Raw genomic sequence first — 288,358 nt, 5'->3', positions numbered from 1 at the left:
GGATCTCCCTACTTTGCCATCTGTATGGTTGCACAGCAGCAGAGATGGGAGCAAATTATCTGCTGGATAGCCCAAATCCTTGTGGGTTGGCCAGGGGTTACTGCAGACAGCCAGAGTAACTGGGCAGACAGGCTGATTTTTATTGGAAGTGAAACCCTTGCAGAGAAGTCAAGCTCCCAGGCTAAGCTGGCTGTCGGCAGAGAACCACACGCTGCACTGATACAGCCCATGAGTCATGGGCAACACTTCCACCAATAGCAGAACAGGTCCTTCTTTAATGACTCCATTAATAGTCTCCTTGCAAGATCAGACACACAGGCTTCTTCTTGCTCAGCCTACTTGTGCTCTGTGCAGGAGTATTCTTCTTATGCCCAGTGAGCTCTTAATTTGCAGTCAAGTTAAAACCTGATCTGGTTCCTTCCATGATCAAAAAATAGCAATGTCCTCTGAATTCCTTGTTGCACAGGAGAGCCAAACCTCACCCAGATGCTGGCAGTTGCTCATTTTTTGACAGCTAGTGGCTTGCAGCAAGCACGCTTTGCTACCATGAGGAGCTAGGTTAGGGCCACTCCTGCTAACACCTAATGCTAGACAAAGTCCTGACTCACAGAACAGGCATAACTCATTGCACTCTGTTAATGCTTTGCAAAACTTTTTGCTTAGCTACTCAGATAAAGTTACAGGCATTCTTATTTAAGAATGAATTTGAGGTTGTTTTGGTCTGCATTAGTTGACATACCATATGCAGATTAATTTATCAAGGCTTAAATTCTTCCTGAGATGTTTATATTCTTCTGATGCCACCTTTATAGTACAACCCACCATAACCTTCTTCATGAACATCTTTTGATAATAGCATCAACATAGTCTTCATTTGAAGTGGCAAACGTTAGAAACATGCAATTTACAATTTAATGAAAAAGTATTTTAATAAAATACTTTTCTTAAAAGTAAAGAGGGAAACAGTGCTCCTAATCTTATCATTATGTATCTTCCATTTCATCAGGTTTATGTTACAAGATGCTCAGAAGCACAAAAAAGGGGGAAAGTCACCAACATCTATCAAATTATAAAACACAAAGAAGCTAATAAAAGAGTAAAACAGCCATGAAATGATCGTTTTTTGATTCCAGGAGAAATAAGGAGCAGGTCTAGGAGAAATAAGTCAGCAGAACTGCCATCCTGGACTTCTAGAGGACAGATTTTGTCCTGTTAGGGGCTGGTTCACAGTGTCCTTCAGGAGGAAGCCCTGAAGGCCAAAATGGTCCAGGAAGGCTGGACATTCTTCAAGAAGGAAATCTTATAGGTACAGAAGCAGACTGACCCCACGTGCAGAAAGACAAGTCAGTGTGGAAGAGGATTGGCTTGGCTGAACAGAGATTTTGAGCTGGAATTTGGTGCATAAAAAAGGGAGTTTATGAGCTTTGTGAGAAGGGTCAGGCCACTCAGGAATACTACAAGGGTGTTATGAGGTTATGCAGGGAGAAAATTAAAAGGGGTAAAGCCCAAATAGAACTTCATTTGGCTACTGTTGTAAAGGACAATTAAAAATTAGTTCTATTAATGCACCATCAGTAAAAGGAGGGCTTAGGAGAATCTCCAACCTTTACTTGATGCAGGAAAAACAGCGATGAAGGGTGAGGAAAAGGCTGAGGTACTTAATGCTGAAGGCTGACAAATGTGACACCCACCTACAGGAAGGGGTTGAAGGAGCATCCAGGGAAGTACAGGCCTGTCAGCCTGGCCTTGGTGTTGGGGAAGGCTATGGAGCAGATCAGCTCAAGTGCCACCACCCTGCATGGACAGCACAGCCAGGGGACCAGGCCCAGCCAACACGGGTTTGTGAGAGGCTGCTTGAACAACCTGGTCTTCTTCTAGGACAGCATGACCCACTTAGAGGGTGAGGGAAAGGCTGTGGGTGTGCCCACACAGACTTGAGTCTTTGGCACCATTTCCCAGAGTGTTCTCCTGCACAATCTGGCTGCTCATGGCTTAGACTGGTGCATTGTTCACTGGATAAAAAGTAGCTGTATGTTCGGGCCTAGAATGTGGTGGGGAATGGAGTCACATCCATGGCTGTCACTCTGGGTGGTCACAAGTGTGTGCCCCAGGGCTCAGCTGATTCCAGTCCTGTTTAACATCTCTGTTATTTGTATCTGGATATGGGGATTCCTCAATCAGTTTGTGGATGGCACTGATTGGGTGGGAGAAAGAGAATGGCACCAAAGGTGGTGAAGAACCTGGAGCACAATGGGAATAGCTGAGGGAGCTGGGGGTGTTCAGCCAGGTGCAGGTTGGTCTCTTCTCCCAAGGAAAAAGCCACAGGACAAGAGGAAATAGCCTGAGGCTACACCGGGGAAGGTTTAGATTGGATGTTAGGGAAAATTTCTTCCCAGAAAGTGTTGTGAAGGATCAGAACAGGCTGCCCAGGGAAGTGGTGAAGTTCCCACTCCTGAAGGTATTTCAAAGATGTGTAGATGTGGCATTTAAGGACATCGTTTAGTGGCAGTGCTGGATTAATGGTTGTACTCCATGATCTCAGGGGTCTTTTTCAACCTAAATGATTTTATAATTCCATGAAAACAGTGAAAATCACAACATCTTAGTGCATTAAAAGCTTTGTTGTTACCATAGACTGCAATACATTATGGCAATAATTTTATCAAAGCACAGGTAATCATTTCGTACAAATTGAAATCATTTACAACTTTTCCTCTTCTCATTTTTCTCCACCCTGCCCTATTATGATGGATTTTATGGTTTAGGTACTTCTTCCTAAAGCAGAGCACATTGTGCAAGGTCACACATACACATATATAGATACAGAAGCATAAAAGTCTACATCTCATATCAGAGAGCGCTGTCTACCTACCCATTCAGCCTTGGGAATGAGGGCCACCCTCTGACAGGGGTAATGAGAACCAGCATGGTCTGGAAAAGCTACCCTAACAGTGTGACAGTGGGGAGATAGAGTTAGAGCTTCAGCCCAGGACTCCCAGCCCTGAATACACCAGAAAAGCTCTTCCCAGGCTGATATTTGTGTACCTTCTCTAAGAGTGACCACAAACCTCTTGACCCTTTAACCATGAGTTTTTGCAGGGTGATCAGGCCCATGTCTCTCCCACTCACTCAGGCAGAGGCTCCTGGGCAGTGTGAGGGCTTTTTGAGATGCCTGCTCTTCAGAAGGACTTGGTCTTCCAGGTTGAAGAAGTCTGCATCTCAGGGACTATTGGACTTCCCATGGAAGCTCATCCTTGCAAGCTTCTTTTTTTTTTTTTTCCCAATCTGAGCTTGTACCTGCACTACTTTGGTGGATATTCCTGGAGGGCTGGTGTCTGACTCTTCCTTGGGCATCACCTCTGGTTTCTCCATTAGGCCTGGTGGCACCTACCATGGATGTCCCCAATGTCACTGCGTGTGTCCCTCTGTCCATCAACATCCCAGGGTGAGAGCAGCTCTCCTGGGGCTCCTGGCTCAGCTGGCCTTGCTCCCTCAAAGGAGAGGGCCTTGGCAGGGAGCTCTCCACCATAGCAGGAGGGGAGGGCACAGGCACCCAGCCTCACACACCTCCTAGGTGTAAAAGTCACAAGCCATTTTATTAGGCTTTTTTTCTTCCCTTTTTCTCACCCTGTGGTTACGGCAGCCATGGATAAGATGGGGTAATTAAGCATCAAGGTTACCAACCCTCCCACCTCCACTGATAAACCTCCCACCCCTGCCTAGACATGCTCTCTGACATCTCAGAGCCCAGTATCCTCTTGATCCTTTGGCTAAACAACAGACCTTCACTATCACTCAGGAAGCTGAGCCTTTGAACTCAAACCATGTATGTTTAAGGTGGGGAAAACCATATCTATGTGTACGGAAAGAGACTGAGTTTTTTGGTGGATTTTTTTCCCCCCTCAGTAGCAGTTCAGCAGTTTTAAGGTCTGATTAAAAGAGGAGGAAACAGAAAATCTTGGAAAATTTCAGTTTCGATTATTTATCCACAGTAAGAGGAAGAATCCTAAAATAGAAAGGACACCAGAGTGTCATCAAATATTCTGTAGTTTTGGCTCAGAGTACTTGCAGTCACTGAGTTAATAACTTGGTTTTCTGAACTGCTACTTTTAACTCCTGCACGTGCAGCCACCAAAGAGAAAAACAGATTTACGTACACATACAAATAACAGTGACCTAATGTCACCATTTGAACAAAATCAAGTACTTCATATAAAGATTTTTGACATGATTTGATTCTATTACTTGCCTTTTCTTCCCCCCAGAAGTAGACAATTGGTAGTTTAAGAAGGATCTCTTTAAATATTCTGGAGCACATTTAAAAGGCTGACAAGTTGTATTTGTGGTTTTCAAAAGAAATAATTTTTGACTAGAGCTACCTTTTTTGGCATAAAGCAATTGGAAAGTACCATAGATATCTCAATAAAACACATCAAAAGTAACTTTCTATAGCTTGTTTTGACATGTCCACTTGTGGGTTGTATCAACTTTAACTAAACATCATTTTTTTTCCTCTGTCAGTACAAACCATTAAAAACATTCAACAGAAAAAGCAAATAGAAATAACCCAGTCCTGTGTTTGCCTATTTTCAAATAAAAGGAGATACAGAAAGGAGTGGTCACTGCAGTTGAAAGTGCATTTTTCTGATTCATATATTTGCTGTAACTATTTGCATAGGATTTAAATGTCTAAGAAAAATGCCCAACCATTTTTTAGAGAATGCTGCATTTGAGAAACCTGAAAATGCTAATCTGATTTCATATTTACAAAGGTTTGTTTACTGTGTATGTGATCAATTCACCAAATGACGGCAAACTTTGGTAAATACAGTTTTGATGCCGAGACTCTTTGACCTTTTTATGAAGGAATAGAAAGCTTATCTGCTCTAGAACCAATCCTAAAGCAGCACATTGTGCTGATTTCATTTGAGATCTTATCCTTTCTCTCCCTTTCCTTCTCTCTCTCTTTCTCCCACCCTCCCTTCCTATGAACACTGAATGCTAAGTAATTTCCTTGTCAAGGTTGCTTATCAGGACTAGATTTACACTTGATATCATTTTGTAAGCATGTAGCAAATGGCTCATACATTAAGAGAAAAAGGGAGCAGACAGTGTTTGTGTCTGAGGAGGAAATGAATCTCAAAAAAAAAAGGCTGTTAATTAATATCCTAATAAAAAATAAATAAAAGATCATTCAATCACAGAACACACCTAGGAAACAAGCTACAAAATCAAGTCTAAAAATAGGCCTGCATGCTCTTTATTAATCCTGAACACTCAGAGGCACTTTCTGTTCAGTGATAGAGAGCAGGTAAATTAAACACACGATGGAGGATGTTTCCTTAACCCCCCAAAAAATTAATTGCAAAAAAAAATTCTTGCAAACATTTCAGTGCATCAGCATCCTGCCACTTCCACAGCAATGTTTAAAATTACAATGGTTGTCTTACAGGAGAAAGACATGTTTAAGGCTTCCTTATGCCTAAACCAAAGCAGGCAATCATTTGCAAAGATTTTGGGAGATGATCTGTACTGACTGGGCTTAAACTTTCATTTTAAGGATTTCTATATTTTCAGCGATTTTGCTGGAGAAAGAGGGGAGCCCAAAGCTTATTCCAGGCAAGTAGAAGTCTAAGCTTTGGCCAGTACCCACAATAAAGGCAGCAATAACATCTGCTTTACTGCCTGAAAATGAGAACCACAGATGTTTTCTGCAGAACTATATGACCCCCAAATGAAGAATTCCAAATCCTATATTACAAAGAGATGAATCTGTAACATATTACTACTGAATTACACTAATGTAACTCACATAACCTGCTAAAACCTATCACTGAATGAGAACACCCATAGTGTTTTTCTTATTATTGAGTCCTAAAATGCATCACAAGCATTTTGCTAAAGGAATGTATTATACTGGGTTAGGCTAAGTGATAAATGTCTGGCACATTAGGTCCTCTGCATTAAATGCCCACTGTTTTGCTTTCCTTTGGTTCCTGTACAGCAATGCCAGGCAGCCAGTTCCTCCACGGGCATGAAACCATTCAGTGTACCCACCTTTGGGACAGCACACTTGGGAGCAATGCTCTCCTGCCCTCTGTGCTTAACCCTGGTGAGTGGGCTCAAATTGTCTGAAGCCATTCAGGGCACCAGGTTCCCCCTGTCTTCCTTTATCAGCTTAGGTTAAAGAAGCAAAAGTGCAGTGATCCCATTTTGTCTTTCAGATGTGATTGTCAGAGTGTGAGAGGATCTAGGAACAAATGGGAGCCAATTCCTGCAGCACTGGAGAAGAAATCTTTGGAGGTCTTCTTTGCTGTACAACACTGAAATCCTAATTTTTCCTAGCTTATGTGCTACAGCCTGAAAGAAAGGGAAATGTAGATCTAGCTTTCACTTCTTTTCTGATCTCTTGCTCTTCTCTCAACCTGCTCCCCGTTTTCTGTCCTGCAACCTGCATTATTTCGCGATTCTCACCATTCTCTCTTATTTCACGATGTATTTCTGTTTTCACCAACTTTTTTCTGCCTTCTACTAATTTTTCCTTCTCTTTCCACAGCTGTTCTTTCAGCCAAGCCTCATCCTTTGCTTTTTCTTGTGGACTGACTCAGATGGGAACCTGAGGATGAAAATACTTTCCAGGGAAGGTACAGAAACCCAGGGATCTCACAATCTGTCAAAAAGAAGTTGCAGCAATGCAAGATTTCCAGTGTCCTCTCCATTAAATCTCCCAAGGCAATTCCACGAGCGAGGCGGAAGGAAGGTAGCCATGACAACTGAAGGCTTAATAGTATCAGGTGCCTTCTGCTGATGAGCCTCTTCCCAATCCCAGAGTGGAAACTAATGATGCCATCTCCAGGGTGATGCATATCCTCCACTATGACCCATGGGCTAGAACAGACAAGGGACAAATCTGGCATTAAGAGAATTATTTTGAAAGCAAGACAGATAAGATACAACATGAACCATAGACTGTAAAGGTGATATCATGCCCTGTTCAGATCCCAGACAGAAGCAGAGGTTTAGCTTAGATTATCTAGACTAAATATATAACTCAGAATTTTTGTCTGTCCCTCTCAGGTGATTGGAGAACTATGCAGTCTCTGTCAGATTGGCAGCTCTGCCTCTGCAGTCTCCTCAATGCAGATGACACTGAAGGTACCAATTCTCAAGCAAAGTGCCATTGCATGTGTCCTGATTACCCTCCCCCATGGCCCTTCCTGAAAAGTGGATGTGATGTTGCACAATGAATATCTACAGTGTGGTTACCTTAGAAGGAAAGCCACATGAAAAGTGTAGGACTGAAAGTGAGTCAAACAGCAGAGCCCACCAGTGGGACACTGCTTCCCAGAGGCCGTGTCAATTCCCAGCCATTCCCCCCTTCCTTACCAAACCTTGTGAGCCTCTAGTAACACTGTAGGGTCATACAGTGCCAGATATGATTCTAGAAATTTAAAGAATGCCTCCAGTGTGTTGTTGTGATGCAGCCTGGCTGATCAGAGCCCCAAGAGGCATACCAAGAGAAGGTGGGCAGTGGTTCCATGAGGCAAACCAAGGAAAGAAGCCAATCACTCCTTAATATGATTGACTTCTACTAGTGGACTTCAGTCACTGAGGATGGAAAATAGACTAAGCAAGAGAAGAAACTTTATTTTTTAATAGCTTGATTAAATTGTACATGATTTAAGACGCTTCTGACAAGAAATGCACTTAGGAGCTCTACTATTACATCACACCAAGCAGCAATGGGATAAAGGTTAAAGTACTTAGATTCCAAAATAGTATAGAGCCAAGATCAATCGAGTGGGAAAGAGTCCTGTCTAACATGTCTGCCCATCTTCTTAATAGTAGAGTGGTACATAATGCAAAACTAGATTCTCCCAGTTAATTTAGAGTGTGGCACTGGCACTGTGCCATGTACTGCCCATGGTAATTTCTGAACCTTATATAGGGAGCCAGATAAATCCACGGTTGGTCAGCTGTGATTGTAATTATGAGTTCAAACTTGTTCAAGTAAGAACTTAAAGATGTGTTCAGGTGCTTTCCTACCTTTCATGGAAAAAACACGGCGCAAATTCTAAATAACCCTTTGCTGCCACCAAGAGAAGGCATACCAAGAGAAGGGGGTATGCCTTCTTCAGGAGGCACCCACATTTCATTGATTTTCTCTCCTGATATCTAGGCATTTTTTAGAGATTCAGAGGTCACCTTTCCATAAAATCCCTGAACTTAGTTTTCAATTACAACTTCTACATCACACTGAAATTCATGTTTATGAGAGAAGCCTTCAGAGAGTCCCACTCACAGGTTTCCTTCACTCCATATTACAGGAGTTTCCCTTGTGGTCAGTCATGTAAGGACAGCCACACTGCCAACATCTTACTCCAGCAAATTCAGCTGAACAGGGAACATTTCTGGCTTCCCAGGCTGACAGGACTGCCCATCCTGCTTTCCATGAAGGCAGAGTCCTCCCTCCAAACAGCAGCCACACTGAGACTAATAGATCAACAGCCCTCCTGCATGTGTCCTGGCCTGCCTAGATCCCTAGGAAAGGACCTAAGAAAAATAATACAACATAGTGCTACCATGCCATCTGATCTCCAGTTCTGGCAATCAGTAGATAAAGGTTTCCATTAATCAGATTTGCACATGGATCATCAGTTTTAATAGCCACCACTCTCCATTTTGACTTATTTGGAATTTTTCTAGCCATTTTGAACCTACTGTATTTCCTTGCTTCACCACATCCTGTAGCAACAGGTTAGTATGGTTCTATTGTGAAAAAAATCACTTTTTTACAATGTTGAATGTGCTGCCATTATGAAAACTGTGACTCATCATTTCCTCTTTCTCTTCTTCATAGCATTCATATGTGTTTAGGTCTCTTATCATATATCTTCTCTTGTCCAAATTAAAGGAACCTTGTCTATTCCACCTCTGTTTGTATCCAAGCTGTTTTATTGCTCCAGTAATTCCTATTCCTTGTCTTATTACCTTAGACAGGGAGCTACCAGAAGTTCACGCACTACACAAGATATAGAACTGTCATGAGTTTAAAGTGGCAGCAAGATACTCTTCATTTTTCTGTGGTTTGGGTTTGTTTTTTTTTGCATTCTCTACACTGTTGGCTTATTAACACTGGTTGAAGATGTTAAAATCTTCATTGAAACAGTCATAAAATTGAAACAGTCTTCAGAAATTGAGGTGAATTCTGAACACAGCCTTTACTAACATGGAGTGATACATGATCCTAAGGTGCTCTTAAAAAGATTTCAGCAGTTGCTTTATTCTCCCAGCCAGTCAGATGCTATTAGGTGTTACAAGAAGAGCCTCCTCCTAAAAAAGAAATGGGAAAGCTCTGACAGTCTTCATTAACAGACAAACAAACCTACTTGACCTATTTTCATAGTCTTCAGCTAGAAACACAGTGAGCTCTTTGCCCATATCTCTGCTCTCATCTCCATACTTTCTATTGTCTTGGGATGACTCTGAAACCATAGGAGCATGGAGTGAATCTTGTCCAGCTGGCCCCAACAGCTACATTGGCTCAAAGAGACCCAGAAAGACACAGATGTCTTTAGCAAGTGTAAAAAGGCTTCACCCTTAGAAAGAATTTGGAACATTTTAGCACCCTATTAATTAGTTCAAGGAGAAAGTATTAGGCAGACTTGTGTAATTGTACTGGTCCACTAATCTAAGGAATAGTATTTGTTTTGACTTGCGAGTAATATATGATACATTTTTTCATAATTATGAACTTCATCATAAGGATAGGCAAAGAGATTTCAATCTCATGTTGATAAATTTTGCAGGGCTGGGTAACAGGTGGAGCCATTTATCTCTGTGCTAACTCGATCGTGTTTACAAACCAATTGATGAATGCTTCAGAGGAGTTCCAGGCCAACCTTGTTACTTATTTATTAACCACATGGATCCATGGGAATCCAAACTGGGTTTACAGCACAACTTGGTTATTCAAAGCTGTAGCTGTGTACAATTCCCTCTTCCTCAAAATAGAGATTTATCCCTGCATGCCTATTAGTTACAATGAACATTGTCTCAATGGTCAGAAGTCTCAATTATCCAAACAAATCCCTTATGACATCGGGATAATTGAGCTCAGCTACTCTTGTGGATAGTTGAAATACCAACATTCCCATGTAATTTCTCATTAGGATTTAAGTGAGCTTAGATTATATCTTAGAAGTCTGTCTTTGATCATAGAGCTATAATGCAAACAGAGTGATGACATTATTCCCACACAATTAGTCATTCCTCTTAAAGTGTATTTTAAATATTAAGGACGATATGTCTTCTTGTAAACTCTCCCCAGCTTACCCAGAGAGCTTAACTACTAAATCAGTACACCAGATGACTGGGATGGTGACAATCTATTTTTAATGGCAAAAATGAGGTGTCATAACACAGTGTAAATTTCAGCAAACAGTAGCTACCATGAATGGAAGCAGGAGCCTCCAAAAAAAATCACACAATTATATTCCTGAAATTAAATGAGCAAATGAGCTCAGGATAATAAAATACCAAGCTTCATGTGGCTGGAAGATAAGACATTGCCTCCGTGAACACAAATAAATAGTATGACCCCACTGGGAAAAGGCTACCAAGTTGAAAAACAATTCTGAGGTACTTTACTGTCACTGGGAGCTTCTGGGACAGTGCAACAGGCACAGGGGATGATGTTCAGGAGTGGAAGTTGCCCACTTTTCACACATGGACAAAATATCTAATCTGCTCCCAAACTGGCTCTCTGGGTGAGAGCACAACTTGACCTTGGGTGCCCTGAACAGCACGAGCAGAGAGAGCCAGGGCAGGACAACAGTGGGGTTTGTTCATGGAGTCCAGGTGAGAAAGGTGTGGAGTGGGCAGTCAGGTGTAGTGCCTGGGCACTGCTAAAACACACAGGCAGGGCTTTAGGCTCAGCTTATGGCAGTGCTAGCCACAGTTTGGATATATGGGACAGAGGTATGTGCTCACAGCAGAGATATCAGCTCAGGAGATGGAGAGCAGGTGGATGGTGGGAAAAGGGGAGAGAAGGGGGGAGGCTGGAGACAGGACCAAGGGCAGGTTAAGAACCTCAAAGGACATTACTTGGTGTACCAGGGAAGCAAGCCCAGCAGAATGTCCCAGGTCATGAGCCTTCCCACAAGCTTTCCACCTGACTGCTGTCTCCCCATATTTTTGCAGAACTTTTGTAGCTAGACTGACACAGGCTTGTAGAAAACACTGCTATATATATATATTATATTTATATATGCAAGAACACTTGTGGAAGTGCTCTGATCACTGGCTGTTTTCAGTGTGCTGCTGCTCACCTGACACCCATTAGCCAGTCAGCAAGCTCCCTGCACACACATAACAAACATTTCAAAGTCTTTCATGGACCTGAGATACTAAACCAGACAGCCACAGGGTGAGCTGGATTCCCAGGGCATTTGGGGGAGCATTAGAGTGCATTTCAACCCCATGGCAGTGCCATCACACACACACCTCCCACCAGCAGCTGTGGCTGCATCCAGCTCACAGAAAGATACCAGAGGTGCCTGGGGTCTGTCCTCTTTGCAAACACCTGAGTGGACTGAAGATTGTTAGTGGTCTGAAGGGATAGAGACTGTCTTCTGAAGCTCCATTCCCACCCACCCTGCTGGAGCAGGGTGTGCCCCAGCCCTGCTGTTTCCTGAGGTATGGAGCAGGCAGAAGGAGGACTCGTTTTGCTCCCACCACTGCTCAGCTTGCTCAGCCATCTCCTCTAGCTCTTAGTGAAGCAATGAGGAGGCATAAACCTCTTCCCACAACAAGGAGTATAAAACACCACTGGAGTCAGTGTGTCTTGGAGAGAGCAGGCAGCCATGATAACAGCACAGAGGCTGGTGAGAGGGCCATGGGTAAGCTCTTGCCATCCTGGTTTGGAAGGGCCTTAGGGGATGATTACAAAAGGGATTGCTCCTGTGTCAGCTATCCCTGCTTCAGTGGTTGCTCTCTGGAGCTTTTCTTCACCTCATGAGTGCAGGCTGTTATTTCAGAGGCTGGTGAATGACAATACAGTATCAGCTGGAAGAACCTGGGCCACCTGGCAAACATTCTCTCAGGGGCTAGAGATTATCCACTGTTTCATTGGGATTTTTTTGGTCTCATGCAGAAATTTCCATATGAAGAATACATATCACTGTCCCCCTTTGAAGCTGGTCAAATTGTCCTTTAGGATGTTTCTGTGAGGATGGCTGACAGAAGAACTTCTGGAATCTTTTGGAGATTAGTAAATGGCAGAGGGCAGTGGATGCTGCAAAGGAGAAGATAAACTAGCCACCTAAGATTGTAACCCCAAGACTGAATTTAGGTAAAAACAGTCAGGAAAGGTCTGGTTTGGGAAAGCCAATGGCTGTGAAGATGAGCATGAATGGAGGTCACTTGTCTTCAGGGGCAGATTACAACTTGTCTTCTAAGAAAAAGAATTATAAGGACTTAATGACTTTCTGGAGGCCTTCAGCAGCACCAGCTGCAGAAAGCTTCACCCACCTTCTAGAGGGGCCTTTCTTTCCCTGATTTCATAGGGTGACCATCTCAGACTTGGTATCTTTTAGGCAGGTGAAGTAAAATGAGCTGAATCTCATCCCAGGATCCACAACCTTAGGCACAACTCTGAGTGAGGCGACTACACCCAGGCAAACACAACTCTGACTTTGCATCTTTTTCTGGAGCAAGGACCTGATCAAGAGGGGAGAGAGGTGAATAAAGCAGAGAGGGACCCTGCATGTCCTCTCAGCTGTTTCCATTCACTGAGCTCCTGGGGGGCCCCGGTGGAAAATGAAAGCCGACTTTGCTCCTCTGCAGTGCCCTCCAGGGAGGGCAGGAAAGCACCTACCCTTCTTCACAGCACATCACCCCTCAGGCACAAGGCCTGGCTGTCACCCAGGGATGTCATTCACCTTCTTGGTGTACTTCAGATGCATCTATATTTTTGAATCGTCCAATTCTGTCAAAGTTGTGGGGAGAAATAAGAGAGGCTTAACATAGTTAAAGCAGAAAATTCCCCAACTGTCAGTTTTATAATTCTTAAATCCATTCCAGGAGAACTAGCTTTAGCCCTGTTTCCTGATCGCTTGAAAAAACTGAGACGATCAATTAAAGTTTTCCCATGCACCCTCTTGGACAGATGGCTGAACCATTTTAATTAAGTGTATGTATTGGACTGACAGAGTTGATGTATCTGACGTGACAGACATTTTCTGTGTTCATTTAGGTTTTTAATCTTTCACTCTCTTTAGTATGCCCAGAATTGTGCTATTTGCACTGTGCTCTCAGAAGAATTATTCAATACACAGTCGATCGCTTGGATTATTAGATTTTTATTGTTTGTTATTGTTGGGTTGGCCACAGTGAAAAGCTCCTCAGTAACAACTAGCTACCACTCTGACTCTAATAGTGAAAGGATCTAACATTTTGAAGTCTCTGTTGGAAGGTAAGTGGCCATATTTTTAAAAGATATTTAGATGTCAAGAAGGGCAAATTAAGGCATACTGAGATTTTCAAAAGCATCTAGGTACCCAGTATCTCAAATTTCAGAGGCCCTAAAATGGTGTTGGTTTTCTGCAATGCTAGACTCCTAATCCCTGTGCAGGCCTGCATTGCTGCAGTAGTAAAAGGTGGCTGTTCTCCCAGATTCCTATTTAAAATAAAATTGAATTAGCCTTGCTCCAAGAGGTTTTGAAATGAGACACATACTTACTTCTCATTTCTTATATCTCTTTACATTCTGTGGCCTCGCATGAGGTGGAAGATATGGCACAATGGCACTGGTGGCCCTCAGTGTGAGAGCAGGATCCCATGGAGTGTAGGATTTTCCTTTACATGACTGCAGTGGTAGGATCTGGGTAAGAGCAAGCTCCTAACACACAGAGATAATTTCACAGCTAGAAGTGTCTTCCTTGAGTTTATCAGTCCATAAGTTTGTTACAGTACAATATGATAAGTTATGATGCATATATAGAAACAGAATCACCAGCATTTTTTCTTTTCTTCTTTTGCAGTGGTATTGGTATAAATATTAGACCTTGCTACAGTATGTAGAAGCCCTCTGACTTTCCTGGGTTTCTTCACATGACTCTTTCAGTCCTATTTTAATATTAATAGAGATTAATAGGTAAATTTGGTATTAATAGAATCTACTCTCTCTAGGTTTCAGTGAATATCAATCAATAGCTGCAAAAGTACCATATACTGGAATATTGGAGTAGCTACAAATACTTTTCTTATTTCCAGTGTCTTTACTGGCTGACATGAATGATTGTTTTCACCTAAGATAAACTCCTAGGCTCTTACACATTTCATGGCAGAAAACGCAATGTCTCCTGCTGTAAAGAAAACCATTCTGGAAAAGTACTTCTACAGAGATCTGGTTGACATGCTCATTATATTTAAAAAGTAGTGTCTTTATCCTGAAGACTTTCCAATGTCACATGGCCAGGATCTATCAGTTCAAGGAAGTAAGATTTCTTGAATGGTCTTTGAAGAAAATCAAGAGGAAATAGTAAAAAGCATGCATACGGTCATGTGTCTAATGGTTTTGGAAGATAAAATATTTGTGACATAGCAGGCAAGTAGAAAGGGAAGAATAGGGGAAAAAAAATTCAGGTTGTTCTGTTCAAGGAACACAAGAAAACCTAAGGTTTAAAAATAAATGTAGTCCTTCCTGGATAGGCAGAGTGAGAGAGAGCCCTAGGTATATCCAGCTTTTAATAACATGTATGTATAATCCAAGCAGTGCATGTACAAACCCTGCACTCCTTCACAAACTTCAAATACCTGCAGGCATAGATAAATACTTGGATAAGCACATACCTCTTTCTTTGCTTACATGGGAGATTTTGTTCATGCAATAAAGGCTGAGCACTTTTTTTTGCAAAACCTCATGCTGCATCTGCATATGGGAGTGTTCTGGGAAATTCAAAATAGCCACGCATCAAAAGTCCCAATAATGTTCGCTGTCTGAGGGCTTTTGGAGAGTGGGTAATGAACTTATCAAATCACTGAGAATTGGTTTTGAGAGGCCTGGTGGCAGGGGAAGGGAAGGAATAAATAAATAAATGGCAAAAATGTGATCATGGAAAGTGCTGATTGAAAAGCAGAGAACTGAGCAAGCTGCAGCCCTTTCCTAGCAACAAATCAGGAATGTTAATATTCCATGCAGTATTGCACTAGATGTGATATCCTGTACTGTCAGATCCACACACAGAGGTTTGGTAAACAGATTCAGTCCTGACCAGAATCAGTAACAACACATTTGATTTTCTAAGAGCATCTGATGTGATCTAAGAATATCAATAGGAGCCAGTAGCTCAGACTGACATTATTACACAAGCAGTCACATTTTGATATTTAAGCTTGTACATTCCTTAAGCTTCAGTTGAATTTCTTGGCATTGTCAAAAAAAAAAAAAGAAGAAAAAAAAAAAAGAAAAAAAAGAAAAAAAAGAAAGAAAGAAAAAAGCTATGCTTCTGATGAAAGCAGCTGTCATTCAGCACTAGGACTTGCCCTTCGAACAGCTGTACTTGATCTCAAAACTCTCACCTGCACAGCATTGTAGGCTGAATCAACTCAGCTCTTTGTCTCACTACCTCAGATAAGCCTGTCATCAAAGTGAAGAGATAAAAAAGAGACAATCATAACTCTAATGTCATATTTGACAGAGGAAGCTGTTAGTCAAGTAGCTTTAAACTGTTTCTCCTCTACACGTATCGAGTGACGTCCTGGCACAGCGACAAAACTTATCACTGTACTTTTTAATATGAGAAAGAAGAAAAAAAAAATACCAGAGCAGATGTGTCATCATAGACACACCTTTTAGTGGACCTTCAAAGTGAAGAACTGGAGAGGCTCTTTTGTGAGACAAGTGTCACAACAACTCCATCTTCCCAGCGGTGCCTGCACAGGCCACTGCAGACAGCACATAGCAGATATTAGAGGTAACTACGCTGACAAGGAGTTGGCCAGGAGAATGTGCCAAGAGAACAGGTTTCCTAGGGCCAGATCCTGAATTTGCTACTCAGGCAAAATGCTAAGTAGTGTAGGAACTGGTCCAAAGGCAGCTTCCTAATAAGAAACTGAAAATAGCTTGCTCATCATAGCTGGCATTCCAGGAAAGGTGAGGAGGAGAACGAGCCCCAGATGTAAAGACTGGGCTGTAGCAAATTTAGACTGTTGGCTACTCACAGGAGAATCATTAACTGATCCATCATATCAAATAATTATCAAACTTCTATTTCTGTGTCACTGAAGTTCTACTTTTAGTAGTGCAGCAGCTTCAATAGTAGTATTTGCATTTATGCACTGCATTAAACCCAGGGATCTCAAAAAGCTTTAGAAATTATATCCATAACGTTCTGGTCAGACAGAGCTTTTGTGTACAGAAATACGCTTATGCTGGAAAAGCATAAGCACAGCCTTGGGCCTATGGGGCCCTATGTTGATATAAAAAGGAGATGAGTTGGACCTAATTCAAGAAATCCATAGTAATTTTACACACCTAAGCTGCCTTGTGACTTGTTTACCTGCCTGAAGCTCCCACAGGGATCTTATGCAAAGCCTTCAGCATCCAAAAGTTTGCCTTGAATGGGAGTTTTTGTTTTTAACACCAAGTGTCTCTTCTATTGGTTTCAGCTCCACCAAGGTCAAGGAGAAGAATAAAAGTCACCAACTCCTAACTCTTCAAGTTTAAACTTTAAAAGTGCCTAAAATATGCATGCAGGCAGCTTTAGCTACTAGTTACATGTATAACAGTATTGTACAGTTAACTCCAGTACCACATCTCACCCTAGTGTTGGATCAACATCCCATAAATTAGGTCTATAAAATTTATGTGTCTCATATAATCCATGGATCTCAGCTGCACGTGGGGTCAGTGGAAAGAGTCAGAAACCTCCATGAAATGACCAACAGTGCCTTTTGCAGGGAGGATGTCTTGCCCTCTGCCAGGGCTGAGCTCCCCTTTGGGATGTGAGATGGCTCACTTAGGTTAGATGTGGGCCATTTTGGTGGCTGGTATTGCCAGATATTTAAATGTTTTGAGGCTGGTATTGCCAGATATTTAAATGTCTTGAGGTCCTTTCAGTGAACTTTTTTTAAACTTTTAGGAACCTACACATCATAATGATGCATAAGATACCATGTTATTATGTCCCCATAAAATTTAATTAAGCACCTGGGAGTAACAAAAGATTAGAAAAGAAGAAGTATTATTCCACCACCAGAGTACTTTCAGTTTGGAAAACGTAGTACAGCACTGCAGAAATTTGAGCACAGCTCCTGTAATACTCTCTGAAGCGCCATCACTTGTCATTGTGATGGGGTCCCAGTGTTGCATATGAGACTCAAACTCTTGTGGCCAAGCCAGGGTGGTGGTTCAATGACAGTTTTACATGGGGCTGTAATGGAAACACTGCATATGCAGAAATATTTCATGCTGAGGTTCATGCTGATTCTTCTCAGTCACCAATTAATTGAATGCACTGAGCTGTTGTAGGCACTGCCAGCCCCAGCAGTGGCTGCCCTTGCTGCCATCAATAGGCACAAGCCAAAGCAAGGGCCACAGCTAGGAACAGAACCTTTTCTTTCCCCAGGATACTGCTGGCAGGCTGTGTCCCAGATGGAGCAGGAGATCTGGCTGGCTCACTCTCTGCACCACTTTGGCTGATCCAAAGGGAAGGGAAGGGAAGAGCTCCTCTTGCTGCAGGTGTTGGATCTGGACGTCCTCTTGGCCAGCAGTCTGGCACACGGGGAACTGGACAGCTCTATGAACAAGGAGGGGCAAATGAGTACCAGGCTGGTGCCTCCTGCACCAGCCATCATTCCTAATGAACCCTCAACATGCGGAGCACTGAGTCTTGGAAAATTTTTACATCTGACCTGTGAAATGCAGGTCACTCAGCAAGGATGAAACATAATACTTCCTAAGATCCAGACAGAAGAAAGGTTATTTCTACTGTGTCATAGCAGCTAAGCCACAGGAAGCTGTTGAATCACTCTGCCAGCTTTCCTGAAATAAAATAGTTTTAGTTTCATGCATGTAGTGAATTTTTACCTTACACTTGTGAATTTGAGCCACAATTATCTTATCTGCAGGGTGATTAAACAGCTTATTCTCTCCCCCCTCTTCTGCTCCTCAGCCAGAGCTTTGCTATCCTCCAAGAGTTCTAGATGCCCAGGAGCATCCTGCCTTTCCTTGATGCTGGTGGCTTTGCATACATGTGATGGACAGGAGCATGTTTGGGAGAGTTTGCTATTGGGCTGGGACCCACCCAGGTGTTGAGATTTCATTGACAGCACCATCACCAAAACTTGCTGTTTTATACTATACATTATGTTCTTCTGTGGATTTAATCCCTCTGCATTTACACCAATTTAACTTCATGGTGCTATTTTTGAAATCACACTAGATCAAATTCTCCACTCAGTTTCTCTTGCATAATCACTGTGGGGCACTGTGCATATAAAGGAGGGCACGGTTTAGCACACTCTGTATAAATTAATGTGAACTGAAATATTAAGCACAGGTGACTTGCAGTTTCCCTCTCATATAGGCAGACTCTGCTCTGAAATGCCAGTGAAATAATTACCTTTAGGGTGGTGCAGAACTCAGCACTTTTCCCACCTGCTGGTGCAAGAGAGTCACTCCTTTTTATGTCATCTTTACTGTTGCCATCTGTGGCCAGCATAGCAGAAGACAGTGATGATGCAGACAAAGGGTTTACCCACCTGCTAAAAGGAAGCCCATTCCTGTGGATATAAGGAAATTGAGGTAATGAGTGGGTTTGACAAATATTTTTCAGTCTTTCCTGTCTGATACACTTTTATGGTGGGCTGTTGGGCTGAAAATAGAAACCAGGCCAGATAACCCAGCATGAGTACGCAGACATTATCAGTGTGATTAATATCTGTGTGTAACAGATCATGGGCAGACAGGAGCCACTCACAAGTAGGATTTTTCCTCATCCTGGCCTGAGCCAGTCAATCTTTCCCAAAGCCTTGGACTGCACTGGAGGAGCTGTCAGCCCACCATCAGGCTTTGACTTCCTTTCCCTCAAGTCATTCTCCTGCCAGGCTGTTGCTTTGTCTGTTATGATGCAGCAAAGAGATCCTTTCTAGATCCATTTGTCTTCCTTAAGCCTTGATTCATCAAAACATGTATTATGTAGGGAGTGTTTTATCCTGTATTTCCAAAACATGACAGAAGCATGGCTACTTTCTCATCTGTGCTGTTTAAAAGCTGTGAGTGACTCTGCCAGCTCAGAGATTGCCATAGCCTGCTTTGTAACATCAGAAAGAACAGGAGAGTGTGGCATACCCTTACTGCTCCCTGAAATACATGACTCATCTGATGTTTGAACTTTAAACTTCTTAGCCCAGAAATAACACATGTAATGTAAAACATAATTTGCAGCTCAAGGTCTGGGCATATTAACACTGAGAGTGTTGACAGCCTTGTGGCTGCTGCTGCTTACAACCAGATCAATAGTCAGGAAAGGACCTGTAGCTCCCTGGGCCCCCTCAGAAACTTCCTTCAGTGCTACATGTCTCTGAAAAAGGCAGGGTTATTATACCCCATTACCCCTGTCTTTGAGTGATACAAACTGGGCATGATCAACACTGTCTTTGCTGTCTGGTGTTTCTGCCTTGACCAGATCCTCCTGCAGGCCCAAGACTATGTAAAAACTTTGCAAGGTCTTAGCACCTGATCACTAAACACTACCCAAAGACTATGTGGACTCAAGTCTACCTTTGGTATCAAGCAAACTGCTCTACAGCTACACAGCTAGACACTGAGGGGGCTGGTGATGACCCCTCTGTTTGAGCCCCTCAAACCCTTGCAGTGTGGCATAAACCACCTCCCGGGTCCCAGAGTGATCCAAACCCACTTGCACTGCACAAGATGTGATCCAGTGATGAATCAGATCAACATTCCTCCACTCAGATGCATGAGATACACAAGCCAAGCTCTGCCCATGAAAACTTTGAATGCTAGCTATTTGGCGGGGAGAGCTAAAGAAGTCAGAACATCAAGAAGTCAGAACCACAAATTCAAGCTCTCTGGCATTTGGAACTACTTCACAGAAAGCTACATTCTCACCGCCCACTCTCCAAACACACTCAGGTGCTGGCATTTTCACCCAGACTAATTAACAAATAGTGTGGCAATTAAATCACATGGCCTCACCATTGAGTTCAGAAAACTCCCTTACATCGCCGCAGAGTATAGCAACATAACTCATAAAATTATTTTATAACAACAATTTAAGTGAAGCAAATATCATGAAAATACAACACAAATGTGATAATTATTCTAATTTATGTGATAACAATGTTACGTGTAAACCAAATTGTCTTCCCAAGTCCATCCAACTTTGAACAGCTTCCCTGCTCCACAGATGTGCCTCGAGTATCAGCAGTGTGCGTAGAGATGCATTGGGTGACTTTTCTATATCTGACTTTGCAAAGCTTCCCATGGCAGTCTCTGGGGAAGCAGCATTTTGGGAAGATCTTCCAAGGAGAGATTTAGCTGCCAAAATACCTTTTGTATCTCCCCAAACAGCAAGGAAGAGTGAGAACAAGGTGGTCTTTGCACAATCCTCTCTTGTCCTTCCTGGCTGGCCCAGCTGTTCCATTAATTTTGGCACTGCCAGATTTCATGGTCTGCTTCCCTATGTTGTGTTGATTGGTAAGAGCCAGGAGGGATTGAGCAGCCTTTGTGTGGTTCACAACCCCAGGACCCTGCATGTAATGCTATATTTGGTCTGCCTTCCTGTTCCTCAGATCTTGACTCTTGGACAGCTGCAATGAAGATAAGAAAAGCCTCAGGAAACTAGAAGATGCTCATTTGGAGAAGGTATCTAGAGGGGGAGGTTAATACACAAACAGATTGAAGGAAAGCAGAAGAGTAAATGAGAAAGGCTTGGGGTCATTTTTTTTCTTCTTTTTAAAGTAGGATTAGTTAGTGGTGAAGAGATATCATTTCTATGAAGCGAAAATGAAAAAGTCCACTAATTACACACTATACGAACATGAGTAAGCCCAGCATTTTCTGAGTCACAACAAGCAGTTACAGAGTGACAGGGAAAACTTTTAAAGTGATGATTCAAAAATAAAAAAGGCATTTGGAGTCATTGAGCGTGCAGAGTTAGCCCAGGTAACCACATGATCTTATCATTACTACCCTTCATCTGTCTGCCGCCCTCTTCCCACCTAGCGTTTGATACACTCACTTGTTGCATCTTGTCTTGCAAGTGGCATGACTTCAATTGCAGTAATTGTGTGCATAAAGTTAAACATGCATGTAAATGTTTGCAAGATTGGAACCTCAGACTATAAACACTGGGAGAGGGCTCATCTCCTCTAATGTAATCATGGAGGGCTAGATGCAAGGGGGATTCAGACATAAGAAGAATTTTTGTGTATCATACAGGAGAAATCACATCATTATTATACTTTATTATTTTTTGTTTGATTCCTTTTGTCTTTGGTTATTTATGTCACCCTCACTTCCCTTTTGTGCTCCTACTTTTCTTTAAAACACACGGTGGCAGAAAAGGAGCTGTAGGCATTTAAACAATTCCATTTGCTTTCAAATTTGCTTTCAGATGGAAGGGTTAATATTGTGTATTCTCTTATCTGAATATAGCTCTCCCAAGGAAGCTACTGTGCTAATATTATACCAAATTACGTAGGTGTTGCATGAGGCTGTAATTTGCACTGGAGGTTTAAAGGTTGTTATTATTTATTACCTGCATTACAGCCGTATCTGAGAGTCTGGTGGGGAACCAGGGTTCTGCACAAACACCGAGCTGGAGGAAAGTCCCTGACCTAATACCAACCAGGAGCTCCACAGGCAGATCAGAGAGCATCCAGGTGGGGCCCAGGGCAGCGAGCCAGAGTGGATGGGGCTGCCCTTTTCTGGGAGACTGGGGATGTTGGGGTCTGAGTCTCTTTGGGCAGAGGAGAAGTAGCCAGCTGCCAGAACAGGCTCAGGTGACAAACTTCCCAGCAAAGGGGGAAGCAGTGGTACGGAGTGAAACTTGCTGAAAACAATTTTTAGCAGAATATTCTCAATACCCATGGGAAATTTCCTCTCAAAAAGCCCAGTCCCTGACCATGGAGCTTGCCCTACAGGATTAGAGGCAGTACAAGAATTAAGACAGAGGGAAGGCTGCAGGAGACAACAGGACAAGACTGGTCAGCCCCACAGACACGGTGAAGGTCATGATATAAGATGCTGTAAAAGAGACCCCTCTGCCTTAAATTCACAAAATGACTCACTAACCTATAATAACATTACCTAAAAGTCATAGTGAGCTCTTCATCTTCAAAGCACTTTACAAAGATTAACTAATTAATTTCACTGTCAAATCTTTTGGAGATCTAGTAATGGTATTTGGCTCTACCTCAGAGAGCAATTTTTTCCAGGTACTGGCAGGGTAAACATTCATAATGATATAACCAGTGGGAAGAACGTTTTTAGCACTTGAATGATATTTTAATGAGAGACAAAGGTTAGGAACTGACCCTGGACCAAAGGGCTTCACTGGGCCACTCACTTGGAAGTTGGGACTCCCTGTTGTTCCCACAGTGGTGCCAACACGACAGCCCATGTGGCTCACACATACTGTATTTTAGGAAAACCCAACAAAAATGGCAGTTATTTTTAGATGTGTGCATGGGTGAGGGCGTTCTCAGGTTTCTGCCCGGTGTTCTCACACGTGTTGCCATGCTGGTGACATGGGCTGTGGGACTGAGCACAGCCTCAGCCAGGAAGTTTAAAAAGGCCGAGGGCACCTGGGTCAGGGCAACCCCAAGCACAAACACAGTCTGGGCAGGGAATGGATTGACAGCAGCCCTGGGAAGAAGGACTTGGGGGTGTCCATGGGCAGGAAGCTCAGCATGACCCAGCAAAGCAAACCCACAGCCCAGAAAAAACCCAACCACATCCTGGGCTGCATCACAAGCAGAGTGACCTGCAGGTTGAGGGAGGGGATTCTGCTCCACTCGAGTGGGATCCAACTTGGATCTGGGGACCTCAAAATAAGAAAAACTTGGACCTGTTGGAGGGATTCCAGTGGCAGCCATGAACAGGGCTGGAGGAGCTCTCCTGTGGAGATTCCTCTCCCATGGATGAGAGAGATGGAGTTCATCCTGGAGAAGAGAAGGCTCCAGAGACACATAAGAGCACCTTCTAGTACCTAAAAGGGGCTGCAAGTGAGCTGGAGAGGGACTTTTTATCAGGGCATGGACTGGTAGGACAAGGGCAAATGGCTTTTAACTGAATGAGGGTAGATTTAGTTTAGATATTAGAAAGAAATTTTTTACTTAGAGAGTGGTGAGGCACTGGCACAGGTTGTCCAGAGAAGTTGTGGCTGTCCCATTCCTGGAAGTGTTCAAGGCCAGGTTAGAAGGGGCTTTGAGCAACCTGCTCTAGTGGGAGGTGTCCCTGCAGGCAGGAGGGGTAGAAGGAGATCTTTAAAGTCCCTTCCAACCAAAACCATTTTATGATTTTATGATTTTCCCTTGTGGGCACTCACTACCTCTGTCTGTCACTCTTCTTCCCACCATGGGTCCAGCCTGGACCCTCTGCCAGCCCCACACTCTGCCAACTAAGAATAAAAACATGGTGAGAGTGCAGCTCCCACGAAGAAGTTTCACTTTCAGTCTCCTGGCTACCTTGCAAAGAGACAGAGTAACTCCCAAAGGCATCTCCTGCCTCCCCCTCCAGATGCTCAGCTAACGTGGGCTCGGCATGCTTTGATTTATGGAGGCTGGGTCTGGCTCACAGTGTTCCTCCAGAACAGCTATATTGGCTGCAGGATGAAAAATTCACAGCAGCAGCAGCCAAAATTAAGCTGAAAAAAGTCTTCCATGTGGACACTGACAGGAGAGCGATTTTATCACTGTAGATTGTGCTGCCCAAAGAGGTTGTGTATCTACAAAAGTAGAAAATCTCCTACTGCTACATGCTGCATTGTGAGGACCTGCTGGCATTGCTGTGGGGACAGGCACAGGTATAAAAACTGATGACTTTCTGTGTGCTAAACCAGATTTCCAGTCCTTTGTTTAAAAATAATACTTGATAGAAACTCTCAAAAATTGAAAAATGTGAATACAAGATCATGTTTTTCCAGTCTTTATTCAACAAACTATTAGGTATGTACCATAACTCTCAGACTGCTTCTCCTGGAGTAAACAATTTCTCCTAGACTAAAAATTAACAGGAAATGAAAAATTTGTTGGTGCAAAAAAAAAAATAAATACAGTGGCAGGTCTGGAAAGGAACAGAAAGATTATCTGTCTCATTTCTCTGCAGGAAAGCAATAACACAGTATTGTCACAGATAACTTGGAAATGTGATTTTGATTTCTAGTAATGGAAATGGGTAAATAGAAATGTCACTGTGTCATGGTCATTCCATCTGATGTGACCAGGGTTATATGCTGTGACTGAAAAGGAGCTGCACAGGCTACTTGTAAAAGTCTGACACTTGTGAAAAAAAAGAGCCTGAAATCTCATGACAACTCCTCAGACCAAGGGTATGTCAGCTATTCACACTTCACATCTCAGATGTAACAATATAAAAATGTTGCAGGAGTTCAAAATATCTTGCCAAAACACCTTGCTCTCTCATTTTTCACCTTAATCTCAGTATTGTTTATATTCTCCATGGCCCAGTACAGACCTAATTTACAACTGTGCATCTCATTCATCAGGTTAACAGAAACAAAATCCAGGGCAGAATTTCACACAGCTGAAGTTGTATATTGCTAAAAGTTCTCACTTTCATTTTCACAGTTGCTACAGGGGGTAAGGTGTTTTAGGAACAATTTTTTGCAAATACCATTACACACCACACTTTAAGCTGCTGCCAGCTTTTCCTTAGTCTGGCAATGGCACAAAGATGTCATTACCAATCAAAAAACCAGAGATGCCCAGTATGAATTCGAGACCCCCAGTGAGCTCAGTGAGATTTTTCAGTGCCAAGAAGGGACAATTTGGGTGCAGAACATTTGACAAGAGCTGTCTGTGTCTCCCTGGGTTGCCTAGGAACAAAGAGCAAATGACAACCATTTTGGGACACAGAAGGTAAAACTCTTCAGGGCATTCCCAAACTCTGAAAACCTCTTTGCTGCAATGAATGAGGTTGTGCTGCTGGATGAGGAGCTGTTGACCCTTGTGTGTCCCCTGTTGCCAGTGCTATCTTGGAATGCAGGGAGACTCCAAAATAAGAGTGTAGTGTTTCTTGGTGGCTAAGAGAACAAATCTTTCAGCTTCAGGAATGTGAAGTGCGGTTGGAGAAAGCCATCAAGTAGCGATAGGAACAAAAACACCAATGGCATCTGTTATGGATTGTAGCAAAGAAGATCCAGCTAAAACACACAGGATCATTCTTTCAGTCAAGACAACTAGGATACTGCTGCACATGTTGCTGAAATCTGAATGAGAGAGCAGAGTTAGAGTTATGCAGGGAGTTACAGCAGGGCATCTACAAACCAGTCCTTGTTCTAGTCTACATAATGCCTGTGTAGCAATTCATATCTGAAGCACAGCCTCTGCACCCCTAAATTCACCTGCCAGACCCCTCAAAGGAGCAAAACCTGAAGTGGAGGCATCAGCTATTAATTTTCAACAGAGTTAGTAGCCAGTGCATGCTGATACCTTTGAGTTTCAGCTGCCTGAGCTGCCCTCCTTCACCTGCCTTTCTGTATGCACTCTACACTTCCCAGCTTCAAAAGGGTTTCAGTTTTGTGCTGTTTGATGCCCAGACTGTCAGCCTTGGTGCCACTGCTGAGGATTGTCAGGTAGATGAAAAGCCACAGGTCCTGGGAGGGAAGCCATCACTGTCTCTGTGTCCTTGCAGTCCTAGTTCAGCCAGCCAGGTAAGTACAGACATCACCCTCTGCCCATTCTTTCTGTTTTCCTGGGGTGGTTATTGCACTGCAAATTATGAAAGTGCTTATGCTCCTTGCTGAATCAGGCCCCAATTCACCAGATTACCTGTCAGCCCCACATTATGGATCAAGATGGGGAAAAAAATGGTCTCCTTACTGACTTTGATGGCCCCAGGACCATCAGTATTCTGCTGCTTCCAGAATTTTACCATGGCAGAAAGGTGATGCCTTGCAGTGGATAGCTACAGGTGCACCCTTCTAATCACCCACAGGGCCACGGTGTGTGAGGAACTAAAGAACAATGTCACCCCCAAGCCTCCTCCTCCCTCTTATTCCCAGCCTTGAGTTCACTGAGCTGCTCAGTCCAACAGAAACTGGGCTCAGGAATTGCCTTATTTCTACATTTAAGACACTGTTTCACTCACTGCTCCCTTTCTGGAGGAAGCAGAGCAAAGTGCATTAAGAGGTGGATTAAAGAGAGGAAGGAAGATAAATAAATAAAAAATACATATTTTCATAAGATTTTTCAGTATTTTTTTCGGTATGTTTCTTAAAAATGTGCTGAATAAGTAATTTACCTCCAGTCTTAGAACCACGAGGTTTAATGAAGCTGACATTTCTTCCTCTCCAATGTTATGTCAGACTAAAAACCTTTTCAACTTATAATAGATATGTATGGTAATAGATATCTGAATGAAAGATCAAACAGACATTAAGTACTGCAGAAATAGCCTGGTAAAAAGATGAAGTCACCCTCTAATGACACTATTATGACATGCAGATTAAAAGAAGAACCAGTTAAAAAGAAGGATGATGATTGTGTTACTCCACTAAGGTATTTTACCAGTAAAATGAAGTTACTCACTTTCTGCATCTATCCACTCATCTGACTGATGTTTTAAGGGAAAAAAAAATGTGCAGGAGAAAAGAACTGTTCTTGAAGGAGAAAAAAGCCCACCAAGCAAACCCTACCTGTATTTGGGGTTGGTATGTAGTATCAGATGAATATTGCATTTCAAGCGTTTGATCCTGTGCCTCCAAAAACTACAAACATCATAAACCAAAATTAAAAACTTTGCCAGCAGTCTAGTACACATAGTAGGTTCAAACTGAACCCCCTTGAGGAAAGGATAATTACTACCTTGTTGTAAAGCAGATGCATTTTTGGAAGCAGATGCGTGCAAGGTGACCATACTTTGGGAAACCACATTTGAAGTAAATATTTATTTGCATAACAAATAGAATACTTTCTACCAGCCCATTATGCAGCTAAGATTAGCTCAGACCTTTATAGTGACACTACATAGACAATGAACTGAAAGCAAATCTGAGCTGGTGCAGTTTTGCTGGTTCCTCAGCTGTCCAGCCCCGTGTGGGTCGGATGGGTGGAGAGCCCTGTGGCTTTGTGCCTGCCAGCAGTAAAGCCTCTGAGACAAGGGGTCAGAGGGTGATTCCAAAGCACAGGATCAGCAGGATAACTCTTCATCACAAGGGGAATATCTTGGAAGTTTGCTCGAGAAGGCTGAGGCTTCTCTACTCTGTGTGCTTGTAGATAAGACCATCTCCTGAGGAGAGAAGCGCTCATGGACACAGCCCACCTCTGCTGCAACCTATTTATATCTGCCACACAGACAGAGGACAACGTGATTCAGATGTTAATCAGTTCCTGGCAGCATTACAGAGCCTCCTTGCGTAAAAAGCAATCCAGCTCTGCAGATGAGGCAGAAGCACACGGGGCTTCATTGTACCCTCCTACTGCAAGTGCCTGACTTAGGCACAGAGACTGCTCCCATCCGGCATCTGCACAGGGAGCTGAGATCCAGCAAACCTGGATTTTAGGGCTCTGGTGTCTCCCTTCTTTCTTGAACTGAATTGCCATTACAGTCATGGCAACTGAGTGAGGTCTCTTGTAGGTGGTCTGAACACATCCCACATTGCCAGGCTCTGCCTTCATCTACTCCTCCCCAAGCCATGAAACCAAAACACAATCAATTTACTACTGGAACACCATCAATTTATTACTGGCTGCTAAGAAATGAGAAGCTGTTTCCCCTCTGCTTGCTTCAACATGGACTTTAAATGCAATTCCTTTCTTAGAAGAACCTGCAGAAATGGCACTGCAGAGTTGCATGTGGGCTCTGTCCCAAAGACTGCAGGCTGCAGCTTCTCACTCTGTGTGGAAATGGTTATTTTTTTCCTAGCTGTCCATGCTGTCTGGCCAGTCTAGGATGGAAACCAGCAATACATCCAGTCCTAGGTGCCTAGGACTTGAAATGCAAATTCTGTGCTGTGGCCTCTCACAGCCACGTTTGTGTGTGTGCCCAGGAGTGCAAGGAGGTGACATTTTTTCCAATGAATTTTCAGAACAAAGCATCACAGGTAGACAGCAGCAGATGTGTTCTGTTATGTTCACAAAGCACTTCTCCCTGTGCTGCAGGAGCAGCACATTAATGAAGCAGTCAATACATGGCTGCCTTTTTTCCTGCCCTTGACTGCTACCAGAGGCTGAGCTGGCTGAGTGAGCAGGGTCTCTGTAGCTTCCCTGGCTCCCTTTGAAGAGGTTTGTCTCTGTGATACAGCAGCACTGCTACATCCACAGAACAGTAAGTATTGCTGCCCTTGATCTAGTCCCTTTATGCCTGCTTGCTGCTCCTGGGCTTAACCCATCTCTCTTTGTATTTGCCTAAATTAAATACAATCATAAAAAATGACCATAGAGTTGACATGACAGAAATACTACCTTTTAAACTCAAAATGAAAATCTGTTTACCTACATGCAATTTTATAAAAAGAGGAGAGAGATTATTGAGTATAAAGGAGACTGACCTCAAAACCAAGCAGCAAGGCCTAACTTCACCCACACAATTTACTCTAAGTCTCCTTTGGGCTTGTTTTCTGCCTTCCTGACCCTGGAATATCATATTTTTCAGTTGCAAGTGTCTGAAATTACATGAGGGCTGTGCTGCTGCCTTTCAGATGGATGCTTTCACAGGGAGGTTGTAGGTATACTGCCTGGCAATCGTGAGGAATTCATGGTGATGAACCATTATCTGGCACAGCTGTGTCCCAGGACAGCCTCATGGGTCATTTTCCCCCTGCAAGATGCCCAAGCAATGTCTAAGGGAGTGCTGGCTGGCACATACAAAACCCTTTTAGGGTAGAGGCCAACAATTTACATGTGGATGGTCAGCAGTCCAGTGCCTGGGCTCACTCCTTGGGGATGCCTGACATATCTTAGATGTCCAGCATGATGTGTGATTAATTATCCTTAGTGGCTTCCTGCTTTTCTCCATTGAATAAAATGAGTTTGAAGATTGGCTTGCTTGGATTTAGACTCCTTAAACTTCAGATGGCAAAGGAGAGAAGATGAAGAACAGCCCTTTACTGCTTCACTGATACCCAGTAGCTGATGCCAAGTAAGAAACCATGATACATGTGGAATCTGGCATTGCAAATGATCTGTGTCACAGTGGGTGTTGAAGAGCATCATAAGGCAAAGTTGTAGGATCCTTATCCTGAAGAGCTCAGCATCTAAATGAGCAGCATATATACATACTCCTTGATGGATTTTATGATCATAGGTTTGTCCATAAGGGTTTGAATGAAGTCTTTCTCAAGAAGTAATTAAATCAATATATGAAAATCAAAATATTTTATTTCCCTATAAGAAATTAATAAAAATGTAAGTGAAAGTTGATCAGGACATACTGATTGTCAAAATTGTCACCAGACTTTCAGTGGGCCAAATTTGCCCAATGTAGCAATAAAATTTACGTTAGCATCAGCAAAAAAGAGCAGGAATCTGATGCAACCACTTTCTGATGCAGCAGTCTGTGGGGCCCAACTCCCTCTGGAGCCTTGGCCATTGCATCCTCATTTATATGAGTGTGTATTGATTGTACAATGGCACAAAATGGGAAAGTGGTGATTCATACCAGACCTTCATCCATTTGACAAACTGGAGGGCACTAGCACACTGTGGTCCATAGATCTCTGGCAGAATTTAAATACTTCTGCGGCTTCCAGGGAAGATTGCTAAGAAGGATGAAAGAGTCCTGTGGGCTTACCTTGCACTTTGAAAGTAAATTGAGAGGAATCTACTCTTTTATTAGGAGGCATAATGAAGCTGACAAGACAAAACAAAGTCCAAATGCCACTGCAGTAGAAGTTGCTGGAGGCCTGATGCCCTTGCTCATGACAGAAGGGTAGAAAAGAAGCCTCTCCACAGTGGGCAGACAGGTTATGCCAATTCATTGCTTCTCAATTGCCCCAAAACCTAATCCTTGATCACTACCCATGGATTTCTCTGGATTTTTCCAACCACTGGAGGGCTCACATTTTTTGTGGTTTAAACTCCCCTAACTGGGGAGAGGGATGATGAAAAATTTCATATGTTCCTGAGGATAAAAGCTTTCAACTGAAAGCTAGTAGGTTTAGATGAGATATTAGGAAGAAATTCTTTCCTGGGAGGGTGGTGAGGCACAGGAACAGGTTGCCCAGAGAACCTGTGGATGCCCCATACCTGGAGATGTTGATGGCCGGGTTGGATAGGGCTTGGAGCAACCTGAGATAGTGGGAGGTGTCCCTGCCCATGGCAGGGCCTTGGAATGAGATGACCTTCAAGGTGTCTCCTTGACAAACCATTCTATGATTTTATGATTCTATTAGCTTTAAGCATTCTCACATCTGCACTGACCTGCACAGAGGGCTCCATGATAGGCAGTCCTGATTACTCTTTAATCCATTTCTTCACAACTTAATTGTTATGAAATGCCCCAATCACTGAGCATGTGATCGGCAATTAAAGACAAATAGACCTTCAACCACAATAAAAAACATGTTGTTTAAATTATCTAGATAAAGGGAGGGCATTTCATGTAAGAGGCAATGACATACAGGCTATGTACAAAGGTACACAGACAGAAGAAGAAAAAGGTGATGAAACACATTAATAATACAACTCCAACAGAGTTTGACCCTATCACTAGATCATGCTGAGGTGCTTAAGGCTGAGTGGGATTTACAGATATTATTTTGGCCACCAGAGGGTTCCCATATTTTTCCATTTGTGCAACGGAAGCAGTGAGAGAGTAAAGAACATAGAAAAGCTGCTTTAAAAAATGTGTGAAAGCAACGAAGATTAAAAAAATGCAACCCCAAAGTAATGCAAGTAATCTACATGCAGGTCTGATTTTGTTACTGTAAAATTCAATGACTGCATTTTGCAAGGTAAAACCAGACATTTCTGCACTGGTTGCAGCACCCTCATTCTTATTTGCACCACTGCACATGAGATCAGGATTCAAGCAGCTGAAGATAAATTCCGTGTATGTAGGACACCTATTAAAGGTTTCATGTGATGTTAGAGTGAGTAGGTTAGTACAAAAGAAACCCCACAAAGTAAATAAGATTTCAAACGTTGTGGTATTGTCAGGGCAAAACCCCAGATTCCAAGTCAAGTTCAATCCTGCAAAGCTAGTAATGGCAGTGCTATTTTCCTAACTTGGCTTCAGTCACTACCGTGACTCTCAATTCTCAAATAATAGGTGATTCATCTTAATGTTATTTAGGGAAGGAGTCACAATGGCTTTGATAAGTCAAATGATGGTCAGATATTTTCCTTACAGCTCATTAATTTTCCCAGGAAACAATGGGCCAAATCCTGCTGTCAGTTATGCCACCAAAGTCAGTGTACTGGAGATGCTTTTTAATCTAGGCTGGATCCAGATCCCTCTCTGACATGTACAGGATGGGCTCTTGTGTTTTCTGATATGCTTCATCAGATCTCTTGGGGCTCTCCTGAAAATATCAACCAGAAATATACTCACTGCAGCAACCCAATAAAATCTCTCTGGAGGGTGTGATCAGGGATAGCCCTCTGTCTGAGCAGGTTCCTTGGAAACTTCATCCAAGGGTTCATGGTTCCATCAGAAGATTCAAGTTTTGGTGGGGGGAAAAGCTCCATGTTGCCTGAAAGGTGAGCTCAGAGGACTGCAGTGCCTTTTCCCTTGGAGGACAGACATAAGGTGGGTGCTCTCTCTTCCCCTTATTGGGGAGTTTGATGGCCAGAGAAGCAGCCCATGAAATTGTGTTTGTGGCTTTCCTTTGGTGACCTCCTGCAGAAGGAGCTTGAATGGGCTGTGAGGCCCAAAGAGCAGCTCTCTAAAGGGACTGATCATTCTGCTTCTTCCTGAGATAACTCAGATGTCTTCAGTGCTGTGCAGGTTTCTCCTCTGTCAGCATACCCGGAACTCCATCACCTTGTGCAATATGGTCCAAAGGTTTGGCAAAATCAAAATCTCTTTCCTTATTTGAGGTCAGAGCCTGGTGCCTTCAATCACAGCAAACAGAGACTTGCTGCACAGTCCACTGACTTCAAGGAAGCTTCTCATGAAGAAATGTATTTATTCAGCTTGAATAATGGGCACAGGAATCTGGCTTTTGCTAATACAGGCATGGCTGCTTCGTAGATGCTACAGCACTCAGTATTATTCCAAAGTTTTAATTTTTAGTTCTAATAAGATGCTGACCTTCTAGATATTATAATTAGAAGACTTATTGGGAAGCCTAATATAATATTATACCCGCTGGGGAGTCAAAAGTGCAAATAGTAAAAATATCAAATCTCAATATTTAATTAATTGAAAAAGATTAAATTTCAACCTATTTCTCATTTCTGTCAGCTACTTAGAGTTGAGTATGATCTTTAGAATTTATGCAGATTTTCCCACAGACTTTCTGAGTTGGAATTTCAAACAACTACTTCTATGTTTGTAGACACACTGTGCAGCTTTTTTAAGACCTTCTCAACAAAGAGCTTCCAGGGCTCTGTGTGGGAGGAATTAATTGAATATGACTGCTCTAGTCAGGTGCCTAAACGGGATTCAGAGACTTGAGAAAACCTGGACTTTCTTCTTGGTGAAGAAGGCTTCTGGAAGACCGTGTATTAAATCTCCCCAGTCAGGCTGTTCCCAGGGAGCACCTTTGTCCCAAAACACACATAGAAAACTAGAATGTATAAACAGTTTGTTTCAGTGACAGAGGGAAGAGCAAAAGGCAGACAGAAACAGCTTTCACAATAATTGGGGTGACTTCTATTTTTGTGTCACTCCTGACCTTTATCCATCATATGGAAGGCCTTTCATGCAGACAAATGGAATTGTGCAAAAATAACTGGAGAGCAGGTGCTTTATCAAATCACAACTATTTATCCTTATTCCTAATAATGATATCCTTACAGGGACTGCCTTCACTGGCTTACTGCACAGTAGGGATTTCTTGTCCAAAATATATAAATAAAGGAAAATGGGCACTTGGTAAATAAACCACCAGTGAGGGACCAGGAGTTCCTCTGAGAAATTTATTATTGCCAGACAATCCACAAGACTGCAGTTCATCTGTGGGACTGCTGTTCTGCAGTTGCATTTCTCCATGGTAAAGCAAATTTACAGTTCTCAATCATATGCCATGGGTCCTTTGATTAAATGTGGATTTACTGTACTTGATAGCCCACAGTAGCTTAAGTACCATAGAGTGTGTTACATAAATGCATGTTCAGGATTATTGCACATACCAAAATAGGCATGTACTTGATGGAGGTTGTTATGGTTTACAATTCCCTTTTCCCTTTCCCTCTCTGTGGTAATAACTGTACATGTATTGGCCTTAAACACCTATATGTCTTAAGCACAGGTTAAATTATAAAAGAGATTGCAACATCTTCTTTGTCCATCATCATCTAATAAATCAACAGGTCCATTTCTGTGGATTGATGTAATGGCATTTATGAGCATTGGCAAAGTCATATCCACTTAACTGATGCAATTAAGTAGTGCCGTGCTCTTATTATAATAATAATGGATTGACTGATGAGTAATTTATTTCTTTCCAATGTAACTGACAAAAATAGGCTATATTCATAGACAAGCAATGTATTTGGATCATAAAACTGCTGTCTTATCAAATCTACCATTAGCTTAGATTTATCCTCACCAGAGAGTGGTGAAAAACACTTTAAACCATGGACCGAGCTTAATGAGGTATCCTGGCCCTGATGTGTAAAGTCCCACAGAGAAGGTGAATATTTTACTAGCTATTTCTCATAAGAGAAGTGCTGCTAACACTGTCATAAAGAACTAACTCTCAGGGCTGCCAGCTGAACTCTCTAGTCTAAAGAAGGAGATGGCTGTGTTTGGTTTAATTTTAATTGAGTTTCCAGGAAAAATATTTCCTTATTGCCACTTGTTACTCCATACACTCTCCCTGACACTCCTTTCCTATCAATATTGCCTGGAGACCTGGCAATAAGTGAGATCAGTGCTTTTATCACCCTCAACGTGACATTTTGGAGTATCTTGTTATTTCCTGTGTTTATGACCATGATTTCATTGAATCTTAGAAGGATTTGGGTTGGAAGGTGCTCTCTCAACTTCTCTGGGTTATGCAAACAATCTCTGTGTAGATTATTTGCATTACTTTGGGTTGCATTTTTTTTAATCTTGATTGCTTTCACACAGTTCTAATCACCCTCTCTCTTCATAGCTCCAGTTTTGTGATCAAGGCCCTCCTCTGGGCTCACTCTAAAAGGTCCATGTCCTTATTTTGGGGGTCCCAGAGCTGGATGCAGCACTGCAGGTGGGGTCTCACAAGGACAGAGCAGAGAGGCACAATCCCCTCCCTCAACCTGCTGGTCACACTGCTGGCCATGCAGGACCCCCTTGGCTTTCTGGGCAGCAAACACACCCTGCTGGCTCCTGTTCTGATTCTCATGCACCAACAGTCCTTGGGGGTTCTTCTCCCCAGGGCTGCTCTCAATCCATTCTCTGCCCAGCCTTTGTTAGTGTTTGGGATCACCCCAGCCCAGTTCAGAACCTTGTACTTGGCCCTGTTGAACATCAGGAGGTTCACCTAATCCCACCTCTCCAGCCTGTCCAGGTCCCTCTGGATGCCATCCCTTCCCTCCAGGGTGCTGACTGCATCACTCAGTTTGGTGTCATTGGCAAAGCTGCTGATGGTGCCTCAGTCCCACTGCCCATGTCTCTGAAAAAAATATGAAGTAAACCCAATCCCAATCCCAATCCCTGGTCCTGAGGACCAGCATTCTTCCCTGGTTCCCTCTTTGAGTGCAACCATCCAGCCCTTCCTTAACCACCAAGGGTTCCACCCATCAAATCCACATCTCTCCACTTTAGAGGCAAGGATGTTGTATGGGACAGTGTCAAGAGCTTTGCACAAGCTCAGTTAGATGACAGCTGTTGCTCTTCCCTTACCCACCATTGCTGTAAGCCTGGCATAGAAGGACATCAAATTTGTCATGCACGGGTACACAAGTGGGGAACAAGGGCCAAATATCTGCTGGCTGGGGATGGACAGGGCTGTGCCAGCTGCAGCAGAGCTGCTCCACTTTACAGGGAGTCTGCAGGTGGGCAAGGGCAAATAATTCTTCCAGGCACCTCAGAATTTCTGCACTGCATCCTGGTTTTGCTCATTGCACTTACCTCTGTCATTTGCTCTGGGTATAAAAGCTCATCATTCTCAAGGGCATATTACATCCTTTTCCATCATCATTCTCTTTAAATTATGGCAGCAACAGCTCAGTCTTTCACTGAGTACAAGCCAAATGTGCCAAATTCCAATTTCACGTTATTTTATGGTTCAAGAACAAAAGAATCCACCAAAGTATCTTATTTGACCTCCTGTATAAGACTCAGAGAACAGAAAACAGAGCCTGAGACTCCTGCAATGACGGGGAACTAATAAACTGGGATAAGCCCAAATGATCCCCACAATTTCCAGGGAACAATGGAAGAAGAAGGATCCTGACTTTTGCAGTCTGGCCTCATGGAAACTACCACCCACTCCCAAAATCTGGAAATTAGCATGACCTGACCCAGGAACCAGGAATGCTGGTCAACAATCAGGAAAGGATGACTGCACATGTCACCTGGGAACAGTATGCTGTCCCATCTGGGGGTTTCTTTTTATCTGTGGGGTATATTCTTTATGTTCCACATGTTTGTGTGGGTTTTTTGTGCGTGCACACAATTCTTTACCAAAATGAAATTCCTTTCTTGGTGCCTGAAACCTGAGGTCCAGTGTTTGTTGTTGTTTGAAATAATTTCATTTGTCTGAAATAACACTGGGGGCCAACCAAAGCTTCTTCTCTGCATGGATCATGGGTGGAAAACAGAGGATTACATAAACTCAAGGCCAGCAGAGATCACCACAACCACCCCATACTTCTGACCATGCTGTCCGTGACACCCTGATGAGGAGGGGAACAGCTCTGCTGACTGGGGAAGAGGTCTTCACTGCTAAAAAAAGAGATGAGACACCTATTTCTTCTCATCAAATGGTGGCAAATATCATAAGCCTCCCCAGCACTAACAGGCTCATCCTAAATGTTACACCAGGAAGCTAAAAAGATCTTTCAAATGCACCACATGAACACTAACATAAAAGTAGAAGATGTGGTTAATGGTATTGGCTGGCCTAAGAGGGAGACAGAGATCTACAGAGGTTTATTTACTGCTCTAAGTGATAACAAAGTTTGAAATCAAGGTGGTTTATGATTAAAGACAACAAATATGTTAATTTTTGCTCACTGGATCCAACTATCTAATGCAAGGTTAATTCATTGACCTCACTTCAAAGACATGATGTATTTAATTTTCAAGGCACAACTGCATGTTCCATGATGACCAATAAGATCATCAATGCTGTCTTTTATTTCTGGACTGAAACCTTTAAAAGAAGAGAAACATCTGATCTCTGAGAAGGTGTGATCTATGCCTGCACTCATGCATTCATATATTATTTATCTTGATCTACAAGTGAAGTCTTATAAAAGGGCCCATGGAGGAAAATAAGAGGAAAATAAGAAGCTTTTATGCTACCTTTCATCAGAAATGTTTATATAGAGTCCTCTCTCTGACCACAGAGCCGACATCTCATTCCTGAAACTACAGGAACTCCTCTCAGGAAGAGGCACTAATCATTCTCACTGCTGCAGAATGTCTGGTTCTTGATGTGACCTAAACTTGCTCCTTCAAACTCTCCAAACTCTCTTCAAACTCTCCTTCCTCCTCACAGCTGATGTAGCCACTACCCCTGTCCAGCTACTGCTATTAGATCTTGAAGCATGAGCCTCCTAATCCATGCTCTGAACTGATCCACACAAACAGGACACAGAATCTTTGTTGCTGAATAGCTGTTAAAAAACTGGTTACAGGTCTTTGATGAAGCCCTTTGGCACAGGAGAAAAACAAAGATGAAATAATGTCCCAGTGACAAAGGTTGAGTGCTGAATCATGAGAAGCTCCCATGTAATGAAACAACCAAGCCTGCCTCTTCCAGGTGTAGTACCAAGATGCTGGCCTCTGAAAATTCAGCAGAATGGATTCACTGTGCTGGTGACCAACATTAAACAGGGAAATTATAAGAAAATCAAGAATAATGCCACTGACAAACAGGCTTGTGATGCAATGAAGAGAAGGTGTCAGCCTCTTGCTAATTTGTAGGCCCATATATTTCACTGTTCTGCCTGAAAGCTGAAGAGCTGTTGTGACACCACGGCCACCATACAGTTAAGGTCTGGAATGTGATGTCCTGGTGAGTTAAGAAAAACTTTTTGATTACCCATGCTTTTCACCTGGAATTTAAACCAGGGACTGGATATGAAACAGTTCTGGATGTGCTTTGGAGATAAGGACTCACTCACCATGCCAATAGGGTTCTTTTAGTTGCTGTTGGTTCTTTATTTCTCTTGTGGCATTTATTCCAATTCAATTATAATAATAGTAGTTAATTTTAAAAACATCTTATTGAAACTTATTGACTTATTGACTTATTAACTTTGCCAATCTTATTGAAAGATTGGCAAAGAGGTTTCAGATTTTTCTCAAAAAAGAATGATTAATTTGCAGTGATAGAGCAGTTTTGTACCATGTGGTCAAAGGGAGGTCAAAAAATGGGCATGCCTGAAGAAAAGGACAGCTCTTTTTGGGTGGGGGAAAGAAGAGGATGAGATGCAGAAATGTAGCAGAACTATTTTCGTGATCATTGTCAAAGGAAAATCATATTTGTAGTCTGGGAAGATGGGCAGCATGAAAAACTAATGTTTTTTCACAGCTGGATAGGCACCATGGGGGAAGAAAAGCAGCATATTCACGATTTTCTGTCTACTTCTAAAATTCTGTCCCTAGTTTTTCAGCTTAGTCAATGTCTCTAAGAAGGCCTTAGGGATGAAAAATCAAGACAGCTATTTCCAAGAGCTGTGAGCAGAAATGGGCAGGCCTGAAGGATCAGGAGATGCTGAGCCTGCCAGAAGGTGTGTGCTGCTGTGAGATGCCACATACCTGCCTGTGGCCTCTGGAAATGACAGCAAGCCAGACAAGAATGAGTAAATGGTGGCACACAGAAGAAGGCAGGGAATTTAGAGGGATTTTTTTTGCCTCATATTTGGGATGAGGGAGCTGTGTTGAGATACAACATGCAGGCTTTGTCTATTATATGCAGAGCTGGAGGGTGTTGACACAAGAACCATAGAATCATCCACCTGGATTGTGGCTGTGCTGCACATTCCCTGTACTCATGGAGCCCAGCACAATCAAGCCTATCTGAGGATCTTAGACAAGCACAGAATTCCTCTAGACCTGAGGTGAAGTATGGCCTTTGATTCACTCAGAACAAGATGCTGGAAGCTCAGGAAAAGGTGAAACACCGAGCTGCAGCTGACAGTCTGCCATGCCTTTTGGAGGCTGTCCACAAGACAGGCCTTTTGTGCACAGCAGGACCCAGGCCCACAGGGTTTAATGCAGCCTCTCACTGCCAGTCCCCACTCCCAGGATGCAAGAGAAACACAGGGAACCATTTCCACTTACATATAAAGGGAAGTAACTGCTACACCCCCCAAAAAAGCTAATTCTTGGGCCCATGCTGTCTGTGCAGTACTCCCTTCCCTCGTTCTCTGAAGAGCTCTCCTCCTCTCCTCATACCTCACTCCCTTTTTTTCCCACTGGAATATTCCCCAGCACCATCCCAAAGCCTGTGAGGAGCAGACACTGCACTGCTGCTTTTTAGGAGGCTCCTTTCAACCCCAGTGTATCACTTCATCATGAATACACAATGTATCTAGCAACAATCCCTTTTCTTACCACTGTCTTTTCGGGGAAGTTACTCTGAATATCCAGACAGCAAACAGCCTGGACTTGAAAACAGTTTCAGGAGAATTCATTGCTTTGATTATAAAATCCATTTTGTTTCTGAAGTGAGAACTAAACAGGCTTGGCTGTACCAGCAAACCAGAAATTCTAAGCAAGCATGCAATATGAGTATAGTGAAAAGGAAAAAGAATAGCCCAAAGGCATGGTGTGCAGCAAGAATACCTAGGAAGTGGAAGAAGAGTATGGCTTCTTCTAACGTGGCCAAGTTAGAGCCACTCTGGCTGTTCCCATATTGCACTTAGGTCCCTAATGTTTCCTAAAAGGTCCTTCAGTGACTGTTTAGGGAGAGTGAACACTTGTGGGTAAAGAAATTCTCATGTGAACCAGTAACTAGACAAAAGGGGGAAAGGAGAGTTGAAATGTATGATCATGTTTTACCATTGGTGGGGGTTATCAGGGGAGTTCCACAGAGAGCCATCCTGGGACCTCTGCTCTTCAAAATATTAATGAACAAGTTGGAAAAGGAGCTGATAAGTAACATGACCAAAAAAACCCTCAACAATGAAAAAACCACCACCAAAATTAAAAGCAAAACCTAATTATGACGTATGGCTGAAGGTTTTCATGTTAATTAGTGACCAGTTGATGAAAACAGTCAAATGAAATGTATATGATAAATGCAGGATGTTAGATATAAAGAGAAACCATTTTAAATATAAGAAAAGTATAGTGTGTTCTAAATTAATTATTACTATTCAAGAAAGGAGGTATCAAGGAAGGGTATCACATAAAAATACCAAGATGTAGATTTAAAGCAAAATAATTTTATTTTTTTCCCACATGCTGCCTAATTAAACTGCAGAACTCAATGCCACAGGATGTTGTAGGGGCCAAAAGTATAAATGGGCTCAAAAAGCAATTAGACAAATTCCTGGCTGAAAAATTCATGGAGCGTTACAAAACGCAAAGATGCAGATACAATCTCTGGCTCTCGGTGCCCCTAAGGCACAGACTGCTGGGAGGGTGTGCCAGAATAAAGTATCCCTCTACAGTTGCTCTGCTTTTACATTGTTCCCTGAAATTCCTGCTACAGGCCCTTGTCAGCAGCACTGGGCTGAGGAGGGATTTCTGCAGCCGCTGCTACGGGAATAGGCAGTTACTCATAAAGGTAAGGAAAAGAAATAGGAACTGAATCCAGCAGCATTTGTGATTGCTGGGAAAAAAAATGAGTCAGAAAGGATTTGTCAGTCATAAGGTAAAAAGATATTGTAATAGAAGAAGTATCAGTTTTAGTATGGGCTGATCAGTGTAAAATAAAGGGTATCAGTCTTGTACTGTCAGGTAGAAAGGAGGCTGCACACTCACTGGCTCATGAGGCTTCTGGGCCATAAACCACATTACGAAATGAAATCCACACAGAAATGCTTTCTAAGACATCACTTAGGAAAAGACATAAACCCAATCTGTGAAGTTGTATATGTCATTGATGTATTTCTAGCAGCTTACCTTGTTTTTCAGCAGAATCCAAGGAAAGCCATTTGTATTTAAATGATGGTAGAAACGGTAAATTGTTTCATCTGGGAGTTTAATAAATGGTTTGCCCTAGTTTGTCAGAGTTCGCTGTAATTTTACGTGACTGGCCAGATAAATTTGCTGGAAATGATCAGATAGCAGGAGATTGGCAGAGCAGAGGAATTCCAACAGAATCTCAGAGTTAATGAATCTCCACCCGTGTCCAGACACGTGGATGGGGAGAAGGCCAGGCAGGAGCACCCAGCTGGGACCCTCTGAGCCCAGCACACCAGCTCTGATCCTCCCCTTCCCACTGGTGGCTGCATCCATGGGGGACTGAGACTAAGGAGAAAGTATGTCTGAGCACTTGAGATGTTAAAAGACATATCCCAGAGCAAAATTATTACGATGCAAAAAATCATTTGTGTAGTGGATAAGCTGCACAAATGTCCTAGTGCTAAAAAACAACCTAATTCTGGGAATGAATCCACCAAGGCACTGCAGCAGACTCCACCCATTTTGGAGGAGCTCAGGTCCTGCTAAAAACTCAAATGCAGCCTCAGAGGTGCAGGGACAGGTTGGTGGGTTGAGAAGGTGTCCTGGACTCTGCAGAGACCACCTCCTGTGCTGGGGCTGGAAAGGTGCACACCAGCTCTCCATGGGCCATGGCTTGGTGTGGTGGGACCTTTCTTCCCCCTGTTACAGTCAATCCAAACTGAAAGCTGCTGCTCATCTCCTGGTTTTACAGCACCTCACTAACTGCTTCAGCAAGGAGGGCACTTCTTTTTAAGTTCATAGGTCTATTATTCCCCTGAAGTTACCCACCTAGAAAGTCTTCCTAAAGTTAATGGATTTGAAAGGGAAAATATGCCCTGAAGTGCAGAAGATTTCTGGTTATCCTGATTGTCTGTGCTCTGCAAATCAATGTGCTTGAATCTGGCTGAATCTACAGCCAGACAGGCTGAAAAAAAAAATAAATCCAGCAGGGGTTTGAACATCTTTCTTACATCTTAATAAGGATATTATGCCTAAACCCCTTTGTGACCATTTAAATGATAAGAGCATTAGAACCAAAGAGTGGCAAAAACAGCTCCCATAAGGAAAATGCATCTTAAGTAGCAAGTGGATACTCAATCTTAAATACAAGTATCCTTCCACAAAAATTCACAAAAATCAGGAAAAATGGATTGCCGGTCCCAGATTGCTATGTGGGCATAATTTATTTGTTTTTCCCAGTGAGTTTTGGTGAAATGCAAAAACTTCTACAAGGACAAGAATCTTATGTTTACAGAAAAAACAGAGTATAATAGATTTTTTTTTTCCTTTTTCCTCCTGCATATTTGGATTTCTCTTGCACACAGTCTATGGCTTTCAGCTACAGGCTATGACTGATCCCTTGACAACTCCAGTCTCTACGATAAATTGTTCAAAGTCAGACCTGGGGCTGTGTCAGTTCCTAAAATATCAGGGTTTTATATCTTTTCTAGCCTCATTTTAAATTTAAATGATAACAAATGCAATCTGACCCCAGATGGAACAGAACATTTTTTTGTATCAGATTGGTGTTTTTGCTAATACAGCTTTGGTAAGGATCTCAAATCCTAAACAGTCTCAAACAATCTCAAATCTCAAAAAATCATTTATGCTGAATCCCCACGTGCTTCCTGAGAGGAAGATGGGCCATCAGCTGCCATGGAAATGATGGATAGTGCCAACAGAGGCTGGCATTGCCTTGCAAGGAAGCAGTGCTGTGGTCTTCTGGGCACATCTTTTCCCACATTCTTCCCCAGTTCTTCTGGTTCTTTCTGAGTTGGTTTTAGCAAATGCTTTATATGTTTATAACATGGATTTAAATTGGGGTTTTACTGGTTTGCTTTATTTGCACATTTACTTATTGCATTGTCAAAACAATGTATACAATGCTCTTCCTTGAATTTCAGTGTGACAGGACTCAGACACAAAAAGTGGGCTATTCCTTTGTTCTTCACCAACACTCTCTTTTTTTTTAAAAAAAAAAAAAAAAGGTCTGTAAAATACTTTCTAGCAGGCTGGGCCTACACCTCTGTTGTTTGGAAGAGGCTGGAGAGAACAAGGCTCACAGAGAGTGGAGAACAAACCTGGCCGTGCAGTTGTATGGCAAAAGGACTCTTCTGATTTTGTGGACAAAGGGAAATGTCTTGGGGCTTGTGCTCCACAGTGACATGGCTGATGGTCTGAGTGGCAAAGCACTTCTATCAAACACCGTTTGAATTCACAGACCTTTTTCTCTGTCCTTTAAATGTAGTTCTTGTCTGTCAGTAATCCCTTTCCTGTTTGCAACCAAAGGACAGCCTTGTGCCACGAACAAAGGGGAAAGAGATGCCACATATTGGTAGCCAAGATAAGGTACCAGTATTTAAACAACAAAAAATGCTCAGTCCAGACAAAGAGAGATATCTCTGATGAGTCCAGTGCAAATACACGCCCTCACATCTACTGTGGTCATCTACAGAGCCATTTTGGTTGGAGTTTTTTCCCTCTTTGACCCCTCATCACCTCTTTATTCAGCCTCTCCCAAGCAGAGCATGATGTCTGACTCAAGCTTTTGAACTCTCTGCATGTAAGTAGGTTTCAAAGTAAGCAAACAAGCTCCTACATCCCTTGCCTGTGTAGGTGTGTTCACATATTTTTATTTATTAAAAACAAAATAAAAACATAATCTGATACAATTAAAGATGTGTTTCAGAGAGTGGTCTGTGCAGAGAAATGCTTGCACCTGGTATCATAATTTATAATGTTTAAGAAACAAGTTGGCATTAAAAAAAATGAAATGACAACAGAGATAATAGGATCCAAAAGTCTCTCCCAAATTACTGAACAATAGAGAATTGGATAAGATCACTCAGGCTATTTTTCTAATATTTTAGAGTAGTAGTTGCCTGCTCAAGCCTTTGATCTCATAACTTTGCCAGATGACAATAGATAAATAAGTGTTACTGACAATACAGCAAGAATGAAAATGGGTGCATTTTCTAGGGAGGCACTGAGATGTGAAGTGATAGAAGATTAAAGTGTATGTGAAGGGCAAATTTTGCTCTCAGTTGTCTGATGTACATGCAGACTTCTGAATATGGCCTGTTGCAGGAGGATCAGCTGAAATTGTTGATCCAAAAAACAGAGAAAAAAACAGGGATCCACAGTGGGTTTTGGGTTTTCTTTTTAATTCCCTGAGCTGATGGGACACTTATTTGTTAATCATGATATATAGTTAATAATGCTGAAGGAACAGAGCAACTGTATAACAAAGTAACTGAAAAGCCATCCTCTCCAGGAAGAAAAAGATGGAAATAGAGACTCCCATTTTATATCTGTTATTTTGGATTGAGTGAAATAATAGCTCATCATGTTTGTAAGGCACGTTCTCAGAGTCTGGGAGGAGCAGTGAGGCAGAACTCTGTGAAGCACTGGGCTGGTAAAGGCCTGGGGGTCCTGAGCCCTCCAGACTCAGTGGCACAGCCACAAGTGTGCCCAAAGGCACCATGGAGGCTGAGGGTGGGTGTGCAGCCACCTCAGCATCCTTTCCAGAAATATTAAGAGCCACAGATGAAGCAAATGGGAGATGGTTGCAAAAGGCCACAGAATTCTCCCAAAGCCACCATAATTTTATGGTAAAGGGGAGATGGGAATCAGCAAGAGAACAGCTGGTAAAACCAACTCTGCTTTCCTGTTTCACTGGCTGGTATATGAACTGCAGGCACTGGGCAAAATAACAGATATTACTGACTCCTTGGCTTGGTCAGTGCAGAAATACATTCTCCTGATGGACCTGCTCAGAGTTTTCTGTAGGCAGTACTGTGTGTACTGAGGTGAATTAAAGAGGCTGAAAGGAATACACCAATACATTTTAACTGTAGTGCAGGAAAACAAACTTTCCTTTCTCCACACCAAATAAACACCAATAACACCTAGAGACAATATTCAACAAAGGCAGAGTGAGCTCTGGATACCAAGTCCCGAAGACCCTGGTTTGTCACCCCTGTGGGATTTTGCTGTGTGACTGAAGTCCAGCATAGATCTTGGCTCTGGTCCAAACCCAAGGCCAGCAGAGCCTGAGTTTGTAGTTTTTTAAGAGATCCAGTCCTGCCATATGTTTACCAGCGATATCATAATTGTCTGTGCATCCTCAGTCTGCTATGGATTTTGCAGCAGCTGTCAATAGCACTCATTCATCACGGGCCCAGGATAATTGAAGCACTCCATCTGCTGCAGGGCCACTATTACCAACACTGATACTTGTGTCAGTAACTTACTGAAGAAGGGCCTGAACTTGCTCCTAGTGGAAAATCAATGGGAGGATTCCTGTTGGCAGAGTGGAGGCAGCCCTAACCCTTTCAGTACTGGAAACCGGAGCGGCTGCTCCGCGTCCGATTCACCATCCAGACCCTCTGTGCCCCTGGGTCTCTGGATAGGAGCAAACACAGGCACAGCTCTGCTGTGATCACACAGCCTTTGCAAACTGGTCCTGCAAGGCACTTTGGAGCACAAATCCCCGCTGAGGGAAAGGGCAGGTACAGTAGAAAAAAGAACTGGGCTGAAGGAACACATGATGTGGGCTCACATGGACAAGAGAGGCAGAATTCAAGTTGTGCACTCAGTTTAAAGCCTCTGCCTGCATAAACAGTCAGACATGTTTACAGGAAAGTGCTAAAGGAATTAATCTGTTACTCAGCAACACTAATCAAGACTCCTACCCCATGCAGTTCACAAAGTCTTACATCTGTGCATACCTTTATATTCCTGTTCACAGCCAGCCCCATTCCATCTTCTGTCTGCTGTACAAACAGAAGGAAAAAAAAACAAGGTCTGCAAAAGAAAGCTGGCTATTGTGATAAAGCATTATTTTCTCTCACATAAGATGAATATTTTCTATCATTTGCAGTTCTCTTTTCTCCCATTTTTATCTACTTATTTTCTTGCAAGAAAAGAACAAACTTTTGAAAACCAAGGCAAGTTACGACCCTTTTAACAAAGAAGGGAAAACAGAAGCTGTTGTCATGCTGTTGCAAGTGCAGATGAGATCAAACTAGAACTTTAAATCAGAGCACCCTTGAACTTTCAAGGTCAGGTTCACCTCTAAAGTTTGCTGCTAAGGCAAGTCAAAGCCTGTGCTCAGATGGATGTGGATAGCTCCCACTGAGCTCAGCCTGCCCTCCCTGATTGTCACGGTAATATTTTTGTTGTGTTTGTTTACTCCAGTGCAGGTTCTCAAGGATCTGACTTCATTTTCATTCTTTCCTGTTCATACCCAGTATAAGAAAGGCCACTTTCTCAAATATATTTAGGTTCTCTCTGTGCACACAATGATGTAATAGTAGGAAAATGAGAACTTTAGTGAGGACAGCTGTCCCTGAAGTGTCACTTCAATGGCAAAAAACAAAGAGTGCTGAAGGTTCAAAGAAGATAACACTACAAGGTCTCAAAATACAAAGCAAAACCCAGTGATTTCTCTTTTCATCACAGGAGCAGAGAAAGTGAGGCCCTCTTCTTCTGGGCAGTGATTTAGATGTTTTTTGAAACTTTCTGTTGTTTGGTACATTCTAGACCTGAAAGTATTCAACAGATAGCACTTTTTAAATTGGATCAATGGGAATAGCAGAGAAGGGCAGCACTTTGAATTTCCTGACAGTGAAGTCCTCCGGAGTATTTTATAGTACCACAAGATGAAGGAAATCATATAAAATCTCTGTGTTGAGATGACTGGAAAAACTGTAAAGGAAGTTTCCTTTACAGTTGTCTTTGTCTTCCGTGCATGCCTCCTTATTTCCTCCAACACACCAGGAGTAAGGTAGCTTTGTTTTTTCAAGCAAAATGGGCAGGGAGAAAAGGGAGAAGAAAAATCAACAGTGAGGAATAGTTTGATGAGTGGCTGAAGTCAAAATAGAGACAACCTAAAAAATCATAGACATAGTCCACTGCTAAAGAGAATAATTTCATATCAGAAGGAAGACATAAGATTATTTTTTTATAAACTTTGATTTTTAGAAGAGACATAAAGAATCTGACTAAAAAAAAAAATACCTTTCTTTTCAATATTTAATGAGCCTTTATTTTTGTCCATCTACTTTCAGGACATGAAAACAAGCCTCTGACACAGGAACACACTCTCCAGCTGCAGTGTAACAGATGTGCAAACCATTAGTATCTGCTACCCATTCCAAGTCATTAAATCCGAAACCCTGCAGGAGGAGTCAAAGGTACCACCAGGGGACCTGTGGCAGTTGTGGTGTTTCTACTTAGCTGATTTCACTGGAAAGGGCCAGTGCTTTACCTTGAGGCACAGAGGAGAGTGAGGAACCCAGATCTGGATTAAACATGGATGAAATGACTATGGAAATGTACAGCTGGAGTCATAAGATGCATTTTCGGATCCCCTCAGTGTGGTGAAGGGGAGATAAGTGGTGTGTCACTGATGAGGGAAGGTGTAAATTGCATCCAATGGACAGAGTTAAAACAGAGAAGACCCTAAAATGCTACAGTGTCTGGGGAAAAGGGCAGAGGAATGATTTGTTTCCTGAGAGCTCAGCTCCAACAGAGCAATGGATGGTTCAAGTTGGACTCCAGAGAGTGTTACCATCCAGAGAGGGTCTGTGCCCACCAGCTGACCCAGGACTGGGGAAGCACTTTGTCATTTGCAACCAGTGCCTCTGGAAAAAACCCTCATCACAAGGTAACCAGCGCTGAAGAGGGACAGTCCAAGGATGGAACTGAAAGATGGATCTGCCCACGAAGACAACAAAAGTGCAGGCTGGGGAGCTGAATCTTCAGAAATGCCCCTGGCCCCTGTCCGCTGAGAACACAGCCCTGGTGGGCATTGAGACTGGACCTCAGCAGAACCTGACCAGAACAAGACCAAACACCTCAGGCATCTCCCAGAAGGCCAGACACCTTGATTTGTCTCAAGCACATCCAGATCCCCTTCTCTCCTCAGAAGACACTGTTCCTCCTGGGACAGAATGCCTCGAGATCTTCAGACCCCCAAATTCACAGCATTTTTGTCGACTGCGTGGCATTCCAGCCGCCGGCCGGCTTTCTGATGTCGCATGTGGGTGAGCTTTTGCTCACTCTCTTGCCATCTCTCTGCAAGCTGTGGGAGCCAGAGTGGGGCAAGTGTCACAGGCAATATGCAGAAGCAATTCCAGAAACTTTATTGCTCAGAAGTGGCACTCGGCCAGGAGAGGAGAAAGAGAAGAGCTCATAGTTGTGTGCTTGCACACACTGACAAAACTGCTACTGATGAATCAGAGAGAGAAATCTGGAGAGGTGACCTTGGGAGGTCACAGAAGACTCATTTTTGCCAACAAATATGAACATTTGCAATCATGCTGTGGCCTAATGCCAGTCACTGTTTTATGTGCTATCTCATCAAAACATATGAATTTTCAATAGCTGTTTTAGAGTCCTACTTGCTGCGGCGTTATATCTCTCCTACTCCTACAGGTTTTGGATTTTTGTACAGATACAAAAGCAGGGTATTGAGGAAAGCTGGCACTTGGGTTGGCATTGTTTCCCATGAACATTTTCCTGCATTCTGAAAATCGCCGACTGGTCAAGTGCCGGAAGGTCACTAAGCAACGTGGCAAAACTGATGACAGAAGGGAGGCAAAAAATCTCTGGGAAAATGAAACTCCTCCACTGTCCGGCCTGGAAGGTCAAAAATTGCCATTTTGAGATTGCTTGTGTTAAGGGAGGCTCACCCACCCTAGGTGTCAGCCCTTCAGAGAGAACTACTGTAAATATCGCCATCTGTGATGTTCCTGGTGAAGGACTCTGCTGATGTAAAGGTTATTACTCATTTATAAACATATGGCTGCTGTAATCCTTCGTTCCTCTGTTCATAGTGGGATTTGGGTTTGATTGAGCTCAGTTTCAAAACAAAGATTTTTTTTTCCCTACTCAGCACTAAAGGGACATTATCAATTTGATTTATATTAATAAAAACAACAGAAACCCACTGTGGCAAATTCTTAAATCAATAGATGTGATCTGACTGAAAAAAAAAATCCCATTGAAAGCAGTTGGTCTGAAGGAGCACCACCCAGTGCAGCCTGAAATCAAATCTGCAGTGACTGAAAAAGATTGTGAACAAAAAGGCAGAGGATTCTGCTATTCATCATTGTCCCAACCAAACAAAATAATACAATCTAACAGCAAATGTATGCTTTTCTGGCATTATTTCCATTTTGTAAATCCAGAGAGATAAAACACTGAGGTTTATAGTACGTGAGCTGACAGCATCTTTCAGTGATACTGTGATGGTGAAGGCTCTGAAAATGTGTTTTCAAACTATGGATTTTATTGCCTGTGTGTGTGATGTGTGAATACTTGAGCATATACATGCCTTTCAAATGAGCCCTTTAGATCTAAGATCCCATTTCCTCCATATAGTCAACAAAGACCATAAAGCAATTTCTGTAGGAGCAAGAGTTCACTCAGAAGACCTGAAAGCTAAAAATTCCCACCAAACCAGTTCAGACACAATGCACAGTTTACCTGTTGTCTGTCTGCTTCCAGGAGCAAGGGGACCAGTTCATCTGGCTTATTGTAAATGTCTAGCTCAGGCTGAGATGAACTGCTTCCTAAACTCCTTTGTCTTTGGGGAGAGTTTTATAAGGCCCTTGATTAAGAGTTTTGATGGCAGTAGAGGCTGTGTCTGCATGGCTATCCATAATATTATGCAAATTCGGGGGGGAAAAGTATTTTATTCACTGCTGCATTGAAATATCTTGCAGCAAACCACACCCCCATCCCCAAATGGGCATGGCTGGATTCCACATAACAAGACATCTCTCTCTGTACTTTTGACCAGCAGATTGAATAAAATCAGAGCTACCACTATATGATCCTGTCTCCTGAGAAACATTTTTCCTGATGGGGAACTCATCTGCCATATTTTAGATAGTGTCTAAAAAACCTTGTCACTGATATTGCCTTGGATTACTCTAAAAGAATATTTTAGCACCCAGCCCACATTTCATCATTAATAATATTTATGTAATGCAGCTGCAAGGCTGAGCAGCACATTACGTCACCTCAGCTGAATGAAGAGCAAGTTGCACTTTCTAGATCACAGCACTGCCATGTTTGCATTATGTATGCTGGAATTCAGTAATGAAAAAATTTAAATGATGGGAACAATTAATCTGGCTTCAGGATTTTTAAAATTAAGGTTGCAGGATGAAGATGAAAATGTACTTCAGCATCTCAGGGGTTTTAACTTTTTAATGTTTAAATCAACTTTGAAAGGATTTCCTTTTTTGGAATGCTGAGGTAATTATTTTTAAAGGTAATCTTTTGTTAAAACTAATTTGTGAGCCCCTGAAATACAGTTGAAAAAGTAATGGAATTCATTGAGGGATCCTCACGTCCATGAGAAAGCTTCAAATGAAGAGATCTGAATTATTTTTTAATGTGAAAGTGTGTGAACATCCCTGATTTATGGCATCTGAACACCAAACTGCCAGTCCTTCCTGGATTGCTGTGAGATGGCATTTGCACTACAACAGAGCTCTCAGCACTTTCTTGCAGCAGAATTAAACATACCCATGCAGCTGGCTACATCAGTTTCTGACAGGGTGTGTAAATGTCCAGGTTTTGGAATGTTTTAGATGGTAACACCTAGTATGCTGAAATCTCTACATGTTTGTGTTTTTCCTCTAATCCACATCATGTAATCTTTGAGCACACAGGGTTTCGCCCTTGCTACATGCCTGGAAGAGATTTATTAATTGCAGCTACTTTAATGGAACAGAATAGAAGCACAGAGAGAATAAATGACTTGGCAGAGCCAGAAATAGAATCAAGATTTCCTAAAACCCATTCCAGTGCCTCAACCACAAACTCATTCCTGGGAAAAGACGAGGAAGTGTACCATACCTTTTTCCCCAAATTTATTCTATTAAATCTCTGCAAAAAGGTCTGTGGGCATTCTTGCTACAGTTAAAATAGTAGCATAATTCAGTTTATCTTGAACCTGTTCCAAGCAGGCTTGAGACAAATCAAAATGCCTGTGCAGTGCAGGTATTAGCTTTATTTTTAAGCCCACAGTTTAACTGTTGATGATTTCTCATGCCCTGAGTTAGGGATCAGAAGAATTCAGATTTGCTTCTCACACCTTGTAAAATTCAGAGATACTCACTATTCAACTAATAATTACAAGCAGACCATTTCTTGCAGATTTGCTGCTCCATGAATTTTACCATTAAGCTTTTAGTTACAATCACTCTCCGCAAAGCTCAGAAAATTGTCTGTTGTTTTAAACTCATTGTTTAAGGGTTTTTACAAAACAGCTGCAGAGGGCAGTTTCACCATTCCAAGGCATCATGACTGGCGAAAATACCTGCAGTACTTCTTTTAGTTTTCTCCCCCAAAATTCCCTAATAAACACTAGAAGTGAGTTTGCCAAGTCTGTACTTACAGGCGTAATCTCCTATTGACACATGTATAAATTACAAGGGCAGAAGCACTATCCAGTCACAGGGTAATGCTCTATCAGTGAGATTTCTGGGATTTTTCAGCAGTGTACTCTGTATATGGCAACTGCTGGCTAGTGTTTGCCTATTCTTCACTTGCTTAAAACCTCTGGTTTTGTCTTGAGGGTCCACCTAAGGTCAACTTCCCACCCCCAACAGTGGCATAGAAAACTGCTCTGAAGGTGGAAGAAAATGCCTCTCCTCACTGAGCAGCCAGTGTTGATAAAACAGCTCTCTGTTGGAATAGCTCTAAGGGCAAACAGTGAGGAGGTTTACCCATTCAAACAAAGTTAAGAGTGAGCAAATTCTCTTAAAGATGTACCTATGTCTGAGATCTTTGTTTCGTTTTCAGTTACTTGATAGAAAATAAAGATAAAGCCAAGAGCAGGCTGCATTGAAAAAATCCTCTGTGCTCCTGAAGATATTTCCTTTGTGTTCAAGAGAAAAACACAAGAGAAGTCCACTTTAGCTAAACTTGTAATAATATTTTTTAAAAAATAAATAACAAACTCTTATATGTATATATATACATATTGAGCCCTTTTTAACCTTTGCTTTCTCACTGTTTCTAGAAAAGAACAAGAATGGGGAAAGTACATGTTTTGCCATGTCTAGTTTACTCCCTTTTATGGGGTCAGGTCTTAAAAGAAAACAATCCAAGGTGAAGCTGTGTGATTTGTAAACACAAGATGGTGGTTATATCATGAAATCTGCTTATAATTCTGTCACCTGTTTCCACTTGCCTGTCCACTCCTGGAGTGTCTGGTGGCATCTCTGGCAGCATGTCCACAAGGACTTTCCTAAAAATATGTCCACTGATAAAGTAGGACTGTGGGGTTTTCTTAGGGGTTGTCTGTCTTGGGGATGAGATTTGACAGGTTGGTCCAGTTTCAAATTTAGACAAGACCCAAACTGGAAATTCAAGATGCTGTTAGGAGAGGACCACAAACGAGGAACGAGTTAAGCCTGAAACATGGGGGCAACCCAGAACCGCCTCTGCCACACACACCAGGATCAAATAATGACTCAGAGCCCCCTGAAAGAGATGCAAGTCAGGAGCCTGCCCCACACAAACACACCTCCTCCTGCTTCCAGGGATGTGTCCTTTGAAGTAGATGTCCTGAAATTCATGTGTAGATCCCCAGGGATGTGAACAATGGCTTGACGTGCAGCTCTTGTTTAAAGGGGAGGAAGAGAAATCCTGAAATTCCCTGCCCCTCCTCCAGCCTCAGCTTCAGCTGGCTTTACATTTTCTGCTGTTTGAAGGTGAAGGGCTTCTCTCTGCTGCCCATCATCAGACTGGCCTTATGGCCTCCTCCATGCAGCCAGTCTCACACTGAGGTGCTGCTCTCCTCCCAGGACTGAGCCTGCTCTGGGCTGACTCAGCAGGAGAGGTGTGCTCAACAGAACCATGCTGTAGACTACACATCTTGCTATCTGGGGGCCAAATCATCAAGTGCATGGAAAGGCTTTAGAAAACAGGCTTTTGTGAATGTTTCTGGACCTTGGGGCTGTCAGGACAGCATCCTCCTCCATCCTGTTCCTCAGTCGCTGCCTGGCCATAGGCAGGGAGTAGTTTCTGCTGCCTCAGCCCAAACCCAGCAAACCTGTGGTGATAGACAGTGTGGAGATGTGCTCTGTATCGGGTGCCTGGGCTCACTCTGACCCTGCAGTCCTGCAGTGTATTTCCATGGATGGCTCCTGCATCATGAGCTGCTCCTCTTGCACCAAGATCTCTTCAATGAAGCCTTTCAACATCTGCCTGGCGGGCCCTGCTCTCCCACGGCAAGAAAGCATCCTGGTGTCCTTCCAGTGCATATTCTCAATTTAACAGGTTCTTACACAACCTGACTGTTTCTTTGCTTACCTCCCAGGTGGATTTGCCATGGTGAGGAGTTCAGACCTACTCAGTGAGAGCAGGACCACATCAGAAAAGGCAGCGCAGACAGAAAACTTCACCTTCTCCAGAGCTATGAGCTCATTCGCAGAGATAGAGCACTTAAAATGAATTAGTGTATTCCAACACAGCAAAAGCTATAAATAGAGTGCTTATAAATAAACCAGTTTTGTCCCCTGCTCAGGCACCAATTCAGCAGTCTCTTCCTCTGTGTCTAGCACAAGCACGTACTTACATCCCACTGATTGCAATGGGATAAGGCACTTGCTTTCAATTAGGCATGTTTTGCTTAATGTAAGCCATAATGCTAAATCTATCCAGGTACCAACCCTTCTTTCCTGTTAAATCAATAGTGCTTAGAAGCCTAGCTCCCCACTGTGAATCCGGATTTTACATTTTAGGACAACTTCTATGTTTTATGAATAAGAGGTAGATATTTCCTGTTTCGAACGCTTCTGTTCGCTGCTCCTGAGGGACTACCCTTCCCTGCATAAGGGAGCCACTATTTGCATAGACCATCTTTCTTGTTCCAACACATGAGCAGCCTCCTGATGATGTTGTGAAAGAGAAAACATCACAACTGTGAGCAAATCTGTTGAAACAAGGTTTAATTTGAAAGCAAATGCGTGGAGGTATCACATGTAAGCAAACACACAACGCTATCGTACCAAACACATTTTGATGGGCCCAGTCTAAAAACCCTAAATCTTTCAGAGATGTGCCTTTGTGGATTGGCAAGAAGAGCCAGAACATATGGCTCAAAGACATCTGCTTGGCCAGACACCCTGAGGACAATATTGGCATACCCAAGGAAGTGGCCAAATGTTTGAGATGATCCCATGCAAACCTGGACACAGGTTCATGCCACCACTCACACCAACTAGGCCCAGAGTGAAAATATCCACCAGACATCATTTTGCAGAGATGCTTAAGATGCCCAAATTGGACTCTCTGAGCCTATAAACAGCTTTTCATAGTGACTCAGGCAGGGTGCCTGGCGTGAATGGACAGAACCATAATTTGCACCATAATTTCAGTTCTAACACACCAGCTCTACTGATCTGATTTTGCAGTTTGAGTCTAGCTTGAAAGCTTATATTGACACACAGAAATACCTGAGCTAAGAAATTGCCTTAAATACAGCCGTTATTTACCTGCAAATTGCAAACATGGTTTTGCCCTTGCTGTGTTTGCTAGCTCAAGAAATGTCATGTGGATATGTGAGACGCCTCTGAGCCTGCCATCAGGTCACTGGCCTCTCCAATGAGTCTCGCTGCCTCTTTAACCATTTTCTCCTTGGCTGCTCTTTACATCAGAGTGCAAAGCTTTTTCCTCACAGAAGTGCTGTGTTTTCCTGCTTACCACCCTCTGAGCATTTTATTTTCTTTAAATTTAGCTGCAAGCTCATTTTCTTTGCTTATTTTCACATGCTTTCTATACATGCACCGAAAATACAATCATCAGTGCTTTGTTTTGTTTTTAAATACAGCAGCTAGTTCCAGAATAAGCTGGTGCAAGCAAATGAAAAATCTCCCACATTTACATCAGCTGTGCAGCAGACCCACAGGCTGAAAGCAGAGCAATGCCCAACACCAAGATAAGACATTGGCTTTTGAAATGGCCTTTTTCTCCAGCCTTAACAACTAATTCTTCTAATTCAGCCTTAGAACTGGGAAGAATGTCATTGTTTTAAGGAATTCTGACATAATTAATACCATATATTAAGATTAATGTTGGGGCTGAATTTATACACAATTAAGTCACACATTTAAAATAATATCCCTTCTCCTACTGAGATGCCAGGATGATCTTTGCCAGGGCCAAGTGAAGAAAATTATTTTTCATTTCAATCTCTTTAAATGACAGAGGTCTCTGTATTTGTATGTACACAAGGTAGGAACGGTTTCAGTATCTTTTAGACTGTCAAATGACAACTTTGGGCTCTTCCATCCTGCCTCTGAAACTTTCTGAGCACAAAAATCTCTAAGCACTAAACATTCTGCAGAGCCCCCTTGTCTTCTGTAGGGTTTGAGGGAACTGTTAGGTTCAGCTGTGCACCCCACCAGGCAAAATCAACCCTATTTCTTGCTGAAGGTTTCTCCTGTCTCTTGTTAAGAAGTGGGGCAGAAAGCAGTTTTGGGTTGTTCACATCTGAGTTGTTTCAGAGAAATCTATTTGTTCTCACAAGGGGAATAATTTCTTTGTGTAACTTTGATTTTTTTTTTTTTAAGGAGAACGGTAAGAACATTGAAAACAGTAGAAAATTTCATTTTATCTTGGTCAATGCTCAAAAAAAATCTTACCCTTTAAAACAAATTTGTAGTATCTTCCAGCCATGGTGTCTGGAGATGCCTAAAGAATCTGCCAATGTCACCTGGACCTTAAGAACAAACACATTCATCTTGAAAGGAGAACAGATTAAAATAAAGGGGTGAACTCTACTCCCACAGAAATTTACCCAGCAGAAACATTTCTAAAGCACCAAACAAACCCTGCAGTGGCTGAGTCCTCAAATATTCTGTATTAAGTACTGTCTCTGGAGAGGTGCTTAAAAATTCATAATACTGTGTATCTATTGATGTATTTAACGGAACTCTGGAGTAAGGAAGTAGAACTCTCCACCACTGTCAAGATAACACGGCCAAATTTTCCTTTGGATCTGTACACCTCCAGATGAAAACCTGAGTTCCCTAGGGGCCCAGATATTATAGTTGGAGCTGACAGCTTGGATCTCTATTGTGAGAAATTATTCATGATATTAGCAGTTCTTTCCTCTTAAGGCAAGCATGTGAAATATTACATCTTCACTCAGATTTCCTGCAATAACCTGATACATAACTCAATATTAGGAGACATTCATCAGCAAAAACAAACGTGTAAGTGTTAGTGCAGCAGTATAATATAACAGAACTCGATACCAGGATGTAGCTGCTGAAATGAACTTGCAAAAAATAGCAACTCTATAGACATTACATCAAGTGAGGAGCCTTTTAGGGAAGGCAGAGAGATCCATGCACTGTGAGCCTTTCTTGCTATATATCACATCTTTCCTCTGCATGAGAGAAGTTCAGCTTCAGAATAGAGCTGCACTCTCTATTGCACTGTGAAAATATTTGCCCTTTTTTATCTGTTACTCCAGTCTAACACTGTCAATAACCTAATTGTTGAATATATGGGAGTAAGCTGTGGGTTGCTATTGAAATGCTTCCCCTGAAGATCTGATATCAAACATGCAAGAAACAAGAGGGAGTTTGAGCCCTGCTTTGGAACAGGGCAAAGCTCCTCCTTGGGTCATGGTTTTCTGCTTATGTGACTGAGCTCACAATTTACCCTTCAGGAGTAGTGAGGCATGAGGAAAGGACACATGCAGGGGATGTGCACTATACACACCTAAAATGAAAGCAAATTTCAGTCATAAAGGAGTCTCATCTTGAATAAAGTGCAAATTAAATCAACTGCCATTATCCTCTGCATTTAACCAAAACCTGACTGTACCTAAAAGGCTCTGAACGAGGTAGTTTTTATAATTTCCATATTCTTATACATTAAATCCTACTTTTCCCTGAGCAAATGCACAAGGATGCAGTTGATGATTTGACTTCAAAACTTTTGATTCAGGTTTCACTGTGTAATCATCTTGCAGAGTGTAGGCTCTCTCTGCTCACTCAGGCCCACGTTAAGCAGGCTTTGAAACACAAAGAGCAGTAAAGAGTGAAAACCCTTCTAACTTCAACATCTGAGTGACCCTGTTCTTCTTCTGAAAAGGAGATTGAGGCTTCAAAGCAAATTCTGCCCTATAGTCTATACAATATTAAGTAATCATAGGCACATATAATGAGCAGCAATAAAATCCCAACAAGCCTCCTTTCCCAGCAAAAGAGGAATAGTTCTACAGTGCTATTTAATTTATATTTTTCAGATGTATTTGAAAATAAGGGTTATAGTCTATAGCTCCTGTCTGCACTGGATAACTTTATATGGCATCTGCTTTTCCAGAATGCAACAATCCCTGAAGTACCCAAGGAAGTCTAAAGTCTTAAGAGGTCACAATGCAAAAGAGTTTCACCTGAGTTAGCACAAGGTTCCACAGCATCACCTGTAAAATCACATATTCTTGGATGAAGGGCAGGAGCATGAGGTAGGCAGGGATGCTTTTGCATGGTAAATAATGCTCCAGAAAAGGTGGATGAACCAGGGGTGGGGGCAGATGTGGACTTGATGATCTGCAATGGTGAAAGGAGATGGAGTAGTTGTGCCTTCTTCTTCTCAGAGGGATGTTTCTCTTTCCCAGCAGGAAAAGTGCTACAGCTCCATCCTGCCAGGAACAGCAGCACCCAGTCCAGCATTTCAGAACTCTGGCACAAGCAAAGTGGACAGTGGGGCCCTGGCAGCCCCTGGCAGCCCTGCCAAAGGCAAGTGGATGCTTTGTCAACCCCAGATGAATTCACAATACTGCTCTGAAGAGGGTAAAATTTTTTCACAAAATTACAAATGGAAAGATTGAAAAAATTCCTTATGACTTATCTTGTGGCTAGTGGCAGGAATAAAATGTGCACTTCCTGCCTGAAAGCCATGCCTTTACCCATAAGGCCACCCTCACTTCCCACTGACATAGCTGAAGAATTACATTGGGTGAGTCACCAGTAACTATTTATATTTGAAGGCTTAGAGCACTTGCTATTAACCAGAACACAGAAGTTGTGCTGGGCTGATGCAGAGAGCAACTTGTGGATGCCCAGGGAAGGTCTCACTTGCATTTCCAATCCGTCCTCCCACACTATCTTTGTCATAGGGCAACAAGTAGCACAGTGGCATTTTATGTGTTGATTTTTTTCCCCACCCACTCTGATTTCCGCCTCCAATTTGACCTTTTGTTTGCCAGAGATGTCCACTGAAAAGGCAACTGGGTCATCACACCATGAAAGACCAAACATTTTGATGGTCCCCAAGACACTTTTCTACATATTTTCTACTACAGCTCAAAAAGGGAGCTGAAAGGTTTGCATGGTCCATTGTATTCAGAAAGATCCCATGGATTCTTTCAACATTTTGGTCTACAAAGAATTAAACCGGCAAAATATGCATTTGCACTGACTTCACCTTTGGGTGCTGTAAACCTGAATAACATTCTGTAATTCCCATCCACTGGCAATAGAGTCCTCTCCCAGTGGGGAATTTACTATGGCCTTTGCAGATTAGGTTAAAAAGTCCAGATTCAAATGGAAGAATAAATAATTGAGCATTATTTTAAAAGCTATAATAAGGCTATAATAGATTCTTAAGGTGGGTTTAATACATGGTGATTCAGTTGTTAGAGTCCAACAGGTTTCATTTAACCAGAGCTCACAAATATCTATCACATTTCCTTTTGACATGCTTATAACCATCCATAATAATTATGTATGTAACACACTCATAAATCCACTGACTCTATATTAAACCTCTCTGAACCCTTTCTAAGTGGAATCTTAATACAAAGGGTGAGAAAGGAACTCCATTATGGAAATAGATCCAGGTATCAGGAGCCATCCAAAGTTAACAATTTCAAGCGCACGCAAGAGAAGGACAGTGTTTTGCCAGTTGTGTGCAACTATGTGTGCAAAGCATATTCTAATGAAATTGGGAGAGAAATCAATACCTATATTCTGAAAACAGTGAACTGTAGAGCAGTAGATATCTACATGCTGCCCTGATAATATCTGCCTCACTGCATATGCCCATTAGTATGTGTCTTATTTTTGTTCTTTCAAAGGCAGCAGCCACACTGCCTTAATAAAATGCAAGTTTTGTCTCTCCCACATGCAAATTTTTTTTCCCATAGATTTCAGTGGCCAGAAACTCTAAGACAATATGAGTATTTTGAAAAGAAACTAGTAGATGGATTAATACAAAAGTGAGGTTCTCAGACCCTTTTGCATGGGCTTGGACACTGGATTGTCTGCAGAAGCATTACTCAACCTTTTTGACTCCCTGAGGAAGGAAAAGAAGGAGGCATTTTCATTTTTCAGAGATACATTTATGCTGTATAATTCTGGGCAAGGATCACTCCAGCATGCTTGTTTAATAATTTCTTTAAAACAATGCAAATGGAAGGCAAAGTTATTTTGATTCACCACAGACTGAAAGGCCTTGGCTGAGATTTCATAGCAGACAATAGAAGAAAGACTGCAAAGAGATAACAAGGAAAACATGATTAAATCACAGAAGTGACATAAAATCAATAGGAGGAGGCAAGGATCAATAATTCTTTGCTCTGAGTAACAGTCAGTAGTGCTTGTACTCATTTTCAGATTTTTCCAAGATTATTTCCTGTTTGATTTGTGTAGAGACTTTCTTTACAATATTGCTCTTTTAGCATTTTTATTAAAACTATTCTTTTGTAGGTATTTATTGCCTATTCATTTGTGCTGGCTTATACAGAGCATATGACTAATCACAAAATAACAACATAGAGCAATTATTTAAGAAAAGTTAATGTGACTTCATAGCCATAGTAAAAGGGAATTTTCAGCTTTTCACAGCTGTACAGCGGGTTTCATCTAGTCCTTCACTTATTGTGTCAGTTCACAGTATTTGTTGCTAAATGTCCAGAAGGCAACAACAATTCATTAAATCCAGGCATTCCAAAACAGAGCAGATGAAGCAGAGACTCACCACCATGGAGTCAGAAGGATTTATTGCATTTATGCTGGGTTGAAAGAGGAAGAGGAACAGAACAATTGCATTCTGCAAATTGCCTGCATTTTACAAACCCATCACAGACCTAGAAGCCTATCTCTCAAGTTTTCCTAAAAAATACCTGTTACGAAGCAGCCCAAGCCTTTACAATATTCCAGCAGAAAAAAACCTGTGCAGATGCAAACCCACAGCACCACCAATTCATCCCATGGTGTATCAAGAGAAGAATATAAATGGTCCTAACAATTAACACAGTGCTAAGCCCCAGCCCCTGACAACTCTTCCTGTATCTGATTGCCACTGGGTCTAAGGATGTAACTGCCCAAATACTGTGCCCCCCATTTTGGTGTCACTGGAAAGCCCAAAGGTGGTTGTGCAACATCCACAGATCCTGAAACTTCAATGTCAGCTTTCATAACTATCCTCTGTGGGACTACCCTACTGTACCAGCAGCTTTGACAGTTTAAAATTCATCTGTCAGGCTACAGAAAACACAAGTCTGGATTGCAAACCTCAGCAGCTAAAGAAAAAGCTGTTTTTCTTTGCAATCGAATGCTTTTTCTCTTAGGTTTCATTCTAGTCTGGTTTTCCTTTCATCGCTTTGATGATGGGACAAGGGATAATGAATAATATTCCTTTTAGGACAAGGGATAATGGCTTTAAACTCAAGGAGGGAAGGTTTACATTAGATATTAGGATGAAATTCTCTGCTGTGAGGGTGGTGAGGCACTGGCACAGGTTGCTCAGAGAAGCTGGGGATGCCCCATCCCTGGAAGTGTCCAAGGCCAGGTTGGATGGGGCTTGGAGCAACCTGGGATAGTGGAAGGTGTCCTTGCCCATGTCAGGGTAGGTGGAACTTGATTATCTTTAAGGTGTCTTCCAACCAATATAATTCTGTGACTCTATTATTATTTCTGCCTTATGAGGGTAGCAAATTATGAAATGCTTACCTGGATGACTCTCTTAGCTGATATTTAAAACACCATCAAACCTCAGTGCAGTTTCACTGTTTTGACAACAGTGGAACCAGGAGTTTGTCCCAAATACTTGGTAAAGTCAGGGTAGTTGGTAAAATCAAACTGCTTTATGTCCTAGGAGGATTTTGGCTCTTGCATTTAAAACTTGTGAAGAACCAGCTGAGTTCATGTTAACATCCTTCTCCCACAACAATAACTGAAAGAGCTTCACTTCACATAGAGCAGTTTGAAGTGGGAAAAACACCGTGACCAAGAGGTCCCCCCAAAAGCAGTGAGGGGTACAGAGATATTACCTTGATGTATATCCTACCTATAATTATCTCCCAACTTTTGTGTTCATTCCCTCAGGTGCTTTGACTTAAGTGCCTTCAAAAACACCTGATTGTATAATGATAAACTTACTAAAATTGCAATTAATGGAGTTCTTCACAGTCTGCCCTTGATCCTCTGGCCAGATGAAGCAGAAAACCACACAACAGAGCACACTCTGATTTTTCTGGAGGTGGGAGAAATTTAGAAAGAAATCTATTGTAAGAACAAACAGAAAAGAAGAAATCCCACAGCTCTGAGGGGTGAAACAACTGTTCACCTTTAAGTATAAGGAATGGGAAGTCTTAACAGCACACTTTAGATATGCTCTGTTGACTTCTACATGAGCAGAGCGCAGAAAGCATGGATCCCTCCTGGCTCAGGGATCATCAGGACAGGAAAAAAAGAGACAATCAGCTGAACTATTTCATCTCTAAAACACCCTACCAAGGTGGAGAAAACAGCTGGAATAAAGCTGTGATGGCAGGAGTTTCAGCCATGTGTTAGTGCTGCCGATTTGGTAATAATTACACCCTGAAGGAAATTCAGACTTCTGCATGTACACAGGACTGGGAAAGTCCTTGAACACTTGGTCAATATCTAAGTACACACCAGTTGATCTGAGTGCCTTAGGTACATGAGGTAGGTACGAGAATTATGGAAAGCAGCATTCTCCAAAAAATATCCTTATTGCAAAATACTCACCCTCAGTGGAATTTGGTTCATTATAGACTATATTAGGACAGTATTTTATGTCATAAGTTATATATAATTATATATAATATGCATTATATATAATTATATGTAATATTACCACTGAAAACCATCTTGTTAGATCTTATAATCATCTCACAATATTTCCTTTCAAGTTCATGTCCAGTGCTGAATGTGGTTCAGAAAGAGTCAACAGGAGACACCAAGAACTGTCAAATTTTGTTCTTTGGAAGCTCCCCAAAAAAGAGAGCACAGGTTGCCAAGGTTCAGAGGAGCTGAGCAACCATTAACTTCATAGATCCTTCCCATTCAGGCCTATTCTTCTAGAAATTAAAAAGGCTTCTGAGAATGGATAATAGAAATACAGTATAGATATGATACAGGGAATACTTAATACCTCACCTATGTTCTAATCAGGGATGCATCTTTAAAAGCAGAGTTGGTTGGTTTTGATTTTCTTACCTTGTAAATAAAGTTGAAGAATCATGTATGTATTTTGGGCTATATCAAGCACCTTCTAGTGGTCCTCTAAAACAGAAAGGAAAGAGACATGACTCCAGCATCTCCACTGTTTAGACAGGACATTAGTATTTGGCAGGGATATAACAAATTACACCAACCTGTGTGAAATCCCTATTGCAAGGGAAAATGTAGAATTATGAGATTTCAGCAGCAGTCAGCTAATGGAAAACTCAGCCTATTTGTGCCTTTTTGGTCTGTCTGGAGAACAGAAATGTCCATATGCTCTAGAAATAGCACATCCCTTGCTGCTGTAACTGCCAGGGCTAAAAATTGATCCCTGTAGATGACAAGGCTGGAATAATGGTGGGTGAACAATACAGGACTGGGTGGTGGCAGCAGCCTATCAGGACTTACAGGATACCCCAGCAAAGAGTTAAGCAAAATCTGAGTTCAGCCTGGCACACCAGCCCTCACACCTGTGGCCCTCTCCATCAGTGTCAAATTTTTTCAATGGCCATCACAGCTGGACCCATGAGACAGAAGGAAAAGTGATGAGTAAGATGATGGGTTTTCTTTAAACTCAGAAAATTCTAAATTATTTCACTTTTGCAGTGTGCAGCAGGCAATTATATGAAGAGCTGCACACAACTTCATTTCACTGACAGTGGAACAATTCCTGAACCGTGTGAATCCAAACACCCTCACAAGCCAGAGAGGTGTGATGGTGTAACACCGCTGGGCAAACACAGAGGTTCAAATGGCATCCCTGGACTGTTTGCTCACACCTTGAAAATGCAACCAAAATTGTTTCTATGTTGGCCAATCTAATCTATAACAATACCAAAAAAATCAGGGGCATTTTTCATGTGGAGGCAGCAACATCTCAGGCCAATGCCACACTGGGAAATGCTGCTAAATGGTAAAAATGGAAATAGAATATTTGAGGAAAGTAGCTTGGAGAACCTTAAAATGGAAGGAGATGTTTTCAGTGTGGTATCAAAGTTATTCTCCTCTTCATGAGGACCCACAGGATTTACATTGCTACTTCAGCAAGGAGCACTCTGAAGCACCCCAGGTTCTTCTGTTGGTCCACAGTTCTTCTGAAAAAAACACAAGAAAAAAGTCTCTTTCTCTCAGCTGAGCACACTCTGGGCATATAAATAATGGAAAAAGCAATCTGTAGTTGTTCAGGAGTGCTAGGGTAGTATATTCTAAAATTTTCCTCCTGGAAAATATGCTGAAAATATGGATTTCTAGATGTTTCTTTTGCTTCATAGTAGGAAAAGGGAAAAATAAACCAAACTATTTATTGATTTTTTTTCAAAAATATCACATTTTAGTCTTTTATAGTTTCCAGTGATAAGCAGATACTGCCTTCAAGCTGGAAGTTTTCATTTAACTTGTTTTTAATTGCAATCAGAAGTTTATAGTACAACTATATATAACCCCATAAATCATCATTAAAATGCCTCCAGTCATGAAACAATGACCAGAACAATAATCAGAAAAGTGAGAGATTTACACTCCAACTGAGACAATAGCACAAGAAAGCAAATGTTTGCACTCTTCAAGAATATCAGTGTCGTTTATAAAGTATGAGTAATAAAATCAATACAGTTGATATTAATCAGTATCTTGGGTGGACCTTGTTCTTGTACTTAAGATAGGCCTTCTGATAAGATAGTTAGCTATTCTTATTCCTTTCCAGAAAATTAAAATATATTTCCTTGAAGATATAACTTGCCAGCTATAATAACATGCCATTATGCCGATGATTTACAAACATATTGTAAAACACTGCAATGCAACAGCTGTGGAAATAAAATAATCAGCCTTCCACCTCTCTGCTACATAGGGTCAAAGCTCTTATTTGCCTGTAATGACAATAAGGAATAAATAAATACCCCGGTACGTGATGAGGGGGGTGAGGCTGGCTATTCTTGAGAATGTGCTTTGCATGGCAATCAATGATGTGTACTGAGGGAGCACATTTAACCACTCACTATTTATAGCACATGGAAAGGCTGTCTGTTCCAGAGACTCTTACCTAAGCTGAACTAGAGAGGCACTTATAAAATTGAATCTGCTGCTCAGAGCTTGGGCTCTGCTGTAAATTACAACCCATAGTCCTGCCTGACTGCTGAGCCATGGTGAGCTCACCAAGCTGCTCTGTGGGCTTTTTATGCAACTCTGTCAGGTGCACACAGGAAATAATAATCAGGAGGCAGAGAAACACATCACAGAAAAAGAAAATATTGAGCAAGAGCGGCTTCTGAAAGGATGTATTACTTTGTCTTTACAGTGCACTCCTGGCTCAGCAGTCCTGCTGCAGTCTCTTATTAATGTTGGTAATATTAATCCAAACTCACGCCATTGTTTTGAAGAAAAGAGAGGAACTGATTCTTTGCAGGTCACAATCTTTCTCTCTGTTTTCCCTCTGATTTGTGCCTCTTTTATGGGGCTCTGTCGCACTGTGACATTTGCAGGTCACAGTAGCAGTCACTGGGTGTAACACCTATTTAAGCTTATCTGCAGAAAAGAACCTGGCAATGATCTACCTGGAGCTTTTTACTGCTGGAGATGATCCAGGTTTTCCTTTCCTTCCTTACCACCCCCCTTCTCATTGCATGAAGTAAATACTAAACCTGCCTTGCTGAGCCTGTGTTTTGCAGGAAAGGGGCTGAAGGTCCAAGGTCAACAGAACATAACTTCCTTCAAAACAGTGGAATTATTTGGGCCTTTCCATTGGCTTACAGAGAGCAGGTTTCTATCCCCAGTCAGCACCACAAACAAATCTGAATCATTGGGCTGTACAGTGAGACACCCAGCACACTGGGGAATTCAGCTGGCTGACGAGCTGCAGCAAATTATACAGGTTTGGGTCCAAAATTAAATTTGCATTATTGCTGTTAAAATTGATCAGATAATGCTTTATTCAATTTAATTCAGTTAAAAGTCTCATAATAGTCCTTGCATACTTCCTACCTTTTGATTAAAGTCACTAAGAATTACCCCCATTGTGCAGGGACCAGCAAAGTAAAACTAAAATATTAAAAACTGTTTTGCCTGCCAAGCACAAAGAAGTGTTAAGCTGGCAGAGCTTGGAGCCTGCCAGAACCTCATGATTTCAGTACTTGTGTTTGTCCAATAAAAATAATCCTGAATATTTTAGATCTCATCACAGCAACTCACAGCACAAAAATAGAATGCTTTGGGATATCAGTTGTGCAGGCAGACATGCACTTTCACAGAAATCAGCTGCATCCCACAGAGCTGGGACTGCTTCTGGAAAAAGTTCATGCTCATCTGAGTCCAGCAATCCAGAACAGAGGCTGCTGAAACACTGACCTCTGTAGCAAGATTGTCTGTCTCAACCCACCAAAATGGAAAATATTGTAGATCTGGGGAAGCACTGATTCAAAGTATGAGCTGGCATGGGTGATTTAGAAAGAAAAGAGAATGGTCAGCCTTTTTTTATTCCTCAGAACTGTAAATCTTAGAACAGGACATGTTTATTGCTATATACACGTGTACACGCACATGCAGAATGAGTATAGAGGTGCTTGGGTGTCCAAAGTCTTTCCAAGACAGAAAGATCTGTTCTTGAATACAGATTTGTTGTTGTGACTGTTGTTGTTGTTGCTTCTCTCTGTAGACAAATATTTGCTTATCTTGGACCACATTTTTCTCAATACACAAGTCAAGTCTTGTCCAGGTAAGGTAATCAGAATAAGATCAAAAGGACAAGAAGTTATAATCTGGCTGAAAAATCAGGTTTGAAAAATCCAGCATTATGTCTGTGAGCAGGAGAAAAGACCTCAGAAGCCTTTCCACCAGAAGTTCTTTCTCTGGAATAATTCTGCAGCAGGAACACCATGATCATGGTGAGACTGACAGGTTTCTTCTGAGCTCCCTCTAGTGAACCCAGTGACCAGCTCCTGCTCCCTTCCATTGAGACACCCTCAGCCCAGGCCAGATTTATAACAAATTGATATTTTCCTTTAGAGTAGACACTCCTTGCTTGTAGACATGGTTATTATTTTTCTCCTGAGTCACTGATGGAAGAAGATGAGGCTTTGGGAAATTAGGGGCGGGATCCACTTATCACATCTCTATCTGTAGCCCATGAGAAGTTCAACATTTACTATAAACCACTTGTCTGGGCTCCACCTATAGTCAGCACAGAGAGACATAAATACCTCCAGAAGGCCATTCATTGCTGTCTATCTCTTTTCACTGGCAACAGGAGACTCCAGATAGCCCTTCTAGATTAGATAACTAAGTGTCAAAGGGATAAAATTAGGTGAGATTTATCCCTTGTGATTTTACTTCTCCATTATGAGACCCTGCTGTTACTCTTGTTTAAACATATTCCTCTTTAAAAAAATAAAGTTGTTCCTAGCTTCAGTCTAGAATGGTGACCACTTCCATTGGACAGAGCAGAAGCAGAGAAACCTTCTGAGAAGGATGAGCCCAGCGCCATTCCAAAGCAGGCAGTAGGGTACCCACAACTGTCTCCAATGGAAAATAACTCCTGGATGTAAATGCTGAACATTTGAGTTCACTGCAAGTTCAGACAACCTTTGAACCATTGACGTAGAAGCGTAAATTCCCCAAGAACTAAGCAAATAGTTGCTGGGGTGAGTTCATCCTTTCTTCTTCTGTGAGACATCCATAGGAAAACATTTTCTTGAATGCTTTACACTGTCACAGATTGGGTTTCTACATGAAGAGATTATTCATTAAAATGTGACTCTGAGAAGTGAAACAAACTGATTATTAAAGGCTGAAATGCAACATCACCCAAAGGTACTGACTGAAACTGAGGTGCCATTGAGCCAGGGAGTGTGTAAATACCTTGGGGCCAGACTCATGTAGTTTTGATCCCATTGGATAATCCCAAATAGCCTCACAGAAGCCGATGGGATTGCTCAAGGAGTATGTTACTCAATGGGAATAGAACCAAATTTGGTTTACCCTGAGGATCTTGCAAGAGCAAAGAATACGAATTAAATACTTGGTCCTATTCCAGACAGGAGTAAAGAAAACAAAACAAAACAATTAATTTCAAAGAGCCATATTTGACCCAAAGTATAGGCAAAGAGAGTACACATCATCCACCTGCTTGATGCTACATGTTTTTCATTCCCAATGAAAGAAACAGAAATGTCCAAAATTTGTGGGGAAACACACAATCAAAATGTCTACAAATATTATTACTGGCAACCATACGAATGGACACATATCTCCATTGTACACTTCTCCTTCAGTCTGCTTTCTAATTTGAAAATATGAATTACAAAGTCTGGTTAGGTCACATGACATGGCATTAGTCTCTTTCTTGATGGCATAATCCTAGTAACAAATGGTTTTGATCTCAATGTTTTTCCATTGAAAACCTCCAGTTACCTGAAAACAGTGATTGTAAAAAAGTCCAACTTATTTAATGACAACACAAGGCCAGAGAGGAGGTTCTGGTCAAAAGAAAACATGTTTGTGTGTATGTGAGAAAGAGACAGTAAAAGTCTTAATACCCCAATGGCTAAGACATAATGAGGGATTATTTTAAAAAAAAAAAAAAAGCGGATACTGTCCCTATGGTGATGAATTATTTATTCAAATGATCAAGTTCTCATAGGAACGACTGGGAAAATTCACTCCCCGCAGGGTACAGTGATTAGGACACATGCTGGAAACCCCACCCTCAGTCTCCATTCTCCAGCAAGCAAAGACCATCCTGCAGACTTCTGCATCTCTGGTGCAAGTGAAGACTGCTGGCAAGTATATTTTTCAGCTGAATTTTTTGTTTTGTTTTATATTTGTGGATAATCTGCTGGCCCTTTATTTCACCCTGATGCTTAAAGGGTTTCAAGTTCGTTTTACACTTAATGGTGGGAAAAATCTAGTCCAAGTCCTGCAACTGAGGACTCACATCATTCAGGTATTTGGGTTCATATCTGTTCAGGGAGCCAGCAAAATTACTGAATTTTGGAAGGAAATCAGAAAACTTTTAGTATTGTTCCTTTAAAAAAAAAAAAAAACAGCTCTAAATTCATCTACCTAAAAACAATTCCTCATTTAAACCTTCACCAGGGCGGGTAGAAGCAGGGCCCAGGAGTGAGCAATACCCACTCTGGGTCATGGGGTGGGGAAAGGACAGAAGTGCACTACTCCAGGAAATGCCTGGAAATGCTGGGACTCCTTTGAATCTGATCACTGCCTGATTGCACCACTGCACACGCCAAAAACCACCCTGGCTCTAAAAGAGAATGATGCAACTCTGTGGGAGAGCTACAAAGGTACCCTCTAATGCTTCCCTAGGTTAAGATGTCAGGGTTCTTAAAAGAAGTCTGCTGAATATCATCATTCTAACAGCCTCTGTCCCCTGTGAAATAGATCATAAAATGTGGAAATAGCCAGGTGTTGGGAAAAAAGAGTTTTCCACATCCTATATGAAATCCCCTTCACTGAAAATCAACCAAATAATTGTGGGTAGATATAAATGGAACACAAATAGCTCTTCTTCTATTTTAACCTTCCTTGGTTTTGCAGCATTCACCCAATATTCTGCAGGTCATTAAGAATATAAAGTTGTGTGAACACCACCAAGAAGCTGGGGACAAGCTGGGAGGGAGGTGCTGATTTGAACCCTGTGTGTATGTGTGCACCTACACACTCTACACAGCAAAATCTCATAGAGTTTGGCAAGTTCATGGTTAACACAGATAAAGAATTTCAGTCAATGGTGGCATAAAAATGATAACAGATTGCAGATTTCGATTCATAAACTGGGAAGTTACTGGAAACATTAATCAGGAACACAGCAGGGGAACGCCTAGAAAGCTATTGTTTAATTAAAGATAGTCACAACTACAGAGAAATCATGTAAGGACATCAGAATTCTCAACTTCTGGATAAAGCATCATGCAAAAGCATAAACTCATGCACAAATGGTTGAAGGGAAGGTCACTCTGTTCATGAGGAACCAGTCTATAGTTCAAGTTAATGTGAAATCAGGTCAGGATAGGAGGGGAAAACTCAAAAGGATTAGTGTATGGGTGATCATTGCCCATATTGTTTTGCCAGTGACCTGGAAGAAACAATGAACCAGGAGGTTAAATTAACCAGGTTGTACCTGCACAGAGGTACGTTAATGAGGAGTCATTAATGAGGACTCCAAAGCTGGACTTAATTCACTGGATTAAGAACATGTGATGAATGAGACTGAACACTGCAGATGATACAGACTAAATAAGAGAAAATAATACTGAGAACAAGAAAGAAGTATTAAAGAGAAGGAGAACTCTTTAACCCAGGTGAATTTTAGTGCTGGATTGCTCCAACAGCACCTGTTGGAGCAATCCCATCTTAGACAAAGCAGGACTAGGTTGCTGTAGTGATTGGTGTCTCCAGAGTAATGTTTAGAGACTGAATCCTACAGGAAATTGGATAATGCTGAAAAGGAAAGTAAGAAAAGAATGGGGAGGGGAAAGAAATCCATGTAACTCCAAGACTGCAAATAAAAGGAGACAGGTTTCTGACAGAACAAATGATCTACAATAGTAGAGTTTGTAGAGACACAGACACAGCAGTGACCACTGAAGTGGATGATAAACCCTCAAACCAAAGGGAAAGTTGTCATATCTATATCTTCTGCATTTGAGTTCCATAACACCCTTTCCCCATTGTGTTTGTTTCAATAACAAGGTAGAGAGCTGTTTGTGATTTCACATTTAAACACAGCTCAAAAAATGGCACCATGATTTCAGTAATGGTTTGTAGTTGCCATTGTAATAGAAATAATAATAATAATAATAATAATAATAATAATAATAATAATAATAATAATAATAACTCTTTTAGTTTTGAAAGGGTGCAACAGAAAGAGAAGCAATCCAGGGCACTCAGAGCAATACTTAGATTCAGGAAGTTTGTCTGCATCAACATGTTCAGAGAGGATTATTCACATTCATTATAAAGAAAAGTACACCTATGGCACATGAGAGCCTGGTTCTGGGTCTTTTAAACTGGCAACATTCTTTTGATATATTTAATGTAAGGTTTTGATGATGAGAGAGAGTATTAGAAAGGTCTAAGCATACTGGGAATGACAGATGCCAAGACCTTGTCTACGTTATTGATAGACCTTTCTTGAAGACAAAACACTGGAGAAGACAAGGCTGACAGTGACTACTGAAGGCATCCTCACCTAGACTTCATTTTGCAGAGCAGTTGTAAACAGGAGCTATAACTCACAACCCAGACAGGACAGATCCAGATGGGCCCTTTGGCTTCCTTCCATAACAAAATCTTTAATTTTCCTAAAGAAAATAACAACTCTATGCACATGCTACTTACTTCAGAGCAAAACTTGGTTTACAAACTCAAGCAGTTTAAGGATTAAAAAGTATAGTCTATCTCAGCAAATGAACTTTATCAAAGTGCAGGGAAAATCAAGCCTTCAGGTAAACAGGAGCATTTGCCAAGTGGAAATCCCAGCTCTTTGTATATTTAGTAATGAGTGAAGATAAGATTTCTTTTTTTGACAGCATGATGGATACAATCATAAAAGGAATCATGCTGCTGTAACAGAGTATACTTGAAGAGTGAATTTGAAGACTGTGTTTTTATTCCCAAACACAACTTACCTTTCTTTTATTTAGAGTACATGAAAGCTAGTTTTTCTGGCATGTGAAAATGTTAAAGTTTTCTTGGTTTTTTGGTTTTTTTCTTTAGTTCCTGTACCCCAATATGGATGTGTTCTGTTTAATTATCAAATTCAGATCTGCTTCCCAGTTCAATAATCACTGACTCATTTAAGCATATTTATTTAATTTTTTTTTTTTATAGATAGAAAAGTACAGTAAGCAAAGAAACACAAGGTCTCAGATGAACACGAGCTCATAAATTGTTCCATGTGATTCTGCTACTGTGGGTTAAAGGAGGGGGCAGCACCAAGAATGTGGTGAAACCAGCTGCTTTGAACCCTGGTATTTCAGCATAAAAGCCACAAATCTTCCATAGATTAAAAATGAAATTAGTTTATTGGTCTCAGCCTGTTACATTTTGGATGCTTAGCCACATCACAAAATGAATCAGATCTGATGTGACTGACAGTCTCTGCACTGAGAAAAACCTCGTAGCTGCTGGCCACTCATGACTGAAATCGAATGAGCCAGCTCTGGTGGAAAGCTCATGCACAGAGAAATTCTGCTGTACCTCATTCAAGAGACAGATGACTATCTTATTTGTCTAAGCATTCACCTTGAAGGTGCTTGAAACCCTCACAAGAAGAACTAAACTAAGCACAGGTTCCAGAAGTGTGGTGGGCATTCATCTTAAGGGATGCTTTAATAATTCTTGTGAGATTCTCTTTTCCCTCAAAAATGTGCTGAGGAAAGCCCAGGGTGCACTACTTCATAAAATTAAGCTCACAAATTGCAGAAGTAACAGAGGCACATTCCAGTTCATCTCCTCCTTGGACCCAGGATGCATCAAGCGATTCCAGCAGAAAGGAGATCAAAGTGTGAGAGCAGCTTACCCCACAACACATTCACAGGGATAGTCTCTTGCTCCATGATTGGCCTCAAAATGAGCTTGTGAAGATGAAATTATAATTGTAGCTGATGTCATCAGGACAAGAGTCCAACTTACCTACCTGGGGAAAGATTCCTGGGGCCACTGACAGCTGTGCCTGGCTGCCTGTCCATGGAGGGAAGGAAGCCTCATCCAAGCCAAGCCATGTCCTCCACACTACTTAGATCATGCAAACAGACATTTGCAAGGTTTTGAACTTTCACATGTTTAACCACTTATCAAAAGTAGATACAGGACCTCAACGATAAATAAGATAATAAAATCATTAAGGTGGGAAAATACCTCTGACATCATCAAGTCCAAGGAAAGATCTGCACCTTCATACCCAACAGTCCCAGCTGAGATCCTTCTCAGTCTGGCACTTGACAGTCTAAAAATTAAAAAATTGTTCTATAGCAGGGGCAAATGATCCTTCTCACTCTTCAACAGGGAATGAGTAAGTAAAGTGTACCATTCTGAAAGAAAAAACAGAAATTTTTGATCATATTACTTTTTAAAATTAATTTAAGTTGAAATTCTCTGCATTTCTCAGCAAGGAAGAATAGAAAAATGTTCTCAGGAGGAAAAAAAAAAAAGCTGGACAGTAGATTTTCATTCATAGATCCATGAGAAATCATCCATAACAGTGCTCATTGCAAAGGTTGTTTTCTGCAGACCTCTGTTTCCCCAGGAGCAATGTTGAACAAGAGAAGCCCAGTTATGATCAGAGCTGAGAGTACTGGTGGCATCTCCAGCACTGGCAAAAATATGGCTTCTAGTTGACACCTAGGTGCAAATTTTCTTGCCTAAAATGTGATGGATTGGCAGATTTCAGTCATTCCAATAACAATTTCAGAGAGGAAGGATTGAAGATGTACTTCTTCATTCAATCTAGAATGAAAAATTTCCCAGCACAATAATTTTTAATCCTTCTTTTAAAAAAAAAAATTCAGAGAAAAGTTGTTAGATTTCTATGTCAAGACAAAAAAAGTGTAGATTTTGATCAAAAATGTCAATGGTTTTGCTACTTAGACACACATCTTTATAGTTTATGTCTGCATTTTAGAGGGATTATCTATTTGTTCTGGGAACTCCATCAAATTCAAAAATAAATTAAGTTCTTTGGAGAGGAGATATTTACGATCTCCCATAAACTATATTAGACCTTAATAACTCTCTTGGGGCATTCTTTGGGCTGCACACATATAGAAAACCTGGTCTAAGAGAGTCCTACTCAAACAGGTTTGTTCAGAGAGAGGTATCCATTTCTTCTGTATGAATTCCCACAAAGTGATCTGCTCACAGTGAGATGAAGAAAATCATGAATAACTTATATTTTAAATACTGTAGCATAGATCTCAGAAACTATGCAGTGTTTTAAGAAGGCCTCTCCAAAGTCATGGGGATGTTTTACAGAAATAGAGAGTCCAGATGCTTTGTCAAGACAAGATCTGCCTTCTTTGAGCTTGTCAATGCATTGCACTGACATAATCAGAGGTAAATATTTGAAATCATGTAGTCTGTGAATATGCCAGATGAGGATATTACCCCTATAATTATTGACAGTATATGAACCAAACATGACTTTTATGGAGTCATTCCAGTGCATTCTGCCAATACATATCAGAAGTAGTGTTTGCAATAATTTCTTTTGAAAAACATGGGTCTATAACCCTCAACAGGAAGTTGCATGCCTTCCTTGGGGAATAAAAAGATTGTACAGAAACTCCAAGAGTCTGAGGAGGATTCTTCAACCCTCCTTTAAGAAGACTGTGCAGTCAGCAGTTACCTGTGAAGTACCTGCTGCTGGGGAATCTGCAAAGGGCAGAAAGGGGGAGTTGCAGTTCTCTCTTGATGAAGCACAGCAGATGATGTACAGTGTTGTGGCCAGGGCCTCTAATATGTACTTGCTCCAAAATCTTCATTTTTAATAGTGAACCTATGAATAAGTGTAAATATGCTGTGATCCTGATCACATCATAGGTAAAGATGAACATGATCCTGATCTGGGATCAGGAACCAAAGTTAGATAAGTTTCTTGGGATCATTTCTTATTCTGTCCCATGTGTTAGCAGAATCTAAGCAAAATCTAAGAGGTTTTTAAGCAGCAAATTTGAGGGTTCTAACATTTTTAAACTTTAGGGGGGAAAAAAGATCAAACAAGAAAAACCTCTATCTTAAATTCAGGGTGTGAGAGTGATTTAATACATTAAAAGGACTAGGATTAGAACCAGCAAGACAGGGCTTTTCAGCATCCCAGCCAGCTGGACATGGCTTCACAGGTCTCGGTCTGTGTGGATCACAACAGGAGTACACAATAGGTATAAACAAAGGCAGAATTTAATTACAAGTGCACATATTTTATTGCACAATGGTCTTTCAAAAATGCCTATGTGAAGTAGAACCATGAGGCTGAGTTTGACCATTTGTTGGAGGTTCTTTGTTAAACAGAATGAGTGCAGTGTAACCCATGGAATACGCTGACATCTTATGGGCCTGACATTTACTCAGGTAATAAATTAAAGTAATTATGTTAATGTATAATAAATGCATTCAACAGGAAATAAAAACTGCACAGTGCAAGAACAAAAAAAAAAATCTTGTTTTTCTAAGTGGCTGTCATGTACAGAACATTAAGATCTTAGAAGAGGTTTTTTGGAGGCTGATAATCTAAGCATAGATTGAAATAATCCTTATTTCTAGGGAAAATAATAGTGAGCTTTTAAACAACAGATTAGAAAATGTGAATGCAAATTAAAGATATCCATTTGATATAAAGATATCCATGTTGTGTTTGTGACTTGAAAAATGAAAGGTATGGAGTTCTTTTGCTTCTTTCCTCTGTAGGACTTGCCATTCACAGCCTGATTCTTGATTCAACAAACAACTTGGGCAACATTATGCTACCTGAGTGACATTTTCAAAAGCCACTTATGGATTCAAGGAAGCACTGGGGTGGCAAGGCTGAATTAGTCACCACACTGCCTCTCACCTACCATAACGAGCCACTCAGGCTCTCCCAACTTCCTGCACCTACAAGCAACATGAGCTTGCCTAGACTGATCCACAGCATCCAGCTGGGCTGGTGGATGAGAGGCTGGACATGACCCAGCACCGTGCCCTCGCAGCCCAGAAAGCCAGTTGTGCTCTGGGAAGCATCAAAATTATTAGGTTGGATGTTAGAAAAAGGTTTTTCACCCAGAGGGTGGTTGGGCACTGGAACAAGCTCTCAAGGGCAGTGGTCACAGCACCAAGGCTGACAGAGCTCAAGAAGCATTTGGACAATGCTCTCAGGCATGTGGTGGGATTCTTGGGGCTGCCCAGTGCAGGGCCAGAGACTGGACTTTGATGATCCTTGTGGTTCTCTTTGAACTCAGAACATTCTGTGATTCCATGATTCTGTGGAAAAGAAGGGTGTCCAGCTGGCTGAGGAAGGTTGAGGGTGGTGATCCTGCCCTTCTGTTCTGCCCTCATGAGAGCCCACCTGCAGTGCTGTGTCCAGCTCTGGGGTCCCCAACATAGGAAAGACATGAATTTGCTGAAGCAAGTCCAGAGGAGGCCATAAAGATGCTCAGAAGGCTGGAACATTTCTCCCATGAAGACAGCAAGTGAGAGAGCTGAGGTTATCCTGCCTGGAGACTTGAAGGCTCCAGGGACACCTTATAGCACCTTCCATTACCTCAAGGGACCACATATGAGTTGGAGAGGGACTTTTGACAGGGGCATGGAGGGATAGGGGAAGGGGGAATGGCTTCAAACTGAGAGAAGGGAGGTTGAGATCCTAGGAGGAAATTCTTTCCTGTGAGCATGGTGAGGCACTGACACAAGTTGCCCTGAGAGGCTGCAGATGCTTCATCCCTGGCAGTGTCCAAGGCCAGGTTGGATGGGGCTTTGAGCAACCTGGTCTAGTGGAAGGTGTCCCTGCCCAGAACAGGGGATTCAAACTAGATGGTCTCCAAGGCCTCTTCCAACCCAAACCATTCTGTAATTCTGTGATTCTGTGATAAACCTATCCTGTACATTTGCCACAAGTGAGGATGCCCTCTCACAGTGATTTGTGAAGCTGTCACAATTCAGTTCTGTTCCAGAGATTGCAGATGCACAACTCATTGCTTAAAAAGGATCACTGTGCTGCCAAATCACCAGGAGTCCTTAAAACCTTTTCCCCCTTGGCTCCAGCCAAGTTCAGAGAATACTGCTGGCCAAACCTCAAAATGGTTATTTACACAAAAAGGTGTTTAAAGGGAGAGTTTCCTGTTGGCTCCAAATAATTAATTCTTTCAAAATTACTGAAGCTCACACATCATTTAAAACTGTCTACTCAGCATAGATACTCCAATTATGTAAGTATCCAGTCCTGTTTGAATCACTCTGAATATAATTGCAGCAGCAATATCTAGAGATGAGTTTGGCCAGAAAGCTTTAAAATGTGTGGATGACACCTTCAGCTAAGACAAGAGAGGCATTTCTCCCACTGCATCCTATCAGGAGCAGCTGAGGACTTTATAAAAGTTTCATTTTGCTACATCAGATTGGAAATCATAATATGCCTCATTCTGTAAATTGTTCCACTTACTTCAATGGGCCTTCACACAGATAAGGTGAAGTACAAACAGTACAAATAAAAGGGTAGGCTCTTTGAAGAAGAGATGTTCTTATATTTGTTTGGGTAAAGCAGAGTAAGGTGCTTCTCTCTTGGCTTCTAAGCTTTGCTGCAATAAACAGAAATGAATAAAAATAGCAATATCAAGCTGCACCAATGTCTGCAGCTTGTTTGGCTTGCCCTGGGATTCAACTGGATATTAATGCATAAAAGTACTGATTAAAGCTGAGCAGTTTTGCCCCAAATTGAATTCATTTTAACAGCATAAAGGAAAGGGAAATATTATCCTGCTCTTTGCTCAGCATATTTAGATATAATGACATAATATGCACACATTCCAAAAAATTGCCTGTCTTCAGGTAGTGCATTTTGGAGTGATTTCAAATTCCCTTAGGTTATATCAGCAAAATGCTTTCCCCTGCCTCAAAAAACACTAAGCTCTCAGTGCCCAATTGCCTGTGTCACCTTGTTTACATGGTGGGTAATTTTCTAGCCTAAGGTCTGTGCCTTATTTTGTCAGGCTGCCCTTATGCTACTTTGTGACGATTTTCAAGTCTCCATGCATAAATTATGATTTATTTTGCTTTCTGAAAGAAAGGCTGAGTGAAGTAATAGAGTGTGGGGTTTTTTAGTTTTGTTTTTTTTTTATGATGAATATTTCAAGAGTGTGCTTTTTCCTTCTGAAGAAAACTCTGCACCTCCAGCAAGTATTTCTTTTTTCTATACAGAAAAATAAACACAGAGAAGAGGTGAAATAAAAACAGCATCTCTTGTTTGAACCTTCAGAGATGCAGAGATCTCACAACTCCAGCACTGGGGTGAGAGATGCATCATATTCCTCCTTGGTTATCAATGTTAATTTGTATTTAGCATGGTTCACTGTGTGCTATGGTATTGCCACTGCATTGTTACTCCATGCCCACAAAGAAGCCATGTACAGAAAACATGGTTATATGAATAAAATAAGCATCAACATCAACATTGCCTGATTCTGAGCACTAATGAAGCAAATTGCTCTTCAAAACCTAGATGTTTTTACAACAGCAAGGAGCAAAAGATAAGGCCATAATTGAACTGTTGCCCAAAGGCAATTACTGATTGGAATTGATTCATTCCATAAACAAATTTGACCAATAGATTATTTGTCACGTTACAGCAGATTTGGGCTATACTGCTGCAGCTGTAAAGGAGACACAAACATCGAGCATGAATAGTTAACACAGTTTGTTACCCTGTAGAGCTGCTTGTTGAATTACCCAAAGAAATCTCAGTGGGAACTGAGCAGGGCACTCTACTTTGATGCTATAAAACCATAGTGTTACCTCCCTGCTTTTATGTATGAATCTGAGGAATTGTTAACAGCAGCACAAGCAGTTTGCTCTGAGCAACACAAATGTGATGGACTTAACATCAAAGTGATGCAAAATCCAAAAACAACAGAAAGGCTCCTGTTGAATTCAGAGGACTTTGAATCGAGGCCTACCAGGGCCAAGTCTGCTGTTCTAATGGGTTTTCTAAGCGGATCCTGTGGAAAAAGGATTCCAATTTATTGAATCCAAGGATTACTGCTGCTTCAAGCTACTGCTTCTGCAAAAATCATTGGTTCAGCTTCTTTCCCCTTCCAGCCCATGACAAAACAGCACAGGAGCTCCGAGCTTCATGGTTGCACAAAGAGCTCTTTGCACTCAAGAAACTTCCCTCCCTCCCTTCCTCTTTCCCTGCCTCCTTCCCTCTGTCCTTCCCTTCCTCTGTTCCTCCAGTAAAGATGCTCCAGAACCATCTGAGGTAAAAACAATCATTGCTGCTACTCAGAAGGAGGCTGTATGAAAGAGGTCTTTGCATCATCATCTGTCAGAAGGTAGTGGGGTTGAGGTGCTGTTACCCAAATCCTTCCACACTTGAAGGTTAAGCTGCTGAATTGGGCACTGCTAAATTATTTCTCAAACCAATATGGAAGCTCAGAATGATGTGCAGTGTGACAGACTGCTCCTAGTTCTGGCTTCACACTGGATTCAGAGCTGGGTCAGTGACTTAAGGTTTCTACAAAAAAAAATCAGGTTTTGGTTTTGTCATTGGAAACCATTCACATGATTTGAGACAAGAGAGCAGAAGTCTTCCTGAACTGTCACACAATCCAGTTGCAGATGTGATCAGTGAAAGATGTTCTGAGGTTTTCTGATGTTGATTTAAGTAACTTTATGAGTTGTCTGTGTGGAGGATTGGGCCCTTCTCTGCTCATAAGGGTATATCAGCTGATGGAGCATCCCATGTGCCATTTCCTCAGCTCTCATATCTGCATCTTCCCTTGGAAAGGACAGGGTTTTGTTAAGCTTTTAGGAACATTTCAAAGCCCTTTTTTCCACTCTCAAGGTGTTTTAGAGGGAAAGGGCATAAATGAGCAATGTGATAGATACAGGGAGTTCTTGTTTTGGTTGGGCAACAGATGAGGCTTGTGGGTAATTTATTGCACTATAATTGTGTTATGTGATATCGATGCTGCAGTATTAATGACTGCAAAGTGCCCAGATTGATTCAGATGGCCATTTACTGTCATTATTACAAATCTAAATAAATAAATAAGAGCAGTTGAACTGATGTAGCTGAGAAATGTTTCAAACTCACCCGGTGACATACATGTAGGCTCTTGTGAACAGGGAGTGACTCAAACAATATCAGGGACACATTTTATTGGGGTCAGAAAGAAATAGAACAATTAAGTCATTTTCAGTCATATACAATATATTAGGAACTGTTTTAACAAGCGCATTGCTAAACTGACTGGCATGAACAAAGCGTTTTAAAAAGCTGGGGTGTAAATATGCCAGGGAAAAAGAAAGAAAACATGTAAACTATGCTCAAAAATAGTCTGCAAATGTAAGGAAACAAGAAAAACTAAGACAATCATGCACATACCTCTCCTGCTACCATGGACCAGTGAATACAGTGGTTACCATGGCTGAATCTGGCTATGAGGTGGACTTTAGAGGGCAAGCTTTGTTTCTGATCTCTGCCCAAACAGAGAGCCTTGATCCAGTCTGTTGGTTTGTGTACTTTGAACGAGCCAACCTCACACTGCAAGAGCCAGCAAGTTAAGTTTGAATTTATCTCATGCCTTCAGGTTTCTCTTAGCATCCCCTGTCTGGCTCTCATATCACACAGAGGGGGAGATGTGCTATCACTCGATATTCCAAAATATGACTCTGCATTTTTTCCCTGAAACACAACTGTGCAAGTCAGACAGCCAAGAGTTACTTGCATTTCCCAATGCTTTTTATGTATCCATGTTTTTTTTTTCTTTTCTGAAAAGAAAAACGTACATTGAAATGTACATCTTGCTAAAAGGTAATAATTCCATTAACCATTTGTGGGGAGTATTAATACATATTAAATATAGGTTCTTTATTTGCACTAAACATTTTATTAGCTTCTAGAGTCATTGATACTGAAAAAGATGAGAGCAAGTCTCTTACAATAAACAGCTTCCTTATACTGAGCTACAGTATAAGCTACAGTGGATAGGTGGGACCCAAAGACAGCCAAGTAAGAACCTGCTGTATTGATCTGCATGGAGAAAAAGATCTTTTTTGGCTCTTCATACACCCACAACCTCTAATGATCATTGACTCTGTTGCCCAGATAAATTCCTTAAATAAACAACCAAAACCCAAATTAACATACGAACCATTAATAATCCAGTCAACAATTTTTATAACAATGACAACAAGAGAAAGACACAATTTCTTTTGAAGGTTTATTCTTAGCAATGTTTATTGTGATGCGAACTTTGAATCTAAGTCACCTGCCAATGACCAGGAAAGCAAGTCAACTTTACAACTGGGACTAAACATTAGATATTCTTGTACTCATGGCTGCTGCTTAAGCAGCTTCATCTCAGTATGTTCTCATTTTATGGGCTATCAGAAGCTAAGAAATATGTATTGTGGCCATTTCTCACCTCACAATGCAATGGACAGAACAACAAGCAAATAATTTTTGGATATTTGGCTATAAAGCTCTTACAAAAAACCTGAAAAATAAAGCTCCAAAACTTGCCCATTTGGTATGTTGCTGCTTTTTTTCCTTTACTTTTTTTTTTTTTTTTTTTAACTTAACACCTGCTTTCAAATTCCTACTGCAGAAAAGCTGTGTAAGCCGTGAGGAAGGTGCTCGGGGGTTACTCCCAACATCGAGCTCCCCTAGTGGCTGCTTCCCTCCCACCGTCCCCGTGGACAGAAACACCTCGGTTGGGATTTTCCCCATTCATGACCAGAAGGAAGTGACTGCAAAAGGGATGCGGATTACAATCCAAGAAGGAAAAAAAAAAATTATACTCACTCCCACCTGGGACTTTTGGAATGAGAAACTGTTGGGTTATTCAAGGAGAAATGAAAAGACCTAAAAGAGAAATGTAAGGGTTTCTCTATAAACCTATAATCAGACATTACATATTGCCCTGATGAAGATAGAAGGAAACCTGTGGGAAATTCTGCTTTAAAGTTTGGTTCAACAGCAAATACAAAACAAAACCTAGATAACAATGTCTTATGAATCATTCTGCCTACAAAAATTTTTGCATGTATGATGAAAGGCTCTATTGACCATATCCAAGACAATGATCAGCATTAATCCACTAGCAAATGGATATAAAAACTGCAAAATCAATGCACAGTTATTCTGGAAAGCAAATATTTTCTGCTTCTCCATACACACAAAATGTTGTTGTTTTTTTTTTTTCTTGTAGCAGAAATGCTCACAGACTAATGTCAGACTAAGGGCACAGCAAAGCAATACCAGGTTTCATCTGCATGGTTCCCTGAATTTTACTGTCAAACCAAAATGTGTGGAAAACTACAAGCTTAATTTTTTTCTTGTTGGTGCCAGGGTTTTGGAGTTTTTGGAAGAAAATGCCAAAGAACAAGACTTGTTCTGCTTGTCACTATACAGTTGCCAGCTAGCCAGTAATTCTGAACTGAATTTTCTAAGTTGATTTTCAAGATAGGTATTGCAATACAAGGAGGATGGGCAACAGGGATGTGCACCAATTCCTTTAATGAAAAAGGGTTAACACTGCCATGAAGGAGGGTGGGGTATATAAAAGAATCAAACAAAACTTCAGGTGAAAATCTAGCCTGAGTGTCCTTCTATTTACACCAGTTTTGCTCTAGTATAACCTCTGTTTTCACTGAAGTTATTGATGATCTGCTTCTCTGACAATGATTGCCGCGATCCCAAATTTCTTGGGAAGCGCCACAGGTGCAAAGATGCTACAAGAGTGAAGACTTCATGCTCTAAAAATGGATAATTTATTTTAAAAATTATACAATAAGCATGAGGACAAATGTTGGCTATTGAGGATGATAAATAGCTAAGATCCAGTTAAAAGTCACACAGCATTTGCATGCGTAGTTTTCTGTATTTTGAGATTCCTCAGCCAAAATATATCAGTACAAGGAAAATCTGGAAATTTCAAATGGTCAATGAGCAACTCTCTTGCACAGTCTGAACCCTTCCTTAGCTTTATGCAGAACCTGCAGCCATCAGCAAATCCAAATTTCATAAAAAAGAAGGTAGCAAATCCAAATTTCATAAAAAAGAAGGTAAATTCTGATTCTCAAAGAGCTTGTCTGGGGGTTGGGTGCATCCATCAGTGCCCCTCGGCAGCCCAGGCTGGGTGGGGATGGCCCAGGACAGTGCTGGCAATGGCCCCATCCAGGCCACCACAGTGGGAGCTCCCGGTGGGTTTGGCTGACCTGGAAGAGCCTGTGTGCCAGCGAGGAGTGCGGGGCCATGGGGCTGTGCTGGGTGCCTGCACTGGGACTCAGTGGGGTCTGTAGTGGATGCTCCACCATGGTGGGAGCTTCAATGTATTTGGCTGAGCCCCTGAAGAGCCTGTGTGTCAGCAAGGAGTGCGGGGCCATGGGGCTGTGCTGGGTGCCAACACTGGGACTCAGTGGGGTCCGTAGTGGATGCTCCTGAGACTGTGGTGTGGATGAGGCTCTGGATGACCCAGGGACTCAAGCACTGCAGCAGCGTTTTGGGGGCTGCTGAGGAGCTCCACGATGGACCTGGCGCTGTGGGCAGGGCAGCAGAGTGGGGCAGTTCCACCGCGGGGCCTCGCTCAGGGGCCTCCCCGGCACCCTCACGCTGGGCAGCCCTGCGGGACCCGGGGCCCATGGGGACAGTGGCGGCTGTGGGCTCTGGACCCTCCAGAGAAGGCGTCGGTGCCGGCCGGGGGCTGCTGCAGCTTTGGGGCGTTCGCTGTGGGAGGTGTGGGGCGGGCAGGGCTCGGCTCGGGGCTCCCTGCAGCCCGGGGCCGGGGCTGGGCCGGCGGGCCGGGGGCAGGGCCGGGACCCCCGCCCCCCGTGCTGCCGGCAGCGCGGAGCGGGGACTCGGGGGCTGTTGTTTTCCCAGAAGCTGTGGCATTTAAATAATAATTAAAAAGAAAGAAGAAAAGCTCCTGGTGAGGAGGAGAGGCAGGGCGCATCCCGGAGGCTCGGCGGGGCGGGCGGGAGCGCCGGCCCCGCTCCCCCCCGGCTTCCCCCGGTGTCCCCCTGGCACCCCCGGCTCCCCCCGCCCGGCTCCCGGCGGGGCCGCCGCCAGCTCCAGCCTGCGCTGAAGCTGAGCAGAGCCTCCCCGCTCCCCCAGCTCTGCTTTCTTTCACATCTAATTTGATAGGAGGGGGATTTCGAGCTTCCCATAGTTACAACTTTTCTTGATTTCTCCCTTCCCCCCCCCGCGCATTTATTACTTGCATTTAATTAATTCCTTCTTTGCGTTTCCTTCCCTGTTAATCTTTGGGTGACTGCTTTGTACATATGGCAATCTGATAATGAGGGAGTTTGTCCTTATTCTCTAGACTTCTTCACTGCGATGTCCACCCATCTAGTGCCTGGGATATCGATCTTCTTTCCATGGGGAGGGGGACAAGGTAAGAGGGATGATAAAAGTTTTGCAGTATTCCACACCATTAAGAATAGCTTTTATTCCTTGGCGCTGTTTAATCAACTGTTATATCAAGTCATGCTGTTTAGGCAACCACATCAAAAGAACATACCCTCTTTTGTATAAATTATATATTCTTTGTATCTGTCTTCTCGCATGCACGCAGACGGGGAGATAAAACTTAAGTTTGTTTTTTAATAGCATGAAGCAGGTATTTAGCTGTTATACAACTTGTTTCTGCAACTAAGTTGGTTGATAACAACCCAGGAGCCAAGCTACTGACTTTCTAACTTTTTACCCATTTCCAAGTCAAAACTCCTCAATTTAAAGGTCGGAAAGAGAAATTGACGACTCACTGAAACTCCACAAAGAAACATAAATAGCAGAAGAAAAGCATAGTCTCAGAAAGATGAAAGAGCACCAGTCAGAGTCGGCATGAGACCACTTCGGACCACTTCTTTTGCCTCTTTTCTAAAGTTTACCTGAAAAGACTACTTTGTCTCTTGAAAAGTCCGTGCTGATCTGTTTGTTGCAGTTTACGGATATACAACTTTTTTACCACTTAAAAACTGATTTTAAAATCCATTTTCAGGGTATAAGTTGATTACTATTCAGCTCAATGTCACAGACCAGAAAACTTCCATCTAGTTTTTCACCCCAAAGAGCTCTTTTTATTTCTTTTTTTCCCTTTTTCTGTCTCTTTTTTCTTTTTTAAACCCCACAACTTAAATAAAGTTTATTTTTTTGGATGTGTTTTGTTTTTCTGAGAAAATTGACTTTGAATTACTTTAGCACACCGTCCCGGAATTTTTAAGAACTCCTAAAAAACTCCTGAAACTTTCTAGATCCTAGGACAAATTGTATTTTCTTAGGACCAAAAGCAAATGAGCACTTTGCAGGCAGAGAAGTGTTTGTTCATATGGAACTCTACTGTTCTGTCTAACCTGCTCTATCAGCCTCATCTCTGCAATTTTGCTCGTCTCTCAACACCTTTGTCTGATTAGTAGCTTTTGGAGATCGGGATAAAGACATCACTTGCCACGCTGCATGAGATAACAATTAATTTAACATTAAACTTATCCCCTTTCCATTCACTTTGCTTGGATCGATCTCTGTTAATTGTGTTTGCGGATGCTTTCAACACTATGCTTTTCTTAAAAACTTAATGACACCCCGCAAGGAGGTGTAAGAGTCTAAAACGCTCCACTCCGACTTTGACCAAAGAAACAAAGAATATAGCCCCAGCGTGCTCAGGAGACCATCTATTTTTAATCAGTTGACTATTCGTGCACTTCCGAAGATACAACGTTATTTTAAACTGGGTGATAGTCCTGATTTTATTAAAAAAAAAAAAGTGCCACATTGCAGTTGTGTGATACACAGACACACTAACTTCATTTAACTGCCGCTTCGCATCAGACCTGTTTCTGCTGTTAAAGTGGTCATTTATCAGCTAAAAGGCGAGTGTGTTTAAAAATGTATGTCTTTGGGAGGGAAAGCAATCTCCCTTTTCAGGGGCAAGAAACCTGTTACAAAGCCATTTAGGTGGGTGCGCTCTGAAATGGCATTATTCCCCCCCGGGGCGTTAATATTACCCAAGTGTGTTCCTATTTGCACGGCTCCCCGATATTTCGGCATTTTATTTAACTGCCCTTAGAAACTTGATTTGCACTGAAGCAGCCTGCTAATCTTAATTTTTTTCCCGTCTTTCAGAGAGGCATCTGTTCCTCTTGCTGACAAATGTACCATTCTGCCAAGAAAGTTTTTGGAGGAAAAAAAAAAAAAAAAAAAAAAAAAAAACAGAAGAAGGAAAAAAAAAGCAAGAAAAAAGAAAAAAAAAAAAAAGCGTGTAATTGATGTTATCCCAAGAAAGCGCGATCTCCACCCCTCTCAGCTCCAAGCCCTTCAGGTAAAAGGAAAAAAAAAAATCTTTCAAGAATTTGTTGCCTTTTTGAGGGTTAACATCAGAAGACAAGCTTGCCTCGCCTTGGCCAATCAGCTCTCGGCCCTGGCAGCTATAATATAGAACTAAAGGCAGACTCCTCTCACTAGCGTCTTGCTTTGCTACCATTAAAATCAGACCCTTTTTTTGTCTCTCGATTGCTGTCTCCCGACCAAACTCCGATGTGTTCCGTTATCAGCGACCTAAAGCCTGCCATTCCAGCACCTGTCTTGCTAGGGATCGGTGGATAGTATACGATTCAGAAAGCAGACAAGGACATAGGAGGAGAGAGAGCTCTAGAGAGACAGCCAGGGATAGGCACAGAGAGCTTTGAAGTAATTGGATTCAATGGACGAAATGCTGCTGTTGACAAGAATTCTCTTGGTGGGCTTCATCTGCGCTCTTTTAGTCTCCTCTGGGCTGACTTGTGGACCAGGCAGGGGCATTGGAAAAAGGAGACACCCCAAAAAGCTGACCCCTTTAGCCTATAAGCAGTTTATTCCCAATGTGGCAGAGAAGACCCTAGGGGCCAGTGGAAGATATGAAGGGAAGATCACAAGAAACTCCGAGAGATTTAAAGAACTAACCCCAAATTACAACCCTGACATTATTTTTAAGGATGAAGAGAACACGGGAGCTGACAGACTGATGACTCAGGTAGAGCCACAGAGATACCTGTATTTGTGTTTGTTAACCTCTCTGAGCAATCCTAAAGGACGCATCTGTCTTAGTATTTTTGAAAGCCCCCCCCTTTCCCTCTCCCCCTCCTCCCCCCGCCCCTCCAAACTCGACTAGTTTCCCCATTGAATGTAAATACCATCTATCCGGCCAAGTTAGCCGGGGCTGGAGCCGGAGCTGTTTCGATATTTGGTGGGGGAATCTGTGTGATACTTACAGTCATTACCGTGCCATGGCGTTCCCTGTAACTTGGTTAGAGATTGTTGTTTGCATTTGTCCCCAAGGATGCACTTTGATCAAACGAATTGCATACAGCTCAGAGGACCCCAAGTGTATAGTGACCGCCAGGCCACCCACTCATTATTACAAACGTAGTCCGCGGTTGCTGCGCCTGCTGACTTGATTTTTTTCTCTATATATTTGATTTAATTTCTCTTTTTTTTTTTTCATTTCATTTTAACCTTCCTTATTATTATTGTTCTCGCGAGCATATTCTAAATTTAGTAGGCATGCAGTCGTGCACTCACAAAAGGCAGCTGAAGCCGGATCGACCATTCCTCATCTGATTCCGTATTATATAGCTCGTATTGCAATACCATCATTTGCAATTGTGCCCATCAGACCGTAAATATATTGATATTTCTTTAAGGATGCTCGCCGCCAATGCTCTGGTACTTCCATAGGGGAGGGACTTGCAACTTATCGGCATTGCATCACCTTCTGTTTTAAAAAATCTGATGGCACAAGGTTTACAACTGGGTAAATATTGGATTTCGGGTGGAATCGGATTGCGGAACTATTTTATGAACAAAAAGAAAGAAAGGAAAAAAAAGATAAAGGTGAGAGAAAGAGAGAGAGAGAAAGAGAACCGCTCCGAGTCACCTCGTAATTATAATTCATGCTCAACAGAGAGCTCAGCGAAGTCAATTGCTGTGCTAATCCCGGAGTTTCAGAAACTACATGCAATCTAGACACTGGAAATGGGTTTCCTCCAAATATAGGTCAACAGCGCTTTTTTAATATTAATACATTTAAGCCCCACCTTCAGTGCTAGAGCAGGACTCGCCTGGAAGGACTAGGCGGGGAGTGGACGCGGGGAAGGGGGGGTGGGGGGTGGAATTTCCCAAACTCGCCCGTTCCTCGGCCTGATTTTCCGCACGTTGCCGGGTCTCTCGGGGCGAGGGACCGGCGGCCGCCACCATCTCCTCCCGACCACCTTAAATCGCACCGCACCTCGGAGCGCGGCGGCGCCTCCGCCCGCCGCCGCCGCCGCCGCCGCCGCCCCGCGCAGGGCTGCGGAGCGGAGCGGAGCGGGTGCCGGTCCCCGCTCGGGCGCGGCCCGCGCCCCTCCGCGCACCCGCGGTCCTCCGCCCCCGCTGCCTCCGGAGCCGCATCTCTCGCATTTTCAGCTCCACTTACTCCCCTCGCGTATCGATCGCGGCGGCTCGGGTTTCACCCTTCCCTCCGCAGCCCGGCGGCAGCGGCGGCGGCGGCGGCTCCGCGGGAGACGGGCTCCCGCCGGGGCTCGGCTCATCCCTCCCTGCGCGGCTGCGCCGGTGCGTGTGCGCGGCGGAGCGGAGCGGAGCGGAGCGGAGCGGAGCGGAGCGGAGCGGGGCGGCGGGCGCGGGGGGAGCCGGGGCACGGTCGGGAGCGGTGGGCTGCGGACCGGGGGCGGACTGCGGGCTGACCCCGGCCCCGCGGCTCTCCCGGGGCACGCCGCGCCGGCTACGCGGCTGGCCGCTCCCGCTGCATAAGCTGGCAGCGTCTGAACTCCTGACCTTCTGTCAACTTCCCTCAGACGAACGAAACGAAAACAAATACTTTCCCCCCCCCCCTCTCCTTCAGCGCTTGTTCCCGTGCCTTAGACACAAAGGGGGGAGGTGGGCTGAGAGCGGCGGGGCCGGGGAGGCCGCAGGGCCGGGTACCCGGCGGTAAAGAGGGGAGCGAGGTCGGGGAGCGAGCGGGGCTCCGGCACCCCGGGCCGGGCAGGGAGCGGGGAAGCGGAGCGGGGCCGCGCAGCGAGCGCACTGCCTGCCCTCGCTCCCCGCTGCCCGGGCACGGCCGCGTCCTCGGCGGCCCGGGGTGCGGTCCTGCCGCTGGCCTCCCTGCCTTGCTTTCCTCTCCTTCCCTCTCTCGCTCGGCCGGCAACCTCTCGTTAAATCCCAGCCTTTAAACGCCGGCTTCGGGAGCCCTTCAACCATGGAGAGATCTTTCATGGACAGAATCGTTAAACTTGCAGAGTGGTTGCCGAATGCATTAGTCGGTAGTTAATATTAACTCCAGAAGGGTGGGGGGGAACGCAAACAGAGGTAGGTAAGTCAGGTTCTCAACTTTGCAGGTGACACCAGCAGTTTGCTAAGGGCTCCCCCCTTCCTCCCTTTCCTCCCCCCCCCACCCCGGCCATTGGCTGGATTGGGGAGAGAGATAAGGAGGCCAGGTCAGTATGATAAAGCTGGAATTTGTATGAAATAAAATAGCAATCTCGTGTAATGCAGGCACACAACCAGTGCGCGATGTGAGGAATTTAGAGATCAACTTGGCATTTAGGAAGCCCACCAGGTTGTTTACACTGACAGGTACCTGTTAAGTGTTTCCTTCAAGCAATTCATTTGTGAAGAGATTAGGAGCTGGCAGGAGAGGGCTTGTTGAACAACTTTGCCTCCACACAAAGCGTTAGTGGAGGCAGCCCTGCTGAGCTTCACGGTGGCTGAACAGAATTGGGCTTGATTTGTGGCACACGACCCGATGAATTAATAAATAGTCTGGGCTTCACGGCTTTTGACTCTGACAATCCAGCTCAGGCAGTATAAAAGGGAGAAAAGTCCTTTAGGAGGCCGTTTCTTCTTCTTTATTTCGCCTGGAGCCGGGGAGTGGTGCTGGCAGGGCCGGAGCGGCCAGAGCCCCCCGGCGCTGCCCGCGTCCCTGCCCGCGCCCGCTCCTCCCGTGCGGGGCACGACATCGCCGTGTCGCGCAGTGCTGTCGCCTTATCAGCAGCTGAGACGTTTGATCCTTCTCCCCCTTTCCCCTGTAAATCAGTGATGGAGCGTATCTATCCACTCAGGTGTGAGAGGGAGAGAGGGAAAAAATAAAATAAATCAAACTCAACTTCCTTGTACCACTGCACTTTGCTGCCGGGAACGGTGCCGAAACCCAAACACCCGTCTCTCTCCATAAAACGGTAGGCCAGAGAGTCCAAAGTGAGCTCGTGACTGTGTTTTATATCTCTCGGGGACTTTTATATCGCTTTATATCAACCTGTGTGTTGCTGGAATCACTTTTATGGCTGTTGGTGAACACATGGGAACTTCCTTGCTAAACAACCTTGTCACGTCCCTAAAAGTAGCGTCGTCGGAGTAATGGAGGGGCTTTGCCTTCCTGGGACTTTGTGGTCTTTTATTGGCTGTGCTGTGAGCACACTGGGGAGAATGGTCCTGCAGAAGGCCAAGCATAGCAGTCAGGCCAGCAAAAGTGTGGGAAGAGCAGCTTACTGCATCCCGCCGTGGCTTACAGCCACATCGCTATTTGCATCAGGAGAACAACGTCGGGTAGAGGCACCTGAGTTGTTTTCCTCTCAAAAAGGAGGAAGAAAGCTGGCAACGTGTGTGTTTCTAACCCTGTACCTTTAGTCAAGTGCTTTTCAATGCTTTCGGTGCTGATTTCCTGTTTCTGCCGGGCTGAGAGTCCTTCTCTCCTGCCGCCACTGTGTCTATTCCCCGCCTGGCTAAGATGGGAATATCCCCAAAACTTCCAGGGTTTTGGCTCACCTCTTTTCCTCACTTCCCCCTGTCCTGTGTGCCTCATTACTCGATCCCTACGTGTTCCTCGTGCTGCTGGGCCCAGTTCAGCCCACGGAAGGCTGCTGGCTCTGGAGGGTCAATGAAAAACCCTGCAGTACTTTCTCCACGGAGTTGGAAGGGTTTCACTCCACACAAAGGGGCTCCTAGCTTGCATAGCATCCCTGCTCCGCTTAACTTCCCTCCTTGGCCCTCCCTTGCTTTTCATCTTCCCACTAAGAGCTATATTATTGTATGGATTTGCTCGGCTTTGTAGGCGAGCGCCGATGTATGTTTGAAGCGGAGTGAATGCTCCCAGCCCATGCAGCTTTGAGGGCTCTAATGAGTGATGGGCGAAGGGAGAGAAGAAAAAAAACACCCCTCCCTCCAGCACATAAAGGCTGTTAACATGTATTGATACCCTTTTCAACACAGAATTAAGCTGAAAAGACCCGCAGAGACATTCCGGGGGGGAATCCGTGACTCTGAGATATATGGCGAGTGTTTGTTCTGGGCAGAAACTTTGCTCTCGGGAAGGGACAGGGCACTTAGCGGCAGGAATTCGCTCCGTGCAGCTGGCTTTGAATCGGCCAGCGCCGGCAGAGGGGGGTCCCCCTGTCCCCGCAGCAGGTGCCAGGGCAGGGAGAAGGTTCGTCCCCGTGGATATTCGCGGTGTTTGATCCTCTGTTCATCCCGTGTCCCCAGGTTTCACTCTCCCCCTCCTCACCTGCCTCCCGTCCTTCCCTGGCTGCAGGGGAGGTGAAGATGCTCAGCCCTGGCTGAGCCCATCCTGGGGCGCGTTTGGCGGGGAGGGCAGGAACAGCGGGAGAGGGAAGCGGGATGCGGCCCGGGGGGGTATCGATAACGAAGGAGGGGTGTTCCCCTGGCTGCAGCACCCCCACAATGACCCTTTCCTATCTGCCCGTATCCCCGCAGCGCTGCAAGGACAAGCTGAACGCTCTGGCGATCTCGGTGATGAACCAGTGGCCCGGGGTAAAGCTGCGGGTAACCGAGGGCTGGGACGAGGACGGGCACCACTCCGAGGAGTCCCTGCACTACGAGGGCCGCGCCGTGGACATCACCACGTCGGACCGGGACCGCAGCAAGTACGGCATGCTGGCCCGCCTGGCCGTCGAGGCTGGCTTCGACTGGGTCTACTACGAGTCCAAGGCGCACATCCACTGCTCCGTCAAAGCAGGTAAGGCGGGCAGCCTGCCCAGGGACGAGCCGAGGTGGGGAGACATCCCAGGGCAGGAACTCAGCGCCCTAGAGCCTTCTGTGACCTGTCTCTGCTGCCGGGCTCCCTCCTCTCCTCCCTGCAGGGTCCCCATCGCCGGCTCTGCTCCCGCGGGGATGGGAGCAGAGCCCCGGGGGCGCAGCCGGCCTTCCTCCCTCCTCTTAGTGACCCCGTCGGAGCAGAGGTGGGGGGAAGGAAAGAGTGAGGGGGAAGGAAAAAACAAAGCCCAGCCAGCTGCAGCAGTTTTTCACAGCACTTTTATTTGGGTGGTTTGCTTGGCCAGCCTCCCCACGAGAGCTGCGTCGCAGCCACACACCCTTCTCCTCCCCCCGTGGGGTCTGATGCTTTCCCCATCCAAGGAGCATGTTCAACACAAACACTCGTGGCCGTCTCCAGCCGCCCCGCTGGCTGCACGCCTTACTCGTGAGCGCTAATCTCCGAGTGGGAGCCGGCCAGGAAAATAAATAAGTAACGTGGTCCCCAGCCTCCTTCAGCAGTAGCCGCTAGGAAATTCCCAGATAGGGATACACACACACATAATTTTTTTTCCTCCCCTCCCCTGTGCTTACAACGCCACACGCTGTCTCAACTCGGGAACAGCTCGCAAGAAATCCCCGACTCGCAGAGTTTCTTTTCTTGACACTTGACACGTTTTTTGGTGGAGCAAATCTGTCAGCGAGTGACAGCCCCCAGCTCCACCGCCTCCCTCCATCCAGCTGTATGACATCGAAAGCTCCTTTTAAGAGCATACCCTAGCCCAACAACCTGCTGGATGTGTCAGGAGACACTTGGCTGCAAAAGAAAATAATGGGCTTTCTTTAAATATAGCTGTTTGCTTCAAACCCAGCAGCCCCTCGGCAGGGAAACAGCCCAGCCCTGCCGTGCCCACCTGCAGGAGGGGTTCACGTCTCCCACTCCTGCCCGGAGCTCCCCAGGGGCTGAGCACCTCTCCTGGCCCATGTGGGCTTTGTCCTGAGAGCCTGCTACTGCTTTTGTTCAGCTCCTGGGTCCTTTCTAGGCGAAAAGAGGCCCTGCAAAGCTGTCAGCTGCGTGCAGATCTGAAACTGCCCTTTCAATAGCCAAGATGGGCTTTGTAGCGCAAGGTGTCCGATTGTGGCGCGCCGTGACCTTAGCCCAGGAGCACCTCCTAATCCACCCCAGGGGTGTTTCACAGGAGGGGAGCCACCCCAAGCTGCTCATTGAGATTCGGCACACAAGGACTCGGGGGCAATATTTGGAGGGTGTCAGGCAGGGTCGTGTGACTGTACGAGGCAGGCTGAAGGGAGCAGGCTTGAATTCCACTCTCTCAGCCTGATCTTAAACTGTCCAAACCTCATTTCATGACAGAGCATCTCATGAGAAGATTAAATCCCATAATGCCAGCAGGAAGATTCTTTATCTAGATCTCTGTTTGCAAAAAGTATGATCCAGGAGACTGGAATGCGAAGAAGAGTTCCCCCAAGGCCTGAATTATTGTCACCAGAACAGAGGAGGGAGAGGCAGGGGTGGTAAAAGGGACATTGATAATGCGCTACAGCAAGTATTTAGAGCAAGCTTCTACATTTAAAATTCAAATACAGGTCTTGAGTGCCTTGGAAAAGTGGCTCTGCTGTGCAAATAGTGCTTGGAAGGTCCTGGGTTTTTGGAGAGCATGTGTGTGAATTGGCACATAGGGTTTCTGCACCTGAACAAATAGGGAGGGGGAGAAAAGGGGGGAAAGAAGCTGGGAAAAAAATGGAAGTGTCCTCTCTTCCAAGAGTGTCTGCATTTATTACATGAATCAGAATGACAATGCTGATCCTTTATTGGATTTTAATTAGAGAACCCAAACAAGCGCTGCTCAAAGAAGCAGATTTTCACACCTCTGCCAATTCACTGGCATGTTTGTAGAGCTGCTACACTACTACATCTATTCATCAAGTCCCTGAATATGCAAACAAAGCTCTAGCCAGACCTTTACTGCCAGCTTGTAGGAAGGTGTAGTTTACTAGCAGAGGCCTCCACATAAAGTACATAGCTTGTTTGTTGCCATGTCCTCCCTGAAGAGGGAGGCCTTGGAGATCTTGCTGCTTCATTTCTGAAGGAGAAGTGATAAAGTCATTAGCAAATCAATAATGGTCTAATTTTCACCCTTCCTGTCCTTCCTGAGAAAGTCATTAGGAGATACTCCAAGGGTTTGTTTAAATCATAGGAATTTCAGTAGCAGCCACAGAGACAAAATATAAAATCTGTCCATCTTTAGGGGCTAAATCATGAGGTTTCTTAACTGGTATTGGGAGTAACTGGGAGAAAGCAGGGAAAGGCAAAGGAGGGATGGGGAATCTCAGCACTTGCTACCATGACATCCTGTGGGATATTAACCAATATTTAAAAAACCAGAGTAGTTAGGAACACTGCAAGTCCCTCTGTTAAGACAGAGATCAGCCTGGAGCACAGCAGACTTTTTTTCCCACCACCCCACAGGTGGCTGAGCTTCCAAAAAATGATTTTCAAGAGAGACAGAGTCTCATTGCTACTTTTGCTTTCTTTAAGTCTGAGATAGTTCCTCTCAGTAGCACAGGAAAGCAGCAACAGCTACTCTAAGCTCTGAGTAACTCCCAAGAGCTGGAGGAGGTGGAGGAGGCGTTTGCTTGGGCCTGGCACAGGTGTTGGGCTGCTCTGGGAGCACACGCTCTGAGACAGGGAAGAGCATGCTTCTCCTAGGGGGGAGGGAGAGGCTTCTTTCTTTTCTGGGAGAGGATTGAAGCAGAGTGCTGGAGATGCCAGGCAGGGGTGCTGTGAGTGTAGGATGTGCCCCAGTAGCCACCATGCTGAGCGGGAAGGCTGGAGGCAGCATGGGGGCTTGTGCAGCACTATGCAGGGGGATTTGGGAAATTTGGGCTCCTGCTTTGCAGTGCCAAAATTTGTGTGCAACCTGAGGCAAAGTCTCCTCCTGTCCTCTGCTTTTTGCTGCCCTAAATTTGCTCCTTGAGTAAGAGCTGAGTGGGGACCCCGAGCATCGAGAGCACAGGCACTTGCTTAGGGAAGAAACTTTATGCCAGCAAAACCACTCAGCTTTGAAAGCCTGCAACTTATCTGGCATCAGGTGTCAGTGCAGGGTAAACAGCAGCCAAATGGGAAGTTCTTCCAGAAGAGATTTTGTTCTGGAACAGTTTTCTCAGTGGAAATATTTTGGCTCATTTCCTTTATGAGAAAAATCACTCTTGTAACTCCTAACCCAGAGGAGATTTTACACTGACTCAAATCTGGCAGGAAGGGGATTCTCACTTGACCCACTGAGTGCAAATGGGGCGTGCTCATAGATGAGGGTGAAGGAATTTCAGAGGGGAATCTGGCTGTGTCCTGCACTTTTTTGGTGGGTTGGGGTTGCTGGGGAAGTGCTAAGTTCCTGCATGCTCCCGTACCCCAGCCCGGCATGTGCCTCCTCTAACCCTGCTCTGCCTCTCTCCTTGCGCAGAAAACTCAGTGGCAGCCAAATCTGGTGGTTGCTTCCCTGGCTCGGCCACGGTGCACCTGGAGAAAGGTGGGACCAAGCTGGTGAAGGACCTGAGGCCTGGAGACAGGGTGCTGGTGGCCGACACCGAAGGCCGGCTGCTCTACAGCGACTTCCTCACCTTCCTGGACCGCGAGGACGGCTCCCACAAGCTCTTCTACGTCATCGAGACCCGGCATCCCCGGGCCCGGCTGCTGCTGACGGCCGCCCACCTCCTCTTCGTGGCCCCCCAGCAGAACCAGTCCGAGGCGGGGAGCGCCGGCAGCGGGCGGGCGCTGTTCGCCAGCCGCGTGCGGCCGGGCCAGCGCGTCTTCGTGCTGGGCGAGGGCGGGCGGCGGCTGCTGCCGGCGGCCGTGCACCGCGTGTCGCTGCGGGAGGAGGCGTCGGGAGCCTACGCGCCGCTCACCGCCCAGGGCACCATCCTCATCGACCGCGTGCTGGCCTCGTGCTACGCCGTCATCGAGGAGCACAGCTGGGCGCACTGGGCCTTCGCTCCCTTCCGCCTGCTGCAGGCCCTGCTGGCCGCCCTCTGTCCCGCCGGGGTGGGGTGCCCCATGGGAGACCCCACGGCCCCCGGCATCCACTGGTACTCTCGGCTCCTCTACCGCATCGGCAGCTGGGTGCTGGATAGTGACTCTCTGCACCCGCTGGGCATGATGGTGTCGTCCAGCTGAGGGCACCCCGCGCCATCCCGCCAGGCTCCAATGGAGAGACAGACACACGGAGGGAGAGAGAGAGAGAGAGAGAGAAAGGAGAGAAAAAAAAAAGAAAGAAAAAAAAGAAAACACTAAAAGAAAAAAAAAAAGGAAAAAATACATATTTTTAAAAGAGAGCACGGATTAAGACTTAAAAATAATAATAATAAAATAATAATAATTAAGTAGGACAGTCCAAAGTAGACTTAAAGGGAAACAAAGACCCCTGGAAGTTCTGTTCTGTTTAGTTTATAAATATATATATATTTTTATTTGTTTTGTTTTGTTTGTTGGTTGCTTTTTTTTTTTTCCTCCTCTCCTGGATATTTATTTCTTTGGTATTTTGAATAGATGTTTTAAATGATATGAACCGGACCTTCAAGAGCCTTAAATAGTTTCTTTGATAATTTATTATCATGTGAACTGTACTCACAGGAGAAAAAATTATTTTGTGAGGCCAAGCAAAACTGCGCAGAGTCTATTTTTCTACATGTCATGTGTGTCCTGACTTTCAGAAAGCAAAATTCTGTACTTTCCCATCTCTCCATTACATTGCTCTTTCATTTCAGCAAGTCTAAAAAACAAGCAAACAAACAAACAAACACACACAAAAAAGACAAACTTCATGGGGGTCCGTAAATTATATTTTTATACACAGAATTGTAAATTAGATTTTTTTGAGAGATCAATACTTAACTGAATCACATTTCGTTTTTTGAAATAGTGTAAAATATGAGAATATATTATTTTAATTTAAATAGTTGCAAATGTAACATCATTTCCTGTATTGTTTACCATGTTTTGCTTTGTAAAAACATCATTTGGCCACGTTCATGGAAGTTCATGGAAGTCGAGACTGTTACACAAACTTTTTATTTGCAAAAACCGTAAGAAACCTTGTTATTTTTAACTTCAGAAAAAGTTTATTAGAAAATAATATTTTTTAAAAAGCGCACATGGCGGCAATTCTGTGACGATGGAGATGGTAGTTTGTACAGAGGGGGGAAAAGGATGTTTTGCATTAATAAATTGAGAAATAACTGCTGTAAATTTACTAAAATGTATTTTTGAATATTTTGTAATAGTTTTAATAGTTTTATAGAAATAAAATGTGCCATGCACAGTTTGGTTAGTATATAATAACTAAGAGTTCCTGGTGCATCCCATTTTTTTTTTTCCTTTTTGCTTGTTGGTTTAGGAAACATGATACCTAAATGAGCGTCCAATATTTTATTTAGATGTGTTGCTTATAACATTTAATTTTGGTACTTTAATTAAGGAAACGAATCCATCACATCTGTGCATAACCTGGAATCTCTTGTACTGACAGTAGAACCTCACTTATTTGCACGAGCAACCAGGAGACGGGTTTCCCTTTGCCAGAGCCCTGGCTCCCCATCCCTGCTCAGGCAATGCTCCTCTCTTCCAGCTCCAGCCCCGACTCCATGTCCACCTCCCAGTCTGGAATGGAGACTGTAGATGGCTCTTAAAATTGATTTCTGAGGATGCTAAATCAAGTTTTCCCTTTGAAGTGCATTAATGTGGAGGGAGGCAGCTGCCTTCTCCTTTTGGCAACTCCGGGATTTTGGTGGACTTCAATTTGGGTGCCCAGAAGATGGAAATCTGAGGGAGAGACACTGACTTTGGTGAGTTAGAGGGGTTCATGTGGCTGATGCTGGAAGAAGGAGACAGCCACCAGATTTCACTGACTGCTTTGAGTAACAGCACAGAGCTTGGGGCCACTGAGAACAGAGCAAAACACCCTTTGCAAAACAAACAAAAGGGTAAAGATTTGTTCATTTGTGCTGAGAGACATTCCTTAGCTGTAATGCAGGAGTCTGTCCCGAGCCACCCATGGGTGAATGTGCTGGAGATGTGTTTTAGGAGCTGAGTGATGGGGCCAGCGCTGCATCCCCTGCCTGGTCCCAGCCCCAACCCACCCTGAGGGGATCATCCTTGACAGGTGCTGATCAGTGAGGTTCTGCTGCGCCACGTGCTCCTCCACTGAGGGTTTCCAGGATCCCTTTAAAAATGTTGCAAAACATTGTGTGTGCATGTGTGTGCGCGTCTGCGACGGGACCGTGCCAGAAGGGAGCTTACCTTGAATGTCTTCTCACCTTTTCTTTGGTTTCCATTACTTGCCAGTCTAGGATGTTCATCCACCAGGCCTTTTGCTCCAGAGACACAGCCACGTTCTCTGCTGGGATGGACGGCATCTCCACAGCCTCTCAGAACGTCCCTGCCTGGGGCCATCTCCAGAGAGTGTCGACCATGCCCTTCCACGCTGAAATCCCAGGAGCTTCTGGAGCGCTGTCAGGAGCTGGAGGCCGAGTTCCACGCACGAGCATTGCTGTGTGAAGCCCTGGCAGATGGATGTGGTTTCTCCTTCCTGTCAACCTCTAGTCCAGCCCCACTTCCAACCTCCAAAGCTTGGACATGGCCAGGGTGATGAGACTTTGGAGTGACCACAGTGTGCTGCAGCACCAGGAGAGGAACAAAGCCACCCTCATGCCTACCCAACGAGAGGCATCATGGGGACTGTGGACTGCCTGCTGGGTGCTGAGGACCTGCTGTCCACCCCAGCTTGGACTCTGCCACCTCCCTGTCTTTGGGGTGTGCTGAGGGCTGCAAACCCAGATGATTTGGGGCATGTGAGAATGTTATCGTGGAACAAATGAGTCTCTGCTGTGAGTCTGGCCTTAGTTTGGCAGCGTCTGGGTGTCTGAGCTCTCTTACCCAGTCTCTGAGAGGTGGTTGCCATTTTTTAAGGCCTCTACACTCAAAGAAATGACCGTGTTGGAAGGTGCCTTCTCCAGAGGTCGGATGGTGGAGGTGTTTAGGGATGTCAATGATCAAACTTTAAGCCACTGGCTGGAGGGCTTCAATCTAAATTGCAACTGAGATGTTAAAGAGCCATCAGACCAGAGCCCACACTTGTGTCAGGGCAGGGCACATGCCTGGATGGGACCACACCAGACATTGCCTCATTTAATCTTCACCCAAAGGCCGAGACGAGCTCAGATCTTTGTGGTGTGAGAGAAGCTTAGATGCTCTTACACCAGGATCAGCCTGTTTCACTGAGCAGAGAAATGCTGCGCCATGTTCTCCGTCGCAATTATTCCAAGCAGCTTTACGTCTTCCTCTCACTGTGTCTGAATTCCACCTCTCCCTCTGGCTCCTCTCATCAGGATCACCCCTCTGTGGTGTGTTAGAAGTGCTTCCTTAGATGGGCCAATCCAACCCACAGCCACAGCTCTTGTATGAAGGATGTACTGTCATAACCTTGTGCAAAACATCTAGGAGATGTCACTGTCCGTTTTCAGGGTCCGAGTATGGCAATAGTTTGTATAAAATGTACACATAGTGGTGGCTACAGAATAGTTTATGACTAAATACATATCTATTACTGTCAAAATAATGTATAAGAATGTACTTGAAGCTATTATCCTTGTGCTCTGTTGTCTGAATAATTAAAGAAATTACAGACACTTCCTGAAATGTCTGATATGTGATGGCATTCCTATTGCACAACTCTGAGGAGTTTACCCTGATGAAATTGAAATGCAGAGTGGGGGATCCTGTGGGATTTGGTATTGGACTCTTCAAACACACCAGGAATTGTGCCAGTGGGGCTCTATGTGGTGGCTACAGCCTCCTTCTCCTCCCACCTACAGCCACGTGGGCAGTCTGTCATTTACCTGTGAAATATTGCGTGGCTCTGCAAAGCCAACTCATTTGAAGGGTTCTGTGGGGTGGCAGAGGTGCCCTGAAGGGCAGCCCACCAGCAGCTGCCTGTCCTCTCCACCTCCCCCAGCCAAGCCAATGTGAGAAATGACCCTAATGAGACTGGGACTAGTCTGTGTTTACTTGACCAATAGTTCAGGCAGTTTCCTGGTGCTCAAACCCTCCAAAGGGAAGCTGGAATGTGCCAGTAAAAGAGGATCACATCCACAGAGCATCACTAAAATCCAAGCCAAGCACTGGGGTGAACCAGGTGTTTTCCAGCCTGTAGCTGTGCTGTGCCTCAGCCAGCAGCTCTTGGTGCCCTCACAGGAGAAAGTTTGCCTAGCTGGGTCTTTAGATGTATATGCACATATATGTCTACATATATAACACTATTATCCTGATATTAGGAGCTCAGCACATCCCACCAGGACATAAATATGTTTACACTGGCCCTCCTGAGCATTTCCCACCATGCTGAAGCTGAACAGGAGATGTAAATCAGCCTGGCTGGGTGATAATTGGGCAGCAGTTTTGCAGCCCCAGTACAGCATCTATTTCAATTACAGGGGGAAGGAAACCAGAAAGAGCATTTTATCTTACTCATTACTGCAAGCCATAAGGGACCACTAGATTTCTCAAGCTTTTGAAATTCTCTCTTCAGCAGTTTCTGCCTTGAAACTAGTTCAAACTTAACTGAAAAAAAGGTCAATTTTCCATGTACAGAGCCCTTCAGAGCTTTCAAAGGAGCAGTGCTAATGTGATCCTTGGCCCAGGAGGGCTGAAAGGGAAAAAAAATCATCTTTAAAAAAAAGCATCTTTACAAGCAATGGGATTGTCTCAGATTTGATAGGGGCCCCATAGCCACTGTTTGGGCCAAGATTGTTAAATATAATTTTTAATGCTTTGCATTTGGGGTGTTTGGACTTATGTATTTAAATAATTTTGGTTTTCAGGGATGAAAAGGAGTGAACAAATGCAGGAAATAAGAGTTTAAGAGTTTAATGATCTTGTCCTGGTTCCAGTGAAATCAAGAGTGGCATCCAGAGGTGATTTGGGTGCACAGGCAATTGTGCACCTTAAAGCTGAGTGCAGGACCCTATGTAACTTCTTTTCCTTTCATTTTTAAGTGAGAGCAAGACATCTCTTTGGACAAATATTACTGCAAATCAGGGATGATTTGCCACAAGGTCAGGAAATCTGTTTGGGGTAAAAATATTTGGTTTGATGTCCTGTGACCTAAATGTGAAATAAATATTAGATTTGCTCAGTTTGGTGTGAACAGATGTCTGTTGTATTACTGGGGAGGAGAGGTGACAAGGGATGCTCTGCATGGTGTGACTGTGGAGGGTTCCTTGGCCACCAAACTCACATCTGGCTGCTGCCCAAGGGCAGGAGGGGTTGGACATGGCCAGGGGAGCAGGGATGCTCTGAGAACACCGAGTGCTTCATGCAGCTCTGCCCAGCTCACTGGCCCTGGGAATGGCACAGGGACCCCTTCCCCTTCAGCCCATCTCTGGGGCAAAGCTTGTCTGGACCAGACCTCTGGGACATCAGGATGCCTCCCTTGGAAAGGGGATGTGCTCACAGGGAAACCATACTTGGGAATGCTGGATCATTCCAAGTTTTGAGACTTTTGATGGCATTGTCTGCAAGGCAGTGGATGATGCATCTGTGTGCAATTACAGCAACTTCCTTTTGGTCTCATGACAGACAGACACTGTGTCATAGTCCTGTCACAGGCTTTCACTGGGTGGAGGAAACTTATTTACAAGCAGGATACAGATCAGGCCTTGGCTAGTTTGGAGCATTAAAGCATTTCATGGGCCTTTTTCCTTTTTTTTTTTGGAGCAGTTTAGGCTGTAAGGAGCCCCTGGTGGTCCCAGGTCTCACCTCAGCCCATCCTGGGCCCACTTAGGACAATATGCTGGAGGCCACCCTCTGTCAGGTCCCACATGTCTGCAAGGATGGAGGGGCTCCATCCCTCTGAGAAACTGGTTTTGTTAAATATACTAACAGTTTCCCTAAATACAGCAGCCTTGCATCCCATCTACCAAGAATCTTCCTTTATAATCTTGCATTTATTCTGTGAGAAAGGAGAGCAAAGAGTTAAAACAAGATTAGTTTTAAGAAATCCCAGACTCAGAATCTGGGACATTCAGAGCTCTGCCAAGTTCTGCTGCTGCTCCTGCAGCCTGCCCTGAGCACAGAGCTGAAGCCTCACTCACCCAGCTCACCTCTTCCTTGTAAGTCAGCCTCATCCTGTTTTCTACAGCAGTACGAACTGGTTTTAATTATTAGACAGTAATGAATGCAAATAAATATTAGTCTCAGGATTGCTCATGAACAATTCTCTTGGAATAGTCACTGGTTGGGGTGTAAGCTTTGTTGGCTTTGCCAAATGATGCCCTTTCTACTCAGCAGAGTTCTGGAAACAGGAGTGTAATAAATGTTCAGTATCAAACAAGTCTGTTCTGGCAGAGTATTTGTGAATAACCATTTTGTGCTAACACCAGTGGAAGCTATGGGGTTCACAGGCATCAGAAAGTCCAACTGCCATTCAAATATTTGCAAATAATGAATATGTGATCCCACAAATAACAACAAACCAACCTGGTTGCTTTCATTGAGGAAAATGATTATGAATCACTGTGTACTGTGGGCTCCATCCAACAACCACCAGCGTCAAAAGAAGTTTTTCCACAACTTCAAACAAGCAGGGAGCTGAGCTGTGTTTGCTCAGCTTTACCTGGTGTATCCAACACTCTCATATTGCACCATCAAATAATAGGATTTATCAGGCCAGTAAGAATTTCCCAGAGCAGCCAAGAGTGGGCACATTTCACCTCCTGACTGCAAATGTGCAGCTCCCACTGATGTCAGCAGGGTTATGTATGGGCAAAATGAGGTCAGACTGTGTTGCCCTACTTTATGTGCCCTGTGGTATTACACTCAATTAAGTTTTGTCTCCCAGGACACAGCCTCTCTCCCACTTAAGTCACCAGGAACTTTGTCACTGCACAGCAGTGCAGGAGGAGGAACGAAATACCAGCCTTTGATCCAGAGTGCAATGAGTTTTAACCCATGTATTCAGGAACTTTCAGCTGCACTTTGAAAAGAGTGGGTTAAATTCACTAAAAAACAAATATATCCATGAAAATCCAACATGGGGCATCTTCAGGAGAAGGTAACAGCTTTGCCAGCTCACCCAGAGCCTTGCAGAGTGTAGCAGACTCAGCAAGAGCTGCTTGCCAAGGCAGCAGGCATCTTTCCTGCCCTCTGCCAACAGCTCCTCAGTGATCCCTGCAGAAAGATCCTGAATATCATGGACAACACCTTTTAGAGAGCACAGCAGGATCAGTCACATCTTCCGTGTGGGTGACCACGTGCTTGACTATTTTGAAAATATTAACCACTGGTTATGAACTGAAACTATAAATAGCTGTAGGAAGGAGAAAACAGTAAAGCAAAAAAAATTCCTCATTGCAGACAAATAAGTTGACAGAACAATGCCAGGCTTTGAGTGAAGCAGGTTTGGTCCTTGTCCCTTTGATGGGGTTTTTTCTGATTTTGAGCAAGTAGCTTGTTGTCCCCCTGGCTTTACCAGAGGTGGGCAGAAAAACATCTCTGAGGATACTTTTCCACAGTCTGTGGGGTCAACATGATGAGAAACACAGTGGATCAGATATCATCAGCTACTTCCCATGTGCAGCTCTGAGGATTTCCTCTGTGGGCACATGGTGAAATGCAGGAACTGCCCTAAACCTTTACTGACAAATAGTCAGGCTATTTGAAAGTCCTCTTAATTTATCCTTTGGTAAAAAAATTGATTTAATTTTTAGACATCTCACAGCTGCCAGTATTAGGCATCCTTATATTTAAAAATCAGCATACTTCCTGCCAGATTTTTAATTCCATTCTAAATACCTTTGCAAAAGAGGACTGATGACTTTTTGCACGATGCTAAACTCTGTATTACACACATACATCACAAGGAGGACCCACAAGGCTTTAGCCAGACCAAGGGTAAGAAAATATTTTGGTTTCTGATTGTGTCACCACCATGGAGAGGAGATTCCTGCTGGCTGGAGAGTCTGGCTGGACAAGATCTCTGTGGACTAATGAGTGAGCTGAGAGCTCACAGAGAGCTGCAAATATGTCTGAATGTAGGTGTCCTAACCTTACTTCTGAATCCTGCCTAAAGTGTCATGTCAGCCTTCTGCAGAGGCTCCCCATGGAGCCCCAGGCTACATTGGGAGCATCCCTGTCTCATCCAGGGGTCCTCATGTGGGGTGCATATAGATTTTCCTTAGCTCTGCAGAGTGACCAGCTCTGGGCCCAGATGCTCACCCCTCTCTCTGTTCTGTGCTGGGGTAAGCCCAGTGTAGCCCAAACCCAGAGCTTTCTCTGGGGCTGGCTCTCCACTGAGGGATTAGAACTTCAGAGAGGCCACAAACCTCAGTGCCTCTCTTTCCAAGAGCAGAGCACACTTGTTCAGCCTTGCCTGCGTAGGTATAAACACTGTGCACTTACAGCCCAGTTAATTAAAACTATTCCCACTCAATTCTCCCCCAGGGAAGGAAGGGAGAAGATAGATGCTCATGGGAGGGGTGCTCATCACATTGCTTAATGGGATCTGGAGTGGGACATGCAGTGCTGTGGGGATAAAAAACTGTGGGGATCTGAGGGAGCACCATGGAGAGCTGTCCCTGGAAAGAAATCTCCCTTAAGGTGTGCAGTGTGGAAGGGAAGGAGTGGTGTGTTTCCAGGAGACAGAGCAGGAGACCAAGACCTGCTCCCCAAGGCAAGGAGGCATGGATGGAGGCTTGCCCTGACACTCACCCAACACAGGATTCTTGCTTGAGATTTTGGGGGTCTTGGGAACCTCCCACCTTCCAAAGCCCAGTTTTTGGGCAGCTCATGGAAAGGACAGGAGAAATCCCCAGCACCTGAGTGTGTGCACTGGTCTGTGCACTGGTGCAGTCTGAGTGACTCAGCTCTGCCACCAGGAGCTGTCCTGGGCACCAGACACAAACCAGCCACAGCTCTCCACACTCTGCTCCCAAGTCATTCATGGGAGTCACTCATGGACACACCAGGAGTCACTGGGGATGCACCAGGAATCACTGGGGACACACCAGGAGTCACTGGGGATGCACCAGGAGTCACTCATGGACACACCAGGAGTCACTCATGGACACACCAGGAGTCACTGGGGACACACCAGGAGACATTCATGGACACACCAGGAGTCACTGGGGATGCACCAGGAGTCACTCATGGACACACCAGGAGTCACTGTCCCCAGTGGGGACACACCAGGAGTCACTGGGGCCTGCCTTAGGGGTGTGTGGATGTGCAAGGGTTCACAGGGAGCAAGTGCAGATGCCTCAGGAGCTCAGGTGGCTTCCAGCAGGTGCTGAACAATACCAGGGGCAGAAGAAAAGCTGTAGCTTTGTGGGATCTGCTGGCTGCAGCCAAAGCTGACCTATGTGCTCCACCAAGATTCCAGGCATGCCAAGTGTTCATGCCTTTCCCAAACCAGGATTAACCAACTGCATTTAGAAACAGGCAGGGGGATGTGTCTGTGCAGCCCCTGCCCCATCAGGGACTCAGCATGGAGACATCTGGACAGCAGTGGTGCCATTCCTGAGGGAGATGTGCTATGGGTTCCTCACCTGGGGCTCAGGCTCTTGTGAACCTGGGACTAAAGAAGCTTGCAGGGTAGGACCAAAGTGTCCCAAATGTTCAAAATGAGAGAAAAGTCAGATTTCATCCTATAGGTCCCTAAATTGTTGCTTTACCAATGTAAAAAAGGCCAAGTTTGGACTCCCCTTGGAGCTGCTCCTTGCACCAGGGAAGTGTTTTGCCTGATCACAAGGTGTTCCTTTTTAGGGGTGTTCTTTTCTCTTAGCAAGGAAATGCCTGTACTTTATTTATCAACTGAAGCAAGGAATGAAATACACCTAAATGTTTCTCCTCATTTGGGTGTAACTGAATATGCAGGAAAATTGGAATATCTTCTTGTAGATTATACATTGGAGATATTTTTTTCCTATTTATATGGATCTTGACAGGACAAAACTATTTATTGAGAGTTAAATAATGACATCTGCTATCAGGAATATCAAATCCTGTAGAAGATGTTTCATATTAAAATAGAAACTCACGGCCAAATTTCCTCTTGATGAATACAGACACAGCTTTATAAACTTCTTCAAAGTTTCACTCTTTACACCAGAATAAAATTCAGCTCAAGGAGGTTCCATTAACACTCATCCACATGTGCAAAAAGAGTCTGCTTTTTAAAAGTGTCTCACAACAGCAACAACAAAAAAAGGGCAGAAACAAACCCTCAGACCTTTCAGGCTTTGTTGCATTAGGTGGAATCGAAGTGACCTCTAGTGATTCCCTGCGAACCGTGCAGCTTGGCAGCTGCCTGCACTGAGCTCAGGGGGGAGAGGGGATGTGTGCTGCTCTCTCAGCTGGTAAAAATGCAATCAATACCTGATTAATGCAAAATTACGGCAATTAACAGCCTTTACAATAGCAATTCTTACAATTCAAGTGTAGAATGTTTTCCCAATCTCTACCGTTCCTTTCTATGCAAGCTGTGCATTGTTAAAAGGAGTGTTTTTATCAGTCTGCTAAAAATCAGCAACACAATGAATTTATTAGTAACTTATCATCCATGTGTCTTCTGGCACTGCTGACGTGCTGTTCTGTAGGAATAGACAGGATAGGAAGTGCATTAGGTTTGTGATTTAACTCATTTGTTCCTATTTTTTGGAACAGTCACAGGCTGATCACAAAATTATTACCAGTTGTGTAGGGAGTGTGGAATGTTGCTGTGGGGCTGAGCCATCCCCATGCCCAGGTTCAACCAGAGAGATTATCACCTCTGCAAGGTCATCTTTCCTCTCCCAGACTATTAAGGTTTTTTTTTTAAAAAAAAAAAAGCATAGAGAGAGAGGATGTTACAATTCATCAGCAGTGGGGGAAATGAAAATTGTGTATCAGCCAAATTATGTCAGTTTACCATGAAAATCAATACCAAAGGGGGTTAGAAATGGGATGTCATCATTCAGAGGCAATGCAGGAGAAGATCTGTCAGCAGCAAGACGGCTGTGTGCTCTGTCCCTGTATTCCCCAGGGATATCTCAGGGTTGGGGAAGGCAGAAAAAATCATTGATTCCTCTGGCACAGGAGATTGGGATAGGCACAAAGGAGATTCTCAGGAGATGCTGAGCTCTGCTGGGACTTAGATTGTAGATATTAAAAAACAGGCCTTTCATAGATCAGATGTGTCAATCTCTGAATCAGAGCTGGGTGAAAACCAGGACCCTATTCCTACCAGAAGAAAACCCACCCAGCTGCTTTGGTTTCCTTCATGTTTTGAAGAATTAATCTCTGACCTCTGATTCTTTCCTGCCCTATCTCTATGTTCATTAAAGACCATGAGGTTTGACATCTGCAGGAAGGAGGACAAGAACATTGCTTCTGTCTTGCTCCCTCTCCCTGCTGTCAGCTCTCCATGATGGCCATACAGAGAGCAAAATGCAATTTAAATCATTCCCAGGGCTGATTTTGTATTCCCCGTAATTTTCATGGAGGCTGTGCCACAGCCACTGCAATGCAATGAGCTCCCTTGTTGTGGTCAGTGCCAGGCTGATCACCCACTTTCAATAAAGATCCTTTTTCCCCCTGGATTTGTCAGCACCTTCCACTCCTACAGCCAGTGCTATTTGGGACATTCCTCAGATACCCTTCAGAAGGACTGCACGTGGAAATGAGGAGTTCAGCAAAGGGAGTTTCCAGACTCAGTGTCTCAGCCTGACCCTCTGCCCGCCCAACAGCCCTGTCAGGGGTGCTGGGGACCCTCCTGCCCCTCTGAGGTGTCCATGGTGTAAAACCAGGCTGTATTCCTAAAAACCTCTGCTTTCTACCCTCAAAACACAAGGCTGGACCAGAGTGTTGGGCTGTTGTTGTGAGAGTATGATTTCACCTGCCACTACTCAGGAGCATCTTCTGAGTTCAGCCTCCTCCATCCTGAGGCATGAAGCAACTGATGCCTGTGTTTGTCCAGGGCTAGAAATCAGCCAGAGAAAACCTATTTGTCTCCCAAAAATGGATTCAGCTACCAGAGAGTCCCAGCCCAGGCTCTGCTCTGCCTGGGCAAACCTTCTATTGTGCCATGACTGGGGGCCAAGGAATGGGTCCCATCCACATTTCTGTGTGAAGTCAAATATGGCCCAACCTCTGTTTGCTTTTAAGGCTTAGAGACTGAAGGGAAACATTTTTATTTGTTGTGAGCAGCAAAACCAATAAAAACAGGTGGATGAGAAAAAGCAGGGGGCTCAGCACGGGATGATCTGGTGCTAACCCTGAATTATCTTTTAGGCTGAGGCATCTTTATTGGTGTTAAACCAAAACAGAATCCTTCTGTGCATCAGCTAATTTCTTTCACAAAGAAACATGCACATTTTATTAAGCTCCTTATAAATTTCATTTTCATTTTGGATTAAATGATATAATTTTAATGAAAGGCAGCAGCTAGAAAAATGCATTTTGTCTTGAAAGAATCACTTTCCAGTAAAGCACCATTTCCTATTTTTTAAAGCCAGGACTGTGATAATCCAAATACTTGCATAGCCTTTGGTTACCAACCCTGAAAGCTGTAAAAATATGATTTATTTTGCACATGCATGCTGTGGGTTTATTTTTCCAGCTAAGGAATGAGAATACAGAAGCTAGTTTCACTTTTGTGGTCTAATAGGTCAGTGCAGATTTACCATTTTAAACATGTGCAGCCATAAATACAAAACAAAACAAATTGCTGCTGCTGCTGTGATCCAAACCCCAAATTAAAAACAAATACAAATTAGAAATCCCCTTTAGAAATCTCATCTGTCTAAAGCTGCTGAAATATTGTCTTGATGACAGAACTTCTCACATAACAACACTTCATAATAGGTTGACCATTTAGAGTATTTTCACTAAACTTTTGTTTGTTTTGAATATCCTCAGAGGCATTTTTAAATTTCACTCTGTGAGCATGTGTTTGCATGTCAATTCCAGATTGTGTTGGTTTTTTTCAAGTTATCTTCCAGCCTTCATTTTCTGCAGCAACAATGTTAAACCTGTGAACCTGAAATGTTAAAAAAATGAAATAAGGAAATTTAAATAAAACTTACTCTTGTATTTATGTCATGGTAAAGCTTGCACAGTTGAAAATGGGATCAGGAGATGATTCAAAAGTAGCAGAGTGGAACATTTAAATTCTTTGATGATGGAAGCCATAGAAAAGTGTAAACCAGCCAGCTGGGTACCAACCCACCCAGCTCAGCCTGTCCACAGAGAATCTCACCCCAGCCCTCCATGGGCACTTGCTTGAAGAAGGAGAAACACAGTGAATATTTTAAATATTCACATAGTGAATATATTGGATATTTTACAATATATTACAATATATTTACAATATATTTCACTGCTGCCTGAAGGAAAGTTTTCCCAAGGGAAGGAGTTTGACAATCCATTCCTTGGAAAATACCTGGCTGAATTCATTGGGACTGGAAGCAATGGTGGGTGGAGGAACAGAGACTGCCCAAAGAGCCTGGAGAAACCAGTGCTGCACATTGTGCTCCTGCAGATTCCTCACAGCCATCTCTGCAGACCTGGGTTTTCTGCCTTGGTACCCCAGAGTGGATTTAGGAATGTCAAGGGAGAAGCAGGAGAGAGGAGGGGCAGCCCTGGGGCTGAGGGGTCCCTTCAGCTCCTCCCCAGCATCTCCTGCAGGGGTTTCCAAATGGAGGAACCTCCAGACTTCCCTCTTCCCTCATTCCAGAGGGCAGTGAGTCAAAATATTACAACAACTCAAGGTTCCCTGGTCCTGGTGGAGCTGCACAAGCTGCCAGGCACATTTTGGGTCTAAAAGCAAAAGAAAAAAAAAATTGTTTACCAACAAAACCTAACAGTAATGGAAAGGACAATGCCTGAAAGCACAGTGAAGGTGTTGAGATTAATGTCTCTTCTCCCTGTATCTTCCTGGGCTGTGTCTGTGGCTTAGCCAATTTTGTAATAGCTGTAAAGTGTTGAAAATTCATTTCCAGTCCTCTTCAGCCCCCCTTGCACAGGGCAGAACCTGACACATGACTGCAGGCAGACCTCACTCCTGGAGAGCAGCTGGCAAGCCCCTGAGTAGCAAAGAAACCAATCTTTTTGGAGTTTCACAAGGAAAATTACTATAAACCAGTTTTTCTAGCTTGACTTTGCATAGGAATAACCTAAAGGCTGTTGAAATGTCCAGGTAAAGATGTGTAGGGATAGTTCCATTCATCCTGCAGAGAGGAGCGAGTCAAAGCTAACTGAAGCACAGTTTGAAAAGCACTTTGCTGTGGTTTCCAGGAAAATGCTGATACTGGACATGGGAGGAAGAGAGAAATGGCTCATGGGTACATATTGAAAATTACTGGATCCAGCACTGAAATTCAATTTGTCCCTTTAAGGCCTTAGCCAAGCTGCTCTGCCCCCAGAAGCAGATGGGAAGCAGCACTTGGGATGACACATCCAGAGGGGATGATGTTCCACAGGTCCATCACATCAGCTGTGCTGGCAGGGAAGCTGGGAAAGCAGAAACTCTAATTTGTGGTAGGAGCAGAGTGTCTGAGCAAGCACAAACCAAATGTCTCAACCCTGGTATTGTAGAAAAAACAGAGCAGCTTTTAGGTGAAAAAAGGATCAAAGATTGAGAGCCAAACAGAGAATGGGATTTATGGTACCAGACTGGGTCAGTTAATGTAGAACTGTTCTTTGATAAAGTCAGCGATTTTATGTTATTTTTAGAGAGAACAATTGATCTAAGGTGAGTTTGCAACGATGCTACATTAGTATGAGCCACCTCAGCCCAAGAGGGTGGAAACAAGCAGAGCTGGTGTGCAGGCTGAGGGCTTGGCAGTGAGGGGCTCTGCAGAGCTCACTGTGAAAATGGAAGGAAGAGACAAATGGATTTCCTTACACATTGATTGTTTCACTTATCTGCTCCAATGCCCTGGCAGAAATTTAGGAGTGTGTGAAGGTGGGTGACAAGAGCTGACACAGTCAATAAATGTGACCAAAATACTCGCCAGGAAGCCTGAGACAACCTTGACCAAATAATAGAAATTATGAGAAAATGATAACCAGAGGTGCTCCTTGTGAGTAAAATCAGTTATTCCTGTTATAAATGGAAGGCAGGAAGGGAGACCAGAGTCCCTCAGGTATTAACCACATCCATGTAACCATCAGGAATGCAGCATGCCTGTGCAAAAATCCAGCATGATGCTAGGAGGAATCAGGTGGAGCTGGGGGGAAAGCTTTGGGAAGAAGCACATGGGCACAGGAAAAAAAGGGGGTTTGAAGTTGAATTGTTTTGCTTAGAACTCAAGTGAGTCTGATGATGATGGAGATATAGGAAGGAAGTCAGAGGTTGTGTGCTCTGAAAGAGGAAGGATTGGAGAAGGGCCCTCTGCTGGAAGGCTGCTCATCCTTTGTGTGCATTTACACCACCCATGGAAAAACAAACATTCAGCAACACATCACATCTCTCCAGGAATTTCAACAGGTTTCACACTTACCTCTACAGCTAATTACTCGTTACTTAAAGCAGTGTTTTGTCACCATGATATTTTATGAAAAATCCCTTCACCAGGATTTTTTCTCCTGGGAAGCTGGGAAGCTTCAGCTTCTCCATGTTTTGCTGCTTTGGAATGTGATTTTGAGAATTGTTTACCCAACATGTGAATTGTTTTTAATTAATGACCAATCCCAGTCCAGCTGGTCTCTGGTCAGTCATGGGGTTTTATTATTCATTCTTTTCCAGCCTTCTTTAGGTATCCTTTCTATTTCTTTAGTATCGTTATATAATATAATATAACGTAATATAATATAGCGTAATATAGTGTAATATAATATAATGTAATGTAATATAATATAACATAATATAGCATAATATAATATAGCATAATAGAATAGAATAGAATAGAATGTAATATAATATAATAGTAAATCAGCCCTCTGAGAACATAGAGTCAAATTCTCACCTCTCACATCATCCTGGGGACCCCACAACTCCACAGTGTTTAGCTTGCACTCCCATGTCAGGAGAGGTTTCCAGGGCTGACCAGCCTGACCTATGGGTGTTGGAGCAGCAGGCAGGAGATGGGCAGAGCTCAGGGTGACACTGAAACACCCATCCCAGCCCAGGCTCTGGTAAATCAGCCCAGGGGACAGGGGTTTTTCAGGAGAGAGCTGCAGGACAGATGTGCACGCCTGGATGGGTGTCCAGGTGAGGTGCTGGGAACTCTCACTGATGGCTGGTGGTTTGTGGTGCCTGCACTCAGGGCTGGTGTGGTGTGGGTGGAAGTGAAGCTGTGGCCTCAGCCAGTGTGGGCTGCTGAGAGCAGCCTCAGGCCAGCTCTGCTCCTGCCCAGGAGCAGCACCCCAGCACCAAAGGGGGCACGGGGCAGCCCCTGGTGCAGGGTCCAATGCTGGGTGCTTCCTGCATGGACAGAGTGCACAGCTCAGAGCCAGAGCCCAGTTTCTTCCCAGTATGATGAAGGGACTTTTGCCTGGCCAAACTTGAAGCCCAAACTGCCACCCAGCTTTTCCCTTGTCCAGTTTGGTGCCCAATTCACTATTTCTCATAGCAAGTTTCCTTTGGTTCAAATATCTGCTCTTTAATATATCCACAGTTATTACTGAACTAAAACCTTCCCTTTTTCCAGCTTCATTCCAGGTAAAGAAACTGACAATTAACCTGATTCAGTTGTGAGTTAATTCATTTAATCTCCAGGTGCCCTTAATCTTGAAATTAATACCCCTAAAACATGGCTAAGTAGCATTCAACCTTCTTCCTTTAATAATGTGTATAATGAAGCTTGTTTAGAGAGCAGCCAGCAGTATGGAGACCACACTGCAGGTGTTGCCCCTCTTTCCCACCCCAATCCAAATCCCCTTTTCCAGGTTAGTATGAGTCAGGACTTCACTCAGCACCAGCTGACAACATTGGTCCTAAAATGTCTCACGTGGCACAAGGGCCTGGTAAGTTTTGGGTCTGTGAAATATGAAGAATCAGTCTCAGTGGATCCAGCTTGTGGTGTGTTATGGTTTTTGCTGCCCTCTGACTGCAGGTAAAGAAGTTTCAGTGGCAGCAGTCTCCCCCTGCTCCTCCCACCTCTCCCTGCATTAATCTGCTCTGCCACACAGGACCCTGGCATCCCTCAAATGCTGCCACTGAGCAAGAAACTGGAGTTAAACTATTGTCTTCTACCTGATCTCCTGAATCTGGAGGGAAGGAGGCTCAGGAGAGACCTTATCACTCTCTACAACCATCTGAAAGGAGGTCACAGCCAGGTGGGGGTCATTCTTCTCCCAAGGAACAAGTGGTAGGACAAGGGGAATTGGCCTCCGGTTCCACCAGGGGAGGTTTATATTGGATTTTAAGAAAGAATTGCTTCACAGAGAGGGCTGTCAAGCACTGGAACAGGCTGCTCATGGCAGTGGTGAAGTCCCCATGCCTGGAGGTATTTATAAGACAGGTAGATGTGGCACTTGGGGACACGGTTTAGTGCTGGGCTTGGCAGTGCTGGGTGAACACCTGGACTTGGCATCTTGGGGGTCTTTTCCAAGCTAAGCCATTCTGTGGTTCTGTGACACTTGGATTTACACCAGGAGGAAGGCTGGCATGGCACATGGGTGTGGCAGGAGTTGTGTCCTGCAAGGAATGCCCTCCCACCAGCCCAGACTGCAGCAGGCTGCCTTTCCAGAGCTCTGCTTCCTTGTCTGCTCATTTTGCTCCTGTCTAAAGACTGATGGGAATGCCAGGAGGAAAAAAATAAAATAAAAAACCCTACCCAAAGCACTGGTAATTAGTTCCTGTAAATGGGTTTCAGTCTGGTTACGTCCCTGGCTCAGTCTGATGTAAGATTTTTTCACACCCTTTTCAAAATCACATGTTACAACTGGTTCTCTGAGAGTATTCTGGGACATTTGGTGTAAACAATTCTGATGTAAAACTGCAAAAAGGTGTTCTTTGGGTTGTTTTTTTTTTTGTGTTTCCTTAGAGTGCTTTAAATCATGGCACAAGGACCATACTCCTGTGGGAAACATGATCTTGTTCTCCCTACTCTCTGCTCCCCTGGGAAGTTGGGCACCTCATCCACCACTGCACAGCTCCCAGCACACCAGGCACCTCTCCTGGCACCTCTGGGCTTGGCATGAGCAGCCAGAACTCCAGCACAACCAACACCTTGTTCAAATCACTCCTTCCCATGCTTGTGCCCACCCCACTGCCCCATGTGGGTCCATGTCCCTCCATCATCAAATCTTACTGGAGACAGGAGGAGGAAGGGGAAGGTGAGCACTACCAATGGATCTCTAACCCATAAAAGGGATTAGAGATGGGCACAGGCTCTGCCTGGTTCCCCTTTGAGGTGGGTCCAGGCTCTCCCATCCCTGTGGCTGTCCTGGAAGAGGCAGCACAGGTCAGGTAGAGGGTCAGGGAGGGGACTGGGAGCTCCTGGGGAAGAATTTCTCAGGGAATTGCATCATGGATTGCTGGCCTGGGGATGGGCAAAGGTGTGGTTGAAGGACTTACACCAGACTTATTTAATTTTATGAGGCTGAGAAAGAAGAAAAGCCCTTGTGCCTTCATGCCCAGCATGAGTTCTGGTAAACAGGGCCAAAAATATCACAGAGCTGGCAAGAGTTGTTCACTGTGTGTCACACTGGCTCATCCTCCTTTGCTCATCCTCCTTTGCTCAGATTCACTCACCAACATAAGGCAACCTAAAAAGAAAATCTGAGGACTTTTGTGACACTTTGCTTTCATGTATCTTGTCGTGGGTAACTTCACACCTCCACTCAGGAAGCAACCCCAAGTATTTTGTAAATAAACACCACCTTCATGGAGAACGTTCCTATCCATTGTGTTGCCCTCTCTGCACTTTTAAATCAAACCCAGGAGGTTTGACTAGAACGTGCCAGAATTTTAAAAATTTGTTTTGATGTTTCTGATGTCTCAAAAATGCTTGCCTTCAATACCTTGACCCCTTGGCTGTAGCATTGTGTGTTTTGTACAGGTTTTGTTGTAAAGTTGGTTATTTTTTATAAGTCGAGATTGTGGTTTGACCCTCGGTTTCCCCCATGTTCTCCCTCATAATGGTTTGTTCCTGAGTTGTTTGTCTGTGGGATGAGGCTACACATGGCCTGTAAGGCCTCCTCACCCTCCCTCCCTCAGGTCTCCTCCTGAGCCTTGGGGTGAGCTTCACCTTCATCTGAGGCCTCCCTCACCCTCTGCCAAGCCCCTGTCATGGAGACCCAGGCTCTGGTTTGTCCCCTCCATGGTAAAGGATCAGCAGCAACTGAATATTCCCAAATCCATGGGACCTGCTGGGATTCATCCTGGAGTTCTGCAGGAGCTGCCAGATGTTATGGCAGGACCCTTCACCTACCAAAAGTCCTGCAAGTCTCTCCTGCTGGAGCTACTCAGTGTGAAAAAGGTGTGTGAGGGCAGCTGCAGACTCTGAGTTCAGCATCAGTTCCTGGAAAAGTTGTGGGCAAGATTCTACTGAGTGCTCCTAAAAGGCATTTAAGGAATGATACAATCACCAGGCACCATCCCTGTGGGTTCACATGGGGAAATGCTGTCCTCAGTGCTCATGTTTGAGCAGACAGTGAAGCTGGGCCACCTGGTGAGCAGGAGCTCATGAGGGACTGATGCTGGGTGGGGAGACAGAGACCTTTTCTGGCTGGGGCTTTTCATTTGATGGGTTTGCTGGGTTTGCTTGCAGGGTTTTTGGGGTTTTTTAAGTTATTTTTAGGCTTTTGGGGGTATTTATTGATACTATTTTGATAAGACAAGTACTTCTGTGCTCAGTAAATCAACCATCTGCTTCACTTAAGTGCTGTGAGAGGAGGGGAAAGTGAGGATGCAGCAGCTGCCAGGTATGAGGTGCTCAGAGGATGCTGCCTCTGGGGCTCAGCAGTCTCTTCTTACACCCTGCCTTGTGTGCCCACCCTGTCAGAACCCAGGACATTCCTCTGGCTGCCCTGGGGGACTCCAGACCCTGGCAGGGGGGCTCAGAGACCCTGGCACAGAGTCAAAAACACCTGTGCCTTTGATTTTAACACATGGAAACAATTCCCAACTTTGTGTGAAGAGTTACAAGCCACAAGGGTTTGAATAGAATGATAGTGAATTTATCACAGGGGGAAAAAGTAGAATCTTGGGGATTTAGAATGGGGGTTCAAGAGGCAAGATGGAGGAATCTGGGTGTGTCCTGTCCTTCTTGTTCTCCATCTTCTGCTGTGATGGTGACACTTCTGGATTGGTTTAGGGTAAAGACAGACTGTCTAACATAGGTGATAGTATTGGAAAATTATTGTAAATAAAGTACATGTAGTTCTCAGTATAAAAAGCTAACACCACCCTGAGGGTGGTCACTGTGCCACAACCCAACCTGCTGGACAGACCTCAGCAGGTCAGAGAAAGAATGGAACAGATAAGAGAAAATAAACAGCCTTCAAAAGCAGAACTGAGGAATCTCGACTTCTTTGGTTGTGGGGCTGGGAAAAAAGAGACTTTCTAATACCTCAAAAGTCATCTCAACCACAGAAACCCAAGATCACCCCATCTCCTGAGGCCAAATCAAGGGGGAGAAGTCAAGAAGGCAGCACCTCTGAGCAGGAGGAGCCCAGACTGGTGACACCCTGCACTCACAACCCACAGGACCTCGGACACTTCACAGCTTAAATTCTCATCTCAAAAGGCAGAGTCTCACCAGAAACAGCCACAGGAAAGAGGAGCAATGAAACAGAGACTGATGCAGAGCCTCACTGAGCTGCTCCCCCACTGCTGAGGCTCCACCGAGCCCTGCTTGCACCGCGGTGGCTCACGGCAGCCATCTGGTGAGCACAGCCATCGCCTTCTGCAGACAGGTGAGGGATGGCAGTGACGGGGACAGAGCTGTAAGCTGCCAGCAGAGCCTCCTCCCACCCTCCTGAGCTGCCCCGAGATGGTACCTGTTTCCTTCAGGCAGCACAGCACAAACCTGGCTGGGCTCTTGCACAGTAACCATTAATTAGATTTCAGATACATCATTTTCAATGTATCCAAAGTGTTTGCATTGTCATCAAATCAGTGACAGAGCTAATAAAGCCAGGGAAATGTAGAGGCATTCAGGCCATTGCCATCATGCTCTTGTGTTTGACTTCATGTTTCTGGCATACTCAAAATATTTAGGGTTTGGTTTGTGTGTGTGTGTTTTAAGGCTCCAGTACAATCAGTGAGGATACAGGTTTAAGACTGGAGCACCACAAGTCTCCTCTCCCTCTCCCTCTCCTCTCCTCTCCTGCTTTCAAACAAATGCTGCCATCATATTTGTTCCTTGCAATTGATTGGACAAGAATTAAAAATAAGCCATGGTGCTTTTAGATCTTAATGCACATCTCTGCAATAAGAGATTCTCTTGCTTTGAAATAAAACAGGCTGAGAGACACTTGTCAGTTTTAATCAATAATGCAGGGAATATCTTTAATATCTTTGCTCTGGATCCATCCCTGCAGGAAGTTGTGTCAGGGTTTTGAAGCTCCCCGGGAGCAGAAGGGCAGGAGGGATGTGCTGAGTCACTGAAGGGCATCACCCTGTGGAAGGAAGCCCCGGAGCAGGATGCAGGCACGGGGCTCAAACTGCCAGGATGTGACACAAAATCTGCCAGAGAGGATCCTGCCTGCTCTGGGCCAGCCCCTTCATCAGCAGCATTCACAGAGTGAGGACCCATTTCACCTCCCTGAGAGGGGGTAATTATTTCTTGTCAGTCAGACTCAATCACTGAACTCCCCACAGCTGGTGGCAGAGAACCATTTAGCCTCATTTACCACCCTGATGGCCTTTTAGCTCTCCCACATTTCACAGGGGCTCTGCCATTTCGCCCATAAATTCTTCTTAAAAAAAAAAAAAATCATAAAAATTTATGAGGGGGAAAAAAAAAGGGCAGAAAATGGAGGCAGCTAAGAGAAAAGGTACTAAAATTTTCAAATGAAGATGAGGTTATGTACCCCCAGCTGTTTCAAGTGCAGTGATTGAGGGGCTGGCTGATGAGGGATGATTACATTCCTTCTGCCCCTCACCCCCATGAAAAGCAGTGTGCATCCTCCCCCTGGATAGGGCTGATTACCAGCAGCACAGGGAAGGCTTGGAAACAACCTCATCTTCCCCATTTTGATGCAATCCTCGAATTTTCCTGACCCAAATTAACAAATACAGGCCTTTTGCAATAAGCCAGCACCTTTAAACAGTCTGAAAGCTTTAAAGCAGGAGGAACTGTGGGTATCACTTGGTAGAGAGACCCTTTTGTGGCAGTGTTTAAGATGGAAAATATATAGAGAAATTATCTTCTCATCAGTTAATTGGGATTTGGTTTCCAGGACTGGTTCTGCCACACAAAAATCCAGGCTAGAAGCAGAAAAGTACATATTTCCAATGCCAGGGTTCTCTAACTGTATCCAGTCCCCAAGGACTCAGATTTTGCTTTCAGCTACTGTTTGCAGAAGTGCCAGTTTCAATAAGAATGTTAATAATGATAGCAATAATTTTTTTTTAATAAGCAAATTATAAAAAGTGATGAGGAATTGACTGAGGGCTGAAAGAGCAGCCAGGCATCCCAAACCCCTGAACACCTGTTGAGTCTTATCAAAACCAATGAAAGAGCTGCCTTCCACTTTTTTCCTTTGAAGCTTTTAGCTATTTCCCCATTTCTCAAGTCCTGCAGTGGGATCCATGGTGATGAAGGCTGTGGAAGGCACCTGACTCACTGCATAGATAAATGTAGAAAAAAGTCTCCCAAACCCCCCACCCTCTGCTCTTACTGGCTTTGCTGCAAATAAAGACTGTGTGCTGCTGTACAGGAGCACCACAGTTACAGAAGGCACAGCCTAATTTGTTTGAGACCCTAGAAAACAGGATTGGAAAAGGCTGTGGGGCTATTCAGTCCATCCTCATGCTGTCTAAAAATCCTTCTTATGAAATGACAATCCTCTCATCAGTAATTTAATGAAAAGATTGTTAATTAAGTAACAATCAGCAGCATACAGGACTGGAATTGGAAGAAATAGAGATGCTTAACTCCCATGGTTCTCCCCACAGCATCCCCAATGCCAACAGCATCTCCACAGAACAATTTTCCTGGTCAGCATCTTTAATTTTTCACCAGTTGAAGGCACACATTCCCCTGGGATCTTTTCAGAACAGCACAGATGGGTGAAAATATTTAATGTATATTCAGCAGTTACCAGAATTGACATCTGAAACCAAGGAGCAGTGGCACCGTGTGACCAGTCAATTCTCATTGAACCCAACTAAGGATGTTTTCTGTAGCTTAAGCCCTGCTCTTTGAAAGGCTGAATGTGTAGAGCAAAATCAGAGGAAATCTTTGATAGATGAATCATTCAAAAAATCTTCACAAAATAAATATTCACAGGGTGTTACTACTTAGGGCAGTAGGGAAGTGGTTGATTGGGCTGCAATTTTTGAAGTCCAGCATTAAATCTTCATGCCACGCATCCACATGCTAATAACTCAATTCTGGAAGTGCTTGATGCATCCAGCCTAAAAAGGCAGTAGTCTTTTTCCTCATAGATCACCCCATCTATAGATCAGATATCTGCAATTAATTCACTGCTTTTCCTCTTTTCCCAGTGACTCTTACAGCAAAAATCCTTATTTATTAATACCAGAGTGCATAGCTTTGCACTTTGCAAGATTAAATTTAATCTCACCTCTATTATTCTAATTCTCCAGCTCATCCAATTCCTCTAAGATTCTCTGATCCTCCTCCTCCTCAGCTGAGCCCTCCCTCATCTGTCTCTCAACACGCTTGGTGAGCACGCTCCAGCTCATCCTGCCCAAATCATTACAAATTAATTGATGTCAATCAAGACCAATTTTTGAAGCACACAACTAGGCATCTCAGGATTTGATTTTAAAGGTTTGTTTGCACCTCCCTTGGTCACTCCCTTTTTATCCCCTCAGTAACCATTTTTTAGCCACACTGATTTCATCCCTCTCTCCCTGGCTGTCAGGCTTCCAGCTCCCAAAGCACATCCCTGCATGAATCCTGCAATCCTACAAAATTATAAATTTTAAATTCTGAAGACCAACAGACTTCTATGCTCAATCCCCACCTGCCCCCTTGTAAAGGGAGTTTGTTCTTCCCCTGTGCTGTGCAGTGTTCAATCCATTCAGTTAAGGGCAGGAGTGGACTGGAGTCAATGCTCAGTGGTGCTTCAACTTCACTAAAACACAAATTCCTGCCCCAAGACTACAGACTGATAGGGCTAAGGAAAGGTGGTCCAAGGAAGTGAGGAGATAAGACTCATTAAGTTTGGATTTTGATGGATTTTGGTGAGGTTTACTTTGGTTTGGAGCCTTGTCTATAGGAGTAGATGTGGAAGAGGTGATGCTGCAGTTGGATATTTACAGTGTGCCCCTACTGTTTATACAAGACAAAATCACAGGCTGAGAACTAAGCTGTAACTTTGCCCACAAAGGTGGCTATTACATATTTATTCTGCATTCCCTATTTAAATCACTGAATCAGAGGCAATTTTTTAACCCTGATGAGCCTTCTGAGGTCACTGTGTGCCCTCCATCAGGCTACCAGAGGAACAATTTGGGGTGTCATTAGTCTGCCCCACATAATGAGGTTCTCTTGAGATGCACCCCAGTGATGTGACAAGCTAGCAATGCTTCCCTGGAAAGGGATACACTGCATCACAGGTGCCACTTGTAGTGATGCCAGGATTTTTACATTTAACTTAGTGAATAATGTTAACAGACTACTAAAAAACCCCTATGAAGTGCAAAACAGCTGATTCTGCCCTCTTTTCTGTAGAACTTTTCTTGATCTACAGCAGACCAGTGGAATTAGCCTCCATTTATGTTGATATAATTGTGTTCAGGATGGTTACCAAACTCAGCTTGCCAAAAGCTCCTCTTTATGGCATGAATTAAGCAATATTTGAAAGTGGAGATCTTCCATTTGACATGTCAGTATGGCTAAAAAGCACCAGAAAAGCTTCAACACTCACAGGCTTTCCTCCTGTATGTATGTTATCTCTTTTTAAAGAGACCCCTCTTGTTTTCCAGACCCTTTGAACCAGCCACACAAGCACAAGTTCCTTTTACCCTCAGCCACTTTTGCTTCCATCTGGGGCACCTTTGCACAGCTGGTGAAGAACCCTGTGTTACGCTGCTGATGTAAAAGCAAGCCCAGAGGTGATACCATAATAAAAATGGTCAAATAATCCAGTGTGTGAAGCCTTTTTTGACAAGTTTGTAGTTGTACATCAACAAGCAACAACAAGCAGGAAATTATAAAGATCAGTTTTTATTGACATATTTTAGGTACAATAAATATATTTACATGTTCACATTTCAAAACATGGAAATACATGTAAAAAAACTTGTACACGAGATCATTGTGTTTCCATTTTTACATTCACCCAAATAGGTAAGACAAAGATCTCTTATGCACGTGGAGGGTTTGGTATAGTCCAGTATTACACTCAAGCAATCAGCAGTGCACACCTGGTGCAGATGATGCTGTAGGAAACATGAGGCAGATGCACTCCCAGTGCAGTCAGTATGATACAGTCGGCTGCTGAATTTATATCCTGAACTGCTAATAAACAAACTCTGCAATCCAGATTAGAGCAGTACATTTGAAATGATTCTCCAAACACCCAGATACAGATAAATATGTATCTATATATATATATATATACACACTGCTTAGGACTTTACAGGTTAGGAAGGATCACATTCAGTAATAGTAATAGGAGGTAGAATCGTGTCGACAGTGTTGGTATTTCTACGTGGCAATAACAAAAAGTGCTATTACTATCACTGAATTCAAGAACAGAGCTCCTGAAAAAGTGAAAAGGATAAAATAGTTGTTAATCCTGTTTAGCCTGGCTAAATGCTCAAGCATGTAAAGGAAATGTCTACATTCCCCAGCATGGGTAAAACTGCAAAGCAAAAGTGTTAAGTGATGCTTCTCCAGTGCTCTGGGATGGGCAGCATGGCCTAAGGGGTGACACCTGTACCAAAGCAAGCTCAACTTCAGGCACCAGAGTCTGCAAAGGAGAGTGTGGTAGGGTGGATTTCAGAGCAGGACATCTAGGGTTCAAGTACCCTCAAAAGAGCTGGAAGAACAGAAGACAGAGCAAAAGATTGAATGCAATGCACTCAGGAAAAAAAGCAGAGAGATGAACAGAGTGTGAAAAGGGCGGGAACATAACAAGGATACAAATGGAAATGGAAAAATGGGGGCAAATGAGATGAAAATGAGAAAAAGCATAGCAGAGAGGCAAAGGGCACCACAGGAAAAAAGAATATTGACTTAATCCAAAGGCTCCTTTATAAAAAAATTATATGCAATGGTACAGAAGATCAGCTGTGAATAAATAAGGGTTAGCATCTGGTCTCTGCTGGATCTGTAAGTAAAAATGTCTATTAATTAGAAGTTAAACTGCTGAAAGAAGTTTCATCATCTGAAAAAGAAAACCTGCAAACAAATGGTTTTGTTATTCTCAAAATAGAGATAAAACTGTAAGGTTCCAATCTCAGCCTGGCAGACACTAGGAAAAAAATACCATGCATATTAAAATCCATTAGATGCACACAAAGAAAATCCTGAACAAACACAACATCAATACAGCCGTGTTGGAAACTGTGATCTTCCATGTGACTACACAACATTGCAATACAGCTACATTTAACTGTACACAGGTCCTTTTACAAAAGTATTTTTAATCTGCAATACTGTTTAAAGTTTAGATGGTAAAAACCACTGAACACAAGTGCTGTTACATAAAATAAAAGCAGTGTAACCTGTTGAAAAAGTGTATCTATAAAGCCCATTTCCAGTTCATTAGAAAAATCAGTGAACCAAGAAAGCAGAGAGCAACACAAGCACCTAAAAGACCCTGTGAGATTAACTTTCACCTTGAGGTTTTCTTTAGTGCAATAAGGACCACACTTTCCACCAAAGTAGAGAAGCAGAAAAGGAGTTTGTTTGTTTGTTTGTTTGAAATTAAAAAACCCAACCCTGCCAAAAGCAGCATTATAAAGAACAAAATGATCCTTCCCAACCATATTGTACCAGAAGTTGGCATACCCAAGGATCCAATATGAATCTGGTTTTGTACACAAGCCCCTGCGCTCATGTGGACAGTAAGTTATCTCCATGCTTAAAAACCAGGTTACAAAAAAACCTTACAGAAAATCCTTAGGATTTGATACTAATTTAAGATAAAATACTTTCAAGTATTATAGTTATGAATTAATTAGAGGACAAGGCATGATTTAAGGTAACATTGAAACAAAAGCTCTATGTTACCCTAAATGACCTTTATAATACAGCTAACTTTCTGCAATCTGTTTAGGATTTGTTTCCTTTACATTTAATTTCTCATCTATCATGATGCTAAAAAAAGAAACAAAAACAAAAGCACAAAAATGCATTAAAAAAAAAAAAGGTTTATGTCTCTCTGAACAAAAAATGCCTGTTTGACAGTGAACAGGTGACACAGATTTCTACCTTCAAGTACCATGACTCGTATCACAGACAGAGTACTACACAAAGGACAGGAAAAGCACAATACTATGCCAGAGAACAAATCCAGGGTATCTCCCAAGCAGACAAAAAAAAAACCTAAAAAAAACCAAAACCAAAAAAAAACCAAAAAAAAAAAAAGAAAAATAAAAACCCAAAAAACTAGGGCAAAAAAAACCTCTCAAAAGAACCCCCAGAGCCTCCCACCCCCTCTCAGCCCAGGCACAAGGGTGACACACCCACACACACATACAGCCACACGGTTAATGAGGGCAGGAAGTGCCTGCAGCAGCTTCCAGGGAAACAGCATCATTTCAAACTACACAGATAAAAAACACTAGCTTTAAAAAAAGATAAATATAGCACCAAGTAAAAGTTTGGCTTTTTTAATCCCCAGTACCTGACATTAAAAAACACAACTTTGAGGACCTCCAAGGTTATTCTGAAATAACCTTCAGTTTTACTCTCATCTGTGTCCTTGCAGAGGAAACCTAACATTAGTGAATTAAAATGCTCAGTCTGCTTGGCATTTTACAGGCTAGAAGGACTTTACAAAAATATCAGAAATCTGAAGCAAACCTTCAGATTTAAATGGGGGGGATAAACTAAATATCCAAGGATACCATGCAGAGGGGGTGCCTGGATCCACTCCTCCTTCCCAAAGTCACACTGGGGATATGTGTGGGCTGAGGACAGCATCCCTCTGGCTATGGAAATGCTACAGAGCTGTCCTGGTCCCCCCTGCCTGCAGCAAGGACCCTGAGCATCCATCCCCAGCACCACACCAGAGGCTGGTGTGGCACTGACAAGGTGTGGCACTGATAACACTGGGATGCACCAATGTGCCACCAACCTGCCCCACATGTGAAACCCAAACTGTGCAACCAAAACAGCCCCAACTTTTGAGGACAGTATCACACCACAGGCCTAAATTTGTACCTGCAAACAGCACAATGGAACAAACCCAGAGAGCCCCCGTGCCTTGGTCTGACTGTGTTTCCCCTCAGAAGTTAAAGGACAGAGTTGTTTAAGGGTTTTTTTAATTAAAAAAAAAAAAAAAAGTAGAACATTCAACTAAAATACCACAGATCATATGGGTACTTCAATATTTTAGTCAAGGCAAAATATGAATAGTTATAAAGTGAATTTTCCAGTGGTACAAGATGGAAATGAAATAATTTGAAAAAAAAAAAAGCTGACTTCATATAACCACCTACTGGAGTTGCCTATTTAAATAATTATAAAATTATGCTAATAAAAACTGAACAAATAATACACAGATCAGGATATATGTATTGACTTACTAGCATCTTTATAAAAATTTGAAGATATACACAAAAACACATCAACATTTATGGAACCATATCCATTTAAATTTCGATAAGACAACACAAAAAACTAACAAATAGCTAAGATGTGGTTGACTGTAAGCACTTTGAGTAGCATTTTAATTTTAAAAGGTCAATATTTACATACTACATAAATGCCTTCTCTTTTTTTCCATTTTGCATCATATTGTGAATTCACTACAAAGAAAGAACAAGATAATGGTTGCAACAGATCTTCCAAGAAAGTTAACTTAGAATGCTCAGATTTAACTCTGTGCTGGAAGAGAACACATCAAGAACACGTCTGTCTAGCTTTACCTCTATTTCCTTTGGGTGTTTTTGGGAGGAGACAGTAAATGGATCTAAAGGAGCTGTATCATCCAAACCAATCAATGCCAAGAGATCCACTTTTAGGTTATGATTTGAGCAGTAAGAGAACACAAACATTTCAAAAAATGACTCACCTAATTGCTACTTTTGCTACTGAGTTTTTTAGGACATTAGAGAGACATGGTGACAACACAGGGTGTGAGTATGTATGTATGTGTATAATAAAACAAATATAGACATACATACATAAGGTAGGTTTACATGGAGGAAGGTACCCAGGTACTGCAGTAAGCAGCTGAATTAATCCCCAGCAATCCACCCATACCCTATGCACAAGCATAAATCTCCTGCAACTGCTGTTAAAGAGGATGCATCTACTCATTAAACAGGCATTGCTCATGTCACTCCTTCATTTAAATAGATATGAGGCCATTTCATGCCTTTATTCCAAAGCCACACATTTGTCTCAAAAAAAAAAAAAAATTAAAAACCCAAGTGAATAAAAATTTTTAAAACTTAAGTTGGCTGAACCTCAGGCTCTTTGGGATGGATTCAAAACCCAAAGCAGGAGTGTTTCTACAAACTTCTTTGACTTTTGAATCAAACCCATATTCTTAGGCTCCAAGAAACCCTCTAACCCCAATAATGTTTGCTTCTGACAGAACAGCTGATCAACTGCAGATGTTCCTACTGCTGAACTCAGCTGCTGGCCTGTCTGGAGTTTGCATCTATCCCAGATTTCCAGGCACGCACTACCGTGACTCCGGAGATGTCTCCTTGTCCTGCTCACTGCAGAGAAGCTGCTCCCTAACAGTGGGATGAGCAACTGTTCAATGCCTTATTTTAAAGATCACCAGGTATTTCTTAGGAGTAAAAGTGACATAACCTGAGGAGGCAGTGTAGGGGTCCCAGAGCTAAGGGTGTGAGGAGTTCCACAGCCTGGGCTGATCACTCTGCAGGTCTTTGGGGCTGGTCCCACTGGGCACTTCCTACCTGCAGCTCTGTCCTGGGCTTGGCTCTACCCTGAAGCACTAACAGCACTTCATGTACAGCAGCTGTGGCTGTCATTAAACATTATGCATCAATTATACAGGTGGCTGTAAACCCTGCCTCCATGAAAAGATTCTCATTCTGTTACTGTGTCTTGTCACTAAATTTTAAATGGACTTAAAGAATATTTCCCAAGCACCATGTTATCCTAAATTATTTCAATGAATAGAGAGCAGGTCTAACTAAAAGTCTTTTGACAGTACTTATTCCCTCATTATTTTTGGTAACTTTTACTTAATTGAAAATCTGGACCAAAAGTGGAAGAAAGCCAATTAGGTATCTGTGCCATTAAATCATCCAAAAAAAAAAAAAAAAGATACTATTAAAAAAAGGTAGTATAAATTTGCTTAGCTTATCCCTTCTAGATTGGCATGCCTATTTGGGACCCCATTTGCAGCTCTTTTATTTCATACCCATAGTGTTCTTCTGCAGTCACTCAGGTAACAAACCTACATTTCTGCAAGTCCCCCCTTCAAAAAGCAGGTGGAGTGCTTAAGAGTATTCCTAAAATAAAGCATGAAGCAAAACATCATGGTCTAAAAACTAAGGAAATGTTCATAAAAACTGGAATCCAATATAAAGATGACATTTTAATAAGTTTATTCAGAAGTAACTGAAAAAATTGTTACTTTGGCAACCCCCTCTGGATGCTTCTAACCAAAAGGAAATATTATGAATTTTACTTTGAATAAAATATAAGCTCCTTAATGTTTTCATAGCATTTTTGGGAACTGACACGCTCATCAGGAGATTCACAATGTCCTTATTGTCCTTTATGTATCAGGAACACCACATCAAAACAAGTCCCTTCAGTTACAGGTTTCTTACTGTTCAGCATTAATGACAAAATAAATCTCAAAGAAAAAAAACCTGATCAAAATAAAGCATGAGGCAACCATGAAACACTAGGCCAGAAGAACTATCAGGAATGCACCACTCTTCCTGCATAACATTTTTGAAGTAACCCACCAAATACTTCTTTTTCCTTAGATCTGGCAGAGTTATTTAAAACAACCTAATTACAACTCAGAGTTCACTACCCCACGATGCTACTGAAGGGTGAAGATCCTTGTTTTTAAAAACCAAGGGAAAATACAGCAGTGTTATTCCTCCTACACAGGGTTTTATGGAATAAGTGGAGTTGGAAAGAGAAAATGAAAGTCTATGTTGGAATAGAAGAATGCAGAGACTTATTTACAAAAATCAAAACTACAATTTTCCAGTGTCACCTCCAAAGCTTCTCAGCAAACTGCTACTCAGCAAAGCAGACCATGTTCAAATCTATGCAAGAATACCTTCTGTGCTCTCAGGTATACAATGCAACTAATTTGTTTAGAAAAATGTGTTTTCATTCAAATACCTTGCACTGAAGATAAGAGCAACCATTATCAAATATTCTTTGCTATTCTTTGAAAGTTTTTCAAATCTTTCGCTGTAACCGTTCTCTCTCAAGTCACTGTGGTCACACAGTAGGATCCTGAAGAACAATGTCTACATGCATCAAAAGCATTTTGGAAAAAAAAAAAAAACTCTATAATTCCATGTGGTTACAACAGAATGTGAAGAAACTGAACAGAAATTCCACCTTTGCAGATCCTGTCGAATTCACCTCTCCTGGAGGTCACCTTGGTGCTTTCTGGAGTTCAACAGAGCAGTTACAGACTGAGCTGACAGGGTCCCAACCCGATGGATTTTCCTCTGTGAGTCTGTAGCTCCACAGTACACTGAGGCTGGTGCAGGGGCTTCTCTGCAGACATCACTCCACTATCAGTGCCACGTTGATGTGGGACAGATCTATCATGTGCCTGTTAAAAGTTAAAACAAAGTTAAATGTGGTGCTCAGACTGATTCGGGCATGGAGCTTCCATGAAGGTCACTAATCAACAGATGCTTGATTGGATTAAAGAAACACTGAGCCAGAGGAGACTGATTTTATCTTCTGAAAGGAAGGAAGGACCCATGGTGGCAGCAGTGCTTAATTATTTACCTGTGGAATTTCTGTTGAAATGCTAAAGCATGTGCTGGCTCCTTGAACTTTGCTATGGCTTTCCGTTGCTGAGGGAGCATCTGTAAACTCTGCAGAGACAGAAAAGCCAAAACATATTTTTAATATTCACTTCAAGATCCACTTCACAACAGCATGAAATCGACTGAAATTTTGCTGTATTTCTTTATTCAGAAACAGATTTCTGTTTTCTTTTTTTGTGCAATAAAAGAATAGACTGGAAAGAGACTTCTGAGACTGCAGTCAGGGTCCCAGCTGATGGTGTTTGACTTGATGCTTTAAGCAACTGTACCACCTGGAAAACCCAGACTATCACTTGTTAAGCAAAGGTGACAATTCTTCAATTCAAGAGCAGATGAGCCAAACCCCACAGCCAAACTCCCACCAAGTAAGAAGCATTCAACTGGTCAGGGCTCAACTGCCCACACAAACACCTGGAGTCATTCACCTGATGTACATTAAGGGATCAGGGCTTTCCACAGGTTAGGCAGGGCAGAAACAGAAAAAAGTGGTAATTTCTCTCAACTGCACATCCTCATGCTGTTTTTATGAAACAAGTGGCCAGCTTTTGGCAGACATCACCACAAAACCACGGTGAGATGGGTTAGGTCACCACTTCCAAGTCCTCCACACAACACACATCTCCTAGACAAGTCCATCTGACACGTGCCTCCCAACCATGAGAGAGAATTTCACAAAGCTTCAGCTGTGACAAACCCCCTGCACAGTACTGAGCTCTCCAAAACTCCAGCACACCTCAGCCAGGACTCTGGAGAACTCATGTCCTTACTCCCTGCTTGCAGCAGGTCAGGCTGACCCCAGAGAGCAGCCCTGTGGCCTTGGTTAAGAGCTGTTATCACACTTATGAAGATTAAAGTTTATGAGTTTTTGAGCTAGCACTTCATTTATAATAGAATAATTTTGAAAAAGACACTTGAGAAATTCAAGAAGATGAAGATTCACACATTAAATAGCTACATATCCAAGAATCAGTGAGAACATCCAGCAAGTATTCAGCATCACAGAATACTCAGGATGGAAATATGATCCTGCAATCCTGCTGCCTGTGAACACAGGCCAGAGATTTCAGAGTAATGAGGTTAAAACAGATCTGAAGGCTTCAATCGAAATTTCACAGTACCACAGTGATTCCAACATCTCACAGAAAGTTCTGGATGTTTAATAGCCTATGCTGCAGCACATTAAAGACAGAATTGTTCTGATTCAGCTTCCAGTTGTTCTTACAGCTTTGGATGCAGAATAAAGAATTATTAACATTCTACTTTTCTCTGACTTTCTACATAATGGCAATACAGTTTTACACTGAGATATGTATATATACACACAAATGTATGTATATGGACACCTTAAACTGTTCTAGATTATGATCTCCTGATGGATAATATAAACATAATTCTTTGCTCTTGCATTTTGCCTGGAACTCAGCTGCATCCCCCACACTTGGATGATTCCAGCCCTCTGATGGTCAGTCCTCAGGATTTTAAACTTTGCCTTCAAAAACTCTGTATCACCACCTAGACTGTTAAAAAAGCACCACAGATCTTTGGAGGAAGCAAGGATTCCTTGTGAAACAACATACAACCCCACTCAACACATTTTGGCAGTGACACACTTTGGTATCTCTTAGTGAAAGAATTTTTAATCCCACTAATCTGTTCCCTGTTCATTCAATCTAATGGAGCATTTAAAGCAAGATGTCATATGCCTAGATGAAATTTGTTATTAAAATTGTCTACTTCTATCTTTTTTGAACATATAAGACTCTCTTGGTAAATGTGTATTTAACAAGAGCCATGGCACCTGATAAGTCCAATTTCTTTGTATCTAAGCCTGACAATTCAGCTTTGCCACTTTCTGTAACTTACCTATCTGTGATTTTGAAGCAATTAATTTTGCACCTTCTTCTAACTGACAGGAAACTTTCCTCTCTCCAGGAAAATCACAGATGTTTAGTATTTCCACCAGCCTGTGATTTCAAAGTGAAAGCTGAGTAAAAGTTAAAGGATTCAGCAAATCTGATAAGCATCAGGAGGTTAATTTGCATTTTATAGTTTTTGGAAAGCTGCTATGATGAAAAGGTACAGCTAAGTCACTGCAACTTCTCCATTTCTGAGCTGGGAGAAATAGGATTTAACTTTAACAAAACACACTCAGAGGATGATCTTTATTTCTTTTTAAATCAGAATGCTCTTGACACAGTTAAGCACATTTTACCAACAAGAATGCAGTCATGCTGCAAAAAGCAGTGGTGAAAGACCCTGGATAAAGCTCAATTCACCTGCAGGTTTATCTGCAGGAATGTGACAGAGATGCTGAAGTTTGTGTTCTCCTTCCTTACTGATCTCACTTTTTTATGATTTATTGAACTAGATCTTAACACATGTTTCCTTGACACCACTTTTCTTGCTAAAAAAGAAAGAACCATGAACTAAGTCAGTCTCGTCACTGAGGACTATGCTTTGAAGACTAAAAATTAAACACAGCCTTTAAGTAAGATTTGGAAAGAACAAACTTTAAGAGTTGCCAACAAAAATATCTCTGAATTACAGCTGAAAACAAACAAAAAATCTCTTCTGTTCAAAGAAGTCAACGCTTTTAATGACAGAAAAACCTGTCTGAATCACTGAAAGAATGAATATTTCAGAGAACAGTTCAACAAGAGGAGCTGTACAAGAACCTGCACCCTGCATGTCCTGCCTCCAAGTGATCCTCCCCACAATGTCAGGTCTCACTTAACTACCACAGCAGATTCCCCCAGTGCTTTATGCTCCAGACTCCTGTTGTGATCAACTGAAGAAGAGAAGCTGCTTTTGGTGACTTTTCCCACAAGAACTGAGATATTACTGCATTAATATTCTGGAGAGGAGCAAAAGTAAAATTTGATTTTGCAGTTTATACAAGCATGATGATGAATTATTAACAAGTTTCTCAGTAATTAGCATGTAAAAATTGACTAAAGGAAGACATTCTGGTATAACACAGACTTATTAACCAAATTAGGCAAAGCATCTTAATATTATTATAGATAACTTATTTATACTTTCTTATGAATTAATAAGCTTATTAACTGACTGGTTTGGGTACTGTGTTCTTACACTGTATTACTGCTTTATTTTCCAGAGCAAAAAAAAACCCCAAAAGCAATCAAAACACTAAATGCATTTTAATACTCAACTGCTTTGGCAACAAGGCATCAGTTCTTGGGTAAGTTTACTAAAAAGCATCTTTATCAGATTTAATTTCACTGGTCAATACAACTATGGAAACAAAAAACCACCCATCTGATCCTTCACTGAACTGCCTAAACACAACCCATCACCCAGCCTGGGGTAAGGCAGCATCTTCTCAACTGCTGCAGTTACACATGCCTGATTTAAGACTGAGAATTAAGGACTGCAAAACAAGGGATAGACTAATGTTGCACAAACAGTACTGCTCCAGTTGGAAACTTTCTGAAAAAAAAAAAATTTAAATGGGTTTTATCCAAATTCTCAGCCTCTGCTGCAATCAGACTATGTCAGCAAAAATGATGCATAATCACTTCGTGTTTGTTAAGGTACATGAGGTACACACACCTTCCTTGGGTATAGATAAAAAACCCCTTCAGGTTCTGTTTTAACAAGAGACAATTACTAAGCCAAGTTACTCTGAAGATGTGACCACAGTCTGAAATGGCACCATCTTTGCTGTGTTTTCAAACAAATCCTCATCTATCATGACTTGCAAGTGTGAACACTATGCATCCAGCTAACAAAGATTTATTTATGTTCTGACTTTGGGACAATACCTTCTTTCTCACTTAACTACCTAAGCCCTGACTGTTATGTTCTAAGAACACTGATGATAAGGCACACAACACATTTACCATAGGTGCAGGGCCTCAGCTGCTGCCATCCCATCCTGAGCAGACAGGCTATGGGCTGGGAACAGAAATTAAGAGTTCCACTTCAGGAGAAACCTGAAGTAAAATTACTGCATTCTCATCCTACTGGATTATTTCTGTCTTTTTGAATTTGGGGTGATTTGCAGTTTAGAGCTGATCCTACGTTTGGAAGATGTTAACAGCTACAGTCAGAAGAAAACTTCCTTGTGTATCCTGTTGAATTTTATTATCCCAAAATATTCAAGGCATTATCTCAAAGACTTAGTCCATCAGCTTCTGCTTTTGTTGATTCCAAACAAACAAGCTAGGAAAATACATCCAAAAATTAATTCATTTTACAAATCTTACCCATGTTACTTTGCTAGTTTAACACACTTGAACTTCTTCATCCTTTTTGAATAATTTGGCAGCTGTTTTTTTGGTTTTTTTCAGTGATAACATTCAATAGCCCCTCTCCCCTTCTGAAAACACATTACTATTTGAAAACAGAGGCACAACCACCACTGCTGATGGTGATGGTCAGGCAGTGGTGAGTCCATCTTGGAGTTGGTTGGCATTGGCTCAATCAGACACAGGGGAACCTTCAGGCAGCTTCTCACAGAATCCACTCCTGTAGCCCCCCACTACAAAAACACAGCCATGCAAATCCAACACCCATTTCTCAAAAAGTAATTCAGTGTCTTATGATCTCCATTGTAATGACAAAACACATGGTTCCATGTTTTCCAAAGCATGACACCTCAGTAGGCATTTGATCAGAGTTTGCTATTATTCTGACACCTACAGATTTTGAAAGGCCAGTGGTGGGAGGCAGGGTGGCTGCAGCTCTGCCTCTGGAGACCAGCTGGTTCTAGTGAGCATTGTTTGATTTACTGGGAGGGCCCCTACTCTTCCTCCACAGGAGACTTCCCTACTGCAACACCAGAACCTCCTATCATGAGCCCCTAACCTGAAATGCCACAATCCTCCCAAACGTCACAGCTCTGAGAAAACAACTTCATTCACATCTTCTCTTTAAGTTGACCTAGTCAGATGTTCACCAGAGGATGAAAACCTCTTCTGGGACCCACTCAGGTGGAAAGGATTGACAATACACACAATAACTTCCAAGGGATTTCAAATGACTGGTTACTTCACAGATTTGGCAGTACAGATCTACTGTGCAGCAGTTCCTGATAGCAGCCTGAGGTCACAGGTATTCTGAGCATGTTTGACTCTGGAGGACAGAAGTTACATTCTGACATATTTCTAGCATTAAAAATAAAAAGCCAGTTTAGAGTGAGGAAGAGTATTTTACATGGAAAGGATTTAGGAAGCACAGAGCTCATTTTGATCTTGACTGTCTTCTTTTTCTGCTTAGGAACTGCCATGGAAAGATGCAGATCTTAGGCTGAATGGAAAATTCAAGAAGCTCAGAATTTCATAATCATACTTTTGATTGAGAGTTTGCTTACAAGCTGTTTTAAAACATACTATTTAACTCAAAAACTTAAAAAATAATCAGCAGCTCTGGCTTTTTCTGCAACTGAACTACTACCAGTGACTAAAGCATGAATATCATAAAAGGACCATTCCCTCTGAAGGTATTTCCTTAGGCCTGAAGATCTACACTGCCCTCAAATTTCTCCTCTATCCAAGCTCTGTAATTAAATTTGTACTTTCTTGTACAATACTGAAAGAGCCAGTATGATCAGAACAGCAAATTAATCTCTAGTAAAACTTCACTGCAAAACCAAGGGCCTTGAGACAAACAGCAGGACATCCTCAAGTACAAAGCAGAGACTGCAGAATGCAAACACCTTGGACACCAGAACTCTCAGAGGTTACACAGAGAGTAAGAAGTGAAAAGGGAGATAACAGAGCACTGGGAGATGGAAACCAAGCAGGTAGGAATGAGACTGGAGCAAGCACGTGTTTTAACTATAGGAGACACATGGGAAGTGAAGGTTTCCTCTTTTACTGAATTTCTCTCACTGAAGTAAATGTACTGCCCAGCAGAGCACACTTTCAGTTCACCAGTGGGTTTGGGATTAGGGGTGCCAGTTCATCTAAACTATTAAAAACCAGGTCTGTGCAAAAAGAAAGCAAACTTCCCCAACCAACATCATCTCTAGTGTGTGATCCAAGCTGTTCTGCAGCAAGTCAAATAGCAGCACAGCAGGCACTTTCTAAACAGAACAACCAGATTCCATTTTTTCTTCCCTGCCATCAATAAAGGCAGACACGTTTTTATTGTCCTCACAGTCTCCTGATACCTGAAGCATCCTTCCTGGCAGTGACACTTCACAGCTACTACCAGCAGGCAGAGAGGCTGGGACAGAATGTATTTATTTCACCCTCAGCTGCTGCAATTGATCTCTTCCACCTTCTGTTCCTCCTTTCTGCTTTTCTGACACCTTTGACTTCCTATTATTTGCCCTTAAAAGTACTCAGCATTCTTTTTCCATATGCAAGGTGTCATGAGGGGAAATGCTGTTCTGTCCCTGAGCTGGGCATCTGTCACTCCCACACAGCTCTACAGCAAGGCTGAACTGGGCAGGCTCATGATGGAGCTGCTCTTCTTTCCCCCAGCCCTAAGGATGGAGCAGGACTGGCCACATCTTCTCCCATAGCTTCTGCCACAGCTGAAAATATTTTCCCAAGCAGAAAGACCATAGTGGTCCCCTGGTCAGCCTGAGCACCTCATGTCAGAGCAGAACCCCCTGCTGCCCTGCAGGAGCACATTCTGGGGGTGTGCACCCAGGCATTTCCCCTGATGCCTCTGTGAGCTCAGATAAATCCTGGGAATGCAGGCAGGAATGCATCTTGATATCTTCAGTGTCATGCTTTTTATAAGCTACAAGAACATGAAAATTTGGTGGATGATTGATTGATAACTTATGATCATGGTTTATATTTCTGTTGGGTTTTTTTGGGAGGGGTCAGTTCTGGGGTGGTTATGGAATGATGATGACTGTTGGTTATTGGTTTTGATACTAGGAAATACAGAGGAAGGTTAATTGAAAGTGTATTGATGATAAGTGATTTGGATAATATAGGGACATATGGTTTAATTGTTTATTAAAAAAAAGTAAAAATGTCAAGATAGAAAGAAAATTATATGTGTAAAATGGGATTTAAAGGGCTGGCTGGGGCTGCCTTTACAGCAGCCCAGCACTAGGTAGCACTGTCACTCCAGGAAAGCAAAGCCAGGCACATCAGCACTGGAACTGCTTTTCCTTTCCCAGACCAGAAATGAACATGTTAGCAGAGCAAAACCCTTATTTGTAGAACTGCTCACAGTACACCTACAATCCCAACACTCTCCTCACCTCTGATATACAACAGTGTGTCTTCCCAATTTCTCTTTTTTTAAGCATCAGAATTTATAATCTTAAATGTTCACAAATACTGAGATTTTGCACTGATGCTTTAAGTTTGCATCTATTTGCATCTATGATTAAAGATGATGATGATGATGGAACACCTCTGTAAAATAATTCTTTCAGTACTAAAATTATCTGGAGATCTAGAAAAGACTTTACCTGCCACCATCCCAAACTCAATTCATCTGAGGGTGGCAATAACTAGCTGAACACAACTTTTAGACAATATAAACATTAAACCTGAATTCAAGAGCACAAAAAAGAAAAACGCAAGTGCTGTTTCTCATGACCTTTGTAACTTATTAGTAATCTACTTTATCAAGTGGTTCTGAATGGATGTGCATTGAATGTCACTGCTCCACCACCATTCTCAGGAGGCTTTAGTTTGGTGATGTGCACAGAAATCTCCTGTACTTTCCAACACTTTGGAATACATAATTTTATTTATAACATGTAATTCTTTAGAATCAACAATGAGATTTTACTGCAGGTACGTTATTTGCTTCTGAAAGCTCATCCTCTCCAGAAAGAGTATGACAGCAAATTGTATGCTGGAAGGAAGCACTTCTGCTAATTTCATCATGTTTGAGTTGTAAAAGGCAGATGTAACAAAGGGGATGTTCCTGGAGCCCCAAAGATTTTCTTATATTCAATGTCTTGAGAATCTTAATGGTATTTTTTTTCCCTATGTTAATAACACTTTCAGTGAAGCAGGGATGAGAATTAAAGAGTTTTCAGTGATTAAGCAACAGAAGGTATTTCAAAGGTTGTACATGGGAAAAGGCAATTTTTCTCCATTTCTAGGGTATGGGAAGGGAAAAATGCCAAATTTCCAACTTCAGCTCTAAGTTTCCCCCATCCTGTCTCATGCATGCCCAGTTATTCCCAAACTGTGACTCACTGACACCTCAATGAAAGCTGATGGCAAAGCTGGGAGCATTGAACATCATAAACTGAGAGAAGTTTTTAACTTCCCATCCCAAGGTTTGTGCAAGGTACTTGTACCTTGAGAGTGATACTGACAAGAAAAAGCTAAAATAAAACCCCAAGCCTTTTGGGCCCAGAAAAGCAAAGTAATCTCTTCCTCCCTGTTAACTCCATTGAGAGATTATAGACTTTTCCCACAACTTCAAACTGTTATGCCAGCAAAGAGTCACTTTCTGAGGAAAGACACACAGGATGATCACACTGTAACGAATTCAGGATATTTGGAACCAAGAGCTGGTGTGGGCTCAGTTGCTTTACAGATGCCCCAGCATGGAAGGCGAGGATGAAGCAGAGGTCCTCTACCAGGTGAGACAAGTGCTCATGGTCTGTTCTTCTTGTCAAAGAGCAAGGAGCTCCATGGATTTCTTCCTCCTCTCTGGGAGCTCTGTCTCAGCCACTTCCACCTTCCAATCTTGACTGCAGCAGAAATTGATACACGAGATACTCAGATTTCTGAGCTGTGTCTGCATGCTGCTTTAAAGCAAGGAGCTTGTTTAACATCAGAGGTGCTTGTTTAACTATGTCCCATAGTTTGGGAATCCTTACCTTTAACCAGGCATTTGGGGGGTGGATATGTGTCATTTCAAGACACTATCCAGGCATGATGAGAACTCCCTAAGTTTTGATTCAGATTTAAATTTCCTTTACAATTGCAAAAAATAAGCATGAGTTCAACACGGTTATTTTCCCCGAAGAGAAATGAAATGAAAAATCTTGATGTCAAAAGAGTTCAGGTCCTTAAGGAAAATTGTGGTGAATATAGTCAATAGCTGAAGACAGGATAATCTACACCTTAAAGACTGAGTCAGATAGAACTGACTGTCCTTTCCCTCCTCTTACTATTTCTTCAGCTCCATCAGAAAACAGCTAAAAACCTGGGCATCCTGGCCTAATTTCAAAAAAAGCAGCTAGAATTTCACAGCTTGCTATTTTCTCACAACTGCCATCTCCCCAAATCTCTCCTATTTCAGTCCACCAAGCTGCAACACTTCATCTTAGAGGACCAGAGCTCTGCACTACCCAAGATCTGTTTGCTGTGGCCCATGCCTCCCACATACACTGTCCTCACACAGGAACCCCCAAAACCTGCATGAAAGGAGCCCTTTCAGCCACTGCTGGGCTCTTCTACAGCAGCTCCCTTCAGCACTCCTCCCTGCACTACCCCTTGCATGAAACACATATTAAAGGAAGAATGAGGAAAAATTGAGTCTCCCTTTGCTATCAGAGCCTCTGACCATCCCAGCTGCAGGGGATTTTGTGCAGCACTGAGCATAAACAAGAGTTAAAACATTAATTTACAGTCAGGAGAAAATCCACTTTTGCACTTCAGGATATTGACCACTTTGAAAATCTAGCATCACCTGTATAAAACTAATTGCTGTGGACAGCAACAATGCAGATTTTCAAACATTCTTGTTTTCCATTCTTGTCCTTCAAGTCAAATTGTGACTGCATTCTCCTAATTTGGTGCATTAACATTTCTGTGGTGCCACTTCTCAGGGTACCATTAAAAAACAAAATCAAAAAGCTACGTATTACAGATGGTGGAACCAGTCTCATATTCTTCCTACAAAAGCATCACTTTTTCCTGCATATCTCACCATTTGTACTTGTGAAACATCATTTAGTCTCAAACAAGCCAGGAAATTTCCAGCCTTCTACAAGTCAGACTTGAAATTCAAGTGCAGAATTAGCACAAGAACATTCTGCATCATTAGCTAAATTCAAGCATCTTGTTCAAGTACTACTTCTAGATTTCTTGTAAGGAAATGGATGATGATTCAGAAAGCATAATTTCCAAAGGTACGGTTGATGCTGCTGCAAGAATACAAGTTCTGGAGGGCATAGATATGCATCAAATCCCACTAGAAAATTAGTCATTGTTTTTTCTCCTGTAAGTACATCCTTCTAAATTGGTCTGTGACATTGAATTGAGAGACCAGGGTTTGGAGTCTGCTATGAAACAGCAAGTACTGAATAAATTTTTTAGCACATTCTCAATAACTTCTCTCAATTGTGAGATTTCATTGCAGGGTTTCTATTAATCTCCTTCTAATATTCTCATGCAAGATTTAGCAAGTAAACACTGAATAAATGTGCTTTGGAACTGTATGAATAATTTCCTAGAGTACTACAGAACACAAAGGCACAAAGTATTTTGTGAGGCTAGTTTTGCTTTCCCAAACAAATTAAGCCTCTCTGAATTGATGACGTAAATAATTCAGTATTATTCCATTTACTAAATTAGGAACAAGTGAGGCAGAATGTTCATTTTTAGGAGAGCAGTCTGTTTTGCAACAGAGAGATGATCCTAGTAATAAAGAATTCTCACAGAACACCTCCAATTCATGCATTGCATTTGTCTGAAAATGTTGTTCCTGTCAAAAGGAAAAAATTCTCACCTGTACTTTTCATTATTCATTGACTGATATTTTTAAATGCAGTAACAATAAGTCAGAGAGGGCCTCCTAAGCCTTTCACTGCTTTGAAAACCTCCTGCTTTCCTCAAGTCATTTAACTGACACATCAGTTCCAGCAGGCAGTTTGTGAACAGAAGCTGCACAGCAGATACAAGTGTGTGCATGTCATAACCTTGCCCACAGGCCCCTAACGAAGAGAACCTTCTCAAAAATTAAGGATCAGTAAATTCCTCCAAAGAAGACTGAAAAAGTAGAGGATGCTACACAGGCTAAAATGTCCTCTGAGTCATTAGGTGCTTGTACCCCAGGACTGCAGTGACAGGAAAAGGTAAATGTCAAAAAGGAGAGTAGGTGCAAGTCAACAATAAACAAGGACAGCACCCAAATACATCTGCTCTGATATGACCATCTGGCTTCAACAACCTCACAGAATGGACAGGCTTGTATTGCCTATGAAAATAACAGAGGAACTCCAAAATGAAGGAGAATTTTGCAGCAGGAATGTGATGGTTAGCAAAATCCTACCGTGCCTCCTGTGCTGCAATATCATCACATGCTTGCCTTTGCTACCAGGTGTAGCTTGTGTGGGTGGGGGTGCCTTCAAACATAAATTACCAATAAACACGCATTGTACTTAGTGTCAGGGAATTAATTGAGCTTTCTGGAATGAAAGCCTTTTGGCACAAAAATGATAAACCGAGGTTGACCTACCTGAATGGGTCCCACTGACATCAGCAGGTTTTTCAGTTGGACATCAGTAGTTGATGAAGAAAGCCCTTCAACTGACACAATACAGGGCTGAGGTTTGCACTCCACCACTCGCAGGTTCTGTTTATTTGGCATCAAGCGTCCTCGGCCCATCTGGCCTGCTACTCCTCTGCCTCTGCCGTGCATAATGACCTGCCAACAACAAAAGTAACAGTATTTTGATTTACTTACCCACTGTGTGCTGCACTTGACAGAGGATATAAAAGTTGGCTATTCACTTGAAGACTTGATTAAAGTCTTGATTTAAAACAGCTTGTTGCTGTTTGCCAATTTGAAAGGCCGCTTACTAACATATTCCTCCACTGCTTACACAAACCTCTTTTAGCAGGCTAACAAGTTATATATTGAGTTATATATACTGCATTCTTCCTAGAAGTCTCACCTCTAGCACAGATTGATCAACCACACAGTGGAGGATCTCAGACAAAAATGTATAATCTAGTTTTCAACACTGATCACATCAGCAGCATGTGTTCGGCTCCAACATTTTGAGTATGGACAAAAAAACCCAACAGGTGATCCCTCTCCTTCTTCTATTCTTAACCCATAGGTAAATTTAATGTACTCACAAGATCAGCAAAGTGCTTCAAGCACCTTCAATCTCTAGTGCTACCAACTCTTGGTTTTATTCGCTAAGGCTAAATAACTTTAAAATAACTTTTTTCAAAGTTCCTCTTCCCTGTACTCTGGAGCAGAAAATGCATGGATTTAATTCTTGCAAATCAAATGTTGAACAGTCAAGAGTGGAAAAATAACAATCAAACAGAGAAACAAACATTAAACAGAGTTAACACTTAACACTGAGTCAACATTCAACAGTTTCTTGACTTCTACTTGTAAAGCCTGTGATGGGTAATAACTTTTCATACCCTTCAACATCTGCAACAAAACTTTATCTTTATGAAACAGGAAGACTATGGCCAACAGTTCAAAACCAAGAACTAACTTAAAAGCCAAAATGCCAGCTACCTTCAAGGAGTGTGCCAGCTTGCAAATGCAGAGAAGGCACACACTGCTGCCACCCTGACCCTTGCCTGCCTCCTACCAGTGCATGATCAGGGCAAAAATCAAGTTACAAGATCACCAACTGTTCTGAGTGATAGCAACTTCAGGAATCCAGCATAGAGCATCCTGAAACAGTTACTGTGTGCTCCTACATAAGAGGAAACTGCCAAAATGAAATCTTAAGCACAACTTCAAAAACTCACTTGGTTTTAAAGCTAAAAAGCACACTGGTTACCATCTCCTCCAGTAGCTGTCTCGGGACACATGCACTTCCCCAGGGAGTGCTGAGCTGGCCACAACATCAGCAGATGAAGCAACCTGCAGGCACTGCCAGTCTGTGCTGGGTACAAACAAGTCTCTCTAGATTAAAAGCTTTATATGCAATTATGCATCTCCTGGGTCATGCAGCCCTGTGCTAGCAACTGACAAATAGAATGCCGGTTATTAATAGACCAACACAGCTAGACAGTGAAACTTCTAGCACCGATATGCATCTAAAAATCACCTTTTTAGGTTGATGGATTCCCTGGATGTTTTTGACTCCTTGAGGAGCTGGTGAATGGATCTGTGCCTGCTGCTGCTGTTGGTGCTGCTGCATTCCCTTTGTCAATGTGACCTTCCGCACTGGCGGCTGTTTCGGCTCCGGGGGTTGCTGAGGCCGCTGGGGTTGGCCCTCGGGGTGAAAAAAGCCAGCATCCTCTCCCCCCTGCTGAAATCAACAACACAACAGCGGCTCAGGGTCCAGGCACTGCACACCCTTGCCCTGAGCAGGCTCCTGCCACATTCAGCTCATTCAGAGAGTGTCCAGGGCTTTGCCTGCTAAAGCAAACTGGTGGCTGTGGCAGGCGCGTGCAAAGGCTCAGCCTGCAAATTGCACTTCAGCCTAAAATAAATCTGTGCTAGCCGAAGAACAGTTTACTTTGTTCAGGTTTTATTATATACAATGGTCAATCATGCCTTTGCTTGTTTTCACTTCTCTTTCCAAATCATTCTTCCTTCCAGGTTACATATGAACTATGCTGTGTGTTATATTTTTATTACTTTTCTTTTTTTTCAATATAATGAGAGACATACACATTGCAGAAGGAGGAGCAAAGAACTGTGGAGGCTGGAAGAATCAGGAAAATGCTCTGCTCATCTTTAAGCCTCCAAACCTCTCTTTAGTTAAAAACCTGGTACTTATTTTGAAGTGCATACTCCTTCTCCAACTTCTACACCAGCAGCTTTTCAAGCAGTCCCTTTCCTTGGACACTGTCTGTACTTGGAACAGTTCCTCAAGGTGTTTTTTTGTTTGCCTTACAAAGCTCTTATATTTATAATCATAAACACAGTGAAACACCATCTCAGTGTCTCTCTCATCCAAGGTAACTCTTGCCATAACATCTCTTGGTGCAATCAGGCACAGTAAAACCATGAGCTTCAAACACTGACATTATTCCCTTACACTGCCTCTACACAAACAGTTTGTTTTTTTCCTAGAAACAGGTGATTCTTGAATTTGTGTCTGCCTGTCCAGATTAGAACAATCACTGAAAATTCCACGGAGCATGAACCAGCAGAGTCTGACAAAGGATCAGGTACTTTTGCATCCATGACCTGCATTGTATTATTGAATGGTTTCAACAGCACTATCTATATCTTGACAGGACTTCCCCTTAAGACCTCAAATACTAATGAACATTTTATCTGCAGGGGGAAGGCTTTGACTAACTCCATAAACAACCTCTGGTAACCCCACAAAAGCTCTCAAATAGAATGCATGTTTAAGGGAAAAAAAGTAAGTATTATGAGAGCACCTTTATTTACACTGGATTTTCTTTTTCCCTTCCCTTAAATATTCACAAAACTCCTTTTGCACCTGTAAGACATCAAAAACCAGAGGGTTTCATGCTAACTGGCACATTTCTTGAGGATAAAGAGACAAAACACAAAGGTGCAGAAGGAACAGACTTATGGTCTAATAGCAAGATTATTTTCATTGACAATACAAATTAGTACCTCTCCATTAAAGAAAAGCAAAAGAAATACCCAGTGAGGACTGGTTACTAAGGCTCAGCTGAGATTTGGTAAGAAACAGTTCGTGGTATGTGGGCCAGTTCATGTTTGATTGCTCAGTAGTTCAGAATTTACACCTCAAAATCAAGGCCTCTGCATTATAAAGTATATACAGGCTACAACTTATCAAGAACTCAAGTACTTAAATCCCACACAAACGAGCTTCAAACCTCCTTGCACTACAACTCAAAAGCACAACTTGCCACAGGGAAAATCCTAAAGCTCATCATGGCATTTATCCACAGTGTCCAAAACAAGAAAACAACAGAAATGTGCATCTGTCTTTTCCACCTCTAATCACAAAAAGGTTTTTTTCACTGCTGAACTGAATGGCACCAAGTCTTCATGGAAAGTTTGGTATATAAACCTTTGAGAGCAGCAATTAGTGAGAAATTACAAAGCTTTCCCTTCAATTTCTCTTCCATTTGTATTCAAAAATACAAAAGCAAGAGCACTCCTGAAAAACCCAAACATATGCACAAAACCTTACCAGCATTAAATCCTTGTTTTAATATTAGTTCTGATATCAATATCACCATAAACTCTATGCCTTGATCAGATAATTTCTTTTATTCAACCCTACAGCAGCTGGAAGATAATGAAACTAAAAGGAACAAAAAAAATCTAGGAGGAATTTAAATGCAATAACTGGGAGCTAAAATCTAATCTCTGCTAAATGCCTGCTGTGAGAACCATAAATATTAGCAACCATTTCTTTCCAAACCAAAAAAGGATCCCAGCACATCGGAAGAGCATCTGAGAGCAAAGCCCTCAGGTACAAAACACATCCAACATGCTCATTACTGAAACTTCAAAAGCAAACAATCATTTCACATAAAAGTCTAGGATGGCCAACAACCACCCAATATTTAACTACCAAGCTCAATTATCACCAAATAAAACTGTATGAAGTGAACAGTCAAAGGCATTAGCACACCACATTGGTTTGCACTGATGAAAAATCTGATGGGGTTTGTTCCCTGCTGGGATCTCAAATGCCACCACTGGTCTTTGCTGCTACCAAGATGCTTCTGTGAGCGTGAAAAGGTGGAAAGCTCTGGACTTTTTAATGACTCAATCCATTTCAGAAATAAGAAAACTTACAGAAGACAATAAAGAAAAAGGATGGAACAAGTTTTGCTTGTTTCTGAAAAAAGAATGAAAGGAAAGGCAACTGGATCAACCACTCCTTTTTTTTTACATTACTGCTCTGAACATTTACTGGTTTTGAGACGGCTTGAAGAGGGGAAGCAGAGACAAAACTGCAGCACTGCTTCTCCAGAGAGGTCTGTGAGTCAGACATGGTGCCCCAGGTCTAACAGAGCTGAGCAAGTCAGCAGAACATTAATTCTTGCTCCAGCTAGTCTGGCTTCAACTGAAGATAAAAACCAAACATGACTGCTAAGTGACATGTGCCAATAAGCAAAACAACCCAGAAGAAGCTTTTCAGCAGTAATTCCTTTTTCAGTGGTTAAGGACACCACAGTGCAAGGACAAACACTGTTACCACTAATTCCCATGTAGTGGTGACTTAGTCTCACCACCACCACCATTGTTTACACTTCTGTGCAAGAGAACAACGAGTGGCTTTTCCAGGTACAACAATGAAGAACCAAGTCAAGCAAAACACCTGAAAAGAGCTTTTTAACTTCTGGACTTAAAGCTACAAAACCTCAGAACATTATGGACAGGTCACCTGCTCACAGGAGTACACTGACATTTTGGAGGAAAGGACATACAGCTGTGAGGATGACTGTACATATGCTGACTCCTGATGTTCCCTCATCACACAGCAAATTACAGGCAAGCAGGCAAGTCCACTGAAGCTGCAGTGCAGTGGCTACCCAATATCATCTAAATCACAGAAACTAAATTGCTAATATCTCTCCTACTTAAAATGTCTCAGGTCTAGCTCATCTTAAATCAATGTTTGTTTTTCCTAAAGACAATTTCTGTATTGTTATTTTTCATCAGCTTACACCACTGCCTTCCCCAGATTTAAATATGCAGCAACAGAGGGAGGTATTAATGTTTTAAGCCTTCTCATGTCAAAATACATTTTCTTTCTGAGAGTATTTCACAATGTATAGGGCTGCACTAAGTTTTTCAGAGATGCATCTATTCATCATCAGGGCCTGTCTCACACAATTTGATGTACAAAATGCTGAGCCCAGGTAGAACACCTTAGTCAACCACAGAGACTTGGGACTGATTGATACAAGCTCTGATTTTATACTTCAAATTTCCTCTAAAGTCCTGAGCAGAAAATGAATTTTCATTCTTTGTCTGCAAATCAATGAAGAAAGAACGATTTCCTCTTATTGTTTACTCCTTAATTTCTAGATTATAAATCATCCAGAGTTTCCAGCTCCAAATTTTGAAGTTTTACAAAGCGTCTGCCTTCCTAGGATCTGGCCAGGAAAGAGTTCTCTTCAATGAAAAAGAAATTTTTCTATTATTCAATTAAAGCTGGAGTAATGAAAACACCTTTTTTTTTAAGTTGCAGGAGTTCTGTTCAGGGGAAAGTATAAAAAGCATCTTTCAAATTTCAAGTACTGAAAGATTGTGAGCAGTGCCAAAACAAGTTAATTTTAAATACTGTGTCTATATAAATAAAGGTCAAAAGATTGAGGCAAAAGGATTTGATTTACATGGTGAATGTTTTTCAAACCTCTGCTCTGGAAGAATCTGTAGTTTGACCTAAAACTAGACTAACAAAAAGAAATGATGCCATTCAATGGCCATGACTTTTAGAACCAATCCACTGATACCTATCAAGGCTGTTTTTCATCAGCCTCTCACTATACAGATCTATATATAGTCAGTGTTGTGTTTTGAGCAACTTAGAATTCTGTCAAATATGAGATCACAAATTCTAAAAGCAGAATTCTATGAAGGACTGCTTGAATTTAGCAAGCTGGAGCCTCTGTCATAATCATTATGACAGTTTTATGATGAAGATGAAGTTTATTTGCCACCAACATTAGCAGGACAAATTTATTTATAACAAATGCTTTAAAATGTACTGATAAAAATGCCTATTGATACTGTCAGAGCTGCTTGCAATTTGACAGATCAAATCTTATTTTCATTCTTAAACCCCATGAAGGAATGGTATCACCAACTTGCATTCTGTAGTGAGCAAATTGATTAATCCCCCTCTATAGAAATCTCAACTCTTGATTACACCTATCAGACGTTAAGCAGCATTATTCTAGAGTGACAACACTTGACAAATTCCCAAACCATTTTTCTCAGCCTTTGTGGCCCTGCTAGCTTGTATTAACCCTGATGAAAAATTAATTTTCCTTATCTTCTGCTAAACCCCAAAATCCAAATCCGCCAAACTGGCAACTCTTTCTGTAAAGGTATTATGAAAACCTCTAAAAGATTAATTGCATGTCTTCAGGTGACATTAAATTAATTTCTGTACTCGTGACAGACATTTGATACTCCGTACTGAGAGGACAGATAACATTGTCAGGATACACAGAAGGACAGTGGTGCAGTGTCCCAGGGCAGCCTCTTATGAATTCTCCTTTCGATAAGGCCATACTTCACTGTCATTGGCACTGTTAGTGATCTTGCAGCCCACAGACCTCACTGCACAGGTTTCTATTAACCACCACAATGCTGGCTCTATCCATGTAATCTTTGTAAAGCTAATTCAAAATCGTCCAATAGCAAAGGGATGTGCATGCTGGATAAGGGAATAAATAAACTCTGGTTGATTTGTGTAAAAATAACACAGAGAAGCAAAATGTTGTCAGCTTTTCTGAGATGCTTTACAACTCAAATTCTCTGTAGCACGATGAAGACTTAAATCTTGTAGGGAAATCTCAGTCCAAAACTGTGCTGTGATTGATTTCTTGTAAGAAAGGAGAAACCCTTCATCTGTTACCAGTTTAAGTCAATATTTCTAGAAATTAGTACCTTTAAAGTATCACAGTAGTTGGGGGAGGAAAACATCCTTTTGATTATTAAATTCATCTTTACTTTCAGGAGAAGAGAAATTACTATTCCTGAGCTATATAGGTTTACATAGGTAAACTTGTATTTTACTGATACTGCAACTGACTGCAGTGAAACAGACATGTACAAAGACAGCTGTGATCCTCACATAAGAAAAAGAAATGTAAGGCAAAAACCACACAGAACAACAGTGACTTTCATCTAATATATACAAGTATTTTTTCACTATAATTATCAGGAACACATCTTAGAAGCAACCCCTAATAATGAGCTATTTCTCTTTGACTGGTGCTCCAAATACTTTACCACTTTGATACAGCTGGCTGACAGACCGGGGACCTGGGAATAGGAAGCCTAATCACTTGCCAAATATCCCACAACCGAGTGACATGACCAAGCACTGGTTCTGAACACTTGAAGATCTGTTTTCAATCTGTCAAATGCCAATGAGAAACACCTGGAGACCTTTTTTTTTTTTTTTGTTCCCAGGCATTCTAGGACCTTTAAAAGGCTCTTTTTTTCTTTTTTTTTTTTTTTTTTTTTTTTAAGAATAGCAGTAGTTAAGAAAACTGCTCTCCCACCAGGCTAGAAAATGCCACTCTATCAATAGACAACTCATCATTAACAACTGGTTTAAGACATTAATGGGCTAGTTTTGACTGAAAGTACACACAGCAATAAGCTACATCAGACTACAAAAGTGATGAAAGAGCCAAATCATTCCCAGTTCACACCAGAATAAAAAGACACTTCTGATGCTGGTCAGTGATTCAGTTATTTTTCCCAGCCTAAAATTTTTGTATAGGTTGAACTTAACCCAAGAAAGAGCACCCAGACTAAGCAATAAATAAATAAAATGCAGAAATAGTACCCTTCCTGTGATAAAAGGACACTGCTACACTGCTTCAGTGAGCCATGATGTGATGAGCATCTTCTGTGCCTAATGGTGTATGAAAACCCAGAACAGGAAGAAGAAAACATCTTGCAGAAAAAGCAGGTAATTCTATTTAATCCCATGTACTAACACAATTCTTAACTGAAGTAGTTCCTCATCCACCTGAAGTAGTTCCTCATCCACCCTCATGGAGAAGGACTGGCCCAAGAGAGTCCCAGCCATACCCATGCTGCATGAAGTTTCAATGGGAGTGACAAAAGCACAGCTTGAATCATGCTGAATCAGTGTTGAATCACAACTACATGGTTTTTAGTTAAAGCACCCACCTGCTCATTATGAAAAAATAATAAAAACTGTATGTCAAACCTACAGCAAAATCAAAGTTCTGAATGGACATGCCTAACACTCTCAGAAATACTTTCATTTTTATGTGTCATTTGCAAGATCTATAACGTAGATAAACAATGTTTTAACAAAGTTTCCTGGTTTGTTTTTCAGCTGCCAGTCTGAGAGGTTTTTGTACGGAGAATTTTAGCAAAGGCTGGACATGCAGAGAAAGACCAAGAGAAAAAGCTCCTGCTGGAAAATATCAGTGATACAAATCTTGTGATGGCCCAAAGCTCCAAGAGGAGCACTTCCCAGCTATGGCACAGAAAGCCAGTACTGGGTATCAGAAACCTGCACAACTAAAACTTCCCTTCTTGTGCCGTGTCTGGCCTCTCTAGTTTGTGTTCCTTGAAGCTTGAAACTACTGGCAAGTCAAATCGCTCTTGTGTCCTGCCTGAAGCTCCTGGTAAGTGTTAATAAAGACAACCCCACTCCTTCCCACCCCAAACACTTCTGACTCAAGAGCCAAACCTCTGCCCCAAAGGCCTATTCCAAGTGGTCCAACTTCTCAACGGAGGGATGTGACTTCTCAAAATATTCAACTCTACAACTCTGCAAGCTTGCCTCCCAAGTAAAGAGACTGCATTTTCATATGAAACCTGACTTGCTCTTTGTAATGCACTTTAGTGGTGTCACAGCACAGTTTATCAGGAAACTGGGCTTCAAGACACTCTGTAACACCAAGATCTCTGTAACACAGACACAAATTCTGCACTGTAACATTTGCCATGGCAAAGAAACTCTCCTTTGAGACTTAACAAGAGTGACAAGCAACAAAAGCTCTGCTTTCTGGGTGTTCAGGAGCAAGCTGCACTCTTCTTCAACATATAATTTAAAAGTCTCCTGAGGAAAAGGAGAAACCTTTTCTGCAGTCTACAATAGAAAATACTTTACTGCACTTTAGATCCATGTTATCCATAGCAAAGTCAGATTCAATTTAGGTAAGTATCTCTTCCCCCTTTCACACATTTTATGAGAAGCCCATAAAATGTATTATCTGTGTGTGGTTTGGCTGTCACCTTAATTCTCACTTTCTAAGTAGGCCCACACATGTCCCTTTATTTCCTTTTCCCAGTAATAAAATATGTCCTAAAGAGTAGAGCACAGCCCATCCCCTGACCCCAATGCATGAAATCAGAGACTCTGTCTCTACAGGGACCATCCTCACTTGATGTCTGGGAGGACACAGCTCATTTTCAAATGTTCCTGCCATGGGCAGGGACACCTTTAACTAGACCAAATTGCTCAAAGCCCTGTCCAATCTGGCCTTCAACACTTCTAGGATGGGGGATCCAAGCTTCTCTGGGCACCCTGTTCCAGTTCCTCACCACGCTCACAGGAAAAAATTTCTTCCTAATATCCAATATAAATCAACCCTTCTTCAGTGTGAAGTCATTGCCCTTGTCCTGTCACTCCATGCCCTTGTAACAAGTCCCTCTTCAGGTCTCTTGCAGCCCCTTTAGGAAGGTTCTGTAAGGTCTCCTTGGAGCCTTCTCTTCTCCAGGCAGAACAGCTCCAACTTTCTCAGCCTGTCTTCAGAGGGGAGGTGCTCCAGTCCCTTTACCAACTTTGTGGCCTCCTCTAGACACATTTCAACAGTTTCATACAACCAAGAAATTATTGTCCACTTGTGAAACATTTCCAGAGTGAAATCCTGCAGGTTATGGCAGGCAGAGTCCTTCTTCAACAGCACTGACATTAACGCTGCTTCAGAGCTCATTTTGCCATGGAACCTGGGCACTCAGAATGGCTCCTGCAGCTCCCCCAGCCCACTCCTGGCTGGGCTCTATCCATGACTCCTTCAAACTCTGGGATACAAATGAACATCAAGGTCACTCTCCTGTTTCTTAAAAAGTTATAGGACCATACAGGGGAAGAGTTCCTTTGTCAAGGGTTGGGGAAAGGGCTTCATGAACTTCCCACACAAATGCCACAATTCTTGTGTTTGCAATTCCTGACATATTTAGATGAAAGGCGCTAAAGAGCTTTCAAGTCAAATATTTTTAATTAAACTTGAACACATACATGCAAGTAGAAACAAGTACAAACATTAAGCAAAGTTGGTTGATAAGGTTACATTATCAAACAACAATCATCTCAAGCAGTATTTTTTTCCATATTTAGAACTCCATATTCATCTCACACTTCCCAGTTGTTTGAAATTCGACCGAAGTTGTCTATCTTCCATTTCCATCTTGTTTTTGCAATCCAAGGACATTTTTTTGTGACAGGCTTTTCAAACAGAGGAACTTGCCAGCTCTTTTTTCCAAGCTTTTCATACGAAGCATTTCAAGTTTTCAGGAATTAGGATCACTTACAAGATACTGCTTGTAATGCAACAGGGAACACCAAGATTTTAATGTATTTTTATCTATGTACTTAGGAAAAAACCCTCATTGTGCAGCCTTCCACAGAGACAAAGATTGGTGTGTTCTTGGTGCAGCATAAGAACCAGCATTTTCAGGTCTTTGGGACAGACACACAGCTCTCTGAGCATGGCAGGACATTTTCTGGCTAAGAGAGAAATCATCCAACAACAACATAAGATGACAATAACACAGAGATTTTATGATATTGTAATTTACCACAGAACCTCCAACTAAATAGAAAACATGTTCAGCATGTGTTTCATATACTTTTAGATATCTAATGTTATAGATGGTACAAACCTGTTCTTCCAGGACTAAAACAACTCTGAATATATTGACTCAAGGAATTCAATTACATTTAGTACTAGAACTCTTAACAGACAGATTGATGACAGAGAGCCCAAAGAGCACCACAAACAGCAAGGTGTTAAAAAACATGACTCATCAAGAAAGAATGAAAGATATTAGAGCTCAGAAACAGTTAAGATATCCTGAAAAGGAGAGAGAAATTCTTCCCCATCTCTCTTCAGGTATAATACAAATAGTCAGAAATTCAAACTTATAGCAAGAAAATGTGATTTGGTCACTAAGAAAATTGTCCTAAATATACACATTTGATACTGGAATAGATGACCTGGGAAATCTGCAATAATGAGATCTCAGAAAAACATTGGACAAATCTGTCAGGAATACTACAGAGTTCATCCCCTCCTTTCAAGACAAATTACTTCAACAGTCTTTTCACCCTTATTTTCTATAATTTTATTATCACATTTTCAAGTGATTTATTAGGGTGTTTCTTTCCTACACTCTCATTGACTTTATACTTACAAGTAAGTTTAGAATTGACTTCAGGCTCCTCAGGAAGCCCAGCAAGTCTCAGATGCTTTATTAGTAAAATTTACAAGTATGAATACTCAGTGAATAGACTGAGCTCTTGTATCTAAAAAGGACAGCTGTGAGGAAATGCCACAAAAACAAAGCACACTGGATACAGTGAAAGATATCTATGCCTCCTTGGAAGAAATAAAGTCAAGAACAAAACCAAAAACAAAGCAACAACAACAACAACAACAAAACCCTCAAAAATCCCCAAAACCCACTCCCCTTCCCCCCCAAAAAACCCAATCCAAAAGCAATCCAGCAACAACAAAAAAATCCAAGTCCATGTGCTAAACACTGCCTATTTTTCCAGGAACATAACATTTAAAGGAGTAATTAAAATGGAAAACTATTCACTTTCTTGCCATTCCCATATAAATTATACGTATATTAGAAAGGGATGGGCAAAGTATTGGAGGGAAGGTGAAGGGTGGGATTTATTTAAAAAATAAAAAAGCATCAACAGACAAAATCATTACTGACAGTACCTAACATGTCACCTTGATACACAGACTTAGTCTGACATACTGGAAATGCTGAATCATTTTCTACTTTCATTTTCCTGAAGAACAGAAATTGTAAACTAGGGCATCTTATGTATCAGGAAAGCTGAACCAGTTAATATATTCTTGGAATTTACAGGGTAATTCTTAAAATTCCAAAAGTAAAATCTTCTCACAAAAGAATACTGTGGAAACAGATAAAAGATCATTTTGTTTTTTGAGGACCCAAGGGATATTTCTACCTGCAGGTCAGAGATCTTCAGTAGCAGTGCTGTGCCCAGCAACACAAACAGACAAAAGCTCAGCCTGGTAAAGACACTGCCCTCAGGAAAAGAAGCCATTCTCTTCTCAGTTCTCACCAACACACCAAACTGCTTAAATATTACACAAAAAACAGCAGCAGCAGCACCAAACCACTGAATCCTGGTTCTACAGATGATCCTACTGAATTAATAACAAGGATTCTGGTTCTAAATTCAGGTTCTGATTCAGGTTCTGGTTTAGGCCAGCTTGGTCTAGAGAGAGTGAGTTAGAACAGCTCTGGGCTGGAGCAGCTCCTTCAGCTGAGAGCTCCCCTGTGGTGCTGTGCAAACAGGACAGACTTGCCAGGTCTTTACTTGAACCCAGGAAGCCCCAAAAGGGAACCTGCATTCTGTCTGATCATGAGCCATCTCACCTGTACAAATGTGTTCAGAACAGCTCTGCACAAAAGAGCCCAGGGAAGGAGAAGAGTACAAGGAATTCCACAGAAAGCAAGACCAGGGATGCTTAGCTGCAGGATAGAGCCAGTGCATACAGATGAGGTACCAGCAACCCTTTGGCCAAAGGCAAGGAGTAAGAGGAAGCACTATTAAATGCTAAAGAGAATGGCCAGGGAAAATGAGATTTGGCTTTTGCTTTGTATTTAGTGCTCAGGCAAAAGTTGTGAAAACAAATTAAACATGTGGCAGGACTAAAGCAGTGAAAACCAAGTATGATCTCCAATTGTGGTAGTATATGGAGCCTAAGCACCTTTTAACTCTTCTTTTAAATCCTGTCAAAAACGGACTGCTGCTCAATTTGTTTTTCCTTGTGTGGTCAAAGAAATAAAGTCACAAATTCAGTTTGTCATTAACTGATTAAAAATTAATCAATTATATTGATCAGTGTTAACAGCTAATTGCACTGCTTGCTTTCATTCTCCCACAGCTGGAAGGAAACTTAAGAAGTCCATGGCAACATGAAAACAGTGACAAAAGCTACATGCAAAGAACCTGCTTCACCTTGCTGAAACCTCAGTATCTGAAAGTTAAGGACAGCGTAAATCTGCTTCTGTACACAATTAAAGAGGAGTTACACATGCATTTAATTAAGCTAATTGCTCTTGCTTACCATGACACTTATCTGAAACAAATCATTAATGGTCTTCTGAAATACAGCACGTGATAAAACCAATTTCATTGTGAATGCTGCTGTGGGCACTGATAACTATTTGTTAGGAGGAGCTGTATGCAGTTGTGACTGGCATTGTTTTGTTTCATCACATAATAAAAGAAGTTGTGCATGACTGCTTTATTCAATTATGCATGAATCACAAACCTGTCATACCTCTTGCAGGCCACTGGGATTCCTGCAGACATACTTATATATAAATATTTTTAGCTCAACAGAATTAATTTCTTTCAGTTTCCTGTACTTTATTCTTCTGTACTTAAGTTACCACGTCTGAGGAATTAGAACTGACAACAACCTGACATGCAGGATGTCTGTGTAGTCAATAATGCCCTGTATGTTAATATTTGGAAAGACCATACAGTCATAGTGCAATTCACAACTCTGAGTGCAATTAAGTTTTATGACCTGTAGAAAAACATTCACAAGAAGTAGTTAAGACTGGCTTTTCAACTTCCTCCCCATTTCTACAGAGTAAAGCCTAGCCTCCAAGGCCTTGTTCAGTCCCTGTTACACAGTTTTGTTTTCCCTATAAAATTATCCAAATAATTTAAAAGCATTCTTCCAGAAAAACACCTCCAATGTGCTGCTACTTCACATCATTCTTTCCTCCTCAGCATAAACCCAAGGACAGACTTCAAACACTGACAACATGATCTCCATGTCCCCTCATCTTAGTTTCTTTAGAGCCCTAACAAATTAACTTGTCTTTTCATTAAGACAGAAGAAATTTGGTCGAGAGACTTTCTCACCAAAACCCCAGATTTTAAACAGGCACACTGTCCTCAAGACCATCATTGTGAGTCCTCCACACCAGTGCTCAAGGGACACACTGCAGATAAAAGACCCCTCATCAAGAGATAAGGAAATCTCATTTAGATGCAGAAGTGAAATGGTAACGTTTTAAACCCAGCCTGTAACAGAAAACAACCCCCTCCAACACACTGCTTAGATTAGTTTCATAACATGCTTCCTAAGAAAATAAAAACCATCTTCCACTGAGTAGAAACCACACTAAGACAACAACTGCATACAACTAAACCAGGTGGCCTCACTTACCAAATAAGCAGGTCCTTTTTAACCAAACCTTAGTTAAATAATTAATAATTAAGTCACCTAAATTCTTTTCTCTGAGCAATTATCAACCTTAAGCAAAAGGAGCTCAACTGAGCAGTCTTTGAGATTTCAGACTCCAAGTTACAACTTAAAAGAAAGGAGTATTTCAATATGATTTCATTGGTAACTGCCTGGCAGTAAAGCATTACAGGAAACACTAATTGCTTAATAACTGCTAATAAATTACAGTTCTGGAAATGTAATATATAGACTATTAGGTATGCTAAACCTGTCACCTCCCTCACTAGCTCAGGCCCATCTTTTATTCTGGGATTCCACAGAGTCAACCACACAGAAACAAACCACGAGGAGACACAGAGATGAGATGAGCCTTGTACACTTACCCCTCCTGACAACTTAATCACCCTGACTTTGCTGCCTCCATGGGGCCCATCACTAGCACTGTTTGTCCGCTGCATCACTGTCCTTTTCACCCCCGGCTTCTGCTCCTGGGGCCGGCCGGGGACCGCGGCCGCGCGCGCCGCCTGCGCCGTGGGCAGCGCTGCCGCCGCGGCCGCTTTGCTCGGTAACACTTTCTGGGCTGCCTGAGGCTGACTCGCAGGGATCGTTCTAGTTTGCCTCAGCTGCTTCACCGGCTTCATCTGCTGTCCTTGGTAGGGGCCGTCCCCTGCGCCCTGGGGGAAGTCTGTGGGTTTGGGGTGGATGGTTGCCACTACGGCGTCTTGTTTTCTAACCAGGAGTCTGCTTTTCACGTTGTGCCGGGTCTGCAGGCCGGAGTGGGGGATGTAGGGGCTGCCGTTGGTGGGGAACTCGGAGGAGTCCTCCTCGTGCTGCATGTAGGGCTGCTGGGAGCAAGGCTGCTGCTGCTGCTGCTGCTGGGCAAGTCTCTCCAGCAGCTCTCTCTTCCTGGCCCCAGCCTGCTGCTGCCGTCTCAGCTCCTTCTGCTTCAGGATCTCCTCTCTCAGGCGCTTCTGCTCTTCTATCTTCAAACGGTACAAGCGAGTTTCTTCATCCTCGTCTGGGTACTACAAGGGAAAAACCACATGAATTTACAGAATTCTAAACAGATGCCCAGCTTGGTCAAAACAACATGAAATTGGTTCAGATGTAGAGCTTTTTACATTTTACCTGATACACTCCACTAATAGCCTTGATTGGGTATCTGCTGCTAGGGTTTATTTGCTATTCATTACAGACAAACAGCTCAAATGGTTTAGGACTTAGATATACTACTTCCTAGACAGAAAAGCTTTAATACCACTTGAGAAATCTGATCAGAATACTAAAAAAAAATAATAATAAAAAAGTTTGACAAATTGGAATTAATTTAAAAGTTTCCAAAACCAATTAAACTATTAATATAATTCAAGATATCAAAATATGTTTCAAATAGGAGGTAACAATACAGAGGCAACCCACTGTCACACAGGTTTTATCTTGCTCTTTTCTGACAAAGTAACAAAAGGTAGGGTGGTAAATGACCTGAAAGGCCCTGATTAGAACTATTGATTTTTCTCACAGAATTTTAAGCCTGATCTCAAACTCATTTGTCACACAATAATTGGTTATAATGAACAGCACAAGTCAATCTCTCTGACCTTGAACTCATGCACTCTCTTCAGAATCAAAATGTTGCCAAATGCAGTGTTGGAATATTAATGGTATATAGAGAATGCCTTTAATATTCCAGCCCTGGGCCTCTCTGAAAGTACTATACACCATCAAATAACCTTCCTAAAGATTCTTCCACTCTGACAGAAGGGGTTCTTATGAAAAGCTGTATAAAAATGGACAAGAGTCTAGGAAATGCAGATTCTCATCATCCTAGAAAAGAAATCAAATGGCTCTTGCAATAAAATCACATATATTTTTCAAAATTAGGAAGCATACTATTTTATTATTTCTCTCTTTTTAACCATTTGAAATATTAAGTTAGACTTATAGAGAATGCTTACAAATGGTAATGAGCACAACATTCTACTCAAGATATATCAACCACTCCTAACAACAGCCTCTCCAAGAAATGATACTTTGCATTAATGCAGAATAAGTGGTAAATTAATGCAGAATGAGTATTAAAGTATTTCTCAAAAACTGTGAATCTGTGACAAACCCTTATGTATCTTGCAGCAACTGGGTGCAAACTGTTTTTGACACAACTGCCATTTTTTGAATGTATGTGACCCAAATGTGTGAATTGAAGGTTTGGGGTTTTTTAAGAGCTTTTAATCCTAGTGCACCCTAGAATCCTTCCCAACCCAAGAAAAAACCCAGCAGAATAGATTCAGCCATAATGTTGGTTCATGGATGTGAAAGCCCAGCAGAGTCAGACTTGCACTCACAGCACCCAGATGCACAAATCCTGAATGTTTGTTTCCTTCAGCTGTAGCTGCTTCTTCCCTGAGCAAGTATTGACAGGGATTATTCTCAGTCACTAAAACCAGCTCATTGTCTCAAATTAGAAGTCCAATTACAAGCATCTAATTAGCAGTCTAATTAGAAGCCAAAACATTGGCTAAGTAAGACTAACCAAATTGCATTTTTAAAATTTGCATTTATTTTTTAAGTATGGGTTATAGTTCAGGGATGAGATCGAACAGTTCTTTGCATGAGAATGCTACATCCACCCCAAAGTTCTTATCTTTATCTATACTTTGTAGAACATGATGGTGGTGATTAATAATCACTGTGACAACTAAATTAAAGCTCTGTGATGATAGATGCTACAGAAATGTACTTCTAGAGGAGGAAACCCAGATATTTCATCTTGTATTGACTACTGGAGATGCTGGATTGTAGCAAAAAATAAGAATTAGAATTTATCCTTAAATTTACCAAAAAAAATAGAATTTACCCTTATGAAATACAGGGAAAGATTAAGACCCTTAAGAATAGTTTGCAAAGGATGAGGAAACATGTAAGCTCCAGCTAGGAGCAGGATATGCTGTTATGCAGATCCTGATGTAATTAATCAAATTTTCAGTCATTTTCAGAGACACTAAATATCACAATTACTACAATTGTTCAGAGGGAAAACTTGTTTCACTTAATGAATTAGTTTATTCACCTGCTTTGGTTTAGATTGTAATAATTTACAATTTATCTAAACAAGCCTGATGGATGCCATGAGCTAATACCAAGTTTACTTTTGGAGGCAGTCCTGTAATTTTTTTCTCTTATGTTCAATTGGAACATTGCAGCATGAGTCTTCAGGAGACCACCACTTCTATCAGTGCCCTTCATTATGAGGAATTTGCCTGCTTATTTTATTACCTAATGAGTTCTGAAGGCCTTGGGAGACAGAGACCACGATGTGGCAGGCTCAGAACACCAACTCAAAGGTTGCACATAGCACAGAGATGGGTGCTTTGCAGCACACTCAAAGGAGCCCTGCCAGCAGACAAGGAATGAACATCCCAAGGGACTCTGACTAATACATCCCTGCTACAGCCCTTGGACAGACACACAGATTGCAACTATGCCAAAATTAAACACAGAAAGATGACTGACATAAACTAGACATAAACTCTAATACCAACACACATGCAGTTCAAAGAATGCTTAGTAGAATATTCAGGCAATTTGATCTCAAATATAATCTGAAACGTTCCTTTCTGGAACTAAGGAAATTAGTAATGATCCTAGGAAGTCAATCCCTTCTTAAAAGTTAAAATCAAGCATTAAGAGCCCTGAGGTTACATGACAACTGCAGATCAGTCTGTTAACAGGCTAGAGGTAGACCTAAATCCTTCCAAAGCAAGGTACTACTACTAGTGTTAAATTCTAAACAAAATATCCCCACAGCTGGAGGAAGAGAATATAAAGACCCTGTGATGATTAACAAAGATATCTCCATTAGAAGTCAGCTTTAACTCAATTTAGTTGCACAATGGCCCAACAGTACAGACTGAGAAGGACAGCAGACTCCTTATCAGGATGAAAACAGGGGCAGTTAAATCCCCTTCTCCTCAGCTCTAAGAGCACCTTGTACACACCACCTTAGAGAGTGGGAGTATATATGTGATGTATAGTACACAAAAATGACCTAGAGTATGTAATAAGGACATTCAGCATATGGAACAGGCAAGACAGGGTCAAAATGAACACAGGACACAATGCCTATTGCTAATGACTTCCATCCCATTAGTTCAGTAAGCCCAGGATAGATTTCTCCAACAAGCAACAGCACTGCCAAGGAAACAAGGAAAAAAAGAAAAAGGCAAGGCAAGCAACCATTTTGCCTACAGAATCAACTGGGAGAAAGTACACATCCTTCAAAGTTCAAACCACTCTAATTTTCACATTCTGTGTCTGGAAGCAACATTATCTGTAGGTAAAAAAGCAGAAAAACATGGAGCAGCCTTTTCCCTAGACAAATTATTAAGCTTCACGTGGTCTGGGTAGAAAACTCCCCAACATGAAGAAATGGTACACTGCACATGTATATGGCTCCTCCTTTTACAGGAGGCTGCAGAGTACTAAAGGCCAGACAGGCACTTGGTTTTGTGGGGATGGTTTTTTTCTGCCAGGTTTTGAGGTTTTTTTCTTTTCTTTCCTTTTTTTAAGTGGAAATTCTCATCCATCTTTGAAGAGCTTTAACACAATGCATTTCATTGTGTTAACTGAGGTTTGAAGGAAGAAACTGTTTGAAGGTTTGAAACTGAGGTTTCAAACTGAGGTTTGAAGGAAGACTGAGCCTCAGCTGCAGGTTTTTCTTCTCCCTTATGATCCAAGGCAGTTTTGATGGGAAGCACCAAAAGAAAACATTACAGGCTGCTCTCCTGAATCTAGCTGAAGAGCACCAGCAAGAAAGAGGGAAGCAGCAGTCCCACATCCTTCTTCTGGGGATTCTAGAATGGCACTGTTGACTTAGGAAAAGACAGCAAGAACACACTCTAAATCAAAGGATTAAACTTTCTTCTGAAATTTAAAGTCCTAGTACCAGTAGCTTGCTTTTCATGTGTGAATTAAAAAGAAATAAACCCATACTTTTTCAGAAGTCTGCAGGATTAATTGCCAATTAATAGAACTAAATGCTGAGTCATAAGAACCAGACACTATTAATGTTCTGGGTGGCTCCCAAGGAACAAAAAAGGAATCATGCAACCAGGATCACTTATGTGTCTCAGTAAAATGGATGCAAGAACAGAGCATTCAAAATGGTTTGATCTGTGGCATAAACACAAACCTATTTTAAAGCAGGCTTGTCTTTATTTTTTTAAGCTGTAACATTAAAAACATAAGAAGCAAGAATAATTTGTCTAAAAATTCATACCAATTGTTTGCAAAAGGCACAGCCAGATTCAAATTGCATCATTTGGCTGCTTGTGTTCAAACCCACAAAGTATCTGAATTAAAGGGTACCTACATATACACACTGTACATTTCACATTGCTGATAACATCAGCTCCTGAACCCAAGGAAGGTATGAGACACCCCACAAAGCAGAGATGTTGCACATCTTGGACAAACAGGGAGAGAGTGAAGAACAAGGTTACAAGTTACTCCAAGAAGCACACTGCCCTCTTGTTCATTTCCAACTGGAAACAAAAACTGTGATGAGACTCTTACAAGCACAAGGCAGGAGGCACCATTATAAAAATCTGGAAGAGAAGTTATTTAAACTGGAGAAAATTCTACAATTTTTCAGGTAGTGAATAACCAAAAATATTAAACTATTCAGGTACATTTGATCTAGTAATTTAGTGCAGTAACTCTCTTCCATATTGCAAGCCTTGTCAGAAAAGACAGCAATGTAAAATCCAACAAAATTCACAATTCACTGGATTTGGAAGAATGGAATACAAAGGTTTTCTTTCAGTACATCAAGGACATTATCCCCAGTGTAAGTACTAACATCAATACACTGATGACTACACAGTGCTCTACTAATTTCCCTCCTGCTCTGAGCTCCAATATCCATTTCTCCTAAAGACACATCACCTTTCTCCATTCTCCCTCCTCTTTAAACTCAAAAATGCTTAATACTGCCTTAATTCCTCTAATCCTAAACTGACTTCCACAGCAGCAGAATTAGGCCCACATCATCCAGACTTTCCTATTTCAATGACAAAATGATGTTTCAGACTAAGGATATACAATTTAAATCCTGGGGAGTAAAAGCTATTCTCAACAGGCATTTAAGGTCAGTATTTTGCAGCCTCACAGGAACAGGAATACAAGCATTCAATTTAATATACAGTTTTTAATCTCCTATTCACTCACATTGCAAACCTTTCAAATATCTATATTTAGGGTGAGCAAAACCTCTAACAGCCAATATTGCTATTTTTTTGGTGCTTCCTGAATGATAGGTCACTCATAAATACAGTCACTGACTCTTTAGGAAGAAAGATGCAAAGAAAAGTCTTAATTTTCCAGTTGAAGACACTTGCAAAATAACCTGCCCAATTCAGTTATGTGCCATATAGCTAGAAAAGGTGACAGAACTTAACTCTTTCTCATCATCATCAAAAGCAAAAGAATAGGATGAAGGCAGCTAATTACAAGAAAAAAACACAAAAAAGACTGCAAAACATTACAATCTGCTTAAGAAGAGATATGTAATAACCTACATTATAAAAACAGTGAAGAAAATGATTAAATGCTTGTAAATGAACATTTTTAGTGCAGCATTCCCATCTGTAAGAGTGACAATAAGCAGCAGCAGACCAAGAGCACTGCAGTGGCCCAGCAGAAATGGGACAAAGCTACTACAGTGTTTGCAGCACCAGGCTCTGTTCCAGGTGTGCTTTGGAAGGACAAGGTTCTCCTAATGCCTGCCAAATATAACTACAAGGGCTTTACTAGGAGACTTCATTTGTTCCAAGACAACCCTGGCTTTTTATCCTGCTTTGCAAAAACTTGCATAAAACAGGTATCAGAATTTTATCAATGACAGTTTTGACAGAGAAATAAAAAGAAAGTTTTATTTGTAATACACCAAGAATTCACACAGGTAAGATTAGTTGGTTTGATAACCAACTAGAGTATGTTTAAAATGTAAAATGGAGACAACAAGATGACTGCTTTGGGGTTTGTTTGATTGTTTAGTTTTCTCTTTAATTAAAAGAAATTTTAAAAATTCTTATCTTTTTCTAAATACTGCCAGAGATACTTTGGAGCCAATGCCCTAACTTTCATTTGAATATTTTACAGAATAACTTCAAGATGTTTTAGATGGGGAGGCCTGTGGCTGATTTTTCAAGACTTACCTTAGTAATGGCCTGAAAGACAAGGCTTCTCTACAAAGCACTGCATTTTGCATTTTCTGTGACTGAGATTATTCCAAGAGACTGAATTGAGGGGAAAGAGATTACTTAAATATTTTTTCCAAAAAAGGTGAAAATTAAAAGCTAAAAAAGGATTTTTTTTTTCATTTCCATTGAAAAGCAAGTGCACAGGAGGTCAAACACTGATAGCTTTAGGTTTCTTTTGTGCCTCATTTATGGAAATTAGTTATGACCATCCCTAATTCAAGAACAAGATGAAAAGCTAATCATGAGCAGCTTAAAGGAAGACAGCATTATCACAATTAAAGCTTTCAATGGCTGTTGAAGAAAACCTGTTCCTTGAGACAAGATTCATGGTTAACTATAACTATGAAGATTTACAGTTCTTCACAGAATAGCCTGACAAAGCACACAGGGTGCATTTAGCCATCATGCTCAGGATATAATGAGCACCATCAGTCCAACCCTACCCACTCTCTCCAAGTAGCAGAGCTCAAGGAGAGTCTTCTCCAGCTTCCAGGAGATCTGTGCAGGGAAATGGTCATCTGTTCACAAGACACGATCCAGTGGAGCTGAAAACACTGGCATCTGACTTTTTCAATTGTGCAGAATACCAGCAGAGCAAACAGCATCACTTTCTCCAAAATGGAAAACTTAAAAGCATCTCCTCTTTTTCCTTACATGAAAAGGTTTCAAAAAAAGGAGATTTTCTTTCTCAAGAGCAAGAAGCTCCATGGACATCACAGCTATGATCTCCTGCATGAATGCTCAAGGCCAAGTAGAGACTGAACAGCCTAAAGGAAAACAGCATGAGGAAGACAGCTCTCCAAATAGCCTTCTTTTTTTGCCTTTAAGCCATACAGCACCATACAAAACGACAGAGAAGAGGCTTTCAGACTTAGAAGAATGCGATCACCTGAAAATAAATTATAATTCCCAAATATAAAAATGGGCAAAATGAGTATTTTAGAGACTTGTATTCACTAATCACCTTTACTCAAAATCTGCCTTTTCCGAGTTGGAATGAGAACTCCTCCCACAAAACAAATTCACCACAGCCTTGCCAACTTTCCAGTCCTTCTATGTCAATGGAGACTATTTCTGCTGTTACAGTAAAAAATAAAAATGCAATTCAGAAGGGAGGCCTCTAGTGGCACCTAAAATATTTGGTGGATAATACATTAATACTTAATGTATTATCCACCAAATATTTTAGGTGCTTTCAATTTATAAATCAGACTAAAGAAGTATTTTAAAGGTGGGAGCTTTGTGGTGGGAGCTTTGTTTCTCGTTGTTTGGTTTTTGATCTTTTGTGTAGGAGTGTCGGGGTTAGGATGGTCGGGACGGATGGAGATGAGAGATTTCTGAAGCCAGGTTGTGGAATTTGGGGTTTATTGCAAAGGGTGTGGGTGGAGGGGTCCTGCTTGGAGCTGCCAGCCACAGCTCAGAGCAGGCTTAAGAGAAGAGAGTGGTAAAGAGGATGAGAGAGAGAGGGAGTAAAAGAGGGTAAGAGTGTAAGAGAGTGAGGTTCTCTTTACAATACAATAAATCTTCTTCTGTGTTGAATATTTTAATTCTCACTAACTAATTTAGTACAATATGCAAATCTTATAGCATTAACATACAGCTTATAAGAATCATTACATTTACTATACTGTGTTACATTTTAAACTCTAAAAACTACTTTTTGGACTCCTTTTGCTAAGCTAGTAGGGTCTGCTCTGACCCTTGGACCTCCCTGCAAGCAGAGGGTGTTGTTTCACCTTCAGCCAGCCACACCATTGTTTTCCAGTTGTTCAGTAACTGAGGTATCTCAAAGCTTGCTTTCATGTCAATCTCACTTATAGTTTCTATATTCTCAAAATCTTTTGCCAGGCAACCATATTTATAAGGTTTTCCTGTTTCATCTTCCCCAACACCTTTGTTTAAGCAAAACAAAAAATCCCTTACCTCCGGTTCACATTTTCCTTCTGATTTTGCCTGGCCCACTGGGGTGATTGCTTTAGCTTTCATCTCAGGCCTTCCCTGGGAGTTGGCAGTAGCAGTGGCAGGCTTGGTGGCAGGCAGGGAGCTGGGGATGGGTTTGACCTGGGCAGCGGGGGCAGAGCTGCGGCGGGTGCTGCCCATGTCCAGGGCGTGGGCCGGGGCGATGGGCAGCTCGCGCAGGTTGCTGTTCCTGGGAGCCGCCGGCTGCAGCTGCTGGCTGGAACGCTTGACGATATTCTGGGATGGGGTGCTCTGAAAAGAACAAAGGAAAAGAGCTGCTGACTTCCACCACTAACCAGGCTGAAGCGATTCCGGTTTCACATTTTCCAGATTTAGTTCAGTTTGGGAAAATAAGCTTTGTGAAAAGGCACAATATTTTAATGTCAGGGAAAAAAATACAGAAATGAGAATATTTTAATAACCTTTCCTAATCAAAGCTGCTGGCTGGATATATGTTAAACTATAGTTATATTGTCTTGAGCACTGCTCCAGGCTGTTGTCCTACCCAACCTACCAAGCAGCAAAATATGCTGCATTGGAGGAAACTCACAAGACAGGAGAGGCATTATCTGAACCAGAAAACTGATCAGCAGTGGTACAGGGAGGCCTTCAAATCAAAAGAGTGTCACAGAAGTGGGCTCCCACACAATCACAGACTAGCAGCAGTTGAAAAGCCTTATAAAGCAAACTTCTCCTTCACCACCCCTCCATTGGTAGTTCTTGGACGACTGCAACATCTCTTATTGGACCCAAATCAAAAAGAACACTGACGACCAGAGGAGAAAAGAAAGATACACAAGGTATTTTCCAATGTAGATTATAAAACAATCAAAGCAGAAAAATGAGCAAGAAATGGTAAAATTAGGGGAAAGAGCAGAAGGGAATAAATAGAACTGAAAACCCATGCTAGTGAGTTTTGAAACCTGTGCTTACATGCCTGCTACTCATGCAGGACACTGCTGTTTGTGGTACTTACATGCCTTGGCTTCATTGGACCCTGTCGTGGCTGACACTGCATCCTGCTGTTATTTGGCTGCTGCTGTGTGGCTTGAATGTGAGGCCTGAACTGTGGCTGGTTCATGGGCATCAAGGGCTGTGGAGGCCCTTGGAGATGGTGATGCTGCTGCTGCTGCTGGTGATGGTGCTGCTGTTGCTGCTGGTGATGCTGCTGATGAGGCTGAGGTTGTGGCTGAGGCTGTAATGGAGGATGCATGGGACCCTTCACATGAAAAAAAAATATTTTAGTTTCAAGGTAATAAACTCCAGAAAAGTAGCTCCAGCCTCCTGAGTCCTCAGAACTATAAGCAGCTAATGAAGCAGGTTACACCAGGAAAGAACAGACCAACCAGAGAGGTGTAAGGTCTACTCTTAAAACCTGTGTAAGGCAACAGGTGAAGTAAAAAGAAAAATACGAATTCAAGGGTTGCTGTCCTCTACCCCGTTTTCTAAGGGGGTTTACCCCGGCCCCCTGCACATCCCCGAAGCGCTGCCCCGCTTCCAGCGGCCGCAGCCCCACGGCCCCGCTCCGCGGCCGGCAGAGGGCGCTGCCGCCCCGCGCTGCCCCGGGCCGGCACCGAGCGAGACCGGACACGGCAGCGGCGGAAGATCCAATAGATCCATCACTCCCCAGGCACTGCAGCGATGGCACTGCAGGGCCATCCCCCTCGGAACTGCAACGCTTCGGCTCCATCGCTCCCCCAGCGCTGTACCTGCATGCTGGGCTGCGTGTGCGGGGCCAGGAAGGGCTGTCCCGGCGCCTGCAGGAACTGCTGCCGCGGGGGGATGAAGGGCCGCGGGGTGGCGGAGCCCGGCTGGTTGAAGTGCAGGATCCCCACGGGGCCCTGGGGCTGCATGCCGGGCCGCACCGGGCGCTCCCGGGGATACACCGGCTGCTGGCCCTGCTGGGTAAAGGCGGGCCCGGGCGGGCTGAAGGGCATCGGGCTCTGCGTAGGAACGGGATGGGCGCTGTTCAGCAGCGGGGGAGGCGGAGGCGGCGGGGGGCTGCGCTGCTCAAACAAGGGGTGACCCGGGAACCTCGGATCTGCGGGAATGAGAGAATTGATTCAATTACAACCTTCCTGGGACACAAACGCATTTCGGAAACATAAAGCTCTAGTCTGAAAGAAATTCGGAAAGAAATCTGCACAATGCAAAACTCTATGGGATGTTTTAATTATAAAAGCTACCATCAAGGTTATGTTTCTCTTGTTCCTGTCATTTGTGTATAAAAGGAATTGATCCTTGAAAAACCGGCACAACTGGTACTCTGATGCAATCAGCAATACCTTTTAGAAATTCTACTTTAATAAAATCAATGAAGGATTCCACTGATTACAGTTTAAACCACAGAAGAACTCATAAAGCATTGACGCCATTTGCTGACTTGGTATTTAGCACATTTTAACATACTGTACATGTGTAAAAATATTGTGTGTATATATATATACACACACACATTACTTATATGTGGTATAAATATAACTTACCCTCTCTTTCGTTTGCTAGGCTGTATCATTCTAACCTTAACAAATTTCTTACACTATACACACAATCCAGGCAGTTTAAAGATTTACAAGAAACCCAAGTTTATGGAAAGTACTTGTTTTCCAAATTATAACAAAGTGCAACAACTTCATTGCAACAATCACATAGATATTAATTATTTTTGTGTCTATATAAATATCTGGATTCATGGCAGTTACAGGTGAAGACATTAAAAAAGTAAAAATCCACATCAAAAGAAGTAAAAATATACTAGAGAACCAGAATTTCTGGCAATCAAATGGGATCTTTCAGCCTTCATGTTCTTCTGAACACTTCATGTTGTGGGGTATGCAGTCACAGTGCAGTCACTTTACAACAGGTGGGTATTAACTGTAAATGGGATTGAAAATGCTCACCTGCTAAGAAGAAAGGATCTCTGTCCTGAGGAGGTGGAGGAGGGAGTGGTGGAGGTGGTGGGGGCGGCCCTCTCCACTGGTCCTGGATTGGCAGCCTCGGGGCTTGGGAGAAGTTGGTAGGAACTGGTCCAGGTGTATGCTGCTGGAAGTCTGGAGGGCCCTAATTTAATAAGACAGAATTAAAATTAAGGCTACCATCCAGAAATTTATGTATTGTCTGCTATAACTTTTTTTTTTCTCAAAAATACAATTGCTGTATGAATTATCTCCTATCACCTGTACAAACTGACAGCCCTTACTGAGTCATTCCTTCACAATGGAAGATACATTAAACCCAAGTACAGTATCTTGAAATGAATTCACAATGTTTTAATAATCACTAGCACCACAGGAATGCCATTTCTTCTCAAGCTTATTTCTGAAATCCATGCAATTATTGACCTTCTTTCCCATTAATCCAAAAAAATCTGAATGTCTACTTCAGAAGACATTCCTGACATTTATCTTCATAAACCATACTATTCTTCATCATCAATTTAGCACAATGTAAGCTACAGGAGGGAGCAGCTTTACTTAAAAAAAAAGCAGGGGGGAAGGACAATTTATGACACCCAGAAAATTAAAGAAATCATCTTTCTAAAATAATTAAGAGGAGAGTAACATTTCAGGCTATTCACATTTTAGCATCTGAAGCATTTTAAGAAAGAAAATTTTGTACTCTTTCTTCCAGTAAGGCATTGGTTTTTTTTCTTTTTTTCATGCCTTTTTATATTGCAGGAAGCAGTATGTTAATACAAAACCAGAATTCTGCAGAAGACACGTTTAATTGAGTAATTCACACTAAATTTTTTTTTATCAAAAGTTGACAAAATACATTGGCAACTTCCAATATACAGAGTAAGCTTTGCTTCACATAAATTATATTCTTAACCATTTCCTTATTATGTGAGTAAATCAAGTAAGTAATGAAAATAATCTGTGAACATCCTTGCTTTCTATAAAGATTCTGAAATCAGTGATGGGATCTCTTCTGTTTACATGTGATGCTCATCTTGAGGCTTAAAACTTGCACTGCTGAAGACAAGGTTTTCAAAACAGATTCCAGACCAAAAGCTCCCTGCTAGACTGAAGTATTGTCATCAGGAAAGGACCAAACAACTAAGCTGCAGTAGCTTATCTTTTATCTCTTGAGTTGACCCCACCAAGGGTATGCACAGTCTCACCCTAGCATATTTGCACTGCACAGAGACTGGAATTTTAGGATAAGAATTTCTCACACAGCAACAATGGCCCTGGAGCATACTCACTATCAAAGCAGCACAAGACAGAGCTGCTTATACAGCCCTCTACCAGCACAATACACCTGGGATTGGCAAGGCCCAAATAAGTAGATGAGCAGCACCAAGGATCAGATCCATTAGTAAATCTGTGGCCTTCCTGAAACACCTGAATGGGGATGTGTGAGATACTAAAACCTCTTATTTGGGACCAAGACGGTGACTACTTATGTCATTATACAGCCATCAACTGTAAATACATTATCATTCCTAGAGATTAAAGGGTCTATATCCCCTTGCTTCCAGTCAGCCAGTCTCCTGTGGGTATTTCATTTAGTGAAAAGACATTATATTACACTCAAGCATGACAGTCCTCATAACATACACACTGTTTGTAGGAGGAGCTCTACACTTCTGCAAGTGAACAGTCACAACACACAATATTCCTGCCACCTTGGAACTGACTACTCTGCCTTTGAATTTCACAGGCTGTCTGCAAACAACAGCAGTTGGAGCAAGATGGAGCTGTTTGGGATGGAAAAAAAGTGACATTTATTTGTTCCATAAAAACCTTTTCAGGTTTAGCTGAACAAGGATGTTGAACTGCTTTGCCCTTCCCTCGTGTTGAGCAGGACAGCACTGGCTGCCTGCCAAAAGATCAGCTGAACACAAACCTTGAGGATCCTGACCCTTCACTCCCAAACCACCCCTCCAGCATCACTGCACATAGGAGCTGCCAGAGCTACTTTCAAAATAAGGTTAGATGCATACCCTCAGCTCAGAAGCTTTGGTTACAAAAGCCTATTTCTTCAAGCATTGCTCTTACAGCAATCCCAGGGAATACACACACAGCCCCTCCACATGCTGCACGTCCTTGAGGGAGGCACCCAGCAGACCCACTCATTTTTATCTATTTATATTTTAGCTATTTAGTTATTAGTTTACCAGTGGATAATGCCTAAGGCCATTGCAACAGGAGCATGGGAGAACCCAGTTCAACAGGGCACTTGCACACAAGATGGTTTTAACCTTGCATCTGATTTACAGCACGTACCCACATGCTCATCTTTCATCTCGGGACAGAGCATGGTCTTGACAACCAATTTTCCCCATTTTCAAAGAGCTTGACTCAGAAGCTCTCAAATTCCTCCTAGTTTTCCCTAGACATATCCCTACACATATCTTAGTCATTTGTAAAATAGCCAGCAAAAAACAAATGATGTGGAAACTTACTGAAACCTGGGCTAATAAATCTTAAGTGTCACGTATCTGCCACCCGAGCTGAAGAACTGGCAGCAGCAATGATCTGTCTGGGCTTGGTTCCAAGCACCAAATGGCAGGGCAGTGATCATGGTCTCCTCTACCTGCTTCTTCCAAACTCCATGTATTGTGCCCTGGTTGAGGTAACAGATCCTTATCAGTCTCTCCTCTCACTCCCCAGAGTTCAGTTTTAGTGCTAGGCTGAAAGGCAACAGGCTTAGGCTACGAACTAAGCAGCCATCTCTGCTTCTCAACCACATTTGTTACCTGGTCTCAAGCATCTTCCTCAATATCAATTCCTTGCCCAATTTGCCTTTTTGTTCTCCTGGTCTTGCTCACTCCTTCAGATCCATTCTCTCATCCCCATCATGTCTTTCACTCTGGCCACTGGTTCCTAATCCCAGCATGGAACCAGATCCCAGCTTCCAGACTCCAAGCTGGTGGTCTTGTGCTGTGGCAGCTGGTCAGGAGCTCCTACTTGCCCCCCTCAGCCCCTGATTTCCTTGTCTGTACACTTACACCAGGCCATCTCCTCTCTTTTTCCTGCCAGGGAAGCAGCAGGCACAGGCTGAAAAAAATCCAGTACGTTTATTTTAAATAAACAATTCTTTGTACCAGCCTTCCCTCTCCTGCCAACCTGTACCCTCATTATTATGCCCAGATTTGTCTCCTCCTAAGGCAGCCCTGAATTGCAAATGCATGGAAAGTCCTGTTGAATTTCACACAGCCCTTATGTACTGAAACATCCTCAGTGCAGCCAAACTCAGTTTTCTTCCTTGGAAAATGAGCAATAATAAAACATTTCTAAATAACTCACCTAGGCACAGAAGTATTTTTCCACCATTTCAGTTTTAGAATGAAAGTATATTTGGAGAATTTCAACCAAAAGGATTCAAAATGAGGCCAGCAACCAGCACAACATATTGGTTTAGGCCACTAAAGTCTGTTAGTATTGCACATACTGAGAGCAGCTTTATATTTCTCATCATAAAGAAACAAACCTTTATGAAATAAGCTTTAGGTAAGTTTTAGAACTGAGTAATACAAGGTCATTTTAAGTCTGAGGAAGCCCACACTTAAAAAAAACCAAAAAAAAACCCCAAAAAAACAAAACCAAAAACCCCACAAACCAATAACCATCAAGACATTTTACTATTAAAAGTACTAGCAATGCTGATTTCAAGCTCCCTGTGATCTTCTGTACCAAAGGTGTCTAGCCATCTTAAGAATCAAAACATTTAGTGTTCTCTAAAAATCTGCCTTGATTTAACACAAAATAACAAGTATCTAACTGTTATCCAAAAGCTGGTGTCAGAAAATCCCAACAAATTAAGAATTTTTTCCTCTAGTTAGCAGTATATGTCATGTAAGTACATACCACAACACAAGTTTGGGTCAAAATAACTCTTAAAACAGTCCAAGAAAGAACAAGAAGGAAATATCTGAAGTTTGGAACTCTTCCTATTGGCCTCTCTTTTTTCTATCCCTAGCAGTGAAGAACTCTGGGGTTTTTTCCACTTTTTAAGATTCCAGATTCACTAACAAATATCTACTTATTTGATTGCTGAGCAGATTTTGTGTCTGACATTTTGAAAAACTACTAAATTATGACTGATCACATTTCTTGGCTGATAACCAAAGGCCAATCATGCAAAATTAATTGCAAAGACATTTGTTATTTGCTGAAAAGCAAATTACTAATGTTTGCTTCTTAAAAAAAAAAAAAAATTAGGTTGATTCTTTCCCTCCTTACAGTCATGATAAACTGACCTCCACTTCTTTCCTAAATCAGCTTTGCTTCTATATCCCTAAAGATAAAAACTTCTGCCCTAAATAACAGTATAAACAGGGAGGGGAAAGCTTCTATTTTCCTATCTTACATTGCTGAGATTTTTCTTCAGAAAAAGCTCCCAGGATAATTCCAATAGGAATTCAGTTGTGCAACTGATTCATATCACACACTCCATGTGAAAACTCTAACATTCAACTACTTCCAGACACACAATACTCTTTTTAAAAAAGAAAATACATAAATTATGATGGGTGTTTTCCTAAATTATGATGTCTTTGTCTATTATTCTCAAATGACATTACTTTTTTTTCCAATTCAATAGAAATACAACAGTACTACCATTTCAACTTTTACTTATGTCAAATTCTAATTGTCCTAAAACCAGTACAAAGTAATATAACAGCTCTCCCTCCATTGCTTAAAGCTTTTGAGGGTGGGCTTATTTTCTTGGTGGATTTTTTTTTTTTTGTGTTTAGCAGTAGTTAAACTACAATTTTAGTAGTGGATTATTTTACCATTAATGTTAAACTCTCCATTCAGCAAGTATTTGTTGCTAATAACCCCCAAGTGCCCTCTGGTATTTGGTGGAAAAGACCACTCAGAGTTATTTAACTTCAAAAATTAATGAAGAGCAGGTGCAAAAGCCAGGTTTCATAATGGTCTATTTTTGATAAAAGAAGCATACTGTAACATAGATGCATAATAAATCTTTATATGCACAGTAGTTACTCCCATTTTTCATGGTTTTGCTATCCGGACAGTTTCAAATTACACCCAACTATTCAGTACACACATCAGCCGGAGTCCCTGCAAAAAACATTTTAACTATTACTTCACCATTATTAAATCTTTCAGGAAACTTCCTTACTCAGTGTTCAGAACACCTATTTTTAAGCTAACAGGTTCCAACTTAAAAAAGGAAAATTGCAAATTCATATGATCAGCCCTGGCTCCAAGGTTCTACATCTCAGTCCAACACTGGGGCCAACTCTAACACTGAAGGAAAGGACAAAAATTTATGTGAGATCCCACAAGACTGGTTCACATTCATACAGAAATGGTTACCATGACACCTACCAAACGCCCCTAAGACTGACCCAGCATACAACAGTATCTTTTCCTGTTCTGAACTCCATAATTTAATTTATCCTCATGCAATTTTATTCCGAAAATTCAAGAAGAAAAAAAGGTGGTGCATAAGAATAAAGACTTGATGTCTAGAAGGAATTTACACTGGAAATAGGATTCTGTGTAGATTTCTTAAGAGAACACAATCACAGATATTTCAGAAATAGTTCAAAGGAGAAGATAACACCACAGTGAAGTGCTACTGACAGGTATTTTGTCTTAGATCTTTGATTTTGTGATGTTTACTGTTAGCAAAAAATGTACCCACTCTTCTTCCCCCACACACCATAATTTACTGCACTTCAGACTGACATTTTTATACAGTTCTGAACAACTGCATGTTGTACAATTTCCCCTTCTACTAATTTCAATTATTCAGTATAGCTAAGGCATAACCTACACCTTATCAATCACTTTTGGAAAAAAAAAGGCAATGCAAACTTGTGTCTATAATTCATTAGAGTTGTGAATAGCTCATTGAATATGACTTTCACACACTCATGCAATCCCACCTTCTGAAAGAACACGAGATAAGGTTACTTTAATCCTTTCAAAGAACTGCACTATTTTGCCTTCCTTTTATCCCTTTAAATATCCTTCCTGGTTAAGAAATTAACATTTTCTCTCATACAATTCTTACACAAATTGTACTTTTACTTTTCTGCATCTCTTGTTAATTACATGATGTTATCTCCAATAATCTATTCATGAAGCACAGATAACTCTGGTTACCAATAAAAAGGAAAACTTAGCATAAATTGCTTAGCACAAAGTTAATCTTATAAAGCAAGGAATAAAGAGGATCTAACAGCTATTATATGATTTATCAGCTTCTCTAAAAGGGTCAGTCCACTTCCTTCATGAGACTAATTAAATACCTTAACAATGTCATTGAAACGTCATGAATCTTTCAATAAAATACACCCTGCCTGTACAACATGTTTACATTTATTAATCTCACTTAAAATGCAAAGAACTAGGAGAACCCCACTGACAGTTAAGCAGGGCCACTCAGTTAATTCTTCTTATATGGTTTAAATGCAAAGAATAATGACCACTATAACCTATGACAATTAAAACTATAGCCATCTGTCACAAGATGTTAATCCTCTTATTTCAGCAGCCCCCAGACTTTTCAAAAAGCTTTCCCAAACTGCCTACCTCCTGTGCAAGAAACTGACTTTTCATCCTCTTGTGTAGGAAACCCTGCTCATATATCTTGGATATGGTTCAAAAATTTCCAAGTAGAAATATGTATCCGTATCTTCCATGAAATATGGGTCTTCAAGTTTCACAGTATTTTCTTTTAGCTTGCACAGCATACAGAAAGGAATGACTCATGGAAATTTGCTATTATAAAATTAATTTTGATACTTTTTAAATACAGTTTCAATGATTCCGTATTGTTATTCTCAAGTCTGTAACAATCACCTAAATCCATCAAGGTGAAATAAAACCTAGCAAGCACCATGGTTTTCCCAAAAGATTTAGGAAAAGATCACCTAATATAAAAGACACACTTTGAATTCATGCCAATCATGGACAAAACAGTTCAGAGTGCCCATAAAAGTCCAGACAACAGTTTTATGCCACCTATATAAGTCTTTTCAAAGTTTCTGGAACATATTTTGTGAGGGGAAAACATATAGCTAGCCAAGCACTGGTTCAAGTCTGTGGACTGGACAGATCCTGGCACTACAGGCAGACTGAGTCACAGAGAATGGGTTAATATTCTCAACTGAACTGGAAGTAATTTTTAATATTAAAATGTACCACACAATTTGGATAAGCTCCTCTCTTACACTACACAACTCCAAGAGATAGGAAACAGTGTTGGGCTTAGGCAGAAGTCCAGGTCATCTCTAGGAGAAATCACCAATGCCCTATTTCACTGTTTAGGGTCTCAAAGTAGAATTTCCACGTCAGCCAACATGGTAAACCAGTACAAGCAAGGAAAGAAAGGCATGGAATCCCCTGTTATTTAAGTCAACTCATGATCAAATAGCTAAAATAAGTAACACAGGCAATGCAGACAGAGATGGGTATTCCCAGCAGACTGACAAGCCCTAACAGTTCAGGAGACTAAAGCTAAACATTTTAACTGTTGTATACTAAAAGTGACCCTTTTCATCAAGTTTCAGGGCATCCCCACAATACATCCAGTAGGAAGAGATTCATGCTGCAAATGGAGAAAAAAACAAGTCCCAACTTCAGTGTGTTTCTAAGAGGAACACCAAAGCAGATGGGCCCATAAGCAACCACTTCTCCACAGGAGAACTTCTGTTTCAGAGAGTCCTTAATGAAATACAGACATAGAAAATGTACTGGTAATGAGATCCCAACCCTAGATTTAAATTCCTAATTTAAAGTGCTGATGTGCAAAAAAACCACACTCCCATCCATCTATTTGGTATGGAGGAAGGAAGAGTGTCCCCAGCAGAGAAAGGCCATAATGAGAAATAGTGTGACAGACAAGCTGTTGCAACTTGCACAGACTGAAGGGAAGAGTAAACCCAAACCTCTCAAACCACAAACCTAAGGAAGTTCTTTAACACTCAATTGTTAAACTAATTCATCTGAAAGATTCAGTTTCACTTAAGTTTGCAATCCTCTGCAGGAGTGGGCTGTAGAAGAGTGCATGATAATTTTTGTTTGGTACTCTCTAACTTTTAAGGTTAAGTACAACACAACAAATTGGGGAAAGAGTGTAAGAGACATTGATGTCATTTAGAGCAATGAACTCTCCCTTGAAAGATGAGGATTTCATCATCATTTAGTAAAAGGCAGTAAAATCCTTCTGCATACATTTTGTGCTGACAGCTAACAGTTTTATGGATGTGTAAAGAATTAGGAACCCCTCCTACTGTCAGAACTGAGATAAGATCTTTCCCTTGGACTTTGCAGAAACTACTCCATGGACATTATCATGGTGTTTATGTGTATCTTGGTGGCCTGCAAGTCGCTAACAATTAGAAACAACTCGAGGTTACAACTAAACTGGATCATGAATATCAAATTCAAGATTTCCATATTACACTCCAAGCTTGAAGTTGCAGTTACACTTTATTTAAAAACATATTTATTTATTTAAATATGGGATGGGGATGATTTGTTTTTAAAAATGGGACCTGGGGATGATGCTTCTCTCTTTAACAAGAAATGGTCAGGATGCTACAAAAAAAAGTCAAGAAGCAGACAGCTTTATAGAAAACAAAAATGAGAATTGCTGCTAACCTGGACTTTGAAAAGGACCTAATTACTTAGTAATTAAATTACTGGATTGATGGTTTTCAGTTCTGTTAGGAAATCTTATTTTTGAGATGTTCTGCACATCTCTGACCTTACAAACACACTGATGTGAGAACTTTACATACCCAGAGTTCCCAATATGCTTGCAAGTACTATTCATGCACTGGGTAAGAAGACTTCAACATTTTCATCATTTTATAGTCAACCCATAATATCTCTCTGAATTGCCTTATTTTATTGTAACAGGAGTGACTTACTGCTTTATAATAAAATGAAGCATTTTCACTTTTACATTCTAAAGAATTAGCAAGAAATGAAAGCACAGAAGGTGAACAAATACCAGTTTATAGATTTACTCTTTTTCATATTGTGATGACACAAATGTACTGAGTTATCTTTTAAAAGCACATTTTCTCATCTCAGTAAAATAGCTTAAGATAACTATACTATCATCTAATACCTCTAGTTTTATAATAGATACATTTTAGTTCTCTATTCAGTGTTTAAGCTCTAGATTACTCTTACTGTATTGTATGCAGCAGACTATATTTTAATTGGATTTCTTTGTAAGTCTTGATTTTTGCAAAGTAACTCTTTAACAGTGCTTAATTAACAGCAAAATAGCATATGCATAACGCTTTTCCCTCTTTGTACTGACAAAAGTTTGTGCTTTGCTTACAATGGATTTTTTAAAAGCTTCACATTTCATTCACAGAAATATACAAAAACCAAAGTACAACCTATATAACCAGATAAACAAAAACTTTTTTACTTTAAGGGTGCCTGAGCACTTGCACCATCCTTGGAGATATTCAGAAGCCATCCACACATGGTCTTGGACAACTGGCTTCAGGTGGCCTTGCCTGAGCAGGGGGATGGACCAGGTAACCTCCAGAGGTCCCTGTCAACCTCAGCCATTCTGTGATTCTGTGTTTAGCAGGTACTAAAGCTGAGATTGAAGAAAATCTACCATCATTAACACAGGGGAAAAAAAAATCTACAACACTGTTTTTTCTTGGCTGTGCTAAACAGCACTCACCTTACAGAAAGATAAATGACAGTAAAATATAAATGCACAAGTTTTCTGCTCCATTTTCCTGTCTACAGAGCACGTGCACACTGGAGCCAACATGACAAGTTAAAGGGTTACTGCATTTAGAAACCAGCTATTTCTCTCTTATTTAATAGCTGTTACCATCATGTTTAGCTGCTGCTGCTCCTCCTGCAGATGGGAATTCATTGATATGATTAAATTTGATGGTATGATAATGTATGGTAATCGTGATTAATCAGAAGCCCACTAGCAAATGGAGGATGTTGGGTATTATGTCACCTGCATTTTAAACTGCTTTCCCTCCATGGCAGCCTGACAATACTTGACAGCTGGAGAGATCTCATGCTGCATTTGCTTGCTACTACTTATAGATCTGATAAGAGAAAGTGCCCATCATTCCTTCACTATCTTAAGTGCTGTAATTACAGAGCTTTGCAGTCAAGTTGTGAAAACTGTACCTGTTAAAAACCAAAGCCTTTTGCTAGCTGCTGAACAAGCTCTGTCTCACATCTGCAAGGGCTATAATCTGAAAGAAATGTAATTTGATGCAGCAGTCTCATTCAAACATGATTTGCATGAAATGCTGTGTAAAGCAGTATCCAAGAAATGTCAATCAACACCACCTGATACCATGTATTCTGTTAAATGGAAACAAAATGCTTTCTACACTACCTGTGATCTGCCACTACTACACAGCAGTAGAGGGAAAATTTCATTTACTGTTACTCATTATAGTGAAGCCATAGCTAAAGCAAAATAATTGTGAGGAAGTAAGAGAATCATTTTCACAAGTGGCTTTTTATTTCCATTAACAGTTTGTCTCCTACACATGTACTGCTGCAAACATGCACAGGTTACTAAACATCAGTTTAAAATGACTGCCTGTGGTGAGATGCAGGACTCTGACTTGTCCTTACTATGTGGACTACGAATCTACAATAATAACAAGTGCTAAAAAACCCTTTCTCACATGTAGCAACTCATGATTAAATTATGAAAAAATGGGGAAAAAATTCCATCCCTATTTGCATTTCCCACAACACACAACAAACAATTTTGCAAGGAGTTTTGTTTTCAAAAGCACTGCAAATTTCTGCCTCTACATCCTGTAAGAGGTGGTGCAGCCGCAGACCCAGGCCCATTGTAATACCACTAAGCCAACCCATGTTTGCTAAAATGATAGTGGGGTGATCCATGGCAGTCCCAGCATCACCTGGGATAAAATAAGTAAGCTGTATTCTAATGTACCTTTTATAATAAATTTGTACAGCACTAATATACTGGTTTTTTTAAAGAAATGTTTCAAACAAATGACCATGAAGGACAGCAACTTCTGTTTTGGGCAATGACTAGTCACAGATTAAATCATAAAGAAGTGTTTAAAAACAGTGTCTGGAACACAAACAACACTCAAAAACTCAGAAATCAAACTACTGATTCCATAAATGATGGAAAAATGAACCAAAACTGATCAACTACCCTTCACAGCATCCATTTGAGACACCACCTGATGTGCTGGAGATCAAATGGAAGCTTGTTGAATGAGAACATGAAGAAAGTTTACTAAGGTTTTTGCTGTTTAAGGAAAAGAAAATGTATTCTTTGAGATGAAGATTATTTTAAAAATAAGTTCTAAGTTCCAAAAGCAAATAATGTCAAAACCCCCTGGGAATAAAACAGACAGACCACATTGGCTACTCACAAGGGCCTGAGAGTAAGTCACCCTGATAAAGTCTTAAAAATACTAAATAAAACATAAATCATGTTTTACAATTCAGCTTCTTCAGACACGAATCCAAGAGTTATCTGAAAGACACCCAGCCAGTGCACTAAGGTGTCCTCTCAAAAGAGAAAATCTTTGTGCATTAAAAATTAGCAAAGCCTTCATGGCACAAATTAGTCAGGTAGACACTGGTGCCACTTCATCTTGTACTTGGTGCCTCTTCAGACAGTTCCCAACTTCAGCTCTGAAACTCAAGTTGGCCAAAGGCGTCTGTGAGCTGAGCACCTGCCCAGCTCACACCACAGCCAGGGTGAAGCTTAAGGACAACAGCTAACTGAGAATTGATCCCAGGTTCCTGAGAGCCAAAGGCACACAGCTCCACTCAACAGGCTCTGCTCTCACTGCAGCAGCTGCAGAGGAGGATCCAGGCCATGGACAGAGGGGGAATGGCCTCAGAGCTGAGGAATCCCTCTCTTCTGCCTTTAGCAGAGGGAGGCAGGGTCTCCCCAGTTCTCTCTTCTCTCCAAATGCCCCACACTCCAGCCACCAATCTGGATGCTAGGGATAGCTCACAATTTCTGGCTGAAGAACACTGAGACCCTCTCTCTGCCACATTCCATCCCAAAGTGGGCATGACAATACTTTATCTCTGTATGTCCATTAAATACTGCACATGTGTTTCATGTAGTACTTTTACTTCAGTGTTCATAAGTTAAATAAATTATGTTTGAAGCCAAAAGCTTCTATACATTTTTCTTCAGGCAAACACTGAAATATGTCAGACATGGAATGTGCTGGTGGACTCATAAGCTGATGGTCCAGACTTTTTCATCCCTTAATTTCCAGCTTCACACTCACTAAATGCTCTGGCTTCTGTAACAGTCAGTTAGCAGCAGCCTTTATATAATGAAAAAGAAATACCTCTTGCATTTTCTATTTAATCTCCTCTTCCTTGTTTTATCCCATCTTTCTTCACAGAACACAGGAATTGAAAGAGAAATTAGCCAAGATAACAAACACTGGATGAAGGACAGAAATCACAGCGGTCCCTCTTGTGTAATATAAAACCCTCCAGCTCCTTCCCCTGCACTGGGGCATGAGCAAGAATTAGTAAATTGGTCAGAAAACACATGAAAAGTTCAGGAGAGCCATGAGCAGCCTGTGAATAAAATCTTCTGTGACCCTCCTGTAAATGGATCAGTTTGCAAAGGAGACTGCTGTTTGTGAGACTGCTGTTTGTCCCAACCGTGACACTGGGACAGGAACTCTGGAAAAGGCCTCTTAACCACTTTAAAGCAAAGGCAGATGATAAAGCCAGACCTTCAGAAGGACTCTGCCAAAGAGGTTATTTAATCTATTCTTTAAACTGTTTAAAGAAAACATTCAGTTGGCACTTGCACAGGTCCAGGTTAATTCAAACCATGCTTTTAGACTGGATTACTGTGAACTATAGCCACAATCACTGTGCAATTCAGACAAACAGAATTCACATCCTTAACTCCCAGATCCCACAAGTGCACTCTGGTTCTCAGCTGTGACACACCCCAGATCCACCATTTATTCAGTCCTTGTCAGTTACAAATAGCTCTCAAACACCATTCACACCAAGTCATCTCAAATGCTCAGAGAGTAACAGGTAAGACAACTTGATTGCTTGATTCAAGATTACTGTAAGGGTTAAAATAACTCTGTGTACACAACACACATTCATTCCCTTGTACCTTTTCCAGTACTCCCTCTCTAAACATTCCAGGAGTTAAGTTTTAAGAAAAAAAATAACTGAACAATAAGTTCTACCTTGAAATACTAAAATTGAGATTCAAGATTAAGGGAATTCAATCAGCCCCCACTCTAAGCAGGTTCAGTCCTGATCAACACTAGCCTGACACAGCACTACATTATTTCCTATAATTTAGGTCTCACACCATATGTTAACACGCTCATTACAACTTTGTTCAACCCTTCAATTATGTCCTCCTGCAGAAGGTTGTAAGAATTAACCATTACATGGTTACAAAGTCATTTCATCAGCCCCAAATTAACAACACCTGGTTTCCAATAAATTTAGGACTGCCAATTGATTAGCACTGATTGAAGTTCTTCCCATATTTGGAGCACACAGGCTCTCTGCACTGAGAGGTTTCTCTCCTAGATAAGATAGAAACTCAGTGACAAATTTTCCCTTCAGTTATGGCATGGCCCACTTCTGGTCTCTTCTTGCAAGAATTTAATTACTCTTCATGTTTCCACCTCTGTCACATTCAATGAGAAGAAACCATCCAGTTCAAAGTTCAAGGGGAATGCATACTGCAAATATTTAATTCTAACCTCACTATCTTTTAGAAGCAAAGCAACCAGAAAAATCAGTTAACTATTATCCTTTGATTATGCAATCTTAAAAACAAGAGCAAATTCAAGTTATTACCTATCCAGAGATTCTTTATACAATGAAGAAAAGGCTGAATGAACTGTACATAGTCTGGAGTAAGTCTTTGATCTTTTTCAAATGGCTTGTCAAAATTGTCTAACCACTGCTGCATTGCTTAAAGTCAACATTTATACATAAACAAGTGAATTATAATAGCACAAAGGCATCTGACATGTAACAGCAAAAAAGGTAGTTCTGCAAGATAAAACGTTAGTCAGAAAGTAAATTTGTCTTCAGCTCAAGAGCTAACATACTACATTTAATAAAACAAACATGAGATATGTACACAGTGACATTTAATTCCTAATCCTAATATGACTGATAACCCATGCAAAATTTATAAAGTACTTCATAGGGGAAGTCCACTTTATAAGCCAGTGAGCCATGGAAAGATGAAGCAACTTTCTCAGGGTCATGCAGCACCTTACTGCTGAAGTAGGAAAAAACCAGTCAGGGCAACCAAATGACACTGCCAGACCCTCACAGTTAAGTCAGCCCTCCTCCTCCTTATGAAAATTTAATTATACTGACTCTTTTCTGGTGCACTGCTTATATAAATAAAAAGACAGCAAGCAGTTAAGTTTTTCCTGCAGGCTAAAGGAGCAAAGGGCCAACCAAAAAATGTTCAGTTTACTTTATTCCCTTTTAAAAACTGCTGCATTTAGATTAGTTAGGTTTGCAATACTTCTCAACTTGCAAACCCAAAAGTGAACAGAACTAAAATCTAATTTCACACTCAATTTAAATAAAAATTAATTTCCGAGTTTTCTACGCTGATGTAAACACACTTCAAAGATGCCAATTACAATGCCTTTACAGATATCCCTTATCCTCCAATTTCTTTCCATCCCAAATTGTGTTTATGGGCAAATCAACTTAGTATCAAAGGAAAACAAATGCATGACACTTGTTTTCATAAAAAATAACAATTAAAACCACTTTCAAAATGTAAATAAGATCTCCCCATAATACTAAAGTGAAGAAACTATTTCCTCTGAAAACCACAATATTTTTAGTTTTTAAAAAAGCTCAAAAATATTTTCTTGAAGATACAACATGAATTTACTTAATGAAACTGTGGGTTTACAACTCAATTTTTTAAGACTTCACAGAAGAAATGCAGCAATGTAAAGACTGTTTCTCTGCAAAATACACATATCACAATTCCTCAGCCATAAGTCTGTAAGAAAAATATTCTGCATTAAAAACAACCAGATGCACACTGGGCAATCAAAAGTCACAGAAGGTTTCTGAAATGTGCTTCTTTCTAGCACATCTGATCTCTATGTCAGAGATACCACACAGATGTTCAGACATCTATTTTCCTTCTTCAGCACTGCACACATCAACACATTTTAATGTGTTTTATACATTTGGGAAGTACAGTATACAGGTTTTTACTTGAAAATACTTTAGGTAATATTGCAACCTAGGTCTTTTGCTTATTTTGATACCTTGCTAACCATTTAAACTAGAAATTTAGTATAACAAAACTGAAATTATGAGAAAAGTTCTAGAAGCATATACTCTTCTCATTCATAGAGTTTAAAATAATTATGAAGTGAAATTAGCCAAGTGAGGCAGTTAAGTGTCTGGTTTGTTGTCAAAATTAGAAACATAAAAGAAAGCAAGGTCATGCAATGCCAGTTCTATTTTTCAAATAAAAAACATGAGAGTGCTGAAATACATTTAGTAATGATAAAAATTGCTGCATTTTACAATAAATACATATTACTGCTTTTTAAGCTTAGGGATTATTTCAAAAAGCCTTTTATTATATCAAATAAAATAAGGATTCTATTTATACAGAAAGAGTCGAGTAATAAAATGAAGCCCATATTCCTTAAGACAAGATGCATTCATGTCTTTCCCACTGGAGAGACTGGTTCAACAATTTTACAGTTAAACAGAATTAATTCTACTCTCAAAAATCCATTGACCTTAAGCTTTTAACAAACATTTTCAACTGCAGAGTGTATTGTCAATATTTACAAATCCTTAAAATTATATTTCACTAGAACAGCTTTTATTTGCTATATTAATATTTCCTTGCAAATGTATGCTTATCCATATCAGAGAAGAAGAAACAGCTGCTACTCACAGGAAATCTCTGGGGTCCTACAGCAGGTCTTGGCTGGGCAGGAACTGGCAGCAAGGGCACTGAAACAAGAAGCACCTTTTAACACCATTTGTTTTACCTAACAGTTGTAGTTATTTCCAAAAGCATTTGCAATAAAAAGCCATGATTAAAATCTGCTACTTTTACTCTCACATGTCACAGTTACTACAATTAACTTTGAGGAACCGTTCCCTCCCCTACAACATGCAACAGGGCAATTAGGATTCTCCTAGTTAATTTACATAATTTAGTTCTGCTTTTTCCAGAATTAAATTGCTCCTTGTTGCAGGAAGGCAAACTAGAATAGTTATTCAGCCAAAGACATCCCTTAGACAAAGCTGACAGAGACACTAACAATAATTTCACGTTTCAAATAGAAGGATACATGATTAATTTGCCTTCTCAACTTCATGCCACTCAACGTTTCCTAGGCATCTCCCAGTCTCACCACCAAACTACCACAAGAAGCATGAACATGAGAGACACTAACTGGTAAAAATCACTGCTCATGAGGGTAAAATGAGGCAGGCAGCTGCAATTAACAGCACACAAAAACTACTTAGTCTGTCTGGCCTTGGCACCACAGTGGTGTGTGCAACTGTGATCACAGAACTGCTGATCTCAGATGAAAGACAGTGATTGCATAGAGATACCAAGAAGAATCAGGAAACCTTTTCTTGAAAAAATAACCTCTAAAACTAGTATTTCAGGGGGATTAACATGGATGATTTGCTCTTACAACTGCACTTTGAAATGCTAGTCACAAAAAGCTATTTCCCAAAACATTCACTTAATGTTATGGCAAAATGCACAAAGTGCTACAGCTGGATCACCCTGGGAACTGAACCTGTATTCCAATCTCAAATACAAAGTGTTATGACAGCTCTGCTGTTTTCCAGAGCACTTTTTATTTCCTCTCATAGTTGTGTAAGTGGTTAAAAATACAAACATTTCCATTTTAAACAAAAGGCCTAGAGAAGCCCAATAAAGCATTTCCAACCTCACAATGTGTTTGCTCATTTACTAAAAGCTTTTAGTAAGATTCTTCTCCAGTTTGTTTTTAGCACTTCTGAAAGTGAGAGGGAAACATTTCCCAAGCAGGGTTAAACAGTGACTTTGCACACAGCTACTGTGTCACACTTCAGAGCAGGAAAGATACCAAGAAATGTTTCTAATTTGAGAGAAGTTGGGTACATTTCCCAACATAGAGCTGGCTAAGATGCCTCAAAAATCCCTTTTCCCTTGGTAACCAAGGCACAAGAACTAATGCATTAGTGTTTTGTTTTTCAGTTCATGTCCATGTCTGGCTTCTATCCACTTTCATTAAGTACTTGTGGTTTGCTGGTTCAGAGACTGATGGGGTAAACTAATTGCAGCAGTCTTTCAGCATGGGAGGACTGTGTGCAAGCTTTGTATCACATTACACCAGAAAATGACTGCAATAGTTTCATCCTGGCTTCTAATGAACATCTGTTGGTATCAAACAGCCACGGCCACACAGAAAAAAAATGCTAAGACGCTCTTGACAGACCTAGTCCTAAAATAGTTCAGGTATTACAGGTCAAAGAGGCACTGAGAAAAATGGCATAAGGTGGGAAATGTAGAGAAATGTCAACTGAACTAGAGTCTATTTCAGTATTCTGCCTCCAGCAGTAGCACATAAATTCATATATTTATATATTTTCAACAAATTAATTTAATACTCATGAAAGATAGTAGTTCAAACTCTGTGCCCTTTCAATCCTTGGACACTTGCTTAAGCAGCAAAGAAGTCTCAAGCCCTCATTTTCTTGATGTCAAATATTCCATAGGTGTGAAAAGTATGTTTCAAAAATAATACACAGCATGTTGTAAGGCACTATTTTAAGAAGATTAAATTGCTTCTTGCTATAAATTCCAACACTATACTGGAAAAGATGAAGAAGCAATTCCCACACTGATTATCCAGGAGAATTACAATGTGATTGTTCCCAAGACACCAAACAGTTTTCAAAAGGTGAATGGCACAGTGAGCTGCCAGGAACTGCTCATTAGTTCATGTCAATTTTGGCAGCACCACAGGATCTCTGAAATAGTTACTGGTGGTATAAACATTTAAGGGGAAAAATGCAACACCTATTATCACAGGTTAAATCAGTACTTCACAGTGCATCTATGGACAGTTCTCCAGCATTAATAAATTGATCATACTCAAGTTTGGACACACATACAGCAAAAATTACTACCTACAACTCAAAAGTAATTTGCAGGATAGGACACAAAGAAAAGATAAAACTATGAGACAAGCTAAAAGATATGGGATTCAAATGCCACAGGAGGCACAGCTGAACACCAACTGCACAGTACCTGCAGCAGGTATCCACAGAGACTCATCTTTTAGGGGTTTGAAAGACCAAGTCCTTAATCATTTATGAAGCTTCAAAGACTAAAAATAGTACCAATCCATTTGAAACAAAACTGACTTGAAAGTAACTGTTTTTTTCAAATCAGGATTCAAGGCTGGGCAGGGAGATGGTGGCCACTGTAAAGAGATTTGTCTTTGAAACATCAAAGGAATAAGCCAATGATAGGATTCTTCAACAGTGTTTCTACTCCTTTTCAGGCTGAAGTAGCTGTCTACTAAGAGCTCTTATAGATGGTATTTTATTCACATGAAAATTTTGTAACAATTTACAGGAGGTTTGAGTCTATTTTAGAAAATACTGATACAGTCGAAGAATTTCAAGACTAACTCAAACCAAAAAGATGTTTTAAAAGTGTATTTCTATGATCTGCAGTTAGGAAAAGTGTCCCTGGTGCTGACAATTAGAAGTGTGTGAGCTTTATCCTGCCATAAAATTAGAGAGGGAAAAATGCCAGTCTACACTAAAACATGACAGCACACCATTAAAATTACCAGAACCTAAGTGTGCATATCATGCACTTCCAGACATGGCATTTTTAGCTTCCAGGCATCACATTTTCAACAAGAGAATCCCAATAAACTTTGCACCTATCTGACTGTATTCTCCAATGTGTAAAGCCCCTCATGTATCTGGAAATACGTTCAGCCAAGAAGGGGCAGGACATCATCAAGAACACAAAGACAATCTGATCTTTCATCCTTCCCATTACCCTGAAAGAAATGATGCTGCAAGTGGAACACATCCTTTTGTTGCCAACCACCAGTCTCTGCCTACTGGGGCTTCAAGTAGATGGATTAAAGGAAGACTTTTTAAGAGGAAGCTTGGAGCAGCACTTCCTACACTGGAATTTCTATCTACCATTTGCCTGCAGTGACTGCTTTAAAATTCACCTTAATATGCAAATACCATTGAATATGTTAGAATTATGCTCATTTGTCGCAGACAACTTTTCATGTAAAATCTTTTCTTTAGGATTTTTTTCTTCTTGAGAAGCTGAGATTCAGAGACAAAATGTAAACAATGGTTATGTGCTGCTGTGGAATGCAACAGGTGGATCTTTCATTGGCTCATCTTAGATGTTTATAATTAATGGCCAATCACAGCACAGCTGTCTCGGAGAGAGTCCGAGACAGCTGCCTTTGTTAGGATTCTTGCTGATTCTATTCTTAGCTTAGCTATCCTTCTAAGATGAAACCTTTTCTTCTATTATTTTACTATAGTTTTAATGTAATACATATCTTAAAATAATAAATCAAGCCTTCTGAAATATGGAGTCAGATCTGCATCTCTTCCCTCATCCTAAGACCCCTGTGACCACCGTCACACTCATTTATCTACAGAAAGCTCCTCATTTCCAACACATTTTCACATTTTCCTTATGTGTGTGTTTACTCTCATGTAACTTAACTGTAATGCTACAGATTAAGACTGAGATGGCCACTACTCTCAGTCACTGCAGGAGACTCAGCTTCCAATACATGCTCTCTAATCAAGAATATGAAATTTCTACAGCGACTTAAAAGATTGTATTTAATGGTATGCTGCACACCTATTAGCAGAAAAATTCTGTAGTCTTGCCAAGGACTCTTTCAGTAAAATTAATGGCACAAAGGTATTCCATATGAAGCAGCTGCCATGAATACACAGAGCAAAAAATGTCCTTGCTGAATGCAGGTTTTAGCACCATTCAACAATCTCAATTCACTCTCCAGGGCAGCTCAGTCTAGAGAACACCTGAACTTCTACAAGTCAAGAAATGAATGTGCACATAAAGTCAGCAGATATAAGATCTAAAAGAAAACCTAATAACACCCTCCCCTTTACAAATCCAATACTGAAGATCTCCTAACCTGCAGGAGGTACACAACTTTCTGGAAATGAGGATATGCATGAAGACTGAAAAACAGACTGTGAACAAGATCAAGCAAGAGACCTGCAACAGCTACAGTGCCACAGACACAGTGGTAAAGCTGAGAAGAGCCTGAAGCTGCTCAGCAATGTGAAAAAAGACTCCTCAGACAGAGGGAAGAAAATACACTGGGATAGTTCTGACATTAGGCAAAAGCACACACCCTCAGTAGCCATTCCCAAGATTGTGATCACATTGTTGCTTAGCTAGATAGAAAAGATCTAGTACTGTTTCAAAGGGACAGAGAAAAGGCATAGAATAATCTAAAGGCAATTTCTGCTTCTCATTAAACAGTAACTTACTTTGGTAGTGCTAGATAAATGCACAGAAGGTGCAAACCCACAAGTAAAGATTCTTTTGGAGTGTTTCCAGATAATCTGTCCTGATGCATAATTTTGTGGGAAGCACCACAGGGAAAAGCAAAATAAATTCTCTGACAAAGCCATATGTGAGCAGCAAAACAGACCTCCATACTCTGGCAATGTTCTACCCTGCCAAATTCCTGTTTTTCAAATATAGCACTGGCTTGGAGTTCTGCTGATGTGAAGTGGGGGAAAATACAGAAAACTTAATGGCAAATATGTATAAATATTTATGTATTTCTTTAGTCTGTCTTGTCCCAACATAATGAGAAATCAGAGCTGTGCAGGTATCTTTTTATAACCCTCTTTGGGATTAAACACTTCCTAAATAAGCAGTAGTAAGAACAGCTTTGCTGAGAGCTACCCTAAGAAGTGTAGCTCAAATGTTTGTGTTAGCTTAGAGAAAACACGTATTTGCAAATCAAAACAATTACAGATGTGCTTCTGTGAAAGGAAAATTGAGGGCATGTATCTTGTCAAGAAAGGACAGCAACTGGTATCTTTCACAGAGCAATTACATTGCAAGGAGTGCCTCAGTACCCTCTCACCAAAACTGGTAGACAGTCCTGGTAAATTTACAAATTGCAGTACCTTCCTAGTTTTGAAAAATGACATTTATTGTTTTTTTGAAAAGCACATTCTCTTTTTAGTTTCCATTTTCCTTGCTCTTCTCAGGCTTTACATTAGAATATCAAACATGGTAAAAGCTGAAAAGGCTTTGCTTGTTCAGCTGGCCACAGTCCAACAACATTATGTCTTACTTCAGGCAAAACATTTGTTTCAAGCTTCAAGAAAAAAAAAACAGCAGCCTGAAGCGCATTTCCATGAAGTGATAAACAAACAAATTGTTCCATCTCTGGCAAAGAACGAGATGAGTCACGCTTGCATGACTGGCAAGGTGTTCAGAGAGCTCACCTTGTACAGGCGTCACCACGGTCCCCTTGAAATGCGGATTGATGTGGATGTTCTTCGGCTGCTGGGGGGTCACTGGAGGGGGAGTCATCATTATTCGAGGTGTTTCTAGCTGAGGGGGCATATGTAGCCCTGGAGGAGGAGAAGAATGATGCTGATGCTGTAAAGGAAGCAGAGATTGTAACTGTTGCTGCTGCTGCTGTTGTTGTTGCTGCTGCTGTTGCTGTTGTTGTTGTTGTTGCTGCTGCTGTTGCTGCTGGAACAGACTCATAACAGGTTGCTGGTGTGTTGGAATTAACCTCTGTGAGTGAGTCTAAAGTCAGACAAAAGAACAGAGTCACTAGGCTTTAAAGTTAAAATATCCTGACATAAATGAGCACAAAACCAAGACATCTCTGGAGAACAATTAAGGCCAATTATGAACAGAAAAAATTCTTTTCCCTATAATCAACTGGATCCACCAAAAACCATCAGCACAGGAAAGCAAAGGAGCAATCAAAAACATTCATGTGAAGGAGAAGGCAACAAAGAGCAAAGAAGCACAGGGAATGCAGACACATTCACTCATTTTTAACAGTGAAGCTGTCTGGTTTCATATATAGTCAGGGCTCTGCATAGGTCAGTGTTATTAACTGCAATAAGGTTTATGTGGAGATCACTAGAAATCTGAGTCCTAGCACCAAAACAAATCCACTACCTCTTCTCTCATGTATACAAAAGCCTCTCTCAGATAACAGACCTAGCACTAGCAACATAAGTTAAAATACAAATTCAGGCATCAGTGCAGCACAAATTCAAATATTCTTTAATATCAGGGCAGTTTTTTCTTCAAGCAGTATAATATCTATACTGCTTGAAGAAAAAACTCATTTGAAGACATCATTTAAAGGTATCCTTCCAGACATAGAAGAAAGTCTCTTGCTGCTCAACTCTCAGAAACAAATGGCCAAAATCAGTGCTAATAAAAAACCATAGTGTCTCTTTTCAGAGAAATTCTTCTGCCTCTGAGTCACTGTTACTAGATCTCAGTCCTACACCAGCAACTTGCAAGAGGCAGCTCAAGAAGAGGCCCAAGGAGGCAACCTTTTAGCAACAAAGGTGTGACAGACTGTTTCTTGCTTCTTTCAGTGTACATAAAGCAAAGCAGCTACATAGTATGCACAAGAGGACACTGTGATGAACATAAAAATATTTAAATGTAAAATTAAAATAGCTTGCAAGGACTGCAGCAAAACAGAAAAAAAAATATCCAACTTTCACTGCTTAAAAAGCACGAAATTTACTACTGCAGGGCTCTCAAGCACTGAGATATCCACTGACTCCTGCCAGTGACCAGCTCCTACTTACTGCTGTTGGAAAAAATCACCTTTGTTTAACACAGATGACTTTGTCCTGCAAAGATATATAAAGACTTTATTCTACAATCTCAGCTTCCAGTATATTTTATGACAGTGAACAAAAATAAGTGCTGACCTCTTGATCACTTGCTGGAGATGGTTTTGGTTTTTTAAGGTTTTTTTGATGGAAAAAGTAAAGTCTTAATATTGTGATACAAAGCACAGCAGAGAAATAGAAGGTAGTGACAAAGCTAAATTTCATTTGAAATCCCAAAATAATAACTTATCTAGTAGTGAAGTGCTGATTACTGTCCTCGGGTTTTATTTACCTCCATAGTAGCATAGCTTATATGCAAATAGATTTTTTAAAAAAGTATTAGCAAAAATATTACCTTGACAGAACCCAGGAAGTATTTTACAGAATTGTATTTTTTAAACTACATTATTATAAATAAAGAGGGACTGAACATGTTTCCATGTTGCATGTAGACTTTTCAGAGGAATTATTCAGTTTTTCCTCCATCCTCATGCAAACCAGCAGATAAGTCTGACTATGACTCATCAGTCAAAATGCACTTTCCATTTGGAGGTCTTGAGATTGCTCAGGGTGAAGCCAGTAACAGGATTAAGCACATTCTTTACAGTCATCACATCACACAAAGCCCATACTGCCTAACAGTGCCCTGAAAGAGCAGAAGGTCTACACTGGAATATATATCCCATCTTTGCAAAGATTCACGATTTAAAATGCATTTCTCCACAACTTCCTGCAAGGATGCTCAAAGAATACTAAGGATTGAAAGGTACCATTGATGGCTGGTTTGGCAGCAGTGCAGGCCTGTGATCCTTCATTCTTCCCCTATCATTATTGTCTCTCCTTTGATCTCCCATTCCATGGCACATCACTGAGCCTCCTCTTCTCCCTCCTCTCCTGGAGCCGTATCGCCCCTGCTTAAGCTGCCTCTCCCTCTCTTCAAACTCACGTAGTGCTGCTTGGGCTTCTGCAGAAAGCTCTGTTAGGAGAGAAATAGGGAAAATTATTTCAGCTTTGTGCTGAAAAGGTGGAACACACATTAACAAATAGAACACTGCCAGAACTACAGAAGAATCCCCGCAACTAACAAAATTTGCAGGCACTTTGATCTCCTTTAGGTGGCATGTTAACATTTTGTTAAAGACACCTTTAAAAGGAAAAAGCACAGATACTTCTGTCCTTTGCACAGGCAAAAAACAGCAGATAAATGAAACAAACATGAACAAAAAGGTTTGGTTGTTTTCTTTTTCAAGATGGTATTGAAGTCTGCCTTTCTGCTCTAAGAGGAGGCTTAGACTCCCCTCAAAGTTTTGTTATCTTTAACATCTCACGTCTCTGCACATATCAGGCAAGACAATGAATCTGCAGCAAACTTTACAGTAAAAGATCTGCTGAGTCCTCCATATAAACAGATTTTATGCACCAGACTCTTCTGCACATTGGTCTATTCCAAAGAAGAACATTCTGCTTGCTGAAGTCTTTCTAGTACATAAATACTTAATTTGTTTTACTGTATGTGGTTTAAGAACCAACTGTACTTCACAAGTAGTAATGCCACTGAAGAGAGAGCACACATTAAAATCTGTGCTCAGTTCAAGTCAAACATATGGTGCTGATAACACCCACCCAACTCACACCACAGGTAAACACCAGAAAACACCTGGTACTCAGCAAAGATGACAAATTTGCTTGAAACCTTTGGATAGTGCTGACGACATTAAGCAAGAAATAATGCAGTAATAGACCCAGGTATTGAAATCACAGAACAGGTCTACAACAGACTTCAGAAAACCCACCATGAAAGTATAAGCAGAACCACTCACCAGGTTTCACTCACTGACAAGGGGTAATAAACTTTAACTCAAACATGCAGCTGAATCTTTTGACACATGTTAGTCAGATCCTTTGTTACCCTAATATTGATTTCTGCCTCTAACAATGCAAAATTAAACTACTTTTATTTGTCACGAGTGTATTTGTTTTTAGCATATTTTGAATTAATATGGTAATTACTTGTCAACACTACACATAGTGGCCATAATATCAGAATTAAAGTAATAAGTACCTGGCAGGAGACATTACTACTATGTCTCCACACCATGAGATATCCTCTCCAAAGAATATATAACTAAATCAATTAGAAAACTCTAACAATTTCTTGTGAGTCTAAAGGCCAAAGCTACTTAAATCACCACCATCTTTAACATCTTCATAAGTAATCTCTGTTAGTCTTTGAAGTTGAGGATTGACAGAAGGGCAGAAAAGGGTGAGCACTGAGCATTCCCTCTGCGGCAGTTGCTCTTACTTTGCTACAAAAACTACCTGCATGACTGAGCTGCAAAGACTGTAAATTTGCATGTCCCAGTTTTCAGAAGTATTCAGCACCTCCACAAAGCAGGAGCTTTTCAATTTTTACAAGTTCTGAACTTGCTGATGGCCTGTAAGAACACAGCAAACAGGACAGACTTCTAAAAGCCCAGGATCTGCCCAAGTTTCCTATTTCATTTTTGCACATTGGTGATGAGACAAGTTTCTCTACCTCCTTTTCTCTCCACTCTGACACCACAATTGAATGGCATAACAAATACTCTTATGAAATGCAACCTTTGCCCTCAAGGCATAGCAGAGCCCAAGACAATGAGGCTTTATGAGGAAAATCTTACAGAATGCTTAGAATGAGGGAAGGAACCACAGTCACTCAAGTCTTAGTATGAAATGTGCATTTCTGACAAAAATTAAGAGAAATGTACTCTTGCCCAAAGCAATTAAAAACATTAGATGCAAGTAAAACAACTGCCATAGCCACCTTTGGCTGCCAGGGATCAAAAATGCTGGTTAGATGGGAAAAACCATCTAGCTTTTACTTCAGGTCTTCTTCCTCTCCACACCTGAAGCAAGCAGTGTTTCTTCAGAAACCCACAAACATGGAAGGGCAAATGTGGGCTTTGACTTGACCTGCCTGAAAGACAGACCCCTACTCTCCTTACATTCAAGAGGGAAAATAGTGCCACTATGCTGCAAGAGAGTCTCTCTATCCCTTATCCAGAAATGATGCAAGTCCTGCAGGGCATCCTGAGCATTCTGCTGCTTGGACAGTTGTTTTGTTCTCCCAGAAATAGGACAGGCAGGACAATTTCTCTGACATCTTCCACACTACAACCCTGAACTCAGCAAGGCTGGAGTCTGGAAAATAAAGTTCAGTCATTGCAACAAGTACCTACCAATGATGGTCAAGCAAGATAAGAAGCAAGTTCCTATTAAATAGCTTAGAAATCACATGTGAGAAAGCAATTTTTAATGAACCTGGGAACAGAGCTAGGCTTCCTAAAAAGCAAGACTGTGGCCAAGTCTCTCAGCCTCCTGAGCACACACTGGAGGACACTGAATAGACACAAGAATGAGCTGCTCCAAACACAATTACTTCAGAGCACTGTGCTGATTAAGCTTGGGGAAGGGATGACAGCATCCATGCAAAGTCAAGTCTGTCAATCTTGGATGTACAGAATCACTCCCTTTAAAATACATAAGTTGTTTTCCTCCTCACTTTACATAAAATTTCTCAAATTTTTAAGGCCTTAAAGGCACAGCTCACACTCTCAATTTTTCAGCCAGAGTAGGGGCCAACTTTGGAAAAAATCCCAAACAAAACCACACACAAATTCACATTTATACTACACCTATGACCACAGAAGTACAATATAACAACTGGATTTTAAAAATAAGATGATTACATCAAGTATATTTCCTCCACAACATGCCACTGCTTAGACACCTAAGTGCAGGTTCAGAACCCTCTTGCAGAAGTTAAGACAGATGCCATGAGCACCTCAAGTGCTGCATGTAGTTACATATCACCCACCACACATCAAAATATCATCAGCTCTACTATGAGGCGGGCTGCATATTGAATTTGAGAGCACTGTGTCCCACACACAGAGATCAAGCAGAGCAGAAGGCATGGGAGATGGTTTTGCAAGGAGGGAAGCAACAGAAACAGTCCCTGTTTCCCTGAAAGCAACCTCAGACTGCTCAAGAAAAGAGGGGATGAGCAGAGGAAGAAGAGATTCTCCTTCTCTCCCTGGGCTCTTCCAAAGCACAGCCAGGTGTTCATTCACATGAATACAGCTCCTCCCTGGCTAAGAACACATGCACAACTACAAACACATTCATTTACATATATATGCAATTTGTTGTCATTTCTTTTCTCCTCATCATCCAGATCTGCAAACTGATTATACTCTGTGCTTTCTGGACACAGAGCAACTGGACAAATTTAGAACATTCACCTTAACTTCTCAGCCCTGCCTGAAATCTCAGACATGAGGCATCACAGTGAACATAAGCCAACTAAGCAGGGCATAACAAGAAGTACTGCCACAGCCAAATGACCTTTGTTAGCACTCTGCAATTGGTTCTGCAGAAGTCTAAGGGTTTGAGTTGTGTATTTTTCATTAGATAGAAAAGGAATACTTTAGTTTGGTAATACCAAAGACATTTTTCCTCTTCACTTTCCTTAAGATCTAACTGCCAGAGAATAATGACAATTTCCACTCTAAGAAGGCTTCACCAACAGGCACTAAAAGAAGATAATGTACTTCTTATCAAAGGTGACAAACTTGGTATTGCTAGAAATCAATTGCAGAGCTGTCCTACAATACCCATCTTCTGAACTTTGAAAATCCATTCTTTACATTATCTTGGATGAATAAATGTTTAGGAAAGATCTTAGCTACATTACTGAGAACACTGTATTTTTACATCTTTTTTACCAGCACAAACTTGGTCTCATCTTGACTGTACGTTCTCACACACACAGTTAATGCAGTGAATCAGCAATTATTTTTCTAGTGTCTCTAAGTGTCAAGATTAATTTCACTATTGCTGGTAATAAAATGGTTTCAAATGACATCTTTAATCAGTAAGTAAGAATGCACTCCTCCAATAGAGACAAGCTGTCACAAAAGGTCACCAAAATGTGACAGGATGGAAATTACGTTTGTAACTTCAACTGAAATGTTAATTCCTCCTTAAGTGTTTTCTGAACTATGTTCATATTTTAGAGTAAGGAGATGTAGGTCTGCAATGAAATTTCATTTTTAAACTATAGCAGCTGTAAAAATTTGCTTTATAATCTTAAAAGGAAGCAGATATTTATATATGCAAACAGAATTTTTTGTGGTTTAACCTTCTACCACATGGTCAGTTATCTGGTCTCTATCAACAAATAATTAAGAAAAAGTAGTATGAAGAGAAACCATTTCACAACAGCAATATTGTGCTTTCGCCAAACATTGGTTTAAAAACCTCTTTATAGGATCATCCACATGTGCCCTCATCTTCTCCTTATATCTCAGAGCTGCATCCCAGATGACTTAGAATTACATTTAAAAGTCTAATTCAAATCACTGCTCCTTTAACAGTCAAGTTCCACTATAAGGTTTTCTCCGTATTGGCTGGTCTTGTTTTTATATTAAACTAAAGAATAAATGCACAGATATATGAGAACAAATGCAATTATCCTTTACCTTACAATATGTGCAGAAATTTAGTTATTCCAGTGCACTCTTGCTTTTAAAATATTCTCTTTTTTTTTAATCCACCAACACCTTTTGTATAAACAAGATACAGTCTCTATGTGGTTTGTAGAAATATGGTCTCATGGTTGCAAACCCATTTGGAATGCCCCTCAGCTAAAACACCCTTTGCCTTTTATTACCATTCATTACTGCCCTGCAAAACAATCCATTGCCACAAAGCCTCACCCAAAGTTTCTGGAATGTTTCTCCTTTCTCTTGTCACATCTGAGAGCCTGATGATGGTTCCTTCTTTCCGTTCGGTTTTGAAACGTAATCGTCCAGACTCTTCATCATCATCCTCCTCCTCATCAGACTCTTCTTTTGTTTCTTCTTGAAGTTCCAGAGACCCAATAGCTGCCTAAATCACAAAAACCAGAGGACATTTAGCCTCAAAAAACCAAGTCTCTTGTAAACAGTATCAAAAGCAAGCTTTCTTTAAAAGGCCCTTTCTACAAATTTTGCTGCCATCATACATTGTGCTCATATATAATTCAGGGAACATTTAAGAGTTGGTAATTTTTTTTTTAAATAAAAGTATATGTACTACATAATAAATAATAAAGTAAAATGTATTTAGAAAATAAATTTGCTCTAATATTTAAGGGATTATTGAAAGTCCAGTTAGAACCTCCATCTGATTAGTAGGTACTTCTGCACACAGATTTTTATCACTGAATTGACTATGATGCAAACTTTGGTTACTACCAGATTCAAATAACAGGAACAGTAAAATCCTATTTTTTTTCATCTTTTAACAACTGTCAGTACCATACTGTTAAATAAACCTAACCAACCAAAAACAAAGATAACTTTGTATCTCAATCCCATTCTTCTGGGTATGTATGCCTTTACTTTGCTCTTCAAACACTTCCCAGTTTCAATTCAGTAATTGATGGGGAGAATAAGAATAGGATTGGATAAATCTGAAAATACTATATTTGTATTCTGGATGCTATTGGAATGCTTCTAGAATTTATTTTCCAGTTCTCTCTAAAACAGAAAACATTTATTTAAATAAAACAATGATCCAAATGAAAATGGGTCCCTCTCCTTCAAATGAACAGAAGTGACAAAAAAATTCATTTTTGCATGTAGGCCTGATGAAAATGTCCAGAGTGTTACACAAGTTATACTGGATTTCTACAGCATTAGAAGTGTTCTAATATCATGTGATTCTCCATAAAAATTTTTGATTGCTGCATATTTGATTATTTCTTGTACAAGCCTACTTGTTCATTTCTTAGAGCCTGTTAAATTAAAATGCATATGCATTTTAATTCTATGCAAAGCCACTAAATACATCATAAATTTAATGCTGCTTGAGGACAGTTAAAAAATGAGCCAAATCTAACATGCAAAAACGGTTTAATCTTCTAATTAACCAGATCAGTGCAGAAATTTATATGAGAAAGGCACAGCAAGTGTGACAGCCAGGTGGACAGATATTAAATCACAGATCAAGAAAGAATTAATAGCATAATTGTGCAAGAGATTGCAAATTTCCCTATCCAGCAGCCTAACTTCATCCATAACCAAAATAAAAATGTGTGAAGCAAGATCAGAGACAGGGTGACCTGGCAAAACAGTTTCTGCTTTAAAAAAAGACAGCAAACCTGACAAACTCAAGCTCAAAGCTACTCCAGCTTGGGTCGGGTGAATAAATGATCTGTGTCCTTAGTTACAAGCCTTTAATGGGCTACTGATCCCAAGTTGTGTGTTATACATTCCAGACAAACTTTTAAACATTCCATTTCCTGACCTCACAAAACTGCTTTAAGATATATAGCTAAGAGAACAGTCCAGTTTTACAAAAGGTTTTAAGGCTTGCACGTTACAGATATATTTATTTTGGTGTAACAGCTTTATCATATTTAAAAAAAGCAGGTAAAAACAACAGGCAAAACAGGAGAAAAAAAACACCTTCAACTAGACTGAAAGAAATCCAAACCTCAAAAGCAAACCCAAACTGAGCACAACTCATCTAATTAACATATCTACATATAATCAAAACACCTTTGAGAGCAAGCATTTGATACTTGTGGAACAGAGGAGGGATGTTAGCAAGGAAAGAGATGCTAACATGGTTTAATGAAAACAAACAACACCAAGAGAAAGACAGGGTTGGCATTTTACTTGAAAAGAGGGACTCCCAAAAGAGCAAGGAGAAGCAATATCTCTATTAAATCAGTGTTTTCATAAATATCACAAACTCCATAATTTTACTGTCTTACTTCTTTTTAGAAACTTTTCCTTCAGGATCAGGATTTGGAAGTCAGAACTGGAGCAGCTGTTTTGCAAGACATACTTACTCTACACTGAGCCTCCTGTTTTGCTCTAAAGCACAAACCCCAGACACATCCATGGCCCTTAAAAGCTACACTGGAATTCTGGGTTTTATTAATCTAAGACTGGTCTCAGTCCTGTAATCTCATCTGTGAGTGCTAAACTTAATCATGCAAAGCTCTATGTGTAGCTCAAACTTTAGAATCAGAACTAGAAAGGGTAATGAAGTCTACATTGTCCTTAAAACTTCTGCTATGTTTTAATGAAATGTTATTAAAAACCCTGAAACTCTGTTGCATTTTGACAATTACTCATTCTGGGAAAAAAAAACTACTCTAAAAAGAAAATATCCCAATTTCTGACAGACTATCAGACAACTACTTACCTACAGAACAATAAAAAAAAATTCCAAACTTTTCTAGACTGGCATTATTCTATTCTTACCCATTTATACCAATTCTGAAGCCTTGTTCTGACTCACTTTATTCATCAGCATAATGTTCATGCCACCCATTAACCAGCAACAGCCATACAAGCATTAAATATCAAAGACTAAAAATATCAAAGGAGCCAATGAAAAAGCAGGCACCAAGGCAAGGCAGTGCTGGAGAATGGTAACTGACCCATGTCCAAATCTGATTACACCCATTACACCTTTTATTGAGGGATTTATGCAATGGAGACCCAAACATGTGTGACAGCCACCCATATGTTCTCTCCACACAGCTCCAGGGAAGGCTGGCTGAGCAGGGTAGGAGCACACACCCTTCCCTCGCAGTTTGTTCTGCAGTTGGAAAATGCAAGATTCCTACATGATCTTTTCCATCTTCCAGCTGAACAGAAGAAGCTGTTTTGCCAAGATACAGCATGAATGGATTCTGTGTTTCTAAAAGACACAACTGCAGACACAGAATTAAACCATACTATTACTTACAGGATTGGCTTTAATACCTGCTAATCATGAATATCTCTGCATAGATATTAGCAGTCCTTGAATGGCCACTTGAGGTCACTGGACTGGACTCACCAGCCCAGGCTACCCAAAGGGAGCTTTACATTTCCCACTATGACACCTTGCACAAAGCTACCAAAGAGCTTTGCTGACCCTTACACAGAACCAGAATGACCTTTCTTCTGCCACGAGGTCAGGGGCTCCTGCCATCCTCATTCAATAACTGTGCCCTAAATCCCACTAAAAGCCACTGAGCAGGACTCCTCACACTGGGTTATGATCTGCTGGGTAAGGGCTGAGTGCTCCTGCCCTGAGCAGCTTACAGGCAGCTGCAGGAATGTAACAGACACAGTCCAAGGGATGCTGCACAAACACTGACACAGTATGATCCTCCCCAAGATGGGATGCCCCCCACCCAGACATGGGATACCCCCAAAGTGTTCAGGAGAACTTGGTGCCAGACATTCAGAAGATGTGCAAAAACTACTAAATTAAAGATGAAACAAAGAACTTATACTAACAAGCCATAAAAAAGGAAGTGGAGGCATCTGCTACAAGTTAACACTGAAGAAGATGCAGTTGTTCAATCCCAGGGGATCAGGAAATAGTAGGGCAGACAGGAGGAGATTATCCCTATTCCAAGGGCACCTCGATTCTACAGATGAAAAATGGAACTGAAAAACAAATCTAAGTGCCTTATAATATGTTTAAAAATTGGCTGGTTTGATTTGCACTCTTTTCACCACTTCCCTCCAGGCTGGCAGGTCGTGTTTTCAAACCTGAACAACAGAACTGAAGTGCAGAAGTTTTGGCTAAGCACAGATGCAACATATCAGACATAATATGTTATTTTGTCTACAAAAAAAAGACATATGGGTCTTTTTTTTCCCAAGCCTTTATTCTATCAAAAGAAAAGCAGTATGCAGCATTTCTTCATGAAATGCTTTCTTGACTAAAGTACTCTTCACTTCTTATCAGCATAACCCAAGACACAGTTTAAATTATGGAATGATAAAAATCCTCTACCACTGACTTCACAGATTACTTTAAATATAAAACAAAGACATTATGAATTCTAATTTCATGACATTTAACTTTTATGAACACTTCACAGAAGCAATTAGTGATATTTTCCCTCTAAAATATTTAGGACATGATACTTCATGTGGCTGTTCTGTCACACCTATTTGCTGCTGAAACTTCAGGGTGTTGGGTTTTGCTTTATACCTCAGGAAAACAAAAATATTTTCTGAAGCACTGCTACATTTTTCAAGGAAGTCACTGAGACTTGTTTATTTAAAATTCAAGTTCTGCAATTTTGAGCACTGTTTCAAAAACAAACTCTACCTGCCTATTCCTCACTTCTCCCACCTGGGTGCCACTTGTAACAATTGTCTCACCTCCCTTATTCACGTGTTTCCCCCATCACGTTCCAATTCCCCAGCCAGTCAGCTTTTCTCTTGGTTTACAAAAAGATTTCTTATTTCTTCATGCAATATAGTAAGAGGCTTTAGCTGGTTTTAATGTGATAACTGCTCAAAATAAAACACCCAACATCCTTCTCTGTTACTCAGATGCCAAATTTCAACCAAGGGACAATAATGTTCTTTCTTTGTACCAGATCCATTCCAGCTCCACTCTTTTGTTGCAGGAGAATGCCAACCCTTATCCCTGTTTACAAGCACTGAATGTTATGAGATTTAAGGTAAAGTGCTGTTACTTAAATCTTGAATAAAGAACAGAACTCTTCAGAGCTGGAGGCAGGCATCTAACCATGCAATGAACAGAAGTGAATACTCTAGAAAGGTTCTCTCCCATTCTTTAGAGAGTGCAACTGTGAGCCTACTGCTAAATGGAAGTAAGATCCATACAAAATAATAAAGTAACAAAAAGATGGCATGGTTTTGGAAAAAAGAAACCTGTGAAAGTCTACAAACCATGAGAATAAAGCCAAAATGTAGAATAACTGAAGATATGGCCAAAACATTCACCATATATGATGAACAAATTCCATAAAAGCTTCCTTTACAAAACAAATTTAAAACTTTCATCAATGGTACCTTTTGAATTAAACACATTTAATTCTGAATTAGACAAATTTAGACAATGTGAATATTAGAGAATTCTCATTCCCAAAATGAAGCTGTGGTTTTTTACAGCAATAAGTTTGGCATTGAGTCCCAGCTATGCATTTAATTTCACATGATGTGCATTGTGTCCATCATCTCAGAGTGTGGCTGCAGACACCACAAATGCATCAGTTCACCTCCAAAACATCAAAACAAAAATGTGTATCAATCCAGTGAAGGAATAAAAAGTGTTCAAGAATGTCACAGCTCTTTTGAAGGGCAGATTTAACACTTGGGAAGCAGGAAATTAATGACATGAATGTGTATTTTGTGCAAGATGTTACACTTGCAACAGTGGAGGCTGAAGGATGCAGGTGGTCCCTTTCAATGCAGATCTCCACCCACCAAAAAATGTTGTTTTACCAAGATAGGTTTGCTACAACTGGAGCATCACAGCACATCCAGTTGTGAGAACTTCATACAGTAATGCTGCTGTGTCTTTGAGGAATTAATTTCCTGATGAGTTAAAGCTCCAAAGAGGAAATACACTCTGACTACACTTCTCAGCAGGTAATCCATTCAATCCTATTTAATTAAGAACTGGAATAAAAGTAATATTAAAGCAGATTCCTGGTGGGGAAAGGATAAAAAAATCTTACATCAAAAACTTGCTGCAAATTAAAAATGGTTGTGACACTCTTGCCTAATAACAAAAGGAAAAACCTTGCAACACAGTTGAAGTGGTAAGATAAAAAAGCAACTCTTTTATGAAAGCTGCAGCTGCACAAAATATGGCATTGCACATGCATGATACAGGATTTCTATAATTTTTATAAGGTTAATTAATTAGTTTATCTAGCCAGTACATCCAATAGGAAATCAGGTATGCCAGTAACCCAGCCCTGGGTCAGTTGGTCCAAGGACTCCTTCCCTTTTTTCTTGTTATGTCTCCTAGGTTCTGGTAGAACATAAGATGTCCTTGTCAGGAATTATCTTCTTAAGAATAAGACTAAACAGAATTTCAAGAATGTAAAGTAAAGGTTTGTTAAATTGTGAGAGAGGGCAGGGAAAAATAGTAGAACCTACACAAATACGTATTAAAAATCTACAAGGCTGTAAATATATGAAAAATATATGAAAAGCCAAAAAACCTTTAGGCATCACTACCAGGCTGTAATTAGTGAATGCATACTTGGCAGACTTTACCATAAGCTTTCTTATTGCAAATGAAGGAACTCATCCATTTTCCTCACTGAAGAGGATAAATCTCACAGGAATTTCAGTCTCAACACAACTTTCAAAACAGCAATCTCTTTGCCTGTCCAAAACACCAAACTTTCCATGCTTACACCCCCTCCCTCAAAGGGGGATACCCAAGAACTGCATGTACATCCCACCAGCAATAATGATCCATCTGGAAAGGGAAGCACCACAGCTCTTGGAGATTTAACAGACTGTGCAGTATCACTGTCATTTCCTACCCAAATGGGTCCCTGAAGTTTCTAATGTTGAAGCCAAAACTAAATATGCACATTTTGGGCTTTCCCTTATGATTCTAATCCCAAGGGGAGAGGGGATCTGGTATGTTTGACAATATAGATGCTATCACAATTCATTTTATACATTGAATACTACCACCAATAATTCAACACTGGCAAAGTTGCATCAATTCTTATCCAGCACAATTCTATGTATAATTCTATGTACAATTCTACAAAATCAAATTGTAACAGAACTCGTTATTTAAAGTTTCCATTAAATTCATGACATACCTCTTCTGATTCATTAGCCATTGTCTGGGTTTCTTCCAACTCCTCATCAGCTGCATACTCTCCTTGTTCTTCCATTGCTTGCTCATTATATGATTGCATGTAATCTTCATCCTAAAGCAGTAAACAGGAGGGTGAAAAAACACAAGGCCAATGAATAGGTGGGGTCTGACTGCATTGCTGCAGCTTCCAGAGTGGAAGAGAAGTATTGCATCTCTGGGAACAGTAAACTGTGAGTGATATACACATACAGCACACATACAGCATAATCAGCAGGGCTTTTAACTAGACAGCGATTTCAAAATTATCAAAACCAAAACAGTTTCCATTCATATCCCAGCAATGTCATCATAAAGATCCCATTTAATACTGTTTGTCCCAACTACTTCTATACATTTGCACCCAGTGATTACAAATTCACAAAGCAAACACTGCAGGACTTTCTGGCCACAGAACATATACATTAACATCAGATTTCACCCCATCAAATACAAACATTCTTAAAGCATTCTGCAAGGGCTTACATATGCATGGGTTCAACTCTGAAAAATTATGAACATAAAACAAAAGCAAAATCTTGCTTAAGTTTGCTTGTATTTTTCAAACACCTCACTGATCACATACTGTTTTGATTAAGATTAAATCATTTCATTAACAATTAAAGTCAGTGCATGTTCCCTAATATGCCGCTTAAATTATATTGAATTATGCAGGTGACATTTTCTGAACTAACCTCCAATCTCTTTATTCAGGTTTAGACAGTTCTCAGTTACAAAAAGGATGAACAAGCAGGACATCAATCACTTTGGGATATTAGCACCTTAAAGATGTCTTTAGCAGGTCAATAATCTTTTCACCTTGGAAGGACTTTATCAGATCTTGTCTAAAGCCTGGATAAAAGCTTTTGCATTAAGTACTTCTAACAATTGGCAGTGTATCTCCACCACACAAAGCAGTTTTCTTCCTTAAGGATACAACCCTCAAGGTCATGATTCTCAACTGCTTTCCAGCATGACAAAGGAGCATTACCTACCGCCAAACAAGCTGTCAACACAAACTTTGTCACAGCCTAGATAAAGAAACTGGCAGACAGTGATAATAGGTCTAATTTCCCCTCCTCCCCAGGGAGGTAAACAGATTTTAAATCAGTCTAAAACCCTATGCACGTGAAGCAATGTTATCTTTGAAGATACAATAGAAGGAAACTCACTGGAAATTCATCTAGGGGTTCATTGATTTCAAGGTCTAGCACTTCATCTTCTTCTCCAGGCTCTTCCCCATATTCTATTTGGTCTTCTGTCAGCTCAGGATCATTGCCTTCATAATGTCCTTCCTCTGCATACTCTGAGGCATATTCTTCAGGTGCTTCAGATTTGTCATAACCAATTTCATCTTCCCCTTGGTCATACTCAGACTCGTGTTCCAGGGAGGGGTCGTTGATGGACTCGTACGATGTCAGGATCCCAGATGTGGCATTGAGGCTCACTGTGACACCTGGAGAGCTGGGGGACAGGGGCACAATTCAGAGGCTCAAGTCTAACTGGCAACTACTCACAAAGATTCAGCAAAACAAAGCCAACAAATGTAAAATCTCCAAGTTGGTGGATAGAATTATACCCCATATACTGTCTGACTCCATGCCACATTCTCATAATGCATACTAAAATGCAGCTTATCACCAGCTGCAGGCTATTTGACCAGGGGAATCAAACCAACCAGATGGTTTAGCAGGTCAAACTGGCAAAAGTCCTGCTTGGTAACCAAAGCAGACCAGATTCAATTTTAATTCCAAGAATAACAAAAAAAAAAATACAAAAAATGACTATAACTGCATCTATTTTCCTAATCTTTCAGAATACACTAGTAAAACACTTTTTACTAAATGTATTAACATTGTTCATTCTTGATTATTGAATTCAAACTTGCATTTTTATGATAGATTTAATATTCTACTTAATATAAAACAAATAGTCAAAACTGTAATGTAAATCATTAAGACATTCTTAACCAGCACAGACACTGAAAAAAAACAATAGAAAAAATGGCAAGTTTATAATCTTCAGGCAGGCAAAGCAAAGCTCAGGGTTTACTGTTTACAAAAGCCAGTGCCATCAACACAAAAAAGCAACTAACCAACAGCAGACTAGTTCTTGATTTGAGAGCTCTGTGTATAAGGAAAACAAAGATTTTTTTTAAAAATAACATTCCTATTATTCTCCATTTTCTTAAGTTTGGGGGAACAAGACCCAGGCAGCTTTGAGCTATTTGCATGTCTAAGAGAGAGAAGATTTAAAACAAAAGTGAAGACATTATGCAGGATTATCATTATCCTCCCAACTACAGAAACACGAGGTTGACAGGAAACATAAGGGCAAGGGAAAGGCTCTCTCTGGCAATAAAGCTGCTAAAAATGAAAAAAGTTTTCTACAGAAACCTGCTTCCACTGAGCAATATTATCACATTTGAGATGTTTTATCACCACTGTGTTTGGTCACACAGCCATCTCTGCTACCCAGGTGTCTCAAGGAGGGCATACAGCAAAAAAACAGCCAAGAACTGTAACTGGGATTCCCCTTCTTGAAGGGAACAGTCCCACCCTCCCTCCTGCATGGAGAAAAATGGCAGCCAATGAAGAGATTGATGGTGGAGCATTTTACCACATCCTCATCAGTCCAACATAGGGACTGGAGTCTTTATCCTAATCACAGCTAATACAGGAGATCTCAGAGATGGAGACCTACGTATGTTACACATATACATACATTCACAGCCCTTCAGATGACATGCCCTGCACAGCATGCAATAAGGGAAAGCTGGAAAAACAGGCCAGTAAAAGCAGCAATGGCACTGCATCACTTTGGCATTACAGGCACTTTCTCTCCTACTTCACTCCAGCTTGAAAAGCAAAAACAACAAGACACTCATTTTGACTTGTAATGCCCATAATTCAGCTGAGAAACTGCATTACTACAGGGTATTCACAGGGCAGGATTCTCAGTAAACTCCCATGGAAATGCCTTAATCCTATTAAGTCTGTTCAAAATTTTTTGCTATGTAATTGCACACAAATATTTAAGTCACAAATTGCCTTCCTCAGAGTCTTAGGAGGTAAGATAGATTTTTAAAAGAAAGATGGCAGAAAAGGACTATATAGGAGTGATGCCTTTCCCTTGGTCCTAAAAATTAAGAGCCAGCCACAGTTAAGGGATAAAGGGCTTTTACCTTGGTATTTAATAAGGATCCTTATGGTGCAGCACTTCACCAAGGTGGAATGTACCAAAATGCACACAGCACATGATAGATCCCAGATACAATTTACAGACCTTACAAATCAGCATATCTAACAAAGATGCCCCAATGAGAGGTTTGAATGAATAGTGTGATATTCTCCCACCCCAAGGAACTCGCCCCTGGCTGGGCCAAATCTCCAATTTACAGGATGCATTCCAGAGAGGACCTTGGTTTCCCAAGATAGTGTAGGGTTTTCCAGCCTCCTACTACAAGGCCTTCAGGATGTTTGGTCTCCTGGCCTAACAGAACACTAGGACTATGATAAATTATCAGACTTAAGGAATTACAAGTATGCATGCTAAGTGTACTGAGGATACATAAAACTGATATATTAAAGAAAAGGCAAAAAAACATCCGGCATCAGAAGGAGGCTTACCACAGTAAGCAATACTGAGGCAGCAAAGAAAGCCCTGTAAGTGCTTATAATTAATTCTATATGCACAGCAGATGACACTATTTCTTCTTATAAGCATTTTAGAAATTTGAATAAATCTATTAGATCAAAATTAACAAGAAATAATTTTACTGAAATGTTAACAATGCTACTAATCACTAAGTAGCTGGCGAGGTAAAAAGCAAAACTATTTTAAGTATCTACCAATAACTTCAGTTTAGTAGTTATTAGTTATCAGTAATAGGAGTCATTCATAGCTTTGAGTTATCCAAGACAAGATTCAAAAAAGAAATACCGAAATTCTTGTTCCTCTTCATTGTCACTTTGCAGAAGATCATCATTCAGCTCTTCATCTGACAAGTCTGACTGATTCTAGGTTTCAAAAAAAGTCAATCATGAACACAAAGACACAAACTTAACTAAGTACTGAAGGCTAAATATTTTTCATGAAGAATACATCCCAAACTAAGACCATATCTTCAAAGAAATTACATAATTCAACAATAAAAACACAACACAAGATCACAAATCTTAAAATACATCTTTGACAATCCTAAGGAAATTTACAGAACTCAAATTTGTTTGTCTATCAACACTTCTTTTTCACTGATGCATTCTCAAATATGGCCAAAGATGACACCTCACTTAAGACAGACCAGGAAGGAAGAAAGGTTAGCTCTTGTACACAGCCTTGTGACCTTGATACATTAGACAAGTCCAGAAAACACATGAATTGCAATTTCTAGAGAGAAGAAATAGGAGACTGGAAGAAAGGATATAATAAAGAAAACTGAAAAATCATGATTACTTTGTAAGAGAAGAAAAAACCTCCGAATTTCTCTCAAATTAAACAACTTTCAGTTGTTTCTTTTTTTAAATAATTACCCCCTAGGGAGAGATAACTGCAGTTCTGCTGAGTAACATTTCCAACCTCTAAAGTAATAGGGCCAGCAAGGTTACACAAAGATAGATTTATCTAAAAGTATACTGGGATGAGATTAAATAGAAGGAAGTTTAGCCTAAATAACTCGGAGAAAACTTTCACATGAGTCCATACCCACAGATACTGCCCTGTAACATGGCAAATTAAACAGAATAAAAAAGGCACAAAAAACTAGAATACACTGGAGAATCAAGTACTGGTTAGCATTCACATATATAATTTTTAAAGATAAGTAAGTAGCTTTATCACCTCCATTCAATATTAACCACTTCTGGTTTTGGTAACTGTGTAACAAACATCTGCAATCATTATCCTCCTGGAATTGTATCCTCTTTAAACCAGCACATGAGAATAAGGAACCTCCTATCTTTAATAGGAAATGGTTACAGAAGCTATAATAATTTCAAGAAGCTAACTTCCAACATTTAGAAGATGGTTATAAAAAACTACAATAAATAAAACTCAACTCTTAATATAGAGCTGGGTTTCTTAACAACCTATTCATCTCCAACTGGAACTTCAAAAACTACTTTCAAAATTAGTTCATTTAAAAGATAAAATATAGAAATAGGTGATCTGTCAATTTGATTTCTCAAACATGTCTTCTCCTATGGATATCTGGCAAATCCAAAGGTAAATTTAGCTCTTTTCCCAGAGTTCAATCCTGGAAATAGGTACCAGCAGGAAGAGTCTATAGCAGACATGGGGAAAACTAGTTTATGTTTCCCAGTTTTAGCTGCTGACATATTTTTCCCCTCACTTTAAAGGGGGAAAAATATGTTTCCTCATCAGACAACAAGGCAGCAGATCATGCACACTGAGTGTGAACTTTCACAGCCAACAATGACTGCTTTTTGATTTCCTCTCTGGTAAATACTGCTGGTATTTTGACAAGTGATTTTTAACAGCCAGGAAAGTGGCACTTGGATTAAATTTTCCATCATGATAATTAGCATTCAGGAGACCTAACTGGGTTGAAAAGAAATTTTTCGCTAAGTTTTATTTTAAAAAGTCACACTTGGAGGTATTTCACAAAAGGAACCAAAGCCCTGAGTGCAGAATGCTCTGGCAGTAAGGCAGACCTCAGGTACCTCTGGCTGTGCTTTGGGGAGGTGACTGTAAAATACATGAGGTCAAACCAAACACCTGAACTGTCTAAGCTGAACAACATTCACACTTTAATATCTGAAATAATTCACTTTAATGCACATCTCTTACCTTTTTTCCAGTCAGCAAATCCTCTCCAAGCAAGTCATCATCAAGTTCACTGCAAAACATAACCAATTTAAGAAGCTGAACTTTACAAAACAAACCCAAAAACCTTACAGGGCATATGCCTTAAAAACTGCCTCAAGGAGGATTATTGCCAAGCCAGCACAAAGCCTATTTTAGCAAAGCATTCAGGGAATAAAAGGTTTTTACTTTTCAGTGAAACAACAGATCATACATATTCAATAAGTCTGCTATTGCACAGTCACTTCATTTCTATATGCTCTCCTTTCCATATTCCCTCAACTGAACACAACATAGGAACAGGCACAGCCAGCCAAGACACAGCCATTGTAGATCCTTCACTCCAAGGCCACTTGGACACACTGTCCAAACTCCAAATTGCCGATTTCCAGCTCCCCAGGGAGGACATGGGACAGGAATGTCCTGTGGGCTCAGTCTGCAGGTCCCCATGTGGCCCAAGCTGCACTCAGCAAGGAGCTGGGAGCCTGGAGAGCTGCCTGGCTTGGGAGCCTGGACCTGTCCTGAAAGCCAGGCTTAGGCCTTGATCTTGCATAAATACTTCATTTCCTCCTCCTCAAGGTGAGGGTAAGGTCAAACACACATTTGTAGGGTGACAAAATCAAATGCATGTTTCATCAGTTCCATATTTGTGCCCCAGAACTCAGGAAGCACAGAAATATTGGCTTAGAACACTTCTGCCATCACAGTGCAACTGCCCCATAAATACAATTCAGTGCAAGGAACTACATTCAAGGTGAGCTAAACTTCAGACAAACTGCTTAATTTCATTCCTCCTTCAGTGAAAGGATTATCTAGTGACAGGGATGACCAGATTCCCCTTCAATAACAAATACTTGTTACTGACAAAAACATGTATTAGAATATGCATATCAATACTACAATGAGATGCCAGTGATTTGAAATATGAGCTGTACTTTCAGAGACTATTTCTACCTGACCACCTAAAAAAAAAAAAAAAAAAGAGAAACAAAACCCACCACCCCTTAGGTAGTACATAAAACCCAAATCATCCCAAGTGAGAACAGCCTATACGAACTGGAAAGGAATTTGTGTAGGAGTTCCTTAGGACTACATGGCAAATGCTTGAAAATGGGGGCACAATCCCAAAATGTACAGCAGTTGGTTTTCAGATGGATCAATCTCTTACAGAGCCAATTACTGTAGAGATAACGTAGGAGGGAAGGGGTAGTGAGGGCTGTAAAACTCTTGTGGGCTAGGAAAGAACAAATGATACACCAAATAAGCCAAACTTGCCAAATAACCCAAATGATACACCAAATAGGACATCAACATCAGTATACAGAATTTATCTACTATTACTGATCACAAACAGGTCCAAGAATGACTGAACATTAACAAATAGCAATTGTTTTTGCTCCATGGAATATTAAACAAAAACTGGGAGATAAGACATATCACACATTCCAAAGAGCAAACTGACTAGAATTTCAGCCTTTTCTTTTAGAGACAGGAGAGTCTATGGAACAGAAATGGCTGCAGAAGAATTTCCTACTTCAATTCTGTCTCTTAAAAAAAAAAAAAAGAAAACACTAATCTTTCCAACTGTCAGTAATCTGACAAATGCACCAAAATGTTTGAAAATATTTCCAGCACTATGGCCAACCATGACAGCTTTTATTAAAACTGCACTAGAGAAATTCCAAGAGGTGCCAAGAGCATATGTTGCAGCAGCATTCAAAAATAAAAACCAAGTTTGGGTAGCAAGAAATTCAGATTAAGGAAAGGAATGCAAAAGAAAGTGAAAGATTAATTTAGTTATCTAAACACACCTAGGCCTATTTACCAAATTATTAAAAGGATCCCTGAAGTGATTGTTTCGGAAAAAAAATAACATTTGATCTCCAAAATTAACTGCAAACATTCTAGATTTTCAGAAACTCTGACCTATTGCTTGACAGTCAAAAAAATTAACACTAGGATATAAATGAAGTTTGTATCAGAAGCAAAAAGTAGTTCACAGGGTGCCCTTCAAAACCTATTAAAAAATTCAATATCATTCAGTATTTTCATTGATAAATTAGAAAAAGAAAAATGACCATGAGTAACTTTTTTAGTAAACAAAGTAACAGTGAAAAGCCTGCACAGTAAAGTGGAACTAAAAGTACACACCTATTCTAGTTCCAAAAGCATCTCACTCTTGCTATCATCAAGACACGAAAGTCTTAAAAGTCTTTCCAAAACCACAATACCAGAAAATACTGGGTTAAGATAATTTTGGGTTTGCTGCTCTCATAAGAAAGATTTTCCTCCCCTTCCTCAACTCCCAATACCCAACATTTTCCTCACTGAATAAATTTAGCCTACTCAAATTAGAAAAAAATAACCAAAAAAACCCCAAAAAAACCAAAACACCAAAAAAAAAAAAAAAACCAAAAACAACCAACCAAAACAAAACAAAAACAAAACAACACAACAAAGCAGACAATAAAAAGTGGAAAATTTTCAGCCAGCATAGAGAAATCAGTAATCTCAAAGAGGGGTCTGAACGAGTGAATTTCAGCAAAAATCAGCTACTAAACCTGCCCTGTCATCTTGAAGGAGAGCACCAGAAATGCAGGTTTTTCCCAAACCCAAGCTTTGGGCTACTTAATGAGAGAAATGTACAAATTAACGTGATAAAGACGTCAGACTGGCCCTTTCAAGTCTCCAATTTCATAAGCATGCCTCATTAAACATGAGCAGTAGCAAGGACACAAATGTTTCAGGAAAAAAACTTGGAAAAATGGGGAAAAGTCTCCAAGAACAATTTGTACTCCCAAATAACAGGGGCCTTCCAACTCTCAGTTAACACCCTCCAGGGTTTGAGAAAGGACAGAGATATGAAAATTCAACATTTAATTATATATAAAATAAATATACTACTAATAAATATATTACTTCTATATTCAAAATCTTATTATTTTAATTATTTAAGTGACTGGGGCATGGGACTCAGTCAAGTAACAACACAGCAGGAGCTGATGGTTGATGAGGATGTGTGACTACCAGAACTCCTTCATCTCTCCCTCCCAAATGATGCTTCAGTTGAAAACAACACATGAAGGATTAAAACACCAAGATTACTGTGTTCATCCAGCCTTTTTTCCATCTTTGAGAAATTAAGTCCTACACTGAATTACGCCAAGTAGGTAAAAAACTCCTAAGCAATTACATTAGGCAACATACCATGTACAGCATTTCTAATTGCCAAGACAGCCACAGAACTCAACACCTACAAAGAGAGCTTTGCAATTTAAAAAGAATAATATTAACAAAAAAAAATATTCCAAGACATACAAATAGCATTTTACTAGATACAGTTGTAAAATGAGATTTCTGAAATTATCAGCAAGATGAAACTCTAGAATCTTCTGCTCTGCAACTGAAACCACTTCCCTCACAATTTCACTACTGAATTTTTGATAATCTCTCTTAAATTAAATACAGCTAATAATAAACACATAAATGAAAACATTTTTCTAAAACTAAATCCCTTTATACTTCAAAGTCTCAGCTGAGTGCAAATACTCTAAAACTACTGTCAAGCCCTATTAAAATCAGCTTTGCACAAGCAGAGTTTGCCACTGGGTAAAAGCTTCCAACTTCTGATGTAACAGCTGCTGGACTCTTTCAGATCTTATCAAGTGATGAGTAGGGAGCTAAACCTGAATGTGACCAGTCAGCAGCTAAGAGCCCACCCATTTATTATGCACCAAAGGCCAAAAGTTCAGAAAATATTCCAATACAAAACATTCTGCCTGCAATTTTAAGGTTTCTGAATAGCCAGTCCTGGGTACAGGAGGCAGCCCAGGAGAGTCCCAGCATTTTAATTCCACTCTCAAAGCAGAGCAGCTCCTTGGTGCACCTCAGCATCCAACCCTCAAACAGCTGCACTGGGCTGACAGAGAGCAGGCACTGCTCATCAGCAAACAGCACAACACCTTGAATATACAGAGCTACTGCCCAAATTCCTCAGTCATCCTCCTGCAGCAATGAAAACTACCCACTCAACCTAGCAGAACACCAAGGAAGAGGAAACTAATGCCTCTGGAATGACAATAAATGTAGAGCAGTTGATTTACTCCAAGGGCTCAGCTCTGTGGAAAACTACTTACAGTAAAATTTGTTTACTACAATCACTTGAGTGATTATTAGAGAAGACAGAAATCTACTTGGAATATTTTCTCCCTTTTAGAGTGAAAACCACTGGCAAAGTCTGAACAAGTCTATTACTAAAAAGGAATCATAGAAAAATGACAGAAATAAGTGAAATGTTTTCTCCCAGAAAGAGCAGATCAGTGTAGCTAGCAGCTTGATTCCTGTCTCATAAAAGAACACACATTCTCCCCCAAAACAACCCAGAGCACACACACTTCTCTATCTTTAGAACAGTCATATTGTTGAAGAAGCCCATGCCTAAGCTCTCCTCCTCTCCCCCAATTTAAAACTGAAGTAGAACTTTGATAATGGGAATTTAAAGATCAAAGTAAAAAAATTTAAACATTAATTTAAACATTAAAGTAAAAAATATTTTAAAAATTAAATTGGGAAAATTCAAGTACTAGCAAATTCTATTTAAACCACCTAGCTCTATTAAATATTTAAAAGCAAAACCAAAACATTAATTGCAAAATTACACACCACAAATACTTTGTATTTATCCAATTTCTAAAGGCATCTCTTCACAATGCTCTATATTCCTCAAGGCAAGTACATGTTTGGCATGATCTAGCATTGGCTGACACATGCAAAACAACATCTTCATTAGAATCTAAATGTGCACTGCTCTAAATGTTAGAGTACAAAATGCCAGAATGGGAAAACAGAACAGTGCAATTCAGCTTACAGAACTGAACATGGAAATATTCTACCTACCTGTCCCAGTCGTCATCTCCAGCTCTTCTTCTCCAAGACCTTTCTGCACCAGGCTTATCAAACTGATCAAAGTCATCATCTGTAAAAGAAAGTGACTACATTAAATAATCCTTACTGAAACTGAAGCACAGAATAGAACTCTCCAACTAGTTAGAAAGTGGTGTGTGTTCATTGACAGCACTGGGCACACTTTGGGAGTAACTTCCCAAAGATGTACAAAATTCACTGAGCTCTGGCTCTCCGTTTACTCACAAAAGTCTTACAAATTCATATAATTACCCAATACACCTATACAATGCATTACCTAACCCCACCTACCCCTGCTTCCTATTAAAAGGTATTAAAATGAGTCCAAAGTTCTTTTTACACCTGCACAATCTCTTGGTTGAGTTAAGTCAGTGGGCTTCCAAATGGGTCTGTGGTCTTCTGAGAGCACAGTGACCTTTTTACTTCTGCCTTGCTGGCAGGCTTTGGACCCCTTGGCTATAGCTCAAGTTTCAGGGCCCAGGTGAGGTCACAGTTTCTTCATTTTCACAATAGCTCCAAATATTTATCCTGCTTCTTCAAACACAGTAAGACACGTAAGTGATTTATATCCTTAGCCTTAACTACTCTATCTACTAATAATTAACTATTCCCCATTACTTCTACTCTTCTTGGTATACCCTTAATCATTATAAATTGTTTCTATCCTCCTAACTAAATCTAGCTAAACTCTTAACTCTTTCAGTTTCTTTAAACCTTTGATTCCAAATGAAAGGTTGCCAAAGCAACCACACAGATGGGATTTTCTGAGTGGGTGTAGGAGTGTGCACGTTGTTTAGAAGATGCAAAACCACCTTTTTCTACTTTTCAATTAGCATGAAGAAAACAGACAAATACCAGCATAGAATTACAGAATTATTAAGGATGGAAAAGACCTGTAAGATTGCCAAGTTCAACCACCAACCATGTTCACCATGAAAACATGTTCTCAAGTGCCATATCCATGTTTTTGAACCTTTCCAGGGATGATGACTTCACTTCCCTGGGAAGGCTGTTCCAAAGCTTTACAATCCTTTCCAACATGCAATCTAAACTTCCCTTGGCACAACTTGAGGCCTTTTCCTCTCATCCTGTTATCCCTTGTTACCTGGGGTAAGAGACAGACCCACCTGGCTACAGCCTCCTCTCAGAGAGATAAGGTCCCCCTGAGCCTCCTTTTCTCCAGGCTGATCCTCCCAGCTCCCGCAGCTGCTCCTTGTCAGACTTGTGCTCTGACCCTGCACCAACTTCCCTGCCTTCCTCTGGACACAATCCAGCACCTCAGTGTCGTTCTTGTAGTGAGAGGCCCAAAACTGAACACAGGATTTGAGGTGTGGCCTCACAAGAACCAAGGAAAAAGGATGATCACAGAGATGATCACAGCCTTTGCCTTGCTGGCCACACACACAAACCAAGATGCCCTTCTTGGCCACCTGGGCACACTTCTGGCTCATGGTCAGCCACTATCAACCAACATCTCCATGCTTCAACAATAAAAAACCCCAGAATGTACTACACAGCTTTGCCTCTTCTCACTGTTGCAACAAGGATCACCTAAAGGAAACAGAGCATGAGCTAAATCATGGGCAAAATCTGCCAGTGAAGGTCATTCCAGAAACAGCAGCTCCCCAGAAATGCATGGAACTGAGATGCAGTGGAGGTGAAGATAACATCACCTGCCAAATCTCTGCTTGCCTTGGAGGCCACAAGCTCATCCACTACCACTGAGCCTGCAAAGGCAATGTGAAAATAGGAGTGAACATCAGGACAGCACAGGGCAGGGCAGCAGCAGCAATGCACACAAGAGAGAAGTCAGGTGGAAAAACCATCAGTCATCTCAACTGGGGCAGTAAAACCACCAGAAGTCACTGAAGCAGGTTACACTCTGTACCTAAACATGCACTTGCCTTCCAAGAAACAACTGCTGCTCCATATTTCTCTCAATAAATATCCTAATTTAGCCCACCACTTCCTCTTGCATAGCTTAGTTTGCAAATGACAATTTTGCTACTGAAATATGTAAAAACTTCCATTTCTCTGCAAGAATATGCAAAGGTCATTTGCTCTGTTCAGACATCATGTCTTGTCACCAAGAAACTGGAAGCACATACCCTCACATACCCTCAGCCTCCACTCTCCCCTGCTCTGACCGCAGCCCAACAGAGAATGCACAGCTGGATTCACTCTCTGTTCACACATTTTAACAACTTAGGTAAGAATCCAACAAGTGGACAAAAGTTATGCTCAACAGAGGGAAACCTGCTGCAGTTGAATGGCCTGCAAAATACAGCCTGCAAGGACAAAATCCAATCCTTGCAGTCTGACACTGAATTGGGATTGCTAAAATGCCATAAATCCACTTACCCTCCTGAGTCTATTTGCATTCAACTCTTTGACCAAGTACACTGCCAAGGAACAACTGTTTTATTGAACTGTGTTTTTTGGTTGGTTGGTTTCTTTAATAAATCTCCAAAACCAAATCTGTCTTCAGCTCTTTAAACTCAGCCCAGTATCCTTAAGTGAGTATTTCCCATATTCAATGACAAACCTACTCACTTCTCACTCCATCTTATCAAAATATCAGTGTTAGTGACTGATGGAAGTTTAAAAGAAGGTAAAAACATTAAAAAGAGAAAATCCAGATCTTGCAACATCACTGTATTAAGAACATTCAAACCAGAAATTTCAATCATAAATAGCTATGAAAGAATGATCAGTATGAATTATGATACAACAGAGGACAAGTGTGGCAACTCTTTTATTTTGAAACAGTAGCTAGAAATAATTCCCCTTGATGAGGTTCTCCCCTTTACTATCAACAGATATGTCTATATTTTAATTTATCTTTTATGTTTTAACTGACTTGCATAATCTAAAGCCATTGAAAACAGTTGTTTTACAGGTCTCAGCTCAAATATCTCCATATTGCAACCTCCTATTCCAATTCCTATTTCACTCACAGAGGAAAATCAAACAAATACACAAGTATTTCCCATCTTCCTCCTGAACACTAAATTAACTAATTCTGTGGTCTCTGTGGGGGGGAAAAAAAAGGTCACATTGCTCTCTTTATGGTCACTCAAAACCATGCTGCAGTGCCTGTCTTAGTGCACTGACATTTCAAGGGCACGAACATCCTACACTGACACTATTCTTACAGCTGGATTACAGTAATCCACTGATTTGATGTAACCACCACCAAAGATTATTTTTTAAGGTAAAGCAACTGGTTTGGCAGCAACCCAAATAACGAGTGTCCAAATATTGCCTAACACAGCTCAAGAAAATTGCCACCAGGAAGACTGTAAATTCTTTTTAAGGTGTGCCTGCTTGCAAGATATATTTTTTCATTTCAGGCACCCCTTTAGCACTAGAGCTGCATTATAAACCAGGAGCACTTGAAGATCTTTCACACAGTCCTTCCAGAGATGGACCTTCACATCAGCCAGTTTAAATCTAGACAACACAAAATTACACACCAAACCTTTCTTCTCTCCACAAAGAATCTCTCCACAGCAAAGTGAAACACTTTTTGGTAGAACTCATGGTTGACTTTTCCACCTAGATATCAAAGTTTCACAGCCATAAAAATGTTTCAACCTATTACTGCTGCTAGTGAAGAAATTATAGCAAAGGACAGTCCAAGCTCCTGGCAAGTTTCTGAACCTGGAAAGTGTGGACCTGAACTCTCACCACTCAGCCAACATCATGAACCTCTATGCTCCAGCTCTTCCAACCCCTCCAAATTTCTTACATCTTATTTCTTATTTATGAGCAACTTCTACCAAAATTCAGAGCTGAATCACATCCAGCAAAGCTCCTTTCCCAAGTGCCCTCCAGCAGGATGCACACAAAATCCTCAAAATGACTGGTGCATTTGCCTTAATGACCACACCTTGCAAGAACTGCTCCCCACGTCCTCTTCACCTCCCTGTTCTCATCTCAACACACATGATATAAAGATCTTTGGGACAGAAGGAGACAGCTTTTCTTTTTTATGCTTATTTGTTCTGTGACAGCTGACACTGAGTGTTACAAATTGTGCCATTTTGGCATTAAGGACTGTCAGAGCCCAGAGCAGGTTGTAGCTTTTCTTTAGAAAAGGAAGTCACAACAGTTACACACAGCACTCTATGCCAGCTTTATTTGTGAGACAGCAGCTCTGAAATGGATTCAGGCCTTGCACCTGCAATGTGCTGTGATACCTAACAGTGCTCATGAGGCATCATTTTCTCTCCATTTCTGAAACCACACAGACATTTCTTTTTCTTTGACCTGTCTAGGCAATAACAACATAAAATACCAGTAAATAACAATCAATGTAACATTTATAGCTGCTTCTCCTTGAGAAACTTTTATGTCAATGTTTGTGTCACGGGTGGTAAAATGCCTGTAAAACATTAACTTGTACAGAAATAAAACCACTCAGCATCAGCAGAGTTCATAACCACTGAAAGCAACAGCCAAAGTTTAATTTTTTTTTAAAAAATAATTCTCAGTATTACTGTGTGGAAGATGGTAGGAAAAAAATGGATGATGGAAATCCATGAAAATAAGGGTTTAAAGCATTCAAATGCCTATGGCAGGGAAGAAGTTCTGTTTCTCTTGCAGCACTGGTACACAGCAACTGTTGCTAAGACACGCCAGGCACTGGCCACAGCTCCTCCTCCAGCAAAGCTCACCAAGAGGATGTTTGTGCATCAGCTGGGTACCAACTGGAAAATGCTGATAGATGATCTCTAAACACATTAAGCCCCCTCTGATTTCCAGGCAAAATCAGCAAGTAAAACAACAAAAAAAAAACCACAGCAAACCAAAAGAGACCTATTGAACACTAAAAAAAGCATGAAGTGAATAAGGAAGCAGAACAGGCCAGTTAAAGAGGGAAAACCAAAGCAACCCACCACTTGGCTCTTCCTAAAGTGGCAGGGAAATTTCAGGATGCTGCAGAGAAGGACTAATGCTGGCTGATTTGTCAGAGCAGCCTGTCATGCAAGGCTCTGGCCAGCTGTGAAGCACAATAAACACAAACACACTTGGGCCCCTGTGGCATTCACATTCTCTGAAAAATCCCTTTGCCCAGGATTTTTCTCCTGGGAAGCTGAGAAGCCTCAGAGAAAAGGAAAACAATTCTTATCTCATTTGCTTCTCTTATGTTGTGCCCACATATGGAATGTGTTTGGAGATTGTTTCATTGGATTCTGCTGTGAGTTGTTTTCATTCTGGCCAATCAGGGCCAAGCTGTGTTGAGACTCTGGAGAGAGTCATGAGTTTTCATTATTATCCTTTTTAGTATTTAGTAAGTATCCCTTCTGTATTCTTTAGTAGTTTAGTATAATATTCTTTAATATAATATAGTATTATAGAGTAATAAATTAGCCTTCTGACAACATGGAGTCAAATTCTTCATTCCTGGCTTCACTGGGGCATCTCCAGCAAATCCAACAGGCCCCCCACTAAAAGGCTCCTATTTTATTGATATTTACCCTGGTGCTGCACCAGCAGTGCTGCAAGTTGTTCCATACAGCTTATGTTCTGGTTTTATAATATATGGCCAAAACTGGTATCTTTTTTCCTGTTCAATGAGAACAGATCATCCACATCAGAAATCCACAAAATACAAACCTCATTTCTTCTCTGGCTGTGCTGATGGCAGTTTGTAACTCTGTGGACACCCCTTCAATAAAATCCTCCAATAAAATAATTTTTTTGTGTAAAATGGAAGTCTTAAGCTGCACAGTCAAGTCTCACAAGCGTGGGAGGTGAATCAGCAGAACACTGCAGAGCTCTTAACATCTTCAAATGGTACTAAGAGCCTGAAAAGGTAGTCACACATAGCAACTGTTGCTACGATGGAGTATTTTACTGCAGTGACATGGCCAAGACTCCTGGAGGAAGGAAAACATTTGACAACTGCATTTTCAGTCCTCCCAGACCTACACCTAAAAGCTTTCTGGAACACTAACCAGATGCTGTCTCACAAACCTGAACAATTCAAAATTCTACGTTCTGGTTTGCTTCAGCATTACACTTTCATGAACACAAAGCTTATTATTGAAGTTTTAGGCACTGAAGACTTCTCCTGATTGAAAACAAGATGGAGATGCCACAATGATCCTATAATTCAATGGATAAAAAAGTCCTACATACTCTTTATCCAACAGGTCTTTCAATGAAGTGACTAAAACTCACTGCTTTGGGGCAAAATAAAAATAAACCAAATATGATTCTTTGATAAGTAAGGGAGCCAGTAAAATAAAAAAAGAAAAAGAAAATAACAGAAAGCTAGAGAAGAAAAGGTCATTTACCACATGAAAAACACTATTTCAATGTTTTTCAAATAATACTGAATATAACAAGCCCATCTTGCTCTATCCCATTCAAAACACTAAACATGACAACTTGGCAGCATTTCAAGAGCAAGACTCCAGCTTAAAAACATTTTACCAGATTGTTTTTATGTAATAACATATTTCTACAAAATATTTTTCTGCATATTTCATTGTTAAAGGTTACAAAACAGATAGGAATTGTAAAAACTCGATTTTCTGCACCTGAGTACACCATGTGATAACAGCTAAACAGGGAACTGAATTTTGGTATCTCTTGCCATGCAACACAAAAAACAGGTTTCATGTGCAATGTGTGTGCCTGTAGCACAGGCTGGGAAGGTAACTGTACTGTTAACATCAGTTTAACAGAAACTTCTGGTAACAAATCCTGACAGCATCTGGCAGGAAAAAAAACATGAGGTCAACAGGAATTTCTGAATCCAAGTCTGTGCTACAAACCCAACACTTCATGAAGCCCACTATAAATCCAGTCCCACTTATTACAAAATAATCAACCTTCCTACACCATCACAAAAATCATGTTCAGCCTCACTACCACATTATGCACAAATGCACCACACTGAAACACAAACAGTTCAGTTTATCTGTTCAGGGACAGACACCAGACAGCCTTGATATTGGTAAACAATTACTCATAGAAGCCCTAAGTACTCGGTGACTAAGTATGACAACCCAACAACTGCCTAACCCGTTCCTCAATTAGTGTATTTCATGTTTTGTTTCCAAACTATTTCTGTAGACAAAGTTTAGCTTCCTCAAAGACATAAAGCAAAATAAGGTACTACAGGAGAGAAATTATTTTTATCTTCTTATAACCAACCTTTTTTTTTGAGAGTTTGTATGCAAAGCAAGTCACTAGCAGTATGCAAGATCAGAACTAATTATGATATGCTGTCTGGAATTGAAATTTCTTAATCAATGCTTGAAAGAAATAGGGTCTCTTCTTCCTTTTCTTTTTTAATTAATAAACTACATCTAAACCCAAAACTAGCAAGTCACACAAAAAATCTACTTTCAAAGTCTGATTGAACTAGAAAATATATTTGCTTTGGAAAACCAAAAGTGCCATAGTCTTTATATTACAAATGTTCAACAGTGAAGGAAAGCTGAGAGCTTAAATGAAATCCACATGAGCTTGGTTCCTAAATGAATTTGGACACTGATGAGAAACTGCAACTCTCCAGAAACTCTCCAGCATCCTTCAGAGCAACCAAAATTATAGTTAAAATTGAAGCTGCATCACAACACAACATAACACAAGGTGAATCACATCATTTACTTGGAAGTTTTTTGGTCAAGCCTCTGAAAGCCATCATCTTAAATTATTCTGACAACAAATTCTATGTGATCTAAAATCCAAGGTGTAGTATTTGATACAAAATAGTTTGGCCTGGCTTTTGTAAAAACAACTGATACTAAGGCTATGTTTATTTCAGATGACTTGAAAAGAGAAGACATTCAGAAGAGTGAGACCTTGTCAAAAAAGCAGAGATTAAACACTGCTGTGTTTAAAGGACAGCTCCCTGCCTCAAGCACCCCACTTAGCACTGGTTTTTGGCACTAGTTCCTAGTACAGTACTACATACAACACAGATGCACAGGTTCTTGGTACACCCTGAGCATATTATTTTATGAACTGTAAACTCTTTAGACCTCTAAGACATGGAGTTTTAATGTGTGCATCACCCAGGCACAAATGTAGAATCTATTTCCAGTCCCTGGAGGCCACTGCTGAATAGCCTGAAGCTCAAGTTCAACTGAATCTGTCACCCTGGACAATTTCTACTGCATCCTTGGACAGTGATCCACAACACACAGAACCTACCACACATGCTGTGCTAGCAGGATCAGCTTTGCTCCACTTTTTATCAACTGCTTCACAAGAGGCTTTTAAAGCCCTGACATTGCTGAGAGTGCAGGAGCAGACCTCAAACATGCTCAGATTCAGTGAAGCTGCTGACAGCCTCAGAGGTAAAGAAACACCCATTCTGCCACTGTCCATGCAAGACTTCCAGCAGGAAGGGACACATCTGTCAATGGACCCTCTCCAACTCCTCCTCCACCCCATCCCATGTCATGACTCACAACCCCAAGACATCTCCACCCAAAGTCTTTCAGGCTACTGATGTTCATCAGAAGTAAACTAATCCGAAAAGAACATTTACAATAATTTTCTCTTACTGCAATATGGTAGAAAATGAAAAGATTCTCCTTGCTTTGTTTTGAACATGGTTTGTTGTTTAACCTCTCCCTAAATGAGACTAATATCTAGCTGCACACTGACTCCAGCAATATCAAGATAAATATCAAGAAAAAATGTCAGCATTTATACAAAATGGTTGTTACCTTATATGATCATTAAACCATGTAGTAGTCCAGGTTTGAAGGGACCCTCCAACACCACTTGGTCTCCCATGAAAAAGGGAGCCTAGAGGAGATAATTTATCTAACACCCTGTCCAAACATTTCCCAAAAGCCTCCAGTAACAGAGGTTCCATCATGTCCCTGAGGAAATTTTTCCAGTGACTGATTATCCTCCCTGTTAGAAGAGTCTTTCTTGTAGCAAGTGAAGCCTCTCCTGGTGCAATTTGTAGCCATTGTCCCTGGCCTGCTCTGCATGGATCCTGGTGAGGAGAATGCCTCCATCCTCTCTACACTCACCTTTTAAGATTATGTTACTCAACACTCAGTGTTTCCTCTGGTTCTGTTTTTGTGTGTAAAATTGGAACAAAGTTTGGGAACCTGTGCCTTATCAATGAGCAACTATGAGCCCTCAAGGTCCCTCATCACTTGCACACTCACCTCAACTTCTCATGTTTCAACATGCAGCCATTCTACAGCTTGAAGCAGGTTGAATCAGGCTGATTAGCTAAAGAATTTGCAAACTATTATGCAACTGTGAATTACTCCCAGAGACCTCACAGACCATCACTTCAAAACTTTCTGGTTTGTGAAACCCAACACCAAAAGAGCCTTAACCTTCATCCTTAGAAAGCTTTGCTGCACCAACACATCTGGTCACAGAAGTACTTGTGAATTATTCATTCTAAAGAATCACAACAGTATTTCCCCAAAACTTGAAAAACTATAAATGAGCAATGAGTCCATACATGCTGTCCAACCGACACATCATCTTCCTTCCATCAAATACATTGAAATGTTCAGCCAACACAGACATTTCACATTTCATTCTCAGTCCTATAACACACCCTTACAGAGGACTTAAACTTTAATCTGCATCCTCAAAGCCAAAACTATCCAATTTTGTCAGCTGTCAAGCTACAATGTCAAATTAACACTAATTTATATCCCCGACACCTATTTTGTACTATTTTACCAATCATTAGCCTGCTTTTTTTTTTCTTTTAAGAAAGCAGAGGGGTGCTGTTATGCCCATATTTTAAAGTCTTTTCCTCACCCCAGAAATTCAAAAACTAAATTCCAAACATTAATTTCTACAGTTAAAACTTTAAACAACCAAAACCACTTAGTTTGGGGCTTCTTTCACATGCTACCACTACTGACTTTAGACAGCAGTCCCCTCCCTAAAACAACTGCATATTCCATTTCTGTAAGTCCTAGGCTTTCTTGACTGGGCTTTAAAAATGTATTTAACAACCTCAACCAGGAATTTTCCCTGAGCAGTCACATGGACCACATAAGTGTGTGACCTGTGGGTTCCTCCATTCAGCAAGTGTTGCACCAAGAGTAAACAAACACTGTCTATATGGGGCAGGGACCATATTTAAGTGGCCACCATTTACTGATGAGCACAGTGTGAATGCTGAACAAACAACTGCTTGTGCCCACTTAAAAAAACAAAGGGATCCCAATTCACCCCTGGACACAAATGGGAACTCCACAACAACAAAAATCAGCCTTGAAATGGCAGTTTCACCACTTTCTTGAAGGTTGCCTGCTGCAGTACATGAAAGCACGTTCATTCAGCTTGAAGCAGTTTTAAACATGAGAACCAAAATGCTTCAAAAGTGAAACTTTACTTAAATTACTCTATCCTCAAAATACCACAAAAACTTCCACCTAGCACATGAATGGCAACCTTACTTCCACATCACAAGTGGAACCACAGACCTGAACCACAGAAATTAGCACAAAGACTTTTGAAAAGTAACTCAAATATTGCAGTATATTTATTCCTATCATAACAATGCTCAAGGTATTAAACTATTTGCTGTTTTACCAGTAGTGCTGTCCTTCCTAGTCTTCTTCCCAAACTCAAATCCTAAATTTGGGGATTTCTTTGTAACATTTACCTTTATGTACGGCAAGACTTCCCATAAAAATGTAATTATGGATAAAAATGTAATTATGGTTATATTCCTAGTTACCCATCAAACCAACCATGGAGCACAGTCAGACCCCTCAGCTGAGTGAGCACTGAACCAACCACTCCTCTCCTCCTCGACAACAACTTACTGAGACTAAATCACCAAAAAACTTTTGTACAGACAAGGACAAGTGGGTCAACTGACCACTCTGATCAGCCTTTATCAAAAACTGCTACTCCTAATGAAAGCAAGCACAGAAACACACAAATCCTCTTAACTTTATCACTCCTGAAGACTCCAGAGAGACCCCTGAAAAACTTTCTTTTAATCACCCAACCAAATGGTCTCATTTTAAAGTTTGCGTAATCAGAACCACAGAGCTGTCTATTAAAATGCTGTGTGTACAAGTATCTGTATTCATGCAGAAAGACAGTGGAACAAACACCTGAGAATCTTGGAGTCAAACACTGACTTCATTTTACACTTCTCAAGTGAGATCCTCTACTTCGTGGTAGTCTACGAAATAAATTATAGCTATACTGCAGATTAAAGACGTGTTACTCAAACCACACACCTGTACCTGTAAAAACTATGTGAAAAAATACCAATCATCCCTAGAGGCGTTTAAAGAACGACTGGACGTGGCACTTAGTACCGTGGTTTAGTTGATACGGTGGTGTTCGGCCATAGGTTGGACTGGGCGGTCTCACAGATGTTTTCCATCCTAACTGACCCTGTGAATGTCTTTCACTAAAACCCACCCACGTCCCCCGAAGGCCCCGCACCCGCGGCGAGGCCGCTGTCCCTACGGGCCCTGCCCCGCCGAGCGGCCGCAGCCGCTCCCTGCCATGGCCGGTCCCAGGACCGGAGCGGCGCTGCCAGGACCCCGCGGCGCCAGGGCCGCTCCTTCTCCCCCCGATCCGCGCCCCCAGCCCCGGCCACGCGGGACGCGCCGCTCCCAGCCGTGCCCGCGGCAGCGGCGGCGCCTAGGCCCCGGGCGGGCCCCACCGAGCCCGCGGTCCCCTCACCCCGCCGGCCGCGCCGCCCCGAGCCGGCCCCGCTCCCCCGGGCGCGGCCCCAGCACCCACCTGCGCCTCCTCCCAGCGCGGCAGCCATGGCTCTTCGGCCGGCCCAGGCGGCGGCGGGTCGCAGCAGCGCCGCGGTGCCGCCCGCCGGAGCGGCGGGTGCCGGTGCCGCGGCGAAGGACGCGGGCGAGGGGCCGGGAAGGGCTCGGATTCAGCGCCCGGCGGGCCCCGCTCCCGCCGCCGGAGAACAACAAACTAGCACGACATGGCGGCCGCCACCGCCGTCGCCGCCGCGCTGCATGCTGGGACGGTGGTGGACCTCGGGTCCTCCCTCCGCGGCGGGGGCGGGCGGGCGGCGCGCGCCGCTGGTTGGTCAGGCCGGCGCCCCCCGCGCGTGCGCGGAGCGGGAGGGCGGCGCGCGTGCGCGGCGGGCGGGGCGCGTGCGCGGGGGCGGCGTGAGGGCGGAATGGCGGCCGGGGCGGGGCACGGCACGGCACGGGCAGCGCTCGCTGTCCCGGCTGCGTGCGGGGCGGCTGAGCCGGTGTTGGTGCAGGTTCACCTGGCCTGCACAAACAGGGGGAGTGGGAGGGAGAGACTCCCTGATGGGGGTCTGTACGTGTCGCTTGGGGACGTGGGTGACTCCTCGTACCACCGCTGAAATGCGCGGCCCGCACTGAATCACGGGCTCAAGTTGGGAAAGACCTGAGATCATCGAGGCCAGCCCGTGACGGAACAGCGGCATAGCAATTACAGCCCCGCACTGAGTGCCACGTCCGGTCTTTCCTTAAACGCTTCCAGGGACGGTGACTCCTCCACCACCCTGGGCAGCAAATTCCAATCTCTAATCGCGCATTTTGTCCCACCTAAACTTCCCCTGGTGCAACTCAAAACTATTTCTTCTTGTCCTATCGCATATTGCTTTAGAAATGAGGTCAGCTCTCCGCTGACCACACCTTCCTTTCAGGTGGTTGTAAAGAGTGATAAGGTGCCCCTGAGTCTCCTTTTCTCCCGGCTGAACAGCCCCAGCTCCCTCAGCTGCCCCTCGCCATTCTTGTGCTCCAGGCCCTGCACCAGCTCTGTTTCCTTTCTGTGAAGCCGCTCCAGTGGGTCCAATGTCCTTCGTGAATGCAGGGTCCCAGAGCTGCGCACAGGAGGCTGTATTGAGGCTTCGCTTGAACCACCGAGCTCAGCTGCCTGTTGGGTGACAAAAAACCTCACAAGTCAATTAATTGAATACACCATGAGGGGGATGGGTCAAGGTGTGTTAGGTAGATCTGTGATACCCCATCTTTCAAGGCTTGAGCATGCAGAGAAGTTAACCCATGTATTAATTGAAGAAGTTCAGATCCTGTGGTTCTTGCTTCCCCACTCAAACCTCACCTGAGTTTCACAAAAAAGTGGCATTCCCAAGTGGCATCTCCCTTTATGGTTCAGAGTTACAACATGCTCAGTTTAGTTCACTGCAAGCTGTGAATCCCTTCCTGCTGGCACTCCAAGCACTGCTCTCCTGGCTGCTTGGCCACTTGCCCCCTCTCATTTTCACTGTGGCTGCTGAGTAAATCAGTTTGGATCATTGATCAGAAAAGTAATTACCAAAAAGTTTTCCCTTCAACTTTTCCTTCCTGACTTCTCCAAGTCTTAACAGGGAAATCCAGACTTTTGCACAGGCCAGGTTAAGTGCAATATAAAATTATGCCATGATACAAAACAAACTTCTAGGTTATACTACTTGTAAGGAAACCAAATCTGACCTAAAACAATTTAATGGAGCCTACTATAACAAGACTAGTTCAAGTAAACGGCAAAACTTTCCCAGGTGGACAAATCCTCATGGAAATAATTAACAATGTTAGTATTTAAATTATCAGCGTTATCTGATTAAACCCTCGCTAGGAGAATAGGGAAGTTCTCATGTCACTTTGTTCTGTGCTCCCTGCAGACTTGTCTCTACATTGCATTTGATCTCATTTTTCAGGTTTTCCTCACAACCATACAGCTAGAGGTTTATTCTTTATGTATTCCTACAAACTCACAGCCAAATTCTGCTTTGATGTGGGAAACAGGCCATCAGTAGGTGATGGTTACTGATAATTTAATGTGTAGTCCATCAGTCCAGCTCTGACTGCCTGACATGGGGGTGATGAGTGAATACAACAACTACCAATGGTAAAAACCCATGAGGATTTCATGGGGGGGGGGGTCAGGAGTTCACCAATTGCTCCTTGGTATTGATCTTTCTTTCCTGAAGCTGGTTCGCAGTACAAAAGGGATTCCTGGCAATGGAAGGAGTTTCCTGGACCCTTTAAAGGCTGTGTGGGGCAAGACTCAGCCAGGCTCATCTGCAGCCTGTTACAATTCACAGCTCTCCTGTCAAAATTCTCTGTATCCCTTTTGTTTGATGCTGGGAAATTGTTAAACAGTGTTCACAATGGGCAGCTTTGTGGAATTCATATATGTAGATTTTATGGATATTTTATACTCTATGTTTTTGCTAATTTTAATAGCAAATATTTTGACTGACAGTCCAAACAGAGACCAATTACCATTTTCTTAACAGACCAGTCCAATGTTAAAGAGGAATAACAGGACACTTAACTATTATTTTGTTAATATGCAAACACTTTTGCCACTTTGCACAGCTCTGGTACAAAAAAAGTGGCATTCCCAAGTGTCTGAACTTCAGCAGGTGTGAAACAGGGACCTAAATGGTAATGACAGAGACAGGTGTGGTGACGCTACTCACCTTCACTCAGAACTTTCTATGAATTTTCAAATTCCAGGAACTGTACTTGCTCTGGATTCTGTATAAAAAGCCCCAGCTTTTTCTCTGCACTACCTACACCATGCTATAAATGCAAATGTGCTCGTGTCTTTTCAGTAAGTTAACATACAGCTTCTGGAACCCATGAATTAAAATTGTTTTATGTGAACTAATCGTCATCAGTTTAAAAAATACTTTTGGAAGTTCTGCATAAATAACATATTTGCCTGTGCATCTTCCAAGCAAATCCTGTTGTAGCCAGAAATGCAACAGATTGTCTTGCAAGGGGATGAGGTAAATGACAGAGAGAGAGCTCAAGATCCAATAATCCTGGCTCTGCATTCACTGCATTACTGCAGCAGGTTGCTTTGCATTTCCTGCCCCACATTTCCTCTTTTAAACTTTTCAGTAAAAATTGTTGTGTCCTAACTTCTCTACATTAATCTTTTTCCACAGTAATAGTCATTATCAGTTCATTTACAGTGGGTTTGGATGTTAACATTTTCTTTTCAAAATAGTTTGTAACTTATTTCTGGAGAAGAAATAATCTTTTTAAAAATCTTTTTTATACTTAAATCATTATTTATTTTTGCACTCTAGAATGCTTAAAAATTAGTCAGAAATCCAGTACAGCAACCTTCCAAGTTTAATTCCATGAAACACTTGGAATTAATATGAGGGTGTTTAGAACAGCGTTGTCAACAGCAAATGGTTCATAATTCCATAGACAAAATATAGTTTTTACTTACTTTTGAACCACAGTTGCCTCTTTGTGTGCTTGCTTTCTAATCTGGCAAAACCAGACTGAGTTTTCACAGCACGGCAGGCTGGGCCAGATGGGTGATCCAGTGTGGGTTTGGCTCATAACCTCCTTGTGCTGAAGCTCTCAGTGACACCTGACATCTTCCATCCAAAGTTAAACCTGTCTGGGTGAAGTCCTCCAAAGCAGACACTTAACAGTTCTGGGGGTATTTCAGCAACATCCTGTGATGCAGCATGTTCTGTCAAACCTGACAGGAAATTCTGGATTTAAAGTGTACAAATGGGAGGTGGAAAAGCAAATTTGCTCTCTTGTAGGTGTCACTGGGCCTGATCCATGACCTGTTGGCAGTGACAGCAATCATAGGAGGCAGCAGTACCTCTTGAAAGAGAGACACAGGTGAAAGGTCCTTTCCCTTTGAGCCAATCCCTGGAAGGGCAGAGGCAGATTAGGAAATGGCAAAGACTTAAAAACTAATAAATGTCTTACTTAAGGGAAGAGAGCAGTATGAGAAATAAAACAAATTATATGAAAACCACTGGTGATAAACCTTGAACAGAAACATTTCTGAGTGTGTTACAGCCCCATGACTAACTGTAGTTTCAGAGCTGTGGGCAGCTTCATGTGTATCCAATTTTGGTTTCACTGTAATTTTTCTTTCTGCTTCCTCCTGCATTCTTGCTACATATTTATCCCCTTGTTGCAGCTTATCTGCCTTGTAGTCTGCAATCCACTTGATGCATCTTATTTCAGCTGTAATTTCTTCAGGGCAACGTGACCCTGAAGCAGCTGTGAGGATGGGGAACAGGAGAGTTTGTGGGCTGAGAAATGGCCTGAGCAAGCAACGTGTCAAGTGTGGAGTCCCTATGATAGTGGAGCCCTGGAAAATGATAAAGGTAGACTTTGAAAATATTAGGCTTTGTGTTTTCTCAGATCACTGCACCTTCGTAAGCAGTATGATAAATGATATAATTGTTAGATGTGATGATTGTTTAGTAATTAAATATAATTATTGTATAATCATAAGAAGAATCATGAGAAACTGTGTTGGAAATTTAAGGGGGGCTATGCTAAGCTGAAATCTATGTATACAATAGAACAATATAAGTTTAATAATTAACATGAAAGTTATATAACGATAGAAAATAAAAACACGATCATCTCGAATGTATGGTCAGAGTCAGATTTGAGTTCAATACTCCTGACACTCAGAGCTCTTAATAAAAGCACCTGCATATAATTGCTTATGTGATTATGTGTTTCTGAATGCTAACACCTAGAAAGCTGGTCGACCTCCAAAGACCAAAATCTCAACAGAACACATACCTTGTTGTATTGTAAAATATATACATTTTCACCAGCTCCAACTGGGCTATACTTTGGGTTCTGAACAGAGAGCAGCACTCAGAAGCCTGGGTAGTTCTCTGGACCCCAGTGTTTACAATATATTTTAGGAATTTAGTGAAAAGAAATCAGAAAACACCAAGGAAATCCAAGTGTTAAATGTTCACAATGATTTTTTTCTAATTTTTTTTTTCACTCTGGATGCTGGAAATCTTACTAAGCTTTGCTTCATTTTACCAGGATCCCATCTGGTGTCAGGAATGGCACGTGAATCAGGGTGAAGTTGACAAAGTAAGGCAGTCATTCCTCTCAAGAAATGCTCAATGTAGTGGATAATGTCTAAGATCTCCCATTCTTAGGTAAAAGGAGTGGTACCCCATGATAAACATATCAAAATAAATATAAAGGTTAGGATTGTTTCCCAAGACTTCCTGACAAGGAGCCAATGTACAGCACTGTTGTTGGCCTTGCCCAAGTGCTGAGCTTTGGGAAGAGCTTGCTTTCTCTGGACACAGGCCAGGCTGTAAAAGAGCAGAAGGAGATGTGATGGCTCTAGGCAAACCTCAGGGCATCACAAGGAGCTCCTGTGGCTCAGATTCCTGTGACCTGTACCTGTGAGCAAAGCACAGTGCTCTGTGGAGCTCCACTGAACATTGTGCACAGGTAGCAAATGTCAGCACTCGGGTACAAACTTCCAGATACGAGCTCATGTTCCTAAGAACTCCTCGTGCCAGAAGGCTATAATCCCGTTAAAAGCCTCTGGGAACTGCTGCAATGCAAATAATAGTAGCAATAATTAGCTCTGCTTTAATTGATACTGTGTATTCCTCAAATGTCAGTGAAAATTTGCTTTGCTAAGCCAACAACTTCTCCCCTGGAACTCTGCTGTCTTTACCAGAATTACACGAGGGGTGAGTTTGGATCATTGTAGGTTCCTGGCATAAATTATCAGCTGTTGATTCCTTGCCCTTTAAAACTTGGCAAGCGTACAAGAAGAGTTTGCCAGACATGCAAGAACTAGGTCTATGCATTTATGGGTAAATCCTCTGGGACTATGCACAGAAAGGAGTACAATTTGCTAGAAGTAGCCAGCTGTGAAATCCAGGAACTCCTGCACACAGCTCAAGCAACTTAGAGCATATTTAGCCTGGCATCAATACCAGCGGTTCCTGGAAGCAGTTTTTGCACCCTCAGCTTTATGGAAACAGAATGTGATAGCAATAAACCCTGTAAATGTGTGGAGATGCTAAATTTACAGAATGATTCTAATGGGGGTGATTTGGAGTGGCATAATCTAGAGTCGGTTTGTGGTTTATCCCAGTGGCTAGGAGTTGTCTCTGCTAAACATTGAGAGTGCAGGTCTGAGAACATCATTGGCATAAATTAGTAAAAATAACACACTCCAAAGCTCTCAGCATCTTCAGCATGAATCATGTCCTCATCTGGACCTTTTATCTTACTGAGCACCTGAGAATTTTAATGCCCCATCCTTCACGGACAGACATCTTGCATTGTAGCACTGGTGCAGCTTCATGATCAGATGCTTCTCAGGGCTTCTTCCTAAGGGGAGGATAAATGTTCTCTGCCTCTGGTTGTGTAAAGGTCAGAGCTAAGCTTGTTGTGTAACCTCCTTCACTCAGTTACATTAGATGGGCTGAATGGTGCCTCTTAGCTGTGGGAGAGCTCTCTTGGTCAAAGTGAAGGGAAATAAACCCCAGCCAGAGTCTCTATTTTTATAGAACTGAGCAAGGTTAGTGCTGTAGCAGATTTTCCAACATTTTCCACATTTACCAGAGCAAGACTCCTGGCTTGGAGAGCTTCAGTATATTATAGAAACAAGTAATTTCTGTGTTTGCTGGGCCTAATGGGTAATAGGTTTAGGCTATAATGGGGTCCTCCAAAGACTCAGAGACACAATGCACCTGATTTTATGGGTTTTCCATATGTACAGAAGTGTTGTTGCCAAACAGACTCAGGAACAGATCACTCTAGCACATTACTAATAAGCCAATTAGTGAAATGAAGCATTGCAAGTATTAGACTGCTTTATGCAAATATGTTTGTGTGGAAAATAGAATCATTTGAACTGGGTTTACATTCAGGAAGGCCTTGCCAGTACGATATGTGGTGATAGTTGCTGTAGCTGTTATTGATCAGTTTCTCTTTTCATCCTGACATGTGTGGATTCAAATATAATGAGTGATGTGAGCCTTAATGAACACAAAGATGTCCAGGATTTAGACCTTATCATGTTTTTCTTTCAGTAGCTACATTTGGTCCACAGGTTTTGCAACACCTTCTAACATTAACTTTGGTTATACTATTTTTCCAATACAGTCATTAGCAAAAGCAGTATTTTATTTGGTCCAAAATCCACAATTTTTTTACATTCAGCTGAATTCCTTACAGGGAAGAATGATAGAATTAGGGCTTATGTATCAAATCAGTTTGATTTGGGAACTTTAATTTATCAAGTTGATCCAACAGATTTATTTATCACAACCTGTCCACGTTAAGCTGGGTCCCTTTTTTGTAATGAATTCCTGGCAGCCCAGGAGCAGGTTATGGAACATGACCCATTACAGTGGGCTGAGGTGCAGGGAACCTATAGAGATGCATTATCCAATGCACAGGCTGAAGTGCTATCTTGTATAACAAATTATTGACTTCATTGTACATAGTACTAGGATTTAATTAAGCGATAAGACCCATCATAGTGGCCCTTTATCTAGCAGATAAGGATTTACCAAGCTTACCCAAGAGGTCTTTATCTGAAAGATAAGAAAAAGGTACATAAGGTGCCTTCTGCTTTTAAATCTTTAATTGAAAAGACCTTATTTTTTTAAGTTCTAGGTTGTTTTTTCTCCATGACTTAGTATTAAAGATTCAGATGGATTTTTGTGAAGGAGGTTGTAGTAGGGAGGAATGTTACCAGTCGCCTTCACTGGTAACTGTGTGAAATTAATAGGATTTATGTCATTTTTATTCACAATGTTCCAGCTCTCAGATGAAGTAGAAATGTAGCCTCTGATTTCCAGGAGATTTTCCAGTAACTTCATGATCCCATGGCCATAAAAGAGATTCATTCATTGACAATTTCAGAGAGTTGTTATTGTGATTATGTTGTGAAGTTTAGAAAAAAATGTGATTCCACAATAGACAAAAATGGAAGAAAAATAATTTAAAGACAGTTCTTTTAATGACTGTGTTGTCATGATGCTTAGTCCTTTACCTATGTGATGTAAAGATATGTAAGCAGAAAACATATAAAGAAATTAAAGCTAATGCAAAGAACTGGCACTTAGAATGAGATTAACACACTGGAAAACACAAAATAATACTACTGCTAATGTTCAGTAGTGAAAAGCACGCAGTAAATTCCAGAGAAAGCAGAGAGGAGCATATGTTTTTTATGAGAAAGGCACACATAAGGGCCACTGCATGGTTGAAAACAGGGCAGGATCTTTGGATTTAGCTGATTTAATCCCTAATGTTACAGACACTTTTTTAATAGCATCGTTTCATAAAGGCTCAAGCTCTTTTTGGGAGTAGCTGGGCTGTTGCCTCCCCCCCCTTGCAGGAAGGCTGTTGTGCAACATCCGTACACTCATAATTACCTGGCACCTTCCAGTTTACAGTGTGACTGTATCCCTGGCCAGTCCATACTTGTTTTGTCTTCCCTGCTGATGCTATCTTTTAGCATAGTGACATTTCTTCCTTCCCATTGTTTTCATTCCCATCTCCATGTAAGCCCAGACACCAGTCAGCCTTTGCCACAGCACATGGACAGAGCCCTCCTTGGGCCATTCTGTCCTTGCTGGTCCAGAAGTGACAACCACCAATTGACTCTGTGGCCCTTCTGGGACCAGGGACGTATCAGACCCACTGTTCATTCCACCTCAAGTTGCTTTGTGTATGCTCTGTGAAATTCTCCTGAATTTCCAGGCATCCAAGAACCTAAGCTGCCACATACTGGAAATCCAGTAGGTTACTGCCCAAAGCAGTTGTCTACCACATAAATTGATAGCGTTGGCAGCTCTGCTTGTGAAAGACCCCCTGTTCCCCAGATTGTTAATCATCCTGCTCTGCACCTGTTCCAGCTTGAATTCTTCATGCTTGAACAAGGGCAGTAAAGCAGAGTCTGAAGGGATCAGATTGTATTAGAAGAGCTTGGAGCAATTCAAGCCAGGACCGAGTAGCAATTATAATGAGAGATACCCTCCAGGTTACACGAGAGGCAAATTGCCTCAGTGCTGAGCAGGAGTTTGTAGTGCTGCTTTGAGCCTGTTTGTTCAGGAACCAGGGGATTTCATTGCCATTGTTGACAATATGACACCTTTAATGGGCAATTGATTCCCATTCTTAAAAACTATCTGGCACTGAAGCAATAAGTGAGTGGAAAGGTGTGAATTAAAATATGTACATGGCTAAATATGATCACTCAGGTATTTGCTTAGATCTGAAATTCCAGCTGCAAAGCTGGTATTATTCTCTATCACTCCAACTACCCTCTAGTAATTGCCCCATGAGCAATTCTGCTGTGTCTTTTTACTTATTTATTTGCAACTTTGAAAACTGATTGAGCTTTCTGCCTCTGAGAAAGCTATAAGTAGGGTCCCTTCATTTTAATGTACCCCACATGGAGTTCCTTCACACTCGTGTAACCTCTCATGCCTGCAAGTCCTTGAAACAGGTTTTTGCTGCCTCATACTCCAGAGAAGCCAATGAAGCTGCATCCACTGGATTCAGCAAAATAACCTTCCCACCCCACACTTCATGTTTATTTCATTCAGAAAAAGATGTTGTCTGAGTGTTGCTCACAAGCACTTCTGCTGTCGTCTTCTTCCCTGACAACATGGGAACAAATTCAACACTCCTTCACTTACATGTATTAAAAAATGAAAATTATTTTGCTTAGTACATTTGAATGGTATCTTCTAAAAAGGGAGATTTCTTCCTTGAAATCACACTCCAGCAGGAGCTGCCCCAATCAGCAATGTGTGCTCTCTCTCTCTGTAGTTGTTCCATTAAAGTAGTGTGAAAGCTACAACTGTGTGTCCACTGTCATTCTGTGTTAGAAGTCAGGGGTAAGGTAATGATATGCAAGGTTGATCCATCTGTAATACTTTCCTTGGAAGTACAGTTCTGCTGTTTCTGCTGTCAGCCTGTATTTAGAGTGCAGAGAGTGCTGCATGACTTGAAAGCAGCAGTAGGCAATTCCCAGTTTAAGCCTTAGATATTTACATATTTATGCTCACTTCAGCAGAGTAAATATGCTATGAATAAATCCTATTATGTTTGAAACTGTACTTACAGTATAATAAAACCACAGTACTGTGGTGCAATCTCAGGTTTTATTTTGGTTTCAATATGGGCATAAATTTTGTAAATTATAGATTGTTAACATTACAGTCATCATCCAACAGTAATTAGAATACCTTGTATAACATGAGAAAATACGGAAGAAAAAGTCCTTTAATCTTTAAACAAGAATTGAAGGAAAAACATTGCCTGCAGGTAAAACAGTTCTGAGAGAAATGGCCAGTCCACCAGGGGCGACTCTATAGCTGTTACCTTTGTTGTTACTGGTTTTTAAGTTGTGTGCATCTAAATGGGCCAGCTATTGCAAGAGATTTTTTTCAAAGGGCATTGCCAGGTATTGCTGATACAATGCCATGATGGTGCATGTGTCACAACCATATACTGGTGTTGAATTCTGGGGAAGAGATCATTTGATACTTACCAAAATTTCTCAGAGTTTATGTTCTGGAAAAGGTGGCTGGCTGCTGCTTGTGTTTGTGGGATCCCTGCAGCAGTTATTGCAGCATTATGCTAAGATGAGGGATCCCTATCAGAAGAGAGGCAGTCTTTTCTTGTAACAAACACCCCAGCCAGAACACCTGCTTTGTGTTCTGAATCTTGCCACCAGCCTTTTCCATGACCTTTCTCAGGACATGACACCTTCCTGTGCTTTTATTTCCTTCCCATCCTCCATGTGTATGTTATTTGCTCTTCATAATATTACCATCCAAAGGAATTTTAAATGCTTTCATTATTTCAAAGCCCTGATTTGTGTGTGTGTGTGTGCACAAATCTTTAGCACCAACATCTCATCTGGAAGACTCCTGAAGAAACCAATGAGCTGCTCAGTGTAGGAAACTGTAGTGGGCTCCACATGGTTGCTGTGCTTTGACAGCTTGACCCCAAATCCACTGAAGTAGAAGAGTTTCACATTATCTCAGCACAGACAATCCCCTAATGTTTGCCAAGAGCCTTTTGGTAAATTCAAAGATCAAGTCTTGCTCCATCTGCTAGATGGTGTATGAAAACTACTCATCTTAATTGGGATAGTCACAGGATTTTCCATGGAGTATTTGACAGCATCCATCTAGGCTAAAGCTTTCACATTCAGAGGTGACCTGCATTGCAGAGGGAACTTCCAGGCTCAGAAGCAGACTAAGAGAAGCTGAAGGTGTAACACTTTTGTGTATGTTCTAGTGCAAGGCATGAGAAGTCTCTTACAGAGAACCTGAATGAAGGAAAAGGAATTGAAGGAGTAAGGAGAGTTGAAAAATAAAAAAGGTGAGGAACTATAAAAGTTATAAAAAGAAGAAAATGTATCTCCAGGTAAGCACATCAGAACTTAAACAATAGATAGTCATGTCAGGTTGCTGATGATAATTCAGGCTTTGCTGGACACAGGGATTTGGGCTGAATCCAGTAATGTCTACTTGTCAGAGAAAAGATAAGAATATCAATGAAACCTTTTGAAATTTGCCATTGAGACTGAAATGTTCTTCTTAACTTTGAGGGAAGAATGAAAAAACCCATCTCCAGAAGGCATTTGATGATATTTTTCAGAGAAAGTATTATCTCTGAAATTCCGAGGTGGAATACTTTTTAAGAAAGGCCAGTTTGAATGGGAGTTGCAAAAAGAGGCTCGTGCCAGTGCAGTCTGCAGCCTTGGACTGTGTGTTGAGTGTGTGAGGGGTAAAGAGTTGCTGTGCTTATCTCAGAGCACCTTCATGCAATGCTCAGGTGGCTGTGTCTACAGTAGGACATAAACCATGGAACTTGCTTTCTGTGGAGTTGGTGTGCTGTGACAGTGGCCATTTCACTTCCCATAGTTGCCCCTCTATTCCTTTATGATCCTCATTACTGTGTTTTCAATATCGTTCTTATTGCTTTGTATGTTTAGTCTGTGAGATCTTTGAGGTGGGGACACTCACAAAAGCTAGAAGGCAGATCCTAATCTCAATAGGAGAAAGAAACACAAAGATCTCATAAAAGCATCACTTTGGTCAGAACTTGAGGAGGATTAGGAATCAGTATGCAGTTCTACTTTGAGCAGCTACCAGCAAAATTAGCTCAAGGAACAGAAGAAACATCTTGTGCACTGCCTTTTATTGAAGTCTGGATCAGATTTGCTTATATTTCTTAGCAGTTTGGTTTAGGGAAAACACAGATTTCCTTCTGTTAGACATCAGTATTGTGTTATTGTGACATATTCTCAGGCCATTTATTCAGTCAGCACAATCTCAGGTCACATTACTCACCATAGGACCATTATTTAAAAAGCAAATGAGTCCTTCTATTAAGAGAATGGCTACACCTGTGTCAGTAAAGAGAAGACATCAGAGGTCACCCTCTGGTCCCCAGGATGAATGGTCCAGCTCACTGAACTCTTGTTACCCCCAGAAGAGGGTGGCCAGGCTCTCCTCACCACTCACCACTATTATTACCATTTTAAAATTAAGAATAAAATGCTACAGGAGAATTAAGGGTCTATAGAGACATATGAGCTATGTCAGAAATTGCTGAAGCCTCGTGTCACAGGAATCAATGCTCATTTTCTAGAATTCTGGGGTCTGTGACCACAGATACTCCCAGGGCTACCATGCACTCAGTGTGGGGACACCAGCATGGCTGTTTGGACCTGGCTCAGGAGCCAGGAGCAGAGCAGTGACGTGCAGCTCCAGATACACCAATTCATCACAGTCACGCTGCTTCCCAGGCACAGCAGCATGGACCTTCACAGGGATGTTGTCCAAGATCACACAAGAAGTTTGATGTTATGGCAAAACTGAATTCCTCTGCCCTAATTCTCAGCCTCATACAGGACTATTGGGTCATTGTTCCCCTCTTGGGAGGTTAGATTTCATTTCTGTGGCGAATCAAACACAAATCTCCAGAAGATTGTTGTTCCACAGAACACAGTCTGCTGGCAGTTGTTCCCAGACTCGAAGGCCCATAAAACAAATTATGGGGTTATTTACTGAGAGAACAGAAAGATACTTTTAAATTGTAGCAAATAGATTTCTAATTGAGTCTATTAGGGTCGTGGTGGGTAGGATTTTTGACATTGCTTTCAGTGAATAAAGCCCTGAGAAATTTGAAAGCACGAGGACTCTAGTTGTTTTTATTTTGGAAAACATGAGAAATAGTATGTGGAGAAAACTTTAGTACAAACCACAGTAACTTGACAGATCTTCTGCTGAGGATAGAGTGCGCCAGAGCAAACCAGTATGTCTTAATTAATAACCCTGTCTACTCAGTACAACTGCAGTAATACTAATCATTTCCCAAGTAGTCTTGGCTGAACACAAAGGCTTTTTAGACTTCTGTTTGATTTGGTTTTTTTCAGAACTGTAGTGTTTTGAAGATAAATAAAAACTGCTAATGAATATGTATATGTTTCCTGATGCAGAGTATCTCAGTGAATATTCTAGGACAGTTTTGTAGTCTGCAATGAACATGTTCCTTTGAAGTTTTTACAGATCTAAAAAGGAAGTCATTATGATTAGTTTACTGATCTACTTAGACAAAGAAACTAAGCTTAGACAAAATATTTCAAGACAGGAACACTTTTCAACCTCAAACCACACAATACCATGAAAATTCTTCTCAGTAGACAGACAATTAAAATCAGCTTAACAATATGGAACAAGCTTTAGTTCTGCCTCTTAGGAAAAACCCATTTTCCACGATTTTCTCATTGCTTAAAATAAGAAAAGGGAATGAATTGAGAGGCACCAGAGGACTAGAGATGTCCATTTGAAGGGTGTAGGGACACTGTACTGTGAAGCATCTGCTGTCCAGCCTGGTGACTTCATGTCCTGCTGTCCAGGGAGAACAGTGGCAGCTGGGTCTTGGGAGGCAAGTGTCCCTGCTCCACATCCCTGGGCAGTCCCAGGGACAAGAGCAGAACTGGCTGCATGGCTCTTTGCTTGTTGACTGTTCAGGTGGTCTGTTTTCAGAATGACAGCTGTGGGAGCATCCTTTGATTTGGCTTTGATGGAAAGTGAAGGTCTTGATGGAAATGGAGTCTTCATTTCCAGTCTTTCCAAAGCAGAGGTGAAAAAATGACATTTCCATTTCCTCTTTGTGTTTTCAACCTTCCAGTGTCAATCAAAAGACTGAAGCAAGAGCATTTTCCTGTTGCATAAGGTACTGCAAAAGCTCCAGGCAGCCCAGCCACATTCATCCTGCTGCATTGAAGGTTATTTTGGAAGCATCATTCACCTTTGCCATGGGATGAGGGGACTATGCTTATTATGAGAGCATTTATAAGGATTATAAGAATTTATAAGAGCTGAGCAAAATTGAGATTAGCTCCCTTGGTTAGAGCACAGTGCTGACAAGGTCACAGACTTGATGCCTGTATGGGCCATTCACTTAGAAGTGGGATTCAATGATCCTTCTGGGTCCTTTCCAACTCAGATTGTGCTGTGATTCTGTGAATGCAGCAACCAATGCTGAAGCCATCACAAGCTGCCACCCAAACCTCCTCATAGCCCCAAAATTCTTGCACTAGATCTCTCTGGAGAAGATGCTGTGTGTGTGTGTGTGTGTGTGTGTGTGTGTGTAACTCTCCTGTGACACAATCAACTGGGAATTAGTGAAATCCTACTTTAACTGATGACTTAAAGCAGGATGCAAATTCCCTGAAGGGGAGGGGACAGATCCTGCAACCATAGATGCTCAGGTCCTGTAAGACAATTAGCATTACAATCAGCTTTACTGCATCATCCAGAAATCCTGTACCAAGTCTCCAGTGAGGTCATTTCACCCCAGGTGAGAACTCTAATTCCAGCCTGACCCTGGAGGCCATGAGAACTCCAATTCCAGCCTCACCATGGCACTACCTGGCCAGAGCTCCATGGCAGGGACTCTGCTGCTGAAGCTCCCTGGTTCTCCTGGCTGCTGTTGTCACCTCTCAGGGTGGTGGCAATAGCAGAGAGCCCTTGGAGCAGACCTGTGACATACCAGCAAAGAGCTGTGTCTCTTCAGCATAGGTGCCAGATGGCAGTGGAAGGAAATGCATTCATCCATCAGCCTTGGGCTCTGGATGAGTCCAGCCTGAACTCAACTTGGGCTGCCTGCTCCCAGATGCAGGTGGTGGGTTTGGGGAAGGTTTCAAATCCAGCTGATTAAGCTGACAGGTGTCAGGCTGCAGCTACAGAGCAAAGGCTGCTCTGTGATGGGACCTGCTGACCTTGTTAATCTGGGGAGATCTGTGTCAAAGTGCTTTCTGTGGGCAGAAATTTGCAGAAGAAAATGCAACATCATTCACCTGCTTGATGTTTTGGCTATGTGAGGTTTGGAAGCCACTTAAAAACAGGATTGATTTTGGTTTATTTTTTCTTGTTGTTGACAAGTGTTTTGTGTTTAGTGAGCCAGAAGCCAGGCACTGATGGTTGCATTCCTCTCTTTCCAGCAGGAGCTGTGCTGAAATGTACATTTGCTGCCTGTCATGGGCCTGTGCTGCCTGCTCTGGTACCAGTGGTGCTGACTTTGCATTGTACCCCCCAGAACCTGTTCACCTTTACATTTACACTGACAATACAAATCAGCTCAAGAGCAAATGTCAGTGATTGCACAAGTACCAGCTCATGAAGTATCCTTAAGTGTGCACAAGTACCAGCTCATGGTGTATCCTTAAGTGTGCCCAGCAGCTGTGGAGTTGTGTTGAACAGATTATTCCAGAAAGTGCTTTTGCACCATGCCAGGCATCCTACAAAGAGAATAGGTCAACAGTGCTATTTAGTGCCTAAATTTAGCAAAAGGGATCTTCTGCAGCAAGCTACAGGAGCGCTGCTATCACACTTTTCCATGTTTGAAAGCCTGGCTTTGTTGACCTAAACTTCCTGCCTACCAGTTTGGTCTTATTCCAGCAGTTATTCCAAGAGCTGACATCCATGTGGAGTTTGTTGTGGTCCTGACTGTAAGAAGAGCTCTCTGACACACATTGGTCCAATTCTGCAAATGGGCTGGATGTGTCTGGCTGTGGAAGCTCTGGCTGGCAGAGATCAAGGACACCAGTGCCAGGTTTTGTCTTGTGCCTCCCAGGAGGCTCAACACAAGACAAGGGAGAAAAACAGCTTCATGATTTCTTTGCATTTCTGGGCTTGGGGACTGATCCAAGGGCTGGCCCAGCTGCCACTGTCACCCCAAGCGTTGCCATAGCTCATGGATGCTGCCCACAGTGCCCATCAGCTGCTATGCAACCCAAAATAGGCTCAGCACAAAGCACTCCAGGAAACTCCCTCTTCTTTTCCCTCCAAGACCCCTTCATCCGGCACTCTGATGCAGAGAGGTTAAACTGAAATGAAGAGGTTACCTCATGAATGAATGGGATTAATTTAATTAATATTTCATACGTTTTAAGAAAGCTGGTTTTCTCTTGCAGATTTGAAATGAAGCAGCATTTTGTTTTAGCTGATCATTTTTAGCATTTCTTTGCACTTCTTAAGATAAATTTAACACTCGTTTCATCTCTTTTTGACTTGTGGGAAATAAAATGAGTGGCTGGGGATTTCTTTCTTTTCCTTTGTTTTTCTTCTTGTCACCCTGTAACTACTTAATATTTTCCTGGTTATTATGAATAGTGCAGGGGATAATGATACTAATAATAGTAATACCCACCAAAACTTAAAACTGTTACTAGATTGATGGCATTCCTTTTCCTTTTCTATTTTTCAATGCTTCCAAACCTGGAAGATTTTGGAAAGCTAGGTCTTGGTCCTACAACCATGTAAGTTTTGTACTAGGTCAGAACAAAAGTCCATCTGACACAGTATTTATCTCCAGGAAAGACCAGTAAGAGATATTTAAAGCCAAGACCAAAAAAGGAAGAACAATTTTATGCACTCAAAGTGTTTTCCATACATTTGTGACTGAGGAACTAAAAATTATATCTTTGTGAGTAAAACTGTTTCACTCTTGTCATTGTTATCTTGCTCCTCAGTACAAAACCAAGATTCAAAGACAAGGTTGCAAAATTTAAGTCATGATTGACTACAAGTGACCTCTGAATTTGGGGGATTTCCCTGAAATTTCAGGTCTTACATAGTGAAGTTTTTATAGGCACTCTTGGTTTCTAAATCCATTGTGGCTATTCAGCCCAGACTTGCATGAAGGTGTTAAATACAGCCATGGTGTGGGATAAAAATATTTGTTAAATACTAATCAAGGAGGTTGCTGGAATCCTTGAGTGAGAAATTAATCTTATCAGAGACAATAGAAAATGGAGAGGATATATACTGAGAAAAATATGTTTAGAAATTTTCAGTTAAGCCTCTTAGGAAGTGTTGGAGAAGATCAAAAGCCATTTGTTTGCTTGTTCCTTTTCTTTCCCCATGGTGCTGTATTTCTTCCTGAATAAAGTCATTTCTTTCTAAAAGGTTGTACAGAGTTTTACCCTTTATAAAGGAGTGCTGTATATCAAGGTTTAGCTTAAACATCCCATCCCAACATTCCCTGCCTTTCACTGTGGAGAAGGTCATCCCTGCTCACCTCACAGCAGTGTCTCATGAGCTTTGTTATCCTCTCTAAAAATTTACTGAAATAAGAAACCATTACCATTCCACTGATCAACTCAGACAGCTTTACCAGGGTGCTGATGGCTGTGCTGAGGGGACAACAAGGTCCCCTGGCCTCCCAGCCTTGAGCATGTTACATTGTGATCATGAAGATGCCCTGCTCATGGAGCAGGATTCTCACTCCTTTGCCTGTTCAGCTTCTGACAGTTTTTCTCCCTTGTTGAACAAGATATCCTGCATCACACAAAAGAGGTGTTTTTAGGGATGTGTTTGAGGTGTGCAAATTATAAGCAGGATTTGCTGCCTTGCTTCATTCTCTGCCATGAAGACAAGCACAGGATGACTCCTGAGTGTCACCCTACCAAACACATTTGCCAGAGCTTTAAACTTACTTTTGAGACAGAAGAGCTGGAGAGCCTGGAGTGTTACTTCTCCTCATACCTCAGGTGTATTGCTTTGGTTTTGCCATCCTCACCAGGACCTCCATAGCTTTGCCATGAACCAGAGGTTTTGCTGTGATGCCATATGATGATTTCACCCCTTGATTTGGAGTGGAACATCATGGTTGGGATGCTTTAGAGAAAGAGGCTGTCAGGGAGAAGATGGGGAGGAAGAAGGGCGATCCAAGCAAGTTTTCCAAGGATATCTGGTCAGCTTTAAGGAGAACAAAGCTGCTTTAATACTTGGGTTTGTTGCTGACTTTTAGGCTTGGAAAAATGCCCATTTGGCTGCTGAGGCAGCAGCCTGAATTGTTGTGCAACTTGGCTGTGAAGGGAATGCAAAGGGATTTCTTCCCCTTCAGGTTCACGCATCGCTAACCATGCCAGGCGTGTTGCTCCGTACTGTACACCCTGAATGAATAAACTGCTCCTAATAAAGAACTGATGTTGCTAATATCTTCGTGTAATTTAAACCAAGGCTTTTTGAATTTAGCTCATTTGGGGAAGAAAAAAAACCACTGATGTTGCAAATGCTTATGCATCTGATTAACTTCTCCGCTTAGCTTAATTTGCAGGATCAGGGCCTTAGCTATCAAGAGGCTACGTGGCATTACAGCCCTTCTCTACATCTTCATTAGAGCCTCTTTCTTACGAATTTGCTTTCATGCGTATTTTTACAACCTCAGTTATAAACTGGGTTGTATCTGCCAGCAGCAGTGTTTAACTATGTCAGCTCCTCAGTGCCTGGGCTAATCCCTTGTCCTCCTTGACAGGAGTCAGGGGAGAGAGCTGTTTCCTAAGGATCGATGTGGAAAAGTTGTCATGTTGCTGGTCATTTGCCTAAAAAATTGAAGAGGTTGTGAGTTTTTTATTAGGGCCAGCATTTTTGCCCCTTTGGAGTTATTTGTTTGGGTTTTGCTTTAAAATTTTGTAAGGGAAAAATTGTTATTTTTCTCCAAAAGTACTCCTTTTCAGGATTGAAAGTGATGGGGTTTTTTTCTTGTTTTCTGTTGCTTCTGCTCCTCTCCTTTCTACCCTGGGCTGTCTGCAGCTTTTTTTCTTCCTTTTCTGTTTTTTGGTTTGTTTTTTTTTTTTTTTTTTTCTCCACTTTTATTCCATCTTCTTTTCCATTTCAAATAGCTTTTTTGAATGGCACAATGGAAAAACAGTTCCTCACAGCTTCCTCCAGCTGCTGTGGCTGCTGCACCTCGTGCTATCAGATTTTAGATCTGGCAGCCCTAGTGGATGTCCATCTGGGGAATTATACAGGTGCAGAAAGGAGCAAGTGTTTCTTTTCTCAAAGGCCTGTGTTGTTTCTGCCCTGCCTGGTGTCTAAGGACATACTACCTCAACCAGCACATCCCTCCAAGGTGCCATGACTCTGGCCTGCCCACCCCCCAAAGCACTGGGAGAAAAGCTTGACAGAGGCTGAGATGTGAATGCAGACATTAAAACACAAAGACTTCATTTGTTTTAAGGGTCATGCCTAATCCTTTCCCTCCCAGGGCTCTCTTTTTTGGAGTCCAAATCCTTGTTACAGGACTCAGCTTCTAGAAGCAGATGTAGCACTGGCAGATTCCCAGTTGTAAGAGACCTGGAGGAAAATTTTGGCTGTGTGGGTCCCCACATAAATGCTGGTGAGCTTGGTCCATGGCTGAGGCATCCCCAGGCCAGGGGGCCCTGCCAGCTGTCCCCTTGCCATGCATTCAGACATTCAGGTGCAGCATGTGGGCACTCAGAATCAATGTGTGCAGGCAGACCCTGCTGAGGGCTCATGGCAGGCAGAGCTCTTCTGGAAGTTGCTTTAAATACAGAGGTTCTCATGCCTCAGAGATGTATGTCCATAACTCATCTGGTTTTGGTTTTTTTTTGAAAAGAGTTTTAAGAGTAGTTTCACAGGCATTTGTGAACTTAAATTATAGCAGAAGTAAATTCATGGAGGAAGTAGAGAAGAGATCTGCAAATTAAGTTTTCCCCTAGTCAGAGTATTCTATTTTGTCGCAGACATCTTTCATGAAAAATCCTTTCTTAGGATTTTTCCTTGTGAGAAGCTGCACTTTCAGCAACCAAAAGTAAACAATGGTTATCTGCTGCTGTGGAATGCAACAGGTAGACCTGTGATTGGTCTCCTGTGGATGTTTGGATTTCCTGACCACTCATGGCAGAGCTGGCTCTTGCTCTGTCTGAGACACAGATCTTTGTTATTCATTCTTTTCTATTCTTAGCTTAGCTAGCTTCTGAAGAAACCTTTTCCTTTCTATTTCTTTTTAGTATAGTCTTAATGTAACATATATCATAAAATAATAAATCAAGCCTTCTGATTATGGAGTCAACATTCTCGTCTCTTCTTCATCCTGAAAACCCTTGTGACCATGGTCACACTATTTAAGTGATTTCATTTTTTTTTTTTATTTAGTTACACCACTTGTAAATTAATTCCTGATTCTGCTGGGTGAGATGGGAGGAAGGAGCCTTAACTACACACAGACTTCAAAGGTGAAATCTCTGTGTGGATCAACTAGGCATCAGTCAAAAGCTGCATTTGTCTGGAAAAATCTTGAGAAGTGCTGGTCCTTTGGTGATGGTGCACCTCAGGCTCTCCCCACGTCCCTCATTATTCCTGGGCTCGCTCCTGATCCCCAGTGTGGCACATCTGAAGCAGGGACCACCTCAGCTGCCTTTGCACATGCACAGAGCCTGGTCAGAGCAGGTGTGAGCAGCAAGAGCCCTTGAAGCTTTGCCAAGGTGGAAGGTTTGGTTGAGCTCTGCGTTCACTGAGTCCTGCTTGGCTTTTGTAAGAAGTGACAGATGCAAACATCTGCTGGCACCCCAAAATGCTGCCTCCCAAGGGAGCATCTAGGTCTGAGCTTAGAAAGCAGGTTTGCAGTAGAGCTGAGCACCTCTGGCTCCTGGGAGCACGGCTGGGGATGAAGGGGGAAGATGTTTCTAATCCTGGTGTAAAAAATGTTATTTTTAGTTTCATTTTCAGAAAGTCTTTCTGGCATGCCCACCTCAGCAATGCATCCTCATAGGCAAATGCTTTGCTGCTTTTGCTGCTGAATTGTGTCTTCCCAGAGGACAACAGAGCTGCTTGCAGTGGGAAATGCCACAGGCTGCTGTCACTCTTGGGATGGGAGAAGAGCTGTGAGAGCAGGACAAACATTTGCTTTCCAGTGAAAATAAGTACAATGTCAGTTTCTATTCTGCTCAGGTGAAATACCTGTTCCAAAAGGATCACAAGTGAGAGTGATCTGAGCCTGGTTCTTTCTGTAAAACTTTCCATCCCAACCAACATCCCCTTTCTGTAAGTCTTCCAACTTTGAATTAGAATTCCTGTTACGGTCTCCTGTCTGTAAAGTCTGCCTTTAAAACTTCCAGCCCACAGGCTCAGAAATGGTCCCAGTTACACTGGAAAAGTGTCAGTTCAATATTGAAAGGTGTGATAATCACCCCTGGAAAAAAGGGGTGATTATCACCCTGGAAAAAAGGGGTTATTGATGAAATCAGTGGCTGCTTGTGGCCATTGGGGGACCTGGTGTTCACTCTGTGTTGCATTTTCCCTCCAGGACTCAGTAGGTATTTCAGCAGAGCAGGTTTCCTTTGCAGTCTGGGGCACTGGGGACATCATGTTCACTAAAGCTCACACCAAGCCTCCACTGAGACCTGAGGCATCTCCACAGAGTCAGCAGTTGAGGTTTTGCATTTTTTCCTCTGTCTGAGGTTCATGGTGCTGTTGCCAGACGGTGATTTGGGGCAAGCACCATCCACAGCCAGCCAGCAGGAGGGTCACATCTGCACTGGGGCTGCATGTGTTGCATGGAGCCTCACAACCTCCTCCTTGAGCTCCTCTGCTGGAGGTTTTGCTCAGTGTCCTGCAAGTCAGAGGTGTTTTGGGGACCTGCCCTCGCTGCTGCAGGCCAGCTCCGTTCACTCAGCTCATCTGCACACCCTGAGCCAAGGTTCTTGGGGAGGCCCGTGCTGCAGCACCCTTCTTGCCAGGCGTGCTCGTCGTGGTGGTGATTCCACCTGGCTCCAGCTAGGAAGGCTTTGGCATGTATTGACAGGAATGCACACAGGGGGAAAAACTCCCCATCTGTGGTCACGGAGCGGAGAGACGAGTGGCTGCCTTCCTTAACAGATGGCACAGCAAACTACACGGAGCTCGCGGCCCCCTGAGACACACAGCCTGACATCAGATAGCTTCAAGAACATATTGAAATAAGTCCTCCCTGAATCCCCTGACAAAGCCTTGGGTGATGGAGGCACAGCAGTTTTGAGGGGTCCCACCCTGCTGCCTGTGCCTGCAGCAGGATTTGGGGGGGCAGGCTGAGCAGTGACTGAGACAGCCCCCAGATGCCGGGGACTGGAGCAGCGGGGAGCTAAGACGTTAGCTCTTCTCTGTAGGTAGTAAGTCTTTTCAAGCTGAATAAGCTCTTTGTTCTGAGAAATTCTAACTTTAAACATCTGTGGTAGGAGTTTTAGTGTTTTACTTCAGGGATAACAGACTTGGGCTTGTCTAAATGGAAGGGGAGCAGAAGCACTTTGAGGAAAAAGTGTGTTCTGGAGATGCTTTTGCTGTTGGGAAGTTCTGTGGAGTGGAAATCTGCCCTAAAACTGGGCAGTGGTCGTGTCACCCTTGCCCTAAGAATACTCTGGACATGTGAAGCAATGCTCACATATAAGCAAATTTGAAAATTTGGGAGCTTAAAAACCCTAGTGGTCAGCAGCCCAGATAGAACCATCAGCACCAGAGATGCTTGGTGTGTCTGTAGGGGATGGGGCAGGAGTCCCATTCCATGTCTGTCCAGGGTTTGGGATGCTGTGCCAGTACAGCTGTGTCCTCAGTGATAGTGAGTGAGAAAGAGGAAGAAGCAACCCACCCAACATGCAAATAGCATCAGCATCAGATGGGGTTGGAGCTGATAGAGAAACAAACATTAAATTAATTTAGTTCACAACTCTCCTGTAGGGTATGGGATCTCCCTGTTTTCCCAGGAAGAAGTCTAGAGAGATTAATGTCAAAAAGATCCACTAATTTTGATGACCCAATTTGCATGCCTAATGACCTGATTTTTCTGAACACTTCACGTTCTTTAGCATTTTATGTGCTGGAAGGACAATGCCCTTGTTTTCTTTCACAGCAACGAGTGCTCAGCAGTTTTGTGAATCAGAACTTGGGGTATTAATTTATGCATTCAAAAAACAAAACGCCACACAATTACTGAGACACAGCTTTCAATGTATGGTTTGGATGACTTGGCAGTATCTCAGAAAAAGTCTTCAGCAGGGACGGAGATAACAGCCAGTGCCCCAGGACACCATTCAGCTGCCTTCACCATGTCTCCTTCCTCCTCAAATTTCCTGCCTTGTTCACTGGGCAGTTTCCAGTTTCAGCAACAAATGAGAGGGGAATTGAGTGGATACAGGGCTCTTTCCCAGCAGATGCTAAGGCAGTGTTTACAAATTTCTGACATCCTGACAACCTTGATATATTTGTGTGATTACTTCTGTAGAGCATAGATTCCTCTTTTTTGCTCTTTTATTATTTATTTTAACCTATTCTGAAGAACTTATCCTCCATTTTAACATGTGGCAGAATCAAGGAATTGTTTGGGTTGGAAGGGACCTCTGGAAGTCCAATCCAACCTCCATGCTCAGGCAGGGTCACCTGGAGCAGGTTACACAGGAATGTGTCCAGGTGGGCTTGGAATGTCTCCAAAGAGGGAGACTCCATCACCTCCCTGGGCAGCTGTTCCAGTGCTGTGCCACCCTCAGTGTTAAGAAGTTCTTCATGCTAAGGTGGAACATCCTGTGTTTTAGTTTCTGGCCATTGCTCCTTGTCCTGTCGCTGGGAACCACTGATAAGAGTCCAGCACCATCATCTTGACACCCACCTTGGAGATATTTATATGCATTAATGAGTTCCCCTCTCAGTCTTGTCTTCTGCAGACTAAACTGGCCCAGCTCTCATAATTTCTTTCCCCTTAGTGAATCCATGCTGACTACTCCTGACCTTCTTTTCTTCTACACGCCTGGTGACGACCTCCAGAATGACCTGTCCCACACTTTACTGGGATGGAGGGTGGCTGACTGGCCAGTAATGTCCTGGGTGCTCCTGCTTTAAAGTACTGGGTACTCCCTTTTTTTAAGTTGGGATTAATATTGCCTTCCTCCAGTCATTGGGCACCTCTCCCATTCTCCATGACTTCTCAAAGATGGTGGGGAGTGGCTTAGCAACAACATCTGCCAGCTCCCTCAGCACCTGTGTGCATCAGGGCCCATGGATGGGAGGTGTGTACAGCTGGTCTCTAATCCACTCCTCTGTGACCAAGGGAAGCCTTCCTTTCTCCTGACTTTTCTTACCTCAAGGTCTGGGACTCCTGACATCAGCAGTAAAGCCTGAGGCAAAGAAGCCATTCAGTAATTCCACCTTTTCCATATTTTCCATTTCCAGGACACCCAGCTGGTTCATCAGCAGCCCCACATTTTCTCTAATCTTCCTTTTGCTGCTGGTGGAGCATCTCTGTAGCTTCCTCCTTGGGTTCTGCAGTTTCATGTGTGGATTTGAACATGAGGATGTTCTCACAGGCCACCACTGTGGTCCTGCAAGGAGCACTGCCACCAGGAGTGACAACTTTGTCCTTCCCCCTCCACCACTGTGCCACCATGGCAGGTATGTGACTGGGTCCAGACCAGAGCAATGACCCCAGATAAGCCCTAAGGCTTTCATCCATGGAGCTGAATTAGAAAACACATTGGATTTGGACAGGCTGATGAAAAGGAACAATATTACATCTCTTCAGCCTCCTGCTATTGGTCATACCTGTTGGATGCTGGTCTGGCCCTACTGTGGACCAGTGCAGGGGGACAAGCTATTCAAAATATCTCCCTGGGTATTTGCAGGGTGTTTGTTTTGCTGCTGATTCCACCATAACTCATTCTTTGGTGCAAGGAAAGCTCATCATGTGCCAGCAGGTTCACTTTTGCTGCATGTACATGTGCCAAATACAGACCATGCTACCTGCACAGGACAAACATCCTCAGTGGGAAATGTTCTGGGGCTGATCTGTGTCGGGGTCTGTAGCTTGTCACAGTGACCCTGAGAAAGGTGAGAAAGTCTCTTTTCCCAGCCTGGTGCTCAAAGAAGGAGTCAGAGCTCCTCAGTTCTCGGTCTCAAGGTTGTTTATTGTTCCTTATCTGCAAAATTCTTTCTCCTGTCCTGCCGAGGTTCGCTCAGCAAGACAGTCCAGGCACTCTGCCTGCCCCTGGGGCAGTGTTATCTTTTTATACTATAAACTAGCTGTACAATGGTTACAGTTACTGTCCAATACCTATCACCTGTGTTAGACACTGAGCTGCTACTCTAAACCAATCTGTGAGTGCCAACACCACAGCAGAAGATGAAGGCCAAGAAGAAGAAGGAGAAAGGCTGAACACGCCCAGATCCCTCCATCTTGCCCCCTGAACACCCATTCTAAAAACCCCAAAATCTATTTTCACCTCGTGATAAATTCACTATCATTCTCCCTAATTTGTTGTGGCTTGCAGATCTTCATCAAAGGTTGGTAACTTGCTCCATGGGTCATAATCAAAACCACAGGGGCATCTTGGGCTCTGTGCCAGGGTCCCTGAGCCCCCTGGCAGGGGTTTTGGCTGCTCAGGACAGCCAGAGAGATGTCCTGGGTCCTGACAGATCTGTTCCTGGGCTGCTCTGTGTCATCCACAGAGAACCTAAAATGCAGCAATGCTCAGGAGAAGTGGGGTGGCCTTTTGACTGTGACATGTTACACACAGGTTTAAGGCAGACGGTGAAGGAGAAATTCTGGTGGCTTGCTTGAAATCAAATGTCAAATAAAATCAACACAATTTAATTAAAAGGAAAAAAAATCTTTCAAAAGAAATCTTTGAATTAGATTGAAGACTCTATCTCTTAAGAACATACTGCAAGCTTAATTTTTGATGTTACAGTTAAATAAAGACATACTTATCTGATTAGCTGTAATCCTCTCATGTTTATTCCTTGAGTCAGAGACCCTATAAAAACGTATCTGAGATTTAGAAATGGGACCCACGGACAGTCTCCACCTGGTCTCTGTGTCTGATTGCAAGAAGATATCTCTGCGATGTTACCAACAGAAAATTTCTCAGCTGTTTTGATAATCTCTGTTGTGCTCAAAACTGAAACATAAAATAAATATATTTGGTAACCTGCTGTGGTTACCAGTCCTCACCCAAGTTTTTTGGACTTTCTCTCCTTGTAAACAGAAGTGGAGCACACACTTGACCAAAATCCCAAACCCCATGATAAGGGGGTTGAAAGTCTCCCCAGCCATGAACAGGAACCTCCATCCCATGGCCCTGATCCCACAGTGTGGGCTCCCTAGAAGGGACTCCTACATGGTGTCCTCATTTCAGCCATGGTTTTCCTCACTGGCTGAGCACAAAGAGGGTGTTTTCTGTGTGACATCACCTTGCAGTCACGCTGGGGCCATCTCCATCAGGTGTCTGGACCAGTTGCCTCAACTCCATGTGTAGTCAAGATAGAAGTTAGCAGGAAAATCGAATTCATGACTCAGCCCATGCCTGAAATAGGTCAGACCATCAATGGGAATCACACCCTACATTGTATCTCCCTTGTATCTCTAGAAGTTTCCACTGCTGCTGTCTGATGGTGAGATAAAACCCATCCAAGGAAACTGATATACAGATTATTTTCTGTCATGCTCACATTCTGACAACAGAAAAAAATAATTAAAGTCTAGTTGGTAACTGTACTTCTAAACATTTAAAACCAAACACCAAAAATGTGTTGAAGAAGGGTTTGCAGAGGGTTTTTCTGTGCTCTGCTGGGAGTGCCCGAGCTTTCCCTTGCTGCCATTAGTGGGAGCCATCGCACAGGGCAGGGCAGGACCCGTGTCTGCCTGGGGCTCGCTCCCTTCGATACTGGTTGGGATTGTCTGCTGAAAATATTATGGGAACCAAAGTCCCAGAGAATGTCTCTGGTGGGATCGTTTTGGAGTTTTTCCCCTATCAATTATTGCATTTGTTTGTGAAAAAATGCATTTTCTAATGACCAGGTTTCTAAAAATTAAATGGTCCTGTGCCCACTTCACAGTAAATCTTTAACATGTTCAAAATTAATCAGTTTGGATTTTCAGTTTAAAGTGATCTTTTGAGCCAGAAAGTTGTCAGTGTCTGCCATTGGCTGTCATTTCCCGTTACACTTGTGTACTCACAGCTCCCTTGCCTGTGAGCAAGTGTTACCTACTACTACTGAAAAGTTGTTAGGTTCATAAATCTCAAGAAGTGGCAGGCTGAGCAGTCTTCAAATCCATCAGCTAGACATTTTCTCAAGTTTTATATTTCTCTCATGGTAAGAGTCCCATAATTTATTACATCAGACATCACAGTCTCACAGGATTGCATTGAGGCTGTAGCTGAAGCACACGTGGTAGGAGTGGAAAATTGAATTTGTAGGGCACTGGAAAATATTTTTAAACCACAGAGCCAGAGTTCCTTCAGTTATCTTTCCCATTTGCAATATAATGTCATATACAATGGAACTGCTCCTTTCCATGGAGAAATGGCTCTGGCTGTGCTTCCTGGCCCTGCAAGCTGCTGCACTGTGATGCAAAGGTGCTGCTTCTCCTTGGGAAGATCCTCAGCCACAAGAATCTTCCTCCATTCCATTTTCCAGGGGCTTGAGGAGCAGCCTGACTTTCACTGGAGCTGATGACAGTGCTGTTGCTTTTGGAGGGGGAGCAATCAAGTCCTCCATCAGAGCTTTATTGTGAAACCTCTGCCTGTTCTTTGTAAGCCACACAGATAAACAATCATAAAAAGCTTTCCTGCCTGATTTGAGAGCACAGCTGTGACAGAGGTGTGATAAAAGGACCAGCTCCAAAACCCGTGTGGATCATGGTGGTCCTAGTGTGAGTTACAGCAACATTTCACATCTCTGTTTATTTTAGTTAAAGAAGAAAAGTTTCAGTTACTGTAGACTTAACAGATTTTTATCTCATATGAAATATGCCTAGCAGAGGACACACTTCAGCATGGTTTCATTGTTAGCAGACCTTCGGCAGTTCGTGTCAAATATCAGTGTAATGGACTTACACACACTATTGATTTAATGACAGCTATCACTGCAAGGAATTGATCTAATGTTTTCATTAGACTTAAAAAATGTTTCAACAACAAGTTCATTCAGAACTGGATAATTGCAAAGCCCTACATGGCCAAAGATCACATTCCCTATTGAAGTGTAGTTTAGACGATCTTTTTAGAAGATAAGTAGATTAATAATAATAGAGGCACAGTTGAGGGAAATTAAAGCTAGTCTTCATGCCTTAAAAACATAAATAAATTGAATTATCACCCATTATGTTACTGGAGGGAATTTTCTGAACTTTTGAACAAATCTTAATGAATATGCAATGGTATTCTACTTGCTCTTGTAGGCACAATGTAACTGGGTTTGTTGCCCTCTTCTATTTGTCTGTCCTTTTTGTTCCTTGCCCCCTGGACATTAGCAGAGGTTGGTCTCATCTGCTTGGACATACAGTTTTATTCATTTTCAGCAGTAATGGCATCTTTTGCCCTTGAATGTGACCAGGCCAGGGAAGGGCATTTTGTGGGAGGTTTCAGGAGGACATGCTGTCCTCACAGCCATGAATGTTGGACTGTCCTCCAAGGAAAGTTTTGCATTCCTGGGCAATGCTGGACTGATCAGTGGCTCTGCATGAGGGCACTGCCTCATTACAAGTGGAAAAGGAAGTTTCCTGTGCTGACATGGAAGGTGCAGACACATTTCCCTTGTGACTCCAGGTGACAGTGGTTTTCTTGTCAAACTATCTTCAACTTCTGCTTTGCCCTGTACAAAGGCTCCTCCTTTCCAAGTACAATGATCTATATTCCATTTCTTTGCTGACACTGGACCCATATTTAATGCTTACTAAGGTGGGTCATGGCTTGCACATGGCTCTTACTTGGCATTGTGGGTTTCTTGATAAAGGTAAAGGACTGCTCTTGGTAAAGGACTTCTCTTGGTAAAGGACTGCAGCTTCCAAATACTTCTAGAGAGCCCACCCAATATCTCTGTGCACCTTGTCCCTGACTGCCTGCAGTCTGTTGTGCTCAGATCTTTAAACCAAATCTTGGATATCTTGGATGTTTGAAAATAAGAGAATACAACAACAAGGTTGCTTCGAATATGATGGTCTGGGAGTAAAATCTGGGTCTTCCCTCCCACCTATGGAAAGAATTACTTGTCCCTAAACTACAGGAATTTTTTCCTACCAGCTTTGCTTCAGTCCACATTCTGGGGGATGTTATAGCTCAGGAAAGTCCAGAATAAAGAGAATGTCTGGTTATCTAGACTGGTTATCAAACAGAGCAATTCTGAACCAACATGCCTATATCCCATCTCTGAAAAATCAGAAGCTGCTCTTTCAAGGAATTTCCTGACCTTTCTAATAAGTCATGTAGCTATACTGAACTTGGGGCTCTGTCTGACTGAATACATTTCCAGTGTCACCATTGGGATCTGACTGGGGCAAGCATTGGACCTACATGGACTCCTACCACAGAACAAATCTGGGAAGTAAGGCAGACTCACCAAAAAATCCTACCAGAATATGTGATATATTACTAGCTGTTCTCTGGTAGAATTATGTTTTGTAAGAAACACAATAACAGATTATTCTGATGGTACTTAAGTATTATTCAGAAGGTACTTAAAGTGAATAAGAACGATGCAGTGAACACACCCAGCCTCTTGCAGCAAAAGTACAATCTCCAGCTGCTGCTCCATTTCTGCCACCAAAAAGCTGCTTGCAGGCAGGTGAACTGCATGGTCAAACTGCTGAGGAGTTACCCCAGCACAGCCACACAACTAAAACCTTGTGGCAGCAGAGTTGCAGTGTGCAGCACTGTGGAAGGAGGAGAAGTCCCTTCCCAAAGCTGTGGTGATCTGCAGTGAGGCAGACAAACCAAACCTCAGGTGCTGTGGGGAGCAGTGAGACCAGAGGGACACTGTGGGTGTCCATGGGATTGCCCTGGAACAGGGCTTGGGCTTCAGAACAACACCACATTTGCTTTAAATAACTTCCACAGAAATTCAGCCCCTGTGGGAACTAAAAGTCTCCTTGTGTCCTTTGGGGCCAGGGGTTTGTGTGCTTCAAGGTATAATGAAGATTAAAGGCAATATTCTTAAATGAGCAGGGAGATGCTTATGCCAAAATATACATGAGTAATCTAGAGCATGATACAAAAATGCAAATGCAAGAATAGAAGGAAATCAGGACACTGTAATGCATATTGCTTTAATTTGAGGAGCAAAGGGATTTGAGTGGATTTCTAGGGTATAATGCAATACAGAATAATACAGTGTTTATGTCAGATATAGCTGACGAAATCTCCCAACAGATCAATGCAGGAAAAGGGTATAAATCAGAAGTATTGGAAGGTGTCACTTGAGAGCAAACCTATTCTCAAGCTGAGGTAATATTTTCTGATACTCCCTGTAGTTGAATATAGCTAATGTGAAACAATGTGGGAGAGGGAAAAAAAAAAACCCAATCCAAATGGCACCAGAAGGGAAAATGAAAGTTTAAAATATCATCTTCAGGATCCATCTTCTGTACAGATCAGTCTGGGTGAAAAAGAGCACCCTTCATCATAAGGGTGAAGTTGGAGCAGTCAACTTTGCTGCTGGGACAGAGCTGAACTCTGCCCAGGGCAGGGGAGCAGAACCCTGCACTTGAGCACTGCCTCAAGGGGTGGCTCAGTGCTTGGCTCTGTGCACAAACCTCCCTTCTAACAGAGTGACAGACACAGCCCAGCTGAAATAATGGAACTCCCCATTATTATGAAGTGCCACACATTTCTTTCACATTGCATTTTTTCATTCTTTTTGTCTGTGTTAAATCATTTTAAGTTAATGTGCTGGATACAAATAATCAGGTTTCTGTTGAGCATAAACTTTACTGAAAAAAAAAGAAATGTAATGAACTTAACTAAGAGAACTGCTTTGCTTTCTCCAATAATTGCTTGTCCTTCATCATGTGTTGAGTTTTAATATGTAAATGAATGGAGGAAGCCTTCTGGCTTTGCAGTCTCTGTGAGAGAAAGTTCTTTGTGAAAAATACCATTTTGGAGGAAAAGGGAATTTGCTGTACAGTAGGCCCAAGCTAGGACTCTTTTATACTGGTTTTAAATCACTGGACTCGTTTCCTGTCATCACTGATATGAAATCAGACCAAGGGAGCACCAGCTGAGCACCTCATCTTCTGCTTGGGTTGGGCTCTTCCTGCCTGTTCTGCACCTTCCTAACCCAGCTCCCCCTGGGTTGTTGTGTTATTCCTAAATTAAAGGCACAGAGAAAGATGAGTAGGTCCTTAGGGGTGGAAGAAGAGCTGGCTCAGTGGAGATGTGCACCATCCTGCCATCCCAGTCCCCTGGGGCACGTTCTCCTCTCTCACCTGAGTGGATCCCTTCACTCCTGGGGCCGTGCAGGGCAGGGCAGGAGGCATGGGCTGGGTAATTGCCACTTTCCCCCCAAAATTCAGTTTAGCAGTACTCCTAGGGATGTCCTGTTCTGCCTTCAGAAATCATTTTACACGTGTCTGCCTCCTTTAGCTTCTGCTTGATTTCTTTATCTACCTAAAGCTTGGAGTTTAGTAGATGGGTAGATAGTTTCAAGTTATCCTCTTGTGCATGAATGCCTGTTTTTTTTCAGATAAAATTTTCTGACATCTCCAACTTTTATCTTGAACATGTATTAGACAAGTTGCTTTATATATATATTTGCAGTGTTCACAAAGTGACGGCTCTGTCAAAGTTTCTGTTAAAAAATGGTTTTTTCCTGCACAGGCTGGAGGTGAGGGGAGAGGATGGGTTTATAAACCACCCTCACAACCTCACTCTGACCTGGGACTCAGCTCCCTCCAGGGTGAATTCTCAAATGCAAAGAGATAGAGAAAATGGTCTTGTTCTTGGGCCACCAGCTCAGGTTTGAGTGCATGGTTTCCACTGCCTCACCAAGTGCCTGAGCCCTCCTGTGCTTCCTGAGGGGAGAAAAGAGAACCTGCCCTTCCTCCCATGCCATGACACCTTTGCAGAGCTTCTCAGAGGCTCTCCTGCTCCATCACCTGCTGGTAGTGCTGGGCTGCTCTCCTGGAGGCAGCGTGACCTCCTCCTTCCCAGCTGCCTCTCACAGATTTTCCCCAGGTTTCACAGCAGCTGCTTTGCCTGCTTCCAGTGCAGCCTGAAGTTCTCCAGCATTCCTCATTTGGTGAGGAGTTGTTTTGTGTCCAGCCACTCCAACTGCCCAAGTGCAGTTGATGAGTGATGCAGGTTACCCCATTATTTGATGAGTGATGCAGGTTACCCCACATCCATGGTTATCCTTTTGCTGTTCATCATAGAATCACAGAATGTTTTGGGTTGGAAGGGACCTTAAAGATAATCTGGTTCCAACTCTCCTGCCATGGGCAGGGGTGCCACCCACTGGATGGGGTTGCTCAGGGCTCCATCCAATCACACATCAAATGTCTGTGCCTTCTGATGATCTGATTTTTTTTCTCCAGATGCAAAATATGAAAGACCAAGGACTTTGAACCAGGACTTTTTCAAAATTACCTTCAATTACTGATGGTTTTCTTTTGTAGTTACCATTAAAGGCATGTTTTTAAAATATTTTCCTTTCACATGGGATATGCCAGGTTAATTTTGGTTGAATTCAGTACCAAACCTGTCACATACTATGGAGAAAAACACAAGCCTTTTACATGTTAGAGTGTAATACTGAGTCAACAACCTTCATGAATTCACACTGCATTGCATTTAGTACAGTATTTTTTATATCTATTATGAATTGAATTCTAAACCAGCACACCATCCTTCCCATAGGAATAAATCCCAGCCTGGGACTTGACCAGGTCACTTCACTTCTGAAAATCACTATTGTGCTGACAGTTGTCCAGCCCCCTGCAATTTCCAGGGCTTCCTGAATATTCATATTCATATTCCAATGTTAAGGCTTTGGAGTAGGTTCTCTTACATTTCTGTAGATAAAAGTTTAACAGAGACTGGCTCTGAGGTGGGAAGGCAGCAAAGCATGAGCAGGGTGGACAGCACTTGGTAGGAATTGCTGACCAAGAGCCTTGAAGTGGTTTTGAGAAGGCATCAAACACTCTTGTTCAGGGTAAAAGAGCTGCTAAAGCTAGAAGGAGGATTAATTTAGGAGCTGTGATCCTCCATCTCTTCCAGGAGTGCAAACTGGGAAGAGACATGCTGAAGGAAAGGCAGAAGGGAGCCTTTGGGAAGGAGTGGGGATCAGAGGGAGCTGGGGACCCAGCTGTGAGTGCCTGGGGAGCTCAGGAGGCCTTTGGGAAGGAGTGGGGATCAGAGGGGGTGTTGGGGACCCAGCTGTGAGTGCCTGGGGAGCTCAGGAGGCCTTTGGGAAGGAGTGGGGATCAGAGGGGAGCTGGGGACCCAGCTGTGAGTGCCTGGGGAGCTCAGGAAGCCTTTGGGAAGGAGTGGGGATCAGAGGGGGTGTTGGGGACCCAGCTGTGAGTGCCTGGGGAGCTCAGGAAGCCTCTGGGAAGGAGTGGGGATCAGAGGGGAGCTGGGGACCCAGCTGTGAGTGCCTGGGGAGCTCAGGAGGCCTTTGGGAAGGAGTGGGGATCAGAGGGGAGCTGGGGACCCAGCTGTGAGTGCCTGGGGAGCTCAGGAAGCCACGGGCCAGCTCCAGCCCTCGGACAGGGCTGCAGCCCCGGGCTCCTCTCCTGGGGGGTTGGGGCACACATGCACAAGCCCCCAGGGAATTTTGAGATTAAATGTCACTCTCAGGAATGCAGGAACTTCACTTCTTTTTAAATACATTTTCAGCCCTTTGCCAGTGATTAAAGTTCAAGGTCGAGCTGCATCTTTCCTTGTGGACATTTGCTTTGATTCCTGATGTGCTTTGCTGAGAAATCTCAGCCGTACAGGGAAGGAGGTGACAGCATGTCAGAGAAGTACATACTTAGTTCTAGCAGCGAGTCAATCAGACATCTAGGCAATTACCCTCTGCTCAGGATGACAACTGAGAGATGTGTTTATTCTGTCTACAGGAATCTCTGTTATTTTAGGATCCTTTCCAGAGTGCAACCAGTGCTAACTTGTCAGTACATGGAGACTCTTGTTTATGCTTTGGTTTCCTATCTGGGTGGGATTATTCAGTTATTGACTTGCTGGCCCCCACTCAACCTTTTAAATTCGTTTCTACCTTCCACACAATTTTTTGGCAGGAGCTACAGGCTGTCTGAGCCTGAGCCCTCATATCTTCATCTGTGCTGATGAATCTTTTATCTGCTTTTCAAAGGGTATTAGCTCTTCCATGAGCTGTGAGGTAGCACCTCACTATCACTGCTGAGACTCCTGCATTTGGCTGTGCTTTGGCATCTCCCAGGGTTTGCTGGTCCTTCCCAGGGCTTCCCACCCAGAGACAGGGCTGGCTCTGCTGCTGTGCTGGCATCCCCGTGTAAAACCCTGCTCTCCTTTCCATCCCTGTCAAGCCCCTGAGCTCAGAGGCATCACTGTGGGCCACTCTGGGACCCTGGAAAGCCAGCTAGTGCCTGTCCTCTCCAGACCTACTGCAGGCACACTGCAGGCAGCCACACTCACACCTCCTGCCTGGCTCTGATTAGTGAGCTAAATACTTTCTGCTCCATGGGAGCACCCGGTGCCATATAAGCTGGAGGCTTCCCTCAGGCAATGAACAGATGAGTTTAGCTGGAACAGACTTTGTTATCTTTTGACACTTTACTGGGGAATCAGTTACTTCTGTGAGGAAAAAGGTGTTTCTGATGCTGTTTGCTTTTCTGAGTGGTGCAAAGCCTCTGGCAAGCTGAAGTGAGCCCCAGAGCTCAGCTCAAGGGCCAGCCTCTGTTACCCCCAGATGGGGCAGAAGTTACAAGCAGCTTACATGTACAGAACAGAAGCTCCCCCTTTTCATTTGAAGAGGATTCAACATGACCTGTACTGCCCTGACAAGGCAGGACTCAGAGCACCCAGCTCCCCTGTCACAGACATCTTTGATGAAAAATCCTTTCCTTAGGATTTTTCCTCCTGAGAAGCTGAGAGGCCTCAGGAACAAAATGTAACCAATGGTTATCTGCTGCTGTGGAATGCAACAGGTGCATCTGGGATTGGTCTCATGTGGTTGTTTCTGATTAATGGCCAATCACAGTCAGCTGGATCAGACAGAGAGTCCGAGCCACAAGCCTTTGTTATCATTCTTTCTTTTTCTATTCTTAGCCAGCCTTCTGATGAAATCCTTTCTTCTATTCTTTTAGTATAGTTTTCATGTAATATATATCATAAAATAATCAATCAAGCCTTCTGAAACATGGAGTCAGATCCTCATCTCTTCCCTCAACCTGAGACCCCTGTGAACACGGTCACACTCCCCTGAGTCCCTCCAATGTCATCTGGAGCCGAGTGCTGCACACCCTGGGGTGGGGTGGCATCGGAACCATGCACACAGAAACAACCCCCTCCCACCCCATCAATCCTCTCCCACCCCACTCCATCCTCTCCCACCCCACTCCATCCTCTCCCACCCCACTCCAACCTCTCCCACCCCACTCCATCCTCTCCCACCCCACTCCAACCTCTCCCACTCAAACTCTCCCCTCCCACACCCCCTTCTCCCACTGTGAGGATGGAGGACAAAGAGGGTTTTTGCAGGTTCAGGAGGCCTTTCTTTCTTTCTCTCTCTCTCTCCCTGGAAGCCTGGTTATTACAGCAGTAGCCTCTAGCTACATCTGTGAAGAGGAGCACCTCCACCAGGCACCTCCTGTAATAATGACTTCTTTTTTCTTTGAACTTGTGCTGTGACATTAGGAAGGTGAATCCAAAGAGGACCATGGATGTAGGGTCATTCCAAGTAAACCCTGACGGGACACAAGAGAGGAGTAAGGTAGCAGAAAAATGATATGACAGCACATAATTGCTGATATGTGCAATTACCAACCACTTATCCAAACAGCAGTTGGTCTTAATCTTACAACCTTTTTTCTTGCTAAGGGTATCAGCCACTAAATTGCTTCTGCTTCCTCTGGGACCCAAAGTAATCTTTAGGCTTGAAATTGAGGTATTTTCCTTCCTTTTCAGTACCTACATTTCCTTGCCTTTTTAATATTTGAAGTGGTATTGTTCCATTGTTAATCTTGATAAAAAATAAATCAGAGCTACATGCATTATTAAGACAGAGAAAGAAAAAAGAAGAATGAAAGAGAGAATACATGCTCTACCTAGAGACAGACTGTTATCTAATCAGGTACTGCACTGAGGTCCAAATAGTGCCCATTGCCATCCATGGGCTTCCTGTGCTTGCTGGATACCTTCAACTTCCACTGCCCATGGTGGGAACTGAGGGTCATCAGCCTTTTCCTGGACCAAGCCATCACACTGCCAGCCTCCAGGAGCAAGGCTTGCCTTACTCTCTGGGTTTTGCAGCATGGAAATTACAGATTGTCCTCCATACACATAGATAGAAAAACCCCTGGAGATGTTTGGTGAGCTAGGTCACTTAGCAGGTATTTCAGAGGATTGTTGTTGGCTCAGATATAATAATAAACCTTTCCATCACCCCCAAGTGTAAACTCAAAGGCTTAAGTGAGTATATAAGGAATAAGAAGATGGAAGCTGCTTCTTTATAAATGGCAGAGCCTTCTCATGATTCTCAGGTCAGTCTTTAGCAATTATGTCAATTCTCAAGCTGTTACTGAGGAGGACTGAGGATCAAGCTGTCCAAGGATGTGTCTGGAGTGAGGCAGCAGCTTTCCAAGGCAGCTGGAAGGGAGAGGATCAGAAGCTGTCCAAGGCATCTGAGCCTTCTGAAGTCCAACTCCAAGGATTTTATCCTTCCTGTCAGCGAGAGCTCCATGCTCAGGGTACCATTGTGGCCAACAGCAAGGGACCAGCTCATGGTAAGTAAGATTAACAATTTACAAGAGACTGTGAGAGCAGAGCTCAGTGGCTTGGCTGGCATTGCATGGTTAGTCTGTAGCAGAACAAGGTTCTGGTCCCAGGTCAGTGCCCCAACCCATGGACCTGGCTGGCTCAAACAGCACAGGTCAGACTTCAGGACTGGGTTGACACGTGGCCCTTCCTCCCTCTGAGCAAAAACCACTCCAGCACACAAATCACAGAGTGGTTTGGGTTTGAAGGGACCTTAAAGATCATCCAGTCCCAACCCCACAATGTCTCAGTGTGGGCAAGAGTGTGGCTGGCTGCCCACAGCTGCCTGTGGACGCACAGGACCTGACTGCAGCAGATCTTGGTGTGATAAATAAAGCAATGCAGATAACCAAGCAGATATTAACAGAGCCTGACTCTGCTGCATAGTGCCATTCTTGTTTATCCATATGTTGACCCCAGTATTAGCAGTACACATTTCTTAAACAAAATCCATGTCCTGCACTGCTAATTGTTAACATAACAGAGGGTTCGTGAACCCGTCTTTCATCACATCACTTAAACATTATTTAAACAGGATTTTATTACATTTATTTCTTCAGAGGCAAAACCATTTCCTTGCTGTGCCTGTCAACTGATTTGAAAACTAAATATCTAAATTGCTGTAGTTTATTTTTCACAATTTCTATATTGTTTCATTATTAGCCTTGGAGAATAAAACAAAAAATGTAGCCCTCTGTTGTCTTAATTTTAGGATAACAGAAGACTGCTTTCCCAGGAAAGAAATATTGGCTAGCTTGTTAACAGAATGAATTTTAAACCTTGGTTTGGATCTTCAAAAGTGAGCAAGGGAGTTAGAAGCCCAAATCCAGTGACTTTCAAAGAGAATTGGTTACTTAAAATTCAGAGGCCTCCTTCAAAAGCTCATCCCTAATCTCTTCAGAACCATTTATTCTTCATTGTAATTAACTGTGGATTTAGACTTCAGTATAAATTCACCTTGACTAAAATTTACAAAAGCATCCTGAAGTCCTGTTTCCAGAAGGGCTCAGGCCCCAGAAAGCCCAGGCTCTGCTGAAAGTCCCTGAAGTTACCAGGGCTGTACCTAAAACGTGGCACTAAAGATCCTTCCCGAGCTCCTGACTCCAGATGTTTGCTTCTGGCACATCCAGTTTCCACCCCACAGCGAGGTCTCTGCTCCCACTGCTTCCCTCCCACCACAGGCCACAGGAGCAGAGCAATTGCTCCTGCTCCTCCTGGACCTGGCAAAGGTGGCCAGGATGCTGAGATGGGCACCTAAACACTCCTGGCCATGATCTGGTTTGCTTGATGGGCCAGACAATTAAAATAATGAATTTTATTAGGATATTGGTCTTCCAGAAGAAGGGAAAGATTTGCCTTGGTATGTGTGAGTAATGGTTTATACTGTACATTGAAGTGAACATAAAGAATGGATAAATATGGAAATAGGTTTTCTTTTCTCAGCTGAGCTGTTAAATGTGTAACATGTACAGTAGGTTTTAAAGGAGTGGAATAATCACCTCCTGCCTGTTCATTGCTCTTCCATCTTCACAAAGGAGAAGGGGCAGTGAAACCCAGTATTGAAAGTAATGTCAGAAAAGCAAAGGAAAAAAACATTCTCTGGGAGCACTAAGATTCCCACTTCTCATGGTGTGATTGCAGGAGTCTCAATTCTAGGCTCTGTTTCTGCAGAACTCTGCCTGTCTTCATGCACATGAGCCATCCTGTAAACCTCTGTACTCCTCTGATCCCAGCATGTTCCTCTGTGTCCTGAAAATCAGGGCTGGGGTCCAGGGGCTGCTGGCTCTCAGCTGCTGCTGGGTGGAAAAAAGGAAGCTGAGAAAAGCCTGTGTTTTGTGTTTTCCACTGGCCAGCAGTGGTAGCTCCTACTGTCTGGGAAGTCCCAGAATAAGATTTCCTATCTACTGATTCACACAAGAGTTTTGGTTGCTTTAGGTGGGTTGGGGTTTTTTTCTCTTGTTTTAATGCAGAAAATGCTGATTTGCTAATGACAACAGTTTTTTGGAAGAATCACATGAAGCAGCTCTGATGACAATTTCATAAGGGCAAAAATTTTAGTTCCAGGAGAACATTTCTGTTCAAGGCTGGATTGCATCTAAACAGAGCACATTTTGGGAAGAGGAGGTTTCTGGGCAGGTCTGTCATGGTACCCAACAAGGCAGGGACCAGATCCTGGAAAAAAAGGGTTGGGTTTGGATTCATGCTAAACATTCTTCACCCTAAACTGCTCACTGCATCCTGCACTGTCCCCATAAAATATTCTTAACTGGTGATATTTGAGATGAGGTCAATGATATGGATGGCACAAAACCTGTGCCTGAGCCCATGTGTGAGAGCCAGAGCCCTGCCTGTCTCCAGCTCTCCCTTCTGGGTACCACAGGCAGCAGCAGCCTCAGTGCCTCCACTACTGGTATTCCTGGACATTATTTGGCACCCCAATTTCTGATTTTCCCCAGAAAGGTACTGATTATTCGGGGATCCATCTTCTGTCTTGCTTTGTTTTGTACTTTTTTAACAGAAAATTCATCCTAAAGCCAAGAACCCTTTTTTTGTTCATGTTTTTTTGTGAGGCTTGTTACATTCAGTAATCAGGTTTGGTTTCAGTAAATCAGGCTCTGTGTGAATGTGTGGACAGAATAAAATACACCTCAGAGCAACCTCCCTTATAAACAGCTCACAATATTGCCCTACATTTCTGCCTCTGATTTTGCACTGCTTGTCTAATTATGTTGGCTGCTGTGTAATTATTTTCATGGAACAATAATTTTAACAGCATGCAGTTTATCAGAGGTGCAAATTATACATAATAACATACAGCAATTTTCAGTTAAAACTTGCATAACATTCAAAAGTCCTTGCATTTTTCAAGAAAGGAAGGGAGAAAAAGTATTCTTCATTTTGTATCTATTCTTTTTCTTAGAGAAAACAACCTAGTGATTTTCCTGGAGTCAATTAAACCCATTTGAAATAAAGCACTTTTATTTTGGAACAAGACTGTCCACATGGGGAGTTAATCAAGAATAATTATTCCTCTCTAAATTCACATCCTCAAACAATTTGAATTAAATCCCCAGTATAGAACCAGCCCTAAATGTCAGAGGAGGTTAAAAAAAGAGTGAGCCAGAGGAGGCCAATGATATCAGGAAGCACTGAGAATGAAAATCTTGCTGGGCACCCAAGGCTGCTGAGGAAAGCCCTGTCCAGGCTGACTCTGTCTCACGCCCCATCACTTGCTCAGAGCTGTGAGGCCAGCCCCACACACATTCCAGAGCATCATCTGTGCATGCCCAGGTGGTGATGGCAGCATCAGGAATGGAGATGCTCTGCTCAGCTGAGAGCAAGGATCAACATATTTCAGGGAAAGAATTTTGCTCAGAGATGCCTTTTCCCCTTGCTCTTTCAGCAGGCTGGAGGCAACATGACTTTGGTACCTTTCAGAGTCAGGGAGTTAGAGGGAATTTAAGCACACCTGTAGTGCCATCTCAGAGCTGCTAAACTCTGGTTTTATTTAAACCCAGGTTTTTCTTTCCCATTGCTGCCAGTTGAGAAGGGCAGTCTGTAGCCATTATTTCTCTAGAACAGCAGTAACACTGCAGTGCCTTTGCTGTGCCAAGAGCCAGTGGCTGCAGCAGCCCCCAGAGAGTCTGGAGGCAGGAGCAGGTGCCCCTGTCCTCTGCAGCATCCCTACAGTCAAACAAAAACACTTTCACTCTGTTTACCTGCATGATCCCCAAGCAAACCACTGCCAAAGGCTGGAGGCAAATCCTGTAGCCATGGTACAAACCCTGCAGAGGTGGGAGGGAGGTGCCTTGGCCAGGATTTCCATCCACAAAATTTCAATGTGGCACAAATGTCTGAACTCAAGGTTTTACCAAGCACAAGGCATGTGCCTTTCATTTTGAGCAGCACTTTCATTTTGGGGTGATGCTCTGTTCACGGAGCTTTTCTTACCAAAGTGTGCACTGAGGCTGGCTCCTCTGCAGGGTTCACAGGGAAATGGGGCTGCCGGGCAGACATGAAAGGAAACATCTTTATAGATAGGTGTGGAATAGACAGAGGGGTGGAATTAGATGATCTTTAAGGTCCCTTATAAGTCAAACCATTCTATGATTTTGTGGTTCAATGATTCCATATATCTTGATGCTCCCCCTAGGCTGGCCCACTGGGCTGGCTCCCATAGCACAGCATGGGCTGGGATGCTTGGGTTTGCTTTTTCTGGGTAGGAAAAAAAAAAAAAGAAAGAAAAAAAATTGCTTTTGAGTCAAACCCCACCATCCCATCCCAGACCCCTTGTCCCCTCCTCTTCATTCCCTGCATGCCCTAACTCTCAGGGATGCTCCAGATCCTTTCTTGAGGAGGGCTCGTATGAGTTAGAAGGGAAGAGCAATCTCAGTCTTGAAGGTGAAGGACTCAAGCAGCCACTAGAACTATTTTGGGAAGAATTTCTTCCTCCTGATGAGGACTAATGGGGACAAATCTCAAGAGTGACTTCCATCCAGAAGGAAAAAACAATGCTATTGGTACACAAAGGTAGCAGCAAAATGAAGAAGAAAGGAGACTGCTGACCATCGTGGGCACCTCAGGCCAGGCACTGGTGCCAATACATGGAGGGAATTCTTTCAGAGGCAGAAAGTCATAGAGCAAAGCCCAAGATTATTCAGACATCAGGAAAAAAATCAAGTTATAGCCTTGGCAGAAGTTCAAACCATATGGAAATGTCTGGAGCCCTTGAACAGCACGAGGATAAAGCACCACCTGACTGTTGGTGAGCAGGCCAAGGGCAGGGGTGGTGTAAGATGCAGCCCTTGGTAGCAGCACCTCAGCTCTGCCCAGAATCACACCCAAGGACTGGGGCAAGCTTTTTTTCCCAGTTCAGAAGGAAATGGCTACTTGTAATTTTTTTTCAGAAGAATATCATTGGATGTTGTCCAGGAAGTTTACCCTGGGATTATGTAGCACCACTTTGTCATTCCTGTGCTCAAACGTTGCATTTTTCAGCCAGGGCATGGAAATACCAGGGTGTGAATGAAATCCCTTTTCATCTGCTTTGGGTCATGGCAGTACAATCCTTCATCTGTCCAATTTGCAGCTGTGTGGATAGGAAGCAGCAGAGCAGGGCTCTGTGTCTGACTCAGCTCCCAAAGGCGGCTGGTTTCCACATTCCTCTGACATGGTTCTTCCATGCTGCATCTGCAGGGTGACTTTGCCCCTTCCCCATGTCTGATACTGCTGTTTGATCTGACAAATTCTTCTCTTTCTGGGTCATGGTAGTGTTAATTCTGGTTTTAAGGAAGAGGAATTCATCAGACAGTTATTGGGGGTATTAGTCAAGGGTTTTGACTCAAGGGAGTGCTGGAGCAAACACCAAGAAACTTGGTTTCTAGAGAGGATCCTGAACTCACTGTGCATGCAGGCAGATGTAGCCAAGGAAGTGCAGACAAACAGGATGGCATGAGAATTGTCACCTCAGCAGGAAGGTGACAGAAGACTGTGATGACCATACAGGAAAAAAGTGGCCACGCTGAAAAAGAATCCAGTTTTTCACAGAAATTTATGGTGGATTCTGCTCTGTTCCCAGGAGGGCAGAGCAGTAATTCCTGTCATCTCTTCTTCTTCTCCATGCCCTCTGCCAGCTCTCATGCTCTCTGTCTGGGAGAGGTTTCCTTGTCTCTGCTGTGAGTGGATATCACACCTGGTGATGACACACAGGTGCTGTGGTTTTGATGCCAGCTTGGTTATCATTTCAAGTGCCAGTTCAAAATCCAGCATTCATCTCCAGAATGATGAGAAGACTTTGTGAGTCCTTGAATAATGGCTTCAGCAGCCAGAGTAGTGATTTGTGAAGATTCTGACTCGTGTCTGGGGGCTCTCCTGGGCTGTTTGTTTCAGCAGGTCTGATGGGACTGATGAGCAAACTGAAAGGAAAAAAGACCAGCTCAGTGCAGCTCAGACAGATCAGCTTCTCAGTTTCAGCTGGAGATATTTCCCATTTCAGGTGCTCCCCCTGTAATGGTGTGCCAAGGGTGGATATCATTGAGGCTTCCATTAAAACAAATTAAATTAGGAGCTGTCCTATTTCACGTAAATCACGTTGGTGGGCTGGATTAGACTTCCTCTGGATCTATCAAGATGTAACATAAATGAGAATAAATAAGCTCAGGCCATTTCTCAAATTGCCACTCCAGAACTGTACAGCAGTTAGAAAGACTGAAAACTTCTGCTACTGTCCACCCCTTTCTGTCACATGGGTTTTCTGATGGTTTCTCTCAAGTCTTTGCTTTAAATCTTTGACTTCTTGGTTGTTTGGTTTTTTTTTTCCAGCAAAAGTTTTCTGTTGCAAAAACTCATTGAGGAAAGTGTCTGTCAGACCAAAGTATAGAGATGGATGGACTTCTTAATACTGCCTTGGACATTCAGAGAAGTCACTGAGCAGGATTTAATCTAGTGTGTGACATGAAATGTTGCTCTTCAGCTAATACTCTGGCCAGGTTAAATGTAGCTGTAGGGTCAGATCTTGCAGCAGGAGCAAAATATTTAAGTAAAATGTCAATTCTTCAGAATGTCAATTCTGCTAGCCATGATGTTACCAAGCTTGTTTGGGAAAAGCTCCAAGTAATAAAACTGCTGTGACATAAATGCTTCTTGTAATTCCCCCCTTTAAGTTTCACACCACGACTTTGCTATGGTGTTCTCCACCTTACATTACTGTGCCAGCTTCTGTTCATCAGGTAGAGGTAGAGTCTCCAGACACACAAATTTCAAGTCAGGGTATTTTTCTGAATTGCATTCTTTGACAAGTTCCATTATTGTATTATTTTAGACCAGATAGAGAATCCTGACAAGTCTCAAAAAAAAACCAAAAAAAAAAACCAAACCAAAAAACAAAACCCAAACAAACAAAAAACCCCCAACAACAACAACAACAACAAAAACAACACAACCAACCCCCCACGCCCCAAAAAACCCCAAAAAATACCCCACCCAAACAAACCAACCTTAGAAGATCAATATTTTTTTCCTTTAACTAATTTTCAATTTCTGACTTTTAGCAATAAGGCAGAAGAGCTTCCTAGCCAAGGCAGACTATCCAGGTGAAGTCTGGCATGGATCTGTAGGCTGTTTTGCTCAAATGAAGTGCTTCAGGAAAGCACAAACATATTCTTCTGACTGCCTGAAATGTCAGCCTGAAATCCCATTTCTTCCTGTAACCCTGAGTGCATGAAGCATTCTATGGGTAGCAGTGTCTGTGGATAGCTCAGATTTTGTGACCACTCTGGCTCCTGCTACAGCTTCAAGGGAAGAAGTCCTGCTCTCATCTCCTACCTTTGCTACATATGTTGGACAGACAACTCAGGAAAATCCACTCTGCAACTCATTTAAGCACATCTGAACATCTTTATTGGATACCTTTTCAGACAGGCGCTTTTCTACCGAGTGGATTAAATTCTCTCAATACACAACAATATTTCTGACTGTGAACATGAACAGGGATTTACCTTTTCCCCTTTACAGTTCTTTTCCTTTCCCATTAAAAAAACAGCACATCAGCACCAGGAGAGACCAACCTCACCAGCTTTTGCAGAGACCCAGGCAGCTGTGCCAGTGTTGGCATTTCCTAGCACCCATCCCTACAGCCACAAATCCCCCTGGCAGGGGGAGCATCCCAAGGGGTGCAGAGGGAATCATGTGCCTGTGAACCATTTGTCTCCTTTGTGCTGAGATTACACCACGGACTGCAGCTGCCTTTGTGGTTTATGTCCTTGTCCCTTAAAGACAAGAAGCATTTTTTTAAAAGTGGGGGAGATAAGCATGCTCAGTTTGTATGGATGCTGCTCAGTGAAGCAGCTACCAAACTGCCTTTTGAATAACATCCCTGAATTTACTAATCTCGCTGCATAAAAGCAAAATATTTACACTCCTGAGTCAAAGGCTGGGATCTTCAGTTTGCTCAGTGCTCTCTTAAGTCTGTTCCTCCTGGATACAATGGCAGATTTATCATCAGCTTCTCTGGGAGTCATAGTCAGGCCAAAAACAAGGACTTATGGAAATTCTATCCATAGTTCCTAATCCTTTCCTGGAAAACTTTCCAGAAAAGCTCTACTGGCAAGCATCTCCTTCCCCTTCCACAAAAAGTGATATTTGCATTTTATGTAGTGTCTCCATTTACTAGATCCTTTAGTGAAAAAATTGAAGCAAGCAGAGATATTTAATGTCCATGCAACCAGCAGTGTATGTGCATTCAACAATGGAAAGGTTTTGCTTTCAATCTAGACAGACCCATCTCTTCATGGCAAGGATATCTACTTTATGATGTTATGAGTAAGACTGTATTCCTAGGCTTCCAGGTTTCAGAATTTCCTTTCCTTTCCTTTTCCTCTAAAAATTAAATACCAATTTATTTGCTCCGAAGCCAAAGTAAACTGGGTAGGTAGCACAAAATTAATTCCCTGATCCATATATATAGACCAAGTCTTCCTTGCAGTTCTCCATTTGTTGTTCCAGAGCATGGCTTGTAATTCCTGTGCAATGCCCAGCTCTTTGTAAGGACTGCTGCCTGTAGATCATCAGACCAGTGGCTGTATCAGCAACTGCTTCATGGCCCCATTTCTGCCATGCACTGCAAACTGGGACACTGCAGGCAGGACCAGGGAATACAGAGAGAATATTTGCCATAATAAAAATTATTCATCCAGAGTATCCCTGACTAGTCAGTGTGAGGAGAGCTGTAACAGAGAAGAGGGAGGAATTCATCTTTCTTTCCTCATATCACTGGAAAAAAGGGATGCTCTGCACAGAAGCAGAAGTTTATTTTGGATGTCATGACTTTAATATTTCCTGAAATGCCTCCAAAAGCTTGTGAAGACACCAGCACAGATTAGCCAGAGTTATCACTTCTAACAATTTGTCATTTGAGGCACTGAAATGCCAGTCTTCTTTCAGGATATGGGGACAGAGGAATATGGCTGCACTTGGGCATCCTGACCAGGGTTAGGACCATGGAGATGTTAAGAAGAGATCAAACAAAGGCCAGGATGTGCCACAGCTTTGTGGGTTTCAGAGCTGACTTCAGCCAAGAGCTGCCTTGGCACAGGTTAGTGTCTCCTGCACTGCTGCTGCTTGGGCACTGCTGGGGCTGCCCAAACCCTGCTTGGGTGATGCTCTTGTGGAATCAGCTGGAATCAGCTGCACCAAGCACAGTGCAGGGGCACACAGAGAGACATACCTGAATGTCTGCTGTAATTTGTATGCTTGGATCTCTCTTGCAGTTCCTTCATAGATATGGCTTCCCTCTTTCTATCATTTGCATTCTATCAGGATATCCAAGATTTATCTCTAGATTTGAGACTGAAGAGAGAGGGTGTGGACTGCCTGAGCCTCAGTGCTCACTGAAGACATTTGCTGTTTTGTGCTGTAAGCTCTGCTCTGCCTGCTCTGTTTCTCCTGGCTACCTTTCCCTCCCTAGCTTTCCATATTTCCCAGCCTGAGCTCCCCTGAAGGGCTGAATCAAAGTGTTGAAGAAAGTGGACAGACATCACCTCCTGTGCCACCAGGTACAGAGCTGTTTGCTCACTGGAGCTGCAAAATGCTCTCACAGCCTTGACATGGAGGGCCTGGCTCTGCAGAGTCAAGCTCAACAAAGCTCATCCTTTGTGTTTTCCACAGCACAGCTCTGCAGGCTCACTTCTGAGCTGGACTTTTTTTTTTTTTTAATGGCACACAACTGATGGGACTTGATGTTTTTGAGGGGTTTCAGTTTGCATTCAACAAATGAATCAATTCTGCTTTCATCTGTCAGAAGTCCCACGCATTTTAGAGCCTTTAAAGGGAAATGATCCAGGAGGCTTGGCAGGAATTAAGGACCTCTCATTTACTTGCTGATCAGTTTTGTTGCTTACAGTCTTCCACAAACAGATCTTAACTGGGCTGGGGTAGCAGAAAGGGGATTTTGCTCTTGACATTTCCCTGAGCATCCTTCAGCAGTGCTATAACCAGGCAGTGAGCACGTCCCACTCTTGTGTTTTTCTTTATTGAGTCTCACTTCCACTTATTTTCCTTCTAATGCTGCACCCTTACCTTTTTTCAGAGACAAATACTATTCAGCCTCTTGAACAGGCATGTTGTCCAGGAATATTGGGATGCTTTTATCACACAGTCCATACACAGATTGCTTTTCTTTGTTACCTGTCCCTGAAGTGCCCTGTCAGAGATGCTTTTCTGCTTTGTGTTTCTTTGAGCTTTTTTTGTCTAACCTCAGGGCATTGAAACTTAGACCCTTTGATATTCCGTGAGGTCTCCACAGTGAAACAGTCATCAAATAACTGCTCTGACATATATGCTGGTCTCATTTGAGTTTAGTTTGAAGAATTCAGCAGCTGACCCACCTCATGTCTTACTCAGCCTGAGCTAGCCACAGGATTGACTCCGCTGTGATGGGGCCTGTGTGACTCAGGATAAATCTGCACAGCTCAGGATGCCAAAGAGCACCAGGGAAACCAGCAGACATCCAGGTATCTCTGTCTGTGTGCCTCTGCCCTGTGCTTGGTCCAGCTGGTTCCAGCTTTGTTGAGCTTGACTCTGCAGAGCCAGGCCCTCCATGTCAAGGCTGTGAGAGCATTTTGCAGCTCCAGTGAGCAAACAGCTCTGTACCTGGTGACACAGGAGGTGATGTCTGTCCACTTTCTTCAACACTTTGATTCAGCCCTTCAGGGGAGCTCAGGCTGGGAAATATGGAAAGCTAGGGAGGGAAAGGTAGCCAGGAGAAACAGAGCAGGCAGAGCAGAGAGCTTACAGCACAAAACAGCAAATGTCTTCAGTGAGCACTGAGACTCAGGCAGTCCACACCCTCTCTCTTCAGTCTCAAATCTAGAGATAAATCTTGGATATCCTGATAGAATGCAAATGATAGAAGGAGGGAAGCCATATCTATGAAGGAACTGCAAGAGAGATCCAAGCATACAAATTACAGCAGACATTCAGGTATGTCTCTCTGTGTGCCCCTGCACTGTGCTTGGTGCAGCTGATTCCAGCTGATTCCACAAGAGCATCACCCAAGCAGGGTTTGGGCAGCCCCAGCAGTGCCCAAGCAGCAGCAGTGCAGGAGACACTAACCTGTGCCAAGGCAGCTCTTGGCTGAAGTCAGCTCTGAAACCCACAAAGCTGTGGCACATCCTGGCCTTTGTTTGATCTCTTCTTAACATCTCCATGGTCCTAACCCTGGGCAGGATGTGTGAAAAATCTTAAAAATCTTAAAAAAATCTTAAAAATCTTAAAAAAAAAACCAAAACAACACACACAAGTGTGTTTTGTATTTTTTAAGATTTTCTAAGTTTTCTGATGTTTACATTCTTGTAACGAATTTTTTAATGCACTTTATGTAAATAACTTATTGTTTTGCATTCTTTTATAGAAGAAGAGAAATTTGATCAACTGTTGGTTTGTTCAGTGTCATTGGAGAGGTGGCACTGTCACCCTCCAATCCACTGTCAATTTTGGAAATCTATAAAGTTGGAGTCAGAAATTAAACACCCTCTCTTTTACCTTGGAGAGTTGCATGCCTGTGTCATTTTATTTCTTGTCCTATAGCAACACAAGTGCAGCCATATCTCCTCTGTCCCCATATCCTGAAAGAAGACTGGCATTTCAGTGCCTCAGAAGACAAACTGCTGGAAGTGATAGTGGCTAAACTATGCTGGTGTCTCCACAGGCTTTTGGAGGCATTTCAGGAAATATTAAAGTCATGAGATCCAAAACTAACTCCTGCTTCTGTGCAGAGCATCCCTTTTTTCCCAGAAAGATGAATTCCTCCATCTTCTCTGTCATCTTCTTGCTCCCAAAACTGGACAGATATGGGGACATTTAACTCCTATGCACAGAGGTCCCATCAGCTGCATGTTCCCAAACGACTTTAATCAGCAGGGGAATGAAATGGAGCTGCTGGAGCATGTCCAAGGGAGGGTCATGAAGAGGATCAGAGGGATGGAACCCCTCTCCACCAGGCTGAGAGAGTCTGGGTTTTTTCACTCAGACAAGAGAGGGCTCTGGGCAGACCTTATTGCAGACTTCTGGTATTCAAAGGAGCCTTGCAAGAAAAATGTGGACAGACTTTTTAATCGAGCACATAGAGATGGGACAAGAGTTAAAGTTTTTAAGCTAAGAGACTGGATGCAAGGAAGATATTTTATACAATAACTTGACTTGTAACCTGCCTCCTTTGAGGGTTTTACACCACTGTACACCACACTTCTGCTGGCAAGTAAACCACCCACTGTTCCCCTGTCGCTGCCAGGATTTGCATCCTGGCAATCTTAACCTCTGTTTCCTTGTGGTGCTGCTAAGGCTCCTAAATCACTGGAGACTGGTATTGGCTGTAACCTGGAGATTTTGATACAGAAATATCAAAATGTTAAACTACTTTCCATTTCTTTGGAATATCCTTGGGATTTTCATTTCCTGTGTCTAAAAAGGCAGATGATTTGAGGTGTCATCTCCCTGGCATCAAGTCCTTATTTCCTTTATGCTGCATCTGCCTGATTTGATTGCATGGGTCTCTCAGCCACAAAAATACCTGGCAGGGCAGCTCTCACTCCTGCAATCAAATAAAGGCTTTTCTCTTTTATAAAAGACTGGAAAAATGACTTGTGCAGCCATAAAAGCATCTCATAAGAGCAGCAGCAAACACCCAGGTGGCCCTTGGTGAGCACAAGAGACAGCAAGGGGTGAGAGAGCAGCACCTTGTGCTGGGATCCATGGAGGCTTTTCCCTGTGCCAGTCTCAGCCCTGGAGCTGCCCTGCCCTTGGATTTCCAGCCCTGGGCAGTGTTTGCACTGAGGATGTGCTTTGGAGGTGCTTAAGCAGAGCATCTCATGGTTCAGTACAGTATGTTCAGTGATCTGTGACACCTGGCCTCTGAAAATTAGAAAGGGAAGGAATTTTGCTTCCAGGTGCAACAAGGAGCTGTAAAATGAATGACACATGTTCCTTAAAAAAAAACCCAAACAACAACAAAAAAAAAAACAGGGGTGGGACAGAAAAAAACCCCCTGTATTTAATGATTTCACACATTGGAACTTCAAGTCTTGAGTGCTCCTGGTTTATGAAAAGGTGACTGAGGACAGCAAACCCTGCTGTGTGAGTGTGATGGTGATGTGCCTTCGTGCAGAGAAATGCAAAGAATCAGCCGAGTCTCAAAACGCTCCCTGGGGCACCCCGAGGCTGGAGCGGGGCTGGACCTGCACTTCTGCCTTTGCACCTCTGGGCTGCAGGGCAGGCACTCTTTCGGGGCACTGCTTTCCCAAAGGATGCCCCCAAAGATGACCTGAAAAGGAAAAAGCAGATTTTTTTCTTTTTTTAATCTGGCATAACCTCTTTCCTAAACTAACTGAATTTTTCTTTTTTTTTTCACACAAAAAACCCCAAACAAACAAACAAAAAAACAAAAAAAAACAAAAAAACCCAACCAAACAAAAAAACAAAAAAAACCCAAAAAACAAACAAAAACCACCACAAATAAAAAAAAAAAAAAAAAAAAAAAACCAACAAAAAGAATCCCAAAACCCAAAAAATAAACAAACAAAAAAAAACCAAAACAAGAAACAAAAAAAACCCCCAAAATAAAAAAAAAAAACCATCCCAAACAAAACAAAACAAAACAACCCAAACCAAAACAAAACCAAAAAATCCCAAAACAAAACAAAACAAAAAAAACAAAAAAAAAATCAAGGAAAAATTTGCACTTTGTTTAGGTAAATTGTGGGAGGACTTTGTGGATTTGAGGTTTAAGGAAGAGCTGTTTTGCCATTTATTTCCTTAACTTAGACAAACTAATGAGGCTTTTTGGGCTTTACTTGTCCATTTTTCAGATCTTGCAAAAAATTGTTAAAGGGGAAATGCTGTCATAAGCATCACCAAAATTACATTATCTTGTAAATATTAATTTTTCACTCAAAAAAACCCTTATAAAAGACTGGCTCTTATTTTCTTCAGAAATTTCCTGCCATTCAGATTTAATGCTCTCAAAACAGACCCTTTCTGAGCATTCTCAGAGTAGTTCTGTTTGTCTAGAGTTTTCAAAGTAGTTAGGAGTTTTCTTTAAGTCACCAGTATTAAACTTTCTATGAATCACTGGTAATATTATAGACCAAAGATGTAACTATAGCTTTTCAATTCCTGAGATTCCTCTGAGTCTTTTGGGGTCTGTAGGATTTATTGACAAGCAAGATCAGATGGGCTCTGGTTGCCTTTAATCCAGATTGTAACACACATGGCTCCACACATATGGATTACAAACAGTAGCTGATACTTACTGCAACTGTTGTGCTAGAAGATTTACAGCAGAGTATCAGGAAAAGGAGAATTATTTCTTTAATCCTCTCCCTTTAGATAATCAGGATAATATTTCCTTCTTTTTTTTTTTTTTAATCTTCTTGAGCAAAATATTGTACTAAAAGCACTTTTCTTCAGAACTTTTCCTGGGAGGAAGAAAACTCTTGGCCAAGCCTGGATTCTGGTATTGCCATGCACATCACCAAGGGATGTGGCAGTGCCTGAGCTCCCTGCTGGCACTACAAGACCTTCATGTTGGCAGGGAGAATTTTGCCTGCTCTGTGCTTCCAAGGGCAGGAAATTGCAAGGCTGGGGCAGTCCTGGCCCCTCAGTCCAGTCTGGGAAGTTGGGTTCATCAAGGAAAGGTAAACTGCTCATTCCACACTCACTTACACATGGAAGATTTACAGTAATTTTCTTGGCTTGGCACCCCTCAGGCCCTCACTAGTGTGTTATTTTAAACACCATTGTTAATATTAATTTATCTGTCAGTGTCCTGTATCCACACACATCTTTTGTGCTCTGCAGCGTGATGGAAGTGGGGGCTGTGGGTGCTTTTAGCAGTGTTTGCAGCAGCCCTGAGGACAGCCTCGAAGGCACTGCTGCATCCCAAGAGATGGTGCTGGCATCCTGGAGCACACTGGAACCACAGAAACACTGAGAGGTGAAAATTAATCCAGAGTCCATACTGACACTGAATGTTGGGGGGAAGCAGTGTCTGGGTGTGCCTGCTGAAAAAAAAACAACCAAAAAAAAAAAGGAATCTGGTCAAACCCCAACACCTGGTACAGGTCATTTACAAAATGCTGCTCTTTACCTTTCTGGTTCCATTCAATGGAGACAGGAATATCCTTTGCTGGTGTGTGCACAGCATCCAGCTCAGCTACCATGCAGCCCCAGATGGAGAATTGCTGGTGCATGTACACACACACACACACACACACACACACACATGTATATATATGTATATTTAATGGGTAGCCCGTATTTGAAATCTCACCTACGTCCACACCAAGCCAATTTATGGGTAGATGATGGAAGGTCATAATTAGAATTAATTAATCCAGTGGGAAATCCACTCCCAAGCAGCTCTCAGCAAAAGGCAGATTGGCAATGTAAGGAGGATAAGCTGTACTTCTAAAGCTCTCCTTAGATATCCTTGTCACTTCCAATATCCCCTGGGGTGTGAATGGCTTTAATCTCCCACCCTGGGAGCCACCCATTTTTCACTGGTGTGCACTCCTTGAGAGGAACTGAAGCTGAGGACAAAGTCTGACACCTCAAAGATGCTGGTGAAACACAGAGCCAGATCATCCTTGCAGTCTGCTTCCCCAGATCCCTCCAAACAATCCAAATGTCTTGGGTTTCTGTGGTTGAGATGACTTTTGAGGTATTAGAAGTCTCTTTTTTCCCAGCCCCGCGACCAAAGAAGAAGTAGAGATTCGTTGGTTCTGCTTTTCAAGGTTGTTTATTTTCTCTTATCCATTACATTTTTTATCCAACCTGCTGAGGTCTGTCCATCAGGTTGGGTTGTGGCACAGTGTCTGCTCTTGGGGTGGTGTTAACTTTTTATACTAAGAACTACATGTACTTTATTTACAATAATTTTCCAATACCCATCACCTATGTTAGACAGTCTGTATCTGCTCTAGAGAAGTGTCACCATCCCAGCAGAAGATGGAGGACAAGAAGAAGAAGAAGGACAGGATATGCCCAGATCCCTCCATCTTGCCTCTTGAACCCCCATCCTAAAATCCCAAAACTCTACTTTTTCACCCTGTGATAAATTCACTAAGATTCTACTCAAACTCTTGTGGCTTGTAACTCTTCAGAGAAAGTTGGTAATTGCTTCCATGGGTTAAAATCAAAGGCACAGGTGTTTGTGACTCTGTGCCAGGGTCTCTGAGCCCCTTGCCAGGGTCTGGAGTCCTCCAGGGCAGCCAGAGCAATGTCCTGGGTCCCGACCACAAATGGAAATAAAAATTTATATCCAAGGCAATCTCAGCCCCTGACATGTACATTGAAGCAGAGTTGCTGTTCTGAAGAGTTTGATGAGGAAACAGAGCCATAAGTGACTCTGGACTCTCCTGCTTGGCAGCAGCAGGGCAAGGCTCTGGAGCCTGGTGCCACCACTCACTGGGCCATGTCACCTCCTCCATGGAGAGCTTCTGTGCTGGATTTTGGAGAAGGAAACAGATCCTTCATCTCTCCCAGACCTTTCCAAGGTTTTGTTGTATGGAAGCTAAATAGAAACTTTAACAGGAATTTTTTTTTTTTTAATTTTGTTACAAAGCAAATAGATTTTTTTTTTCAATAATCCCATTTTGTGATGTTTACAGCACCTCTCCTGAAGGGATGAGATGCAAAAAGAAGGGTGCATTAAGGAGCTGCTACTGCTCAGTGCTGACACCTCAGTGCTGCCAGCAGTCTGAGTCATGGAGCAACCAACTCCACATGGCCCAGCACAAAGACATTACAGAAACCAGCTTTTGCACAAAGGTGTTTCTAATCAAAACAATGTCAATAATAAAAATAGGTATATTTTAAATAGAGGAAATCAGAGTTTGCACAGAAAATTTGGACACCAGAGGATAAAAGGAAAGCCCATTCCACCAGAGAAGATAAAATTAGCTGTGGTCTAAATTTCATCGCGGTATCTCATGAGCTTTTGGTGTTCTTCAAATGTCCCACACGTATATTAGCTTTGTACCCACTTGAGAATGAAGTCATTTTCACATAGGATTTTTAATGCTTAATTATTCTTCTTTTGTTCTTCTCTCTGTCACTATTGGAGTTTTAAGTTGTTTAGTTGCTCAGTGATTTGAGTTTTTCTAAAGAGAGAAGTTTCCCCAAGAGAGAGCTCAGAGGTGTTGAAGAAAAAGGTTCCACCAGCACAAATGGGGATTTGCATCAGAGGGCATCAGGGCCAGCTGGACAGGCACAACCTTCCAGGGAAAAAATCAGTGGCTCAGTAAATCCCAAATTCAAGCTCACAGGTATTAAAACTTGTGTTTTTTCTCTTCTAGTTAGATTTCTATTGGCAGCAGCCTCATGCCTGTGCTCACCCTGGGACACCAACATCCTTTTTTATCAGCCAGCCAACACACAACCTTCCCTCTGAAATGCAAGGTCAACAATAAGAAAGCCCAGACTGGCTGTATTTATCTCCATGAAGTTTCTCTAGAAAAAAATATGTGATTCATCCTCATTTGTCTCAAGCTGGTAAAAATTTTAGGTCACCTAAAGTCCTTGGGAAAGCCCACAAATCCATAAACACTCCAGCAATGCATGCCTACCAAAAATCTTGTATTTCTTAAACTCACTCCCTTTTCTCACTCCCTTTCTCCCTTTTAAATTTTATGTTTTTAAATGAGAGAAAATCCCAGAGACAACATCTGTGTAAAATGAAGATCAGAATGTATTTATAGAACTTAAGGGCATTTTCCTAGCAGGTTGTAATTATCCTTAAAAAGATCATAAACCCCCCAGGAAGCCCAGATATAAATATGCACTACTGAAGAATTAAAAGCACGTTAAGGTAATAAACACAGAAGTATCCAGTGACCTGATCTGGCTTCCATCAGAATAAATGAAGAATACTATTGCTGTCAATGGGACACAGATCCTGATTTAGCCATAGGCTGGGAGAGGTGGAGGGATAGTTGTTGATGTCATTGATCATGGGAAATTGATCTCAGTTCACCTCAGGTGATAAAAGTTGATATGATTTCCTTGTGTCCTGTACTGGCTTTCCATACAATTTTGGGTATCTGGTTGTTTTACACAGCTTTATAATGGCACATCTTTTTCATCTTTTTCTTTTTTTTTTTTTTAAGTATTTAATGTATTTGTTGATGTTAACATGTTGAGAGAGTTTTAAGGAAATTTTCACCTGGCCAAAGTTTTCTTAAAGAGCAATTGCAGTTGCATTCCCCAACAATTGTTTCTCCACTGAAAGAAGTCAGGCAATCTTTGAAAACCACAAACAATCCAGTATCTCCCATCAAAATGCATTTGAAAATGGCATCACCAGTTTAGGACACAAACCCAGGAACCCAGCAAAGAAATGCAAGATTTTAGTCTGGAAGTGACTCATGGGGCACCATGGCCAAGGGTGCTGGGCAACCCCTTCTTCCCAAATGGGTGTTGAAGGAGGCCAGGACTTGGCCTGGTTCTTAACCAGGGGATGTCAAAATCCGTCAGGAACCTTCTGCTTGTCAAACTGAGCAAAAAAGAGGCATCTCTCAAGAGGTCTAGGTTAGCAGAATTGGGATGGAAAAGGTGATTTCCAAGAAAAAGCTCCCAGACATTGCTGAAACATCCTGAAGACTTAAATTATGGTCAAACCTTCTGGTAAATAGCTTTGGTGTTTTTCCAGTGAGCCACAAAACCAGGAATGGCAATTTTTTCCCAATTCTTTCCCTTTTTATTTTTCTTAATTGCATGTTAAAAATTAAGTCTAGTTGGGACCCACGTCCTCATAGATCTGGGCTGTAGGAGTACCTGCCATTCCTGCTGCAATGGCTTTGGTGAAAGGAGGTGATTTGGAAAGGAAAGGCTCCAGAGAAATTAAGCCCTTTTATACAGGTAATCAACTGAAGTGAGTGAAAGGGCTTTTCCTCCCGAGAGCTCCTCGCCCTAGTGGAAGTGATTCTATAGATGCTATTTTGAAAGCATGTCATATCCATTGTGTTTTGAAACATTTAATTATTTGTGACTCCCTTCAGCGTGGGAGCCTTTCCTCAGCAGTGCTAGGTGGGGTAATGTGCTCATCACAATCTCCTGAACATCACGTGGAGCCTGGCACTGCAGGGTGGGAATTGGGGATGGGAGGGTGTTTGGGGGTGCCTGGGGTCCAACACGGGTCTGTGCTGATGGAATTTAGCTCATGGCATGCAGGTATGCCTGCTTTTGTACAAGGTTTTTCTATGTGCAACCATGCCCCTTCATTTGCATTTGCTTTGAAAACAGATGAGTTTGGTATTTAGAGATTTCTATTCACTTTTACTGGAAAAAAGCACTCACAAATGTGTAGAGTGATCTGGAAAAGTTACACAGCTGTATCTAAGGCACTATCAAACATATCCTTACAGCAGATGGCCCATAAAAACATGCATGTACTTGGAATATTTGGATACACCATCCCTAGAAATATTCTAGAAACCAAGCTAGAAATTAGAAAGGCTTAACTCAGAAAATTTGGATTATTTCAAGAAAGCAACTGTTCTTCATATTTTAACTGCAACAACATCCAATTTTACCAAATACCTTTGTGCATTGAACAGAAAAACAGGCAGACTTGGGTTTTGCCCCACCAGTTGCACACAAGGGATGCTTTAGGAACAGCCATCTCCTGAAGATAAAACCACAAACTAGTTCTTACTGTTCATTTCCCTACGTGTATAAACATTTCCCAGTGTTTAAGTAAAGTCAGCTCTTAGTTTTCTGCAGAATGGGGGTTAACTCCCTGGAGAAAGGCAGGGAGACCCAGCAAGTGTCTGGAAGGAGCTGACCTTTGGTACCTGTGAGTGCAGCAGGGAGGCAGCCACTCCTGCCAGCTGGGGTGATAATCCCCTGTGCCTCTGGTAAGTGAGAGCTGGTAAGTCTGCACAGAATTACTCAGTGATGTTTATTTATCAGCTGGGGCTCTCTTCACCACTAAGTTACTCAGAGTCAATTTTTTGGGGGGTAGGGAAGCTCAGTTTAGGTGGCTCATAGGTGAGGTTATGAATTTCTGCTGGCTTCCTCTGGGCAGGTATGAGGACAGATGTGTTGGAGGACAGCTCTAAATGTTTGCAGTAGATGTTTTTTGGAGAAAGACAAGGTAAAAATCCACAAAAACTTCAGCATTCCTAGAATACCTTTCACAGATGCTAAATGCCCTTGTTTTTGTTCAGACTGAAGGAAGAGGCAGTATCTGGTTTTCTCATGGCTGCTGAGATGCTGGTGATGCTCTCTGGGGCAGTGGGGAGGAGATCCATGACTTTTGTGCTCCCTGCCCATGTCCCAGGCCTCCCAGCTTTGTGAGCTACAGCTGTCTCCAGCAGAAGGCAGGAGCAGGGCTCCACAGCTGGGACACTCTCTGCTCTCCCCAGTTTGGAGCAGGATTTGTACCAACAAGAGATAGGCTGGGAGTCTGCATTGCCATAGAAAAGCTGGCATAAAATACATAAATCTCCAGGGCAGCCAACTGGTTTTTTGTGTGCAGAACTTACCTGGATCCCCTCTGCTCTTGGGTCCATCATTCAGGCAGACTTAAGCTGCAGTTGGATGGCCTTTCTCAGGACAAGCCCACCCAGAGATTTATTTTGTGCTGCAATATTAGAGTGAGGCTCTTCTGGACATTTTGGATCCAGTGTGCTGGGATAACCTCCATAAGTTCAATATAAATATTTAATAGATATAACACATAGTTAAGGTTATAGGTATACACTTATGTCCTGTTGGAGTCAAAGGATTGAACACTGAATGTAGGTGGAAAATAGCATGATTCTGTGCAATGTTTTCAAACACACCTAAAATGGACAATTTGCCATGGCTCTGTAGTACTTTGTGACCCAGAAACATCCTTCAAGTAAACCTCCAGCTCACTTCTTATTTCCTGGACATGCAAAAGCCAGTGCAGTGTGCAATGGAAAGACCTATAAAGAAATTTAAAAGAAATCAGAAGTGATGAGATGTGATAAGAAGGAAATTTAGCCCAGCCAGGGCTGTGTTTCTTTAGCAAGGTCTTTTTTCTGTCTGCTAATTTATGGCTCTCTCCTCAAAAGTCTTGTGTCACTGGGCTGGGGTGGCCTAACAGAGTTGGGAAGAGCTTCCTCAGGCAGAGAAAGGATGAATTTACCTCCTGTCTTGAGATAGGAAAAGGGAAAAAATCTCTTTCTGTTGACATTGAGGATAGGCAATGTCCCCCAAAGCTGCTGTCCACAAGAATGTATTCCATCATTTAGGCATTGGAATGGACTGTGCAGGGAGGTGGTGAAGTCCCCATCCCTGGAGATGTTTATGGATAAAGACTGGACATGGCACTCAGTACCATGGTGATTTGGCATGGTGGTGCTCAGTCATAGGTTGGGCTCAATGATCTCTGAGGTCTTTTCCAGCCCAACTGATCCTGCGATCCTGGGATCATTTCTGGTAAAAGTGGGGATGTGGGATGTGCTCATGGGACCCTGAGGGCTGAAAAGGCTCTGTTATAGAGGAGGGCTGGGTAAATGGGGCTGTGAGAAGTGTCCCTTGTGCCAGGGGTCAGGGGTGTGTGAGTAGCTTCAGGCACAATGGCGTGAGTGAGGATGGAGTGGGCAGGGCAGGCACAAAACCACAAAACCCATCCCCTGGGGTAATGTGGAGAGCTCTAGCTTGAGTAGCATCCATGCTGCTGATGTCATGTTAGAGGTAGTTTTGAGTGGAAATGGAACTGCTTTAACTGAGTCCCCTGAGCAAAGAGAAAAGCCAAGATAAAAGAATCATTTTCATGGAGACCTGTTGTTTCAGAGCCTGGCACTCATGGAAAGATGAGTGTGGGTATTGAAAGACAGGCAGAGGATCAGCAGTGTGCAGTCACTGCACAGTTGGCACAGCTCTGGGACAGGATTCATCAATCCACAACCCTCCTGGTGCTGGGGAGACATGTACCAGCTTAAACCCATCCCAGCCTCCATCACTGCTGTGACAGTGCAGGCAAAGCCCAGGGATTCCAGCTGAAACCTAAGCAGGAGCCTAGGTTAGCTGTAACTCGAAGTCATGGCCAGATGGTTACCATCCAGCAGAGGAATAATGAAGGTATTAAGGTTAATTTAACAGGCTTAAGTCTATAGGTGGTCTTAGAGGGCTGCAGCCAAGTAGCTGAAACCCACCACCCCTTCCTAGGGCTGGGAGCGTGCAAGCAGCGGCGGTGGACGGAGGCTCCTGGTGCAGGTTTAGCATGTGGAGGATGTGGAGGATTTCCCCAGGGAGCCTGGGGGAGGCTGAAGAGCTGCCTTCATGAGCAGAGACTGCTGGCAGAGCAGGGCAGAGGAGTTTGAGAAATTCTGAGGTTTTAGCATGGAAATCTGTCAAGCATAGAAATTGTCCACGGATTAGAAAATTTTATCTACTGTCATGTATAAGACTGGTTAAAAATTTCCAGTGGGGTTTCCCTTTATCAGTGCTATTTCCTGTGCTCCAGTAACAGCCTGTCCCCTGACAGGCATGTTGCTGCTTTAAAATTACAACTTAAATAGAGCAGTGAGCAGAACTGGCTGTTTTATTCTGAGCAACAGGGAGTAGCAGCCCTTTTGGCTCACCTGCTCCCAGGGATGGAGAAAGAGGTTCAGGAAGTCCAGACTGTCACCCCCAGGGAAGAGGTGGCCTAGCTAGGGTCAGTGGGGAGTGTCATCCCTTATCTGGGAGCTGATGGCTCCAGAGATGCAATACTCTACCCAGATCTGTGTCCCATGGGAATCCCAGCATGCTAGCACTTCATCTCAGCCCTTTTTCCCTCAGGGAAACTCCACTGTGGACTCTCCAGCACTGAGGCCTCCTGGCAGGGGTGAGGCCCAAGACAGGGTGTTCATCTCCTCAGCCCTTCAGCCCTCAGACCTGCCCAGCTGTCCCCTCCAGAGAGCTGCCCCAAGCCCAAGAGCAGAGGCTGGCAATGGTCTAAGGCTGTTGAGTCTTAGCCCAGATGTGGCCACTGGGCCTGAACACTTAAACCTTCTCCAGCACAAGAGACTATCAAACTCAATTTCATTTCATATTTTCTTTCCTTTGCCAACCCCTCTGTCACCCATATGAGTTCCTCCCAGGTTCTCTGCCCAGCCAGGCTTTCCTAGCAGCATCCAGCATCCCTTGCAGGCAGCCCTTCATTAGGAGAGCTGCTGTGCCTGAGGAAGAGGTGGGAAAGGATGATCAAAGCACATGGGTTCCTCCTCAGACCTTTTTGCTTCCTGAGTTTATCCAGTCAACATTTAAATGCATTTGAGTCCATCCTGCAGAGCAAGGGAGGGAAAGGGCCTTTTGTTTGCTTGTTGCTAAAGCACCTTACTTCTAATTAACAGAGTGATTTAATTAACATTAGGCAGAATCAGCCTGGTTTTGTTCCCTTAGGGGATAAGGGGAGGATAGCAGGCAAGGCAAACAGGTAACATCCTCTTCTGACACTAATTCTCCAGGGCACAGTCCTGATTTCTGAAGGCTGCTCCAGGCTATCTTCTCCAGACGCTTTGAATCTAAGGAAGAAATAAAAACAGAGTGCGAATAAAGTTCACATTTGGAGAGGAAGGTTGGTTTTGACTGACTATTTGTTTCCTCAAACGGTGCCAGGGAGTTGGGGGGGATTTTCTGAGATCACTAACAACTTTGGGACAGCTTAAAGCAGAACCTGGAAAAACAAACTCAATGATTTTTTTTTCTTTCAGCTGAAGATGATCTGTACAGTATTATCCTTTTCTATCATGCTGAGATTCTCATTATTCAGAGGAGCAAGCACTTGCTGCTGCAGATTTCATGTGCATGGATCAGAAAAGTGTTAATGGACAGCTACTGGTACCATCCAGGCCTCCAGCCAGACCTAGGTACAACAGTTTTATAATATGCTGTGCAGAGCATGGTAAGTTTATAATATATCCACAGCAATATATTCATTGCCTTTACTAAATGTGGGTTTGTCAGATTTTTGGCATTGCAGAGAGCATCTCTGTGAAGCACAGGGCCAGAAGTATTTGGGTGAGGCACAGAGAAATGAAACATTTGCTGGGTAGCCTCAGCCTGGCTGCATGGACACCTCTCCTGGCTGCAGTTTGTGCTGTCTTCTGCCTGTCCTCCCCAGCAGGCTGGCAGGCCACTTACTGGGATCATGCTTCCTCTAGGTTTCTTTAAATCTACTGCTTAAATCAGCACTTCTGATTTTTTTTGTAATGTGTTGCTACTGATTGTTGTTGACAGGGAGAGAAAAAATGCCCTCCTCTGAATGCTGCACCAGCGCTAAGTATCCTGTCTTTATTATTTTCAATTAATATTGAGACTGAATAGTGCAGCCTTGGCACAGTCTAAATTGAGAACAAGGCAAATTAGACGAGAGATTACACATTTTTGGCATTCTGGCATTAACTAAAATAATTTAAGCTTTGTCTTTGGTGGTGGTCTTAAAGCAAGTGGAATGCGAAGGTGGAATTCAGGACCGGCTCCGGAATACCCTGGTGTGAATTTCTTTCTTTAGAAGAGAGTGTTTAATTCCACATATTAACATGTTGGGCTATTTTACTAAAAGTGAAGTTACGCTGATTAGTTACACTACAGAAGCTAAAGTATGTACATCTGCTTGAAGCAGGCATTTAATGGCAGGAAAAATGGCTAACTTTGCTCATGTAACGTTTCACTTTAAGGATCTTTAAGAGATACACATAACTGACACTACAGCTGGGAGAGGCTTTTTTATTGTTGTTATTTATTTTTATTTTCTTTTAAATAAGCAGAATTCAAGCTGTTTATTTTTTAAGTTACTTTCCCTCCCTCAGATTACAAGAATTTCACCTCCCTGCTTATGACAAGAATTTAATCTCCTTCCTTGCCAAAATGAACTCTCTTTCCCCCAAAATAAAACTGTGATGAATGGAACTAGAAAGGTAAATTCTTAAACTTTCTTTAAAATGTGCCATTACACAACAAACTTCCTGGTATTGATTAGGCCCAGGTGGTCTGCTCACCCAGCAAACAGATATTTTACAAAGCTTTATTACGCCTCATTAGAATTCAGTCCTTTAGAAGATTTCTAATTATATTGTCTAATAAAACTAAACCTTCGAAGCTATTTGCATATTATATGAAGAAATCTCATACAACAAACTCACAGTGGATTCAATTAACATAATAGCTAATTATATATCCCATCAGCCTTTAGAGTAGCTCAGCATTCATGTTGCTCCTGTTTTAGCCTAGAGCAAAGGAGGTTTGAATTTTCACTTCTAAATATTGACTTTTAACTAATATCAAAAATGATTTGAACACTTTTGTGGATGAAAAGATAATGATTAAACTACATGAAACATTTTAAAAGACTTATTTCCAAGTCATTGAAACAATTCCTATTTAAACCTAAACCTTCCCATATTATCCATTCCAAGTCTGTCCGTATTTTATTTTAAAAATGACCAGATATGTCTAATTATTTTGACAAATGTTGGATTGACAGTTCGATTATTTTGAAACTGCCTCCTTCCTGCAGTTACACTTTGTATATTTTTCATTGCACTTTGTAATGCAATTGTATTCTTGGCCAGTTGTGGTATCTATCAAGCAAGAAATTTAGGACTAGATTAACAGAGACATAGTAATGAACAGGCATTTGAGCACCCTATAATTGGCTGTTATTAAGGTGTTGTCACAGTAGTCTGTAATGAATTCTCTTGTTTTCTTTTGAAATTGGATGAGATATTCCGCAAAAAAAAAAGAAGGGAAAAAACCCCACAAAAACAAATCCAAAAGTTTCCTCCAACATTCAAAAAAATGCCCCAAAGAAACAAAGCTTTTTTTTTTTTTTCTTTTTAAAGATTTCAAATGATTTGAAGGTGCTTCCAATTTTGAAACACTCAGGAGAAAAATCAGGGAGGGAAGGAGCAAATTTTGTGACTTATGTGAAAACTTAAAAAAAATAATCTTGTGTTCATCAATCTCCTCGCCAAACACAATGAAAGATCATATTTATATTTTTTGCACAAGATAGAAGATAAAGTTTGTTGCTGAGTACATGGTTTTCTCCCATTACAATGATGGCTGCCTTTTCATTCATATTTTAATGAGGTTAGTATCTCTGAGACAGCTTTTTCGGGGTGGAGGCCCATGTCTCCGGTACAATTACAATAGGAGTTGCTTTATTGACAAGTACTATTCAAAATCTTCACAGTATAGAAAGAAAGGCTTTAGTTTTCCACCACTTGTCCAAATACTTATTCCTCTCTTACTATTAAAACACTTGCAGAAAGAGCACTCTCAACTGCCTGGAGCCCTGTACACCAGGCAGAGCACAGCTCAGCAAAAAAATATTTCCCTTAAATTCAAGTTGCATTTATGTCTGCAAAAATTTCCCTCAGTAAAACCCAACAAATAGACAGCAGAAACTAATAGATAGTCTTGGCAGCTTCTGCATCCATGGGTTTACAAGAAACAAGCTGAGATAAATGATAGTTCCTACCCAAACTGTGAATCTGACTCAAAACACATGAGGGAAGGCAAAGTTATGCAGAGATTACACATCCAATATATAATTTATTAGACAGAAACAAAAAAAAAAAACATAAATCCAACTGTTGGCAGGTTAATCTCTTGCGCTTTTTTTCATCTTCTCTGTCTATGTTATCTCTCAAATACTTTTCATTACTGTAGCAAGGGAATACAGCCCAAATCTAAATATGATACTAAATAAAAGCCTGAACCACAATGTAGAAGTATTAGTACATGTACAAAAACTTACTTTTGGTGTATCCAAAAGAAAGTACACACAGCAAAACCCTCTCTGTAAATTTGTGGGGGTCATCACATGAATTTTGAGGGTTCATTATTTCTTTCTGCTATTGGATACATTTTCTTCCAGCTCAGTCCTTGGCTGTGGTGCACATGATAACATTCAGGAGAAGGGAGTGCCCTGTGTTTGGGCAGGGTACCCCGTGGCATCCACAGGCTTTGGCTCAGCCACACTCACACATTCCTGCCCAGCCAGGAAGCCACAGGGAAGTGCTGCAGGAGATATGACTGCACACCTGAATATTGGTTGGAGTACAGACATAGGAAAACCATTTTTTTTCAAAATTTGCAAAGTAAAACCCTTCTGCTGCAGATACTGAATCTCTCTATGTGAAAAGAAACACAGCCAGGAAAAGTGCCTTTGCTCATCAACTATCTTAAGTTACTGTCCTAGATGTAAATTTACAAAGTGGATGAAATTTAATGCAATTTATTGCTAGAGCAGTCAGATTGAAAAAAAAAAAACAAAACAAAACAAAAAACCCAATCCCTCCCAGAGCAACACTGACCTCAGTAAAAAGGATGCCAGGGCTGAAATTGGACTGTGAGGTTGAATCCCACCTTCTCTTGTAAGGGCTATAAAACCGTCCTTCCACGTTCACAGGTGGTTTTATTTTTTTACCTTCAGAAACTGCCACATATTTCTTGGAATTTTGGGGGGAAAAAAGCTTGCTCTGTGCCTGAGCTGCCGGAGCCTCTGCAGTCCCTGTCCGGGAGAGAGGAAGAAGCAGCAGAGTTTGGAGCACAAGTTTTCAAACTCCACTTCTGCCACCATCTTCTGCCTCCACCAGCATTTTTTTTTTCAGTTTGCAAAACATTATGTTTTCCTGATTAGAAAAATATTTACATCCCAGTGGATGTGATGTGATGGAATTCTAATAGCAAAATGTGGTTTAGTGAGAGACTGTCTTTACTGTAAAATAAGTTATGCTGCCCTACAAACAGAGTTGGGATTAAAAGGCTGCTGTGGGTTTTTTTTGTGCTTTTATTTTCTACT

The 288,358-nt window shown here is 42.0% G+C and overlaps 2 protein-coding genes across 6 annotated transcripts; one reads left to right on the top strand and one right to left on the bottom strand.

Moving 5' to 3' along the window:
* The first annotated feature begins 85,343 nt into the window (after positions 1 to 85,343).
* SHH (sonic hedgehog signaling molecule) lies at positions 85,344 to 100,089 on the top strand. Its single transcript, XM_071428589.1, has 3 exons — positions 85,344 to 85,877; positions 90,608 to 90,869; positions 94,366 to 100,089. The coding sequence occupies exons 1-3, from the start codon at positions 85,569 to 85,571 to the stop codon at positions 95,073 to 95,075; spliced, it is 1,281 nt and encodes a 426-aa protein (XP_071284690.1). The 5' UTR covers positions 85,344 to 85,568; the 3' UTR covers positions 95,076 to 100,089.
* A 20,136-nt stretch (positions 100,090 to 120,225) lies between these two features.
* RBM33 (RNA binding motif protein 33) lies at positions 120,226 to 223,721 on the bottom strand. Of its 5 annotated transcripts, none has more exons than XM_071428583.1 (19): positions 223,471 to 223,721; positions 211,717 to 211,795; positions 206,806 to 206,854; positions 204,940 to 205,016; positions 202,170 to 202,461; positions 200,963 to 201,073; positions 194,073 to 194,244; positions 189,084 to 189,289; positions 186,943 to 187,252; positions 181,334 to 181,392; positions 165,322 to 165,481; positions 164,131 to 164,462; positions 163,398 to 163,640; positions 162,386 to 162,673; positions 153,587 to 154,228; positions 140,138 to 140,341; positions 138,571 to 138,759; positions 127,166 to 127,254; positions 120,226 to 126,983 (listed from the first exon to the last, which is right to left on the bottom strand). In XM_071428583.1, the coding sequence occupies exons 1-19, from the start codon at positions 223,496 to 223,498 to the stop codon at positions 126,935 to 126,937; spliced, it is 3,579 nt and encodes a 1,192-aa protein (XP_071284684.1). In that variant the 5' UTR covers positions 223,499 to 223,721; the 3' UTR covers positions 120,226 to 126,934. The 5 variants fall into 5 exon arrangements, with proteins under 5 accessions (XP_071284684.1, XP_071284685.1, XP_071284687.1 ...); XM_071428584.1 differs by having other exon boundaries at positions 140,138 to 140,338; XM_071428586.1 differs by having other exon boundaries at positions 186,943 to 187,099; positions 223,471 to 223,720.
* Between the last annotated feature and the right edge of the window lie 64,637 nt (positions 223,722 to 288,358).

Source organism: Agelaius tricolor, unplaced genomic scaffold, assembly GCF_023055355.1.
Source record: "Agelaius tricolor isolate 1412-34295 unplaced genomic scaffold, bAgeTri1.0.p SCAF_6, whole genome shotgun sequence".
Lineage (NCBI taxonomy): Eukaryota > Metazoa > Chordata > Aves > Passeriformes > Icteridae > Agelaius > Agelaius tricolor.
The sequence above is the reverse complement of the archived record's forward strand: the minus strand, read 5'-3'. Positions and strand labels throughout refer to the sequence as shown.

Bases quoted from the DNA above. Each gene is read 5' to 3' on its own strand.
- SHH (XM_071428589.1), top strand. From the start codon at position 85,569: ATGGACGAAATGCTGCTGTTGACAAGAATTCTCTTGGTGGGCTTCATC. The intron at 85,878-90,607 runs GTAGAGCCACAG...GTATCCCCGCAG, and splicing joins CTGACAGACTGATGACTCAG to CGCTGCAAGGACAAGCTGAA. The intron at 90,870-94,365 runs GTAAGGCGGGCA...CTCCTTGCGCAG, and splicing joins CCACTGCTCCGTCAAAGCAG to AAAACTCAGTGGCAGCCAAA.
- RBM33 (XM_071428583.1), bottom strand. From the start codon at position 223,498: ATGGCTGCCGCGCTGGGAGGAGGCGCAG. The intron at 206,855-211,716 runs GTAGGTAGAATA...TATGTTTTGCAG, and splicing joins GGAGATGACGACTGGGACAG to TGAACTTGATGATGACTTGC. The intron at 202,462-204,939 runs GTATTTCTTTTT...CCTGTCCCCCAG, and splicing joins GAAGAGGAACAAGAATTTCG to CTCTCCAGGTGTCACAGTGA.